Below are 248,910 nucleotides of genomic sequence, written 5' to 3' on the forward strand. Positions count from 1 at the left end.
TGGACTTTTGCATCGCGTTTGTCTATTTGTGGACTTTTGCAGCGCATGTGTTGTCAAACTGATGAAGATGTTTTCTTTATTTGCTGGTGTTTTTTTCTATTTGCATGTGTTTTCTTCATTCGCAGCGCGTTGAGCTCTCTCGGCCACCGTAGTTCTGGATGGTTTACCGTGCAATTGAAAAATTAAACCTTGGGGTGTCAGTCTATCTTTCTTTAATATATAAACGGAACCCGTTAACAGACAATATAGTTTCAGCATTTGTCACCAACCGGAAAACCAGAGAATGTACAGGTAAGCTAACAAATGTATCATCACATCATTAGTCTATAGCGTATTGACGTGGCTCACACACCGAGTACTGTTATCAGGATGCGTTTATTCTTGTTCTCCGGTCCTTAACACAGAACTGAACTTAGCTGTACAACTGCATTATACTGCCATCTAGTGGCCATCATAGCATGGAAACACACATATCAATACATCTTCCTTTGTTTTTCTTTTTTTTTTTTCTTCTTTTTTTTAACAATATTTTATAACTTTATACTCAAACAACATTTGATTCTTTCTAAGAAATACAAAATAACTCTATATTTCACCAGTCAACAATTCTTAGTCATGTCCACTCAAGCTTTAAACACTTAAATTCTGTTTACCCTGTTTTTTTTTATTTTTTTTTTTTTCTGTTATCACCTTTACATCTCTTCTATCAATCTTTTTGGTCTGTTTATTTGTCTCTTTGGACGTTCAGTCAGTGTCTCAACATCCTTTTCTTTATCAGTCTCTAATACCTTACTTTTGTCTGGCGTTTCTGCTTGTTCAATTTGCTTTGAGATTGCCAGGTCATGTGTGTCACTTCCCTTGATTTTCATCTCTCTCTGAGGCACTTTCAGCAGGTGTCTTCTGTTCTGCCTCATTATCTTTCCATGTTCAGTTAACACTTCATATGACCTGGGTGTAGTCTCTTTTACCACTTTAGCCAGCGGTCCCCACTGTCCATCACATCTCACTCGTACTACTTCTTCTTGAGCCAGTGGACTCAGTGGTTTGGCTGCTCTGTTGTAGTATTTCTTCTGTCTCTCATTTGAGGAATTCAATGCACTCCGTACCTTGTGATGCTTTGCTGATGGAAGCCTTGTCCTCAGTTTCTTATTCATGAGCATTTCTGCCGGTGATAGGCCGGCATTCTCCAATGGTGATGTTCTGTAGTTAAGAACAGCCAGGTATGGATCTTCCCCTGTCTCAGTGGCTTTTTTCAGAAGGCGTTTTACGATCTGCACTCCTTTCTCCGCTAAGCCGTTAGGGGTGTAAGAAAATATCGATACTATAAATATTGGCGATACTGTATCGATTCTCAAAAACACTGTATCGATCGATATTTATTTATTTATTTATTTATTTATTTATTTACATCCAATATTCGTGGCTTTGTGTTCGGTTTAAACCGCAGACTGTATAAAACCTAACCTCTAGATGGCAGTGTTATCTCAGAGCATAAACTGACGCTGAACCGGAGAAGCGCAAGGTGAAGGTGCGTGCATCGCTAGTGTTAGCATTAGCAAACCCAGCTCACAAGACGACAGAATTATTCTGTTCCCGCGGTATACAGAGCTGAAGTGTGGACTCATTTTGTTTGCAAAATAGGCCATGTTAAAATCCAAATACTCGGGAAACGCATTGAATCTGAGAGCTCACTTAACATCCCGACGTCATCCGCGTTGCTGAGAAGCGTTTCGATAGAATATGTGATATGTACTGCACGTTTTCCTCTCAGTAACAAAATAAACACACAACAAAATTGACAGTGGTGGCAGCAGAAAGAAAGCATCTGATCATAGCGATGTGGATATGTTTGCACCAGCTCTGCAGTTCAGTACTTTAAATAGCACTTTATACAATAGACTGCTTTAAAGCAAACAGCTTTACAGTATTAAATATAAAACAGTCATTCAGTCATGGAATGGACTATGCACTTTCTGTTGTTAAATAGTTTAGAATTAAAAACTGCTATACTGTGAACCTTTAAAACATATACACAAAAAGAATCCTGCAGTCACTTTACTATTTTCCCTTTACTTAGATTGCACAAAATAGTGATTAGTAATATAAATGCAAATGATACTGTATTGATTAAATAAAATAAAGTTGCTTGTCAGGTTTTATGCATATGGTTGTGTGTTCTTTATGACCGTTTTTTTCTAAAATTAGATCTTTATAAAAAAAGAAAGAAAAGAAATATCGCAATATATTGCCTTTCTTACAATATCGCAATATATCACAATATATCGTACCGTAACCCCTGTATCGTGATACGTATTGTATCAGCCCTGTAAGCCGTTGGATTGCGGGTAAAGAGGACTTGATGTTATGTGCTCAAAGCCGTAATTTCTCGCAAAGTCCATAAAGCTCTGGCTTGTGAATTGTGGTCCAATTTCACTTGTTACAGTCACTGGAATACCATGATGTGCAAATATGGCTTTTGTTTGTGCAATTACTTGCTCTGTTGTTGTGTTTGACAGCAACACGAATTCTGGGTAATTTGCATGATAGTCCATGAGTAACAAGTTGTCTTTGTCTTTAAGCTAAAATAAGTCCATTCCAACCTTTCCCCATGGTTCCATTGGTTTGTCGTGTGGTTTCATTGGCTCTTTTGGTTGCTGATATCTGTGCCGTTGGCATACTTCACAGTTCTGCACTAATGTCACTATGTCTCTGTGCATGCCCTGCCAATACAGTACCTCTCGTGCCCGACTCTTACATTTCTCCATTCCCAAGTGTCCCTCATGCACAAGTTTCAACATCTGTTTTCTCATTGAGATAGGCACAAAGTTTTTTGTTCCTTTTAGCAGAAGCCCATTAAGCACTGACAGTTCAGCTTTAAAGTGTTGGTATGTTGGCATATGAATCAATTCAATCACTCTCTTCAAGTGTTCATCTTTCAGTGTTTCGTTAGCTATTTCAGCCCACTTTGCGGTTGACACTGGCATCTGTGCTTTGATAGAGTCAACGTGAATCTGCACGTCTTCCTCCGTAGTGCTTCTGGTATTCCGCGAGCTAGTCCTGCTCAAGGTGTCTGCTACTACTAAATGTTTGCCTGGTTTAAACTCAAATGCCAGATCATACTTTTGTAGTCGTAGCATCAGTCTTTGTATGCGTGGCGGCACTTCTCCCAGTGGTTTCTTTGATATTGCTATGAGAGGCTTATAATCTGTCTCAAGGATCACTGGTCTTCCGTAAACATACTCATGAAATCTCTCACAGCCAAACACTGCACCTAGAGTCTCTTTGTCTATTTGCGCATAGTTTCTTTCCACAGAAGTCATTGTGCGGGATGCATATGCGACTGGATACCACTCTGCGTCATGCTGCTGAAGTAAAACGGCTCCTAAGCCAGCTTTCGATGCATCCGTAGAGACTTTTAGTGGTTTATCTTGGTCGTAGAATTTCAGAACAGGTTCTCTACTTAAACTGCCCTTCAACCACATCCATTCATTTGTGTGCTCCTGCTTCTACTGCCACTCTGTTTGATTCCAACAGGCTTCTTAATGACCTTGTATTTGCTGACAGATTTGGAACAAACTTCCCCAGGTAGTTTACTAACCCTAAGGCTCTTTGTAGGTCTTTCTTGTCTCTTGGTTCGGGCATTTCTTTGATTGCCTGGATTTTTTTTTTCTGTCTGGCTGTACCCCTTCTTCAGACAGTCTATCCCCCAGGTATGTAATTTCTCTCACACCGAACTGGCACTTGCTTTTATTCAGTTTTAACCCTGTCCTTTGTGCTTGATTTAGGACCCTGCAAAGTCTTGCATCGTGCTCTTCTTTTGTGCGTCCCGAGACTACCACATCGTCTATGAAAACTCCTACTCCTTCTATTCCATCAAAAAGCTACTGCACAGTTTTGTGGAAGACTTCTGGGGCTGAGCTGATGCCAAACGGTAACCTTAGGAAACAATGCCTTCCAAATGGCGTGTTAAAGGTGCATAGCTTTGCGCTTTCCTCATCTAGCACAATTTGATAAAACCCAGACAAGGCATCCAATTTAGAGAAGTAACATGCTCCACTCATTGCACTAGTTATATCTGATCCTGTTGGAAGTTTATAGTGCTCACGTTGAATCGCTTTGTTCAAGTCCTTCACCCATTCCGTGGGTTCTTCTCTTTCTTTTATCAGAGTGTCCAGTTTCTCTCGCAGTCTTTCCTTTAATGCAACTGGCACCTTTCTTGCCGGGTGAATGACGGGTTCTGCATCTTCTTTTAGTTTTATCTTATATTCTCCTGGTAAGCGTCCTATTCCTTTGAACACCTCTTTGTATTCTTTTACCCAGTCACAGTGCATAACTCCTTTTGAAGTTGCATCTTTAGTCTTCTCATGCGTTGTCACTTCTTTATTTATGACATGGACTCTCTTTATTAACCCAAGCTGCATGCACGTTTTCAGTCCAAGTATAGCTTGTTTATTTCCTTCAACAAGCACAAAAAAACATCCTCCTTTTTTCCGTTACAGGACAGACTGGCTCTGCAAACTCCCTTTGTGAGTATGGTCTTGTTGTCATACGTTTTCAGATTTACATTTCTGTGACTTATCTTGGTCTTTTTTCTCAGTTTTTGAAAGTCTTTCATGGGCAGGATGTTTACCTGGGCCCCTGTGCCTAGTTTCAGTGAAACGTCATTACCATTTACATCCATGTGTGCTATCCATTCATCAGCTGAAGCAGTTTGTCCATCTTCAATAGAGTCCACGAAGATTGGTGCTTCTTCATCCTCACTGTCACTCCTCTTTTCTAGAAGCTGCACTTTTTTCTTACAGCATTTAGCGAAATTAGTCTTTCCTCCACAATTCCTGCAGTCTTTCCCAAAATCTGGGCACTTTTTTTGGTGCATGTTTATTGCCACACTTTCCGCAGCCCTTGCTCTCTTGAATTGGCTTTTGTTTTTTCTTCTTTGACATTGCTCTTTCATTAGCACGTCGAACTGCATCCACTTCGGCTGTCTCCTTCTCATCACTGAAAGTCTTTAGCTGAGCCCTTGCACATTCTGATGCTTGGCAAATTTTTATTGTCTTTTCTAATGTGAGGTCAGTCTCTTACAACAATTGCATCCTCACTCTTTTATCTTGTACTCCAATTACTATTTGATCTCGAATCATGGAGTCGCACAGTGTTCCGAAATTGCACGACTGGCTTTTCAATCTTAAATCTGTAACATACTGTTCAATGGATTCTGACTCTCTCTGCAGTCTATTTCTGAAAACATACTTTTCGTAGGTCTCATTTTTCCTCTGTGTGCAGTATTGCTCGAATTTTTTAATCACGGCCTCATACTTATCTTTTTCTTCTTCCGTGAAGACAAACGTATTATACACGTCCAGTGCGCTGCGTCCTGCCACTGTTAGCAGCAATGCATTTTTCCTCCGTTCATTGCCATCCAGCCCAATGGCGAGCGCATAAAGTTCAAAACTTTGTTTGAAAGCTTTCCAGTTCTCATTGACGTTACCAGTCAACTTCAGTTCGTCTGGTGGACGGATGGAATTCATCATCTTTCATAATTTATCCTGGTACCATGTATTGACGAGGCTCACACACGGAGTACTGTTATCAGAATGTGTTTATTCTTGTTCTCCGGTCCTTAACACAGAACTGAACTTAGCTGTACCACTGCATTATACTGCCATCTAGTGGCCATCATAGCATGGAAACACATATCAATACGTCTAGGTTACAATAACATTATGTCCACAGACACATTTATACACATTTATTAGTTGTTACATCGCAAGGTACAAAGGAAGAGGATGAGCTGAACTCACAAAACGTGCATACTAACGAGAACATTATAAACTGTTACCTAAAGTAAGTAAACAACTATAGTTTAGGCATAAGTCTGCTGTGATGCTGAGAATATAGTTACCTTTATTAAATAATCCACTAATGTGCTGAGATACGTGAACTAAAATTCTCTGAGGAAAAAATCAGAATGGACTTCATTCAGACAGAGATGGCAGATCGTGCATCATGTTCATTTTCTTTATTTTGCAAAAAGCACAACATTTTGTTTTTGCTGTGAGTTAACAAAGTGAGATTGCCAACTACTGGTCTGGCATGTATAATACAGAACGTGGCATATGTCAGGTTGTTCAACAAACAAGACTTCTGTATAGGATGCACATGTTTTCTCTCTAATGCGGAAGCATCAATTAGGCTACGCTCACACAGCGAGCCTTTGTGCTGAATTCTGATATATTGCTCAGATCACATTTTTTTTTTATATAGTTGTTATATAGTTTTTTTTTATCACATTGTTGTTTTAAATGTGGCCAATATCAGATTCCAGTGTAAACAGATCATCTGTCGGGACTGACCCGCATGCACAAAAGAATGAAAAAAAGATTACACACAGCACGTTGTCATACGGAATTAAACAAGTATCTGCCTTTTTTTAAACATTTATGATACTAGCCCTCATGTTTTGCTTGTATATAGAGCTGTCACTGGAATACTTACAAGTTCTGACACATCACTGTCCTTCCGTTGACTACCTTTCACAACTGTTTTGATAACTTCGGGTATGTAAATTCGTTGAAGTGACTCCCATGAGCCCAGAATTGTGACATATGTTGTTCTAGAGTGACGTAAATATTGCATAAATGAGTGTTCAGACTATGGTTGCATTGCAAAATCTCTGACCACATATGGACGTGGCCCAAATCAGAATAATAATTAAAAAAAAAAAAAAATTCATATGGATTAGTTTTATAATCTCTTTATGAACTTGTTGAAGCGGAGGGACAGAAAGCTCTCAGATTTCATGAAAAAGAACCTCATTTGTATTCCGAAGATGAATGAAAGTCTTACGGCTTTGGAATGACATGAGTAATTAAAATAACAGTATTTTCATTTTTGGGTGAACTAACCCTTTGAGTGTTCCACAGGTTCATGTGCAATAATTGTTTATGGTTCACTGAACAAGCATGAAAAATATTGTTTAAACACTTTCCATTAAAGGTCTATAAAGGATTTTATTAAATTTTCTTTAAAATACAGAATTCTGAAAAAGGGACTTTTGCTGAGTTTAGCTGCAATGAACGTGGGGTGAATTTTAACGAGTGAAATCAAACATTAGCAATCATTCTGCATTTATGTCATTTGACCAACATTTTTTACTTTCAAATGCTGACAAATATGATTGCTTTCAATATCTTTTAATCATAGTAAAAGTGAAGCATTAAAAAGAACACATTAATTCCCTACCTTTCCAATCCATGTATACTTCAACTAAAATTCTTTAAGCTTTCTTTGCTTTTGCAAAGAACACACCAGTGACATCATCTACCCCCACCTTCATGTCTGGTGGCAGGTGGTAAATACAAAGCTGCAACAGCTCATATCCATGGGCCTTCAGACTAGCACAGACCTGAGACTCATCCAGAGGGACCACAGGGATGTACAGCCCTGGCCCACCCATGTAGAAGCTCTCTCCCAGGGCACCAATAAGTAGGAGGTATCCACCTTTTTTAAGCAGGCTGGAGATGTGGCCTAAGGCATTGGTGAAGGAAAGCAAGTCATGGCTTACACTCTCAAGGCAGAAAGATGACACCAGACAGTCAGCTCCAGAAGGGGGCAAGAACCCTGGTGATAATGGGCAGGACTGGTGTACATCAAGGGGCAGCACATTAGACACAACTGAGCGAAGACGTGTAGCTTTCTCTGCCCAAGCCGATGAACTAGAAAAAAATCAAAAGGTCCAAGACACAATTAGATATTATCTGCTTTTTTGCAGATGCTTTTTCCATTACATCCATTACTGGTAGGGGCATCATGCACTTAGTATTTTTGAAGGGGAACCAGTGAAGGGTGACAGGGGGGTGGGTTGGGTTGGGGTGGGGCGGGGTGGTATGTAGTGGCAGTGATCGCCTCGCATTTTTATATATTATTATTTACATGCTGACGCATCATGCTCACCGCATGACACACCGCAGCCACAATAGCACTGTATGACAAATGTAGGCTATTGGTTTTATTTTATTTTCCTTTTTTTATTCAAAACATTTCCAAACTTGTTAACTATATCATGAAAGATCTGATATTCCCATTCTCAAATAGGCCTACGTGTAATTAAATGTATTTCATCATTTAAACACTAGTTTACTACCACTTCTCCCGAAAGACATGAAAGTATGTGGCCAATGAACTAGGAAAAGAATTGGATAAAATGTAAAATTACATACACAGTTGGCCTCATTTATGAAATGGACGTATGACAGAAAATGGTGTGTACGGCCGTTTCCACGCAAAACTTAACATTTATCAATATGAATGTGAGTGGTGGCTATGATCAAATCTCACGTCAGGTCTCAGCTTGTGTACACAAGTTTTTGAGTTAGTGTGGGCTTGTGTGCAGCATAGTAAATCTGTTGGAGAATTGTAATGAGAGCATTTTGATAATTTAGTTTATTTTCCTGACAAACAACCGAAGCTCATTAGTTGATCATAAACCGTTAAGGTAAACCGTTAAGTTGATCATAAACCGCTAAGATAGAATGTCAAATTAAAATTAAATTAGAATAGATGGGTGTTTGTGACCCATTAAAAAATACCATACAATAGTGTTTTTTTTTTTTTCAGGGGTTTAGCTTTACATGCACAAATAGCAGCATAAACAAAAGAACATGAGGATTCACATCATCACATCACGCACCTGCAGTTATCTTTCATTAAAACCCCCCTCAAAATTCTAACCTTTCATTTAAGTAAAACAATTGAAAATGGGGCGGAAAGCTCATTATGAAATAAATGTTTTTCTCTAGTTCATGTTAGCCACAATTATTGGCACTCAATTACTGCAACGTCCTTTTCCCAAGATAACAGCTCCGAGTCTTCACCTATAATGCCTGATGAGTTTGGAAAACACCGGACAAGACATCAGAGACCATTCCTTCATACAGAATCTCTCCAGATCCTTCAGATTCGCAGCTCCATGTTGGTGCTGCTTCTTTTCAGTTCACCCCACTCATTTTCTATAGGGTTCAGGTCAGGGAACTGGGATGGTCATGACAGAAGCTTCATTTTGTGCTCAATGACACATTTTTGTGTTGATTTTGATGTTTGTTTTGGATCACTGTCCTGATGGAAGATCCAAACATGGCCCATTATAAGATTTTTAGCAGAAGCAGTCAGGTTTTGATTTTTATCTCTTAGTATTTGATAGAATCCATGATGCCATATATCTGAACAAGATGTCCAGGACCTCCAGCAAAACAAATAGGCCCACAACCTTTCACAAGTTCACATGTACATATAATTCAATAGAATAAAAGTTTTATTTTTAGTTGATTAGAAATTCTTGTTTATTGCCCTGATGGTGGAAATGGGGATTTTCAATGCATTAGCTTTTTTCTTATAGCCATTTTCTATTTTGTGAAGCTCAACAATCTTTTGCTGCACATCAGAACTATATTTTTATAACTTTGGTTTTTCTCATTGTGATGAATGATTAAGGGAATTTGGCCTTTGTGTTTACACATATTTGTACTGTTGAACAGGAAGTCATGGCTGGACAATTTCATGCTCCTAGTCACCTTGGTGTGGTAAAAAATTTAAATATGAATGGGAATGTACTTCAGAGATATTTTATTTATAAGAATTTCTAGGGGTGCCAATAATTGTGGCCAACAAGTATTAGAGAAAAACATTTATTTATTTCCCCCCACTTTCAATTGTTTTACTTCGATGAAAGGTTTTGTGAATTTTTTTGAATGAAAGATCAAAGGATAAATATTGCAGATTTATTTTCACAGCCGCCTTTGCTCATATTTACTAAGGGTGCCAATATTTGTGGAGGGCACTGTATATGCGCTCCTCCATCATTATGACTTTGCATTGCGGATCTATTTCAAACAACAACAGCCCTACAGTACTATATGCACTCCTCCATCATTATGACTGCATTATTTCAAAAATTTCAAAAAAGGGCTTTTCAACACAGTCCAAGTTAGCCGCTTCCATAGATATTGTTTATTTATCAAACTTTTCTTTTTGCTAGTTCGTCTCCACTTACTTGACTGTAACTCTGTTCCCTGAAAAAGTGGGAACAAAATGCTGTGTTTCATAATGCTAATGAGAATGTTCTTTGTTCAACTGGTTGTGAAGCATGTGTGGCAAAGAATTTGGCCTAAATAACCTCTGACGGTGATGTCATTGGCTTTTTCAGGGAACAGGGTTACAGTCAAGTAACCCGAGACATGGTCTATCAAAAGCTACCCTCGATGCTGTGTTTCATAACACTAATGGGAACGAGAGGAATCAGAGAGAAGTAGAGGTGACATTGCGCCATTTCCTGTGAGGCAAATAGGTCCACCTCTGCTTTGTAAAATATTTTCCCAAATTTGACTAATTCGGGGTGGAGTTTCCATTCCCTGTGTTTCACACAGCCTGTCTGGACAGCAAATCTGCTCCCACATTCATATGCCCTGGAATGTAAATTTCCCTGAGGGACAGGAACTTGTCCTAAGCCCAAAGCAGAACCTGTGCAAACACAGTCTGCCTTTCTGACTACTATAGTGTCCACCTGCAATAGGACATGGTAGCACCTTAACTGCTGTAATTATTTCAGGGCCAGAAATACAGCCATCAGTTCATGGCAATTGATTGCCAATCGAGATGATTGCCTCTCCAGATCCCTTGGGCTGGATGGCCATCTAAGACTGCACCCTATCCCGTGCGGGAAGCATCTGTCATTAACATCTTGTGACAATATGCACCTAGAGTGGGACCCAGGGTCTGAACCACATAAAAAGGGTACAAAGCCTGTGGCGTGTAACCCTTATCTGCCTCTGGGGATTGGCCCTCAGGTGTGATTCAATCAAAAACTTACTTTAGCTTGATAATAACTTTTTCCTAGATCTGCTGTAAAGCCAAAACAATCTCTGTCCATTAATTTTCCTATTATCACTGTGAAGCTGCTTTGAAACAATCTGTATTGTATTGTAAAAAGCGCTATATAAATGAAGAAGATGAGAGATGAAATCCCCTGGCTCTGGGCCACAACTGAAATGGTCTCATGTACATGAGGCTCAGAGGTATTACTGTGGACACAGCCTCCATGAGACGTAAAACTTTCTGAAAGTAATGTAAAGTAATTTTCTAACGTAGCCTGATGTTTTTAAGGGTGTATAAGATGGACTCTACATGTGCAGGAGACAGCTGTGCCCGCATGGTGACCGAGTCCCATATGACCCCTAAATATGCTGTTCTCTAGGCAGGAGAGAGAACGCTTTTTATGGTGTTGCGTCTCAACCCCAGAGACTTGAGATCAGTGAAGACACTGATAGTGCCGGGGAGGGTAGGAGAAGGAGCTTCTACTCTTTGCTGAAATACTTGGTAATGCGGAGAGACAGGTCTGTTGCCCAGAGTAGTTCTGAAAATGCCTCCTCACTAATATCCCTGCTCATGTTCAAATCCTTTAGCAGGTCAGCCTGGTATACCTGAAGAACCGCCATGGTGTGCAGGGCGGCATCAGTCTGACCTGTTGCCTGGAATGCCTTCCTCACCAGTGCGGATGTTGTTCTGCATGTCTTGGTGAGAGCATTGGCTTCTTGAGCGATGATGCGCCACCAGGGATGATTGCCTGCAAGCCTGCATCGTATATACCCCTGTGCCCTTGCACCCATGATGGTCGAATAAATCGGCGTCACGAGCACAAAGACATGAGAGGAGTATGGCTTACTCCATGAATGAGATAACTCATCATGGAGATCAGCAAAAAAGCGGAGAGATCGGTGTTGGAGTCCTTCCCCTTGGCCACCCAACAGAAATCTGTCATCTAGCTTGGAGAGTCTTGGGTTCTCTTGCTCCTGTGGCCAGTCTAATTGAAGCCTGGCCACCACATGAGTTGCCACCTCAAGTAACAAAGAACATTCTTATTAGCATTAGTCTTATTATAGGGAATAAAATAACTGCCAATGAGCGGACTCCTGGGAGGCAAACAGGTCTACCTGTGGGTCCCCAAATCGGCTCCAAATCAGCTAGACAGCCTGGGGATGGAGGCCCCATTGTCTCAGAAGCGTGAGCTGTCGTGAGAGCGTGTCAGCCAGACGATTGAGATCGCCCGGAATGTTCATGACATGCAGCGATCAGAGCCGCTGGTGACTCCAGAGGAGGAGCCATATGCCCCAGGAGCCTCTGAAATTGCTTCAGTGGAACCGATGTTTTCCGTGTGAATGTGTTCACCGACTGCGCAAGTCCAACTCCACACCAAGAAAAGAGATGCTTTGCATGGGGAGAAATTGCTCTTTTCCCAGTTGACCCGAAGCCCCAACTGGCTGAGGTGCCTGAGCACCAGGTCCTTGTGTTCGCATAACTGATCTCGGGACTGGGCCAGAATGAGTCGTCGAGATAGTTGAGGATGCGAATGCCTACTTCCCTGAGTGGGGCAAGGGCAGCTTCCGCGACTTTGGTAAAGACACAGGGAGACAGGGACAGCCCGAAAGGGAGGACCTTGTACTGGTATGCTTGACCCTTGAACGCAAAGCGAAGAAACGGTCTGTGTCGAGGGAGAATCGAGACATGAAAGTACATGTACTTCAGGTGGATCGCTGAAAATCAATCCTGGAAGCGAACGCATGTGAGGATGCGTTTCGGTGTGAGCATTTTGAATGGGAGCTTGTGAAGGGCATAATTCAAGACATGCAGATCCAAGATTGGCCGTAACCCACCGCCCTTTTTGAGTACTATGAAGTATGTCTATGACTGTAAAATCCTGACTTCATTTCGGCTATTGCATTCTTCGCCAAAAGGACTGCAATCTCCGCAGGACAGGGAGGTGAACAGGATGTCGCTGAACCTGGCGGGATGCCTAGCGAACTAAATCGCATAGCCAAGTCTGATTGTTTGAATGAGCCGACGGGACGGGTTGGGGTGCACCAGCCAGGCCCCCAAGTTCCGTACAAATGGCACCAAACAGACAACAGACGTACCCATGAGGGCTGGGGGTGGGGAGGGCAGTGCGGAGCACTAAGGTCCAACCTGGAAAGCACAGTGTCCCGGAGTAGAGGCGGTGAGTGTGGTGCACTTATCTGTTTCCGTGCGGGACAGGGCAGGGAGGCGTGAGGAGTTCACTGCCCGTGGCCAATGAGGGTTTAGCTGAGAGTGAGGAAGCAGAGTGTTGCTCATTGTCAGCACGGACCCAGTATGGCCCAGAGGTATTGGAATCTACTCTTTTATTGAGAAAGTGGGTACCACTGGCGCAGCCGCCCTCAGCAATGAGCAGGCTGGGGGCCAGCCCGAGGCGGTTTGGTGGCAGTATTACGTCGGGGCAAGATGTGCTTTATGGCCTCCGTCTGCTTTTGGACTGCTGAGAACTGCTGGGCAAAGTCTGCTTGGAAGAGGTGGGCCAGAGCATGGTTCGGTTGGGCTCGAGCGCGATTCGCATGCAGTGTGAGCGCTAACCGTGCTGGAGCACGGAACAGCTACTACTTTGTGTGCGCTACTGTCATAATTATGATGGCAAACATCTTTATTACTACTTTGATAGTACACTTTTCAATTCATGTACTTAATTCGAGTGTATTTGGGTTTATAACGGGTCTGGTTCTCAACTTATTGATGAACAGGAATTGTAGTTTGCAAGTAAAGCTGCAAATCCCTCCATTAATGTCAGCTGCCTTCGTAGTTCGTAATAATCCTCTGATTCGTGCATGTGAAAATCGCGGCATAAATGATAAAACTATTATCTTAGCGAAAGTGCATTTCTTCCTGTTTTCTTTCATACAAAAAGTTGCATTGTATATGACGTAATTGTGCTCCGGCCCGGAACGTTAACTGCAGTGTGTGTGCAGGCCAGTGGGGGAGGGGGTGACAATTGCGCTCGGGCTCGGTTCAAGGCAATCATGCCTAGTGTGAGGACACCCTTAATCACTTGTATTTTATGCATCTTATGCACTTTATTTCTTTATCATTCATGGTGTTTATTTAGTAGTTGTGTTATTTATTCCTGTTTATCTTTTGTTAATAAAATTTATTTTATTACACTTGTGTCTTCCTTGTGTTATAATACAGTAAGAGTCTCTACAAGTTAACAATCTCACCAATGTTTCAGATAAATTAGCTGACCAACTCCATCCAGTTTACATCAGTTCTAAATGATTGAACAGCCCCTTGTTGGGAGTGTTCTCATACTGCCAAGATAAAAGACCCTGACTGGTGACATATAGTGCAACTATATGTGTATATACAGTGGGTACGGAAAGTATTCAGACCCCCTTAAATTTTTCACTCTTTGTTATATTGCAGCCATTTGCTAAAATCATTTAAGTTCATTTTTTTCCTCATTAATGTACACACAGCACCCCATATTGACAGAAAAACACAGAATTGTTGACATTTTTGCAGATTTATTAAAAAAGAAAAACTGAAATATCACATGGTCCTAAGTATTCAGACCCTTTGCTGTGACACTCATATATTTAACTCAGGTGCTGTCCATTTCTTCTGATCATCCTTGAGATGGTTCTACACCTTCATTTGAGTCCAGCTGTGTTTGATTATACTGATTGGACTTGATTAGGAAAGCCACACACCTGTCTATATAAGACCTTACAGCTCACAGTGCATGTCAGAGCAAATGAGAATCATGAGGTCAAAGGAACTGCCTGAAGAGCTCAGAGACAGAATTGTGGCAAGGCACAGATCTGGCCATGGTTACAAAAAAATTTCTGCTGCACTTAAGGTTCCTAAGAGCACAGTGGCCTCCATAATCCTTAAATGGAAGACGTTTGGGACGACCAGAACCCTTCCTAGAGCTGGCCGTCCGGCCAAACTGAGCTATCGGGGGGAGAAGAGCCTTGGTGAGAGAGGTAAAGAAGAACCCAAAGGTCACTGTGGCTGAGCTCCAGAGATGCAGTCGGGAGATGGGAGAAAGTTGTAGAAAGTCAACCATCACTGCAGCCCTCCACCAGTCGGGGCTTTATGGCAGAGTGGCCCGACGGAAGCCTCTCCTCAGTGCAAGACACATGAAAGCCCTCATGGAGGACTCCAAGATGGTGAGAAATAAGATTCCCTGGTCTGATGAGACCAAGATAGAACTTTTTGGCCTTAATTCTAAGCGGTATGTGTGGAGAAAACCAGGCACTGCTCATCACCTGTCCAATACAGTCCCAACAGTGAAGCATGGTGGTGGCAGCATCATGCTGTTGGGGGTGTTTTTCAGCTGCAGGGACAGGACGACTGGTTGCAATCGAGGGAAAGATGAATGCGGCCAAGTACATGGATATCCTTTCGAAAACCTTCTCCAGAGTGCTCAGGACCTCAGACTGGGCCGAAGGTTTACCTTCCAACAAGAAAATGACCCTAAGCACACAGCTAAAATAACGAAGGAGTGGCTTCACAACAACTCTGTGACTGTTCTTGAATGGCCCAGCCAGAGCCCTGACTTAAACCCAATTGAGCATCTCTGGAGAGACCTAAAAATGGCTGTCCACCAACGTTTACCATCCAACCTGACAGAACTGGAGAAGATCTGCAAGGAGGAATGGCAGAGGATCCCCAAATCCAGGTGTGAAAAACTTGTTGCATCTTTCCCAAAAAGACTCATGGCTGTATTAGTTCAAAAGGGTGCTTCTACTAAATACTGAGCAAAGGGTCTGAATACTTAGGACCATGTGATATTTCAGTTTTTCTTTTTTAATAAATCTGCAAAAATGTCAACAATTCTGTGTTTTTCTGTCAATATGGGGTGCTGTGTGTACATTAATGAGGAAAAAAAATGAACTTAAATGATTTTAGCAAATGGCTGCAATATAACAAAGAGTGAAAAATTTAAGGGGGTCTGAATACTTTCCGTACCCACTGTGTGTATATATATATATATATATATGTCTACAAATAGTTCTGCATATGCATTATTTTACAGTAAATAAGCATTCTTTATTTACAACTTTAAATCTCTCTTTTAGACAAGAAAAGAAAATCTCACCTGCGGCCCTCCAGTTCACACACATACTTGAAGTAAGAAGTCCAGTCTATACTACTCTTTCCCTCCTGTAACCAGTTTTGCAGCTCTCTTCGATTCACCTCCAAAAAGTCAGACAGGATGACACGATCAAATCTCTCACAGCCACTCATGACCTGGTAAAGAGTGGGGCCAGATCCCACATCAACTAAAATGTCCCCTCTTATATCATCTGTAAAAGAGAGTGGATATTCAAGGTTAGTTGCAGTGTTCAACTATCCTTTTCTGTTTATTCTTGCATTTTTCTGCAATAATAATAGGCAGAGCATTAAGTGGCTGACTGGTTCAACCTAAGTGAAATTAGGTATGGTCAAGTGTGGTCAAAAACTTGCATTGATGAAGTTGCCATGGTAAAACAGAGCTCCAATGTATAAAATGTGGAGTTTGTCATTGTCATCACCCAAACAGTAACCTTTTTGGTACCTAAAAAGCTGTGACAGTTCCGTCAACTGTCTCGAGCGTCTTTCATGCCCTAGAACCAATGGGCAGTCCTTATTATCCTGTCTTGGACAATTTCAGATACAACCCACAGCAGGCATCGAATTTGAAATGAGCTCATTTAGTGGATAAAAGTGTAAAATTTCTCGGTTTAAACATTTGTTATGTTATCTATGCTCTATTGTGGACAAAATATTGGCTCATGTGATTTGAAAGTCTTTTAGTTTTCATTTTATTCAAATTTAAAAAACGTCCCAACTTTTCTGGAATTCGGGTTGTACATAAATGCTGCTTTATCCATATAAAATTTTCTGTTATCACATATGTTAATTAATGTTTTAGATTTTCAGCCAAAATCTCTGTTCATCCAAGTTAATTTCTCTGAAGATCATTTCTGTGAGGACACACCGATAGAGAAACATGTCTATTGGTTGCAACCTGTAGGTCAGGGATAGGCAACATCAGTCTTGGAGTGCCACTATCCTGCAGAGTTTAGCTCCAACCCTGAAAGAAAGAAAAAAACTCACCTGCCTGTAGCCTTAGTAATCCTGAAGACATTGATTAGTTTGTTCAGGTGTGTTTTACTAGGATTGGAGCTAAACTCTGCAGAACAGTGGCACTCCAGGACCGACATTGCCTATCTCTGCTATATACACACACTATATTGCCAAAAGTATTGGGACACCCCTCCAAATCATTGAATTCAGGTGTTCCAATCACTTCTGTGGCCACAGGTGTATAAAATCAAGCACCTAGGCATGCAGACTGCTTCTACAAACATTTGTGAAAGAATGGGTCGCTCTCAGGAGCTCAGTGAATTCAAGCGTGGTACCGTGATAGGTTGCCACCTGTGCAATAAGTCCATTTGTGAAATTTTCTCAGTACTAAATATTCCATGGTCAACTGTTAGTGGCATCATAACAAAGTGGAAGCAACTAGGAACAACGGCAACTCAGCCACGAAGTGGTAGGCCACGTAAAATCACAGAGCGGGGTCAGCGCATGCTGAGGCGCACTGCGCGTAGAAGTCGCCAACTTTCTGCAGAGTCAATAGCTACAGACCTCCAAACTTTGTGTGGCCTTCAGGTTAGCTCAAGAACAGTGCGTAGAGAGCTTCATTGAATGGGTTTCCATGGCTGAGCAACTGCATCCAAGCCTTACATCACCAAGTGCAATGCAAACCGTCAGATGCAGTGGTGTAAAGCACGCCACCACTGGACTCTAGAGCAGTGGAGACAGTGTTCTCAGGAGTGACGAATCATGCTTCTTTGTCTGGCAATCCGATGGACAAGTCTGGGTTCGGTGGTTGCCAGGAGAACGGTACTTGCCTGATTGCATTGTGCCAAGTGTAAAGTTTGGTGGAGGGGGGATTATGGTGTGGGGTTGTTTTTCAGGGGTTGGGCTTGGCCCCTTAGTCCCAGTGAAAGTAACTCTTAATGCCAAGACATTTTAGACAATTTCAATTTCATTCAACTTTGTGGGAACAGTTTGGGGATGACCCCTTCCTGCTCCAACATGACTGCGCACCAGTGCACATAGCAAGGTCCATAAAAACATGGATGAGCGAGTTTGGTGTGGAGGAACTTGACTGGCCTGCACAGAGTCCTGACCTCAACCTGATAGAACACCTTTGGGATGAATTAGAGTGGAGACTGCAAGCCAGGCCTTCTCGCCAATATCACTGCCTGACCTCACAAATGCGCTTCTAGAAGAATGGTCAAAAATTCCCATAAACACACTCCTAAACCTTGTGGAAAGCCTTCCCAGAAGAGTTGAGGCTGTTACAGCTACAAAGGGTGGGCCAGCTCCATATTAAACCCTACAGATTAAGAATGGAATGTCATTTAAGTTCATGTAAAGGGAGGCGCCCCAAAACTTTTGGCAATATAGTGTGTATATATATATATTAGGGCTGTCATAACGCATGCGATTAATTCAAAATCCTATAAAATAAAAAAGAATTTAACGCAAATAAATTACTGAAGCATGTAAAATTGCATCACACAGTTAGATGATCTTAAAAGTCCATGCTGATTACATCAGAGATGGCAGAGAGAATAGAGACTTCATTCCAGTGTCTGTTTCTCTTTAAAACATGAACTCTGTCAAATTCTTTCATTGTGTCTGAAGAGCGCGAGCCCTCCCGCATCGCGCTTTTCCTGTCTGAACGGAACGTCAAAACATCCCATCGCTGTATGGCCAGATGATATGCAAACTATATTTCTCGGCTGGATAAAGCAAACCAGCATCTAGCTAGTAAAGTTTTGATGGATATGGATTGCAATCAAAGTAAAGACGATTACAGTGACGTACAGGAGTAGCCTACATTAAGCACGTGAGTCCATTATATTGATGCGCAAACAAATCATGTATGAGCGCTCTTGACGCACTGATCGCACATTGTATTTATGCACAGATTTCAGTACATTCATGTTGTTTTCACACACATTTAGGATAATGTTTTGATTTTTCCTGTGTATGTTGCTGTGTACTTTAGTATATATGCAGGTCAAGGCGGTTGGTTTAGGTTTTTCTGGCATCTCTATGTGCTCCTGTTCAGTATCGCAACTTGACTTGTCTAAAATGTAAACAAGCTCTTTGCAGTTGCACATACTACTATATACATATACATATATTATTTTTCAAAAATTACATATTTAGTTAAAGTTAAAATGCTACAATACTTATTTAATTTATAATTAACTTATAATTACTTAATTTATACTTCTTTACTACTTTTTTAAAAAAAGAAAAATTGCATCTACACCTTAAAATATTTTATGCTTACAAAATACTTTGCCAGTGGGGTGAGAATAATAGTTATAAATAATATTACTTTTTAAATGTTTGTGTCACAGAGTCACAACCATCTCAGACCACTAACAACCCATCGTCACCAGATCAGCACGCTCTGTCCACTCGTTCACTCTCCCCGGAATACTGATTCACTGCACCTGCACATCCTCATCAGCACTCACTATAAAGAGACCTTCAACCCACACTCCCTTGTCTGGTCTTGTCTTTGGCAGAGGTGGGTAGAGTATCCAAAAACTGTACTCACGTAAAAGTACAAGTACTTACAGAAATATTTACTCAACGTAAAAGTGATATATACACATACAACAATACAATAGCATGTTATTATTTAGATAGATATTTAAATTATTATCATAATGAAATATCTTTGCAACAAACACAGAAAAGACAAGCATTATTATACAGTTACATGTGCTGGTAGCTTATTTAATGTATAAATTAAGATATATGTCCAAAAAAACAGTAAAGAAATGCTACATACTTTGTAGTGGTGTTATCGTGGCATAATAATCTGTTTGGTTGTAAAAACATAGGCTATTGGCTGTATGAATTGAAATCAAATGAAATCGATACCTGTGGAATTGTTCACAGACAGCATACGCAGTTCAACTAATAAAGATCTTCATCGATGGATTTGCTTTTAATTGACTGTAGGTCCACTGCCACTTCATCCAACGCTTCAAGTGAGAAACTGCTTCAGACGATTCAGTGCATGCAGGGAGCTGAACAAATCTTTCAAACTGATTCGCAAATCAATTTAGACAGTTTTGCCAACTTGTTTGATTAAGTCTTTGAACAGAATCAACTCAAAAGAGTGATTCATTTGTGAATGGGGCATCGTTCATGAAAAACGAGACAGCGCGCTTGGAATAAACTACGCATTTCTTAACATGCTCAGTACTGCATTAAAATAAATTACGTCACCCAGCATAGCGAAGTAAAAGTACAGCTTTTTCATTAGAAATGTACTCAAGTTAAAGTAAAAGTACCCACATTTAATCTACTCTTAAAAGTACAAATTTTCCAAAAAAATACTCAAGTAAATGTAATGAAGTATATGTATTTCGTTACTACCCACCTCTGGTCTTTGGTATACAACACCAAACCCCTCACCTGGACTTACCTGTTCACTTGCCTTCTATTGTGGATATCCATTACCTGTCTTCCGTCATCCGTCATCTGTCATCTGCCTGTCGTCTGCTTCGGTTCTGTTCCTGGACACCACTGCTGCATCTACAAAGAGACATTGCTATTACCATCCAGCTAAGCCATCATTACATCTCTGAACTGTTTATGCTCACCTGTTTGCATTCCCAGTTTCATGCCTCTGTTTTAATAAACTCTGTTTATACAACTTACCTGTCTACCTCCTTCCACTGTGTGACAGAAGACCAGACCATATGCAGAGCTCCACAGAAACTGATGGGGATCGCCCTCCAGATCCTTTCGCTGACCTCGTGCAAGCAGTTTGTCAATCTCTCCTGCCATCTGCAACCGCTGCTTCACCTGCTGCCTCTGCCAGTCCCATGGCTCGACCAGCGACATTCGCTGGTGAGGCGGAGGATTGCAATGGGTTCATTCTACAATTTTCGCTCTACTTTGAGATGCAGTCTCACCAGTTCACTACCGATTGAACCAGAGTGGCGTTTGTGATATCTCTCCTGTCTGGTCGTGCTCTTCAATGGGCACAATCCCTGTGGCAATCAAATGCTCTAGTCACTATGTCACTCTTATCATTTCTCAACCACTTTAAAGAGGTTTTTGGACAAACTACCTTAGAGTTGTCTGTTCATGACCAACTGTTCAACCTACGTCAAGGAAGTTATTCGGTGAGCGCCTATGCTCTGCAATTCCGCACATTAGCGGCTTCTAGTGGCTGGAATGAGACTGCATTACTCACCGCTTTCCACTTTCATGGGCTCAACGCTGATGTACGTCAACTAATGGTGATTTATGACGATGCTATTGGACTAGAGAACTTCATTCAAAAGACCATCAGGATATCTCAACGTCTAACAGCATGTTCTCTTCCTAAGCCCGCTCTGCATCATCCGCCCTCCACACCATCAGTTGCCCTTCCAGCACCTGAACCGTTAACCACCTGACTCATGCGGAATGTCAAAGAAGGATCCTCAACCAGCTATGCCTGTATTCTGGGGGAGAGGATCATATCATCACTGCCTGCCCGGTTCGGCCACCACAGCCAGCGGTGAGTACTATTCAACTTCCCCCTCAGATTGCTCCGTTAACTCAAACTACTCTACATATTCTAACTCAAAGAACCTGTATTTCAGGGACTCAGCTCACGTGCAGGCAGCTCACGTCACATCTCCAACAGGCAGTGCAGAGACACAAGAGGCAGGCTGACACCCGCAGAACACCGACCCCTTGCTACCAACCAGGTCAGAAGGTTTGGCTTTTGACGCAGGACATCCGTCTCTGCCTGCCCTGCCGTAAGCTGAGTTCCCATTATATAGGTCCGTTCACAGTGCAGATGCAGATCAACGAGGTCACCTACAGGCTCAATCTTCCACCACACTACCGTATTTCACCATCATTCCATGTATCACTCCTCAAACCTCACAATGAACCTTTGTTGTCTCCCCCCACAGAATCTGGTGGTGATGTGCTACCTTCTCCAGAACTCACTAAAGAGGAAACCATCTACAGGGTCCAGGCCGTCCTCAACTAGTGGCGGCGGGGCCAAAGACTTGAATACCTCCTTGACTGGGAGGACTACGGCCCTGAGGAACGCTCCTAGGTAGCTCGTGATGACATCCTTGATCCAGATCTTCTCACTCAGTTTCATTCAGAACTAGGGCTGGGCGATATAGCTGAAAACTGTATCACGATATCAGTGTTTCATATCGGTCGATATCGATAATTATTGATATTTTTTCTGACCCATTTAAAATAAGGACCAGGAGAAAAATATATTACATTTAAACATTTTTATTTTAAACTTAACCTTCCTCTGATCATAATCCCCTCAGTTATTAAGACAGAAATGTCAACAACCATGGAAAACTCAAATAATTAAAATGTTGTGCGGTGTTGCAGCTACAGATGTTGTTGGTTGAATACGACTGTGCTCCAAAGGGTGAGCACGGCTAAGGTGGTACATCAAGTTTGTGGTATTACCAGTCTTGCATAATTTGCAGACGACATTGGTCTGACTACGGTCAGACTTATAATATCCAAAAAAACTGCCATACTGGCGAGCTGACTTTTCCTCTTTTATTTACAATTTCCTCGCTCGCTGCGGCACTCATTTTCTGCTTATCAGTTGCCGGTTACTGAAGAGGAATCCAGCAGACCAGCACGAGACAACGATATGGCGCAACCAAACTGATATTGTTACATGATTGGCTGTTAGCGTGTCACTCCCTACGTTGCTAGGTTACCAGAGAGCGAGTGCCTTTGTTAATGCAACCAAACTTGCTTCGCAACCTCTGTTTTCTTCCGACGAAGAATAAAAAAAATATTGAACGTTTTATCGAACACATTTTTTATTGATATCGATCACGTGTCTATCGCGATACATATCGTTATCGTTTTATCGCCCAGCCCTATTCAGAACATCCTGATTAGCGGTCAAGGTAGGCCCCATTGTCGCACCATCTGGCCGACAGGAGGCGCCCGTGGAGGAGGGGGTACTATCACGGAGTTGCAACCATCTCAGACCACTCATCGTCACCAGATCAGCACGCTCCGCCCACTTGTTCACTCTCCCCGGAATACTGATTCACTGCTCCTGCACATCCTCATTAGCGCTCACTATAAAGAGACATTCAACCTGCACTCCCTTGTCTGGTCTCATCTTTGGCACATGACACCAAACCCCTCACCTGACTTACCTGTTCACTTACCTTCTATTGTGGATATCCATTACCTGTCTTCCGTCATCTACCTGTCGTCTGCTTCGGTTCTGTTCCTGGACACCACCACTGCATCTACAAAGAGACATTGCTATTACCATCCAGCTAAGTCATCATTACATCTCTGAACTGTTTAAGCTCACCTATTTACATTCCTGTCCAGTTCCGTGCCTCTGTTTTAATAAACTCTGTTTATACAACTTACCTGTCTGCCTCCTTCCGTTGTGTGACAATTTTGGATTTGTTTAGATATTTGTATAAAATAATGATTTTTTTCTTAACAATTTGATTTCTTCTTTTTTTTTAATACTCTATTTATTGAAAGTTTAAAAAAAATACAATAAATTCAATAATGGTACAAAGTTACAAAAGTTAAGGACAAGTTTTAAACTCTTAACATCCTATTCCCATTCCTACCCATACAGCACAACAAAAGAGAAGACTAAGTTTACGTACAGTCCTTAAGTGATCGGTACAATACAAAACATCAAAAAAAAAGTCAAATAACCCAAACTTATCCAGCTTATCAGCTGCTGTTCCATGCCAAAGGCTGAGAGTGAGAAATATAATAAATCAATTAAGATAAAGGGGGAGAAAAGAAAAGGAAAAAAGGGGGAAAAAAAGGAAAAAAAGACAAGATAGGGTGCTAAAGAGCAAACAATATTAATAAACGCAGTCATAATAATTTAAAAATAATAAAATAAATCTAAAAAAATAGAATTTTTTTACAACACCAGTAATAAAATAAGTGTAAAAAGGGGGTGAGGGGGGTATCACTCTTCAGACAAGTTTAGTTCTTCAAAATATCTTAGAAAGGGGGACCATGTTTTGTAAAACTTACATTTTGAACCTCTAATTGTAAATTTTATTTTCTCAAGTTGGATGTAATTCATCACCTTATTGATCCATTTACTGTATTTTGGGGGGGTCAGCCCTTTTCCACTGTAACAAGATTAAACGCCTAGCCAAAAGTGAAGTAAAGGCAATAACTGTTCCTATATCTTTCCTAAGTTTTATGCCTTCAGGCCTAGTGCCAAAGATAGCAATTAAGGGGTCAGGACTAATATGAATTCTATAGATGTTATTATTCATCTCAAAAATTCCTTTCCGGAATTCCTCCAACCGAGGACAAAACCAAAACATGTGAGCTGTTGTAGCGGGTGAATGTGAACACCTATTACATGCAGAGCTAATGTTAGGATAAATCTTAGCTAACTTTGAGTTAGTAAAATGAAGTCTATGAATTATCTTTAATTGGATAAGACCATGCCTGGCACAAGGAGATGAGGAGTGAACATGGCCTAGAACATCAACCCATTCGCTCTCTGTAAACTCTATGCCCAAATCACTCTGCCAGGCCATTCGAATGCCATCTAAGTTTTGTGGATCTATAGTGGATATAATAGAATATATAGATGAAATAAGCCCCTTACTGTTTGGATTTAGATCAAGTAACGTTTCAATGGGTGAGGAAGGGGGTAGCCCTGGAAAATAATTAAATACTTTTTTAATGAAGCTTCTGATTTGCAAAAATCTGAAAAAATTAGTTCTAGGCAAAGCAAAATGACTTTCAAGTTCCTGAAACGAGCAAAAAATATTATTAAAGAGTAAATCTTTCAAGAGCCTGATCCCGTTCTCTTCCCAAACACAGAATGCAGAATCCACATAGGATGGAGGAAATAAACAGTTGGAAACTATAGGACCCAGAATAGAGGCTGCTTGCAGACCAAAATGCTTCCTAAATTGTGACCAAATTTTTAGAGTATGTGCAACAACTGGATTTTGAGAGGAAATATACATGTTTCCAGTCAGAGGGAGTAAAGTACAGACTACATAATTGTTCCCCTTGCACCCACAGTGGAATATTGTGTGGGTCTAAGTCAGACACCCAGTGTATGATTTTCTGAATATTATTTGCCCAGTAATAAAATAAAAAATTGGGCAGTGCCATCCCCCCAAGAAATTTTGATCTTTGTAAAAAGGATTTTCTTATACAAGGGGTTTTGTTTTCTCATAGGAAGGAAGAAATTAAGCTGTCTAATTTAATGAAAAAGGTCTTTCTTATAAAAATAGGAATATTTGAAAATAAATACAGGAAGCGAGGTAGGACTGACATTTTAACTAGGTTAATACGACCTGCTAATGACAAGGGTAATCTGGACCATTTGGTAAAATCATCTTTGCAACGACATAAAAGCGGGGAAAAATTAGCTTTAAACAAATCAGTAAATGATCATGTGACTTGTACACCTAGGTATTTAAAACCCTCGTGAACTATTCTAAACAGGATAAGGGAAGTATCTATGCAGAGAGATGATTTTACTGGGAATAATTCACAATAATTCATGTTAAGCTTAAGTCAGGTTGATAAATCAGAGTTAGAAACAGATAACAAAACATCATCCTCATATAATGAAATCGTATGCTCAATCCCATTCCGAGTGATACTCTTAAAGCTACCAGACTGTGCTGCTGCCAAAGGTTCAATCGAAATTGCAAATAGCAAAGGGGAGAACGGACATCCCTGTCTGGTACCTCAATGCAAAGGAAAATACTCAGAGTAAATATTATTTGTGCACACAGAGGCTACTGGGGAAGTATATAATAACTTAATCCAAGAAATTAAATCTTCTGAAAAACCAAAATGCTTAAGAGTGTTAAAGAGGTATTTCCACTCTACCCTATCGAATGCCTTTTCAGCATCAAGGGAAATTATAACGTCCTGATCATCTTGTGTGTTAGTGTACATTACATTATAAAGGCGTTGCAAATTACTAAATGGATTGCGTCCACGAATAAATCCTGTTTGATCATTAGAAATTAAAGTTGGAAGAACAGGTTCTATACGCATTGCAAGGACTTTGGCTAATATTTTAAAATCAACATTTAAGAGTGAAATTGGCCTGTAAGACTCAAAAAGAGTAGGGTCCTTTTTATCTTTTGAAAGAAGAGAGATTGAAGCTTGTGTGAGGGTCGGAGGTAGGGTTCCATTAATAAAAGGTTCATTATAGACTGCTACAAGAAGAGGGCCTAATAATGTTGAAAATTTCTTATAAAATTCTACAGGAAAGCCGTCTGTGTCACAGTCTCCGTCTGTCCTGGACTCCATTTCCCATCATCCTCCCTGGCCCTTACCTGCACTCACTCAACCATCAGCTAATCACACACACCTGTTCCCCATCAGCACTCATCACTCCAGACATTTAAGCACACCACTCACCTCCCTCAGTTGTCCGGTCTCGTTTATACGAAGAGGACTGTTCCATGTTGATCTCCAAGCTTTCTAAGCCACCTTCCTGTTCCACTCCAGTGTGTTTCCTCAGTCTTCATGTTTCGTGTCTGTGTGTGAGTCTTACCTACCTCCAACTGTTGTTCACTCCCTTGATATCCATCCATCCATCCATCCAAGATCCACGTTTCTGTAAGACAAAGGACTGTATCACTATTCAGTCTCCTCTCTGCAAAGTCTTCATTACCTGTTCACTCACCTGCATCACTGTGTCACCCTGCTGTTTGTTAAATAAACATCCCTCTACGTTCACCTCTGTGTCTCCGTCTCATCTGTCAGTAACAGAAGACCGGACCTTCACAGCAACAAACAACATGGACTGGGAGAGTTGGGAATTCGCCGGACAAATCGCAGCAGCGGCTCAATCCAGTTCTTTTTTTAATCCAAAACAGTTCATTGGAGGATGAGATCATTAAGGGGTTATACAGGATTGGGGCTAAAAATGTCGACCCCCGGGAACTTCCCGATCTGGATGGGCTGGACTGGAGAGAAGTGATTGCTGTATGTTGGGACAGTTTTATTCCCTCATATGATTTCCAGCCAGCACAAGATCCTCAACCTAAGATGGCCGCCGCCACGCCTGAGCCCTCGTTCCAGATGGCCGCTGCCATGCATGAGCCCTCAGTCAAAATGGACTGCGCCACGCCTGAGCCCTCAGTCAAGATGGACGCCATCACAACTGAGCCTTCAGCCATAATGGTCCCCACGCTTGTGCCCATTGCCCTGTTAGTGGAATATGAGGGGATGTCCTGGGACCCTGAGATGGTTCCAACCCCTGAGTCTGCTCCAGTGTCTTCTCCAGCCCCTGAGTCTGCTCCAGTGTCTTCTCCAGCCCCTGAGTCTGCTCCAGTGTCTTCTCCAGCCCCTGAGTCCGCTCCAGTGTCTTCTCCTGAGTCCGCTCCAGTGTCTTCTCCTGAGTCCGCTCCAGTGTCTTCTCCTGAGTCCGCTCCAGTGTCTTCTCCTGAGTCCGCTCCAGTGTCTTCTCCTGAGTCCGCTCCAGTGTCTTCTCCTGAGTCCTCTCCAGTGTCTTCTCCTGTCCCTGAGTCCGCTCCAGTGTCTTCTCCTGTCCCCGAGTCCGCTCCAGTGTCTTCTCCTGTCCCCGAGTCCGCTCCAGTGTCTTCTCCTGTCCCCGAGTCCGCTCCAGTGTCTTCTCCTGTCCCCGAGTCCGCTCCAGTGTCTTCTCCTGTCCCCGAGTCCGCTCCAGTGTCTTCTCCTGTCCCCGAGTCCGCTCCAGTGTCTTCTCCTGTCCCCGAGTCAGCTCCTGTGTCTTCTCCTGTCCCCGAATCAGCTCCTGTGTCTTCTCCTGTCCCCGAATCAGCTCCTGTGTCTTCTCCTGTCCCCGAATCAGCTCCTGTGTCTTCTCCTGTCCCTGAATCAGTTCCTGTGTCTTCTCCTGTCCCTGAATCAGTTCCTGTGTCTTACTACCGTTACTCCGTTTTACTACTCTGCATTGCTGAAATGGCATTTGTTACTTCTACTTGCACTATGAGTTTGCCAAGATCAGAGTTAAAATTGACATTTATAGTTGGTAGATTCACTTTTGTAAAAAAAGAAATCTATAATTACAGAATCATTAGGATATTCTGAGATTTATAAAGCAGTAAAAAAAATTAACAAAGCTAGTGTTAATATCTTGTAAAGAATACAACAGTGAGCCTGACGGGGACCTAATGTGAGTAATCGTTTTCAAGTTATTTGATTGACAAGCTTAAAAAGACCAACAATTTACTGGCTTTTTCCCCAAATTCATAAAATGTATATCGAGTTTTTAACAACCTTTTCTCTACATATAAGGTAGATAGTAGGTTATATTCAGTTTGAAGTCCCAGTCTCTCTTTATATAGATCAGGTTTAGGAGATGTAGCATACTGCTCATCCAACCTGCTAATTGCAACTGAAAGATCCTTGAGCTTAATGGTTTCTTGTTTTTTAGCATAAGAACAAAAATATATAAAACGTAAATATGCTTTTAATGCTTCCTATAATGTAGATCTTGAAATATAAGGTTGATCATTTATTTCTAAGTAAAACTCTATCTCTTTATTTAGATAAGTGACAAATTCTCCATCTGCCAAGAGCAGAGGGTTCAGCCTCCAGGGTTTAAAGGATGAATGTGGGGCAGGCAAACTAAGTAAAAAAAGAAAAGGGGGCATGATCAGAAATAACAATGCTGTGGTATGTACTTGTTGTAATAAAGGGTATGAGACTCTTATCTACTAAGAAAAAATATATACAACTGTAAGAGTGATGCACAGGTGAGAAAAAGGAGAATGCTTTAGAGGAGGGGAAAAGAAATCTCCAAGGATCTAACAACCCATATTGCTCACAAAAATTCTTAATGTTTAGAGTGGCCTTAGAGGGCTGTATAACTTTGGTTGAGGATCGGTCCAAAAATTTGTTCAAAACACAGTTAAAATCCCCACCTATGATTAATGCATAGTCATCAAAAGGGGGTATAGTCACAAAGATTTTACTGAAAAAATTTGAATCATCAAAATTCGAAGCATATATGTTAACAAGAATCATTTGCCTTCCATAAAGGCAACCTGTAACAATCACGTAATGCCCGGAGGCATCATGGTATGAGTGAACGGAATATCCTTTCTAATAAGAATAGCGGTACCCCTGCCCTTCACATTGAAACTCGAGTGAAACACCTGTCTATCCTAACCCCGTCTGAGTTTAATTACATCTGAATTGAGGATGTGATTTTCTTGCAAGAAAGCAATGCCTTCATTTAACAGACGCAAATGAGAAAAAATCGTATTTCTCTTTATGACATTGTTCATGCCTTTTACATTCCAAGTGGTAAAATTTAAATCAAAATTATTAAGTTTGGGCATTTAATAAGAAAACTATATATTTTTACATGCATACAGAACTAAGTGTACTGAACTGATCATAACAAACAACATAAGTACATTGACTCAGACTGACATAAAACAAAATCTTAAAGAGCCAGCAAGCTGTACAAGTGCCCACGACCACCCTCACCTCCCCCCTCCCCTTCCACAAACCCACTATCAACATAAAAAAAAAAAAAACATCTGCTGGTATACAGAGAACCATAACTCACCAGCTCGTGTCTCTGCTCCGTTGAGACTATATCACGAATGATAAAAAGAACTTAACGCACCGTGTCATTAAAACAATAAGTGCATATGAGTCCAGCTCAATAGAGTAGAACGATAAGAGTCATTGCCAAACTGCCATAGCATTCAAGTAGTTCTCTAATATCGTCTCCCTTGTCCGAGGCGCCCGCGGCTCCCTCCGCACCTCGTGTAGAATCATCGACATCCTCGGCGATATCGACCATTTTTTTAGCATTAGCCCTCGGCATATTGTGTTTGTGAAGTTCTTACTTTATATTCTCGGGGCCTGTTGAAAAATGTCACTAAGTGAGTAGTTAAATTAAAGAAATACCTGGAGCAGAGAACTTCACGACTTCTCACACCGCCATCTTACCGGAAGTCCTCCAGCAATTTGATTTCTTATTGGCAAAGGTGGCATTATTGACAGTCTACATTATCTCATACTTTCCTAGTTTCTTCCACTGTTAAACGTAGCAATATCACGTGTTTTATTATAGCAATATGCATATAGAAAGTATATTCAAATGAAGTTATTAAGAGTAAAATTAAGTGTAAGTGTCATGTCTTGTTTCGGTGTTTTGGTTCATGTTTTATGTTTTATTGTGATGTTAATGCTTTGTTTCATAGCTATGTTTGTTATGTTTTGCCATGTGCTCCTTGTTGTCATGTGATCCCCTGCTCCCCTTGTGAATAGGCTTGTTCGAGATGAACTACACTAGCCTGCCACCGGCTGGCGAGATCTGCCGGTTGCAGGCAGGGGAGGCGCACAGAGACGGATGTCAGGTCGGACACGTGCTTTCTGTAGTGTGCTGAACCAACATCATTCATGGCACACCACGTGATTTTTGCATTGATTGTAATCGAAGAAGTGGATCCGATTGAAATTCCTATGTTCTGAATATCATATATTCAATATCAAGATTGGTTATCACAAAACCAATGTCATCACAAATCTGACCAACGAGAATAAAGTGTGTCATCATCAAGGCTTTCGCAGTTGATTTTGAGCAACTGCAGCGCCTGACATAGGCGGCTCGTTTTGTTCTCGTGGTACTTTGATGGCACATGTGATCATAAGGTGACTGCAGCGCCGATCAAAGTCGGACAAATTTTCTAACCAGAATGCATTGCTTTTGTCAGGCAGCAGCCGATCTGGCGCCTTACTTTGAAAGACTTGCGCACTCAACTGTGCGTGAGACAGAATTAAGTAGGCCTATACCCGGACCTTAAGACAACTTTTATTTTCTCTCACACACAGCACACAGAAACAACTTTCTAATAAAGCGACCAAAACGGCCCGTCAAGTGATAGGCGAAACTGAAAATGCCTTTTTATCTTTTTTATTTTTAAGTTGAAATGAAAGGCAATGTAGATAAACATTCATAAAACTATTCCTCACAACATTTTAAAGCCACGATGTCCAGAACATAACACGAAAATGTAGAAGAAAATATATAAAAACATTTTGGATCAATAAACCTAAAAAAAATAAATGCAAAAAGGCCACACTGCAGACAGGATTTGCATTTCACATGTCAGCAAATCAAATTAAATAGGCTAAATTGCCTTTGCGAGCACGCTCTACTACAGCTCAACATTGATGCACCGAAAAACAATTAAAAAATTAATTTACAGAATTAAATTAGAATATTACTTTCTAATAAATAAAAATAAAAAAATAAGTCAGAATCAAATCACAAGGTGCAGAACAAATGTGTGCAAAATGCCTAAAGTGCAGGGGAACATATATTCAAAACGCAAGCCACAAATAGTTAAATTAGATAACCCTGAATGATCAATAAATAAAATAAAAATAACAAAATTATTAAAATAACGAAAGTATAGCCAGCGTTGTCAACTTTGTCTTTTTTACTGCAGAGACAACAATAAATGCTAAACTGAAGTTGCAGTCTTTTTAGCTAAACATGTTTACAGCATCCAAAAATCAAATTAGAACCAGCTGAAATGTTTTGAAATCACTTGTACCCTACCTGATCGAGAAAAAAATCCAGTCTTTCACTCGATCTGCCTGTGTATGTTTGAGACTTTTCAAATAGTGTGCAAGGAAAACCTACAAACCCGATTCCAAAAAAGTTGGGACACTGTACAAATTGTGAATAAAAAAGGAATGCAATGATGTGAAAGTTTCAAATTTCAATATTTTATTCAGAATACAACATAGATGACATATCAAATGTTTAAACTGAGAAAATGTATCATTTTAAGGGAAAAATAAGTTGATTTTAAATTTCATGGCATCAACACATCTCAAAAAAGTTGGGACAAGGCCATGTTTACCACTGTGTGGCATCCCCTCTTCTTTTTATAACAGTCTGCAAACGTCTGGGGACTGAGGAGACAAGTTGCTCAAGTTTAGGAATAGGAATGTTGTCCCATTCTTGTCTAATACAGGCTTCTAGTTGCTCAACTGTCTTAGGTCTTCTTTGTCACATCTTCCTCTTTATGATGTGCCAAATGTTTTCTATGGGTGAAAGATCTGGACTGCAGGCTGGCCATTTCAGTACCCAGGTCCTTCTATGCAGCCATGATGTTGTAATTAATGCAGTATGTGGTCTGGCATTGTCATGTTGGAAAATGCAAGGTCTTCCCTGAAAGAGACGACGTCTGGATGGGAGCATATGTTGTTCTAGAACTTGGATATACCTTTCAGCATTGATGGTGCCTTTCCAGATGTGTAAGCTGCCCATGCCACACGCACTCATGCAACCCCATACCATCAGTGATGCAGGCTTCTGAACTGAGCGCTGATAACAACTTGGGTTGTCCTTGTCCTCTTTAGTCCGGATGACATGGCGTCCCAGTTTTCCAAAAAGAACTTCAAATTTTGATTCGTCTGACCACAGAACAGTTTTCCACTTTGCCACAGTCCATTTTAAATGAGCCTTGGCCCAGAGAAAACGGCTGCACTTCTGGATCATGTTTAGATATGGCTTCTTTTTTGACCTATAGAGTTTTAGCCGGCAAAGGCGAATGGCACGGTGGATTGTGTTCACCGACAATGTTTTCTGGAAGTATTCCTGAGCCCATGTTGTGATTTCCATTACAGTAGCATTCCTGTATGTGATGCAGTGCCGTCTAAGGGCCCGAAGATCACAGGCATCCAGTATGGTTTTCCGGCCTTGACCCTTACGCACAGAGATTGTTCCAGATTCTCTGAATCTTTGGATGATATTATGCACTGTAGATGATGATAACTTCAAACTCTTTGCAATTTTTCTCTGAGAAACTCCTTTCTGATATTGCTCCACTATTTTTCGTTGTAGCATTGGGGGAATTAGTGATCCTCTGCCCATCTTGACTTCTGAGAGACACTGCCACTCTGAGAGGCTCTTTTTATACCCAATCATGTTGCCAATTGACCTAATAAGTTGCAAATTGGTCCTCCAGCTGTTCCTTATTTGTACATTTAACTTTTCTGGCCTCTTATTGCTACCTGTCCCAACTTTTTTGGAATGTGTAGCTCTCATGAAATCCAAAATGAGCCAATATTTGGCATGACATTTCAAAATGTCTCACTTTCAACATTTGATATGTTATCTATATTCTATTGTGAATAAAATATAAGTTCATGAGATTTGTAAATGATTGCATTCCTTTTTTATTCACAATTTGTACAGTGTTCCAACTTTTTTGGAATCAGGTTTGTACTTTTTAACGTTGACCGGCAGAAGTGCGCCACAATGTTTGTTGTTGAGTGGTAGGACATGAGCTGTTGGCACAACTTGCATCTTACTTTTTTTGGATCATCTTTTACCATTTCAAAGTGCATCCAATTCCACACTTTAAATTTTCTTATCCCAGACATTGTTAAAGATTTAAATCCCTGCTGCCAAGATGCTCCTCTGTCAGTCACAGATCATGGAAAGGTAAACTTAAATCTGTCACAGGGGTGGTTGGATTTATTCACGCACATTAAAAATATTTATTAAAAGCTTCTTTCTTTTCGCATTTTTATTCACAGCATTATCATAATAGGCTGTATATTAACTTATTAGGAGAAAACAGACATTGAACACCCCTATATAGCCAAAATAGTCATGCCTGCCATGCCTGAGCCTGTTCATGCCATGCCTGCCAAGCTGAGGATGTTCACACCAGGCCTGCTAAGCCAGAGACTGTTCACATCATGCCTCCAAACCTGAGCCTGTTCACATGATCCCTGCCAAGCCTGAGTTTGTTCACGTTAGGCCTGCTAAGCCTGAGACTGTTCATGTCAGGCCTGCCATACATGAGCCTGTTCATATCATGCCTGCCAAGCCTGAGTTTGTTCACATCTTGTCTGCTAAGCCAGAGACTGCTCACATCAAGCCTGCCAAGTCTGAGCCTGTTCACCTCATGCATGCCATGTCTGAGTCTCTTGCCAAGATGGCCGCAACACCTGTGTCTTCAGGCAAGATGGCTTCCACGCCTGAGCCCTCAGACAAGATGGCTGCCACACCTGAGCCCTCAGCCAAGATGGCTGCCACGCCTGAGACCTATAGGGGGGCTATAGGTATCAAGCTCCAGCAGCTGTGGAGCTTGGTCCATCACTGTACGACGGCCCAGGTCTGCCAGTGCACCAGGACCCTCTGCTGCATGGCCCAGGTCCACCAGTGCACCAGGACCTTCTGCGTCATGACCTTGGTCCACCCATGCTCCAAGGTCCAAGTCTGTACATGCTCCATGGACCAGGTCTGCCCATGCTCCACAACCCTGGTCCACCCATGCTCTAAGGTCCAAGTTCACCCATGCTCCACGACCAAGGTCCGCCCACACTCCATGACCCAAGTCCGCCCATGCTCCACTGCCCAGGTCCGCCCATGCTCCATGGTCTAGGGCTGCCCTTGCTCCACGGCCCAGGTCCACCCATGCTCCACAGACCTGGTCCGCCTCTGCTCCATGACCCTGGCCCACCATTGCCATGCCGTGGTCCAGGTCCTGTCCCCCTGCACGTGTCTGGCCCTCCATACCTCCCCAAGACCACCTTTGCTCCACCACTCTCTGGGACTATGTCTTGTTTTGGTTTATGTTGGGCGTCGGGAGCCGCCCCTAGAGGAGGGGATTCTGTCATATCTTGTTTTGGTTCATGTTTTATTTATATGTTAATGCTTTGTTTCATAGCTATGTTTATGTTTTGCCACATGCTTCCTGTTGTCATGTGATTCCCCGCTTCTCATGTGATCTTGCCATGTGCTCCCCTTGTGAATAGGCTTGTTCGACTTCATGCAGTGCTGCACAGACCGATTGGGGGCTGACTTGAAGCAGTGCATGCCGGTTAAGGCTGGAATACACTACACAACGTTTGCAACGATTTTTCCCCCGATTTACAGTCTGAACTAATTGACGCTAGTTGCCAAAAGTCAGAGCCAGATTTGAGCTGACAGATTTAATGGAAAATCGCATAGTATATGATGGTCACAGACTTTTAGAACACATATCAGTATATGATATGTGTTGCTAATAAATACAGTACACGGTACAGTCAAACGCTGCCCAGACAATGGAAATCAAGGGTGCGAAGTAACAAAGATCGTGAAAAAAATGGAGACAACTGTACAAGATCGGTAAAAAAAGCATACGGATCACAAGCTTGGCACATGATGAGTAATTATGTTGAGACACTATAATATACTGCTTACTTCCGCTAATTTGATGGAGCCGCGAGCTCTGCCGTTTGTTTAGTTATTGTTTGTGGCAGTTTTGTCACACAGTCGGGTTAATACAGCTCACGTCACTCCCAGGTTGAAAAATACGGAAATTCTCATAAATACAGAAAAATCACTGAAGAATACTAAGTGGAGCTCCACCATGAAAGAAAAATTGCTTCAGTAAGTACTGTACTGTTAGCTTTGTCTTGAGAGAGTTAGCAAACCACATTCTGAGGTAAATCCGGATTCTTTCATTATTAGCTATGTTAACATTCATCATTATCCAGGGCTCGACATGTACACTTTATCGTGGATAAGTAGCCAGATCAAAACGTCAATAGCTGCAAATGACTGATTATATTACATTAAGTGTAGATAATGGATTATGGATAATGGATTATATTAAAGGTAACAACATAGATAAAACTAAACCATTTACCTCTAACTCCTGTTGTAATCTGTTGAGTCCAAACTGACTGTGTCTACCCACCCCTGTCCATCTCCAAACGCACTTGACTCGTATCTTCCACTACTGCGAGTCATCTCATCTCCTGCGTTTGTTTCGCCTGTCATGCGTTTCCTGGCAACGAGGCGCATGTTTCTGTTTGGGACGATTTTAAAGTCTGGTAGTGTGTGATCCTCAGTTGTGTAGTGTATGATGCCCAGCTTTTCTCTGTAGCCATTTACAAAGTCAGCAAGTGTATGATGCCTGCTGTTTAAAAATCTGTTCAGATTTTAAAAGTCGTGTATTGTATTCCAGCCTTTAGAAATGTTGACTTGAGACAGCGTCAACGCCATGTGACTATGATGTATGGCATCAAAGTACAGCGAGAGCGATTCGAGGGCATTCGGATGAGTCAGTCAGCGGCTGCACAGGCTCTGATGACTACATAGCTGTTCCACGATTGGCCGGATTCACCACATGACAACGATCACATGTGTTTCGTGTTTATTCTGAAAACTCCAGTTCCACTAATGCTCACAAATCTGTATTTTTATAACAGTTAAAGCTCTTTTCATGTAGTCGTGATGTTATATTGTGTCATGTTTATCAAAATAAAACTGTTAAAAAACGTAGACCCCACTACATTGGTATTTAAATTATATATTCTTCTGTTGAACTTTATTCTTGAGGCTGTAAGGAGTACAGAGGCTGTAAGGAGTACATAAAATTATTGAATGTAAATGTTTCTGAAACATCTGTGTATTAGTTTCACATCAGCTGTGATATAGTTTGCAAATGCATCGCAAGCGTCGCTACGGGAAGCAGAAAGTGTCTGACTTCACGTCTCCATTTCCAGCTCCTCCCCGACTGCACGCGGCTACTCTCGCCGATCGGTTGCATCCAGCCGCAGCCAATGTCGAACACACCTAATGTGTCATGTTGCCATTGGTTAATTTAGTCATGTGGTTTCTCAGTTCTGTTTTGTGATTGGGTCATTGTCTTAATTGTTCACAGGTTTTTCCTTGTTTGTCATTAGTCTCTTTGTCTAAATAGCCCTCATGTTTCATTGTTCTCTTGTCTAGCTTTTTTCCCTGTAATCCGCTGTTCGATTGTTTAGTTCATGTTATTCATCCGCTGTTCAAGTTTAGTTCATGTTATTTCAAGCCAAGCCAGGTTTCATTTTGTCAAGTCTTTTGTTTATTTTGTATCTGTTCACATTTTCAATAAACTGCATATGGGTTCAAATCAATCAATGGTTATTTTAGGAAAATGTCTTGTGTACATATGCATACAATATAACAATCTGCATATAGGGATTGGAGTACTGTAAACACAATATTCCGCTAACCGGTATTTATAAAGGGAACTTTGAATAACTATGAAACCTGAAAAAGATCATGTTGTTGTTTTTGTGTGTGTGTGTGTGTGTGTGTGTGTGTGTGTGTATGTGTTTTGTGTTGGTGTTGTAATCACAACCTGTTTAACGCAGAAAACATTCAAGTTTTGTATAAATACTTTCAGTCATGTCATGAGTGCCATCTAATTACCTTTTTTTTTTTTTTGGTACAAAAAAAAAAAAAGCTGACTAATCAACATGGGAGCTAACATGTTGGAGATCAAATGACAAGTTGACTCACCAGTTAATTTAAAAAAAAAAAAAGAAGAAAAAAAAAAAGGTGTTTCCCAAGGATCAGTTTTTGGCTGATTTGGCTGAAGTCTAAGGCACACTTCAGATTTCACTTGTTAAAAAGCATTTCTTCAACTGGCTAATTTATATAATAAACTTTTAAAATACATATTGTTTCAGCAACACATGACTTCTTCAGGGTGCAACCAATGCCTCAGAAAAGGGCTCTCACCCAGAACAGCCAAATTTGACACACCAAACTCAAATGAAGTAGCAGACAAAGATAATTAATATCAGAAAAACCACTAGGGCAGTGGTTTTCAATCCTGGTTCTAGGAACTCAATGCTCTGCACATTTTGTACCTTTGGATCATCAGCTTGTTAGCAGATAGCTCCATGAACTGAACTGTGAAGTGAACTGTGTCAGACAAAAGACATACAACATGTGCAGAGCGACGAGTCCCCAGGACCAGGGTTGAAAACCACTGTACTCGGTGGAGTACATCTAAAGCTAGCCTCCAGGGACACTGCTAGATGGTGTCACAATAGGAAAAAGATAAATACTCAGATACTCAAATACTAAATTTGAGGCTATCAGCGATTGCTGTTGTGTGCTACCTGAAAACGTCTTGCCAAAGGATAGTTCACGAGTTCACACTCACACAAATAATCAGATAGTAAATAGTATGCATAATAGTATGCGTATTTGGCGTGCTGTCAGAGAAGAGGGCTCCGAGCTCAGTATTTGGCCCGAACCCAGAGTACTCCCCCCCGTATTCTGGTTAGGAAAGTAACCAGGCAAGTGTGAGGAGACGGGGAGGTGGAGGGATGCTGTAAAACTGCCAAGGAATATGGGTGAGTCGACTGTGTCTATATATATGCTTTCACTTATGCTGATTGGGTAGATATGTTGATTACTGATTGCTAACAGCTGGCTGAAAGGACATGATGATTAGTCAGATTATTTGAATGTTGCTCCTCCCGAATTTTGTAAATAAAACATCATTTCACGAGTTCACACTTACAAATAATCAGATAGTAAATAGTATGCGTAATAGTATGCGTATTTGGCGTGCTGTCCGAGGAGAGGGCTCCGAGCTCGGTATTTGGCCAGAACCCAGATTACTCCCCAAAAATTGCAAACCAATGCAGAACAGCAGCCGGAAACATTACTGATGACCCCCAAAAATTGCATTGCGTAGGCTGATTGTGCTGTTTGGAGGGTTAGTTTGAAGGACCGGGAGAGTTCTCGTCATATTGGATGAAAACATTACTGCTGCGGCAGTGGAGAAATTAGCCAGAAGAACTGAGCTCCTGCGGGAGCCACGGGAACATCACTGCTGCTGCAGTGGAGAAATTAGCCAGAGAAACTGAGCTCCTGCGGGAGCCGTGGGAACATCACTGCTGCTGCAGTGGAGAAATTAGCCAGAGAAACTGAGCTCCTGCGGGAGCCGTGGGAACATCACTGCTGCGGCAGTGGAGAAATTAGCCAGAATAACTGAGCTCCTGCGGGAGCCAAGGTGCATCACTACTGCGGCAATGATAGAAAAATTCCATTGTATTGGAATGATGGTATTAGTTGAGTTGGATATGGTGGCTTGCAGGTATGTGTGAAAGAACGAGCTGGAGCTGAAACTAGCTAATAAGTGTTCGTTGGGCTTCTTTAATGTGGAAGCGATTTGATCGGATGTAGTTCTTAAAAGCTTCTGATGACCAGCGACCAAGCGTTTGAATCTGATGCTGGGAGAGGCCTTTTTGGGTGGCTGTAGTTGCTGCTTCTATGCGGAATGGATTGTAGGGTTCTAGGGGAGGCAGCTTGAAGAATGTAGTTGAGAGAGGTGTCAAGGAAAGTTTTCATTAGGTGGTTTATGGGAATATCAGCTCTGAATAATAAGGTACTGGGGTTGGGAATAGGTCCACCTCTGGTGCCAACAGCTTGAATTTTTAAGAGGATCTGTGTTCTGATGTTGTTGGCAATGGGGTTTGGTTCCAAGGCTGTAGCATTTGGTGGGATGGGCATCAGCGTTGTAGTAGACAGGGTGAACAGCGTTTTGATTGTGGGACAGTGCTAGGAAGAAGAAAGGCCGGGACCGAGGCCGTTAGCGGAGGTAGCCTCACGCCCAGGTCGGCGAATGGATTTAGGGGAGGGATGAGGAGGTTAGAAAAGAGGGAAACTGAGGAGGAAAATGATGCGCCTGGGCCTGCACCGTTAGCGGAGGCAGCCTCTCGCTCGGGTTGGCCCCTGGAGCTTGTATGATATATATATATATTTTTTTTTTTTTTTCTCGTTTCTTATTCATCCAGACCTGGAAATTACTCAAATCAAATTCCATACTGCTCGTTCTAAAACAGATACAGTTCTAAAACAGATACAGATGAAGAGGAACAGATTTATTTATTTATTATTTATATAAGATTTATTTAAATGCATCAGCAAAAGAACGATTGTAAGAATTTGTCTCGAGGGAGCAGTTTGCGTGCACTGCGTCTATGAGGATGCATATTGCTTCCTATGAGGATGCTCCGCTCTTGTCTGTCCATCTTCTTGAGAGAGGAAGGACAGACACCTGTGCCTGGCGGCTCGGGCCCCACTCGTGATCTCCTTCCCGATCTCCATTCTGAGATCGAGAAAGCATGGAAGAACCTGTATTCAGCCCGCATCCATCAATGGGCATGCGAATTATGCCAATGTTGAGGGGTTGCGTGAGCATGGATATGTGGCGATGCCTCCCATGATCTCGTCTGGGGGGAGGGGGCGTCAACTCTTAAAGCTCCGGCTCTGCCTACAGAGACCGCTTAAGACCACCTCGCGTCTGAATGGCAGAGCATACGCGGCAGCAGGTCAGGCTGGTGCTTCACTGCATACCATGGCAGTGCTTCAAGCTTACCAGGCTGATCTGCTGAAAGATTTAGACCAGGGTCAGGGTCTTTCACCTGAGGCGGTAGCTGAGTTGTGCCGCACCACAGATCTGGCTCTCTGTGCCACTAAGCAGACCGCTGCCGCGATCGGTAGATCGATGGCGGCAATGGTGGCAACGGAGAGACACCTGTAGGTGAACTTGGTGGATATCGGGGAGAAAGAGAAGGGTTTTCTCCTTGATGCCCCAGTCTCACCCTCTGAACTTTTTGCCACTTCCATCGAGGCGGTGGTTGGAAAGTCCAAAGGGCGAGGGTGCGCTCAGACAGGTGCTTCTACATCTGTCCTGAGGCTGTGCCAATGATGAGTATGTTCCCTGAGCTGGAACTTTTCTGACTGGGTTCTGTTGTGGCCGAGCAGCCACCCCGGATTTCGAAGAAACAGAAAGTTCATTTTTGGACTCACTGAAGCCATGGTTGAAGGAAACAAAACCAAAGTTTAATAATCGTCTTTTTTAATATGCACCATGCAACAAAACAAGTTCGCCAGCTCAACAAAACACCCAGCCAGGCTCTACTCAGTTTAACACATACATAACCGATTGTCATAATTACAATCTTCCTGAATGACAACCTATGCCACATGGAGTTTATATAAACTCAATAACATACTTTTGTATTTTTCTTAACATTAAATACACCACATTGCTCCCCTGAAAATATAATGTCCAAAAAAAAAAAAAAAATACACTGTTTTTGCTTTTTACAAATCCACAACAGCAAAACAAAAAACAAAGGTCCATACCACAACCCAAATAGTCAGACATCCACTTTTCTCAGGTTGCCGATGTTTTTATTTTTATTTTATAGGTTTAACATTTGCGGAACTCTTTTTACCCGACAGGGTCGAGTATGAACAGACTCTTTTGATACTTCTGGTTCAACCATTGAATTTTCACTTTCTCTCAACACAGGAGTTTCCTCCAACATCATTTGTGAAGTGTCACACAAATTCTCTGCTGAAACTGCTTCCACATCCTGTTCAGTAGTCAATTTTGTTGCTCTTAACTGATCTACATGTTTTTTGTAGGACTTTCCCTCCACACAGACCAGATAAGTAACTGGACCTAACGGTCTTTCAGTTTCTCCTAACTTCCACTTCTCCTCTCCTCCGCTGAACTGTTTTACAAGTACCATTTGCTGTGGATAAAATACTCTCACACAAGCTAACTTTGATTTTTGTACTTGTTTTTCTTGCATTTGAGACGAGAACTGAGGTTGTATCTGAGACAACCTCGTTCTAACTTTTCTTTTCAGAAACAATTCAGACGGAGGTTTCCCCGTCACAGTCAATGGAGCATTTCTGTAACTGAATAAAAACCTGTCAATGCAATGTTGAAGTGTGATGTCCAATTCCTTTTGTTTTTCCAAAGACTGTTTAAAGGTTTGAACCAGTCTCTCCACTAAACCATTTGAGGCCGGATGGTACGCTGCCGATTTGACATGTTTCATTTCCAAAAAGTTTTCAAACTCCCTGGCCACAAATTGAGGTCCATTATCCGAAACAATTACCTTAGGTAATCCATAGTTGGCAAACATACTTCGCATCACCTCAACAGTTGCTTTGGCAGTAGTATTGGTCATCGACTTGATTCTGGCCAGCGTGAATAAGCATCAATTGCCAACAAAAACTGATGCTTCCCCTTTTAACAAAAATCAACATGCACTCTCTCCCATGGATATTCAGGCCATTTCCAGGGATGTACAGGTACAGTGTTAGGCATCTTTTGATGTAATGCACATACTTTGCAATGACTAATCATATTTTCAATATCCTCATCCAATTTAGGCCACCAAAAATGGCTTCTGGCTACTGCCTTACTCTTGACCATCCCTAAATGTGACTCATGTAGTTCTTTTAACAGTTGATGTCTCAGCGAGTCTGGTATGATTACCCGAAACCCCCACAATAGACAGTCAGCCTCTACTGTGATCTCGTCACGTCTATACCAATAAGGTTTAAATTTTTCCTCTGGCATTCTTTTTGGCCAACCATTGAGTGCAAACGACTTCACTTTCATTAGAACCATGTCTTTATTGGTTTCTGTTTTTATGTCTCTTTGATCTATCGGAATTGCCTCAATAAATGAGACCTTGAACTCTGTATTACACATAGGTCCTGTCAACCCCAAAGGTAATCTCGAAAGGCCATCAGCATTTGCGTGTTCCGCAGACGACTTGTAGCTGATATCATATTGGTAAGCCGATAAAAGTAATGCCCACCTCTGCAACCTAGCGGCGGCTAAAGCAGGCACTCCAGTTTTCGGCCCCAAAATCTTAACCAAAGGCTGGTGATCGGTGATAAGCAGAAATTTTCTACCATATAAATAGTCCCTAAATTTCTGCACCCCAAAAATGATACCCAAAGCTTCCTTTTCAATTTGGGAATAGTTTATTTCCGACTTACTAAGGGTGCGTGATGCATATGCAATGGGTTTTTCTATACCATCTGGCATACGATGCGAAATCACTGCCCCTACTCCATATGCAGATGCATCACACGCTAGCAATATGGGAAGTTGGGGATCAAAATGTGTTTACACACTTGATGACGTCAACAGCTTTTTAGCTTCTTGAAACGACTGTTGACAGGCCTTTGACCACTGCCAAGGTTGGTCTTTGTGTAATAGTTCAGTCATGGGTTTAATTACTTTTGACAAGTTCTCCATGAATTTTCCGTAGTATGAAAGCAACGCTAAAAAAGCTCTGAGCTCAGTCACATTTTTAGGTGCCAGGGCTTTTTCAATAGCCTCGACCTTCTCTGGTACCGGATATATTCCTTTCTGATCAATTCGGTGCCCCAAATAGGTTACTTGAGGTTGACAGAAAGCGCATTTGTCTCTATTCACTCTTATACCTCTATCTTGCAACCTTTTTAACACCTGTTCGACATTCTTCCAATGCTCACTTTCATTTTTACCAGTGATCAGAATGTCATCTAAATAACAGACAACATTCGACAGACCCTGTAACGTCTGATCCATAATGCATTGAAAAATCGCTGGTGAACTAGACACACCATAGGGCAAACGATTCATGTGATACAATCCTCTTGGGGTGTTAATCGTCAAGTATGGCTTAGATTGCGGATCTAACTCGACTTGCTGGTACGCCTGAGTTAAGTCTAGTTTTGTAAAGTATTTACCACCTGCCAATGATGCAAACAGGTCCTGAGGTTTTGGCAATGGATATTTGTCAACAGCTAACCACGGGATGATTGTGACCTTGTAATCGCCACAAATACGCACGTCACCATTTGTCTTTGGTATACACACAATGGGTGCTGCCCATTCACTGTACTCAACCGGCGTAATTACACCCTGTTTTTCCAGCGGTTGTAACTGTTTGTCCACTGCATCTCTCATGGCATAAGGAATCGTTCTGCTCTTGCAAAATTTTGGAATGGCATTTTCAACAATTTGCAATTTGGCACGTACCCCTGAAATTACTCCTTGGTTAGCGTTAAACACACATGAGTATTTCTCAGACAGCTCACTAACTGGATTCGCCACATAATTCACTCTCGACCAGTCTAGCGGTAAGCGCTGAATCCAGTTTCTTCTTATGAGGCTTGGCCCCTTACCCTTAGACACCAGTAAGACCAGTTTTTCTGACTGTTCCTTACATGTCACTGTAACCTGAAATTGACCTAACAGTGGAATTTGCTCTGAGGAGTAGGTCCTCAAGGTTACATCACAAGGCTGAAGTTTACATTTTTTGAACCTTTTTCTGAACAAAGTCTTCGAAATGATGGACATGGCTGCTCCTGTATCAACCTCCATCTTTAACTTAACACCATTACATCGGATCATTACCATGTATGGTTTTACATACTCACTGTTCCCTTTTAATGCAAACAGTCCACAGTCCTTGTCCACATCTGACTCCTGCCACTCAGCCTCCACAGCGGGCTGATTCAAATCCTCACTGGAGTCTGAGTCCGGTGGTCGTACTAGCTGATCTGCGCTCCATTCATCCTTTGAAGTATTGGGCGTCCTCTTCTTTCTTGGCCACGTCGCGATCTCTCCCTCGTTGATTCCTTCAGTAGAAATGTATTTGGTCTCGCGTTCCCAAACAAGCTTATTCGCGGCTCGTGATCTGAAGAAACAACCGCTGTTTTTCTCCAGTCTTTTCTGTTGCGTGGAATTTTTACAGGCACGCTCCAAATGTCAGTTTTTTCCACAGACTCGGCATTGAAAGTCTTTATATTTGCAATTAGACGCAGCATGTCCCTTTCCCAGACACCGGTAACAGGGGGTTTGCTCACCCTTTTCGCGACTGCTTTTCCCTGGCATTTTCTCCTCCGCTCCTGGGTGCTCTCTAGCCGGCTTGGCATAACTCACACTGTCGGTTCTGAGCGGCGCGTGCTGAAAGGCTTTTAAACTCGTTACCTTGCATTCAAAATTGTTCACTATGTCCAATGCCTTAGGCCAGGTCAGCGGTTCGCCGTAAGCTGCACTCAAAAGCCGAGCTCGTAAATCCTTGCTGCATATTCCGTAAACGAGCTGGTCCCGCAACTGTTCTTCCAATGAAGCGCCAAACTCGCATGTGGACGCTAATCCCTTTAATGCAGCCACATATTCAGACGGATTCCCCATTCAGCTGCTTCCGTGCACGGAAACTATACCTTTCACTCAAGACATTTTTCTTGGGTACATAGAAGTATCTGAGCGCTTTCAAAATGTCGGCCAATGATGCTTCTGATGGTCTTTTCGGTGCCAATAAATCAGTGAGCAATGAAAAGGTCTTTGCACCGACCACAGACAGAAAAACAGCGCGTCGCTTGTCTTCTTCAATTCCGTTGGCCTCCACAAACTGTGCAAAACGCTCTTCATAATCCGTGAAGCTCTCGCTAGCTTCTACGAAACACAGGCCCGATTCCATGCTAAACACCGCCATCTTCGCTTGCTTCAAGTCCTACTAACTTTGAGCCCCCTTTCCCTTAAAATCCCATCCTCGTCACCAAATTGTTGTGGCCGAGCAGCCACCCGGGATTTCGAAGAAACAGAAAGTTCATTTTTGGACTCACTGAAGCCATGGTTGAAGGAAACAAAACCAAAGTTTAATAATCGTCTTTTTTAATATGCATCATGCAACAAAACAAGTTTGCCAGCTCAACAAAACACCCAGCCAGGAGGGGGCGCTAACGTTCTACTCAGTTTAACACATACATAACCGATTGTCATAATTACAATCTTCCTGAATGACAACCTATGCCACATGGCGTTTATATAAACTCAATAACATACTTTTGTATTTTTCTTAACATTAAATACACCACAGGTTCGAAGAGAAGCGCAGCCTTTAGATTGCATGAGTATGGCAGGCCACTTTTACATTTATAAGTTGGTCCTTTTTTCTCTGTATGTCTCAGGTTGAGTTGTTGTAGGTCACCTCTATTTTATTAGAGCCTTTGCTTTTGCATTGACCTCAAAGCTCCCTGCTTAAGGCTTTTTGGGGGGATATATATATATATATATATATATATTTTTTTTTTTTTTTTAGTGAGGTTTATATTTTTTAGGGGCTTTTTACTAGGGCCCTGGAGCTCCCCTTTAAGTGAAGGTTAGTCATGACACCTTTTATAATTCCTAATCTCTTACAATCTTGATTTGTAGGTTTTATTGGGGTTTTTACAGAACAAAAGTTTTTTGTGTGGCAAGCCATTTTTATGGTTATCACATTTTCTGGAGTCACCTTCCTGGTTGAACTCCAGCAAAGCTCACGATTCAAGTAGTTGGCTGTTCTTAAAGAATTTTGGCCTCCTTGCTAACCTTCCCTTAGGTTGTAGTGAAGTGGTTTCCTCTTGTTTTGAGAATCTAAGGCGATATGCTGAAACCTTCCGCTCCCCTGAGCTCCAGATGTACCATGACTTCAGGTATGGCCGTTCTCTTACATCACCTTGTGATGCGTGTTGGCTTAATTTTTTGCCTCCACCCTGTCTAGGGTTCGGTGTAGTGTGCAGGCATTTTTCTATTTATCGCCGCCCTTTAGGCCACAGGTGTTTTACCTGTTCGAACATAAGAGTCGCTAAGTTGGGTTTATTGTTCTTGTTACCTTTCGAAGTCATGCTAGGTGTGTCGGCCGTACCATTGGGCCGCCCTTATTTCCAGCCTAGGTGTATTTAGGAATACGTCTGTCTGACAGAGGCAGGTTTTGCTGTTGCTTTCCGCCTCCTGGCTTGCAGTGGCTAGAGTAGGCCCTTTTCTGCGAGAAGAGGCCTCACCAGCTCTTATACTGCGGCTGGTGATCCTTGTATGCCTCCTCTATGTTAGAGTTGTCTCCGGCCGGGGACCGCCCTCTGCATTGGGCAATAAATGCGAGTAGCAGGCCCTCCTAACTTCCCTTTTGCAAGGCAAGTTTGTGGCCTCCTCCTTTTCGGCCTAGGTGAACGTTGCTCCTCTTAATATTAGAGTAGATGCGATATGCTGAGCCTCAGTTCCCTTTGGTGTGTGGCATAAATTAGACACTTAGGTGGTTTAGGTTCTGCTTTGAACCTCCCTCTGGATGTCTTGAGTGTTGTTGGCTTCCTCTCTTTTGTGAAAGTTGAATACGATATGATGAAGCCTCCACTCTTTAGAGCTAGTTGTAACCTTCCCTCCAGCCATGTTTTGAGCTCCTTGATGTTTTCAAGTCACTGGTCAGAATTGAAGGCCTCTATACTGTTATTTAGGCCTCTTTTTTCACCTGAGCTCTTTTTTCAGATGCTTTCTTGTCTGTTTTCAGCTGGTTTTGTTCAAGTCTGCACCCTTGAGTCCTACTCGGGTTTTTCGCTTACTCTTAGCTCTTTTGCCCCGATATGCCTCACGCCACTTTGGCTTAGGTTGAGCACATTTGGTACTCCCTTCCTTCGAGTTGGTTGAGTATGCTCCCTTGGAGCCACTGCATTAGCCCTGAGCCTGCGGCCTTGTTCTGCTAGGGTTGCAGGCTCTTTCAGGCCTCCTCATTAGCCTGGCTGCATGGTTTACTCCCCTTGCTTTTAGGGTTTAAAGCTATTTGCTGAGTATTTAGCCCCCGTGTTGGCAATGCCAACTGGTCTGTTCTCTGGTCTGTGTTTGGTTGTAGGCTCCCTTCTGAGCCTCCCAGCCGTCTGCTTAGCTTGATCTTACTCGTCTCGGTTGAGTCTGTTTACTCCCCTCTAGTAGGGTTCTCAAAGCACTCCCGAGCTTTGATCACTGGTAGAAGGCTTCTCAGCCTCCCGGGAAGATCAGTTTTGTAATACTAGGCTGTAGTTTCTACTTTTTGGACCTTGCTCCCTGAGTGCGGTGTAGGGTCATTTAGGAGATTGGTGTTTACTCCCCTTAGACCAGCTTCTGGTGAAGCTAATAGCCCCTTTGGGCCCTATGTAGAATAGCCAGCCTCCAGAATGTTCTTTTTAGCATTCTGTAGATCCAAGGTCGAGCAGTTTACTCCCCTCGATCTGAGGGTTGGGAAGCACTTTGCTGAGTTCTGCTCCCTGGGATGCCCGTCTCTTTCCGGTGAGGAGTGGATTCTGCCTTTCTGCAGTCCCTCTCATTTGGCTGCCCTTCTTGGGTTTTAAAGTAAGGGACTCTGTTCTATGAACAGACAGGTTGCTGGCGGACTAGGCCTCTTTTTGGGCTAGGTCGGCCTCCCTGGTGGCTCCAGGGGTTGACGCTTGTCCCCCTGAAAGCGACTGGCCAGAGCTCCGCTTAAGCTTTTTGGCCTGACTCCCTCTAAGGAACCTCTTCTGTTAGATGCTGGTTCCATGCCTTGAGTGGCCTTGGTGAGTCATGCCCTCTTCTCGAGGGCTCCCCCCTTTGAGGCTTCAGCTCGGCTTTGGCCGTAGGGATTATTGTCACTGACAGCCTGGTGTGACCAGAAGTAGTTGAGTGCTTGGCTTTTTCTAGTTCCCTTTTTTCTCAACCATGTGGCATGCACTCCTCTCGGCATGGCGGTGTGAGTATTTCGTTCCCCAGTTGCATTCTAGGACGCAGTGTGAGTTCCCTTTCGAAAGGGAACGTCTCAGCTTACGACTGTAACCCTGGTTCCCTGAGAACAGGGAACGAGACACTGAGTCTCGTTGCCATGCCTCCATTCTGCCTGCTGTCAGTCCCTTCAGACGAAAAGCGGATGACATGTTCTCCAGGTGCCCCTTTTATACTTCCTGGTTACACCTGTATTACGTCATAGGCTGTCGCCGGCCAATAGGATTGTCTTGACTGGACAGATTGTGTCAGACACTGGTCACACGAGGGCGTTCCCCAGTTGTATTCTAGGACGCAGTGCCTCGTTCCCTGTTCTCAGGGAACCAGGGTTACAGTCGTAACCCGAGACGTTTTTTTTTAAAGAATTTTTGAGATATAGTCATTTAACCCCTATGTACTGTTGCGGGTAATTTGACCCGTTTTGATGTTTGAGTTGTTGAAAATACCAGTTAAACTGTTTTTTTTTTTGTTTTGTTTTTTGTTTTTCTTGCAATTTTGTGACTTTTTCTCATTTAGGGTCATGAACATGCATGCAAAGTTTCAACACGCTGATGTGTTGTGAATTGTATACAATTGTATACAGTCTTACTGTTCATGGGTCAATTTGACCCATATAGGCAGCTATTCAAAAGCAACTACAGACCCAAAATACAAAACACTTCTTCGTTGTGTGTCAGGGCTCTTCAAATCTAGTCCTGAAGTGCCAGTGTCTTCCTGAATTTAAGAAATTTTTATTTTCAAAGTTTGTGACAATAAAAAGTTGTGTTACCTGTTAACTGTCCCACTTTTTGAGCATAGACTTAAAAAGGACTTTTCCAACTTACAGTGGGTACGGAAAGTATTCAGACCCCCTTAAATTTTTCACTCTTTGTTATATTGTAGTCATTTGCTAAAATCATTTAAGTTTATTTTTTTTCCTCATTAATGTACACACAGCTCCTAAGGTTCCTAAGAGCACAGTGGCCTCCATAATCCTTAAATGGAAGACGTTTGGGATGACCAGAACCCTTCCTAGAGCTGGCCGTCCGGCCAAACTGAGCTATCGGGGGAGAAGAGCCTTGGTGAGAGAGGTAAAGAAGAACCCAAAGATCACTGTGGCTGAGCTCCAGAGATGCAGTCGGGAGATGGGAGAAAGTTGTAGAAAGTCAACCATCACTGCAGCCCTCCACCAGTCGGGGCTTTTTGGCAGAGTGTCCCGACGGAAGCCTCTCCTCAGTGCAAGACACATGAAAAAACATGAAAAAAGGACTCCAAGATGGTGAGAAATAAGATTCTCTGGTCTGATGAGACCAAGATAGAACTTTTTGGCCTTAATTCTAAGCGGTATGTGTGGAGAAAACCAGGCACTGCTCATCACCTGTCCAATACAGTCCCAACAGTGAAGCATGGTGGTGGCAGCATCATGCTGTGGGGGTGTTTTTCAGCTGCAGGGACAGGACGACCGGTTGCAATCGAAGGAAAGATGAATGCGGCCAAGTACAGGGATATCCTGGACGAAAACCTTCTCCAGAGTGCTCAGGACCTCAGACTGGGCCGAAGGTTTACCTTCCAACAAGACAATGACCCTAAGCACACAGCTAAAATAACGAAGGAGTGGCTTCACAACAACTCCGCGACTGTTCTTGAATGGCCCAGCCAGAGCCCTGACTTAAACCCAATTGAGCATCTCTGGAGAGACCTAAAAATGGCTGTCCACCAACGTTTACCATCCAACCTTACAGAACTGTAGAGGATCTGCAAGGAGGAATGGCAGAGGATCCCCAAATCCAGGTGTGAAAAACTTGTTGCATCTTTCCCAAAAAGACTCATGGCTGTATTAGATCAAAAGGGTGCTTCTACTAAATACTGAGCAAAGGGTCTGAATACTTAGGACCATGTGATATTTCAGTTTTTCTTTTTTAATAAATCTGCAAAAATGTCAACAATTCTGTGTTTTTCTGTCAATATGGGGTGCTGTGTGTACATTAATGAGGAAAAAAAATGAACCTAAATGATTTTAGCAAATGGCTGCAATATAACAAAGAGTGAAAAATTTAAGGGGGTCTGAATACTTTCCGTACCCACTGTAAATTGTTAAAAATCGTCTCAGGTTACGCATGTAACCATGGTTCCCTGAGAACAGGGAACAAGATGCTGCGTAAAACACGCTAGGGGAACACCTCCGCGTGAACCGGTGTCTGAAACACATATCCAGTCTCGGCAATATCATATTGACCGGCGACGGCCCATGACATCATCACAATGCGACCCGATAGTATATAAGGGGTGCCAAGATAACATGTCATCCACTTATCGTCTGAAGGAACTGTAAACAGGCAGGCCCCGATGCATGGCAAAGAGACGCAGCGTCTCGTTCCTTGTTCTCAGGGAACCATGGTTACATGCGTAACCTGAGACGTTCTCTTTCGAAAGGGAACTCAACGCTGCATAAAACACGCTAGGGGAACGATATACCCAAGCCACCATTCTGAGGGGAGTGCATGCCAACGCAGTGGCAGTGACAACTGTCAGAATCCAGCAAATTCAATTGAAACGCCAGACCCACTCACCCTACGGGTCACCTCTGGGCTGTCAGTGACAGCGCTCCCAGCCATCAAAGCCTCAGCTATAGGCCTAAAAGCGGCACAGCAACAGATTAGAAAGGGCACAAAGCATTCAGCGCGTGCTCTTACCACACACATGGATTTTAAAAAGAGCACAAAGCACTCTGCGCATGCTCTTTCCATATACATGGATTTTAAAAAGAGCACAAAGCACTCTGCGCATGCTCTTACCATACACATGGAATTAGAAAGGGCAAAAGCACCCCTTTCACCATGCACACGTATTTTAGGAAGGGCACGAAGCACTCGGCGTGTGCCCTCTTCTCCACAACATTTTACTTCATACAGAAGGGGTTCCTTTAAGGGAGCGTGCCTAGGGGCCTGACGGACCCCCAGCCAGTCACTTCTCAGGAGAAACAGTCACCCTGAATACCGCCAGGGAGGCTGACCCAGTTACTAGCTGTACTAGTAACTTAATCTGCCTACCACCTGCCTGTTTCTACAGAAACAGAGTCTCTGATGCAGAAGTCACATGAAGAGACATCCAGAAAGAGGGACTGCGAAAGGGCTGTAACCAACTCAGACCGGATCTTAGAGACAGGCATCCTGGAGAGCAGGACTCAGCAAAGCGCTACCGACCCTTGCAATTGAGGGGAGTATATCTGCTCGACCCTAGGATCTACAAAGCACCTATGTTTCAAGGTGCTAAGGAGGCCGTGCACTCTAACAAATGGGGACCCCCATGAGGGGAATGCTCACAGCCTAGGGGCTGATCTAATCGGGAGGCCTCAAGTGAAACCTTCGACCTATGACCAGCTTAGGGAGCTAAGTACTCAAATCGACTCTCAGAATGAGAGGAGTCCCAAGCTCGACCTATGAGGTCGACCAGGCTATAGGCTAGGAAAACGAAGGTGAACAGAATTAGCCAAGTCAGCGACACGTAATAACGTGCGGTCTGAGGAAGGCCAGATTAAAAGGCCAGCCATCACATTTCCAGCAAGCAGAGTACTTTAGTAAAGCACCCTTTTTACAAACATGCGGCAACATACCCTTAGGAGGCCCACTTGGGCCTACTACTCTAGATCAGTGGTTCTCAAACCTGTCCTGGAGTACCACCAGCCCTGCACATTTTGTATGTCTCCCTATATCTGACAGACCAATTTCAAGTCTTGCAGTCTCTACTAATGAGATCATAAGTTGAATCAGGTGTGATAGATGAGGGAGACATACAAAATGTGCAGGGCTGGTGGTACTCCAGGACAGGTTTGAGAACCACTGCTCTAGATGAACACGGCCATCAGCTCGTGACACCCACTAACAATAAGACTTTACTGATCGATACCAAACCGCAGGGGACTCGCATCAGGGCAGCCTACAGCAGCCAGCTACCTGGTATCAAGTCTTGACTGGCAGAGAAAATACCTGCATCGTGGGAATTTCGGTTCCAGGGGACCCTAAGGTCACCCACCTCAAATACACTGGCTGAAAAAGGTCGATGCTAGGTGCCATGCACCCGCTTAACGGGGGCTGGTCCTCAGGGAGGCCTGTAAAGGCCAACAACCTGATAGCTAGTTGTCTGAGGCCTGCAACACTGGGGCTCACCCACATGGAGGCCTGCTAATACGCAGGGAGGCCTGTTAGGGCCAACTACATGATAGCAAGACTAGCTAGCTGTCCAAAGGCCTGCAACCCTGGGGTTCACCCACAGGAAGGCCTGCTAATACACAGGGAGGCCTGTTAGGGCCAACTACATGATAGCAAGACTAGCTAGCTGTCCAAAGGCCTGCAACCCTGGGGTTCACCCACAGGAAGGCCTGCTAATACACAGGGAGGCCTGTTAGGGCCAACTACGTGATAGCAAGACTAGCTAGCTGTCCAAAGGCCTGCAACCCTGGGGTTCACCCACAGGAAGGCCTGCTAATACACAGGGAGGCCTGTTAGGGCCAACTACATGATAGCAAGACTAGCTAGCTGTCCAAAGGCCTGCAACCCTGGGGTTCACCCACAGGAAGGCCTGCTAATACGCAGGGAAGCCCGCTAGGGCCATCCATCTAATAGCAGACTCACTAGCTGACCAAAGCTTCTTTTGTTTTTTGTTTTTTTGCTGGCAGTTACCCACATTGCTGGGGACTCACCATAGAGAGGCTTGCTAAGGCCTGCTATCTGAAAGCAAACCTACGTGCTTCTACCAGAGGACCCATACTGCTGGGAACTAGCCTCCAAGGAGGCCCACTAGGGCCGGATACCTGGCAGTCAGTTCAACACAACTAAACACAGCAACATTGATGGAGCACATCTCCAGGGAGGCCCGTCTAAGGCCAACGACCTGATAGCAAGACATTGCTCTAAATACCCATAGGGGACTCACCTGCAGGGGCCTGCTGAGGCCACAACCAGCGGCAATTCTTGCTGCTAGCACACTACTGGGGACTCACTCGCAAGAGGCCTGTTAAGGCCTGCTTGTCTAACAGCAAGTCTAGCTAGCTGCTAAACACTCCCCAAGAGACTGGGGCTATCTAACAGGAAGACCTACCAGAGCCTGACTACCTGCCAAACACCTCTGCTAGCTGTCGCAAGACCCAAAGTGACAACTCATAAGGAGGTCTACTAGGGCCAACTTTTCGGAGCATGTCTTATTGCTACCACATCCACACTGATGAGGGCTCACCACAGAGAGGCCTGCTAAGGCATACTATCTGATAAAATACCTCAAAGCTACCAGAAACCCATTTCATGGGGGCTGTACACAGGGAGGCTTGCTAAGGCCACTACCTTACAGCACATATGCTGGCTGCTAGGAGCCCAACATGGTGGGGACTCACACTGAAGGGAGGTCTGTAAAGCCTACTGCCCTATAGCAAGTCTAGTAGCAAAGATAGTGAATAAACAGCGCCTAAGTCTGGGACCTATCACATTGCTCACAAGCTGTGTACTCAGTAAAAAGCACCTTTTACCCTCTAAGTGAAGGGAGTACAACATACGCCAGATGCCCTGCAGGAGGCCCATTTGGGCCAACTACTCCAGATGAACACAGGCGTCAGCTCGTGGCAATGCTTGGGCTACAAGGGAACATACTAAATGACCAGCCTCCCGAAATGAAGGTCAAATACTGCTCAACCTGAGCCACAACGGTGAAGGGCAGACAAAAACCAGAGCTATAAGCGAAGGACTCATATAAAACCTTGTATTTAACAAGGGAGTATGGTTCGCATGACCCTGAGAATGCTAGAGGGTGAAGGCATACCATAGCGACTCCAAACGCGACAGAAACAGTATCTGCGCTCAGCCCTAGGGGAATGGGGGCCTGTTTTCTAGAAATGGCCACACAAGATCAACCCAATGCTTGAATGTCAGTTCAGCGGGCTTAGAAGAGTCAGGCTAGGGCCTAACAGTAACTAGCTTCTGAAAGCAGGGCCAAAACAAAGAGCAATTATTTTTATTTGCAAAGAAAAAAGGCCTAAACCGCCTATTCTGCCTCTACACCAGCCTGCATTAAAGAACCCCACTGCTGGAGTCACCGAAAATGCACGTTTTTGACAAAATTGCAAATATGTTTCTTTTGAGTTGGACAAAATGCTTGTAACATGTAAACAAGTAAACCAAACAGGCAGTACAAACGTCTGTTTGAAGTGTCCAACTATGGCAAGCCCAAAGGTTTAGAATTACACTATAGATTAATCGCGTTTACAGCCAAACACGTCAAATAAGGCATTTTAAACAGTATTTGTGCCGCAAAATACGCAGTTGTGATTACAAACGGCGTAAAAAACGTGTGAAAATACGTCAATGACGCCATATTTGACGGCGTTTTAGTGTGCATGAAAAGCGCTGTTTTGATTGCACAGAGCGCGTGTCATTTATGGCGTTTTGCTTATAGTATAATGAGCTACACCCACTGATTTCCACAGCCAGTAAGTCTGAATGGTTTTCACCCAATTGATGGTAAACTGAGTCAGACCAGACCAACTCAGAACGGATCATTTTAGCCAAAAAAGTGCCTATGAATTGATAGGACATATTTATGTACAATAGCCTATAACTTTTTGGATATTTTCATCTCTACTAATATTAAACATATTAATTAAAGATCGCACCTCTTTATCATACTTTAATGTAATTGCTAAGATTTCATGTTCAGCAATTGTCCTACCTACCCCATTTTATGTATTCAACTTATTACACAGATACTTTTCACGTTAGTAAATAACTGAACACTAGCTTTAAGTAATGTTTCCAAAACGAGAAATCGTCTCTAGTATAACAGAAGCGAGATAGTGTTTAAAAGTTGTGCAACATATCATGTGGTAGCCTAGTTGATAGCCTGCTTGTTAAAGTGCCCAACTCCCAAACCGCACCGATCGCTGGTTCGTGTTCCCCTCTTAGCAGGTCTGGTTTGAAAGAGCCATGTTAAAGAAACAAATAATCTTTTTTGCGAACTGATTTTTACAATTTCCACCTTGTTTTGTTTATCTATTAGTAAAATATTGTATCATTTGGTGTTTCATTGACATTGTCAATATTAGAAAATAAAACGTCGTGGTAATTATTATTTTTTATATGATAAACATATTCAAAGGCCTTCGAAAGACAACATACAGCTGATTGAGCTATCTCATAATATTTGAAATGTGCAATCCCAAAATAATAACATTATAAAAAACTAACGTTATATTTCTATTAAGAAAACTTTCTTGGCTAACCAAAAACAAAATTTAAAAAAAAAGAACGTTTTAGGAACCAAAAACCAACATTCCGGGAACCAAAAATTAATGTTCATGGAACGTTCTAGCAACCAAAAATTGATAGCTGGGGAGACGTTGTCATCCATCGCTTGGTCAGTTGCTGAGTGTAGAGGATGACCTCATCCAGGAGTACAAAATAAGTGTCAAAAAAAAGTTCTCAAAACCATTGTGAGTTGATCATGGAGAACATTAGTGCCAATTGGTGCTACGATAGCTAAAATGATAGCGAATATGCTATTTACGATGATTTTGAGAAATGTAGCCCTGGTGTTTTAAAGAAAAATGCATTTTGTACATATTGTTTTGTTAAAACCTGTTAAGTGTCACTGGCCCACTGGTGGGCCCACAGCCATTACATATTTAAAACAGTAATATCCTATACTAAACCTAACCTAATCTTGACAAACTATCATTTGAAAGCTTACAATCTCTAGTTTTCATATTTGATGACTGATTATCAAAATAAATTACAGAGGAGCAGTAATTTATCAATTTGCAACAAGAATATTTTCATACTCATAAGGCATGTTCAGACCTTTATTTTGAAATAGCGATGAACATGAAAAATCATGAAAGATTGGTAGAAACCTGTTTGTTTTCAAACCAAATGTTTTTAATATGAAAAAAATAACAGATTCGCCATTTGTGGCGGCGAGCTATAACCCACATACATGTTGTTTTTATGTGTTTATTAGAGGTTGAATTCATATAAAATTCTGCCACACTTCCCATACTACTTCTATATAGGATGTCTACTTCATAAATTGTATGAAAATTATGGAAATATATGGTTCAGATCACTCAAACCATATATGGAAATGGAGGCGCCCTTATATGGTCAGTAATGGAGCTTGGTTGTCATCTACTGAAAAAGTTTGGTACTGTGCCCAAACAAAATCTTACTGAAAGCGCATTTTTTGAGATATCAACCTAAAATTTGGAACACAACTTGTTCAGATTTTTGGCTTTGATTTTCTAAACATGTTTTGTAAAATATATATTTTATATAAAATATAAAATACTATATTTTTACATTTTCATAAATTTAAACTTCTATAATTTTTTTTCTGTTTCACTTACATAATTTATTTAATGAATTCATTTAAATTATTTAATTTCTTTTTTAAAACAAGACCAGCCTTATGCCTATATTCTAAAGCATTCTTGAATTACAACCATTTAAAGTTTGGATAGTGCATTTTCATGTCTATCCAAAAAAAAAAAAAAAAAAGGCGGGGCGGGGGTTGACAACAAATCAACATTATAGCTAATGCTGGAAAGACTTTCAAGATAAAATACATGTTAAATATTTGTTTTATAGTGTGAGAATGGAGATGTGCAGCAATATCTCCTGCAGCACATAGCCTACTGAACATTTTTGTCTGCGAGGAGGAGGATCAGCGTTGTTTTGGAGGGCCTGCAAGTCGTTTGTGGCTTGCAATCTGGCTAAAACCTGTGCAATTCTTCTTGGACTCACTCACACAATAAAACTTAAAACAATAAAACTGTTTTCAGCTCTCTTTCTCAACTCCTGTGCCACAAATACTGTATACAGTGTAACCAAAATTTATTCAGACACCTTGAACATTTAATTCGTTATAACAGTTTATTCACTATAGTTTAAAAAAATGGTAATAAAATATGACAAGATCTCAGAGTTAAACTGTGTCAGAAAAAAATAATCTTAATTATGTCAGATAACACTTAAGCAAAATATAGTCAGGTCAAAGTGTCTCAATAATTTTGGTCAAATTTGCATAAATTGTACTGGTAGTCCACTGTATGAAGAATTTTTGGGTATAATATGTCACAGTTTACTTTATTTTGCTATCCTCACTTACATAAATGAACTACAGTGACCTGCACCCACTAGTAAAAAAATATAAAAAATTATATGTAGTGTCTGAATAATTTTTGGTTTGACTGTATATGTGCCATACCTGTCTTCACGTCTGCTGTTAAACATTTTTAAAGTTGTGAAATCGTGTAATTATGTGAAATTATGTACAATGAAGTAATACTTTTGGTCCAAATATTTTTGGTCCTTCAGCCCCTGCCCCAGCACAGTGCACAGTAAACACAATACCACTCTCACTTACCTGTCAGTCTCTGATAGGGTTTGAGTCGGACTGTTTTACAACAATATATTTAATAATAATCATCATCATCATCATCATCATTTAAAACATTATTATTGTAATTAGTATAATTTTTATTATTACATGCTATATTAGGCCTACCTACATAAAACAGCATAGTTTTTTTTTTTTTTTTTCAAACGTTGTAGTCTTGTGGTGCACGAGACGAGAATGCTTTACTGGAAAAATGTATTTAGTGCCATACATGGTCCACACGCAAATAATAAGGTAAACTGGCATACACACCAGGGGCCTCATTTATAACCATCAAAACAGGCCCTGAAAGAGGCGTACGTCAGTTCCTACGCATAAGTTGTGATTTATAAAAACAAACTTGACGGGAAAATTTGCGCACCTCCACGAAAACTCTGACCCATGCGTACGAACATTTTGGAGACAGAGCAGTTTGGCGACACCGATGGTGAGCTGAGGGACTGACGGCAGATGAAGGAAAACCACTTTAAAACCCCATTATGAGTCATCATAAATACAGTGCATGTTCACAATAACAGTTTAAATAAATAAAAGAATGATTTAAACTCAAGTGGAAACTCACGTTTTCATTTTGATATACACATTTACATTAATTATTAGACTGCACTTTCACTAATTACGATAAGCACTGGAATTACATTACGCAGTCATTAAGCAGAAGTTAAACAAAACTTATATGAATTTAGATAGTAACTCGGTCACTTTTCCTGCCACGCTGTTTTAATGACAGCGAGGAACGCTGTAGGAGCACAATAATTCCTCTTTAAACTAAACAGATGTTATGACAAAATATTGTAGCGAGAACGATGATCAGTGATGCACACTTAACTTCGATATTATGGAAGACAGTGCTGGATTCGGTGGTCGAATGGTCCGTTGTCCAGTTTGAATAGGTCCAATGATAATAGCTTACTGTACAACCACAGCTGCACGGAGGTGTTCATGTCGTGTGAAGGCATCTTCAAACAATTACCACTGTATTTGAAGGATACAATTTGAGGAAAAAGGTAAAATTTGCACGTTTCCTTTTTAAAATACTTTGTCAGTGAAGCGCCGAGTCAGACAATTGTATTTACACTGCAATAATAAATTCCACTAAAAATATAAACATCCTAAAAGATATGTTCACCTTATCAGTAAAACTGCATAAAATTTATTTGAATTGTTTAAAACAATTACAATTCTAAAAACTCTATTCTAAAACCTTTATCTGAAGTATTTTATACATTTTAGCTTTTATGGATATTTTGATATATTTATTCTAAAACATAAAGAGGATATTGGATGATTTTTATCAATGTAATGTGTATTGCACAAATGGCATTTATAGTCCGTATCTAATATTTTCTAATGTCTTGTACCATTGACGGTGTTAACAACGGTGTCACGTGGATGGGAATATGCATGGAAATGACAGGCAAATGAGGTTATGCATAGTAAAACTAGGCGTCCTAAGCTCCATATATGGTGATTTCAGGGAGGAGACAGGGTGGGGATGCACGTACACACAATCTTCCGCTGACTGGGATTTATAAAGGGATTTTTGCTAGGTTCTGGCGTACGCATGGTTTTATAAATCTGAAAATTTTTGTGCGTACACAGAATCTAGCTTTTGCGCGTACGTACACTTTTAGGATGAAATCTATGGAAAGTTTTATAAATGAGGCACCAGAGCATGTGAGCGGAGTTCTATTTCCTCCAGCAGAACGGAGAGTGCATTCTGAAGATTCCACTCCGCTCGCTCAACCCAGAATGCCCTTTGTGACTTGCTGGATTGAAAATATGTGAAATAAGTTTTTTCTATAGTCTACTAGTTGTTCATTTAAGCCATCAGTCGACTAATCACACATTTATATTAATTTAATTACTTAAATATATTCTGGAAAGAAACTAAACCATAGCGTTTACGATGTAATAGCCTACAGCAGGGGTGTCCAACCCTGCTCCTGGAGAGCTACCATACTGCAGATTTCAGCTCCAACCCCAGTTAAACACACCTGAACCAGCTAATCAAGGTGTTCAGGGTTGCTTGATAATTACAGACAGGTGTGTTGAGCAGGGTTGGACACCCCTGGCCTACAGCCTATTCCACACTTAAGCGCACACATAAAGCTTGCCACAAAGAACCGGCAAAAGTAATAATCATGAATGTGTCAAAAAATAGCAAGGAGACATTTTAATTGTTTATTAATAAACTATAATGATTTCTGTCAGTGTCAGCTGAAAAGATGAAGTTGATGATGCTGATTCGCCATCTCCACAGTAGTGAACGCAGCTAGATAAATTTTCATACGGATACGGATTACATAATCAGAGAGTAACCTCTTTCTTTTCGTTTTGAATTGTTTAATTTAAAAGTAGACATTTCAAGCTTTCTATAGATATTTTTCTCATGTCTGTAAGGCAATTAGCCTGAGTTTCTGTTCATTTATGAGACGCGCTCCAGTTCATGTGCAATGCAAGTGATCGTGCCAGTGCCTCCATGTCATGATTAGGCCTATTTTGTCTGCTATATTTGCTTCTTATTTATATTGGTTGATGAAACATTGATTAAAATTAAGATATAATTTAAACAAAAAGAAAATCACTTTAAAGAAAGTCACTTTCAGAAAATCACTTTCTACAAAACAAAACTTAATGAAGTGGTCAAAATCATGTCTGACCCATTCCATGTCTCCCGACATATTGCAAATCATATTATCCTATCTTACTCATGCTGTTCTCTTTTCATAATCAACATACACTATATTGCCAAAAGTTTTGAGACGTCTGCCTTTACATGCACATGAGCTTTAATGACATCCCATTCTTAATCCGTAGGGTTTCATATGGAATTGGCCCACCCTTTGCAGCTATAACAGCTTCAACTCTTCTGGGAAGGCTTTCCACAAGGTTTAGGAGTGTGTTTATGGGAATTTTTGACCATTCTTCTAGAACAGGGGTGGGCAAACTCGGTCCTGGAGGGCCACTGCCCTGTATAGTTTAGCTCCAACCCTGATAAAACTCACCTGCCTGTAGTTTTCTAGTAATCCTGAAGATATTGATTAGATGGTTCAGGTGTGTTTGATTACGGTTGGAGCTAAACTCTGCAGGGCAGTGGCCCTTCAGGACCGAGTTTGCCCACCCCTGTTCTAGAAGCACATTTGTGAGGTCAGGCACTGATGTTGGATGAGAAGGCCTGGCTCGCAGTCTCCACTCTAATTCATCCCAAAGGTGTTCTAACGGGTTGAGGTCAGTACTCTGTGCAGGCCAGTCAAATTCCTTCACACCAAACTCACTCATCCATGATCTTGCTTTGTACACTGGTGCGCAGTCATGTTGGAACAGGAAGGGGTCATCCCCAAACTGTTCCCACAAAGTTGGGAGCATGAAATTGTCCAAAATGTCTTGGTATGCTGAAGCATAAAGTTCCTTTCACTGGAACTAAGGGGCCAAGCCCAACCCCTGAAAACAACCCCACACCTTAATCCCTCCTCCCCCAAAATTTACACTTGGCACAATGCAGTCAGGCAAGTACCATTCTCCTGGCAACTGCCAAACCCAGACTAGTCCATCGGATTGCCAGATAGAGAAGTGTGATTCGTCACTCCAGAGAACACGTCTCCACTGCTCTAGAGTCCAGTGGCGGCGTCCTTTACACCACTGCATCCGATGCTTTGTATACGCACTGTTCACTGTTCAGCTAATCTGAAGGCCACACAAAGTTTGGAGGTCTGTAGCTATTGACTCTGCAGAAAGTTGACTTCTGCGCACTGTGCGTCTCAGCATGCGGTGACCCCGCTCTGTGATTTTACGTAGCCTACCACTTTGTGGCTGAGTTGCTGTTGTTCCCAATTGCTTCCACTTTGTTATAATACCACTAACCGTTGACCGTGGAATATTTAGTAGTGAGGAAATTTCAGGTATGGACCTATTGCACAGGTGGCAACCTATCACGGTACCACGCATGAATTCACTGAGTTCCTGAGAGTGACCCATTCTTTCACAAATGTTTGTAGAAGCAGTCTGCATGCCTAACATGTCATGTTAGTCAAGCTCGCATCAGCTGACGCTCAGCTGATTCACATTGACCTATAGGAATACGACGCCTATCACAGCATTCGTATATATATGGTCCATTCAGTTTGTCAGCAGCTTTAGCGCATTGCTCAGGAGCTAATTAAACAGCGAATTCGGCGGGCGAGACCACTATGAATTGTGTAATCAGGAATTTAGCGAATTTACACGGATTTTACTCCATGTTCAAGTTCTTGAACAAACACACTAATTTGCCGCATTGATTATAAGCTGCTCGATTTGGAAGTGACCCAAAACATGTTCAGATGAGATCTGCACTCATCACACAAAGGGGAAGGATATCAAGAAGGAGATAAAGAATCCACGTCACAGCTGGCTGTATTTCATCCTTCATAAATCTCAGCGTCTTCGCAAAGCAAAGCTAAGTTTCCTTCTTAAGCTCTTTCAGTGCTTCCCACATTTTGTGCCTGGGAAAACATAGATTGCGATACCTGATGTGATTAAATTTCAAAAGGCTGTTTCATGTATGCGCCGCACATTTCAAAGTTAAATGTGGCACTGTTGCGTCTTCTACCTGCTCACGCAGCGCTCAGACTGCTTCTAAGTGGTTTCGCAATCTATGTATACTAAATGCATACTATAGTGCACGTTCATGCCAAGCGATTGCTTATGCTGATATGACTAATGTTGTTCTTATTGGCAAAAGTTTACTTTATGGTATTGTAATATATTGTAAATGGTTGTAAGAACATATATTATTATCTACCTCATCTAAACTTGAATGAGCAGCCCACAATAGTAAGCATACACATTGCAAAATAAGAGTCTGAGTGTATTTAGGTCTTGTTCATAAATAAGTCACTAAAAATGTATACTCCACCCTGGTTATTATATGGTTGCACAACTGTATTTAATTTGATTCAAATTCAATATTAATTTCATTTCACATAATTTCATTTCTCGTTAATTTGAAGTTAACTATTGTAGCGTCTGACCATTTTTTGTGCTGTGGGTAGGAGGATTTTCCACACAGCTACAAGTATTTCAAATCTGTGGGAAGCACTGTTTTGCTGAATGCTATCAGGTTTTTGACAGCATGATTTTTAAGGCATCAGTTTCTTAAGGTTATCCAGCTTGTTCCATAAGCTTTTGGGTATTGGCCACATGCTGTTGTCTTAAGCTCATTCAGGTAACTGCTTTTAAAGGAGCATGCTGCTCTCCTCAGCTGCTTGTAAGAAGAGCATCCCTCGCTGCTACTGTCCTCCTGTAAGGGGCATACTGCTCTTCTCAGATGTTGTAAGAAGAGCACCCCTTCGCCGCTACTCTCCTTCTGTAAGGGGCATGCTGCTCTTCTCAGATGCTTGTAACAGAAGAGCACCCCTTCGCTGCTACTTCCCTCCTGTAAGGGGTAAGGGGCTGCCTCCAGTTTGCTATTTAGACTCAGAGAGATATGCTGCTCCTTTCCATTATGTCGTATTGTCCTTCCAGTTACTTTTTCATCAGATTTCGCAGTCAGTTTGTGGTTGGGGGGTTGTCAGCATATGGTTTTGTTTTGTTTTGTTTTTGATCTGCTCTCCCTGCTATTGTCCATGCTAGGCTACATGGATGGGCAGAACAGAACCATACCACCAATGCTAACTGCCAGTCATCTTTGACGATAGTGATCCTGACAGAAATCAAGCGTAGCGTTAGTTCTGACAGATCATGTTAGTCAAGCTCGCAACAGCTGACACTGATTCACACTGACCTATAGGAATACGGTGCCTATCACGGCATTCGTATATATATGATCCATTCAGTTTATCAGCAGCTTTAGTGCATTGCTCAGGAGCTAATTACCCTCCTCCGTCCCCAGCTCCTCCTTTGTCCAGTCAGGTCTTGCCCTTCTGATATTTCTCTTGATCAAACTCATTTCTTCAATTATGTTGTTACATTAATTATTGTCATTAAGAAAATGAATGATATTGAAATAGTTTGGTTCTGTTCTGTTTACTCTTATCCATGCTAGGCTGCATGGATGGGCAGGGAGTTTTTTTCCAGAACAGAACCATACCGCCAATCTAAACTGTATGCTAACTGCTAGTCATCTTTGACGATAGTGATCCTGACAGAAGTACAGTACAGAGAAATTGACGTAGGCCTAAATGAAAATGATTGACATTATTTGACCAGCAGCTGATTGGACAGATGTGACCCAAATGTCACATCTATCCAATCACCTGCTTATTTTTTAATGTTTCTTATGGGCCAATGAGGGCCTTTTTTTCGCACTAAAGAAAATTAAATATAATAAAAATAAAAAAAAATAGTCTGCTCAATCCGGGGCCCCTGCATATGTGGGGCCCCTAGGCTGCAGCCTATGCAAGCCTGTGTGTTAATCTGCCTCTGCCTTCCAGGATTAAATAGTGTTCCAATTTTTTTACTTAAATTCATGTTTTATTTATATTACATTATATTCATTAAATAACATTATTACATTTTATCATATCCAATATATTTTTGTTATATGAAGACTAAAATATTTTTGCCCTTTTGATTGTCCCGTTTATAGTAAAATAAACAACTTGAAAAAAGTCCACCACTTGTGAGAGAAGTTCGGTCTGAACAAAGCCGTTAACTGAATTTTGAAGGATAATGCAAAATAATTTCGGTCATTTTAAAAGATAAAACATAAGGTGCCTGGTCTATTGCATATCCTTCCCTGCTTTTGAAATAGGCTATGCATATTAGTTTATATTGATAATTTAAACTCGCAAGTATATCGAAAGAATGCAATGCCTGTTTTTTCGAATAACCGACAAAAGAGAGGTAGACTAAATTAATATTATACATAATTGTCACAGGTGCGTGCAGGCAGGAAGACGAAGACACAGAAGAATAAGACTCCAATATGAAATTTACTAAAGATATTCAATCCAAACAGGTACAGGGATTCATATCACACACATAAATGTAACTGTGACCAGACAAAGACTGACTGTGAAGGGAGAACTTATATAGTGACTCAAACAAGATGATTAATGACGTGCACCTGAACGGAATGAACTAATAATGAGGAGCTGGAGAACTGAACAAAGGAACACGTGACAAATGTAAACAAACTAAAAGTTCATGATGACTAAGACGAGCTGAACATAACTGTGACAATAATACTAGTAGGCCTATGGGTTTCAATATGTCTTGAAGCTCCAAACAGTAATTTTTCTGCTTGTTTACAACTTACTGTGTCTGCTTTTTTTCTTGATTAATCTGCTTGCTTGACTGCCAACACTAACATTAATCATTTGGGATGCTTCCCTCATTTTCTCTGTTAGTCAAAACTATGAAATTAGGCTGTAGGCTATATTTCACATAATTGGATATTTATTTAAAACCCAGCAGATCTTCCATTTGGTGTCACAGACACTGGGTCTCTCAAAGCCTCGAATTAAACATGAATTCAGAACATGAAATTGTCTGAATTTCATGTCGTGGGCTTAGCCTTCATTAATTTATACCATAGCATCGATCAACGTCATTTTGATGGTGTTTATTAACCACGACACACCTACCAGTGCAGGAGGATGCTTGCCTTATTTGTTAGCCCCGCAGTGTCAATTTTAGTTTCCCGACAGACTCCATGCAGTGGAACACTCAAGTTTACTTTAATATTTCACAATAATCGAATCATCGAATCATAACAAAATATAATCGAATCATAACACAATATAGGCTATATCATTGAAAAGGTATAGCCTACAAGTCTCTAGAATACATTTTTGACCAGTGTTACAATATAAATTATGTAGGAACAGAAATTGATTAATTTATGACAAGAGTGTGCATCAAAAAAAAAAAAACTGCTAAATGTTGTATGTATCCTGTCCTCATGTCTTGAATCAGAATTCTAATGTTCATTTTCTAATTAAAGTTTTTTTAAAAATTTCGTAATAATATACTAGTCTCTGTGTTGATGGAGTTATCTGGTAGACTCTGGTCTCTAACCTGTAGGAATCACCACTGAAGCATGGTACAGCAGCTAAAAGTTTTTCAGAAAGGGCATTTTTTTGCACACAACTTGGTTAGACGTTGTTGTTGTTGTTGTTTTGTTTTTCGCTGAAACATGTATTTATTTATATATTTTTTTAATAAAAGAAAAACATAATATTTCTGTACATTTTCATAACAGTACATTTAAACATAAATAACATTTTCATTTTTTTTTTTTTTTTTTTTTTTTTTTTTTTAGTGATTCCACTTCAGCAATAATTTGCCAAATGTCTTCTTTCAAAAGAGACCTTAGATCTGTATTCCAAAGCATTCATGAATTACAACCATTTAGTTCGGATAGTGACATGCAGTTAACAATAAAAAATGAGCCCTTAACCCAGACAAGACGTTCTATTTTCTAATATTGACAATGCCACTGAAACACCAAATGATACAATATTTTACTAATGGATAAAAAAAAAACAAGGTGGAAATTGTAAAAATCAGCTCACAAAAAAAAGATTATTTGTTTCTTTAACATAGCAAATACACTCTTACAAACCAGACCTGCTAAGAGCGGAACAAGCAGGAAGCAGGCTATCAACTACGCTACCACATGATATGTTGCACAACTTTTAAACACTATCTTGCTTCTGTTATACTAGAGACGATTTCTCGTTTTGGAAACACTACTTAATGTGTTAGTGTTCAGTTATTTACTAACGTGAAAAGTATCTGTGTAATAAGTTGAATACATAGAATGGAGTAGGTAGGATAATTGCTGAACATGAAATCTTAGCAATTACATTAAAGTATGATAAAGAGGTGCAATGTTTAATTAATATGTTTAATGTTAGTGGAGATGAAAATATCAAAAAAGTTAGGTTATTTGTACATAAATATATCCTATCAATTCATAGGCACTTCTTTGGCTAAAATGATCCATGCTGAATTGGCCTGGTCTGACTCAGTTTACTATCGATCGGGTGAAAACCGTTCAAACTTACTGGCTGTAGAAATCAGTGGGCGTGGCTCATTATACTATAAGCAAAATGCCGTAAAATGCGCTCTGTGCAACCAAAACGGCGTTTTATGCCATCATATGGCAAGATGAATGGCATAAAAGAGCAATGCTTTTCATGCACACTAAAACGCTGTCAAATACACGTCACTGACAAATTTTTGTAATCAATAATAACTCAACAATTATAATCTTCTGCCAAATTTACCCTCGATAATTCCATGTTGTTTTGGTTGGGTTAAATGATAATACAAGAGTCCTAAACCTATAGTGGACAAAAACATGACAGACTTGAGTCCTAAAAACTGAGCACACGCTTTCGACGTGCAATTTTGAGAACACTAAGGAAAGAGTAAGTTCTTTTCGCCTGTTGGACATTTTAAACACACGTTTGCACTGCCTGTTTGGTTTACCTGTTTACACGTTCATAACAAGCGTTTTGTCAGACTCAAAATGCATGTATTCGACGGCCATTTCTGTTATGATAAACGTACGTCAAAAACATGCATTTTCAGTGACTCCAAAGCGCACGTCGAGGACACGCGTTTTATAGCAAATCACACGTCGAGGATGTGCGTTTTGGTACAAAAAAAACCACGCATTTCTGCCGCACATTTTCCATGATCCCAAAGCGTGCGTTTAGAACGCACATTATTATGGCAAATCACATGTCGAGGATGCGCGTTTTGCTGTCACATCGGTGTTTAGATGAATATGTAAATATAGAAAGCATAAGAAAAGCGTCTGATCATAACAACATTGGTATGTTAGCAGGAGCTCTGCAAATTTGCACTCCAGTCACGTCACGTTCATTTATATAGCACTTTATTCAATAGATTGCTTAAAACCATTTGATACTGCTTTACAGTATCAAACAAACTTGGGGACATATAGGGCACAATTCTGGGCATGATTCATTGACCAAAAATGATTGCATGTCCCCTATCCTCTTGATAGAAGCCAGCACAGTTAAGAGCACTTTATTGTCTTTATTGACAGAATTTTCAGTTCCACAGACTGCAGCAGTTCAAAGGGGGCTCTCTGAAATGCAGTAAGCACCAGAGAAGAACCCAAGAGGGTACAGGGTTAGGGTGAGGAGGATTTAGTCTCCTCACACCCCTCAGGAACCTGATGATCATGTTGTGCTTTCCCAGAGATTTACCATCTACAGGATTGTGATGTGTGGCAATCACAGCAACATATCTTTTTAGGGTGGAGGGAGACAGACTTCGCTCCAACACTTCCTGGAGGAAGGAAAGCACAGGGCGGGGAAAGGTGATTTACTCATCACACTGTGCCCCCAGAACTAGATCGGGGTATAGGTCAGGGGACTCCACCTCATTTGAGGTACTTGACCGAGAGCACATCTAGAGCATGGAATGATGCGCAGGGTTGCCGTGACAACCCACGCTGTCAGCCGACAGCTCTACAGCACACGACACGCCGAGAAGTACGAGCCCTTATGAGAAAGGCGAGACGCGACCAGCGTGCCGACGTGGTCAGGCTCTCATGTGAGAACATGAGCCACCCACGCACGCACTCTCAGCATGCTTATGCCCAAGCATGTGATACAGTTGTAAGGCTTGAGCTTTCTGCTAAGACAGGAAATAAAATAAAATGTTCTTTTTTATTCATTCTGTATTATTCTTAAATTATTATTTCTATTAGATTAAAGTGGAGTCTGGTATTACCACAAATCTGTGTTCAGGATAGATCATACGGAAGGCTCAATAAATGGAGCATGGGGCATATCATTTGAACATCATCTGCGGGTGATCTACTGACGACGCATAATTTAAAAAGAACAGATGCAGTCGGATCGTTTCCATAATGACCAACCCTGGTCACTTGGCTACCAAGAGCCACACGATGCTTTTTTGGCCAGTAAATAATAGTGCAAATACCAGTAAATTCACTACCGCAAACTTCAGTAAATCACCTTGCATGATTCATTTAAATACTCTCTTCCCATAGATTATATATATACAGTCAAACCAAAATTTATTCAGACACCTTTAACATTTCATTCTTTAATACAGTTTATTCACTATAGTTTAAAAAAAATGGTCATACAATATGACAAGATCTCAGAGTTAAACAGAGTTAAACTAATAAATTGTGGTTTGACTGTATATATTAAATATATAGCGGGGCAGCCAGAAATATATATATATATATATATATATATATATATATATATATATATATTTGGCTGTCCCGCTTATTTTTACATTAGGTAAAAACACCTTATGTAAACCTCGCTCCAGATCAAGATGATATCAGTCTGCTTCAGATATGTGTCCGCATCAGGTCAGTAACTAGTTGGCATGTCTGTTCTTCCTATGTGGAGTTGCGTATCAAATTAATGAGAGTATATACGCTTTCATTTAAATGTGATCATGTGAATAGCTTTTATATACTGAAGTACTGTTGTGTTTATTTCATGTTTGTTATCATAGACCCAGAATCTGCCCTACCTAAATTTATGGCCAGGAACTGCTTATGTATATATAAGAAGTAATGTATACAATGATAATAATAGCAACATCAATAATAATAATAATTATTATTATTAAGGGAATACCAATGTTTTTATGTAAAAAAAAAAAAAAAAAATTATGACAATAATTTTGGAGAGTTTATAATGTAATACATTTCTCATAATGTAAAAATTATTATTAGATTATGAGCTCAAGGTTTTATTACGTTTTGAGAATTATTACAATATGAACATTTTATTACATTAATAATGTAGTACTTATTACATTGTGCAGTTATTACATTAATGTGCAGTTATTACGTTATAAGTTGCTACAACGGCTGTTAATGTTTCTTGTCTTGTCACATTGACAATTATGAATTATTTTACATGAATCGCATAAATTATTTCCAAATAGTGAAATTAGACAAGTTTATTTGTTTGCATCCCCGATCATCTCTGTCAGTCGTCTGTAAATGTTTAGTTTAGCTACTTAGATCTTATCTCACATTTTATGACCGTTAACTGAAACATCACACTGGAATTCACATTCAGCAGCTGCGGTGAACATAAAGCCCACCTACTTTGATTTGATTGGTCGTCTTAAACATTTTAGGTGTGTTCGACTTGAAGTGGTGCTGTCCAGACTGATCAGTGTATGACATCAAAGTACCACAAGAGCAATTAGAGTGCAGACGGCTCTGTATGCTTTCGAATCTCTCTCACGAAACTTTGATGTCATACATCAGTCTGCGCAGCGCTGCTTCAGGTCAAACACACTTTTTGACATTGACGAGCGGTGTTAGACCACTGAGGCAGCTCAGATGAGATAGTTATCTTTCTTATATGCACCTCTAAAAATTACAGAGATCCGAGCCTCGGGGACCTTAACGGTGCATACGGCCCTGCTTACACACATTTATGCTCACCTTCAGTAAAGGCTCTGTGCAGACAGCTGAGTTTCCATGGCACAATGCTACTTTTCCGTTCAAAGTCTGCTCGGGGTGGAGTGTAGTTATAGTGCAGATAAGCTACAGGATCAAAGCCTTGGTAACATGCCTTCATAGAAGCCGCCGTCTTTAACTTTTCCAGCATCATCTTCTGTTTTTCTCTGTCTCTCTCCATACCAGTTCCTTTGAATCACTGTCCCCATCCTGTTTTCACTCAGAACCATATTTATACTTGCGTGTGAATGAGGTTAAAGGTTTCTTTGGTACTTTTGTTCACATGCAGATTAAATTAGTTTCTCTGTGTCTGTGCTCAGAGGCAGTCATCTCCTTATTGCACAGTCTTATCTCTACAGATAGTGATAGTGTTCTGCCCACCTGAGAGCACTCAGAAATTATGCCTTTTTGACTTCAGGCACTAATGATATCTGGGTTAGCTGGCTGCACATTTTCCCTTAATGTTATCTCACTCATCTGAACAAAAGGCCTATTTAAGGTCAAACACACACACACAGACACAAGCACAAACTTCTGGGTAACACTTTATAATAACACACGCTATGAATCCTTAGTTAAGCATTAGTAAATAGTTAATTCATGATTTTTAAAGCATTGTGCCTACATTAATAGATATTACTAAGCAGTTTATAAATACAGCTGTAAATGCTTTATTATTTTATCTTTATACTTTATTAATGATCAATTTATCATTTCTAAATTAAGTGTTACATTACTTTCAAACCAGTTGTTTAGGAGTTGTCAGTGGTTCATAAGATCATTTAGAAAGTGTAAGTAAATGATTAATAAACTATTTAAATGTACATTTATACATCTTATTATTTAGATATATAGTAATAATTACTCAGTGTGTTAATAAATGCTTTATTAACACGTATTCCTAATGTATTTTATGATCAATTGAGGTATTTATAAAGCATAGTTGTCAGTTAACTTTTTACAATTTAAAGGCTCAGTTATCTTCTAAACAGAAAAAGGAAACAAACACAACACAGAGTGATACAGAACAGAAATATTTATTTCAAGATGCAAAAAATGAAACTGTACAACTGAACACTTGATATAACATGAAAAATAAACCTCTGCAATATCATATAACTAAAAAAAACGAACTAAACAAGCAACAAAATGAACAAAAAAAAACAAACAAAATGAACAAAAAAGAACAAAATAAGAAAGCAAGTGAATATAAATAAAAAATAAGCAACAAAATGAATATACGTCAACAAAATAAGCAAAAAAAAGGGAAAAAAAAGAAAAAAAAAAGGCACAAATTAGGGCTTTTCACATTTAAAATAGTTAACCCTGGGTCAGTTTAAACCCCAGGTAAATGGAATCCTGGGTTCCCTTTCGAAAGGGAACTCTACACTGCGTTTGAAACGCATATGGGGAACGCCTCCGCGTGAACCGGTGTCTGAAAACAATATTAACTCACAACAATCCTATTGGCCGGCGACAGCCTATGACGTCATCATAGCACGATCTGGAAGTATATAAGGAGCGCCTAGAGAACCAGTCAGTATCTTTTCGTCTTCAGGGACTGTTCTTTTTGAAACGATATCAAACCGATATTAAGGTAAGACAATTTATGTCTGGCAAATGTATTAGGAAGTGTGTGCATCCGTGTCCCATAGTGTTGACATCTGATCACACACATAACTTATAACGTTGTCTTTTATGAGAACAAAAGAGCATGTACAGGCAGTTCTTGTGGGATCTGTCTGTTTGTTATTGTGAGTGTGTTTTACTTAAAAATAACGTAAAATGCTCCACTCTCTTCTGGTCTTTTCCACGAGAGGAGAAGGACCGGCAGCTAATGGTTCGGGTCTTACTCTTGCTGAGGAAGAGTAGAGACTAGATCATGGGGTTCTCAGCTGAAGCTTGTTGAAGAGTTGAAGGGGTGAAATTCCACGCGACCTTCGACGGCTGACGGGAGAGAGCTGTGTGATTGTGATGATGTGTTGTCTATGACATCATTAGATTCAGCAGCAGTTGCTCTTCTTGTTCTAAGCCAAACAAGAGAGCAGGAGATGGCTAAAGATGGTGAGCCTCCTGAATCCTCAAAGCCACCCTGCCCCCGCGTATGTACAGCTATATGAGATTATGGAATGCGCCTCTGGCAGACTGCTGCTGCCATTGGAGCAGGTTAAGAAAGAAACCGGTCACGGATTGTTCATCGAACGGTTCCTTTTTTGCCATAATCCTCCAGCCACCATAAGCTTTCCATTCCTTCTTGATCTTCATACTGAGATCGAGAAGGCATGGAAGGGCCTGTATTCAGCTTGCATTCATCAACATCAGCAGGTTAATTCGCCGGTGTCGATGGAGTGAGTATGGATACGCGTCGATGCCTCCTATTGACGAGATGGGTGCAACTATCTCGTGATATAGATAGGCTCCAATGCTCTATACGCGGCAGCAGGTCAGGCGGGTGTTGCTTTACACACAATGTCTGTTTGTAAACATATCAGTTAGACCTGCTGAAATTGGCTCTCTTTATATTTATAATCAGTTTCCTGTATAGGATGCGGACTAAGGGCCCTGAAATTCCATTAGGTTGGCTGTAACGATATATTATTAGGGTAGTACTTTGTTTGTCCCCTTTTTTGGATGTGTTGGCTTCAGATAATGAAGCCACCGTTCATATGTATTTAGATGTCGTTAGCCACCTTTTGGTTAATTAGCTTTCTCCTCTGGTAAATGCTAGAGATTTGTGATTAGCTTTCACTAACTTTCACTAGCCTTACGGGCCGCCTGACATTGTGTGCTTGGGTTGAGCTTTGCACCTCTGAGCTTTACTGTAGAAATTTAGTATTCTCAAAGTTTGCCTCCTCTCAGTTGAGAGTCGTTGGTAGAGGCTGTTGTTTCTTAGCCCCAGGCAGATCTATGCTTATATGTGGCCGTATAGGCCCACAGCTATAGCTGGCCTAGGCTAGAACTAGGGTTTAGGCGGTCTGCTAGTAGCATTTTACGCCCTTTTTATACTACCCCTGTTATGTGAGTGTAGTTTTCCTAGTTCTGGCCTCCTCTTATCAGAATTGTCAGGCCAAGGCCCGTTGTCCCTTCGGTGTAGGTGCAAAATATATAACAGCTAAGGTAGCAGACTATTGCTAAGTCTCCCTGGTGCCATTGTCTCAGGCGGTTTAGGCCCTTTTTACTATGTGAATAGAAACTTTGTTGCTGTGTCCCCGCTCCCCCAGAACTATCTAGTGGTACTTTGACTTCAGTTTTTCCCCTGAACCCCTTGAACTATGTTCAAGCTTGAGTGATATGGTTGTAGCTTTTTATGAAAGCTCCTGTTCCCTAGGGTTCAGTACAGATTGTATCTGTTTTTGGTGAGAATTTCTGATGTGAAGTACCAACCCTGTATTTTTCAGGGTTGGATTAATAGTACTCCCTTGTTGTTCAAGGTTATTGTACTTTAATATGTTAGTTCTGATTCCTGCCCTACACTTTGTGATCTCAGTAACTCTAATACTGCCACAGGCTAGCACCCATGTGTTCTGGAGTAGTAGGCCTGACTTTGGCCTCCTTTAGAGTATGGTGACGTAGTTTGTACTCCCCTTGCTGTAAGGGTAAAAAGTGTTTTTACTGAGTATATTGCCTGTTGGAATGTATAAGCTTAATAAAGCTAACCTCACTACATAGTTTGGTTTTCATATATGGCTCCCTTAGAGCTTGAACACTGCCACAAGCTGACACTCGTGTTGTCTGAAGTAGAAGGCTCCATTTGGGCCTCCTTCAGAGCACAATAGCTTGTTGTATTACAAGGCTTGTTGGTAGATGTTTCAGTTAGAGCTTGCTCACTTGGAAACTAGCACTGCCACAGGTTGACGCCCGTGTCATCCTGTTTGGACCTCCCTCAGAGCATGATAGCATAAGTTTGTACTCCTCTTGCTTAAAGAGTAAAAAGTGTTTTTACTGAGTACACTGCTTGTTGGTATGTGTGGAGAAGATTAGCTCAGGTTGAGTTAAACTAGTCAACCTCACTGGATAGTTTGGTTCTCCGATTTGGCTCCCTTAGAGCATAGACACTGCCACTAGCTGACACCACGTGTCTTTCTGGAGTCGCAGGCCCTCTTTGGGGCCTCCTTCAGAGCATGATGGCATAAGTTTGTACTCCTCTTGCTTAAAGAGTAAAAAGTGTTTTTACTGAGTACACTGCTTGTTGGAATGTGTGGATAGAATTAGCTCAGGTTGAGTTAAACTAGTTAACCTCACTGGATAGTTGATTTGGCTCCCTTAGAGTTTAGTCTGCCTCTGGCTGACGCCCATGTCATTCTGAGGTCGCAGATCCTGTTTGGACCTCCTTCAGAACATGATGATGTAAGTTTCTACTCCTCTTGCTTAAAGAGCAAAAAGTGTTTTTACTGAGTATATTGCCTATTGGAATGTGTGCTCAGGTTGAGCTAAACTAGTCAACCTCACTGGAGAGTTTGGTTCTCCGATTTGGCTCCCTTAGAGCATAGACACTGCCACTAGCTGACGCCTGTGTCATTCTGAAGTCGCAGGTCCTGTTTGGACCTCCTCTAGAGCACGATGGCATAAGTTGTACTCCTCTTGCTTAAAGAGTAAAAAGTGTTTTTTACTGAGTATTTTACTGAGTCATTCTGAAGTCACAGGTCCTGTTTGGACCTCCTCTAGAGCACGATGGCATAAGTTGTACTCCTCTTGCTTAAAGAGTAAAAAGTGTTTTTTACTGAGTACACTGCTTGTTGGAATGTGTTGAGGTAGACTGTAATATGTGGGCACTCTACAGTCTTGCTGTGGGAGGTGTGAATCTTCATGAATAATGCTGTGATTCACACCTGAGAAGACAAAGACCCGCATAATGACCAGCATAATGACCCGCATAATGAGCCCTTTCAGTCAGGTAGGCTATGTGAGAGGACACTAAAAAAATCAAAGTACAAAGTAGTTTTTTTTGGTAGTTTATTCAGAATATAGTTAACAATACAATTTTGATATAGACTTTTACCTGGAAATAAATCCTGTTCAAAGATATAAGTGAACATCACTTGCCTGGCATTCCAAGGTGTTTGGTGTTTCTGCACTGGAGGAAAAAAAAAAAAAAAAGCCTTTCCTGCTTCCCGTCAGTGATCTCACCATTATATTCATTCAGAATGTCCAGTGTGGGCCAATATCACTATGGTCACTATGATTCTCAAGTCTGTGAGATAAAAGAAAAAACCCTCTGTGAGCATGCTGATAACAGATATTTATAATGTTTTTGAAAGCAATCTCATGATCATCAAGCCTGCACTTATTTGATCAAAAATACAGAAAAAAACAGCAATACTGTGAAATATTATTACAATTTAAAATAATGTTTTTCTATTTTAATATACTTTAAAAAATAATGTATTTCTGTTATGCAAAGTGTCTAAACATTTATATTACCTCTATGGTATTTTATATATTATATATAGAGCCTAAATGTTAATGTGCAGTTTAATACATTCCTAACACATTTTGTTTCAGTATTTATTACGTATTTCAGTTGATTTCACTCATCTCAGTATAGCAATATAGTTTGGGAATATCTATGGCAATTCACGGTAACACTTTAGTATAGGGAACACATATAAACTATTAACTACGACTTTTCCCTCAATAAACTCCTAATTTACTGCTTATTAATAGTTAGTAAGGTAGTTGTTAAGTTTAGGTATTGGGTAGGATTAAGCATGTAGAATAAGGTCATGTAGAATAAGACATTAATATGTGCTTAATAAGTACTAATAAATAGCCAATATTCTATTAATATGCATGCTAATAAGCAACTAGTTAAAAGACCCTAAAATAAAGTGTTACCCAATTTACTAATGTAAGTTATGTGTAGTAAACAAAACCGCACGTCGATCTGCCCCATTAATTTACACTGAGACACGCAAAACTTGCAGGATTCATATTAAAACAAGTTTTTTGCAGTTTAATGTTCACAGACACTATATCGCGATTAGAGTAAAGAATTAAACAAGCAACAAAACAAGTTACAGGTAAACAACTTACCTTTCACAATCATCGGCTCGATAGTGGATCCTCGAAATGAAAGTGAAACCAGCTCTTCCTTGAGGTAAATCGTTTTAGAATTATTCTTCACCGCATCTCAAAACGATGAAAATTACATGAAACTGACTAAACTTGATGCGTTTTTCCGAGCTGATGCGGGCGTTCACTCTGTTGAATGAATTGCCTCAGAATTTGCGTCTGAATAGCGCGCCCGCTTCGTGGGAGTGGCCGCATTAGTAAATAATGAGCTGAGCCGCCAACATCTGACATGTCTCTCTTTTCATATAGATTACATAAACAGAGAATATTGGTTTTCGATTTGATTTACATGATTTAAAACCTGACATTTCAGCGTTTATTTAGACATATGTCTCATTTTTGTGTCAGAAGTATTCACTACGTTACAGTTCATTTTCTGAGGGAGTATCAGATTGGACTTCATTCAGAGAGAGACCGCGGCTCGCGCATAATGTTAGTTTTCTTTATTTTGCAAAAAGCACAACATTTTGTTTTTACTCTGAGTGTACACAAATAAAAGATGACATTTCACTGATTAGAATGGTATATAACTCTTAATCGATATGTCCAAAATTGACAGAGTATTTTTAGTCTCTTTTACACTGATAAGAAAAAAACCGAGGTGGTATTTCTGGCGATACCGCCAACTCCAGGGTGTTAAACTCGGTTAATTCTGAGCGAGTTCCATGTTTGTGGGATCTTGCTTATCAGCAAGCAAGCTTTCTAGGTGTGTGGCCTTCACAGGCCGCCCTTTAAGCTTTTCCCCCCACATCTGGGTGTTCTTTAAGCAGATTGAGCATGTAGTTTCACATGTTGGCCTTTCGCAAGGCTGCTGTGAGGTATTTCTACACAATGTAGAGTTTTCGTCATGTTGCAGGCCCCTTCCGGGGCCTCCATGATTTTGTGCCTACAGTACGGTTTATCTGTTAGGTTGAGCTCTGTACTCCCCTCGTTACTTAGCTCCCTAAGCTGGTCAGTGGTTGAAGGCCTCTCTGAGGCCTCCCTATTGAGGATCAGCCCCCAGGCTAGTAAATGTACTCCCCTTGTTGGGATCCTTTAGAGTGCACAGCCTCCTCAGTGCAAATAATCATGCGCTGAGTAGATCCTAGGATTGAGCAGAGTGTTACTCCCCTCATTGGTAAGGGTAAAAAGCGCTAAGCTAAGTCCTACTCTCCGGGATGCCCGTCTCTACGCTCTGGTCTGAGTTGGTTACTGCCTCTTTGCAGTACTGGACATCTTCTCTGAAGAATGTGATTTGAGACTCTGTGATCAGACAGGTTGTTGGCCAAGACTAGGTTTCTGTAAGAGTAGACCAGGTCGGCCTCCCTGGTGGCAATCAGGGTCGAGTACGTTCCCCTGACAAGTGACTGGCTAGGGTTCCCTCGGGCCTCCTGGCCACATTCCCTTAAAGGTACCCTCTTTTCTTCGAAAAGAAGTTTGGTTCCAGAAGCCTTTGAGCGGCCTTGGTAGGCCTTCTGCGGAAGGCCTCTTTGAGGCTCATAGCTTGGGCTGTTGGCCATAGGGAATGCTGTCACTGACAGCCTATGTATGACCCGTAGAGGGAGTGGTTCTGGCATTTCAGTTGAAGCTGCTAGTTCTGACGTTTGTCTAGCCATTTTTGGCATGCACTCCCCTCAAGCATGGCGGCGTGGGTATATCGTTCCCCATATGCGTTTCAAACGCAATGTAGAGTTCCCTTTCGAAAGGGAACATCTCAGGTTACGTATGTAACTGTGGTTCCCTGAGAACAGGGAACGAGACACTGCGTTTCCTAGCCACGCATCGGGCTGCCTGCTGAACAGTCCCTTCAGACGATAAGGTACTGACTGGTTCTCTAGGCGCTCCTTATATACTTCCGGGTCGCACTATGATGACGTCATAGGCTGTAGCTGGCCAATAGGATTTTCATGAGTTGATATTGTTTTCAGACACCGGTTCACGCGGAGGCGTTCCCCATATGCGTTTCACACGCAGTGTCTCGTTCCCTGTTCTCAGGGAACCATGGTTACATACGTAACCTGAGACGTTTTTTTGCTTCATGTTTCACACTGCTTATACTTTTACCATTCATTCCACTCAATCACTGCAAGGTGCTCAAAAAGCAAACTCTCAGTCCAATTTTATTTGTTGTATTTTGGCACTCCTGTAATCCAATGTCGGCACTGGTAAATTTTTATTTAGCAGTGTTTACATTTAAAGAAATTTATTTTTATATCAGATTGCAAACACTTAGTTTCATTTTACTGCAGTTATGTTTTCTGGAGGTGTACAGGAATTATTTTCTATGACATTGCAGAGGTTTATTTTTCATGTTATATCAAGAGTACAGTTGTACAATTTCCTTTTTTGTGCATCTTGAAATAAATATTCCTATGTTCTGTATCTCTCTTTATTGTGTTTCCTTTTTCTGTTTAGAAGATAACTGAGCCTTTAAATCTTATTTGTAAAAGCTTTACGAGGCATAAATAGTCTTCACTTTAGATGAGCTCACAAAAATAGTTAACTGACAACTACTAAATGTTTTATAACTATACCTGAATTACTCATGAAATGCAGTAGGAATACGTGTTAATAAAGTATTTATTAACACAGTGAGTAACTACTATATGTCTAAATAATAAGATGAATAAATGTACATTTAAATAGTTTATTAATAATTTACTTACACTTTCTAAATGATCTTATGAACAACTCCTAAACTGGTTTGTAAATGTAATCCTTAATTTAGAAATGATAAATTGATCATTAATAAAGTATGAAAATACAATTATTAAACACATTATAGATATGCTTATAAATCAAGGACAAAGCATTTATAGCTGTATTTATAAACTGCTTACTAATGTCTATTAATGCTTTATAAATGATGACTTCATAACTATTTACTAATGCTTAACGGTCCCACTTTATATTAAGTGTCCCTTATACCTGTGAACTTACATGGTAACTAGATGTGTACGTAGCATGTAACAACAGTGTAAGTACACATTGGTACATAGTATCTACAGCTCTAATACTGGTGTAACTACACACATGTAACAACCAACTGAATAGAATGTGTAAGTACAAATGTGTAACAGGACATTGGTAACAACCCTTTTTTCACTTCAGAAAGTACACATGTGTAACAAGAATTATGTAACTACATTTTGTAACAACAATATGTACTAGCACAAGTTTTTACTCTTCCATACGGAGTCTTCAATACTGCAGTTACCAGTTTGGAATAGCCTGAAAATTTATGGAAATCATGATGATTCCTATGTACATACCATGTATTTGTGAACACTGAATTAGAAGGTTTCACCTTGTGATACCAGTGTACTTACATGGTAAATCCTCAGGAACTGTCCACTCAATATAAAGTGTAAAATGGTCACAATTTACTGTGTAATATGTAAAACCTAATTCTCTGTGCAACACTTTAATTACAGTGTACTTTCATGGTAACTCCCCAGGAACTGTCCACTTAATATAAAGTGTAAAATGGTCAACTTACTGTGTAATATGTAAAACCTAATTCTCTGTGCAACACTTTAATTACAGTGTACTTACATGGTAAATCCTCAGGAACTGTCCACTCAATATAAAGTGTAAAATGGTCAACTTACTGTGTAATATGTAAAACCTAATTCTCTGTGCAACACTTTAATTACAGTGTACTTACATGGTAACTCCTCAGGAACTGTCCACTTAATATAAAGTGTAAAATGGACACAATTTACTGTGTAATATGTAAAACCTAATTCTCTGTGCAACACTTTAATAACAGTGTACTTACATGGTAACTCCTCAGGAACTGTCCACTTAATATAAAGTGTAATTGTTAGGGTCATTGTTGTGTGCCATTAGTGTCCTTACATGATAATTTCATAGGAACTTTAACCTTACATTGTGAAATGTTACATGTTAATTAAAGAGAAAAGAATGCAGTACAGATAAACAATGTTTATTAACACATTACACTCAACAGTGTAACAGATTCTAAAGTAAAACTTTAGAAGTATACCTGCAGCTGGGTTACCACTAAAACAGCATAGGGGCCTTTAGACTGCCTAAAATAAAAATAAAAAACAAAAATAGAAAAACTCTGCTATTGTGAATCTAAATATGCTTTTAACATACTGACATTGTTGGAAATTAAATATATTATACATTATCAAATAATAAAAAAAAAAAAGCTTGTATAACTAAATTGTATGTCATCAACCAAAATTGGGAACTCAATGTGAATTACATCCAACGTGAACTGACGTGAATAACAAAATTTACCTTAAACCAACATCTAAACATGAAATAAGCAGCTTGGAGGTTTTGTGTCTCTCTATCTCAACTTGTATGTTATTGGTAATAGTTTACGCTCTTTTTTGGCATTTTCTATGGCAGATCTGATGTCTGCTGTCAGTGACTGCAGGCACCGCTTTGCAAAGTCGAAGAGTTTCTACTCCTTGGCTCTGAACTTCGGGATGTTTCGGTAAAACTCTGGATCAATAAGCTGTATTTCAGCCACAACAGCTGTTAATGCGAGTGTATTTCGGTCAACCCCAACTTTGGTGCATGCCTTACTGATGCTCCTTTCTTTGTTGAAGGCACGAAAAACTTTATTGGACCGCTTCAGTACATCGTCTGGGGTTGTTGCTGTAGAAAGATCAAAGATCTTAGACAAAAAAACAAAATAAAAAACAAACGAACTCCCCCCAAAAAACAAGACTTGTATCAAATAGATCAAATTTTCAAATGCACAGACCACTCAAACATCAAATATTGTTATTGGTGCTTGTAACACTAGAGGCACCAGGAACTACTCTTGAATGGCTAGCAAAAATGTTTGTATTTCTCAGACATTTTCAAAATGTATTAGTGTCCGAAATAAGATATAATGAATATAAAAATAAGAAAGAAACAGTTTTGCTTCCAAAGCCACTGCCTTCTATTTACACTTCAACTCAATAAATGCATCTACACTAGAGGTCAACCGATATGTTATTTTTTTGGGACGATACCAGTAGCACTTTTAGTCAAGCAGACCAATAACCAATATATATTGAATAAGTACACATCAACAGAATTATAAGATACAAAAACAGGATATGTGCTTACCACGTGAGCTGTGTTTGGCAGATTTTGACCTGCTAGCACTCTTTGTCTTCTTTTTATGTCCTCTTTTCCTCTTCCGAGGAATGTCGCTATCAGGTGACTCTGAAGAGGAGGAAGAAATCAGGGACTCCTCATCAGTGTCACTGGTGCTGCATTCAGTGCTCGTGTCCAAGATTTTCTTTACTTGCTTTTTTGCACTTCTGTCTGCAAAAACAATGAGGAAACAATAACAGATTTAGTTACATAAAAAGATACACAGATTTAGGGTGGCCACACACTAGATGATTTTTAAATCTTAACTGATTTTAAAACCATGGGAGACCACAGACATGAATACAGTTTCAACCAATTTTTAGCCTTATAATCCCCTGAATGCGCACACTAGACGATTCGCCCAGACCACGAGGCCACACACTTGTTGACTGTAGGAACGATTTTACAGTGACATGAGATTACAGAGACTCAAACATGAAAGAAAAGAAAAGGAAAACAAATGAAGAACAATCGATGTTGTCAGCTGGCTCTCCTGGCATGCATTTTGTTTCACAGTAAAAAATTTGGTATAAAAAAGAATATGAATAAGAAAAGAAAAGAATATATCTTTATCAGTACTCTGCTTTCGTGACATATTTGTGGCTGCCAAGTTTCAGCTATAGAAGCACGCAACATCCGGTATTATTCTGTTTTACATTAGCAGTATCTAGATTGCTATGTATTCAAGGCAATTAAATAAGTTAATACGTCTTTGCAGCGGTGGAAAACATAAGAAATTAATGATCAAATGGCTACAGAAGAAAGGCTTGCTTTGCAAAGCACCACCTTGTCGCCACTGTGGAAAAAAGATGAGAATTAAAGCCCACAATGGACGTGATGGTTACATGTGGTAAGTAACATTAGGCACCCAATTTAACTCACTGTTTGGATAGGTAACCTTAACGCAATTTTAGGCAGCATGCTTTTTGCACTGTTATCTCAGGACATGTCGAAGAAACACGCATCGCAGGATTACACTCTCTATTCGCAATGGATCACTGTTTTATAACTCTAGGATTCCCCTGGTAAAGTGGATGGAATACATATACAGGTAAATAGTAGCTAGGTACCTAATAACTACATGTATGTAATGATGACATTACATAATATTACCCCTTGATCGTGATCAACTGCTAGATATTTATCACTATTCGAGTATCTTCCGAAAATAGCAGAAAAATAAGTACAAAAACATTACATTTCTCCAGTCTTTGGACAGTATTTTTTGTACTTTTTTCTGTTATTTTCAGAAGCTACTCGAATAGTGATAAAGAAAAATACATCACAGGGTTCAACGCTAAGGATTTTTTCTACTGACCTGGTCGGGCCAGTGGTTTAATTTTTACTAGCCCCGCCAAAATTTTCACTGGCCCCACAACAAAAAATGAATAAAAGTAAAAGACAAGAAAATGGACCTATAAAATAAGCAGTTATTGTTTTCGTTGTCTTTGTTACATTTAACCTCAATAAATAGGGTTATGACACCAAAAGCTACTAGATTAACTTATATTTTAAATATTGTTAGACAAATAAACAGTATAAGTAATAAAATAGTAAGAAATAATCAAATTACAAATAATATCACAAATAAATACAACAGAACAAACATATAAATGAAATAAATGGTGCTTTTCAAGTTTTTCATGTAGTTAAACAAGAGAGTTTCAGGTACAGAAATTGTAATCTAATGTATAACTATATAACTATAGAATAGATTAAACTTTATTAAAATTAATCCGTTAAAAGCAGTTACAGATGCATAAAAATGTTTTTAATGTTGAAAATATAAAACGTTAAATACTGTTATTTGAAATTATAAAAAAAAAAAAAAATGAAGACACAAAATGTGAAATTAAACCCGCCAGTAGGTGGCAGCGAGTCACTGTTAAGAAACGAATCATTGAGATTCAACCGATCCATTCAAACGGCTGATTCATTCAGGAAGTGTTGCTCAGAGACCCAAACATTGCTGTGGACTTCGGAACTATTTTCGTTGGCAAAATAGAGCGAAACAGACGATTTAAGTCACTTGATATTAAGTTCTTGTTCATTAAACTGTACGCTGAATAAAATCAATATCACATTTGTAATCATGCTAATATTTGGAGAAAAACGGCGATCTTTGTTTAATATTGGTTAACTATATTAAATTATATAAATATTAAATATATACAGGGGCATTTTTGTTAATTACAATTATAATAAAGTACTCAAATTGAAAGTTCAATCTGTGTTAGTTCTTCAATTGGTAGATCTTGTCTTTCATAAAGGCTGAGGTCAGGGATTTTGGGCTTAAAAAGGTTGGTGACCACTGGTTTAAAGGATATTTATTTCAGTTTTTTTTTTTTTTTTTTGGTTATTGTTTTTAATTAAGATTTTCCCAGGGTCTACATTTAAGACAGACTGATTTGATAGAAGACTGTGTTGCCAAAACTTCAACAACATTGACCAGAATGAACAAATTGCTCAGAAAGGTAGCTTATTTTTTGTCACAGGCATTCGTATATAATCCAAGCCTTTGCACAAGAGTCTTCAGTAGGTTTTTTACCATGTTGAAATACTAAAGTTGGTTTAGTTGCATTCAATAATACTTCCAGGGTTAATATCACATCAAAATACCACATGCAATCAAAAGACATGATTGAATGACGATGTTCCAGAAGGTAACAATATGTTCTCCTCAGCCTATTTGTTGTTATTCAGTTGTTTAATGTTTAGGTTAATGAAGATACTTGCGTGCTGAGGAATGGCTTGAGTAATCCCTAAATGATCATGGGGAGATCAGAATCCAAATGTATGTTTTCTCTGACACATACCGGGTTTTACTGCTCTTAATATTTTCTTGTGTTTATGCATTTTCAGTTTAATCGTGGCCGCTGTTGTACCACTTGGCAGAGAAGAAAAGGCTGGGTGTTTGGGATGATGGAAGTTAAAGGAGCTCGCCGCCTACCAGTCTTAAAGATGGTAAAGGACTGTTCCAGGACCACACTAATGCCCATTATCACAAGGCACATCAGAAGGGGGTCAACTGTTTACAGTGACAATTGGAGGGCATATCTTAATGCGCTACAACCGCTAGGATACAGACACCTAACTGTAAACCACAGCGAAAATTTTGTTGATCCCCAAACTGGCTGTCACACACAACATATTGAACGGGCCTGGCTAGCCATCAAGGCACAGGTGTCAAGATTCAGGGGTAACAAGACTACAAAACTATTAAGAGAACATTTGAAATTCATCCAGTGGCACTATTGGCTGGGAAGAAGAAATAGGAAAGGTGCCTTGGCACAGCTGATCCATGACATTAGAAGAGCATACAGGTTTAGATTTCAATAAAGGTGTATGATTTTTTGGCTCTAACTGTTCATGTTGTGACATTTCTTCAGATTCTGGAATTTGACTATATCATGCTAACAACTTCTAACTTGTTTTGTTAAGTTCATAGCTTACTCAAACTACTTAGGAGAGTATGCATACACGGTGTTGCAGAATGTATAATAAACTTTGAAATATGAATGTGATAGTTTTTCTTTACTAGATATTGAGATATTATTGCACAGCACAGGTTTACTTTTTATTTCCTTTATTCTACTTTTTAATTTTCCATTTCTAATCTGACACTCTGATTACCAATTTTATCTTTACAGTCACACAGTCATGTGTGTAGTTACACCAGTATTAGAGCTGTAGATACTATGTACCAATGTGTACTTACACTGTGGTTACATGCTACGTACACATCTAGTTACCATGTAAGTTCACAGGTATAAGGGACACAATATAAAGTGGGACCGACCATTTTACACTTTACATTAAGTGGACAGTTCCTGGGGAGTTACCATGTAAGTACACTGTAATTAAAGTGTTGCACAGAGAATTAGGTTTTACATATTACACAGTAAGTTGACCATTTTACACTTTATATTGAGTGGACAGTTCCTGAGGAGTTACCATGTAAGTACACTGTAATTAAAGTGTTGCACAGAGAATTAGGTTTTACATATTACACAGTAAGTTGACCATTTTACACTTTATATTGAGTGGACAGTTCCTGAGGATTTACCATGTAAGTACACTGTAATTAAAGTGTTGCACAGAGAATTAGGTTTTACATATTACACAGTAAGTTGACCATTTTACACTTTATATTGAGTGGACAGTTCCTGAGGATTTACCATGTAAGTACACTGTAATTAAAGTGTTGCACAGAGAATTAGGTTTTACATATTACACAGTAAGTTGACCATTTTACACTTTATATTAAGTGGACAGTTCCTGGGGAGTTACCATGTAAGTACACTGCAATTAAAGTGTTGCACAGAGAATTAGGTTTTACATATTACACAGTAAATTGTGACCATTTTACACTTTATATTGAGTGGACAGTTCCTGAGGATTTACCATGTAAGTACACTGGTATCACAAGGTGAAACCTTCTAATTCAGTGTTCACAAATACATGGTATGTACATAGGAATCATCATGATTTCCATAAATTTTCAGGCTATTCCAAACTGGTAACTGCAGTATTGAAGACTCCGTATGGAAGAGTAAAAACTTGTGCTAGTACATATTGTTGTTACAAAATGTAGTTACATAATTCTTGTTACACATGTGTACTTTCTGAAGTGAAAAAAGGGTTGTTACCAATGTCCTGTTACACATTTGTACTTACACATTCTATTCAGTTGGTTGTTACATGTGTGTAGTTACACCAGTATTAGAGCTGTAGATACTAAATTTTGAAGGAGGAATAGCACCATTCCTGATGACTCTTGGGTGTCTCAGCCATCACTTAGACCACTGCAGTTAACAGCCGAATCTGGGAGTGCACCACCTGCAGCAGTCCACCTGTTACCACAAGCAGTCTCATCACCAGTCTCCAGTCTCCAATGCATCTCAGACTACCCCTATAACTGCACCAGCTTGCATCAACATCGACTGTGGTACTCCAACCTCATTCAGGAGCCACAGTCATGTCCACTGCTGCCCCTTGAGTAAAAGCACGCCGTCTGTGCCACAGCAACCTACCACAGCAACATTGCCGCCACCTACAAGGCCATATGCGGTACTGCAGACAGCACTTCCTCCTGTGACAACACGTGCACGTTTTCTGCAGCCTCCAGTTACCAGCTATCAAGTCAAGTCAAGTCACCTTTATTTATATAGCGCTTTTTACAATGTAGATTGTGTCAAAGCAGCTTTACATTGATAACTGGTACATTGTTAGGCTGCACAGCAGCTCTTAAAGAATAGTGTCAATGCAGGCAGATCAAAACACTGTTGAATATCAAATGTCAAGTCAAGTGTCCCCAACTAAGCAAGCCAGAGGCGACAGCGGCAAGGAACCCAAACTCCATCAGGTGACATTAGGTGGCAGACAAGTGGCAAATTGGTGTTAAAATGGAGAAAAAAACCTTGGGAGAAACCAGGCTTAGTCGGGGTGCCAGTTCTCCTCTGGCCAACAGTGCTTTGTTACAATTCAGGTTGCTATCATAAGTCCAATAGGATTGCAACATTAAAAGTATTTATTTCAGTTCCATCCAATTGAGGATCGTATTGAGGATCACGCTGGTATGGACGGTTGTTGAGGAACTGTGTCATGGCTGTCGTGTCGATGAGGCCCTCACAGTGGATGATCTAGTTGACTTAATCTCTGCTGATACGTCAGGGCTGCGTTGTGGTCGTGTCAAGGTGCAGGTCCTTGGTCTCACCTGGATACGGCCCGGATCCGTTGACTACGGTGAACCTTGGGATAAACAGAAAGACTAATATTAGCGTAGATGCCATTCTTCTTCTGATGTAACGAGTACATCAGGTGTTATAGGAAGTGTTCCCGGTTCCGGCTGACCTAATTTATGCAGCCTAATAATCCTTTAACGGATTTTAAAACATAAATTGGTAATGTGTTATGTGTATGCCAGGTTAAAGAGATGCGTTTTTAGTCTAGATTTAAACTGACAGAGTGTGTCTGCTTCCCGAACAATGCTAGGAAGATTGTTCCAGAGTTTAGGTGCCAAATAGGAGAAGGATCTACCACCTGCAGTTGATTTTGATATTCTAGGTATTACCAGCTGGCCTGAATTCTGAGATCGCAATAGACGTGAAGGACTATAATGAATTAGGAGCTCACTCAGGTACTGGGGAGCTAAACCATTTAGTGCTTTGTAAGTAATTAGCAAGATTTTAAAATCTATACGATGTTTAACAGGAAGCCAATGCAGTGTTGACAGAACTGGGCTAATATGGTCATACTTCCTGGTTCTAGTAAGAACTCTAGCTGCTGCATTTTGTACGAGCTGTAGTTTATTTATCAGGCGAGCAGAACAACCACCCAGTAGAGCATTACAGTAATCTAGCCTTGAGGTCATGAACGCATGAACTAACTGTTCTGCATTTTTCATTGAGAGCATATGTCGTAGTTTAGATATATTTTTAAGATGGAAGAATGCGGTTTTACAGATGCTAGTAACATGGCCTTCAAATGAAAGATTGGTATCAAAGAGCACACCCAGGTTCCTAACTGACGACGAAGACTTAACAGAGCAGCCATCAAGTGTTAGACAATATTCTAGGTTATTACGTGAAGAAGTTTTTGGTCCAAAAATTAGAATCTCTGTTTTTTCTGAATTTAGTAGTAGGAAATTACTGGTCATCCAATTTTTTATATCAGCTATGCATTCTGTTAATTTTGTGAATTGGTAAGTTTCGTCAGGGCGCGAAGAAATATAGAGCTGAGTATCATCAGCGTAACAGTGAAAACTAACGCCATGCTTCCTAATGATATCTCCTAAGGGTAGCATGTACAGAGTGAACAGCAACGGTCCTAGTACTGAGCCTTGTGGTACTCCATATTGAACTTGTGATCGATATGACATGTCTTCGTTTACTACTACAAGCTGATAACGGTCAGATAAGTATGATTTGAACCATGACAATGCAATTCCACTAATACCAACATAATTTTCGAGTCTATTTAAAAGAATATTGTGATCAATAGTGTCAAATGCTGCACTAAGATCCAGTAACACTAATAGAGAGATACAACCACGATCTGATGATAAGAGCAAATCATTAGTAACTCTAATGAGAGCAGTCTCAGTACTATGGTACGGTCTAAATCCTGACTGGAAATCCTCACAGATACCATTTCTTTCTAAAAAGGAACATAGTTGTGATGATACGGCCTTTTCTAGTATTTTTGACAGAAAAGTGAGATTTGAGATCGGCCTGTAATTGACTAATTCTCTAGGATCAAGTTGTGGTTTTTTAATAAGAGGTTTAATAATAGCCAGCTTAAAAGTTTTTGGTACATATCCTAATGATAAAGATGAATTGACGATATTGAGAAGAGGATCTATGACCTCTGGAAGCATCTCTTTCAATAGCTTAGTCGGTATAGGGTTTAACATACATGTTGTTGATTTTGATGATTTAACAAGTTTAGACAATTCTTCCTCTCCTAAAGCAGTAAATGAATTGAATTTTTCCTCAGGGACACTACAATGCACTATCTGACATGATACTGTAGTAGACGGTTGCATGGTTATTATTTTTTCTCTAATATTATCAATCTTGCAAGTAAAGAAGTTCATAAAGTCATTACTGCTGTGCTGTTTGGAAACATCAGAAGTTGAAGCTTTATTTCTTGTTAATTTAGCCACTGTATCAAATAAATACCTAGGGTTGTGTTTATTTTCTTCTAAGAGTTTTGAAAAATAGGCAGATCTAGCAGATTTTACGGCCTTTCTGTACTCAATCATTCTCTCTCTCCACGAAATACGAAATACTTCTAGTTTTGATTTCTTCCAGCTGCGCTCCATTTTTCTGGCTGCTAACTTTAGGGCCCGAGTGTGCTCATTGTACCATGGCATTGGATTAATTTCCTTAATCTTTTTTAAACGCAAAGGAGCAACTGAGTCTAATGTGCTGGAAAAGACAGAGGCAATAGTTTCTGTTGCAACATCGAGGTCTTCTAAGCTGTCTGGTATGCTAAGGCGATGAAAATGATCAGGAAGATTATTTATAAAGCAATCTTTAGTGGTAGAAGTGATGGTTCTACCATATTTATGGCATGGAGGCAGTTTAGCCGCCTTGACTAAATGTAGTATACACGAGACTAGATAACGATCTGAGATGTCGTCACTCTGCTGCAGAATTTCAACAGCATCAATATCGATTCCATGTGACAATATTAGATCTAAAGTATGATTACGACAATGAGTGGGTCCTGACACATGTTGTCTAACACCAATAGAGTTTAGAATATCTGCAAATGCCAATCCTAATGCGTCTTTTTTATTATCTACATGAATATTAAAATCACCAACAACAAGGACTTTATCTGCAGCTAGTACTAACTCTGATAGAAAGTCAGCAAATTCTTTGATAAAGTCTGTATTGTGTCCTGGTGGCCTGTATACAGTAGCCAGCACAAATGTCAACTTACATAATGTTACGTAAAGTACCATAGTTTCGAAGGAATTATATTTGAAAGACTTCTGACTAATACTGTAAATATTACTATAGATTACAGCAACACCTCCCCCTTTGCCTTTCTGACGGGCATTGTGTCGATAATCATAACCTTGAGGACTAGACTCATTTAAAGTAATGTAATCGTCCGGTTTTAGCCAAGTTTCTGTCAAACACAGCACATCTAGATTATTATCTTTGATAATATCATTAACAATAAGTGATTTTGAAGAAAGGGATCTAATATTTAACAACCCGAGTTTTATCATTTGTTTAGCATTATTATCTCTATTTTTTATTCGTTGAACATCAATTAAATTTTTACCATTTAATGGGTTTGGAAGTTTTTTGTTTTTACTAATTCGGGGTACAGACACAGTCTCTATTTGAAAATATCTAGGTGTAAGAGTTTCTATGTGTTGGGAGTTATCTGAATTTTCTGACTTCTGTAACGTGAGGCAGCTAGCAGACGGTCAGTTTAGCCAGTCTGTCTGCTTTCTGACCTGGGCCCCAGTTTGTCATGTTTCAGTTCTAAGACTATGTGCCATATTACTAGAGAGAAGAGCAGCACCATCCCGGGAGGGATGAATACCATCTCTTTTTAACAGGTCAGGTCTGCCCCAAAAACTTTTCCAATTGTTTATGAAACCTATATTATTTTGCGGACACCACTTAGACAGCCAGCCATTGAGTGATGATAATCTGCTAACTATCTCATCACTCCGACGAACAGGAAGGGGGCCAGAGCAAATTACTTCTCCTGACATTGTACTTGCGAGTTCACACACCTCTTTAATGTTAATTTTAGTGATCTCCGACTGGCGAAGTCGAACATCATTAGTGCCGACGTGAATAATAATCTTAGAGTATTTACGATTAGCATTAGCCAGCACTTTTAAATTTGCTTTGATGTCAGGTGCTCTGGCTCCCGGCAAACATGTGACTATGGTGGCTGGTGTCTCTATTTTCACGTTCCGTGTAATAGAATCGCCAATAACTAGGGCACTTTCAACAGGATTCTCAGTGGGTGTATCACTGAGTGGGGAGAACCTGTTTGATGTTCTTATTGGAACGGAAGAGTGGTGTTTTCCGCGGCTAGGCCGCCTCACCGTTACCCAAGTGCCCTGCTGCGCGCGGTCTACAGCTGGAACCGAACAATGTACAGAGTTCACTAAGCTAGTCGCATCCAAAACAGTATCTGAAGCCCTTGCATTCTTACTATCCTCGATTAAAGTTTGGATGCGTGTCTCTAATTCTGAGATTCTCTCTGTCAGCCTGACTATTTCCCTACATTTATGACATGTAAATCCCTCGTCGCTGACAGAGAGAGCTATGGTAAACATGTGGCAAATGGAACAGGTAGCAATGCTGGGAGAGAATGACATGACTCACCGTGTTTGTAGACTGATCCGACTTACCACAGCTGTTTGAAGAATGCGTTGAAAAAGGAGCGCGCGAGAGACTGTTAACAAGTTAACAAGCTAGCGCTGCAAATGCAAATGCGTTGTAACAGCGATTTAGATTCAAAGATTACAAGCTAGCGACGTCAGATTAGTGTGGTAGGCAATATTACATATAAGGTAATAAAAAAATAAGCAACAATGAATAAAAGTAAGAGATTCAAAACAAAGCTATACGGAGTTACAGACGCAAACCAATCTGAGCAGCGAGCAGCGAGGCAGACAGGAGCAATCGAGAGCTACGGTAACAAACCGTCATCAAGTAAACGTACACTGGTATCACAAGGTGAAACCTTCTAATTCAGTGTTCACAAATACATGGTATGTACATAGGAATCATCATGATTTCCATAAATTTTCAGGCTATTCCAAACTGGTAACTGCAGTATTGAAGACTCCGTGTGGAAGAGTAAAAACTTGTGTTAGTACATATTGTTGTTACAAAATGTAGTTACATAATTCTTGTTACACATGTGTACTTTCTGAAGTGAAAAAAGTGTTGTTACCAATGTCTTGTTACACATTTGTACTTACACATTCTATTCAGTTGGTTGTTACATGTGTGTAGTTACACCAGTATTAGAGCTGTAGATACTATGTACCAATGTGTACTTACACTGTTGTTACATGCTACGTACACATCTAGTTACCATGTAAGTTCACAGGTATAAGGGACACTTAATATAAAGTGGGACCTAATATTTTATATAACATGCAGTAACATACCATATTTGGTATAGAGAAAGGGTCTGTTAGTGACTGTGATTTCAACTTCAGTGAAAGTTACATTATTGCACCATTGGATGAAAGGCAAGATATAAGCGAGTCAGTAGCAAAGACTTTTATGTTGTTTTTCCTTTAAACAACACCTTATAAGACACAACTAACAAATGCATTGACTAGTGCTGTCATGGGAAATCCACTTAACTGTTATAAGGACAAAGACAAAGGTTTCCTCAGCAGACATTCAAACTGATTTTGTAATTATGAATATAAGATTGACCTAAAGAATATCAGCTAGATAAAGTAATGCTCGTTTAGTCAAGCTCTCTCTCTCTCTCTCATAATACTCTTCTCTATGTAATACAATAAGCTTCAACTAAGCAACTCAGCGTTCCTTCGTTGCTAGTTCTAAAGTGACATTTTAGAATTAGTAACGGAGGCTCAACTGTTAAACTGTCAACTTGAGATTTGAAACTGTGGCAGAAGGAAGTAGTTCCACACAAAAGAGGTTTTTTAAAGACACTTCTTTGTTGTGTCTTATTTATTCACACACTTGTGCCGTCAAACTGTTGTATAACACAATGCTAACAATATGTGAAGTAATTAAACATAATTTCGGGAGGAGTACGCCCATCTAATCTTCCAATTAATACCAAGGTATAAAAACCAGCATCTTACCTCTTCCCATTGTTAGTTCTTTCGGCATTTGGCCCGCCCAAACCCGCATCATGACTGACTTCCAGGAAATTGAACTGTTTCCCTCTGACGACAAACTTTCAAATCTGCCAGAAACACCTACTCCAAAAGCGCAACTTCACTATCTACTTGTGCGCTCCAAGGAAGTTTCAAAGCAAACAGCGGCACAATCCACCTCAGTTTCAACCCGCAGCCACGGCCACTGCTTCCTTGTCCACCGCTCCTTCCAGCCGGCAGTCTAACGTAATAGTTCTGCGGCCTCTCCGACCTTGACTGTCACCTTTCCTCCTCCCACAGGTGAGACTCTCACAGCTTCCTCTGTCCACACTTCTAATATTTCTCTTCCTCCTGTCTTCCAGTCTCAGTTGAATCCATCTAGCCATGGAATAAATCAAAATGTGAGACTACCTTTGCAAATGGCACCCCTCCCCCCCGTTCCTTTCTCCTCCGCCATCAGAGCAGACTCAAGCATGAGGCTGCCTCCGCCAGTGGTCCTGCCCCCCTAAACTCTCTTCTCTCCTCCCCTCTGTTTCAATAAGTGAACCCTATCGCACCCTTGACTGTGGTCCTATAATGTTCAACCTGAAAAATCCAAATTCCAAATTGAATCGTATACTTACCATGGCTGAATTTTGCATCGCTTTTGGAAGATATACAGAAATTATTTGTTCTGTCCCCCTCAAGGCACAAAGAGCTGAATGACTTTTTATCCATCATAGCCGAACTGTTTCACTCCTTCGGCGGTACCATTTCTTCACTTATTGCAGGCTATTTTCAGCCAAATGCGCAGCTCAAGTCACCCAGTGGAATTAATGTCCTTATTGGGAAGCTCTTGACCTGGAGCTGTATAATAAGTGTCTTCTGGGCTGCCGTAGCGTCTCTTGCATTCTGTGTAATTCCGCCACGCATGAGCCTTCCTCGTGCCCCCTTTTCAATCCCGCGCCTCTAAGCAATCTGGGCACTAATCCAGGCACTTCTCAATTCATCAATTCCACATCTTATGTACCACAGTCCAAGGGTTCCAAAAGCTGCAATTTCAGGTTCACTTCATGCAGACAAGTGTGTAATAACTTCAATCAGTTTGGCTGTACTAGACAACGCTGCAAATATCTACATGTGTGTAATTTCTGTGGCGAAGCTCATGCTCGCTCTGTATGCCCTGTCCAGCCTGGTGTCATTGGTAATATGTTGGTATTAATACGTAACTTTCAAAGACACAAAACATACTTTTTTTTACGTTTGGATAGGTGCTGAAACGTACAATATGGTCGTATTGGCAGCATTTAAATGTAGCATTATTATTATGCTTTTACAGCGAAAAAATGTAAAATGTTTACGAATCTTTCATGCCATAAAGAAATGTTTAATTTCCTTTTTTTTTTTTTTTTTATAGATAAATGTAAGATCCCAAAACCTAAACATACCCATTTTATACAGAATATTAAAAGAATAAAACATAATGGACAGAAATTTTAGTAACAATATGCATTAAAAGACAATATCTCTGTTTGCATTGAACTTTCAGTGCTGTAACTTTGCAGATACTGTTTATGCTCAAGCAGCAACATTACACACTAACTAAAGTTAAAAAAGTGAAATCGCAATGAACCACCCCTTTAAAGTCATCATGAAATCAAAAATGACACTATTTACTTTATTAGTGCACATTACTAGTCTTGCGGGGAACAATTAACCCATGCAAGTCAAGAAGAAGAAAAAAGAAAATGTTTGATGTGGTAATCTTTAATCAAAATCTGAAAATTTGCTTCTGCTCTGGAATGGTGTTCCCTTTCTGATGACGTCAGTTTGACGGCTTAGGTAGTATATCCTCAACCACTCCCCTCCAACTGCCAGTCTGCTACAAGCAAGAGATGGAGAGGAGGTGAAAGTGAAAAGTGAAGGCCAAGTATGGTAATCCATACTCTGAATTTGTCCTCTGCATTTAACCCATCCAATTTAGTGCACACACATTAGGAGTAGTGAGTAGGGAAAACATACACACACACACACACAAACGTTTGTTTTTGTGAATTGTGGGGACATTACGTAGGCGTAATGGCTTTTATACTGTACAAACCATATTCTATCCCCCTACACTACCCCTACACCTAAACCTACCCATCACAGAAAACTGTGCACATTTTTACTTTCTCAAAAAAACTCATTCTGTATGATTTATAAGCCTCTTGAAAAATGGGGACGTGGGGTAATGCCCTCATAAGTCACCCTCTCATTGTAATACCTATGTCATACCCATGTCATTATACAAATTTGTGTCCTGATATGTCACAAAAACACACACACACACTGCAAACTGTGGACATGCACACCCGGAGCACTGGGCAGCCATTTTGCTGTTGCACCCGGAAGGCGATTGGTGGTTAGGTGCTTTGCTCAAGGGCACCTCAGTCATTTCCTGCCGGTATTGAGAATCGAACCAGCAACCTTCGGGTTACCAGTAGGGATGGGCATTTTTCAGAAATATTGTATTTGAATAATGGGCTCATAAAAAACAAATATTTGAAAATCTGTTTATTTAAATGATGTTTTACAAGAAAGACGTTATTTTTTAATCTTTAAGTTTTTGTCACCATTACAAGTTTACGATTAGGCAATATACACAACAAGCTTGTTATAATAATATTAAGGTTTTCTTTTAACAGAATACATAAACAATATGTGTAAACAAAAAATATAAAAAACAAAAGCATTTAACCTCAAGCAGAGTGAACGGAAAAAAACGATAATAAAGCAGACTGCGCCAATTATCGTATAGAACGTACACCCACTCGAGTCAGCATATGGTTATTGTGTTTATATTGTTTCACATGTTCATGTAAAGAAAAACAATAATATCCACATCCTCAGGTGAAAGTTGGCTTCACAGTTTGATAACAATGCCAGCTGCAGTGAAAACGTGCTCCACTTATACAGACGTTGCAGGGACACAAAGATAAAGAGCTAAGTTTCTTACAGCGCTTTGTGTTTTCTATTCTTAAAACTGTCTCCCTCGATGAAACTTAAAGGGATATAAATATACTTCTTCCAGTTGTTTCGCAGAATTTTTTTCGAGTATGGCCTGTACCATTTCATAAAGGGTGGAATTCCTTGTATAAGCACTTCTCCCTGATAAGCGTGCACACACACACACCACCCAGAGAAAGAGCAAGAGCACGCCCATTAACACGCTTTGTTTGGGATACGGAAGCTGAGAGATTTTTTAACAATGGCTGTGTCCCAATTCAGGGGCTGCACTCTTTGAAGGCTGCATACATCATCGAGGCAGTCTCATTTAAGAAAAATTACCATTAGACTGCAAAGTAAGAAAGAAATTACAGTATTTTACACCTCACAATGAATATCAGTCAATTTTATTACGGTTACTTTTCTTAAATATGACATCCTTGATGACGTATGCAGCCTTCAAATGCGACCTCCGGAGGACGCAGCCTCCAAAATGAGACGCAGCTCCTGTCAACAAAGGAGTGTGTTTTTGGTTGTGAGGGAAAGATTACCTTTTTCAGCTTCCCAAAGAACCCAGCGTTAAGGGAACAGTGGATGAAGTTTGTTTTTCTGGGGCAGCAACGGAGTTGAACATATGTTTTTTTGTTCCCGGGCTTTCGGTGATGCTTTGTAAACAAGTCCCAGTTCGGCGCTGGATTTGCAGATTGCGGGTGGTGAGTAAAGCTGCATCAGATGTCCGTGTTTTGTTAGCAATTGGCACGCAAGTGCATAAAATGTAAACAACACAAAGGTTTTTGTTCCCTTTTTATTTATAATGATGTCACAGCTTGCAGACGATCTCTCCGCAAAAGCCGCGCGCGCTCGTGACTCTTTAGCTCTGCCCATGGCACTGACGGCAGGCACGCCTCCAGGAGCTCGGCTTTTTTCAGAAAGACTCAGTACAGCATATCTATCCTTTATAAATATGATAAAACTAAAGACTTTTTGGAGATATAAAGGATGCAATATTACTCTATATGTACTCAAGATTAACATGAGATTGGCAGAAAGGTCGGTGTATCTTAGCAAATAAAGTCACAGAACTGCTGTGCGACTGATTCGCTGTAAGGCAACGGAGTTGTTTCATTCCTGAAAGAATAAGAGTCTTTGAACAACCCATTAATATAGATGATTCAATGACCAATTAATATAGACAGCCACTTGATTTTATTCCTGAATGAATCAGCGTTTTGAACGAATCAACAAATGAATAAATGCCACCTTCCTTAACACAATGACTTACCGCCACTTAGTGGCAATATTACTTTCATAATCCAAGTATCATTTCATTTTGTCATTTCATATTTCTGAATAAAAATGTTGTTTAAAATATTATATTATACAGTTGTAATTGCTGTGTAAATGTATTTACTGTAAGTAGCTACATCTGAAAGCAACTTCATGCAGTTGGTTGATACTGATTTAATTGATACTGATTTAATTAATTGACTGATTTAATTTAAAACAGCCTATAGTGTCATATTATTCTAATTTCTTTGACTAAATTTAAGAATTTAACATTAAAGATAGCATACATATTTAATAAGATTAGGAAAGCAATTCTATATAAAGATAAAAGAAAAATACCCCTGAAAATCATTTGTCCCATTTGGGAAAGTTAATTTCTGACACTGGTAGATGGCATTAGAGAGGCTGTGGGGACAGTCAGGGAAAGTTTAGGTCTCATTTCTTGGTTTCATGTTGAAAGGGTGTTTGTTGTGAATATTTAGGTATATTGACTCAGTTTTTTCAAATTTTTTGTTTAGCTCACGGGCAGCATTTAAAAACAACATGACCACTGGTACTGAGAAATCTACTCACCTTCTGATAAAAGTTGATATATTTCACATATTTACAATATTTGTAGGGAACTTACATGTTTAAAAAGTTGTTGTTGTTGTAAATGTTTGTATCCCCCAGGATCCGTCGCCAGTTTGGGGGTATAAATTCATTGAAAAAAGAATGCTTGTTTAGCAATGCGTGTTACTACATATTAGCCAAAATTTTTAAAACATTTATTCTCTCATAACTTAGAGCAAACATTCTTTGTAAAATTCTGTTGAACAATAAATATAATGCCTATTTATGAATATATTAGCCTACTGTATCATATTTAATATGCAAATTTCTAGGGCCTATAATTTATCAATATGACCAAAACTTTGCTGAAAAAAAAAATCTGTTGTACACAATCTGCTTCATGCCTTCTGCCCTCTAATTGACAGTTCATACTTTTTTTATCAAGTAAAGTCTTTTTTGCTTATAAATTTTTAATAATTTTTATAAAGTAAATGTAAGATAAACATTTACTGGACTGAAGCAACTTAGCTTTACTTGATTATTCATGCATCATTTTTTAATGTTAAAAATAAAAAATCTTTTTATATTTTTTCATGTTAATGTAAATGTCAAATATGACACAACAGGCTTTTGGGGAACATTTATTTGTCCATTTCTCAATCATTGCTATCATTGATTTGACGCGCGTGTGTGTGTATGTATGAAATATGATACTCAAAAAATACATTGTATTAATATATAGTATATGCATGTGTTTTTTGTTGAGCATCATATTTATACATCTGGGTTTTAAAGCTCACATATGCAAATCGATGATAATTGAGAGATGGAAAAATAAATGTTCCCCAAAAGTCTGTTCTTTGACATTTACATTAACATGAAAAATGTAAAAAGTTGTTTTAATTTTTTATATTTAAAAAAAATGGTGTATGAATATGAATAATAGAGTTATTTGTGTCCTAATAAAATGGAAAATAGCAATACATTAATTTCCTGATGTCTCTTTATGGTCTTGCCAACTAAAGGGTTAAATATGAAAACCCTTTATCTCTGGTTTATTGTACAAAGTCTTATTTCAGGGTTCCATTCATATAACTCAAAAAAGTTCACCTTAAAATCATTATGTCAAATTCATATTTCACTAAGGTCAATCTGAAACAACCATTCTGTGGGATAACGACATTATATCAATTTGTGTATAGTGCTGTATGAATAAAAATCATAATATAACTATAATAGATGTGCTGTGAACATAATCTTTGATACGATGTCATTTCTTTTCATATCTGTCATATTATTTCAAGTTCCTCCATTGTCCAATTCTGTATTGCCTAAAAAAAAAAAAAAAAAAAAGAACTGAAAAAACTAGAAAAAGAACTAAAAAAAAAAATGATGAATCAGGGTATCTTCCGTTCATTCATTTTTTGATTTATTATTGAAATCAGAAAAACGAGAAACAAATACAAAAACAAAAAAATTGGCTTGATTTTTCATTTTTTCATTCTGGGGTTGGAAACGAATAATCAGTTTGAATATTCGATCTCTACATGTGGGCTGGAATGAAACGTCTCTTTCCGCTGATTGGTCAACCAGACGTCAAACCATGTCGTCATCAGTTATTCATCGGTTCCGCTCAACAGAATAAAAGTCCCTCACTCTACAGCTATACGGATTCTTAACGCGTTTATTCTACATTTCATCTCTTTTTCATAAATATTAATTTACTTTGCAGCTGCACACAAGTACCCCCTAGCCTACAACTTTGGCACACTGTCTGTTTTATTTAACTGACCAACTATAAAAATCTATCGAAGCTGCTCAACGCACTGGTCAGCGCGGAGCAAATGTACAATACATTAAAGTAAAGTGCAAATCAGTAACCTATCGATTTGAGTGTAAATATGCAGCAGTCATAACTTTTGTTTTAGACAACACCCAGAGTTTTGGACATGGGATGAATTTGAAATATGACATTATTAGTTCCTCAGAGGGGTAATGTTAAATAAATATGTTAAATAAATATAATGTTAAATATAGCCATTATAGTGCTCTCTTAGTTATAAGAAGAAATAACACTAACATTAAAGAGATGAAGAGTATTTTTATAGCCTTTTATTGCCATCTGTCGGTGTCAGAAATTAACTTTAAGGGTTAATTGATTTTCAGGGGATTTTTTTGTTTTTTACCTTTATATAGGATTTTTTCCTAATCTTATTAAATATGTAGGTATGCCATCTTTAATGTTAAGTTCTTAAATTTAGTCAATTAAATTAGAAAAATATGACGCTATAGGTTGTTACCAGTTAAATCAGTATCACCCAAAGGCTTGCAGAGGTGTCAAAGAAGCAGCACCTGAAGTTGCTTTTAGATCTATTTAATGAGATGTTAGATAATGTTGCTCAGAGAAGGCAGAAAATGCGTAGCAGTTACAACTGCATAATTTAATGAGATTAATGTTTTAAACAACATTTTGAATACAGAAATATTAAATGAATGACAAAATGAAACGATATTTGGATTATGAAATTAATGTCGCCAGTAGATGGCAGCAAGTCATTGTGTTAATGAATGAGTCATTTATTCAACCGATTCGTTCAAAACGCTGATTCATTCAGGAATAAATATCAAGTGGATCTCTATAATCTATTGGGCCATTGAATCACTCGGTCAACTGATTTGTTCAAGGAATGAAAGGAATGAAAAACAGGAATGAAGCACTGCTCTGTGCGCTACGAGTCAGTCGAACAACGGTTCTGATCTGCATGGGAAGTTTAGTTGGCAGAGAAAATAAAACAACGTTTTGTGTGACATTCATTAATACTCAATATTAATGAAATAAACCCAGAATATTGCCTAAAACAAAAGTTATAACTATAAGAAAAGGAAAAAATAGCATGTTGCCTATTATATAGGCTACATACTGTATATACGCCAGTGCTAACTTACAATTCCTACACTTCTCTATGAAAAAAAAACAAAAAAACAATATAGAATAGGCCTAATATAGAATAGGCCTAATAGATATGCTGTGACTGTAAAATACACTGAAATAAATATCTTTTCATAGCCTATCTGTTGTAAAATTTCAAATTCATCCCATGCTGTCTAAAACAAAAGACTGCTGCATATTTACACTTAAATCGATGCTATACTTTGCGCTTTACTTCAGTGTATTGTACATTCGCTCCGCGCTGCCCAGTGCGTCGAGCAGCTTCGCTAGATTTTTATAGTTGGTCTTGGTCAGTTAAATAAAACAGACAGTGTGCCAAAGTTGTAGGCTAAGGGGTAGTTGTGTGCAGCTGCAAAGTAAATTAATATTTATGAGATAAACTAATATTGCACGTGTAGATGAATTTATGTCTACTCAGAATTAAGCCCTGACTCTGCACCAGTACGATTTGCGTCAAGCCATTCACTAGTCTGGTTATTTGATGAGAAAGAGATGAAATGTAGAATAAACGCGTTAAAAATCTGTACAGCTGTAGAGCGAGGGACTTTTATTCTGTTGAGCGGAACCGATGAACAACTGATGACAACATGGTTTGATTTCTGGTTGACCAATCAGCAGAAAGAGGCGTTTCATTCTCGCTCACATGTAGAGATCGAATATTCAAACTGCTTATTCGTTTCCAATCTCAGAACGAAAAAAGAAAAATCAAGCCAATTTTTTGTTTTTTCGTTTTCATTTTAAAAAATGAAAAACGAAAAAAGTGTGGTTTTCTCATTTTTCTGATTTCAATAGTAAATCAAAAAACGAATGAACGGAAGATACCCTGATTCTGACGATGACACCATTTAATGTTTGGTTGACCAATCAGCGGAAAGGGGTGTTTCATTCGTTTTTTGATTTAATATTGAAATCGGAAAATGAAAAAAACATTTTCGGCTTGATTTTTCGTTTTTCGTTCAAAATGAATAAACAACTTGAATATTTGATCTGTACATGTAGGCGGGAATGAAACACCCCTTTCCGCTGATTGGTCAACCAAACATTAAACGGTGCCGTCATCAGTTCTTACGCAGTTCAGCGCAGCAGAATAATAGTCCTTCGCTGCGATGGATTCTTAACGCATTTATTGCAACTAACAGTTGCATTTATTATCTTTCTCATCAAACAGCCAGACTAACGAATGGCTTGAGACACAAATCGAGGCAGAGCCTAGACAAGGCTTTCTTCTGTGTGTCCATAAATTCGGCAACTTGCGCGTGTTTATCTCAGAAATATTATCATTATACTAGTTTATCTCAGATATAATATTTTACTAAGCACCTGCACTCACAACTACCAACACCTTTGGCACACTGTCTGTTTTATTAATGCTGACACATATCAAAATCTGTGTGACAACGCTGCGCGACTCACGGGACAGGCAGAGATATAGTGAAGCCCAGACCAGTATCAATTTAAGTCATCATACACAGATGTCATAACTTTTTTAAGGCAATACTCTGAGATTTGGACAATGGAGGAACTTGAAATAATATGACAGATATGAAAAGAAATGACATCGTATCGTAGTTAATATTCACAGCACATCTATTATAGTTCTATTATGACTTTTATTCATACAACACTTAGATGGATATCATAATATCGTTATCCCACAGAATGTTTCAGTGATTGACTTTAGTGAAATATGAATTTGACATAATGATTTAAGGTGAACTTGTTTGAGTTATATGAATGGAACCCTGAAATAAGACTTTGTACAATAAACCAGAGATGAAGGGTTTTCATATTTAATGCCAACTACCAGTGTCAGAAATTAACTTTCATATGGGACAAATGATTTTCAGGGGTATTTTTTTTTTTACCTTTATATAGAACGTCTTTCCTAATCTTATTAAATATGTATGCTATCTATATCTATAATGTTAAATTCTTAAATTTAGTTAAATAAATTAGAATAATATGACACTAGAGGCTGTTATCAATCAGTATCAACCAACTGCATGATACTTTGAGATGTAGCTACTTACAGTAAATACATTTACACAGCAATTACAACTGTATAACATAATGAGATTAATATTTTAAACAACACTTTTATTCAGAAATATGAAATGACAAAATGAAATGATACTTGGATTATGAAAGTAATATCGCCACTAGGTGGCGGTAAGTCATTGTGTTAAGGAAGGAGTCATTTATTCATTTGTCGATTCGTTCAAAACGCTGATTCATTCAGAAATGAAATCAAGTGGCTGTCTATATTAATTGGTCATTTAATCATCTATATTAATGAGTCGTTCAAAGACTCTTATTCATTCAGGAATGAAACAACTCTGTTGCTTTACTGCGAATCAGTCGCTTAACGGTTCTGTGACTTTATTTGCTTTGGAAGTTTAGTTGGCAGATAAAATAACCGTTATGTATGCCATCAGTTAGCCGGCCAATACTTAATATTAATTAAATAATCTCAGCGTATTGCCTCAAACAAAAGTTATGATCTGTGTATGATGACTTAAATTGATACTGGTCTGGGCTTCACTATATCTCTGTGCTGTCCCGTGAGTTGCGCAGCATTGCCACACAGATTTTGATAGGTGGTCAGCAATAATAAAACAGGCAGTGTGCCAAAGGTGTTGGCTATTAGGTAGTTGTGAGTGCAGGTGCTAAGTAAATTGTTATTTCTGAGATAAACTAGAATAATGATAATAATATTTCTGAGCTAAACACGCGTAAGTTGCCGAATTTATGGACACACAGAAGAAAGCCTCTATGCTCTGCCTCGATATGGTAGCCTATGTGTCAAGTCATTCGTTAGTCTGGCTGTTTGATGAAAAAGAGATAGAGATTAAGATTAAATGTAAATTTAAAAGAGATTATATGTAGTTGCAATAAACGTTGCAATCCATCGCAGCGAAGGACTATTATTCTGCTGCACGGAACTGCGGAAGAAATGATGACTGCACCGTTTAATATTTGGTTGACCAATCAGCGGAAAGGGGTGTTTCATTCCCGCCCACATGTACAGATCAAATATTCAAGTTGTTTATTCATTTTCTACCCCTGAACGAAAAACGAAAAATCAAGCCGAAATCTTGTTTTTCGTTTTGTTTGAAAAAAATGAAAAACGAAAAAGGTGCCGTTTTTCATTTTCCGATTTCAATAATAAATAAAAATTAAAAAAAACGAATGACCAAAAGATACACGGACCTTCAATCCCGCCCACATGTTGAGATCAAATATTCAAATTGTTTATTCATTTTCCACCCCTGAACAAAAACCGAAAAATCAAGCCGAATTCTTGTTTTTCGTTTTGTTTAAAAAAAATATGAAAAACGAAAAAGGTGCCGTTTTTTCATTTTCCGATTTCAATATTAAATCAAAAAACGAATGACCAAAAGATAAACAGACCGGGGGGTCAAATAAGTTATCTTATCGGCTCACTCGGGGTACAGCTGCGCTTATGAGTGGCGAATGCAGTGATGGACAGCTTTCCTTATTCGACTCGTGTTTGGATTTCATGTGATTTCTCATTTTAGTGGTGATATTATGATAACTCAGTTTCATTGATTAATTTGATCAAAAGTAATTCCATTTTGTAAGATCATTTTAACTGAGTAATTCCAAACTTTGCGAGGCAGACGACGACAGTCTTTGATCAAATAAAATCAACTTGTTAACGCGCTCCACAGCGCCACCCAGTGCATTTAGTTATAACTGAGTCTTGTGCTTGAGATTTATCATTGATTCACTGCATTTAAGGCCAGCAAAGCAACATAGTAAAAGTCAAATAGTATTTTTATTTTTCGATTAATAATTACAGATTGAATATTCGAGTATTCTTGCCCTAGTTACCAGTCTGACCGATTAGGCCATGACTGCCCTGCGACTTTTAGGTGCGCTAAAATAAAATCCCGCCCTCTATTGAATATTCCATTTCAATTTATACATCACAACACTGAAAAAGTCAGTTGCAACTGGACACGTGGACTTTAACATTGTTGTTTATTGTCTTAATACTGTGAAGCTGCTTTGAGACAATCTGTATTGTATAAAGCACTGGATAAATGAAATATATAGAAAGTTTTGCTTTTTTGCCAAAAGCTGCACAGCCAAAGGTATTAATCGGTAACACTTTACAATAAGGGTACATGAATAATCACGAACTAATACCTGAATTAATACTTAATTCAACATGAACTAATGATTATTAAAGGCATGAACTAATCATGAACCAATTAGGAGCTATCCTTAACTACAACTTCAATCATATGGATTCACCCATGAATAACGGCAGCCTTAACTACATGTTAGTACATGTTTGATAGTTAATGCATTAATTTACTTTTATGGCTAAACCAAATTAAACAACCTCTTTAAGAAGAAAGAAGTACTCTGACTTTGAAATAAATTTAAATAATATTATCATAGTTTGACTGCAGCTTTGTCATAAACATCACTGGATAGCACAGGATTAGTTGATCCTCCTCATCAAAAATACTAAATACACTAATAACTGATCTTAAAAGTTCTTTATCTGTTTTGTGTTATTCTCTTTCCCTTCCCGTCTGGATGGAGATTGAACTGTACTGATAAACAGCAAACATTCTAACCATGATTCCAGTTTGGTCAATTTTTGGGAACTGTTCCACAAATGTTCTTTGTGGGTTTTGAATTTTAAGTCTTTATGATCAGTTATTGGTGTATTTAGTATTTTTTTTTTTATGAGGATCAACTAATCCTGTGCCATACAGTGATGTTTATGACAAAGCTGCAGTCAAAAGTTCAAACTATGATAATATTATTTAAATTTGTTTCAAAGTCAGAGTACTTCTTATTTCTTCTTAAAGAGGCTGTTTATTTGGTTTAGCCATAAATCTTAATGCATTTTCTATCAAACATGTACTAACATGTAGTTAAAGCTGCCGTTATTCATGTATGAATCCATATGACTCCAGTTGTAGTTAGGGTTTATTAGTTCATGCTGTCAATAATCATTAGTTCATGCTGAATTAAGTATTAATTCAGGTATTAGTACATGATTATTCATGTACCCTTATTGTAAAGTGTTACAGATTAATCTATGTAATACCACAACAATGGTTCATGCCTTTGTTGCAAGAAAAAAAAACCCAACAGTTTAGAATTAACAACAGAAGCTTGGGCATTGGTATTTAATGGGGTGGCCAGAGGGATACACTAAAATGAACACTGAAAAAAGGGGTAACCTGAAATATGCTGTATACTGTACATGCTTGCCTGTGAGTTCTGTCCCATTTCAAGTTCAAATCGATCTTCCCACAAACATGCAGTATGATTAAAATGACATGGTAAAACACGCAGTGGCGAGTAATATGGTTTTGACGAATTGTGGGGGCGGGGGGGGGGGGTGGTTCAGTGGGCTGGCCACAGTTTTTTAGGGGTGATCATGGCCCCCCACTTGGAGGCATAACTACTTGGGCAGTTTATAAGGAAGATGCCTAAGAAAGTATTTCTAGACACAAGAGCATTTTAAGAACAAAAACAGACAAGATTTTTCAAAATAAAACATTAGTCTTTCAGTTTGGTAACTGAAATATAAACAGAATAATTTTGGACTATAGACAGACTATTAATTTATTGATGTTTTGCATCATGGACGAAATACCACCTTGGGTTGGCATTATTTTTCAATAATTCAGTGTTGCTTGGGCCAATATTTCTTACATATATTACTCCTAATTTAGTTTGCTTCATCAGCCCATTCACATATACCTTCAATGAAAAAAAAGTTCATTATTGAATTACCTAAAAAAGAAAGTTGAAAAATGTTTATTGTTATTTTATAGTTAAAATGGGTATGTACACATAAATATCATGAGTAGCTGATGTCTGTTCCATAAGCCTTTTGTAGGTGAAGCATTTCTAAATCTATACAGTATTTGTATATTTTATTACCTTGCTGTGATTACAAATACTATTTAAAATAGCTTGTGATGTTTTTCAGTTATAAGTTGCTTTGACATGACCGGTTTCTGTATTTGAACTTAGCCCTATATAAGCAAGATATTAATGAATATGAAACATCTATATGGCTGAGTAAGAATAACCAATATACACCAACTAACTCCCATTATAGTTACACTTGACTCCTGGGGAGTTCCAGACAAGAAAACATTCAAGTATAGGCTGAAAACCATCCCCCCACCCCCTCCTCATCTCGAATACTCCTAGTTATCCTCATGAAAAATACCACAATACCACCAGTAACACAAATTCACATTACTTGTATTTTAATATTTAATTATATTCCATTTTCTGTTTTCTAACAAAATGATTGTGATGGAAGTTGAGTTCACTCAAAAAAGTAATTTCCCATCCAAGTACTATGAAGATTTCAAGTGATTTCCTTGTCATGGATCAGGTGAGAGTCGAGCTTAAATCTAGCGGTTGTAAAACTGCGAGGAGACCCAGGCCAGACCCCACTTCAGGTTAGTGAGCATGAACTTGAGGGCTTTGGTCCATTGTTCCTCTGAGTTAAACTGAGTCTTAATAGAGTAAGAACCTCCACTGCCACCTGTGTCCTCAATCTTTCCTTTGTCCACATCCATTCTAAATACAGAAGACAAACAGAATGCATCAAACACAAACAAAGTGTTTCCTGCTCTTACAATGATAGAGTTTTAAAACTATGTTGGTAAAGTCATAGATATTGGCACATACATGTAACACTGAACATCTCACTCAACACCAAATATTGGCAGATTAATTGGCCTTAGCAAAAAAGTAAAAGCATGTTTAGCACTATCTATGACTTGATTAATAGCCTGATAGTTGGTCATTTTGAGATTATCAGTGTTGCCAACAACTATCCTCGCTTGGCTGATTAGAATTAGCTTTCATTTGCACCAGCTACAGTTATATCTTCCAACAGCCTGGTGATATATAATGGCATGCATTTTTTTTTATATAAATTTATCTTCTGTACATTCTTACCTATAAGGAAGACAGAAGCCTGTGTCACCCTTTTCCACCTCCTCTTTAAACTGCTGGACACAGTCAAGGAAGGCCACCATTGCATGGTCAAATTTATTATCCCAGAAAAAGCGCAGACCACCTGAGCAATACAATGGCAACTCCTACAACAGGAAACAGAAGCAAAAATATGCTGATGATGCGACTTGTACATTTCCTCCAAGACTTTTTTAAAGGACAGTGTCTTCCTGATCATTAAATTAATCCCACTAAGAAATGCAAATAACTAGGGCTGTCAGGTGATTAAAAATTACAATCTAATTAATTACACAATGTGGCGATTAATTAATCTAATCACAAATCTACTGCACTTCAAGTTTGGCTGAGAAACTACCTCCACAATATAAATTCACTGTTGTATTAAATAAGAAAAACATCAAATAACAATTACAAAAAGTAGCTTTAGAAAGAAATTATATATATATATAAGAGTTAATTTGCAAAAACAGATAACTCAGTTTTTATTAATTCTCACAAAACATTTTTTTTTATTGTGCATTCCAAGTAATATCAATCAAACTGCAGTTGGGTTGTTTTGATTAAGTAATAATAACTCCAAAAACTACAGGTAACTTACAAAATTAAAGTTCATTGAAAGTATGTTTATATATATATTGAAAGTTTGTTTCTTAGCAAAAGCAGATAACCCCAACAGACGTTTTTTGGCAAAAGCAGGTAACTCCACATTTCAGTTAAACAAAACCAAGTAATTGCTTTGTAATTGTATTTAAAACACACTCAAACACACACACACACACACACACACACACACACACACACACACACACTAACAGATTGACACACATACACACACAAACAAACGCAAAAGAACAACCAACGGTTCAGCATATAAGACGTGCATGGTATACATGGACTTGCAGGAGTCTAAATTATAAATCTTTTTGAAGTGACTAGAAGCCTTGTAACCTGATCTGAATACTGCGCGCTGATTTGCTAAAACGGACTTATTGGTTTCTGTAATCTGTACACAAACGACAAGGGCGCTTGTCAGTTTCTGCTGTAAAATGTGAACTCACGATGCTGTGACAGTGGACAAAAGCGAATGCTCTGCATACCCAAGCCATTTGTGGACTCGCTAATTAATATTAACACTATAAATTACTATAAATAAATTCTTTTGAGGTGTACCATAAAGCTTACATGATAAAATGTTGGTAATACGTATGCAACTGTCCGTCATATATTTATTTGACAATCCACGGAAATTTTCTTCAAATCTGCCAGTGACGGAGGGTTCGGGTGTGCTGATCTTACGCTGCATTCACATGGGGTGTCGGCGTTAACGCTTTTCATTTACTTTGAATGGGTGACGTCATGCATTGCCGAAATGCATGACGTCTGAATTGTGGGTTCCATCGCGTCGCTTCACTCTTGTTGCTCGTGGCAGAAGTTGAAGATTTCTCAACTTTTCAAGCGCCAACGCAGGCGTCAGCCAATCAAATCACAGACGCTAGCCAACTGCATTCACGAAACACCGGGAAGTAATGTGATTGGCTGTTGTACTATGACGGTCGCGTCAGTGCAAGCTTCAGACACGCCCTCCGTCAAGCGTTGACGCCGACGGCCCGTGTGAATGCAGCATTACAGCAGCTTTGGCGCCCATGCTCTGTTGTTATGTATCGTCATCAGTGTCGCATGTTCTCATTGGTTTGCTGGCCTATGAATGATTTAGAGCGCAGGGTAAGCTGTCCGTGAATCGCTCGCCTAAGAAGAAAAATGTGCTGCTGCTGTCAGATCTCGATCTCCGAAAAGCACATTGTATTGGACACAAAACTAACTAGACTAAATCAAATTAAAAAGTCATAACTGAAACTGTTTTCCTAGTATTTTATTTTCTCCATAAGGCAATTTATATTTACGAAAACTTATAGACTAAAATGTTAAAGACAGATTGTAAGCAGACCTACTGTAACTATCCGAGTTTGGAATCGATGGTCTTCGTTTGTTAATGCCACCGATTTGCATTATTTTAACGTATTTTTTTTTAAAAGAATAGCCTACTCATATTTTTATTTATATTGGGTTTAATTAATTCATATTTGTAATAGGCTAATAATAGGCCTATTTATTATGTCTTATTTTTAATTCTTAATCTAAAAATATACTTCTTCTGGCATATATTTAAACTGACACCTGTCTTAGTGTTTATTTGTTTAGATCTAAGACTTTTACTAAGCCGACGCGCCGTACCGTTAAAGGTGACGTAGGCTATGGCTGTGTCCGAAATCGCCCCTATACCCTTAAATAGGGCACTATATTTGAGGGGACAGCCATTTGTAGTGGTGTCCGAAACCATAGTGGATGATGTTGAGTGCACTCATTCAATCCCATAATGCACCGCAATAATGAGTGTACAACCGATGCACGCTCAACGGCTAGAGAAAACCCATAATGCACTGTGAGAGTCGCTCGTGTGAATTCGCGCGTCTCGCCAGGAGATGGCGCCCGCAGCTGAATCAATCATCCATTCATTTTCCAAACTGTGCTGGTCCAATATAATATCATACAGGTATAATTTCCTTTTTAATTGATTATTAAATCGTTTAATTAAGGTTTGTACATGTTAGTTTTCATGGCAGAGTTTAACATAATTATTCTGGAGCTGCCAGTTTACTACATTTCAAATGATTATTAAACAATATATTGCACTCGTTACTCGTGTGATATTGCTTAACTATATCATATGATATAAATACGAGACACTAACTCATACAGGTGCATTTTTGCCCTGATATCTTGAATTTTAGGGGCATTATAAGTACATTATATACTGCCCCATCACAAATGAGTTGTTGCCCTGCTTCATGTTCGTCAGCAATCACTTTTATGAAATGCAAGATGAACTACGCAGGTCTGGGGCGGGACGGGTGTGTTAATTATTTTAACATTATTTTTTCCCATAACTTATTAAGTTAACGTGTTAAATCGACAGCCCTAAAATAACCTTTTTATGTATTTTATGTCACCTTTTATCATATTTGTTTTACACTGGCTTTTTAGTTTTTACTTTCAAGAAATGCACATTAGTTTTTGCAAATTGGTTGACAATCTACACTCACATAAGATGAAGGCTCCAGTCTTATCACTATTCTAGAATAAAAACTCTTTTTTCTACATAAAGAAGGCCCTCTCTCCTCTTGGTGGCTGCCATATCGAGATGACCAGCTAAAGATTTCCCACTGAGGTGATGTGAAAAGTATGTTTTGGTCGATACTAAATATTAGACTAAAAATATATAACCATCTAGTCTTTCTGTAGTAACGACACAAAACTTTACATTCCACTGCACTGTAAAAAAATAAAGTTGAGCTAACTTAAAAAAAAAAAAAAAAAAAAAAAAAATGAGGCAAATTATCACATTCAACTTTTTAAGTTAACTCAACTAATTTGCTCCAGTTAAAATCAACTTAAATACTTTTGTTCATCTAATGAATACCAGGTAATCTTTTGAACTTAAAACTTCTTGTTAAGAAGTTAATACTTGAGAATCTAAGTAAGGTCAACAAAACATCTTTTGTTAGCAACATGTTTAGAGCATTCTTGTTAAGTTCACTCAAGATAATAAACTCACTCATCCCAAATAATCTTTGTTCAATCTATTTTTACATTTGCTAGAAGAAAATGTTGCTAACAAAAGTTTTTTTTTTTTTTTGTTGACCTTACTTAGATTCTCAAGCATTTGTCCAAAACTTGTCCAAATGTTGTCCCAGCTTTACAAATTGAGTTATTTGAACAAACATTTTTACATTCAACTATGCTACTTTTCATTGCAACTTTTGCAACTTATTTGCCTGGACGAAATGGATAAACTGTGTGCCTCTAGTTTTAAGAGGCAAATGATTTTCATGTCGTGTAGTTAAAGAAGGGTTTGTTAGAACTAAACTGATGGTTTGCTCAAGGCTGTTGATCTGCTAAATTTTCAAACAATGCTATAACTTCTTGCTTTCTTGTATTCTGCTTCAGCTCTCTCTCTGTATGCATGTATGTGTGTGAATGTTAGAGTAGTTTAAGTGTTTAGTCTAGTTAATGAAGTCTTGTTCATGTCACATGTAAAGTTGTCTGTGTTTCATACTCATATACTGGAGTCCCTAATCACGCAGATTCTGACTACAAGCTCTGAGTAGTACTGTACAGTAAGAATGTTATTTCCCATAACCCGGAAATTAACATTTCTTATAATTAATAACTGGACAAACAGATTAATCGATTGTAATATTAATTTTACTACATTAAGTTAATTCTATTAACTGATCCAAATATTTATAATTAATTATAGCTAGTTATAATTAATTAATCATATTTCTCTTGAGCTAATTTGCTACAAAGTCAACAATGCTTTTCTCATGCATTTTTTTGTTTTTCTTATTTGGCAGATGCCATGATGACCATCTTCCTGGCAGCAACAGAGTTTGAGTAAAGGAAGGCAATTCGGAGGCATTTTAAACAAGCACCAAGGAGAGCAAGGGGTGGTTATGGAAATAAAACCAACAATTAATAATGTTGTTTTATAAACCAACAAAAGTGTTAACATTTGTTGTTGTTGTTGTTGTTGTTGTTTTTTACTTTTTATTTTGTAATTTTTTATATTTTTATTATCTTAAGTTGTTACAATTTTCCTTATTTTTAACAAACTTTATATTTAATTGTATTATATTTGTAATATTTTATTTTCATTATTTTTTATATTTTTATCATTTTGTATTATCTTAACTTGTCTAAGCTGTTAAAATGTTCTTATTCTAAATAAAACCTTTACATTTAATATGTTTGGATGGATTGCCATTTATGAGAACTGGTATATTTGAGTGAAAAGAATCATTTAGCTGTTATTTTGTTGTCTATTACATGTATATATCAGTGGCGAGCGATGACTTTTTTAACCGGGTATGCTGGGTGGTGCGTCATGTAAAAAAATGTGGCCGATGCAGTTGTTGAATGGGTTTATAGCTAATACGCTCAGTGTTAGTTTACTCATTTGCTTGCTCATCACAAATAGCAACACAGCGAAAAGTATTTCTAATATGTTGGACTTTTTATTGAGAGTAGCCCATATTTACCTGTTGAGACGTGCCTTCACAAGCACCTGTAAGAGCTTTTGTGATGTTTGAGTCGATGGAGGCGCGACACGAGAAAGGTGCGTTTGCAAAATATGCTGTATTTTTATAATCCACTAGGTGCCGCTAGTGTCATACAAACAACATACTTCACCTTTAAACGTATCAGTTTAGGACACAGAGATGACAAATAAAAAACACCATGGCGTCAATTTAAATGTATGCCAGAAGTACTTTTTAAATTAATAATTAAAAATAAGTATAACATAATTAGTATTAGCAGTCTATTATAAATTAAAAAAATAAAATGTAATTATAATAAATATAAGTAGGCTATAATAAATAAAAATATCAGTATTGTTTAAAAATAAGTTGAAATTATGCAAACTGATGACTTTAACAAACGCAAAGACTATCGATTAACATCCTCTGATAGCCCTAGTTACAGTTGGACTGTCTTAAACAATTTATAAGTTTTCATAAAAAAATCCCTATGGAGAAAATGAAATACTATGAAAATAGTTTTAGTTATGATTTTTTCCCCCATTTGGTTGAGTCTAGTTAGTTTTGTATCAAATACAATGTGATTTTCGGTGATCGAGATTTGGCAGCAGCTCATTTTTCCTCTTGGGCGAGCGATCCGCTCACAGTTTATCCTGCCATGTAATTCGCCATAAGGCGGGTGCACACTGTGCGATTTTGGCCACGATTTGGTCGTCTGAGACAAATTTTGAGAATCCTAAAAGATTCTTATAATCCTAGGCAAAAATCTGTAGTCTTTGATCGCTAGTTTAACATGTTCACCGACAGCCGATTAATGGCCGTTGCGATCAAATTTTACATCCAACGAAATTCTGGCAGTGTCAGAAGATTTGGCGCACAGTCCTGTAGTGTGATTTCTCCAGCGACAAATGTCAAATTGTCTTCATTTTTCAAGATAAGCCCTGATCAAAATTAACGCTAGAGATTTCTTTGTTAGCCACCATTTCAGTCCTACGTGTAATGCAGCTCACTGTCACCGAATGTGTGTGGGTTGATGGTGTAAAACTCTGGACAAGTTTTCAAGCGCACGTCCGTTTTTAACGTGTCTTGACTGTCGTACAGTCTGACATATAGGACAGCTGAGATCCCACAGTGTGACATGAGGATCATGTTCGTACAGTTTGACAAGCAACAATTAGAAAGGACTATTATAAATTGCACAGTGTGCACCCGCCTATAAGCCAGCAAACCAATGAGAACGCGGGACAATGATGACGTTCCATAACAAAAGGGCGAAGGCGCAAAAGCTGCTGTAGATCAGTTTACCCGGAAGTCTACGTAATGGCAGATTTAAAGAAAATTACCGTCGTTTGGCAAATAAATAAATTACGGACAGTTACATACGCATTACGAATCATGTAGGCTTTATGGTGCACATCAAACAAGGGATTTAACAGAAATTTATAATGTTAATATTAATTGCTGTGTCCACGAATGGCTTGGGTATGCAGAGCATTCACAGCTTATATGGACCGCACGCCACTGGTATATACTGTATGTAGTCAATCATTAGCTGTATATTTGATGACTAGTCCAATCTTGGGCTGTGGTTAGACATCTATAAGATTTTGTCGTCACAATTTTTACTGACAGCCCAAATTCAGCCTTGTTTTAGCCTAGACCCATATTCACTGTCTATTTGTCATATATATGTAGTTGTTCAATAGCGGTCTAATTGATGACTATTCTACTCTTGGGCTATGGTTAGACATCTATTAGATTTTCACTGACAGCCCAAATTTTGCCTTGTTTTAGCCTAGACATCAGGGCTGTGTTTTTACGGCTATTAGACAAATTTTAAACACAAAATTGCTTGCTGTGGAGCCACTGACTTGACTTACTTGGTTTGTGTGCACAAGACTTGAGAGTTTATGGTAGGGACTTGAGAATTACTTGCTCCCCTCTTATATTTTTGGTTCACAAACTGAAAGATTATCATTTTCGAATGCGTATGCATGCACATGCTCTCTTGTAAAGTGCTCATGGCATGCAGCTGTGCACTAATCTTGTCAGTATAATAACTAAAATTAAAGCTGCAAGCAGCGATGAAAGAGCCCTCGCACCTGGGCTCACCGTCACCCGTTGGCCTTAGGAAAACAGTGAACAGTGGTTGACACGCATGTAAGCAAGTAAATACAGGAGAATTATGGCAGTCATTTCGACGTGCCACACTTCCTGCTGCCAACAGGTGGCTCTTTGACTGTTACTGAATATTGCCATATAGATGTCTTTAGGTCAGGACTATTATCAAACGTAATCACATACATTAGCACTTAGCCAAGTGTTGCATGATTTAACATGTTTCTAGCATGTTTGGTACTTCGTGGCATATTTAAATGTGTTTCTGGGAGTGAATTACAGTGTAAAGCATGCCATTTCCTGTTGCCAGCAGGTGGCGCTATGACTAACGGAATATTGGCATGTAGATGTCTTCAGGCCAGGACTCTTGTCACACATGTGAAGTTTGGGGCAGATCGGACATTGTATGCCTGAGTTACAACAGCTTCCTCTTTCATGGCGAAACATCAGACTTTGTCAGGCCTCCACGGACGCGCCCTCCAGCAAAAACTCAAGATCTCTGCAATTTATCATCGCTAAGGCCTTAAGATTAGACTGACAACATATGATGTTGATCTGGTTTAATCTCTATGAGGAGTTAATCACAGTGTAAACGGGACATTTCCTGTTTCCCACAGGTGGCGCTATGACTATAACTGATTATTGCCATGTAGATGTCTTCATGCCAGGACTCTAATAAAACATGTGAAGTTTGGGGCAGATAGGACATTGTATGTCTGAGTTACATCAACTTCCTGTTTTATGGCGAGACATCAAATTTTGTCAGGCCGCCACGGACACGCCGTTCAGCGAAAACTCTAGATTTTCGCAATTTAACGTCACAAAGGCCTTTTGATTAGACTGACCAAATATGATGTTGATCTGATTAAAGCTCTAGGAGGAGTTCGTTAAAGTACAATGTCTGGAAATGGCAAAAACTGCAAACATTTTGCAGAGAAAACTCAAAATATCTTACTTCCTGTTGGGTTTACAGATTTTGCACCCTGGGACTTTTTTGTAGGTATTGGGCTGTTACATGTGTTTACCACATTTCATACTTGTACGTGAAACGTAGCACGAAGAGCGCTTATTTTATAGGTGGTGCTATCGAGCCATTTTACCACACCTAATTCTGAAACCCATATCAGACGTAAATTTTCACCACTTCTGACGCGTGTGCAAAGTTTCATGAGTTTTCTCCTCCATGTTTAGGCCCTCAAAAATGTGATTCATTTCGGAGAAGAATAATTATTGACCGAGCAATTACAATAGGGTCCTCACACCATCGGTGCTCGGGCCCTAATAAAAACTATATTATATTATATATATATATATATATATATACCAAGCTCGAAATTTGTGGGATTTGTGAAGTCACAAGGGCAAATAAGATCTAAACAAGATTTAAATAAGAATGTCTCTAGAGCAAGACACGGGTGCCTAGCTCTACAACATCACACCACTGAATCGTTAAATTTGACTCGCTTTGTGTACCTATAAAATCTTTTTTTCCTTCTTCTTCATGTATTAATAAAGTTTATATGTGGCACTTACCTTAGACTTATCTGTGAGAGATTCCAAATATGAATGGTTTCCATAAGGAACTAGTCGATATCTACAAAGAGAACATAAACCATATGAGAACATTTCACAATTTATGTTAATCATGAAGGCTTTACAATGGCTTGGAAATTATGCTACAGTGGATGCATTTCGTTGCCGTAAATGGGTGCCCCGTTCTATTTCTGACGTACTACATGTTTGAGCTAATAAGAGAACGGATCTGGAATGTGTAAAGCTTTTAAGGGTAACACTTTACAATAAGGTTCATTAGTTAAACATTAGTTAATGTATCAACTAACATTAACTAACCATGAGCAATACATTTGTTACTGTATTTACTAATCTTCGTTAACGTTAGTTCATGAAAATACAGTTGTTCATTGTTTGTTCATGTTAGTTCACAGTGCATTAACTAATGTTAACAAGATTTTAATAATGTATTAGTAAATGTTGAAATTAACATTAACAAAGATTAATAAATGCTGTATAAGTGCAGTTCATTATTAGTTCATGTTAACTAATTGTCACAGACACGCCAGGCTCCACCATCCACCAATCACAGCGCACTCCATCTCCTGAGTTCTGATCACCGGCACCTGCACCTCATCACCACCAGTATAAAGAACACTCACACTCACAACCACATTCTCGTCTCGTTTGCATCTAAACTTACCTGTATGCTTACCTCAAGGACTCCTACCAAACTACTTACCTGTCTCCAGCGTCTCCTGTTCTCCTCGTGTGATCTCCAGTCTGTGTGTGAGTGTTCTCATTGTTCAACGTCCATCTTCTCCAACGCCATTCAAGATCTTCACGTCTACAACCACAACAGGACAGTATCACTTATCTTCACTCCAGTTAATCACGTTTACGTTGCCTCATACTCGCCTGCACTGCTGTTTTACTCTGCTGGTATCAATAAACATCCCTGTCTGTGATCTCCTGTCTCCGACCCTTCTGTGTTGTAACAGAAGACCGGACCACAACATCCAGATACCAGCATGAGCCACCCGGATCCCTTCCAAGAGCTCGTTGACGCCCTGCGCCGAGCTCTCATGAATATGCTTTACAATTTAGAATGCTAGCTGCCTCAAGTGGTTGGAATGAACAAGCCCTTATCACCACCTACCGGCAAGGATTGGATCCTCGGGTGCGGTTGCATCTCGCTGCATACGAGGACTCCATCGGCCTAGAGCGCTTCATCCAGCTTTGCCTCTCGTATGCAGTCGTGTATCGAAGAACACCAGGGCCAGCCACTGTTCAACACCCTCCTCCGTCGGCCAGAATCCGTCAGCCCTCCAGAACCAGCCAACGAGCCCATGCAAATGGAAAATTCAAGACTCACTTCTACTGAGCGACAAAGGCAGCTGACCCTGAATCTATGCCTCTATTGTGGTTCTCCTGGGCATGTAATCTCCGCATGCCTAATTCGTCCTCCGCGTCCCATGGTGAGTACCATCATTCCCTCCATGAATAAGATGAAGCCACTCACTGCTGTCGTAAACCTTACTGCTGCTGATTCCATTCCAGTGGTGGCGCTCCTCGATTCAGGATCAGCAGGCAACTTCATCTCCGGCGCCCTCTGTCGACAACTCAAGCTCAAGACCTCGCCATCTCCGACCACCTACCAGATCCACTCAGTAACAGGAGACTCCTCAGTAGAAGGCACGTACGTCGCTGTGTCGGACCTATCCATCTTCAAGTCGGAGTGCTGCACCATGAAAATATACATCTGCTGGTTCTGGAGGAATCCACCTCTGACGTGATTCTAGGGCGCCCCTGGTTGGAGCAGCATAACCCCGTCATTTCCTGGGGTAATGGCGAGATCCTGAAGTGGGGCGAAACATGTTTCTCCAACTGCATCTCCGAGTTTCCAGTTCCTTCGTCTCCTCGTTCTGAAGATCTCTCCATCTGTGCCACTTCCATCGAAAGCCCAGTTAAGAAACGTTCTGTCGATATACCATCATGTTACGCCCCCTTCAGTGACGTCTTCTGCCCGCAAAGAGCCTCCAAGCTGCCTCCACACCGGCCATGGGACTGCGCCATCGATCTGCTTCCGGGTGAGTCAGTGCCCAGGGGAAGAATCTACCCCCTGTCAATCCTGGAGGAGAAGGCCATGGAAGAATACATCAAGGAGGCCCTAGCTCAAGGTTACATCCGCCTGTCTACTTCCCCTGCTGCTTCGAGTTTCTTCTTTGTGGCAAAAAAGGACGGAGGCTTGCGGCCATGTATTGACTACCGTGCCCTCAACAAAATCACAGTCAAGTTCCGATACCCCCTTCCTCTCGTCCCAGCTGCCCTGGAACATCTCCGTGGTGCCACTGTGTTCACCAAGCTGGACCTCCGCAGCGCGTATAACCTCATCCGGATACGTGAGGGGGACAAGTGGAAGACCGCCTTCGTGACACCTACCGGCCACTATGAATATCTTGTTATGCCGTATGGCCTGGTCAACACCCCCTCCGTATTCCAGGACTTCATACACGAGGTGCTCTGGGAGTTTCTCCACAAGTTCATGCTAGTCTACATCGACGACATCTTGATCTACTCCCGGAGCTTGGCCGAACATCGCCACCACGTTGCGGAGGTCCTCCAACGCCTGAGAGAATTTCGTCTCTTCTTGAAAGCTGAAAAATGTTCCTTCCACCAACCCTCAGTGCACTTCTTGGGATACATCATCGACCACAGTGGCATCCGGATGGACGAGGGGAAGGTGGAGGCCATTAAGACCTGGCCCACTCCATCCACCATTAAGAACTCCAGCGCTTCTTTGGTTTTGCTAATTTCTACCGCTGGTTCATCAAGAATTACAGCTCCATCGCCCATCCACTTACCAACCTTCTCCGGAATAAGCCCAAGTCTCTGTCCTGGACACCAGCTGCCACCAACGCCTTCGAAACCCTCAAGGAAGCCTTCTCCACCACTCCCCTCCTCGTCCACCCCAATCCAGACCTGCCCTTCGTAGTGGAGGTGGACGCCTCCACCACTGGAGTGGGAGCGGTTCTATCTCAGCAGCAGGGGACCCCAAGTAGACTCCATCCATGTGCCTTCTCCCGCAAGCTCAACCCGGCGGAGACCAACTACGACATCGGTAACCGCGAGCTCCTGGCCGTGAAGTTGGCCCTTGAAGAGTGGAGGCATTGGCTGGAGGGGGCTAAACATCCCTTCCTTGTTCTTACTGACCACAAGAACTTGGAGTACCTGCGAGCTGCTAAAAGACTGAACCCTCGACAAGCACGCTGGTCATTATTCTTCACCCGTTTTGACTTCTCCATCTCCTATCGCCCCAGCTCCAAAAACGTCAAGGCGGATGCCCCATCTCGTCTCCATGCTCCCGAGGAAAGGTCAGAAGAACCAGAAACCGTTCTCCCTAAAACCATCCTCGTCAGTCCTATCACCTGGTCAGAAGAAACTTTGCCCTCCTCCAATGCCTCTACCAACGCTCCCCCAGGCTTGCGTTACACCACCAGGGCACAACGCACCCCACTCATTCACTCTGCCCACACGTCACTTGGCACTGGCCACCCGGGGGTCAATGAAACCCTCTCTCTGTTAAAGGAGTGCTTCTGGTGGCCGAACATGGCAGCTGACGTCAGAAGGTACGTGCAGGGTTGTAGGGAGCGCGCCATCTCCAAGAGCCCTCGCCATCTTCCATCTGGCAAGCTCCATCCTCTGCCCGTTCCTAATCGACCCTGGTCACACCTAGGAGTTGATTTTATCACCAACCTGCCAGCATCCAATGAATACACCTGCATCCTCGTAATCGTAGATCGATTCTCCAAGTCATGTCGTCTGATTTCCTTGGCAGGCCTACCTATCGCCATGGAGACAGCTGAACTTATGTTTAATCACGTGTTCAGATACTACGGAATTCCCGAAGACATCGTCTCAGACAGAGGACCCCAGTTCATTTCACGGGTATGGAAGGCTTTCTTCTCGCTCCTAGGTGTGACCGTCAGTCTCTCATCCGGCTACCACCCTCAGTCGAACGGGCAGACGGAGAGAAAGATCCAGGAGATCGGTCGCTTCCTCCGTACCTTCTGTCACGGCCACCAGAACTCTTGGAACCAGTATCTGGGTTGGGCCGAGTACGCACAGAATTCCCTGCGTCAACCATCTACTGGACTCACTCCATTCCAGTGCGTACTCGGTTACCAACCCCCACTGTTCCCCTGGACCGGGGAACCATCGGACGTTCCATCAGTCGACTATTGGTTCCGAGAGAGCGAGAGGGTCTGGGACTCTGCACACCACCAACTACAGCGGGCCCTGCGCAGACGCAGGATGACAGCCGACCTTCACCGCTCCAATGCTCCCTCCTACCAACCGGGACAGAAGGTCTGGCTGTCAACACAGGACATCAGATTGCGTCTGCCCTGCAAGAAGCTGAGTCCCAGATTCATTGGCCCGTTCACCATCACCAAGCAGATCAACCCCGTCACGTATCAGCTCCAATTACCTCCACAATACCGGATTCATCCCACATTCCATGTCTCCCTCCTTAAGCCTCACCACCCTTCTCTCTCCACAGGGCCTGGCGTAGCAGCTGCCGAACCCCCCCTTCCACTTATCCTGGACGACAGAGCTGCTTACGAGGTTCACAAGATCCTGGACTCCCGGCGCCGTGGTGGTCATTTGGAATATCTTGTGGACTGGGAAGGCTACGGCCCCGAGGAGCGCTCTTGGGTCCCCAGAAACGACATACTCGACCCCAACCTGCTTCACACCTTCCACTCCAACCATCCCGACAGACCTGCCCCACGTGGAAGAGGACGGCCACCATGACGTCGGGGTCCTCGGCCCTCAGGAGCGGGCCGTGGAGGGGGGGGTACTGTCACAGACACGCCAGGCTCCACCATCCACCAATCACAGCGCACTCCATCTCCTGAGTTCTGATCACCGGCACCTACACCTCATCAGCACCTCATCACCACCAGTATAAAGAACTCTCACAACCACATTGTCCGGTCTCGTTTGCATCTAAACTTACCTGTATGCTTACCTCAAGGACTCCTACCAAACTACTTGCCTGTCTCCAGCGTCTCCTGTTCTTCTCGTGTGATCTCCAGTCTGTGTGTGAGTGTTCTCATTGTTCAACGTCCATCTTCTCCAACGCCATTCAAGATCTTCACGTCTACAACCACAAAAGGACAGTATCACTTATCTTCACTCCAGTTAATCACGTTTACGTTGCCTCATACTCACCTGCACTGCTGTTTTACTCTGCTGGTATCAATAAACATCCCTGTCTGTGATCTCCTGTCTCCAACCCTTCTGTGTTGTAACACTAATGTAGTTAACTAATGTTAACTAATGAACCTTATTGTAAAGTGTTACCCTTTTAAGCTACATTTATCAAACTTGAATGAGACCCTACGAATTCCTGTAGAGGACTTCCAAAACAAGCTAAAATTCTCATAAACGTAAGTTCTAATTTCTAATGATAACTAAGTAGAACCCAATTTTTTTTTTTTAATTGTTTTAAATTCCAAAGAGAAGTCCACACTACAACTATCCTTCACAGAACATAACTGCAGTGCCTGCTTCGAATAAACATCTCCGGTTACTCACATAACCTTGGTTCTCTGAGAAGAGCGAACGAGACATTGTGTCAGTAGCTGACGCTATGGGAAAACCTTTCTCCAAAATACTGAAGCCCTATTGAATCACGCCAATGAAACACAGTGGTCAATGCTGTTAAAAATGTCCTGCCTATAAAAAGGGTGCCAAACGCCACTGACCTCAAAATCTTTCGACCTATAACCAAATATGAACTAGTATGGTTGTGACAGCTGTCAGTGTCAGACATTTGCATAAGAACACTGACAGCCACAACTGTAGCAATAGAGAGCAAGTAGGTTTATCCGACCTCACTGAAAGCAGCAGCATCACCTTTGCTTTCCTGAGAGAGCAGCAAAATAAAGCCATACAAACCATACTGAAAGCAACGGCACAGCCAGTGCATTACCATAGAAAAGATATGAATGACGCAGTGTATAGTGGTTAGTGTAAACAACACTACACTGTTACTGAGAGCAGAGACGTCGTCAGCACTTATATTTAATAATACAAGGTCAAAACACCTTATTAAATGCAGCAGCACAGGTGGTGCAGCATTGAATGAAGGCTATGAACAGTGGCAATGACAGCCAGTATAGTGGTTAGTTTAAGCTGTGCTACACATTCTTGTCAGAGCAGCGGCATGGCCAGTGCTTGAAATATAGCAAGAGAACAGCGGCAGATAGCCGGCGAACATCAATAAGTTATACTAAGCAGTGAACTTGCCTGTAGATGCACAAGTGATGCATTAGGATGATACCAGCATCATTTTAAGATATGCAGAGGCAGCAAACACTGTTCAGCACTGTGCACAATCATCTTAAGCCATAATTTAAGATCTCAGAGTTAAACTGTGTCAGAAAAACAATGTTAATTATGTCAGATAACACTTAAGCAAAACATGGTCAGTTGAAAGTGTCTGAATAATTTTTTATCAATTTTACTGGTAGTCCACTGTATGAGGAATTGTTGGGTATAATATGTCATAGTTTACTTTATTTTGCTATCCTCACTTACATAAATGAACTATAGTGTCCTGCACCCACTAGTAAAAATATACTAAAAATATAAAAAACTTCTGAATAATTTTTGGTTAGACTGTGTATATATATATATATATATATATATATATATATATAGGGCTGTTAATTAAACATGTTAATTAGATGAATTAAAGTAGAAAATAATGTGTTAAATTTTTTTTACGCATTTAATGCACTTGCCCCGCCCCAGACCTATGTAGGTCATCTGACATTTCATACAGTTGATTTATGAAGAATATGATGGAGGGCAACAACTCATTGCGAGATGAAGCCTATACAAATGCAGTCAGAAAGTTCCTATAATTCAAGATGGGGGCAAAAATGCCCGTTTGAGTTTTTGTCTCATATTTAGATCATAGTTAAGCAATATCACACGAGTAATGAGTGCAATATTACACAAGTGCAATATTTCACAAGTGCTGTTAGCGAGTGCAAATGCGACAGCCAACTGATTTTATACAACAGTCAAGTAAATAAGAAGTTAATATTGTGTTATTTTAGACACAGCATTGTCTGTTTTGTTCAGTTTTGCCAATGGAAAGACAAAGCAGAACTGTTCGCCTCTGCACAATAAACAGCAGATTAATTTCTAAATCTGCGTTTTGAATGAACCGATTGAAACCAATGATTCAGCGGATCATTCATAAAAGACTTGTTGGACTTAAAGCGGCGCTACACAGACCGATCGGTGTATGACATAAAAGTACAGCGAGAGCGATTCAGAAGCAGTCAGTCTCGCCTGATTTAATGTCTTACACCCATCGGTCTCTGTAGCGCTGGTTAAAGTCCAGCAATCCTGAAGAGAATCATTTACTTCATTCATGGTCCAAAAGTGTGTAACAAATTTTATGTTGAAACAAATAAATATTCCTTTTTGAAGCTACTTTTTGTAATGTCTATTTGATGCTTTATACAATAATGACTTCAAATGATCTTTTGGGGTTCATTTCTCAGCCAAAATTGATGTGCAATTAAATTGCGATTAATTAGATTAATCGGCACATTATGTAATTAATTAGATAAAAAATTATATATATATATATATATATATATATATATATATATATGTACAGTATATACACACTGTATAAGAAATTACACCAGGTGCTGGCTTCTCAAATGCCGTTGATTAACTGATCATCAGCAAGTGTGACCAGTTTTTGCAGTTTGCTGGTCTGGAGCATTCAGGTGTGTGTTAACACAATGCCAAGGAGGAAAGATATTAGCAATGATCTTAGTGAAGCAATTGTTGCAAGGTCAGACCATGTAATGATCAGAGAAATTGCAAGACCTCAGATGGCATGTTAAATGTTAAAGTTCATGACAGTACAATTAGAAAAGGACTTAACAAGTATGGCTTGTATAGAAGGGTTGGTATGAAAAAGAATCTTCTCTCTAATGTGGCAGCATGCCTTAGGTTTGCAAAGATGCATCTAAACAAACCACAAGACTTCTGGAACAATGTCCTTTAGACAGACGAGACCAAAGTGGAGATGTTTGGACATAATGCACAGCGCCACGTTTGGCTAAAACAAAACATAGCACATCAGCACAAACACCACTGCCAAGCATGGTGGTGGAGGGGTTATGATTTCGGCTTGTTTTGCGGCCACAGGACCTGGGCACATTGCAGTCATCGAGTTGACCATGAACTTTTCTGTATACCAAAGTATTCTGGCATCAAATGTGAGGCATCTGTCTAACAGCTACAGCTTGGCCGAAATTAGGTCATGCAACAGGACAATGATCCCAACCACACAAGCAAATCTACAACAGAATGGTTAAAAAAAACAAAATAATCAAGGTGTTGCAATGGCCCAGTCAAAGTCCAATCTTCAACCTGATTGAAATGGTGTGGCAGGACCTTAAGAACAAATACAAACATAAACATAAACAAATGCCCGCAAACCTCAATGAACTGAAGCAACGTTGTAAAGAAGAGTGGCCCAAAATTCCTCCACAACAGCGTGAGAGACCGATATTGTCATAAAAAGATTACTTCAAGTTATTGTTGCGAAAGGTGGTTTTAAAAGCTATTGTATCATGATGTGTACTTAGTAATATATGTAGGTATTGACTTTTTGTAGCTTGAATAAATATGCTTCATATAGAGAAATAATATAGATCGCCCTTTCTCTTTCCGTTTGCACTGTTATATTTTTCGAATTAATTGAATTGAATTCAATTAATATATGCGCTGTGGGTTTTAGAGTGAAGCGTTTGGTACTTTACTTTCATTTTTAGAACATTTTCTTCATTGTTAATGAAAATAAACGCCTGTCTTATGTGATATGTAATCGGAAAAGGGAGAAGAGCGAGCTCGGCAAAAGGCAGACTCGAACCCAGTCACGTCACAAGCCAGATCTCTGTGCCCAGTACTTTACTGCCTACACCATTGAAGCCATTACACATGCTCCTAGTTTTTAACCTTGTGTGACATTGGTGGGAAGAGCTACTGTAAATTTGCACTTAGTAATAGACACTCTGAATAATCTTGTTTTCTGTTTGCATTAAGATTATTTTTATTATCACACTGGCAGATAATTTTACTTAAGTAAAATGCACTTAATTTAGATCCCCCAGGAAACAAGACCTAATACCTTATATAATTTTCTTATATAGAAAATCCATCTTGATTTAAGAACTTTTAGAAATTTGTACTTGAAATAAGACAAAAAATACATTTAAGAAAAGAATTTTTGCAGCGTGAATGAATGAACGAATGAAGTATTTAAACATCGATTTCGCTTTAAAAAGGGGGAGGAGACCGAAAAAAACCTCTGGGTTTACTGAAGAAAACCTCATCCAGACCAGGTTAGGTTCACAGAGTAAGTTACCATGGTAACTGACTCTGAGTATAAGTTACCTCCCTTTTAGAAACAGGCTTGACTTACTCTGCTTTCTCAGGTTTGATATACCTCGCATTCTGAAACGGAAAACCCAGAGTTTCCCTCATTTCAGGGTTAAAATACTCAGAGTTTTCACTTGACTTCCTTTTTGAAACGGGCCACAGGCCATTGGCACCCTCTGCAGACATTTGTTATAATATGATACATAATGTACACAAGTTAATTATGTTTATTTTATGTATATTACATTATGTATTTTAATGGTTTTAACAACACCTAGCAACACTAGGTCACACTAGCAACATGGTAGGAACATGCCAGTAACAACTATCAAGCAGAAGATTCAGGAAACCACTGAGGTGGCTTTTTCTCAGGGTCTGTTTACACTTAGTCACTTCATGCATTTTTACTGATTATACTACTGAGCTTTCATGAAAAGACCAGGTGTAAATGCCCTCTAATTGTGTCTGAAGAGGTTTAATTGGGTCTGAATTAATTTGTTAAAAGTCTGCTGAGGTCTAATGCAGTTCGATGTGGTCTAATGTGGACTAAATTGGTCTGTCTGATTTTTCTTTTTGGTCTAAGTTTGACTGATCTGATCTGCTGTCTTAACATAAAATCTTCAAGCTTTTAAAACTATTTTAAACTTTCAGACAAGGCATCATTTGTCTACAAGCTTTATCTATCTAAATATTTTTTTCTTATCCAAGCACCTCTGAAAGCATAGTCCCATCTTGTTTGCAAGCGCATGCAGAAGTAGTACAGTTTGACCCCAGGCTGCATTAATCTCATTCCATTCCACTGGTACGCTGGGTAATCTGCCCAGGCGGAAGTTATTTATTGTTCCAAATTGCCCACTGTGCCTGAAAAAGGTGTAGAAAAAAAACAAACAAAATAAAACTTAAAATGTTTATATGCACAATTTTATCCAATTCAGTTTTGAATATAAATGCTTTTATCTGCTTATTTAATGTGCAAATATTTCTGTCTTGATGGTGAGACTTGTTCCTAAAATATTAGTTAAAACAGGTTTTAATAAAGAGATATGAAACCAGATATGAAAGGTGGAATTGAAAACGTTGGTCTTCTTGAGTCTGTCTAGCTGAATCTGACAGTAACGCATCTGATTGTCCACACTCTTAAGATCATCATCCAACTCCAGCTGCTGTCTCTTAAACTCGCAGTACTCCTTCTGATACCTGAGACAGAAACAGACAAACAAAGATGACAAAATGTATTTACCTGGAAACTGACAAATTATCATGTTTTTTTGAGAAAAAGAAAAACAAAAGAAAAAAATATTCCTCATGATATGACCCTTTTAAAAATATATACATTTTTGTAGTGCATTGATCATGTTTTTTTCGAGAAAAAGAAAAACAAAAGAAAAAAAGATTCCTCATGATATGACCCTTTTAAATATATATCATGAGGAATCTTTTTTCTTTTGTTTTTTTTCTCGAAAAAAAAAAAAAAAACATGATCAATGCACTACAAAAATACTGTAACGACTTCAACTATATTGTGTATGACATTTTAGAACTTCACCTAAGGCCATTCAGTTTCTAGCACTGATTTAATTCTGATCTTGACTGTTTGAGCAGTACATTTTAGCATGGACTGCATTATGGACATTTCACAATACATGCTTTGCAAAGAGGATATTAAAAAAGAAGACTCATCTGTGAGTGCAGAAGTTCATTGTTTAGTTTAATCACTCTCAAACACTAAATGTTAGCATTGCCCTGAGGAACAGGGATTCCCCTATTATAATAAAAAAGAATGATATGACTGATAAATATTCTCATTCATATGTACTGAAGTTCTTCAGTGTCCATCAGCTGGCTGTGGTTGCGTCCCTCGGCTAGCTCTTTGGCCACGGCTTCACGCTGACCCTCAATGCTCTCCAGTTCCTGAATCAAAGATTCCTCTTCTTGTTTCAACTGCTGCAGTGCATTCAGTAGACTGGCCTCCTCCTCTTCTGGTAGTTGGGACAGCAACTCTAAACAGCTCCTGACAATTCAAAGCCAAATGAGTGACCCGCTGGAGTCAGTGATGTCAATCATGTATTGACTAAAAATGTTTAATGACAAAAATAATGATACAAACCATCACACAAGACAATTAACACATCCAACTCACAAAATAAGAAAGAAAAACAGTTGTTTTGAGTATGAATGACACTAACTTGTAATTCTGGCACTCGTTCTCTGTGATGTTGAGTTGTGTGTCCAGATGGTCCAGTAGTGTGTCAGTACATTCCTCACACAGTGGGTGATCAATATCTGTCTGACCAGACATGATGTCAAACAGATCGCTTGTCACCTACAAGAAAAACACACATACAGTATGAACGATCTATTCTGATACATCCATCCACCCAACTGCTTGTACAGGGTTCAACCCTACACTGTAAAAAAAAAAAAAAAAAAAAATTTTTACAGAAATTTTACAGAAAATAACTGATTTATATAACTGAATAACTGAATAACTGTCATTTTCTTTTCTTTTAAATTATACTCAAAACTCTGTAAATTTACATATATTGTTTGTAATTTAACAACTTGGCTGTTATTTTAAGTATTATGACATTAATGAAAAATTACAGTAATTCATATATTTTTTTACAGAAAATTTACTGTTATTTTATACAGTATTTTTTCTGTTTTCTTAAATTACAAACAAATGTATGTAAAATTACAAAAATAATCAGTAATCAATCAGTAACAAAACAGTTAAACAATAAAACGGTCAAATGAATGGCAGCCAAAGTAGAATTAAAGTAAAATATCCTAATTTAAATAAACCGAAAAACACAGTTATTTTACAGGTAATTCCTGAATTATTACAATCAAATATCTTCACTTTAAAAAATATCATAAAAAAAACGGTCAATGACTGGCAGCAGTGGCTGCCAAACAAAAACCATTAAATTAAATTAAAGAAAAATATCCTAATTTAAATAAAGTGCAAAAAACTTTAACAGAAATTTTCTTTAAATGCTAAAAAAATACTGTTATTTTACAGGTATTTCCTGATTTGATTCAAATGACTGGCAGAAACAGAACATTAAACACTAACAGATCTCTCTAGATCTCAGCATCTTCACAAACAACTAGCATTGTTGAGATTCATATGCTGATTCTTGATGTCTGTGTGAGTCTGCATGACCTTGACAAAACATTTTTTGCATAATGATTTAATAAAATTGTTTATAGTATCACAGCACTGCAGTAGTATTGGGCATATGTGAAATTAACAACTAATATTAAACAATTTATTCAGAGACCAGACTCTGGTATCAGTGAATCAGACCACTTTATGATAACTATATCATCAATTAAAAAGTGACCAACATCATCTGATCAGAGTTTTTCTTGCTTTTTTTTTTTTTTTTTTTTTGCTATAACAAACGTGTATCAGAAACACAGTTAAATCAGCCAGAGAAATATTAATGTTAAAGAGCCAAGGGTCAAGAGCCTAACTAAAGCAAGCACTGACCACCAGAATGCTGACTTCAAACGTTATTATTTTATTCAATAAAACATCAACATCTAAACCTCTGTTAATTCTCAATAAGAACTTTAGTATGAAATAAATAAAGGTTGTATTGTAATAAGTGAAGATGCTGAGATCTTGAGAGATCTGTTAGTGTTTAATGTTCTGTTGGGATTTAAAGGGTTTCTGTATCGTGTGTTTTGTGGGTCACCATTGTGCTGAAGAGTAGAGCCTGTGCTTCAGTCCAGGATGAGCCACAAAATATTGGTGTTATGCTGCATGTTGCTTTATTTCAGAGGCAGTAACATAAAGTTACATTAATTCATGCATGTGTGCTATGTCTGGTTAAATGCAAGAGATTCACATTTTACAGTGACTGTGTTTTGTTAGTAACAATTCAGAATATACTTGTAAAACAACAGTGTTTTTTTCTGTAAAAGTGTGTTGCACTTTATTTAAATATAGATATTTTACATTTATATTACAGGCTTTTGACCGTTTTTGTTTTATTTTGTTCTTTTTAAGATTATGTTTTGCAGTGAAGGTGTTTTATTATAATAATACAGGGAATACCTGTAAAATAAAGGTGTTTTTTCTGTAAAAAAAAAAAAAAAAAAAGTTTAATGAAAATTTCTGTTAAAGATTTTTGCACTTTATTTAAATTCGAATATTTTACTTTAATTTTAAGGTTTTTGTTTGGCAGCCGTAGCTGACAGTCATTGACTGTTGTAGAGTTCCATAAGCAGCTTTAAAAACCCCTTTATGCTAAAAAGGATCTACAAATTTTACTCCAGCACTTTTCACAAGATAAGTCTCTGGTGTCCCCAGAATGTGTCTGTGAAGTTTCAGCTAAAAATACCCCATAGATAATTTATTATAGCTTGTCAAATTTGCCCCTATTTGGGTGTGAGCAAAAACATGCCGTTTTTGTGTGTCCCTTTAAATGCAAATGATAATAGTTCATTTAATGCGGGTTCTATGGCGTTATATTATAATGAAAAATGCACATTAACATGCATGATTGAAAGTTCTTCAGTTGTCATGTCGAAAGATACCATACAGCTATTACACTAGCTATGTTTCTATCACCCTGTTTTTATGTGCATTTTGAAGTACTGCATCAGAAACAAGTGATGTAAATGCCAAATTTCGAAAAAATAAATAAATAAATAAATAAATAAAATAAATCCCTCAAAAAAGTTTTTACGCTCGCTTGAGGTGGTTTTTGACTTGTGAAAAAGAGTTAATGGAAATAATGGGAGATGGAAATGCATTTGCTGAATAAATTCTGATGTAGCGAACATTAAACCCACATAACTAATTATCTGTTTCCACTGATAGTGTTTTATTTAGTGTTGGTTACTAGGTTACCACCTTCATCCGCTCAAACAACTTGATGGAAACACAGGAAAAGACCGTCTTCTCCTGCCTCAGACCTTAGCATGTGTGCTTGACTTTATGGCTGCGTTTACACTGGCACAAAAATCAGATTTTTTGCTCACATCTGACACAGATCGGAATTTGTTGCACACGTGTAAACACAAAAATCCGCACAAGATCCGATTTTTTCGCATCCGATCTGAGCCACTTCCAAATGTAGTTTTAAAATCAGATACATATCCGATCTCTGGACAAGCGACCTACGTCTACGTTGGAATTCCAAGCCACCATGAGGCGAGGGCGAAACGTTTGCTTACTAAAAGGTAGCTTTAATGTTGTATTATGAAGCAGACGTGCCTGTATGCACTCACACTAGAAATTCATAGCTTTATTATTGAGGTAGAAACTTTATATGTCTATTTTAGAAACGCACACACACACATATTCAGCAGCAGAATTTCAACCTAATTTAATTTAAAAGAGACCTAGAGAGAGGCTACTCTCTCTCTCGTGTGCGCTCTCTCCTTCGCTCGCTCTCTCGTTATCATTCATTCAAATAAATGTAATCTTAACGACTGTAGATAAAATAACAAACGCAAATTACCTTTATTTTCCAGTCGATATTCGTTCAGTCAGAATTCGCGCTGCAAAACATCCATGACACTAACAGGTGTTAACTTATCCATTCTGGCAGGTAATCATGACCACCCGACGTGAAATATATAATTTTATTAAATAATTTTAATAGCACGGCCATTCAAAACGCGAGGGTCTACCATGTGCATGCAAAGCTATCAATGATAATCATTTTGGGCAGGAATTAATGTAAACACAGATATCGGATGGCAGTCGCGTCTAAAGTGAATGTAAACACACTGGCCAAAAAAAAATCGGATATGGTCAAAAGATCGGATCTGTGCATTGAGACTTGCAGTCTATATCTCCTTGTTGGTTGTGTGTTTCTTATGTTCCTTCATATTCCTAAAAGAGTTTTAAGTTAGAACTGTTTAAGTTACTTTGTTTTAGTTTTTTTTTTTTTTTAATGTTCATGTTTTCTCCTGTGTTTGGCTAGAGAGGGAGTAAGTTAAGAATTTTTTTTGTTCATTTTGAATTTTATTTTGAAAGGTTAGAAAGAGCTCCCTTCAACATCAGAAATGTATGTTTATTATTTTGGCCTTATACCCTCCTGAAGCCTTTTGATGCTTTCCTTTTTGTACACTGGACCTACCAAATAAAATGTAACTTTTGAGAGTTTCATAAATCTGTGTGATCTTTGTGGAGTGCTGGGGCAGGAGAGCTCTTGGTTGTCTGTTAATATTAATTGTCATTAACATTCTTTGTTACTGCTTCCCTGACCCCTAGACTGGGGAGGCATGTGACAAGATTGATCAATAATGCTGATAAAAGTTTGTCATAGTCTAATTTACTTGCTATGGATTGTATTGAACCTACAACCCCATTTCAAAGAAAAGTTGGGACATTTTGTAAAATGCAATAAAAGATTCTGTGATTTGTTAATTTTAACAGACAGAAGTACAAAAAAAAAAAAAAAAAAAAAAAATTAATTGTACTTTGTAAATATAAACAAATTTTGGTTTTGATGGAAGCAACACACTCCAGAAAATTTGGGACAGGGACAAAACAAAAGTGAAAAGGTTTTAGAATATCTAAGTTAAACTGTTTTGAATAGGTGAGAGTGTACTGTTAGCTCGGATTTTATATTTAATTAAACATTACAATATACTTAAAATATTTACATTTGATTGCATTACTTATAAAATATAAGTATATTCTACTAATTTGTGGATATAATTTGAATGTGTTAATAAATTTAAGTGAAATGCACTCAAATTACTAAGTTTTTCTTCTGACCATGCCTCCCACACACTGGTTTGCTGCAGCGAGTCAGGTAATGACGCTATTTTGTCATGGTGTGTGTGAATTTAAGGAGCTGTTGATGAGAAGTTGGAACATTTGTTGTGGCAAGTTCGACATACATTTTTCCAGACATTTACCTTTTTATCGTTTCTTTGTTTCCCCCAAGAGACTGTTTGTGAGCAGTGAAAATTATTGTTTGTTTAAACGACGGAACACTTTTCTCCGGTTAGCTAGTTTTCTCTCTCGCATGCGGCGGACATCACCGTGTATGAACCCTGATCGGCGAGTTCGACGCACATTATGTCGTCTTTTCCCTTCTATTGTTTCTTTTTCACTTGAGGAGCTGTTGTTGGGCGTGTAAACTTTGTTTGAACCTCTGGCCATCGCCGAACACCGCGGCCGCGCTTCCAGTGGAGGAGAGAGGATGATGCGCGAATATGGTGAGTGCAATAATTTAATGACCTGAAGGACCCCCAGATTTGGTACATTTGGCACATTTGGTATGTAGCCCTTATCTGACACACCTACTTCAGAGGCGTTTCTCAAAACCAAGTTTGCAAAGTTCGGACTTGCGTCCTTGGTAGTTCAGACTTGACTAGTTCGACTCAGGAGAACGGACTCCCTTGGACGGGAGAACACAAGTCCGGTGATTCTACAAATGGCACAGCAGCGTACTTGATAACGTCACTCAGCTCGCTCTGGCTTCTCCGGTCATCTCTGTATCAGGGGCGGAGCTACGGGTGGGCCTGGGCCCACCCAGATTGACAGCTTGCCCACCCAGTCAGATCCAGGGAAATATATATATATTTTTTTAATAAAACAATTTTTTTCTAACGTTTAACAATTCTTCAATAACTTTTTTTAAATTTGATTTGGTTTTTTTCATGCATTAAAACTCTTAATAGGAATATGCTAATTCGTCTCTTCTTCAGTTACGTCACACGCCAGTAGTAGCTATTATGTTCTTCGCTCAAATATCCGGATTTCAACCAGCAGCACCCTATTTATGTTTAAAAAATGGCTAACCCGCTATCTATGATGCATTTACTAAAGAAAAACGTCTTGATAAAGATGACAGGACGCCATTGCAACTTTTATCGTTTGAAGGAGAACTAACAGATAGGCTAAATGAGTTTATGACGATATCAACATCTTCAATTCAAAACCCAGCCGACTCTGACTTGTTTAAAACAGACATGAGCCATACAAGGTAAGCTATAGGTGTTTAGTCTGGCCCGCCATGGCATGATAATGCAATATTTTTTGCATGTAATTTGTGAGCAAGGAGTTTTCTTAAATGTACACATATAAGTCAGTGCCACATCGCAAGCGGCCCCTGGCGACGAAGTGACTATATTAATATAAATATTAATATTACAATATAATTAGTGCCGAGACTCTTTACAGCAGTGAATGAATACATAAATTCGCCGAGCTTTTTGTGTACTGTGATGGTCTTGTGGTAGAATTTTTGGCAAGCGTTTCTGAGGTTCTGGGTTCTAATCCGCCCTCATATCTTTTTTTTTCTTTTTCTCATTAAAACCAAAGGTGTTCATCAGTGATTGTACATCAAGAGTGCTTTTACCAGAACGAAACGCTCGATTGTCTGTGTGAAGACTGCGCATGTGCACGAGCGCCAAGATAACTGATAACAGCTGCAACGAGCATTGGCCATGATTTCAAAAACAACACATTCCGGCGGATAGATCGCCTCTTATTTAACACAGACCTACGAATTTCTTATCATGGAGATGTTTCTTTCTTTTAGGTACAATTATTCGCTGTGTTTGAGTTCATTTTTGAGAATTTTCAGAAAGATTCTTACAGAAAAACAGCTGAAAGCGCACCCTGTTTTTTATTTATTTTATTTTACAAAAGTACAAGGTTTTGTTGTTATTGTGAGCGTACACGAATAAAGGTAGACCATTTGTAGTCTTGCACCAATCTGTAGGCTATCGCCAAAAATGAGGGAAGGCCTATTTTAAGTTGTTTCTGTCATGAGGAAAAAATCCATCAGAACGCGCCGGCGCATTCGTCGCCCAGAGGGATAAAAATAGCCAATTTAGTTTTATATTTATATTTAAATATTAGGCTATAGAGCCTAATATTATTTTTTAAATTTTACCTATGTTGATTATGAAAAGTGAATAGCATGACGGATGCGCATGCAATGTCGGGAGACATGCAGCGGGTCAGACATGAGTTTGACCACTTCATTAAGTTTTTTTTATATAGTAAGCCTTTCTTTAAAGTGAATTTCGTTTTGTAGAAATTGTATCTTAATTTCAATCAATGTTTCATCAACCAGTTGCCTATATTTAATAAATAGGAAGAAAACCAAGAACGTCAGGTGTGGAATGGATTGAAGTGCGTAACAAACGAACCCATGTTTCCGCGGCCTTTGAATAAGGCTGAAGCAATATTCTGTTTTTACTGAATTTCTTAAATACATGTCTTTATTAGGCTACTTAATTAATTGATAAGATATTGTTGGTCTAACAATATATTTTAGTTGGTCTAAATTAAGTAAGTTAGACACAAATTAGCGTAAGGTTCCCTTCTAGACAAGCGCGTATGTGCTTGTATGTGCTTCATAACTGTGCAGCCCAGCGGGCCCGTCATTACTATGTTACGCCACTGATATAAGCCACTTGTATGGCAGGTTGTCGATACAGGACTCTGGGGCGCTCAAATTCGTTATTTTAAATGTAGCCTATAGGCACGCGGCAGCCGCGCTCATAATGGAAGCGACGCGCATGCAGTGCGTTTTCCAGGCGCATCGAGATGAAAAATTCTTAACTTTTCAGAATGCCGCAAACGCACCGCAGGTCATGTGACAAGAACGCCACTGAGGGACGGTCCATCATTTTTTTTCCCCCTCCCAAATTAAGCCAGCTGAAAAACATGGGATGATGCGAATTATTCTGGCCCACCCACACTTTTAGAGGCCCACCCACCATCCACTTTCTGCCTCCGCCACTGCTCTGTATGCATTTTAGGCAACAATAAAACGAAATGTGTTATAACACAGCACTCTGCCTCTTTTCGTTTTATTTAAAAAAAACAAAAACAAATAAACAAACAAAAACATATTAATAGCCTCAGGCAACGAGTGATTGATTATCTGCAATGTCTGCATATATTTATAACAAAACGAAATATTGAACAACCCGGCCTCTTTTCGTTTACATTTCAAAAATATTAAACATAATAATATTTGTGCATACTCTGATTATCTTAACTGTAATAAAATGAAATATAACATAAAACACAACCCTGTCTCTTTTTGTTAATTGTCGGTTTTAATGATCATAGCCATTATAAAAAGGTATAAGAATATACGATAAGAAATAAAGCAAACAATTCAGTCAAGCGTAAAAAATCGGCGCTTTAGTAGGATACAAAAGTTAAATAGCCATATATAAAGTTATGAAACGTCACGTTGCCCTCAGCCAAAACGGAGCCAGCGGCAAACGTCAGAAGGATTAGCCAAGGTAAGGCTGTTCTTGGCTGGTTACATGAGCGCTGAGCACCCGGTGATCGCCTGGATCTCACAACTCCGACAACGTCAGATCAAATTGACAGAAAGGCGCTATCTTTATCAATAAACCACAAATTTGAGCTTTAAACCAGTACATTTTTGTCTGAAAAACTCTTAAAACTACATATCATAACATAATAACAGTAATATGTTTAAATTACGCGGGTTTTCTCCTTTACTATTGACGCTTGCTGGTTAGTGCGAGATGCATTCTGGGATACCTGGCTGTCTCAAGTCTGCACAAGTCACCTCTCGATGCATCCTCGATAAAAGGGGCGGATCAAGAACACATCCGGGGATTTGAACTGTACTTGGCTAGATGTGAACTTTGAACTGGAACAGTACTTGGACAGCGACTGATGACGTTTCACAAGTCCACAAGAACACAAGTACAGACAAGTACGCATATTGAGAAACGGCTCAGGTCTTGCAGTCTCTACTAATGAGCTGATGAGTTGAATCAGATGTGTTAGATGAGAGAGACATCCAAAATGTGAAGTGCTGGGGGTCCTCCAGGACAGGTTTGGGAACCACTGTCATAGAGATTACATTTTAGAAATTTGATAATCAAAAGGAGACAGCAAACAATGCCAACATGCCACATGGTCAGCTTCCATTCAACTTCTCTTCTACACCCAAGGTATTCAACCCTGTTTTTTATTTTTATTTTATTTCCAACCTGCTTCATCTCAACTGGCCTGTGGTTTTTCAAGCAATCCTGAAGACCTTGATTAGCTGGTTCAGGAGTGTTTGATGTTGAGGGTTGTAGCTTATCTCTGCAGGACAGTGGGTCTCCAGGAGCAGAGTTGAGACCTAGTTTCTACACCTTTTATAGGTACCAGCATATCAACCCATATCGCCATCTTCTGGACAGTAATCAATAATACAAGGACACAACATATTCCCCATAACTTAAAGGTGCAATATGTAAGAATTTTGCAGTAAAATATCCAAAAAACCACTAGGCCAGTGTTATATATTTTGTTCACTTGAGTACTTACAATATCCCAAATGTTTACAACTATTTGTAAATCTTGAGAAAATTGCAGTTTTAAAGGGGTGGTTCAATGCGATTTCACTTTTTTTTTTAACTTTAGTTAGTGTGTAATGTTGCTGCTTGAGCATAAACAGTGTCTGCAAAGTTACAGCGCTGAAAGTTTAATGCAAACGGAGATTGTCTTTTAAAGTTATGTCAGTTTAATGCCTACAAAAACCACCAGTTTGGACTACAACAAGCTTCTTTCCGGGTTGGTGACATCATAAACCCTGCAAAACACGCCCCCGGGAACACGCAACAAAGTGGGTGAGGCCATGTCACGCAGCATAATGGAAGCGGAAGAGTTGTGTACACCGGACGCGAGCGATGCGACGTGTCAAAAGATAATAGAACCCGTTATAATCTGTGATATTTTCTACACTGGATGCGGCGCTGAAGATAGCTTCCAGAATCTACACGAGTTCAATACTGGATTTGCACAAAGGCTTTTACTGAAAGATGGAGCAGTTCCCACTTTAAAAGCAGAAGCTGCTGTTTATTGGCTTCAAACTGTAAGTACAATTTATTGTTTGTACATGCTTTTAAACATATAGTTCTGTTGCTATTTTTGGTTGCATCAAGGACGTAAACAAAGACCAACGCGTTTTTGCTTCGCTAGCCAGTTCAAACTAAATTCAAATCCATACTTCTCCAACAAACGCCAACAAACTTCTATGTTCATAGACAAACAGTTGTTCATACTATAAATTAAACGCTACATTTACAAAAATGCTACTACTCAGTCATGTATTCAGCTAGTAAAGCTTTAATCAGGATAAAACTGTATATTGAAAGCTAACAAACAGCAGTGACAGCATATCTAAACACTTTGACACAAATACGAAATGAAATACCATTCATAAACGTCCTTTGCAGAGGTTCCACCTGACCCTTTTCATCTGGGTCTGATTTGGGCTCAATTTGATACAGCAATATAGACGCCATTATTTACATTTCCACCTAAGCGCGTAACAACGAATGGTAAGGGGCGTGGCGTTTCTGGACGGTTCAGCGAATCATGATACACTGGGCCAGCTAACCAATCTAAGCCCATTGCGTATTTTGGAGGGAGTGGTGTCATAGAAACAGGAAGTCAAACGAGCCGTTCATATGACAGTGGAAACAGAGGTGTAGAATAAAGGTAAAATATATGAAAAATACAGCGTTTTCAAAAAAACAAAGCATTAAGACATGTTAAACTGTGCCCCAAAAACACAATCAAGCCTAGAAAAAAAACACTGAACCACCCCTTTAACCAAGGCTCCGGGACGTTTGAGGAGTCGCCTGTCAATTGTGTCATATCTGCATTACCCTCGGTTTCCGGTTTTATTTTGTAGAAACCATGGAAACACCAAAGACGCTTTAATATATTACAATTTTAATAGACAAGGGACAAACTGTTTTGATATATTTATAGACAGAAAACTATTTATTGTTATATAGCTCAACACGTTTAGTCTTATTGTTTAAATCTAATTTTCTTGATTTTTTGCGAGTACCATGCTTTACCATGTCTTAGAGAAAAACACTATTTTGTGAAGTAGCTTTATTTTTAGTAACAGTAATAGCCTACAGCATTTTCTCCATCATACAATACGTTTTAAAATTAATTCCATGTCATTTATCAACACAAGCCATCCAGCATTTATAATATTGTGGGATTACAAATTTAAGAATCTGTTTAAGATCTGCTGATCCTACATCCTGACATAACCTCACATGAAATATTAAGGTGAAGTATATTGTATTTAACATTTTGAGGTAAAGATAATGACAATTTAAGGAGATCAAGGCAAGCAGCCCAGGTGTCTGTAACATTAACCTTTTGTCTTCATGCACTTCCTAACCATTTGGCAGGACAAAGCTCAAGCTACAGCGGTGCCTTTGTCTCTATGATAATGTAAAGGTATGGGCTATACTGTCAGACTGAGTGGATTAGCACCTATGCATTTGAATGACACCGTTATGCTGATTAGATCATGGCTGGGAAATGTAGGGAATGGGCTGATTCCTGCACTGCATTTGCATGCTTTGTTTAGATTGTCTCCACCTCTACTCTATGTATCCCTCCCCCTTGAATGTATATGAACTACCAAGTACACTGCCTTAGTTGGACTTGGATGACTACAGCGACGCACGGCGCGTTCCTCAATAAAGAGTAACTTCTGCTTGAAAGATATCCCAACGTCTCCTGGTCTCTGCTTCGACGAGGAAAAAGTTTCCTACAGTTTTGGTGCCGTGACCCGGATAGAGCTTCTCACCTCAATCCTAATTGAAACTTCAAGCACAACAAAGATCTGATCCAAAAGAAGATCCAAGCTGAATTTTCCTGTACACCCAAGGGTTGGTGAGTGATACTCTATCCAAAAGAACCATTAAGACCAGTACAAAGTTGTTATACTCTGCGCCGTCAGAGAAGAGTTAACAGACAGCTGTAGGGTTTGGTTAACTAAGTTACCCTCTAAAAATGTTCTTTTAGAGATGAAGTTTATCCTCTGTTTAATCAGGGAAGATTAGCATTATGTGCTAATATTGGTATCCTTTGCTCAGGCAGGGAAGATTGGCATCACGTGCTAATATTGGTTTATCCTCTGTAAAGTTAGGGAAGTTTTATCCTCTGCTTTATAAAGGAAGGTTGTTTATCCTCTGTTTAATCAGGGAAGGTGGTGTGTTAACAGAATAGTCATTCTCTACTTTGCTAGAGAAGAAGGTTCATCCTCTGTTAATTCAGGGAAGGTTACAACTGTTACAGTGTGTAAGCAAGTTGGTTCTACTCTGCTCACCAGAGAAGGTTGAATATATTACGATGTGTATTAACTAGGTTAACCTCTGCTCTGTCAGGGAAGTGTTGAAGTGTATTGTTGTGCCAGAAAGACATTACAAAATGTTGAGAAAGAACGCTAGACTAATTCCAACAACTGAGAAAGGTGGACTAGCTACCCCTTTATGGACAGATAGTGAGTTCAAATAATTGTTAGGAAAGCACATGGACTCAATAGTGACTGAGTCAGTCAGATTGGATTTGACAAAGAAATTTGGGATTCATCCAGAAAAAGTTTGGTCTATTGAAGAATGCAAAAAGGTACTTGGTGCTTGTATTCGGAAGAAAAATATGAAGGGCATTATCTGCTGCCACAGAGAATTTACTCTATCCATTGCACAAGAACAAATCCAACGTATTGCTAAGTTAGAAAAGCAGAACAAACAGTTGCACACTCGAGTGTCTCGTCTCACACAGAAGTTGGGCCTTAACAAAGCCTCAACCAAATGTGACTCAAAAGACCAACAGTCAGATGAAAGCTATCCTGACTTAGAGTCTTTCTGTAGACTAGAGGGCAATAGCAATACTGGATTCATGGATAAAGATGTAAATGCAGTTGAAGTGTGTGGAGCGAGACAAAAGGCTCAGAGTAGGGTAAAAGGTGTTGACACAGTTACATCTGTAACCCCCATACTCCAGTTACAAGCAGTCCGTACTGCTCTAGGTCCTGAAGACATAGAAAGACTTGCTGAGAGTTTGCCATCAGTGCACAGAAATTTTTCTGAGTTTAGGACAGAGTTGTCCAGGAAAATGAAGCTCTATGATATGTCCCTAGCTGAAGTCACCCAGCTAATGTCACAAATCCTGAAAGAGTCATAATTCAGTGATTTTGAAAGTGCTGTAAATAATTCTGAGTTTCAGCATTCCAGCAAAGGTGAACTGAGAGAAGGAGTTCTGAGAGTGTTACAGAACCTTGTTGGACCAAAGGTGGACTGGTCAAAGATCACTAGTTGTGTACAGAAGAAGGATGAAACTGTAAGTGAGTACACTGAAAGATTTTGTCAGTCAGCTGCAGCATACAGTGGAATAGCTGACACTCCAGAGAAGGTGTTAGAGGATAATGGACCACTGGTCCGCATGTGGTTTGATGGGCTCTCATCAGAATACAAAAATGCATTGCCTTTCTTAGAGCTCACATGGTCTAATGGAACTCTGCAAAACAACTTAGATCGGTTAGCTATTTGGGAAAGAGACTCGGATGTCAAAACAAGAGTAAAGATTGCAGCAGCATCCTTTAAGGTCAACACAGAGAATCGACATAAACGTAAATGTCCTAAGAGAGAAGGCAGTTGTCATTACTGTGGTAAATCTGGACATTGGATGGACATGCTAACCATTTGGGCTGTGAGTGCTTAATTTCCCCCAGTAATCTACAAGAAAGCTGAAAGACTCATTCTGAACAAAAGAAAGTTGACTGTCACTTCCACCATTTGGGGTACACTGGTTAAGTACACTCACAGCCTTAAATGTTATGCTACAGCACACTCCATTCACTTATCCATCCTCTGTGGGTTATGATGTCTGCTATGACTGATGTTTCAATGGAAGATGGAGATGTAGCACAGTAAAGTTTACAAATTAACTACAGGGAGAGAATAGGACACACAGACCAGTGAGGAGCCCAGGGAAGAACCGAAGTGCAACAGGCCTCGGGGGCCAACCCTGTGGTGAAGACTTCCTCATAGGTTTCCCCCTCTCAGTAGTTTATCCCCACCTTACTGGTCTACAGGGGTCAAATTGATTAAGACTAGGTTAAAAAAAAAAAAAAAGGAACAAAACCACTGTACGATCACTAGAAGTTTATGATGATCAGAGTTAGACAGAAAAACTATACGATTATCAGAGGTCTAACGTACTAAAGTCTATGCATGAATACTGCTGGTCTGCTGTTTCTTTGTTTTCTTGTGTTGCAGGTATGTGTATATGCCATGACGGCTCATAAGCAGCACCTGGTGTAAAGCATCACCTCAGATATCCATGAACAACCTTCATGAAGACAGAGTCATCTGAGAAACTCGGAGTTGCACAACGACAAACAATATCTGAGCAACTTGGAACAGACATGGAAATGCATTGGAAATTGACTCTACAGGGAACAGACTCCACAGCTATTCAGGCGCCATGGACTTTTAGGACTTCCACGCTTATGCTACATGGTTTTCTGTGTCATCATGTAGTTTATACAACATATTACCACCCTGTGTTGTGTATGTGTGTCAACAGTATACTCAAGTTAAAGAACAACACTTATGTAAATGTTGGACACGACATAGAATAAGATGTATGTGCCTGTATCTGTTACAAGTTACATGACTGGAAGATGGGACTTATGTTAACAAACATAGGTTAAAGAAGGGATTTAAGAAGGTTTAAATTTGTATTATGTAGGAAAAAGTTTCCTACAATATGATATTCTAAAGTCGATTTAGCTTACTGCAGTGTGTAACAATGTCTCAGAGCAAACGCACAGAGTAATGTTATAACATCATTTTCAACATACTCAAATGTATCTAATATGATAAACAGAGCTGTGTTACCTCATACTCATGACCGGAAAAGCGAAAGCGGCGCCGGCGACTGCGGCATAATAAAAGTTCCGCTGCTCACGAGACGTGTGTTGCGCAGTCGCTCCAGCGGCCTCGTTCAGCTCCCACAACACTCGGTCCTGCTCTGCTTCATACTACAGTAACGTTAATAATCACATCCATGAACATGATTTCTGCCTGAGTCCTATCCCGATTGGAGTATGAGGTCTCTGCGGAACAAAAGTGGGCGTTTCTGTATTTGTGGGTGTTTTCAAACTGGTGGGTGTTTATATATCATGCAATGAAAATGATTCCCTTCACCCGACCCCACCCCTAAACCCTATCCACACTCTGACATGGGCAAATCAGGTAACACTCTCAAAAACGCCCCTCTGTTTATGGCCTCGCCCATCAATCATTAATGTCCTACAGAGACCTGTACTTGCCGCACTCAAACTTGGCGTCATCAAGCTACGCCTCTGTTTTGAATAAGCCTCTAGCGACCTCTAGCAGACAGAAAATTTTACATATTGCACCTTTAATCCAATCCCTCATTTTAATATGATTGTCATACTCGAAACTTTGCAGTGTGTACTTAGCAGCATGAAAAATAAGACTTCAAATTATGAATGTATTATATCAGAAAGCAACCAAAGAGCGCTGCCTTTATAATCAATGAAGCTGATATCACTCCAGTAAACCCATAAACCACATATACAAGTGTGTGTGTGTGTGTGTGTGTCTGTTTTACAGCCTTAATCAGTTCTTTAACCCTTTTCTTAGAGAGACCTGTCACTGTCCTTTAGAGTTTAGCGCCAACCCTAATCAAACACACCTGAAGCAGCTAATCAAGCCAGTTCATTTGTTGGCCACTGACAACATAGTATTCTATAATTAGTTTGATAATTAGGTTAATTAAAATATATATAAAAAAAAAACAAGATGAATACTAATGTACTTATAAAAATTTTGAACTGCAAATGATAACTTCACACATTTGAAATTGAACTATGAGACTATCACTATTCGGACAGGACTAGTATTCTAAACGACATTTGAGTTACAATTCTTATCACCTAACATCTGTGATTTCATGTACTGATTCAGACAGGACTAACATCTGTCTGTTTTTTACAGAGGAGGGAGTGTGTGTTTTCTAGACATGGGAGTTACACAAGTTCGTGCTGTGTTTGCGAGCATCACATATGATACATGTGTCTTTAAATTAATTATTTATTGATATAATTCAAATTTATTAAAAAAAGGAAATTCACATTTTATAACATTTAGCAAATTTCAATTAAGCACCCTTTGCGCTATGTTTAATGTACAGGTATGAAATTCGGTAGACACGTAACAGCCCAATACCAACAAAAAAGTCCCTGGGTGCAAAATCTGAAAACCCAATGAAATTGTTGAATAAAGTCTTTTTTTTTTTTTTTTTGGCACACAAAAAGTTTCATAAAATTAAGGTTGAACCACTGTAGTCACATGGACTGTTTTAAATATGTCTTTACTATTCTGGGCATTGAAAGTGTAAATTAACTTGCTCTCAAAGTGAGTTGAGAGCCATCAGATTTTATCAAATATATCTTAATTTGTGTTCCGAAGATGAACAAAGGTCTTACATGTGTGAAACAACATGACGTTGAGTAATTAATTACATAATTTTCATTTTTGGGTGAACTAACCCTTTAATTATTGATTGAACCCTTTAATTATATTGAATGAACAGCCGCTTAAGAATAGTGATATGTTCTACTAAAGACTATATTATAACACAAGACGTGTCACTCGTATTGTTTTGAATGGGAGAAAGTGTAACGCGCAATATGGCGGAATAAGTCCCGCCTTCAAAATAAGAGCCAATTGCCAACTGGTAAAGTCATCGCGTCACTGCAGCGGCCGTTAGAAGCACCAGTTTCTATAGAAACAGTCAGACTCGCGCCTCCGAAACGAGGCACAAGAGACGCGCATTTAGGTCTGCGCATGCGCATTAGCTTGATCCAGCCTAAAAAATACAGTTTTTTTTTTTTTTGTCATGATACGAGCGTTTGGAAAAAAAATAATGAGACAGTTGTTGTCAGATTTCATTGGTGATTTCAAATATGAAATTTAATCAAAAGCTTGGCAAACAGCTTTGGAGAATTTGATGTTTCCCCATTCAAAGAGATAGGAGTTGCACTTGCATGCCCGAGAGGCGTTTCAAACATGGCCGCCGAGTGAAATGACTTGTCTTAAAGGGACTTTGGTTCTACGCTCATAGAGCGTCACATGAGAACGGTTAATCAGGCGCGCCGGCGCCATCATGAGGTCGGATCATTTTTTTCTCCTAATGCGGTTTTCATTGCTGTATTGTCAACATGTCTAATTGTAACGCTTGCTAACATTTTTATTCAAAAATCGCGATTTCTCGATTTAAAAAAATATTAAAATTGAGGCAAAACATTAAATTCGAATTAATCGAAAAAAATCTGAAAATCACCCAGCCCTACTGCGACCCCAAGAAACAACATTGGGTTGTACCTCAAAGATGTCAAATTTGCCTTGTCATACCTCCCTGGGGCCACTATGGCAGATAAATCTTTATTCTGAGGTAGACGACAACAAGAGCTTCCATAGATTCATGGAAAGGCAGAGTCCAGCTACTGTATCTCTAACAATTACAATGAATTGTGTAAAGCCCTTGTAGCAGTATACTTGTAGAGTATACTTTGTATGAAAACACAACGGCCTCTTGTCTTTCAGCTTTTTAAATAAGCAAGGCCGAGTCTCCTAGATGAGCATTTAATTAAGATATATTTTGCTGGTAAGGATGACCCTAGGGCAGAGGAGGATGTCATGTTTAAGAGTATGTTTGTGAGTAACCTTTACCCCACAGTTAGATAACCACTCATACTCCTAGTAGACACTGACCGCATGTCTACAAGAGAATTGAGGCAGCTTGCAACAAGCCTGGGACAGTGGAAAAAGGTAGGCACCGACAGGAAAGACAGACAGCCATGTGAATCTAAACAGGACAGTAAGACTTCCCCTTAGATGGAAGAAGTTAAAGAACTTCACCAAAGCAGGTCTGCCTGTGCCAGTAATTACAGGTACTCTCCCATCAAAATCATTTGCTCTCCAGCACCCTAAATTCAATTCGACCATCAGTTTTCACACTTTTATGTGAAAAAAAGCTTCAAAAATTAAATATTTATTGTGCACTTTAGTTAGATTAAGTGTGCTGAAATCATTGATCTTGCGCTGCACTGACTGACAGCTGCTGTAATTACAAAGGGAAAGCGCGGTGCTCGCTTTCTGTTATGAATCACAAGAAAAGTTATTGTTTTTCTTAAGATTTTTTGAGTATTTCATACTTCACATTGACAAAATGTATTTTTAAACCGTTATTTTATAATGTTTAAAATTTATTCAAAAACGAAGTGAAAAACGTTTAGAGGAAATGGCTGATATATGCGCAAATAAATGCTACTTTGCCGCCACCTGCTGGTTAAAGAGGTAATTATTGTCTTTTTTATTTTTAAATAAGTGTTTTCTATCACATGTTGAATTTCCTACATTTTGAAACGTTCGGTTTTACAATGGGGACAGTCTCAGAAGGATGAACAAGTAATGTTTGTGGTCATCACATTAAAAATAACATTTGAAGTGCTGGGGGAAAAAATGTGTGTGCGTGTCTAATTACAGACACAGCGTTTTTAAACGGTCCCAACAGCTTCGTCTTTATCGCAATCAATAAAACTGGTTTATTGGAAAATTAGGTAAATGTGATAAGTGCATTAAAATTTGAATACAACATTAAAAAGTCAACCATTGATGGTTTTGTGTCGATGTACAGCGACTACAGAATGAACGACAACCAAGAAGTAACCGTGCATATAGCCCATTGCCCATGATTGTTTAAAAGGTCGAAGCACCATATGAAACTCCTGAACATCTTGCATATTGCAGATCACAGTCAGTTTTGACAAATTTGTTGTCAGTTACCGCCTTTTCAATCTTCCTTATAGGGCAGCCTTCTAAAGAGATGGATAGTTTGATTGGATCTGTGGTACAGTCCTCTAGATGAGGCAGCTGCAGAGTTGAGGCAGAACACAAAAAATTCACAACCCCCACTGCTGATCAACATACAGCCCTTTTGAACTACACCATCCTCAAGTGTAGAGAGGTAATGGATGTCATAAATATCCACATTAATTGCCCTGTATAAGAATGCAGTTTTTACTCCTGATAATGTGGCAGTGTATGAAACTTAGTCATACTTACCAAGTGAACAAGTTGTGGATTCCTATAAGGAAAGGAAAGGAAAAACAAGGAAAGGAACTATGCAACCACTAACACTCTTTACTGGATCTGGACTTAGCTTTTAGGCTATCTTTAGTAAATTTCATTTTCTCCCCTACTCCAGATATTTTCTGACTTGCTTAGGAAATATTCTAATAGCCATTCCATGTAGCCCTGCATAGAATATGTCGAGACATATTTAATTACAATTACAATGGTCAAAAGGAGGAGGTGAGGTGTGTGTGTGCACACGTTTTTCCTGCTATAGTGCATTGCCTACAGTAGATCAGCGGTTCTTAAAGTGGGGTCTGCGGACCCCTGGTGGTCCGTGACCCATAGCCAGGGGGTCCGCGAAAATAATTTGTTACAGCCTACCATTTTTTTTCCAGACTATAAGTCGCGTTTTCTTTATCATCTGAAACATGCATGCTATTCCAGAGTGGCTTGTATAATGCATTTAATGTCAAATAATCAAAAAAAGGAGGCACTTAAGAGTTTCTATAGATAGATACATTTCTCATGTCTGAGCGTCAAGTATTCGCTGTGTTTTGTTTATTTTTGTTCATGTGCGCCAGAAGACAGAGATGGCAGAAAGCGCATCCTGTTGTTTATTTTTCAAAGGCATGATATTTTGTAGTCATTTTTAATGTACACATATAAAAAAAAATAGACACTTTACCATTTTGAATGGTATTTTGAATTACCTGTATGACCATAAATAACATAGTATCAAATTTTTTCCTCAGCTGTGGAAACAAATTAAGTGATCGCCCTGGCGCCTCGCATGTGCTCACAATGTGTCAGTTCTTGCACTGCTAATTTGACATTGCAGCCTGTTCATCATCAAAATAAAATAATAATAAATAATAAAAATAATAAATAAATAATAAAAAGTTCTGCTTAACTTAATTTGTCTGTTGTACACTATGAAGGCAGTGCCGGTCAGTCATTACAGGGTTTGTTCACCCCAAAATGAAAATTCTGTCATTAATTACTCACCCTCATGTCGTTCCAAACCCGCAAGACCTTCGTTTATCTTTGGAACACAAATGGAGATCTTTTTGATGACAGAATGCTGTCAGATTTCCTTCTATAGACTGCCTTTGTAACTACCACTTTGATGCTTCAAAAACTAAAAAGAATGGGAAAAGAATCAAGAACAACCTCATCTTCTACACCACTCTGATTACTGCATGGAAATCAGCCATCTGTGAGGAATACAAGCACATTTTTAAAGAAGGAATCGGTCTAGGTGGAAGATTAACTATATGCAAAGATGAAATGCTGGACACAGACAACCTTCTCACCATAACTTACTTCACTAAAGGCACCTTCTTTCTTTAAGGCAATGAAGCAAGCCCAAACTCATTCGAGGAGATTTTCCCCCTGCTGAAGGCCAGAGTCGAGGAGGAGAGAGACAAGCCTCATGCAAACTGCACAGACTCTGAGGAGGAAGACCCAGTCAATCTTTCACCTTCACCATCTGACCGTCGACTGAGAGACAGTTTAGCTTTGCTGGAATTGGACTTCACTGAATTCAGAGAACACACTCAAGTCAAACTCTCAGACACACAACACAAACATTTACATCCAAGAGCTCAAAGATCAACTCAGGCAGCTGAAGAAAGACACCAACTCCTCCATCACTGAACTCACAAGAGCTCTCAGAGAACTGCAAGAAGAAAATCAAACTCTCTGCACACAGATATGCAAACTAGAAGAGGACAAAGAAAGAAAAGAAGGGAACTTCTCCAGACAGCTGCAAGAAATGAGAGAGCAGTTACAGAAAAACACAAAAAAACAACACACTTTAGTACAGCTGCTGCTACAGACTACACAAACACAGACAGCGAGCCTGCCACAAACACACAGACACTCGCAAACATCACCTGCCCACCCTCCAGAACCTGATCCAGATGTTCTTCTCCTCATGGACTCTAATGGAAAGTTCTTGGACCCAAAGAAACTCTTCCCACATCAAAAAATCACTGCAAAACGATGTAGCACAACAGGCCATGCCCAGCAAATCATCAGAGACTTCACAGGACACCCCTCATGTGTTATAATCCACACCGGGACTAATGACCTCCACTCACTGCGCAACAATACTGCTGATGCTGTCAGGAAAATGGCAGAAATCGCCAGCAAAAAGTTCCCAGAGTCCCGAATCATCATCTCCACACTTCTCCCACGACGTGACACACCACCACACATCATCTACAGCATCAATGCTGAAATTTCCCGTAGATGTTCTGCACTCCCAAACGTGCACCTGGTCCACCACCACATCAGCCTCCCACACCTGTATGATGGACTCCATCTACACAAAGACGCAGTGCGTGTTTTTGCAAGGACCCTAAAAGATGCAGCCCAACGTCACCAAGACACTTATTACCAACCCCAGAACACTACCTGCCCATCCACCCCTACATGCCCAGACACACCCCTCCGACTCCGGTGAGGACAGACGTCGGCTGGACAAGCATCCCACGTCATCCACCTCACTCGCAGCCACCTATGGCTCACTACACACCTGTAAATCTGCGGTCACCAACTTCACGTCCACCTGCTGGCCATTGTAGGATTACAAATTTAAGAATCTGTTTAAGATCTGCTGATCCTATGTCCTGACATAACATCATATGAAATACTAAGGTGAAGTACATTGTATTTAACATTTTGAGGTAAAAAGGATGACTTTCTAAGAAAATCAAGTCAGGCGGCCCAGGTGTCTTTATGCACTTCCTGACCATTTGGCATGACAAGCTCAAGACACAGCTCTGCCTTTGTCTCTATGATAATGTGAAGGTATGGGCGATACTGTCAGACTGATTGGATTAGCACCTATGCATTTGAATGGCTGGGGAAATGCCGGGAACGGGCTGATTACTGCACTGCATTTGCATGCTTTGTTTAGATTGTCTCCACCTCTACTGTATGTATGCCTCCCCCTTGAATGTATATAAACTACAATGTACACTGCCTTAGTTAGACTTGATGACTGCAGCTACCGACAGCACGTGTTCTCAATAAAGAATCTGCTGAAGATACATCCAAGTCTCCTGGTCTTCGCTTTTTAGATTTCCAACACCATCAAGCCCCCATCAGGAAGAAGAAACCAAAACCCGCCCCACACCCACACCAAGAGAAATCCCTGCAACTGAGAGCACAGAGCTACGCTGAAGCTGTAGCCCGGCCTCCTGCTTCACCCACCACCGCCACACCTGCCAGATCAGAGAGATGCTACACACACTGTGCAACCAGCTCCTGAGAAGATAAGAACATCATTCACAAACACAGTGCTCTATTGACAGAAAAAAAAAAAAAAAAAAAATTGCACTAATGTAAATTGTTTGCCATTTTCACATGTACACCATACCTTCGCATGTTATTTTCTCTCTGTCTTACCAAATAGGTTTATCTTTAATAATACAAATGCGTTCATTTCATATAAGTTGTTGGAATATTCAGGGTCTTCATTCGTCAATATTTGGTTCTAAAAAATAACAAAGATGCAGATATTATCATTCTCACTGAAACCTGGTGTAGAAATGATGTGCTTACCTACTGTCCCTCAGACTACTATGAAGTAATTGTGCCCTCAGTTAAATTAAGTACAGTCCATCGTGGACGAAACTCAATAGGAATTCTGGTGTGGTACAAGGAGGATCTGGCCAAACACATTTCTGTTAATACAGTTGGAAAATTTCATTGCTGGTTAAAACTAAACAAACAAATTGGCATTTCAACTATCTATACATATCTCTGTGCAATCTACATTCCTCCAGCAGAATCCCCTTACTATGATGAGGAATATCTGAACAACCTCCACACAGAAATCAGCCATTTCCAGGCCCAGGGAAATGTGCTGCTGTGTGGAGACTTCAATGCAAGAACAGGATCTGAACCTGATAACATAGATCCAAAGGGCAATGAATATGTCTTTGGCCAAAACCCCCTGAGTCTCACAAAAAAATCTCCCACCATGAAACAACATTGACCAAACTGTAAATAAAAACTGTAGAGAGTTAGTGCAGCTCTGCCGAGCCTCAGGCCTGTATATTCTTAATGGCAGGATCAGAGGGGACTCTTTAGGGAGGTTCACGTGTCGTTCAAGTCTTGGAGCTAGTGTAGTTGACTATGCCATCACTGACATGGACCCATCCTCCTTCAGTTCATTTACTGTCAAACAGCAAACTCCACTCTCTGACCATAAACAAACTAACATTTACATCAAAACACATCACACACCAGAACAAAACAGGCTGAAAACATGCAAAATGTATCAGGTCCAGCAGAGATACAGATGGGCTCCAGACAGCCCAGACAAATTTATCCAAGCCCTCAATTCGGAAGAACTGAAAAATTTAATAAATACATTTATTAATAAGAAATTTGAAACAACTAAGGATGGTGTTAATTTGGCTACAAATCAATTACATATTCAAAAAAGCAGCACATAGAAGTGAATTGAAAAAGAAAGGCAAAAAATATACTAAAAATACACCAAAAGATGAAAAATGGTTTGACTCAGACTGCAAAACATTAAGGAAACAACTTCGAAAATTATCAAATCTGAAACATAAAGAACCAAACAACAAAGATATCAGAACTGAATACTGTTCAAAACTAAAGCAATACAAAGACAAAATTAGAGTCAAAAAAGCAACACCATCTGACCAAAAGTTTACAGGAAACAGAACATACAATAAATCAGAATCAGTTCTGGGATATGTGGAATAATCTGAGCACAACAAAACCACAAGACCTACCAATACAAGATGGAGAAATCTGGACAAAACATTTCAAAAACATATATAAAGAAATCCCAACTAAAACAACTCAATGACACTTATAATCTGATCAACCAAAATCTACAAACTTATGAAGACACAATTAAAAAAAAAAATCGAAATCTACTAGACTTCCCAATTACACATGAAGAACTGACAAACAAACTCAAAAGCCTTCTAGGTGAAATGCGGCACCTGAGCTGCAGATGGCCGTGCTCAAATTATTCAACGTTGTATTTAGTTCAGGCTGTTTTCCTGACATCTGGAGCCAAGGACTTATTACCCCAATTCATAAGAGTGGGAATAAATTGGACCCTAATAATTTCAGAGGCATTTGTGTGAGCAGTAATCTGGGGAAGTTATTTAGCAGTATTTTAAACAATAGAATTGTAAACTTCCTTACCGAACACAATGTCCTGAGTCCGAGTCAGATTGACTTCCTTCCAAATCACAGAACAACCGACCACATTTACACCCTACACACCCTAATCAATAAACACGTAAAACAGACCAAAAACGGAAAATATTTGCATGCTTTGTCGATTTCAAAAAAGCATTTGATTCTATTTGGCACGACGGATTATATTACAAACTTTTACAAAGAGATGTAGGGGGTAAAGTTTATGACATTATAAAACCAATGTATTCGAACAACAAATGTGCAATACGAATTGGCAACAAACATACAGAATTCTTCACCCAGAAGAGAGGAGTATGACAGGGTTGTAGTGTTGAGTCCAACACTGTTCAACATTTACATTAATGAACTAGCGGTGCAGTTGGAACAGTCTACAGCTCCCGGACTCACTCTACAAGACAAGAACATCAAGCTCTTGCTGTATGCAGACGACCTGGTGCTGCTGTCATCTACTGCACAGGGACTACAGCAGCACCTGGACCTGCTGGAGAACTACTGCCAGAACTGGGCCCTGGCAGTAAACCTCAAGAAGACCAACGTTATGATCTTCCAGAAAAAGCCCAGATGTCAGGAACACAGACACCAGTTCAGTCTAGGCAGCACTGCTCTAGAACACACGATGCAGTACACTTACCTCGGCCTGATCATCACTGCATCGGGGAGTTTCAGTATGGCAGTGAATGCTCTCAAAGATAAAGCTCGAAGAGCTCTATACACCATCAAGAAAAGATTCCAAAACATTGAATTACCAATTCCGATCTGGTGTAAAATCTTGTTGAATCCTGTGATTCAGCCCATTGCGCTGTATGGAAGTGAGGTTTGGGGTCCACTCAGTGATCAGAGCTACACTAGATGGGACAAACATCCAACAGAAGCCCTACACACAGAATTCTGCAAAATGAATCTAAAATTGCAAAGAAGGACACCCAATAATTCATAGGGAGAATTAGGCCGATTCCCATTGATTATTTGCAAAAAAGATCCCTCAAATTCTGGATGCATCTAAAATCAAGTCCCACAGAATCGCTACATTTTAAAGCATTACAAACCCAAGAACTGAACCCCGAAAAAAGTCCCCTCAGTCAGCTGGTTCTGAGAATTACTAACCTGACTAACTCTACTAACACTAACCAGTCTCAGACCAGCACTGTTTCTCATCCAAATATCAAAATAAACCAAATTTTTAAACAATCTAAAAATACATATCTGGAAATTACAATTCTATCGAACTCTAAAATCAAATTATGAATTAGAAGAATATCTCCAAAGTGTCAAAGACACAAAGCAGAGACGGAACCTGACCAAGTACAGGTTCAGTGAGCACAGTCTAGCCATCGAGACTGGCAGACACAGAAAGAGCTGGTTACCCAGAGAGCAAAGGGTATGTGTTCACTGTAGGACAGGAAAGATCGAGACAGAGATGCACTTCCTCCTTCACTGCCACAAATACACACCTGTAAGAGATCTCTACTTCACCAAATTCAGTAACTTAATAAAGAACTTTACAGCCTTGACTGAAGTAGAACAAATAAAGATAACATTAGGAGAGGGACAGACAGCAGCACTGGCTGCGAGATACGTGTGGATGTGCCACAGCCTGAGAGACAGCAGGTGAATGTGTGTAATGTGTGTGTCTGACCTCAGTGTGTTTCCCTACCATCCACCACAGTGACCCTCAGTATATGTGTGTGTATATATATATTAAAACACTGCGGTATCAAATGTACAGACATGTTCTAATTTGTTACACTGTTAATTTAAGTTTAAGTTATGTTATAATATTTAATAGTTATAATATTTATAATAATATTTTCTTCTATTATACAGATGTTTTTATTATTGTTTTAAGTATATATGCTTTGGCAATATTGTATTATTTATAGTCATGCCAATAAAGCAATTCTGAATTGAATTGAATTGAATTAGATATTGCTCATCGTGACCTTCTCATCTGAGCTGCTTCAGCGGACTAACACTGCTCGTCAATGTCAAAATGTTTGAGATGAAATCAAATCAAATTAGGCGGGCTTAATGTTCACGGAAGTGGTGAGTGCGAATTCCAGCGCAACGCTTTAGTTAATGGTCAAAGTGCGAGATAAGATGTAAATAGCTTAACTAAACAGCTGTTTTACGATAGAAGTTTTAAACGACCGACAGAAACAGTTTGCAAAGACTGTATCAATCAAAGCTCAGCTCTGGGAAGGGAAATATAGCTACAAGGTAATGAAACTGAGAGAAGAAGAAAGAGAGAAGGTGATGGAGATGAGAGAGGAAGAGCAGGTATCGCATACTGTTCCAAGGATCAGCATTATTACAATGGATTCCTAGTTAACACAGATATACTATATGTTCTTTGCTTATTTCAGTGGAAATTATAAGCTCAATTTTTACAACACAAGCACCTATTAAATAGATTGCCATTATTATTGTATACAGTGTTATGCGAAAGTTTGGGAACCCATTGCAGAATCTGTGAAAATGTGAAAAATTTTAACAAAATAAGAGAGATCAAAACTGAATAATCTGCAGAACCTAGAGGATTTTTCTGAAGAACAGAGCTCAGTTTAACTGCTCAGAACAAACAAGGGACTCATGAACAACCATCACAAAACAAACAGTCGTAGATCATCCAGGTAACCACACACAGTATTAAGAATCAAGGGTTCCCAAACTTTTGAACGGGGCTATTTTAATAAATTCAGCTATTTTTTTTGTCTTGTGGACTATATGTAAATATCTTTTATGTAAAATATCTTACTCAGGACAGTACTAAATAAAAAATATCATGCATTTTGTATGATCTCTCTTATTTTGTTAAAATTTTTCACATTTTCACAGATTCTGCAAGGGGTTCCCAAACTTTCGCATAACACTGTAAATACAGGTTATATATTTGTATACCTCGAATGTGTTCGAATATTGAACCATTAAAGGATTAGTTTATTTTCAAATGAAAATTACCCCAAGCTTTACTCACCCTCAAGCCATCCTAGGTGTATATGACTTTTTTTCTTTCTAATAAACACAATCAGAGGTACTTTAATAAATATCCTGACACATCCGATCTTCATAATGGCAGTGAGTGGGGCCAACAAGTATGAGCTGAAAAAAGTTCTTCCATCCACATCCATCCATCATAAACGTGTACTCCACACGGCTCCGGGGGGTTAAAAAAGTCCAAAAAATATCCATATTTAACAAGTTATGAAGTAAAATATCTAGCTTCCGCCAGATCGCCTTCCGTATTCAAGTTACGAAGAAAGTGTAAACTGGCGTCACGTCAGTTAAGCTTTTTCCGTAAATGGAATAGGGAAGGCGTAGGACGTAGATAAGCTTTTTGAACTGCAAGAGTTTTACACTGTTTATGATGGATGGATGTGGATGGAAGCACTTTCTTCAGCTCATACTCGTTAGTCTTTAAAAATTAAAGTATAAAAAAAGTTATAGAATTTTAAATTTACTGAAAAGAAAATGTACTATATATATATATATAAAAATATAAAATATTTTACAAAATAGTTTTTAATCCAAATTTGCTATAAAATTAAAGCAATATGTCTGAATAAATTGTGTTCCAAATTTGAAGTTGATATCAAAAAAATTTAGGTTCCTATGCAATTTTGTTTAGGCGTTATACCAAAAAAAAAAAAAAAGCCACTGGGTGACACTCAAAATCCATAATTTTTTTTTTTTTTTTTTAATGCATCTTTGTCACAAATGTATAAATTTCTCTCTCAATATCTCTCTCAACTTCTATCACAAAATAACCACCAAATATGGAATCTTGAGACTCAGACCTTTCCAACGATATGTATTTTGACAAGATTATAAAAAGTTTTGATTCTAAAGACTAATACATTTTGTAATATGACCCCACTAAGGTGGAGGACACTGCTAAAAGATTTTGAAGTACCATTTCCATGGTAAAGCAATGTCTGATTTCAAAATGGTTTTCACAGGATGAATTTTGAGGTTTTAAGCTTTTTTTTTGAGGTTTTTAATTATATATAATTTATGATTAATAATAAAACATGCAAATGCAACAAAAAAAGACTTGCGACAAAGGTCAGAACTCCTGTTATGATGTATTTTTTTGAGGTGCACTCATCATAAATTAATCTATTACTGTTCCTACATAATTTTTAACAAAAACAGCGGTAAAACATCTATTTAGCAGTCTTAGACCTTTACAGCGATATATATATAGTAGTCAACATTTGAAATTGATCAAAACATTTCATTAAACTTGTCTGACAAAGTTGTCACTAGGTGGCAACAAATTACTGTTAAAAATGTATCTATCACTGAATCATTCTTTCAGAAACAATTGAAGTCTTTATGAATTCAGCTTACAAAAATATTCTGTTTCACCTGTCTGGATCTTACATGTGTGTTCAGGCATCTTATTTGTGTTGAATTTGTGGTACCACTTTACAATTATGTCTCATTTGAACATGAACTAACATTTGTTACTGTATTTGTTAATCTTTTTTAACCTTAGTTAATAAAAACACAGCTGTTCATAGTTTGTTCATTTTACCTCATAGTGCATTAACTTATGTTAACAAATACAACTCTTGATTTTAATAATGTATTAGTAAATGTTGAAATTAACATTAATAAAAATTAATAAATGCTGTAGAAATGCAGTTCATTATAAGTTCATGTTAATGTAGTTAACTAATGAACCTTATTGTAAAGTGTTAGTGAATTTGTTGAGATGTTAAACTCATTTTACAAGTATAAACAAGTATACAAAAACAGTTATGATTAGAGGACAAAGAAAAGAGGACATGATATGATATGGTTAATTTGTACATCATTGTAATGTTCAATCATTGTTTAACACTTATGGCACTTTTTTTCCCAAGTCTTCATTTGATTTTGATATTGTTACATCCCTAATAGTTTGTCATTATTAGATTAAGATTTAATTGTAATATAGTGAAGTAAATTTAGGAGTCCCGCTGACGGGACTGTTCCTGTACTCCTTCAAGTAATTCGATATCAAGATTATGGGTTACAAGCATAATCTAGCCATTTCATTTTGGATATGTCATTTCAGCTTGTGGAGGTGTTGGTTAAGGGTTTAGACAATAAGAGGTTAAATAATAAAAATTTTAATGGAATAAGATCAATCATACAGTCAAATAAATATAACTGAATTATGCGTGTCATCCTTAAACTGCTTTTTGTTCCAAATATTTGATTCAAAACATTAACTGCAATCTATTTTTTATAGAGTGAAATCAACTCAAACTAATAAATCACCTGCTTTATTGTACCATTTTTGTGTCTGCCAAGAACATAAATGTAAATATGAAATTGTGTAGCATAGTGTCCATACTTTCAACCTGCGACTCAAGTTCTCCATAGTTCCTCCATCTGAAGCTTCTCCAATAAGAGTGAAACTATTTGTGCTCTCAGTTGACATCATCCTACAAAACAAAAACAGCTCATTAATAAACACCATACATACATTTGTATTATTTACCTTCAACTCAGTATGTGTTGATGTTACAGTTATATGCATATAACACAGAATAAACTGAATATATATTTTTCAAAAAATTCTTAGTAAAGAGTAGGAGACTTTTATAAAGAAGCTAACAGCAACTTTTAGTAAAGTCTAGACAGATTCTTAAGTGCTGACTTAAGTGTTGTGAACTACGGACTACAATGATGTCAACTCAAAATGGCCACCCTCAACCTCTGAATCAGCCAATAGCGAGCCTGCAAAGGTGAAGTCACAGCAGCACACCACCAATAATTTAATGTTATTATAAAAAAAATTTTTTTAAAAAGACACTGAAACCTTCTAATATTTAAATTTATTTTTAAAAATAGCTTTGCCTTATGCAAAATTATCACAAATCAGTATTGATGGTGTGGAATCTTTTTATATTGATGTATGTCTCCTCATTTACAATTGGAGCAATGATGTGTCATGAGTTCCATCAATGGCTCCAACAACTCCAGTGAAGCCCACTATCAACTTAAAAGTGGCTTGCTTTTGCCACATGGTTTGATGGTTAGAGAAGTCAATGAACTGCCATAGAGTAGTGGCCAAATGTGATGTCCAGCCATATGAAAATTTACATCTTCAAACCTTAATTCAAATATTTTTAAAAATGTGTTTAAAGATGTAAGCATATCGCATAGCTGAGCTTGGAGTTGTTTCATGTGTGATATTGAAATTTCAAATTATTTCAAATTATTTTTGGCCAGGCTGTCATGCAAAGAAATTATGAACATGCAAAAACAAGAGGACCAATGAAATATTAAAAACTGATTATGTTGTAGTCAATGTGTGCTTTTTTGTTTTTCTAAAACCTGTAGCTGTAGTTTTTTTTTTTTTTTTGCCAAAAATTTTGTCAGATAAATACTTTTGCTTAGTTTAGTTTTGTAGGGTCATTTATAAAAAACAAAACAACATTTTGATTATGCGGTTCAGGCTCACCGGTGATCCACAGGGATCTCTTTATCCATACAAAACACTCAAGTATGTCATATATCTCCAGATTTTGTTCTGACAGCTGGGGGACTAAATGGCTCAAAAACTGCCTTCTCTTTCTGCGTGGAACAACACTCGACCCTATGAAGATCTAATGTTTGCTATTGTCAACCGAAGCATCAATCCTCATCAGAGATAAATAAACATGGGAATATGATATGGACTCAGTGTATGCTTAAGTAACTTTATTTGGTAACATTATTATTGCTAATTGTATTATTTAGTAGCCAATGTAATTTAAATGTATAATTTTCTGTGTTTGTATTTCCCCTGTGCGTTTCTATTAATTTATTTAGTTCAAGTGAGACGAGTAAAAGCATGTTGCATACATCATTATCTGTCTCGTCTAAGCAGCAAAAAACGTATTTTACTACGAGAAAAAAACAAAAAACTTCCCTATATTAAACTGTTTGTGCTACAGTTAAAAATGTAAATTAACCACAATCTTTTCACAGCCCTTGTTTTTATCTAAAAAGATAACTGATGCAAAGAAATCGTAAAATATGTAATGATTGATGGAGCAATTGATGTAGGTAAGTGAAAATATATGCGCAGAATTGAGAAAATTGTATTTATGGAAATAAATTTATCACAGGGCAAACGTGTGAATGTTCACAAGGCATTTTATGCAGACAACTCTAATCACAGGCATTATTGTCATTGTATATGCGTATGCACTATGAGTTCATTAATCTAACCCATGCATGCATTTAAATGCCATTGGTTCATGTGATTGTACTGTATATCTTAGTTGTATTTTTAAGTGATATAACAGATTCTATAAACAACTATAAGAGATCATTTTCGGCTTTATTTTCTCCGGCACTCTGCACCGGCATAACGCGAAACCGGAAGTGTATATGCGTACACTCACTGATCGAAAATTCAACATGGCGGCCACGTGAAACTAGTCCATAGCTTTTTTTTTTTTTTTTTTTTTTTTTTTTTTTTACAAACAAACAGCAAAGAGCTTAGAACCCAAGAGGTGACACTTTGATACTTTTTGGGTAACAGCCACTAGATGTCGCTCCGGTAGCGCGGCCGCCATTATGGGGTGACAATACTAACTGGACCATAGAATCCTTCACATCTTACGCACCCAAAATCGGCGAATTTCACTGCCAAATCAGAAGCGCAGTAGAACATTTTTTAAATTAAGTCACCAGTAAATTGTATGGCTCCCACAGTAAATGTTATATTGTCTTATATATGTTTTATTTTACCAGTTGTGGAAAACAACTATTCAACCATCAGGTAACATAGTTAGCCTACTTTATTGAGTATTTCCATTTTATGCAACTTTATACATTTATTAATAGTAAATTAATAATTAATAAATTTAAGATCATCGTGTTTGCAGCGAACAATATATTTCAGACCTAGTGGATTAATAGTAATAGTATCTAGGTCTGAATTGAAATAAGCTATATAATGATCTTATAATACATGATGCATTGCTGTGTCCGTTATCGCATAATTCACACTTTTAGACACTTTTACTTCAATGGACATTAGACAACACTGCAAAATCAAGCTGTTATATTCATATATTTATTGTCCAAAATTCCCAATTTTTCTGATGCATGTCCTTAATTTAATTTCATATGTTGGTAATAATTCATTGTTTATAAGCCTTTTAAAGAATTTTAACCCAAACTGAATGGGTTTCTAGAGAGCAAAGGTTTTGTGAAAAAAGTGGAAGACTTAAACACAAAGTGTGTATAATAAACTGTAAAAAAGATTTGATGATCACTAGTGATAGTATTTTATTCTGTGCTGTCATCATTCAGGTTGGATTTCAGTTTTAATGTACGTTTTTTTAAACAAAGCAGCTGATATTGCCATAGAAACTAGTGGGCTGCCGACTCGCTTTCACCCCAAAATGGCGGAAACGCAGGGCTGCTGCTGGGCGCCGGTGTTGCAATGGAATGTTCTATTGAGTGTCGCTTCTTGTTAGTGTATATTCTTTGTTTACAGTCTATGGTCCATAGTGACAGAGCCTTGGGTGCTGAACCTTTCTTTCGTAAATGCAAAAAATATTTTGATTTATAGATTTGAATCTATGATAAGATGCCGAAAATAAATCTTTAAAACATAAATAATGTCTGATTACCTGTGGCAGTTGTTTTGAGCAAAAAAAAAAAAAAAAAAAAGGCTAATAAGCGTATTTGATGTGCTGTCCAAGGGGATTGAGGGCCGGCCGAGAGTGAGGAATGGGGTGGCGGAGGGATGCAGAAAACTTTCGAGGTAACTATAGGCAAAGAATGTACACTGACAAGAAGCGAAACTCAATAGAACGTTCCATTGCAACACCAGCAGCCCTACGCTTCCGCCATTTTGGGGTGAAAACGACTCGCAGTCCACTAGTTTCTATGGCAATATAAGCTGCTTTGTTAAAAAAAAAAAAAAAACACATTAAAGCTGAAATCCAACCTGAATGATGACAACGCAGAATAAAATGCTATCCCTGATGATCATTGGGAATGTAGGACAATAAATATATAACAGAATATAACAGCTTTACAGTAAACTGTTTTTGCAGTGTTGTCCTATATTAATGTCCGTTAAAGCAAGACTAGGTAAACAAACAAAAAAACACAGCCACTGTGTCCAAAAGTGGGAATTATGGGATAACAGACACAGCAATGCATCATGTTCTATAAGATCATGTTTGTAGCTTAATCCAGGGGGTTAAAACGTATATATTTCAGACCTAGTGGAGTAATTTACTCCACTTTAATCCCCTGGATCACGCTACAAACATTATGATCTTAACTTTATTAATTATTAATTTACTATTAATAGTAAATATGTAAAGTTGAATAAAATGGAAATACTCAATAAAGTAGGCTAACTACATTACCTCAGATGTGTAATGGTTGGATTCCACAACTGATAATAATAATACATATATAGGCTAAGACAATACAACATTTACTGTAGGTGTCATAAAATTTACTGAATTTGAGAAATTTTCTATTGCGTTCCAGATTTGGCTGTGAGATTCGCACATTTTGGGTGCATAAGATGTGATGGATTCTATTGTCCAGTTGGCATTTTCATCAGAGTTTTGCCTCTTGGGTTCTATGCTCTTTGCTATAGGTGCATCTCAATAAATTAAAATATCATGAAAACGTTTTTTTTTTTTTTTTTTTTTTTCCTGTAATTTAATTCAAAAAGTAAAATGTAAATATATTCTAGATTTATTAAACATAAAGTAAAATATTTCCAGACTTTTTTGTTTTCATTTTGATGATTACAGCTTGCTGCTCATCAAAATAAAAAAAATCAGTATATCAAATTATTAGAATATTTAATTTCAAGTTCTATTAAATTACCATTCTCAGGGTATAAATACTGGGTTTAGGTCAGTAATCCCAACAGCAGTCATGGGGAAGTCTGCTGACTTGACAGTTGTCCAGAAGACGATCATCAAGACCCTCTACAATGAGGGTAATCCACAGAGGGTCATTGCTGAAAGAGCTGGCTGTTCGCAGAGTGCTGTGCCAAAGCATATTCATGGAAAGTTGACTGGAAGGAAAAAGTGTTGTAGGAAGGTGTACAAGTGAAAGAAATGACTGCAGGCTTGAGAAGATTGTCAGGCAAAGCCGATTTAAGAACTTAGGAGAGCTTCAAAAGGAGTGGACTGAAGCTGGAGTCAGTGCATCAAGAGCCACCACACACAGACGTCTTCAGGAAATGGGCTACAACTGTCACATTCCACGTACCAAACCACTTCTGAACCAAAGACAACGTCAAAATAGTCTTACCTGGGCTAAGGAGAAAAAGAACTGAACTCTTGCTCAGTGGTCCAAAGACCTCTTTTCAGATGAAAGTAAATTTTGCATTTCATTTGGAAATCAAGGTCCCAGAGTCTGGAGGAAGAGTGGAGAGGCACAGAAACCATGTTGCTTGAAGTCCAGTGTGAAGTTTCCACAGTCAGTGATGATTTGGGCTGCCACGTCATCTGCTGGTGTTGGTCCACTGTGTTTTCTGAAGTCCACAGTCAACGCAGCCATCTACCAGGAAATTTTAGAGCACTTCATGCTTCCTTCTGCTGACAAGCTTTATGGAGATGCTGATTTTATTTTCCAGCAGGATTTGGCACCTGCCCACACTGCCAAAGGTACCAAAAGCTGGTTCAATGACCATGGTGTTACTGTGCTTGACTGGCCATCAAAACTGAGTACTCAAGAAGACGCTTTAGAGTTCCCCAGTGCAGGCTTAATCGCTTTAAGAATTCCTTTGTTCCCCCATCCATCAAAGCTTTAAATGACAAGTCAGCGAGAGGTTTGCCCTTATAATGCTGTTTTTTCTTTTTGTTTTGTTTTTTTTTCTTGTGAATTTTATTATTATGACGATATAGGTGTACTGTAAGATGGGTAGTGTGCAGCTGGTTGTCTGATGGCAGTTTGTGTGTTTAATTGTAGGTATTGTGTGTGTGTGTGTGTGTGTGTGTGTGTATGTATTGTACGTACAGGTGCTGGTCATATAATTAGAATATCATCAAAAAGTTGATTTATTTCACTAATTCCATTCAAAAAGTGAAACTTGTATATTATATTCATTCATTACACACAGACTGATATATTTCAAATGTTTATTTCTTTTAATTTTGATGATTATAACTGACAACTAAGAAAAATCCCAAATTCAGTATCTCAGAAAATTAGAATATTGTGAAAAGGTTCAATATTGAAGACACCTGGTGCCACACTCTATTCAGCTAATTAACTCAAAACACCTGCAAAGGCCTTTAAATGGTCTCTCAGTCTCGTTCTGTAGGCTACACAATCATGGGGAAGACTGCTGACTTGACAGTTGTCCAAAAGATGACCATTGACACCTTGCACAAGGAGGGCAAGACACAAAAGGTCATTGCAAAAGAGGCTGGCTGTTCACAGAGCTCTGTGTCCAAGCATATTAATAGAGAGGCGAAGGGAAGGAAAAGATGTGATAGAAAAAAAGTGTACAAGCAATAGGGATAACCGCACCCTGGAGAGGATAGTGAAACAAAACCCATTCAAAAATGTGGGAGAGATTTACAAAGAGTGGACTGCAGCTGGAGTTAGTGCTTCAAGAACCACTACGCACAAACGTATGCAAGACATGGGTTTTAGCTGTTGCATTCCTTGTGTCAAGCCACTCTTGAACAACAGACAGCGTCAGAAGCTTCTCGCCTGGGCTAAAGACAAAAAGGACTGGACTGCTGCTAAGTTATGTTCTCTGATGAAAGTAAATTTTGCATTTCCTTTGGAAATCAGGGTCCCAGAGTCTGGAGGAAGAGAGTAGAGGCACACAATTGCTTGAGGTCCAGTGTAAAGTTTCCACAGTCAGTGATGGTTTAGGGTGCCATGTCATCTGCTGGTGTTGGTCCACTGTGTTTTCTGAGGTCCAAGGTCAACGCAGCCGTATACCAGGAAGTTTTAGAGCACTTCATGCTTCCTGCTGCTGACCAATTTTATGGAGTTGCAGATTTCATTTTCCAACAGGACTTGGCACCTGCACACAGTGCCAAAGCTACCAGTACCTGGTTTAAGGACCATAGAAAATCTATGGGGTATTGTGAAGAAGAAGATGCGATATGCCAGACCCAACAATGCAGAAGAGCTGAAGGCCACTATCAGAGCAACATGGGCTCTTATAACACCTGAGCAGTGCCACAGACTGATTGACTCCATGACACGCCGCATTGCTGCAGTAATTCAGGCAAAAGGAGCCCCAACTAAGTATTGAGTGCTGTACATGCTCATACTTTTCATGTTCATACTTTTCAGTTGGCCAAGATTTCTAAAAATCCTTTCTTTGTATTGGTCTTAAGTAATATTCTAATTTTCTGAGATACTGAATTTGGGATTTTCCTTAGTTGTCAGTTATAATCATCAAAATTAAAAGAAATAAACATTTGAAATATATCAGTCTGTGTGTAATGAATGAATATAATATACAAGTTTCACTTTTTGAATGGAATTAGTGAAATAAATCAACTTTTTGATGATATTCTAATTATATGACCAGCACCTGTATGTATTATGTTATTTATTTAAGCAGCAGTCACTGGATTGTATGTGTCCAAGACAAATTTCCTTCGGGATAATAAAGTTTTATCTTATCTTATCTCATCTTAACTCGCCTGACCTGAACCCCATAGAGAATCTATGGGGTATTGTCAAGAGGAAGATGAGAGACACCAGACCCAACAAGATGACCTGAAGGCCGCTATCAAAGCAACCTGGGCTTCCATTACACCTGAGCAGTGCCACAGGCTGATTGCCTCCATGCCACGCCACATTGATGCAGTAATTCATGCAAAAGGAGGCCCAACCAAGTATTGAGTGCATAGAGATGAACATACGTTTCAGAAGCCTGACATTTCTGTTTTTCTGTTTTCATTTTTCTGTTTTTTTTTTTTTTATTGATCTTATGAAGTATTCTAAATCTTATGAAGTAATCTAGTCTGTGTGCACTGAATTTATTTAATACATGAGTTCCACAATTTGAGTTGAATTACTGAAATAAATGAACTTTTCCACGACATTCTAATTTATTGAGATGCACCTGTAGGTGAGTCGGCTCTTTTCTGTGTATATACCTCCTCTCAAGCTGATTAGATAGACCGTTTGAATGTGTTCCTCCCAAACTTTGTTTATAAAACATCATTTGTCGCTTGAATTCTGCATTCTCTCGAGACACAGACATGTAAGAGGCTGACAATTAGCTGAACATGTAGCTACTAGTTTAATTAGTGACACTTAGCTTACATTTTAAAACCTTTATTTGAATATGAAAACATTTTTATTTTAAAATCTTTATTTGAATATGCAACATTTTTATTTTAAAACCTTTATTTGAATATGGCAACATGTTACCTCATTCTTCAATATTTCTATGATTAAATCGCTGACAGAGACTCCTCCCCCCTCAGCCAATCACTATGGGCATAGTAAGTGTGTTGACATCATCCATAGCCACCCTTACTCTTATCTTAAGACTTCTTTCTGTTCCTTAGTAAAGAGTTTGTCTCATCAGAGAAAACTCTTAACTAACATTTACTGCCATTTAGGAGAACTCTTAGATAAAATGTTTTGTGAATACAGCCCCAGAACTAGAGCTACAACTGTGGATTAACTAAGGAAAAATATTAATTTAAGTATTTTACAGAACTGGAACATTATACTACTAAAGAAAATAACATGCAGGATTTATGGATGTTTCAGTTCAGAACTAAAAACAAACTACATAAAAATAACTAACAGCGAAGTCCATGAGACAGAGAATGATTTTTTTTTTTTTTTATCTGTGTAATGAGCAACTTGTAAGTCTGCTGTGTTTGCTGTGTTTGACCCCCTCCCCCTCCCCCTTCCCACCTTTCCACAGTCTTAAAGCTGTGATACACCAAGACTATATTTGCATCCACACCAACGAATGAAAACGGTCTGTTTATTCAAAGCTTGTGTGGTGCGGTTACAAAGTGTGTACATGTCATTGAACAAGTTTTTGCTGTTCTTGTTGCATTTACACGGCTTTAACCAGCATGCTGTTTCGAGTGAATATATCTAGTGTAATCAATCGAATCTAACAGTGAATTTAACTGACAGAGTCAACATAGTGGAATAAAACAACACCTGGAGCCTCATTTATAAAATGTGTGTCCGCAGAGAACTGTTCCTAGCATGTGAATATGCTAAAATCCATGGCAACGTTCATATTTATAAAAACGGTCTTTGACGTGGACATTGACTGGTGATCTGTTATATGTTAATGACATTAATTAGACAGCGATTAGATTTATACATTATTAGACAGCAATTAGATTTATACATTTCACTTAAGGAAGAGAGAAGTATATTTGAGAAATGATTGTAATATCAAAAGTAGAAAGGTTTCTATGCAACATTTTATAAATGAGACCCCTAGTCTTTTCACTGCAACTTTAAAGGAAGCAAGACAATGTTGTCAAAACTAGCGCTGGATACCTGAGGTAATTTTAAGTTACACTGTTTGCTAGCCTGGCATAATGATCTCAACTGTTTTCCATATATCCATTTTCTTTAAAGTATCCTTGAAAAGGGGGTTTTACTTGTCAAACAGCAGGTGAATTTTTCTGGACCTCAGCGATAAACTTCTGTGCACTGTCATCTGCCATGCGCAAGCCCTTAAATTCAAATGGATTCTGATTGGCTGACAGTTTTTTATCATTCAACAGCTGGAAAAAATAATTCTGAAAGTTATCCCAACGATATTGTTCCTCTATATTGTTATTGTTATAGCTGTGGTGTGGACTCTTCTATTCTTTTATATTTAGAAAGATTTTTAGAACTATATCTTTATAGTTATCTTCATAGTTATCATTCTTGGTGTGAAGGGGCCTTTACTCTTCATGCCACCAATCCTGTTATCAGTGGGATTTTTTTTGTAATTTTGTCTGGCTCAATCAGAAAATGGTGGGAAGAGTTAGTATAAATAGTCTCTGCCAACAAGGCAGTAGTTAGTGTAAATATACACATTCTGAAAGAAAAGAAAAAAAAAAAAAAAAAAAAACAAAAACAAAAATAAATAAGAAATGGGTGCAAAACATAACCCTGTATAAGTTTTTGTTTTTTTATATGCTATTTATAACATACGGTATAGTTATGCAATATCACACAAGCAAAAATGCTGTTTTTTCTTAATATAAACACATTTGCAAGTGAATATTTGAAGAAATTAATATTAACTGACTTACATTTTAGACACAGTACCATGTGTTTTTGTTATATTTCAGCAAGAAAATAGTTCCAAAGCCCCAGCAGAACCATTGCACATCTCAGAGCAACACTTATTGGAGTTTCTGAATGAAAGCGCATTTTGAACAAATCTGTTGAGCAAATGACTCAAACACCAATTCAAGATCCAAGTCCGTCACTTGATTCGTTTCTGAATGAATCCACCACATTGAATGAATTGGTTGAATGAATAGCTGCATTTCCACTGTCAGGCCAGTGCAGTAGATTCTTGGTATTTTTATTTTATTTACCCTTTAAATTACTAGAATTAATATAAAATAAGCATATTTTTCACATTCTTTCACTTAAAAAAAAAAAAAAAAAAAAAACTTTTTCATTGCATGCAAAGAACAGTTTCTCTAATATCTAGAGAACAGTTAACATCATAATAAATCATATATTGAGTGTCTCTGCTGACATCTTGCGGAACAAAATGACATGAAATTGCATTTCATGACTACTGCCACTTGGCCTTAAAGCTGTATATGGAGCAAATGAACTAGAACATTGGAACAAAACTCCATGTTGAAGTCAGTTTGTTTTAATGGTTAAACTATAAAATGTTGTTATAATTTAACCATCCATTTTTAAAGGGTCGGTAGGGAATTTGCTTATCCTTTACTGCATGTCAAGTGTCAACACATTGATTTTATTGTGGTTATGTCCATGAATACATAAACACAACGTAAACAAACAGTGCTTACAGTTTCATGCTTATTGCAACATGATCCACCAGTCTTGTATGTTCTGTATCAACAAGGGATGACTGAGGAAACCCGGACGCTCATACGTTTTCGAGCTGAAAATGAGCAACGTTTTCTGAAGTCCAAATACAGCTGATGACAGCATCTTGGAAGTTTGTGATAAACATCGGCACATCTCCTTTGAAGTAGGTGACAAATCGACAAAATATGATGATGTGTAACGGTGTAGTAGTGGTGTTTCTTAGGGGAGTATTTTCACCCCTACTCCTTGCCACTCTGTTTCAAGGGGCAAGGGAAAGAGGTAGGCGTAGAGGTAGGCGAAGGTGTATAAAATAGAATTGGGATTAAATGTGATTAAAATATGACTAAAATGTCATATTCATTAATAAAAAGTAAACTAGACCAAAATATTTACAATTTTCTTTAACCAAGATTAAAATGCCCAAACTTTCAGTCAACTAAATCTTGACCAAAAAAATGTTATTTGTTGTTTGTCACATGCAGTAGACTATAATGGCCACCACCACAAGTATAAGTCATACATGTGGGAAACAATATTGTTTGGATCAAGATAGTAATCTTTTAACAATTAATCATGCAGCTTTATCCAGAACACGTGAAAGAGTAAAAACAGGTGTCATCAGGGTATTCATACCTCGAGGGTGGGATGTATCGCCGAGCCACACCATCCTGTTTGCTCTCCAAAAACGTTTCCTAAAACAACACACTCATTTTTACAGAATTCAAGATCACAAATTTTTTGTAGTATTAATTAGAAAACTAGAACAAATAAAGATTGTAAACAAACTTTGATGTTAGTTTGAGAAAGTTTAAAATAGTTTAAAAAAGATTTTTGCTAAGTTGTTCTGGGTGGTTGCTAGGTGGTTGCTATGGTAACCATTGGATTAAATTTTTCCTCCAATGAAATTCTGCTAGTGTCAGAAGTTTTGATACACAGTCCTGCAGTGTGGCTTCTCTTACTCAATTATCAACAACCAATAAAAGCACAGAACCTGATGACACAACTAGTGCAAAGACAACAAACCACCACAGGGTAAATGTTGAAGAAAGCCAAGTGGACTGTACAGCAGGAAGAGAAACTTGTAGAGTCATGGAGAGAAAAAAAAAATGCTTATATGATTTTATATGAAGCATAAGACTCAATTACTCAAGGTAAGCAAGTACCTTATTACTCCATGCCCTCCTACCCGGCCTAAATATTCTCCCTTTGTGGAGCGTGTAGTTCCATGTTAGCCGTTCTTTCAGTTTCCTCCTTACCAACAGCCCCCTCCATCATCATGTTACAAACAGTTGTTTAGTGGACCTTATATTTAAATGTATCAATAACAATAAGTAAATACAAATTATTAAAGAAATAGCTCACCCAAATGAAAATCCCTTCATTTATTCACCCTTATTTCCTTCCATGCTCATATGACTTCATTTCATTTGTGGAACATAAAACAAGATATTTTGAAGATTGATTTTTTTTTTTTTTTTTTTTTTTTTTGCCATAGAGTGCAAGTCAATGAACAAATCTGGCTGCATCTTGGGCACTAGAGACTTTCATTAGATAGATAAAACGAGCCTTCAAAATATCTTTGGTATTTAATGGAAGAAAGTCAGGAGGTTTGAAAGGACATGGGTGAATGATGACAGAATTTGTCGTTTTGAATGAACTACTGTTTTGTGTTACATTTTGAAGCAATGTTTGCACTGTGATGGCTCAAAGGTTTAAATAATTAGGGCCCAATCCCTGAAAGGGCGAAGGCCCTATTGTTTACCTTAGGATTATTCTTCTTATTCATTTTAGTCAAGGTTTCGGGGCCTTTTGGGGTCCTTAACATGCTCAAATACGCTTGAAAATTTGAACTGTTTAAAATCCGCCGCTATTAGCTGGTACATGGGCATGACATGGTGGCTTTACGGCGCCCCCTAGAACGGAATCTGAAATCTTGGATACATACTAGCACATATTTGTATGAAACTCAGTACACATATAGACAGCTCGGGAGTTTGATATACTCCTCCTAGGGGATACAACTAATCTCCAGCAAATGTGGTCAGCATGAAGTCAAGACATTGAGGATGCTAAATTGCAAGCGGATTTTTGATATCTCGGATGGTTTGGCCGTGGCATTGAAACAAATTTATGGTGAGAAAAGTAAAAAAGAAAGTGTGTTATAACTTCTGCAAACATTCACATATTTGGATGAAACTTCAGCTGTATATGTTCATTGTAGGAGGCCAGTCACATGGATGTGACTATTGTGAGTCATAGCCATAGCGCCACCAACTGGCAGCAGTAAGTGTGTCACTTTCAAAATGCTTTAAAATCACCCTCTTATTTTTACCCGATTTGCTTCAATCTTCATCAGTATAATGTCAAAACAGGGCAGGTGTAGACCTATGAAAGGATTTGTGATACCTTAAACTGTTGCCATGGCAACACGTCAAACTTTAATAATATTCTTGGGTGTTTTTGAGGCTCTTAGCATGCTTCAGATTGCATGAAACTCGACACACACGTCACAGTGGTTGGCAAGCAGACATGGGCAAAACCTTAAAAACGAACGGGGAGGAGGGGCTCTATAGCATCAACTTTTGAAAAAAATGAGGGGGGTTAGTTTTACCTACAGCCACTAAACTCAGAACATATTGTTCTCATCAAGCTGGACAACTTTATAATTTACAGTCATTACCTCTGACCAACAGGAAGTTAGCTATTTTGGTTTGAATGTAGATTTTTTGAAAAAAAAAAAAAAATCAGGCTCTGAATTTTAAATGACTACTGCTAGGCGGTTTATACGGTAGCTTCAAGGCAACTGTGCACGGTGGGCAATAGGCATTTAAAACGTTTAAACATAAAAGGACTATGTCAAAATCATTTGAATACACATTTACTGCACACATTTATCACAAACCACAACAGCCACATCCATGAGATAATTTAAATTTAGATGAATTTCATATCATAGAATGTCATAGGGCACTTTTAAATGAGTGCAGAATACCGTCCTAATCTGCCATGTCTGTGTTTTTCTCAGACAACCTCTATAAAAATTCCAGAGCAAATTACTAACTGTTATTTGCGCAAACTCAACAGTGCTCTGAGAAATCTAATCCAGTCTAATGCGAATGTCTATGATTGCTGATTGCTGTTGTATTACCCTAACACTTCTCCATGTGTGTCGTTTGTGCACCAATCTTATGCACCAAAATCACGCTTTCATTTGTAATTTCAATATGGGTGGTAGATTCAGACGAAATATTGATCTAAAATATATTGCATTTATTTTAAATACATCCAGGTTCAATTACCAAACATACAATCTTAATTTAATTTAAATCAAACAATGATTTTACAAGATATAAGACACTTTCTGTTTCCCTTTTTTGTCCTTACTTTAATCCCTCACCATGGCAACACCGTTCAAGATACATCAGTTTGCAATTTGAAAAAAGAAAAAAATTCTATTATATCAGTAAGTTGACTCAGAAGATTCAACATTTTAAATAAAAAATAAATTAGTCTTTGATAATGTCTAAATATATGCACCCAAATAGAATACCTATTAAATATAATTATACCTAAAACAGTGTTTTCAACAGTTTGTCAAAACTCTTTTCTCAACCCTGTTTAAAAATAGGTATATGCTGCCCTCTAGTGTTTATTCTATATATGACATTACTTTAACCAAAGAGCAGTTATGTGCCTAATTTTAACTTACACATACAAACCTGATTCCAAAAAAGTTTGGACACTGTACAAATTGTGAATAAAAAAGGAATGCAATAATTTACAAATCTCATAAACTTATATTTTATTCACAATAGAATATAGATAACATATCAAATGTTGAAAGTGAGACATTTTGAAATGTCATGCCAAATATTGGCTCATTTTGGATTTCATGAGAGCTACACATTCCAAAAAAGTTGGGACAGGTAGCAATAAGAGGCCGGAAAAGTTAAATGTACATATAAGGAAGAGCTGGAGGACCAATTTGCAACTTATTAGGTCAATTGGCAACATGATTGGGTATAAAAAGAGCCTCTCAGAGTGGCAGTGTCTCTCAGAAGTCAAGATGGGCAGAGGATCACCAATTCCCCCAATGCTGCAGCGAAAAATAGTGGAGCAATATCAGAAAGGAGTTTCTCAGAGAAAAATTGCAAAGAGTTTGAAGTTATCATCATCTACAGTGCATAATATCATCCAAAGATTCAGAGAATCTGGAACAATCTCTGTGCGTAAGGGTCAAGGCCAGAAAACCATACTGGATGCCTGTGATCTTCGGGCCCTTAGACGGCACTGCATCACATACAGGAATGCTACTGTAATGGAAATCACAACATGGGCTCAGGAATACTTTCAGAAAACACTGTCGGTGAACACAATCCACCGTGCCATCCGCCGTTGCCGGCTAAAACTCTATAGGTCAAAAAAGAAGCCATATCTAAACATGATCCAAAAGCGCAGGCATTTTCTCTGGGCCAAGGCTCATTTAAAATGGACTGCGGCAAAGTGGAAAACAGTTCTGTGGTCAGACGAATCAAAATTTGAAGTTCTTTTTGGAAAACATGACAATGCCAGACCACATACTGCATCAATTACAACATCATGGCTGCGTAGAAGGAGGATCCGGGTACTGAAATGACCAGCCTGCAGTCCAGATCTTTCACCCATAGAAAACATTTGGCACATCATAAAAAGGGGGATGTGACAAAGAAGATCTAAGACAGTTGAGCAACTAGAAGCCTGTATTAGACAAGAATGGGACAACATTCCTATTCCTAAACTTGAGCAACTTGTCTCCTCAGTCCCCAGACGTTTAAAGACTGTTATAAAAAGAAGAGGGGATGCCACACAGTGCCTTGTGGCCTTGTCCCAACTTTTTTGAGATGTGTTGATGCCATGAAATTTAAAATCAACTTATTTTTCCCTTAAAATGATACATTTTCTCAGTTTAAACATTTGATATGTCATCTATGTTGTATTCTGAATAAAATATTGAAATTTGAAACTTCCACATCATTGCATTCCTTTTTTATTCACAATTTGTACAGTGTCCCAACTTTTTTGGAATCGGGTTTATACTTCTTGAAATTAAAAAATAAATTAAAATTTGTTTATTTATAATATTTGTGTTATTATATATTGAAATAAAGAGTGTATAATTTATTGGTTAGTAGATATGAGACCCTTCCAGTTTCCCTTTTTTGTCCTTACTTTAAACCCTCGCCATGGCAACACCATTTGAGATATCCTTTAATCGTTCAGAATTTATCATCTCCAGTGTCTTGTTATCATGTTCAGAAAGTTTGGTGGTGATTGCATGAATCCCCAAAGAGGAGTACGCCTAAACATGAGTGAAACTTTGGACAATTGGTGACGCTAGAGGGATTGAGTTAGTGACTCCAAAATCATTGTGTTTAATGTTGGGACTGACCTCTATCTGTGTGCCAAATTTCACAACTTTTTACCATACGGTTCTATGGGCTGCCATAGACTCCTTGAGTGGAAGAAGAACGCCAACAATAACAAAAGGTGCCTATGCACCTTCGATGCTTGGCCCCTAATAATAATATTTAAATAGTATAGCAATACGTTGCCTTCTCAAGCCAACATAATAGCTAGAGGCTAAAGTTTGTGAACAAACTTTGATGTTGGCTTGAGAAGCCTGACGGTAATTTGATCATCTGTTCATTTACTTATCCAATCAATTTTTAAAGGGGATCTATTATGCAAAATTCACTTTTATAAGGTGTTTGAACACAGACGTGTTGTCCACAGTGTGCGTATACAACCAGCCAATAATGGTATAAATTAACCCACTCCTTTATTTGTAATACCCATAAATCATAAACAGTCTCTCCAAAAGTGCAGTTCCAGATTTCCACCAACTCTTACATAAGAGTAGAGGGAAGCCCCACCCATGACTGGTGATGATCTGCCCTGTCAGCATAGATACCATAGTGTCACAGCAGTCCGCCATTTCTGTGTACTCGCTGTAGCAGCTGGAGATATACAATGTCTGTGCCAAAAAAACATTACAAATGTACTGTTATTGGATGTACCAACGAACATAAGAGCCTCCATAGACTCTCTGCATCTGAGCCACTGAGGACACTATGGTTAAACTACAATTATGAAGGAAATGTGCCGAAGAAAGTCGGTAAAGTGTTATATACATTTGCGCAAATCATTTTATGCTTGACTGCTTCACAAAGGAGGATCAGTTCAATGCTGGATTTGCACAAAAGATTAGCATGACAGTACATGCTAGTCGATGATGTGAATCAACAACTACATAAATTTATCCACTAACCATTCAGAAACGTCCAGATGCATTCCAAAAGTTCTAACTTCTTCCTGAGACTCTCCATCAGTGTCCGACTCTGGTTTGAACAATGTAAGGCTGAACACAGCTACTAATAATCATCATTTTGGCTGTGTGAGATTCTCCAGCTTTGTTGTTGGTGAGTATCCAAAGCACGAGCTGTTAAAGCTCCGCCCTCTTCTGGAAAAGGGGCCTGGAGCAGCAGCTCATTTGCATTTAAAGGGACACACAAATAGAGGCAAATTTGACAAGCTATAATAAATTATCTGTGGGGTATTTTGAGATGAAACTTCAAAGACACATTCTGGGGAAACCACAGACATATATTACATCTTGTGAGAAGGGCCATAATAGGTCCCCTTTAAAGTCTTTGTTCAATGACAAATATAGTAATAATCTCAGATTCAGGATGTTTTTACTACCTAATATGAGCAGTCATCATTGTTTGTTACCAAAGCAACCGCTGCATTCCACACCACTTTTTGTGTGTTTGGAAAAGTGCCTGTACACTTGAGAGCCAGCAAGATCACAAAGAAAGCTTGCTGGTGTGATGTATTCACCTCAGGGAAGCTACTGCCCTCGCTGCTATCCAACTGTTTATTGGCTGTAACTGTCACTAATGGAGCTGAAAAAAAAAAAAAAAAAAAAAGACGACAAGTCAAACTCAATCTACTTCTTAATGAAATAACTTCAGTTCTCTCTTACTGTGTAAAGAGACCAGTTTAAAGTGGTGTAGTGCTGTATGGTCATACCCGTGAGCTCATGGATAGTCATTCTGTCCAAGACGTTGAAGGATGTGTCGAGCTTCAGTGGCTGACTGCAGCGCTGACAAACAAAACTCACCTGCATGGTGTTGCTAGAAAACTTCAAACCCTCCATCCTGCTGTAGGAAACATAACACACAAACCCGTTACAGGAGCTTTTTGGACATTCATCTAGGTAGTGTCCTATATATACAGTTTTGCTCTTAAGTTTACATACCCCCTGAAGAAAATTCAAAATGTTAAAGGAACACTCCACTTTTTTGAAAATAAGCTCATTTTCCAACTCCCCTAGAGTTAAACAGTTGAGTTTTACCGTTTTCAAATCCATTCAGCCAATCTCCGGGTCTGGCGGTACCACTTTTAGCATAGCTTAACATAGTTCATTGAATCTGATTAGACCGTTAGCATCTCGCTTAAAAATGACCAAAAAGTTTCGATATTTTTCCTATTTAAAACTTGACTCTTCTGTAGTTACATCGTGTACTAAGACCGACGGAAAATGAAAAGTTGCGATTTTCTAGGCCGATATGGCTAGGAACTATACTCTCATTCCGGCATAATAATCAAGGAACTTTGCTGCCATACCATGGGTGCAGCAGGCGCAATGATATTACGCAGCACCTGTGACCCCCTGCTTGCACAGGGAGTGTGCCTTGCAACCATGGAGACATTTGTGAGAGACGCTGCGCAATATCATTGCGCCTGCTGCACCCATGGTACGGCAGCAAAGTTCCTTGATTTGCACACATAAAATAAGCTTGACAATTTATTAGGGATCTGCTGATAGATGCTTTCAAACGCCTGCTTTCAAACGCCTGCTTTCCAGACCACCTCCACTTCAGGAGGTGGTCTGGGACTGGGATGCATTCCAGTCAAAATTGTCTCTGCATCAGTCTAAATGCATCTGGTTGTAGAAACCACGTATGCAAATTTTACTCCTCCTAAAAATACTAAAAAGGAAACGTGTGAGAGCATGTTATACATAACATGTTACAGTCAGGTATGACAGCGCTACTGCACCACACATTGCCGCAGATGAGCAGCTGAGTATCTCTTCAGCAAGCCGACCAGTGCTGTTTCCGCTCTCTCCTATTGCGGTCTTTGATTTTAAAATTAGTTGATGGTCAATAAAATGCATTTTATTTTTTTATTATTAAGCACTTTCGTGATGTGAACTCCATTAAATCTGCATATAGCCCTGGAACTGAAGATCAGATTTATATCCATTTTGCAGAAAACCTGCACTTAACCTTTTCACTGGCATTTTGTTTCCATAGTTAGACAAATATCGTGATGTATCATTATAGGATTTTGTAGCAATATATCGTTTATCGCAGAATCGCTGAATCGTGATTGTGACGAACAGGGCGGGCGAGAGCCGTGAGGGAACGGCGCGAGTGTTAACGAGCGTCAGCTGCGCGTTGCACTGGTCTCGAATCTCTTACGGAGGAGCTCTGGAAGCATAAAAGGGGAGCGACGACAGTGAAGGACGAGAGAGGACCAGGCCTGGATTTTATGTTATGTTTTATTATGTTTGTGTGGCCGGCAGACGTCCGTGAGGTTCTGCCGGCATTTACTTTCGTTTTGTATTTGTTTATTTTATATATTAAATCTGTTTGAACGTTCGCCGGTTCCCGCCTCCTTCTTCCCTTATATGAACTGTACTACAGTGATATTATCGTTATCCTGAGCCATGTATCGTGATCGCATCGTATCGTGAGGTACCTCGCGATTCCCACCGCTACTAGATGTACTACTAATTTTAACCCAATTGTTACAAAAACGAGTTTTTGTAAAAAAAAAAGGATTAACTGCTGGCTGCAGAGAGACCTTTCTTTGAAAGGCAGAGGTGTGCTTGTTAAAGCAGAGGATCTGTCTCAACTAACGTATGCCACTCAATCACTATACATGGATAAGCCTACATGTAAAGAAATCAGTGGAATCTTAATTAAATTCTTATGGCAAAACATATACCATTATTTGAAAAAGTCAGTGATAATACATTCTCACAAAAAGGGTGGCTTAAACTTAATTGATTTTAGCTCACTATATAACAATTAAAATAAACTGGCTTAATCGAATCCTTAAAAATCTGACCTCTAATTAGATTATTTTCCATCAGCTTGTCTTCTCACAACTTGGTGGCGCAAAGTTTGTTCTAATGTGTAATTATGATATTCAAAATCTCCTTCAAGCTATCTAACTTTCACCAACAAGTTCTTTTTTCGTCATCGATATTATATATGGAACAACAGGAATATTTTATTTAATAATAAATCTTTGTTCTATAATTACTGGTTCAGTAATGGGATATTTCATGTTAGACAGCTCTTTAATAATGAAGGTCTGCTTTTTAGGTATACAGAACTTCTTTCAGAATATAATATACTAGTAATTGTAGTGTACACAAAAAATCCAGAAAAAAGACATTATATAAAGGTTATAAATTGATTTGCATTTCAGTGAGTGAAATAAGTATTTGATCCCCAAGCAAAACATGACTTTGCGCTTGCCACAAGGATTTCTCCACAAAGTACTGAGGTAAGATGTTTCTTGTAATTGGTCACCAGGTTTGCACACATCTCAGGAGGGATTTTGGTCCACTCCTCTTTACAGATCCTCTCTAAATCCTTAAGGTTTCTTGGCTGTCGCTTGCCAACTCGAAGTTTCAGCTCCCTCCACAGATTTTCTATAGGATTAAGATCTAAAGACTGGCTAGGCCACTCCATAACCTTAATGTGCTTCTTCTTGAGCCACTCCTTTGTTGCCTTGGTGGAATGTTTTGGGTCACTGTCATGCTGGAGGACCCATCCACGACCTATCTTCAGTGTTCTGGCTGAAGGAAGGAGGTTCTCTTCCAAGATTTTACTTTACATAGCCCTGTTCATCGGCCCCTCAATGTGGTGAAGTCGTCCTGTACCCTTAGCAGAGAAACAGCCTCAAAGCATAATGTTTCCACCTCCATGCTTGACTGCAGGGATGATGTTCTTGGGGTCATAGTCAGCATTTCTCTCCCTCCAAACACGGCGAGTTGAGTTGATGCCAAAGAGCTCAATTTTGGTCTGACCACAGCACTCTCTTCCAAGCCTTCTCTGAATCATGTAGATGTTCATTGGCAAACTTCAGACAGGCCTGTACATGCGCCTTTTTAAGCAGGGGGACCTTGCGGGCACTGCAGGATTTCAATCCATTGCAGCGTAGTGTGTTACCAATGGGTTTTTTGTGTTAGAATAATCAATAAAGTCTCATTTATATTTTTAAAGAGAAGTGTCTTGTGTTATGTGCTTACAAATTTAATGTCTTAAACTGCCAATCTATGTTACCTTGCTAATAAATATGTTTTCACTATAGTTTGGATATTCATATCCACTAGAGAGCTGATAGTTACAGCCTGATAAAATAATTGACTCTTTCAAAATTCCTTATAATTAATTAATAATTCCATTGAGCTAAATTGACCTGTGTCCCTTACACTGGAGTCAAGCTGGAATTTGACTGGGTGTATCTCGGGAGCCAAGCCGAGTTGGGACTCCATACTCTGGGCTTACGAGGTCTCCTAGTGGGCCCCCCACACCAGGAGTATGGAGCCTTAAGTCGGCTTGGTTGCCCAGTTATGCTTGGTCAAAATTCAACAGGAAGTGACCCTATCTCGGGAAGAAAGCAGAGTTGGAGCTCCATACTCCCGGCATAGGTGGCCCACTGGGTGACCCCTCCATGCCCAGAGTCTGGAGCTCCTAACTTGGATTGGATCCAGAGTTATGCCTGGTCAAAGGACAGGACGTGGCAATAAGTTCTGCTGGATTTTTTCCTCATGACAGCAGAAACAACCTAAAATACTCCATCATTAAAAGGGTCTACTTTTATTTGTGCACACTCACAATAACAAAACCTTGTGGTTTTATAAAATAAAATAAATGGTGCGCTTTCAGCTGCCTCTGTGAGAAATTTTCTGACACACCTCTGAATAATGAACTGAAACTCATCTAATACTTATTACACAGACATAAGAGATATGTATTCAGAAAGCTTTAAGTGTCTACTGTTAAATGAAGTAATTTATATTGAAAACAAAAATTCTCTGTTTATGTAATCCGTATGAAACCAACGAGAGGTAGAGTCTTCTCTGCCTGGCTTCATTATCTGTAATGTGACGATGCCCAAGTGCAGCGCAGCCTTTGACACGCAAATCGTCCATTTGTGAGGCATGCTAACCTGTGAACGTGCCATCACCTCAAAACAAAGCATCAGCTTCATCATGATTCCTCTGCTTTTCATCGAGTTTGGAAGACACGCTGTGAATTTACCTTAAATTTATCTCAGAAGAACGCGATTAATATCCAGTGGAGATAAGTCATTTATTCCCACTTACATTCGTAAACATGTTATTGTTACATAAACTGTAACTTGTTAAAATGTTTAGACAGTGTTTACTGTGAAATACCATGTTCATGAATATCTGTTCAAACGTATGTTTATATTGTGCTTAGTAAACAATAATGTTTCATAGAGTAAATGGTCTCTGTAAGCGCTGTGAGTTTGAGTCACTTACGATGTGCATTTGAAAAGCAAAACACGCTCACTTCATAACGTCGTAAGTGTTTGAAATACTTTTCATTTGGGATCTGAAGTGGCTTCTTATAGTTATAGGCAGTCTGTTTTCTGTAAAGTAAAATTATTATTAGGGCCCAAGCCACTAAGGCGCAGGGGCCTATTGTTCTCCTAAGGATTATTATTAGGGCCCGAGCACCGATGGTGTGAGGACCCTATTGGAATTGCATCGTTTATTAGGGCCCGAGCACCAAAGTGCGAGGACCCTATTGGATTTCCTCCGTTTATTAGGGCCCAAGCCACTAAGGCACAGGGGCCTATTGTTCTCCTAAGGATTCTTATTATATTTTTTTCTTTTTTTTTTTTCTTCAACCTTCCAGGGCTTTTTGGGGGCCTTAACGTGCTCAAAAACTCTTGAAAATTGGCACACACATTGGAATCTGCGGCCATTAGGACGCCGCAGAGGCTGGGACCCGGGCGTGGCACAGGGACTCGACAGCGCCCCCTTGAATGGGATCCGAAAACTTGGCCATATATCAAACACGCTTGCATGTATTATTATGAAACTCAGTACACATAAAGACCTCATCGGGCCTAACAACTTTCGTGCTCTAAGTTATACGTCAGCTCAACAGGAAGTCAGCTATTATGGGTTGCTTGAAAAACGCATGCTCTGGAATTTGATATACTCTCCTAGGCGATTAATCCGATCACCACCAAACTCGGTCAGCATGAAGTCAAGACATTGATGATGAAAAATTGCAGCGGATTTTTTATATCTCAAACGGTTTGGCCGTGGCGAGGCAACAAATTTATGACGAGAAAAGGTAAACAGGAAATGTGTTATAATATCTGCATACATTGATTGATTTTGATCAAACGTCAGCTGTGTGTTCGTTGTACAAGGCTGATCACATGGATGTGACTATTGTGAGTCAAAGTTATAGCGCCACCAACTGGCAGCAGGAAGTGTGTCACTTTCAACTTGCTTTGAGATCGCCCTCTTATTTTTACCCAATTTGCTTCAAACTTTATCAGAATAATGTCAAAACATGGCAGATGTAGACCTTTGAAAAGAATTGTGAGATCTCAAACACCGTTACCATGGCAACGCATCAAACTTTAATATTCGTTTTGGAAGCTTTTGAGACTCTTAACATGCTTCAAATTGCATGAAACTCAATACACACATCAGAGATGTCAACCAGTAGACATGGGCAAAACCGTAGACATGGGCAAAACCGTAGAAACGGGCGGGAGCTGGGCCTCTATAGCACCACCTTTTGACAAAAGTGGGGGGGTTAGTTTAACCTACAGTCACCAAACTTGGTACACATATTGGTCTCATTAAGCCGGACAACTTTCTAATTTATAGTCATTAGTTCCGACCAACAGGAAGTCAGATATTTTGGTTTGAATGTGGATTTTTTGAATAAACAGGCTCTGAATTTTAAACTACTACTTCTAGGGGGTTTATTCGATTCAGACCAAACATTTTTTACCATGGTGCTAAGACATTGAAGATGTTAAATTGAGAACGGATAATGGATATCTCGAACAGTGTTGCCATGGTGATAGATTGAAGTAATGTCAAAAAAGGGAAATGGAATAACTCTTATTTTCTATAAAAAAAACACTATACACAATTAATTTATATATAGAATAATACAAATGTTTGAAATAAACACATTTTATTCTTTTTTTTTTCAATTCAAAAAGCATGTGTGAGTTAAAAATAGGCAGATTAATTATATCTGATTGAAAAATGGATAAATGTCATACATAGAGTAACAACTACAGGGCAGCATATACCTATTTTTAAACAGGGTTGGATAAATCAAGCAATAGAGCAATAGTTTAGATACATGGAACAATGATTTCTTTTTTATTTTATACTGTATGTGGAGGTATTTAAACATTTATCAAAGACTACTTTGTCACAATTTAGATGTTTTTTTTTTTTGTTTAAAATGATCTTCTCAGTCTGTCTCTGTCTCTCTCTCTGTCCTCCCCCTCCCCCTTGCTCCCTCAGTCTCACTCATTATCTCCGTGTGTGTGTGTGTGTGTGTGTGTCTGTCAGTTTTACACCCTTGATCAGTTCTTTAACCCTTTTCTTGCAGACTCGCTGTCCTTCAGAGTTTAGTGACAACCCTAATCAAACACACCTGAAGCAGCTAATCAAGCTAGTTTATTTGTAGGCCACTGACAATATAGTATTATATTATTAGTTTGATAATTACACACTGCAAATGATAACTTCACACTCATTTAAAATTGAACTATGACACTATATCACTATTTGGACAGGACTACTTTTCTAAATGACACGAGTTACAATTCTTATTACCTGACAACTGTGATTTCATGTATTGATTCAGACAAGACTAGAATTTTTTTTTACAAAGGAGAGTGTGTGTTTTGTAGACATGAGCATTAAAGAAGTTCATGTGCTGTGTTTGCGAGCACCACGTACGACGCATATGTTTTTAAATTAATTATTTATTGATATAATTCTAAATTTATTCAAAACCCATATTTACATAAATTTCACATGATTTTATAAAAGTGGCTGTTTATAAAAAACTTGTACAAGTGAGCAGAAAAATCTAGACACTTCTTACTCTTACTCTTAATCTTACTCTTACCTGAGACAGATATTAAAATCATCTTTGCAAGTTCCGTGATTTGGCTCTATTTATTAATTTTATAATATTTTTATTTTTACATCAAATACCACACATACTGAAATTAAATGAAAGCATGATTTTGGTGCATAAGATTGGTGCACAAACAACAGCTCAAGGAGGTCAAAAAACACATGGAGAAGTGTTAGGGTAATATAACATCAGCAATCACAGAAATTCACATTACACTGGATTAGATTTCTCAGAGTACTGTTGAGTTTGCGCAAATAACAGTAGGTAGTTTGCTCTGGAATTTTTATAGTGGTTGTCTGAGAAAAACACAAACATGACAGATTAGGATGGTGGTTTGTATTTCATAGAGGCACCAGCTGCTGCAGTAAATGTGGTCTGAGTTTGACATAGACCTTTTATGTTTAACTGTTTTAAATGCCTATTGCCCACCGTGCACAGTTGCCCTGAAGCCACCGGGCTTGGGCCCGTCCTCGCTGCTTGCAGCTATATTTATTATTATTATTATTAGGGCCTGAGCACCAAAGTGCGAGGACCCTATTGGATTTCCTCCATTTATTATTAGGGCCCGAGCACCAAACTGCGAGGACCCTATTGGATTTCCTCCGTTTATTATTATTATTAGGGCCCGAGCACCGATGGTATGAGGACCCTATTGGAATTGCTCTGTTTATTATTATTCCGCTTCTTCTTCTTCTCCCAAATGAATCGCATTTTTGAGGGCCTAAACGTGCTCGAAAACTCATGAAACTTTGCACACGCATCAGAAGTGTTTTTTTACGCCTGTTACGGGCCTCAGAATTAGGCGTGGCAAAATGGCTCGATAGCGCCACCTACAAAATTTCAACGAAGTGCCCCTCGCACCACGTTTCACGTACAGGTATGAAATTCGGTAGACACATGTAACAGCCCAGTACCTACAAAAAAGTCTCCTGGTGCAAAATCTGAAAACCAACAGGAAGTGAGATATTTTGGATTTTGTCTGCAAAATTTTTGCACTTTTTGCCATTTCCAGACGTTGTACTTTAACAAACTCCTCCTAGAGCTTTAATCAGATCAACGTCATATTTGGTCAGTCTAATCTGAAGGCCTTTGCGACATTAAATTGCGAAGATCTAGAGTTTTCGCTGAAGGGTGTGTCTGTGGCGGCCTGACAAATTTTGATGTTTCGCCATGAAACAGGAAGTTGATGTAATTCGGGTATACAATGTCCGATCTGCCCAAAACTTCACATGATTTATTAGAGTCCTGGTCTGAAGACATCTACATGCAAATATTCAGTTACAATCATAGCGCCACCTGCGGGCAACAGGAAATGACATGTATTACACTGTGATTAACTCCTCATAGAGATTTAACCAGATCAACATCATATGTTATCAGTCTAATCTTAAGACCTTAGCGATGATAAATATCAAAGATCTTGAATTTTCGCCGAAGGGCGTGTCCGTGGCAGCCTGACAAAGTCTGATGTTTCGCCATGAAAGAGGAAGCTGTTGTAACTCAGGCATACTATGTCTGATGTGCCCCAAACTTCACATGTGTGATAAGAGTACTGACCTAAAGACATCTATATGACAATATTCAGTTAGTCATAGCGCCACCTGCTGGCAACAGGAAATGGCATGCTTTACACTGTAATTCACTCCCTGAAACACATTTTAATATGCCAAGAAGTTCCAAACATACTAGAAACACGTTAAGTCATGCAACACTTGGCTGAGTGCTAATGTTTGCGATTAACGACACGAAACAGGAAGTTGTTGTAACTCAGGCATACAATGTCCGATCTGCTCCAAACTTCACACGTTTGATAATATTTCTGACCTGAACACATCTATATCACAATATTCGGTTACCACCTGTCAAAGCGCCACCTGTTGGCAGCAGGAAGTCTGGCACTTTGAAATGACTTTGCCATAATTCTGCTGTATTTACTCGCTTACATGTATTTCACCCACTGTTCACTGTTTTCCTAAGGCCAACGGGTGGCGGTGAGCCCGGTGCGAGGGCCCTTTCATCGCTGCTTGCAGCTTTAATTATTTTTTTTTTTCTGTCATCCGGGGCCTTTTGGGGGCCTTAACATGCTCAAAAACTCTCGACAGCGCCCCCTTGAACAAAGTCTGAAAATTTGGTCCATATATCAAACACGCTTGCACGTATTAGTATGAAACTCGGTACACATATAGACCTCATCGGGCCTTAAGTTATACGCCACCCCAACAGGAAGTCGGCTATTACGGGTTGTTTGAAAAACGCATGCTCTGGAATTTGATATTCTCCTCCTAGGCGATTAATCCGATCACCACCAAACTCGGTCAGCTTGAAGTCAAGACACTGTTGATGCTAAATTGCCAGCAGATTTTTGATATCTCAAACGGTTTGGCCGTGGCGAGGCAACGAATTTATGGCGAGAAAAAGGGAAACAGGAAATGTGTTATAATGTCTACATACATTGATAGATTTTTATGAAACTTCACCTGTGTGTTCATTATAGGAGTCTGATCACATGGATGTGACTATTATGAGTCAAAGTTATAGCGCCACCAACTGGCAGCAAGTGTGTCACTTTCAAAATGCATTGAGTTCACTGTTATTTTTACCTGATTTGCTTCAAGCTTCATCAGTGTAATGTCAATACACAGCAGATGTAGACCTGTGACAGGATTTTTGATATTTTAAATATTGTTTTGTCAGGGGTGTCAGTGACACTTTTAATGGTTTAGAAAAATATATAATAAAATGGTTTAGAAAAATATATAATAAAAACCTTAAGACAAATACTGGACTTAGATTAACACTGGACTTAGACTTAGAAAATTTTGAGCTGCAAAAGAAAACTTTGCACTCATTTCAAAGCGACCTATGACATTCTATGACATGAAATTCATCTAATTTTAAATTATTTCATGGATGTGGCTGTTGTGGTTTGTGATCATAGGAGCATCAGTTGCTGCAGTAAATGTGGTGTGAATTTGACATAGTCCTTTTATGTTTAACTATTTTAAATGCCCATTGCCCGCTGTGCACAGTTGCCCTGAAGCCACCGTGGCAGCGGTGCCACCGGGCTTTGGCCCGTTATCGCTGCTTGCAGCTATATTTATTATTATTATTAGGGCCCAAGCCACTAATGGCGCAGGGCCCTCTTAATCCCCTAAGGATTATTATTATTAGGGCCAAAGCCCAAAGGGCTGAAGGCCCTATTGTTTTCTTTAGGATTATTATTCTTATTATTATTAGGGCCAAAGCTAAAGGTGCGGAGGCACCTATTGAAATCGTTAGATTTCTTATTATTATTATTAGCGGCCAAGCACCGAAGGTGCGTAGGCACCTATTGTATCTGTTAGTTTTCTTATTATTATTAGGGGCCAAGCACTGGAGGTGCGTAGGCACCTATTGTATCCGTTGGCGTTCTTTTTAGGGGCCAAGCACCGAAGGTGCGTAGGCACCTATTGTATCTGTTGGCGTTCTTTTTTTTTTATTATTCTTCTTGTTCTTCCGCTCTGGAAGTCTATGGCAGCCCATAGAACCGCTTGCGAGAAAGTTATGAAATTTGGCACAAAGTTAGAGGACAGGTTTATCTTTGTACTTAGCAAATTTGCAGTCTCTAACTCAATCCCTCTAGCGCCACCAGCTGTCTAAAGTTGCACTCATGTTTATGTTAATAACTTTTGAACCATAAGTGTTAGAAACAAAATTTTTTCCTCTGATTCCGTGCCTCAAGATGAATCAAATACACCCTAAGACGTCATTTTCCGTCATGAAAATTTTTCCGCCATTTTGAATTTTCTGAAAAACCTACTTTTTCGTACTCCTCCTAGGCCGTTACTCCGATTTTCATGAAAATTGAACCAGATCATCTTCAGACCATGCCGACAAAAAGTTATTAAAAGCTTTTTGATTAACCCAACCGTTCTTGAAAAACACGAAAATAAATTTAACGTAGAGCACCCCAAATTGGACTCAAGGTTATATCTCCGCAATGCTTTATCATATTCAGACCAAACTTGGTACATGTCATCACAAGCATGACCTGAGGCAACATGCAGCGTTTCAGAGCAGCGTCACCTACTGGTTCGGAGATACGAAAAATGGCTTTTTTTGCTTATAACTTCTGATGGGTTTGTCCAAAAATCATAAATGTGGTCACGTCAGATTCGGGGTATCATGCTGAGTCTTGTGATATCCTATATATTATTACCATATCAGCCATTTTGGCTGTCGGCCATTTTGAATTTTGTGCTAAAATGCTGTATTTTATGAACGCATTAGCATATTGTCACCAAACTCGGTATGGGTCATCAGCATGATGCCCTGAGGGAGCCTGAAAAGTTTCGCACCAGCGCCACCTAGGGGTAAAATCAAATATTCAAATGTTTATCACTTTGGGTGTGGTCAACTTATTTTCAAAAGAGTCATGTCCTTACACTCCTGAATCCCTGCTGAGTCCAACGATACCAAACATGCTAGGTTTCGACTTATGGTTTGTCCGCCATGTTGAATTTTGCGAAAAACCTGCTTTTTCGAACTCGTCCAAGACGCTTCATTTGATTTTCATGAAAATCAAATCAGATCATCTTCTAAGTCCATTCTGGCAAAAAGTTATCAAAAGCTTTTTGGTAAATCAAACCTGGAGATACAAGAAATGGATATTTCTGTTTATAGCTTCAGATAGGTTTGTCCAAAAATCATAAAGGTGGTCTTTTTAGATTCGGGGCATCATGCCAAGTCGAATGATATCCAATTTTCCCATGTCGGCCATTTTGAATTTTGTGTTAAAATGCTGTATTTTATTGAACGCATTAGCGTACCGTTATGAAACTCAGTATGGGTCATCAGCACAAAGTCCTGAAGGAGCCTGAGAAGTTTCGCACCAGCGCCACCTAGTGGAGAATTATTTATTTTTTTCATATGCTTATAACTTTTTATCTGGTTGACTTTTTTCATGGGAGTCATATCCTTAGCGAGTGTCATTGTCACCTCACTCTGACCATACCACATTAATTTGGTAACAGCGCCACCTATTAGTCGAAAGTGATAAACCAGTATATCTTTATTATTGACTGTATATATCATTTTTCAGCTCTTTGGCCCTAAAATAATCTTAATAGGTCTTTAATTGCTCACTGTTGCAGATGGTCTGATGCTCCCAGCCATGTTGGGTGGCTTGTTGTGCCTTTTTTGCTTGGCCCCGTAATTGCTGCTTGCAGCTATATTTATTATTATTATTTTTCTATGTTTTTGGCACTTTTGGGGCCCTTAACACGTTCAAAAACTCTTGAAACTTTGCACACACATCGGAATCCGCGGCCATCAGGGCCGAGCAGAAGCTGGTACCCGGGCGTGGCAGGGGGGCTCGACAGCGCCCCCTTGAACGGGGTCTGAAAACTTGCACGCATTAGTATGAAACTCGGTACACATATAGACCTCATTGGGCCTAACAACTTTCGTGCTCTAAGTTATACGCCAGCTCAACAGGAAGTCAGCTATTATGGGTTGTTTGAAAAATGCATGCTCTGGAATTTGATATACTCCTCCTAGGTGATTAATCCGATCACCACCAAACTTGGTCAGCATGAAGTCAAGACATTGATGATGAAAAATTGCCAGCAGATTTTTGATATCTCGAACAGTTTGGCCGTGGCGAGGCAACGAATTTATGGCAAGAAAAGGGAATCAGGAAGTGTGTTATAACATCCGCATACATTGATTGATTTTTATGAAACTTCACCAGTGTGTTGGTTGTAGGAGTCTGATCACATGGATGTGACTATTGTGAGTCAAAGTTATAGCGCCACCAACTGGCAGCAGGAAGTGTGTCACTTTCAAAATGCTTTGAGATCACTCTGTTATTTTTACCTGATGTGCTTCAAACTTCATCAGTGTAATGTCAATACACAGCAGATGTAGACCTGTGACAGGATTTTTGATATTTTAAACAATGTTGTCATGGCAACGCATCAAATTTTAATATTTGTTTTGGAGGCTTTTGAGACTCTTAACATGCTTCAAATTGCATGAAACTCAATACACACATCAGAGATGTCAACCAGTAGACATGGGCAAAACCGTAGAAACCGGCGGGGAGCAGGCCTCTATAGCGCCACCTTTTGACAAAAGTGGGGGGTTAGTTTAACCAACAGTATTGAGAACAATATTAACCAACTCATTAATATTGTTCTCATCAAGCCAGACAACTTTCTAATTTACAGTCATTAGCTCCGACCAACAGGAAGTCAGATATTTTGGTTTGAATGTGGATTTTTTGAATAAACAAGCTCTGAAACTTTAACTACTCCTCTTAGGGGATTCATGCAATCGCCACCAAACTTTCTGAACATGATGACAAGATACTGAAGATGCTAAATTGCGAACGATTATACAATATCTTGAATGGTGTTGCCATGACCAGGGTTTAAAATATGGACAAAAAAGGGAAACAGACAGTGGCTCATATCTTATAAAATCAATTGTTTGATTTAAATTAAATTAAGATTGTATGTTTGGTAATTAAACCTGGATTAATTTAAAATGAATGTACTATTTTTCAGATCAATATATTTGTTTTCTTTAAAATATTTCTTCTGAATCTCACACTCTCTCTCTCTCTCTCTCTCTGTGTGTTTTACAATGTTGATTAGAGGTCTTTAATCCTTTTACTGATTACCCATTTTACTGGGTGTTTATAGTGGTTGTCTGAGAAAAAAACACAGACATAGCAGATTAGGATGGTATTCTGCACTCATTTGAAATTGACCTATGACATTCTATGACAAGAAATTCATCTACATTTAAATGATCTCATGGATGTGGCAGTTGTGGTTTGTGATCATAGGGGCACCAGCTGCTGCAGTAAATGTGGTGTGAATTTGACATAGTCCTTTTATGTTTAACCGTTTTAAATGCCTATTGCCCACTGTGCACAGTTGCCCTGAAGCCAACTCATGGGGCTTGAGCCCGTCATCGCTGCTTGCAGCTATATTTGTTTAAATTGTTTTTGAATCATCTGACTCAACTAACTGGTCAGTCTCCAACTGACTCCATCTTTTTTAATCTCACTCTGCCTCTGTGGTGTGTGTGTGTGTGTGTGTCTCTCTCTCTCTGTTTGGGTGTGTGTGTCTCTCTGTCTCTCTCTCTCTCTCTCTCTCTCTCTCTCTGTGTGTGTGTGTATGTGTGTTTGTGTTTTACAGTCTTGCAGATTTAACCCTTTCATTGATGTGTCCTTTTGTCTGCATTATAGGATAGGAAATCTCTTAGCCCTTCTCTTCTATAAACTTGTATAACAAAATAAAGGCATATAACCAGTTCTTTTGTAGTTCACTGACTATATAGTTTTATATAATTAGTTTAATAATTTAATTAATGAAAGACCTTAAGATGAATTCATCTGAACATATAACATTTTAACTGCTAATGATAACTTAGCTATAAATGCTTTTAGTTAGTATTACATTTGAATGTATATAATAAGAGATTGTCAAAGACTAATTTCTGTTAGAGTATAGATTTTATTCTTATTGTTTAAAACGTTATTGAATAATCTGACTGAACTAACTGGTCAGTCTCCAACTAGTTCTTAAATCTCACTCTATTAATTATTTATTGATATAATTCAAATTTATTTAAAAAACCATCTTTAAGTAAATTTCACATGATAATAAAAGTGGCTGTTTAAAATAAACTTGCATAAGTGAGCAGAAAAATCTAGACATGTACCTTACTATTACCTGAGAAAAAATCGTCTTAGCAGGTTCTATGATTTGGCTCTTTATTAATTTTATCATTTTATTTTTTTATACCACACATATTGAAATTAAATGAAAGCATGCTTTTGGTGCATAAGATTGGTGCACGAACGATAGCTCAGGGAGGTCAAACACATGAAGAGAAGTGTTAGGATAATACAATATCAGCAATCACAGACATTCGCATTAAGACTGCTAAATTTGCGCAAATAACAGTATATAATTTGCTCTGGAATTTTTATAGAGGTTGTCTGAGAAAAACACGGACATGGAAGATTAGGATGATATTCTGCACTCATTTGAAACTGACCTATGATATTCTATGACATGAAATTCATCTAAATTTAAACGATCTCATGGATATGGCTGTTGTAGTTTGTGATCATATGGGCACCAACTGCTGCAGTAAATGTGGTGCATTCAAATGACTTTGACATATTCATTTTATGTTTACCCATTTTAAACGCCTAATGCCCGCGGTGCACAGCTGCCCTGAAGCCACCAGGTTGGTGGTGCCACCGGGCTTGGGCCCGTCATCGCTGCTTGCAGCTATATATATATATATATATATATATATATATTTTTTTTTTTTTTTTTTTTTTTGACTATTCGGGCACTTTTGGGGCCCTTACCATTTTTGATAACCTTTTTCTTGTGCGCGACTTATTACATCTTACTGAGATATATGGACTTAATGTAGGCCTTTTGTCACTTGACCAGGAAAAGGCATTCAACAGAGTCGACCATGGTTATCTTTTTAATGCCTTATCAGCTTTTGGATTTGGAGAGCAGTTCATCTCATGGATTAAGATACTTTATACAGATGTTTACAGCATGCTGAAGATAAATGGAATTTTAACAAGACCCTTTCCTGTGCGTAGAGGTGTAAGACAAGGATGCAGTCTCTCAGGACTATTATATGTAATATCTATAGAACCTTTATTAATTGTTCTAAGGGAAAAGTTGCAAGGTATCTCAGTCCTCAATCCCAATATATCGGAAATTACTACAGTTAGGCTTATTGCCTGTGCTGACGATGTTACGGTCATAATAAGATCAAGAAGATATCTTTCAACTGAGCAAGCATCTGGACTATTTTCAAAAAGCATCTTCAGCACGGGTAAATTGGAATAAAACAGAAGCGTTACTTTGTAGTCAGTGGCAGGAAGAAGCTCAACCTCAACTCCCACAACAATGCCACTGGAATACAGAGGGATTTAAAAGTATATTTAGTATATTTAAGGAGGAAAGAGAGAATCATTTTGGTCTCGAAGAACCACTTTTTTATAATTTGTGATTATGTCATCAATCTTATTTGCCAAATATTGAAATCAACACTTTTATTTCATCTGGTGTTTCAAAAGTGGGAGATTTAATTGACACAGAGCAAAATAAATGGTTTTCTGTACAAGAAATTACTAAACAAATGGGGAGAAGGTCAGAAAGGTTTGTGAAGAACGTTTTAAGAAAGTTAAAATCATTTCCTACATCATTGAATACGTTTCTTAAAGATAATTTTGTTAGTGGTTCAAATCAATGTTTTTTTTTTTCCTGAAGTATTTGTTACACCACAGAATTGGCAGAAAAATGGGGCTGTAAGAACTTTTTTCTTTACATGTTCTTCAACATGTTTTTAGAAAGTAATAAGCGACTTTTGTATATAGCATGTGTGAAGTCGAGATTTTGTGAACATTTTAAGGATAAGATAGACAACTCCTCCATTTTGTGTCTATCTGTCCCTGATATTCAATCACCTTCATGGCATTTGTTTTATAAAAGTCCACTGCCAAAACGATCAGGAGATTTACAATGGGTATCATGCATTGTGCATTAGCAACGAAAACTTTCCTGTTTAAGTGTAACCTTAACATATCTTCAGTTTGCAAATTTTGTAATGTACCAGATACTGTTTTTCATACCTTTTATGACTTTATAAGTCTTTTAAATAAGTACACTTATTTTGATGTATTGACTAATATACTAAAGCACATGAAAAATAATTTATTTTAATTTCAACTTAAATGTGTTGTCCAAAATGACATTTGTTAATGTATTTTAAATGTGCTTAGTCTTTAATATATACTGTGTGCATTAATACACCTGAAATGTATTTTTCTTTTGAATTTCAATACACTTGCTTATACAGAATAATCCAGTACAACTTATTGTTGAAATTTTTATCACCAGCTCCTGCTCTAAATAATACATAATACTTAATAATATTTGACATAAAATGTCATTTATGGAGTGCTGTATTACTAATGCAATAGTGCTGTACTTTACATATGTTTATAATACTTTTAATATCATTATGTTGTTCTAAGTCGATTAAACATTTAATTGCATTAATTGCAAGCAAAAGTTTAACAAATCTAAACAAAATTTATTTGAATTCATATTCAGTTAAAATACATTTAATTTTAATCAGACTAAACTGTAAAAAATTATTGACTTTTAGTTAGGTGAATGAGTCAAGTTCTGTAAACTTAGTCGAACTACAACAATGAATTAGAAAAACTTCAAATTGAACAGAAATTTAATCATGCACGTATTATAGCCAATAAACTTTTTGTTTAATGCGCATGCGCCAAAATACTACGTCATGACAGCGCACTACTTCACCAGAGTTTGAAAAATGCACTTTCAGCACTCTTTCTGTAATCGCGATGCATGAGGCAACTTTGCTGATCAAAGAAGAAGAAAACAAAGGAGCGCACGTTTGGATGACTACAGATGAGACGTTATGTACTACAAATAAAGAGGCAAGTAAGTATTTTAATATATATTTTCTTTATTTTTATTTTTTCACCGTAACATAGCAGTTCTTATTGCCATTAAGTGTAACTTATTTAGTTTAATCGCAATATGGAGGTGAATTATTCATGTTTCCTGTAATTTATTTATGATTGCATTATAATAATTTCTTATATATGAATGTGATCGCGTGTGCGCGTGTTCAAAGAATTTGGCTGCTGAAAATATAATATTTTAATTGAACTCTGTGGGATTACAAATTTAAGAATCTGTTTAAGATCTGCTGATCCTACATCCTGACATAACATCACATGAAATACTATGGTGAAGTACATTGTATTTAGCATTTTAAGGTAAAAAGGATGACTTTCTAAGAAAATAAAATCAGGCAGCCCAGGTGTTTTTATGCACTTCCTGACCATTTGGCATGACAAGCTCAAGACACAGCTCTGCCTTTGTCTCTATGATAATGTGAAGGTACACTGCATTTGCATGCTTTTAGATTGTCTCCACCTCTACTGTATGTATCCCTCCCCCTTAAATGTATATAAACTACAATGTACACTGCCTTAGTTAGACTTGATGACTACAGCTACCAACAGCACGTGTTCTCAATAAAGAATCTGCTGAAGAAACATCCAAGTCTCCTGGTCTTCGCTTCGGAGATTTCCAACAACTCTGACTTTTTAAATCATTTTAAATTACTTAAAGTTAAATTTGCAGAACTAAATTCAAAGATCTGATCTTGTAACATTCAAAGACATTTATATACATTTAATCCATCTAATCGCTATTATAACCACCAGTAATGTTCAATATATCACCCCCTCTAGAAATACTTCTTATAATCTATTTTTCTTTAATCTATTTTTTTGCATTTGAAAAGTGAGGTGTTCAATTACTGTTTGTGTTTGTAATATGTAATATTTTTGTGCTTCTCTGTAATTATATATTCATTTTGTAGGATCAGTACAGATTTGTTATTGGAGATACAGTGCAAGCTGTGTGGAATCAAAGACCTGTATTGATGAGGTGATGTTACAAGTTTTGCCATTAATTCTGCCATTAATTCAGCCAGCACACCCTGATCACACACTACAAGCTAAAACACTGCCATCAACTATTCTTATAGCTTTTAAATGCTTTGAATCTTTTCCATTTGCAAGTAATAAATTCTCACCTGTGCACTTACAAATCCCCATCTAATCATTATATATTTATATATAATGATATTATATCATTATTTTCAAAGCAAAAACTCATTCTGTGTGAACGACCCCTCAATTTGCTTGGGTCTTGGATTATTTATCTATATTTGTGTAATTGATAAAGTTATGTTTAATTCCCTGTAAAGTAGGAATAAAAACATTTATAAAATGTTCTCTATGTTTAAAGGCCAGTGTCAGTGAAGATGGTGTGGTCACTGGAATCCTGGTTTTTGTGGGAAATGTGAAGGAGCCTCTCCCAGGATTCTACTACAGTGTTGTCCTGATGACTGAGGTAATTCATCTTAGGTGATGCAGTTGCGGTCAAAAGTTTACTTACACCTTGCAGAATGAACTGCTTCATCAGGGAAGTACTAAATAAAAAGACAAGATGCAAATTTTTATGATCCCTCTTATTGTTAAAATTATTGACATTTTGCAGATACTGCAAGGTGTTAGGGTGATTTGTCTACAGTGGTTCAGGCTGCAGGATGGCCGAATGACTAAAGAAACGTTATCAGACAAGAAATTTATAGTTTTCTACCATCTTGCTATTACCACTCACTGCCACTTATACCAACGATGGAAATAAGTGCAGTTACAATAGCAAAATATGTGGGAGAGCATTACAATAGTGAAACAATATTATATTGCAATACATCGCACATCAAAGTTAATACCGAATCAAAACTAGTTAGCATAATTTATAATTGAAATAGTTTATTCATATTTGGTTTAGGGCTGAACGATATTGGAAAAAAAATTTCACGATTTTCACGATTCGATTTCTATTCACAAGCTTCATCGGTTCGTCCGATATTGACAAAATCTTTATCCCCGGATTCGGCATGAACCAAGGAATCCATCGACACCAATATTTTGTATTTTCTGACAAAATGTTCAAAAGTTATTGGCCAAAATAGCCATTTTTCAGATTGCATGACCTGCAGGTGGTGCTGTTCCCAAATTTAGGATGGACCCTCAGATCATGGTCCTGATCAAACGTACCAATTTTTGTTTTGATTGCTCAAAGTTCGGCCGAGATACAGCCTCTGAACCAATGTTCGGTAGACCTCGTTAAGTTCGTGACATGACTTTTTTTTACCAGTAGATAAAAAAATTCTGTTCAGTCATGTCGGTGCGGCTTGGTCCAAAGATCATGTGATCAAAGTTTGGACAAAATTTGAAGGAGGAGTAGCAAAAAAATGGAATATTGTACTTCTCAAAATGGCTGCTACTGTAATGGGTGGAGTCTTAATTTAAGATGTTGAATGGAATCAACATGAAGAGAGGAATCAGTTGCACTAAATTATAACCTTTAGAAAAGTGAATTTTTGAACTGGTGGTGGTGCTATAGAGTTGGTTCTAGAGACTCCAAATTTGGTCCAATGACTATTCATGACCATCTCTACAATTGTGCCAAATTTGATCATTTTCTCATGTTCCGTTGATAGGGCTGCCATTGACTCCCATTCGGGAAGAATAATAAATATAGCTGCAAGCAGCAATTCGGGGCCAGGCCCCAGAAGGGGCAGTAGCGCAATACGGAGCAGGAAGAGCAAAAACAGCAGAAAAGGAACGTACATGCAAAACAGCTGGTTCAGAAGCACAGGTGGGAATTAACTCAAAATTAATAGAAGCTCAGATGAGAATGAACACAGAATGAACTAAAAACGCTTGTATTTAATCCAAGAATAAAGATTAGTACAATGCTTATTTAGATAATAAAAGAATCAAAATGACTCATTACACACAATTGTACAAAGATGTCCCACACGGGATTCGAACCCACAATTTCTGGGTCATGTGTCTGTCACTCTTCCAGTTGCACTATTGGGGAGACATGTGTTTACATGCTTGCTGTAGTTCACTAGTTCATGTGAAAATTAACTCAAAACGAAGAATTTTTATAAAAATGCACCGCATGTTATATTTAATAACTTTAGTTTACATCATTCAACAGCTCATCATGCTGTAGCGCAATGCGGAGAAGGAAGAGCAAAAACAGCAGAAATTAAACAAACATGAAAAACAGCTGGTTCAGAAGTACGGGTGAGAATGAACACAAAATGAACAAAAGGTCAGATGAGAAAGAACACAGAATGAACAAAAAAACTCTTGTGTCTAATTCAAGAGGAATAAAGATTAGTACAATTCTTATTTAGATAATAAAGGAATCTAAATGACTCATTACACACAATTGTATAAAGTCACCCCACACGGGATTCAAACCCACAACCTCTGAATCCGGTGTCCATTTCTCATCTCATTGCACTACTGGGCAGGTGAACATTCACACAACTGCCGAAGTTCAGTAGTTCATGTGAAAATGAACTCAAAATGAAGAATTACTATAAAAGGAGAGGCAAGATGGCGGAGGTAGCGAGAGGTCGAGCAGGTGCTGGCTTGCTGCCATCCAGCTATCAGTTTTTTAAAAAACGTTCTGTTCAAAAGCCATGTTATACTAGTCATTTTTTACTAAGTAAGATTATTTTATGGACGGTTTTATGTTGCCGCACTTGTGGCCAATTCGGTACGACCGTGTATAGCAAATAATCAAGCTCAGTACACGGAGAATGTGATCACCTGTTCAAATCATTTAGTGCTTCCTTCTTATCGTGGATATAATGGTACATCTTTGCCTGTTGGACAATTTGCATCTTATCGCAGCGTTCTTAATCATGGGAAGGTGACTATTCCAACTGTTTCATCGAAAAATATGATAAAATGCAAATCATCAAAACCGATAAGGAAATTTTCTGGATACCTGCTTGTCACGCTGTTGCTTGCGGGGGGTGTGCATCTGAATCCCGGGCCATGTGCGGACGAGGTGGGCCCGGAATCCCGGGCCATGCATCTGAATACCGGGCCATGTGCGGACGAGGTGGGCCCAGATCAGCACCACCTAACGGCATTTGCGGGGAGTGTGTGTCAGCGTTTGTCTTCAGAGGATACTGCTTTGGGATGTGGTCATTCTATTGACGGTGACTCGCTTACTGTGGATGCTGGCCAACTGGGTGAGTCTTTCGTTGATTCAACGCCAGTGACTACATTTCAGACAGACGATGTTCCATCGGCTACATCGAATCATGTGCAGAGGGCTACTTTAACGTCACTGAATAAATCAACACACAAGATAAATCCGGCAATTGTAAAGCATCGGTGTTTTAAACTTTTTAGAACAGTAAATCATGCTTGCATTCTTTGGGATCACCTATCGAAACCAAGTGGAATACTAGGGGGACATTTAAACATTCGAAGTCTCATTCCTAAAAATGATCAAATACACCATCTTTTATATGAGTCAAATTTAGATTTTTTATGTTTATCAGAAACATGGTTGTATGAAAATTCCCCTGTTGATATGTTAAATGTGTGTGGTTATAAAATGTATAGACGAGATAGAATTGATGGTAGGGGTGGAGGTGTGCTATTTTATGTCAAGGACAGTATAAGATGTGACCAAATTCAGTGGTCAAGTATAAATGAGGTAGAATGTATTTGTCAAACTAATATTGTCTGAGCAAATGTCATTTACTGTAATTGGAATTTATAGACCACTATCTGCTAAGGCTGTATTTTATGAAAAATTGGATGCTCTTATCAAAGGATGTGATACAAATAAGGAGATTATTTTATTAGGAGATTTTAACATAAACTGGAATGATGAAGTACAAAGGAAGAAGTTAAAAATTACAACTGGGCATTATGATTTTAGACAGATTATTGAAGGGCCAACTAGGTTAACTAGGTCCCCAGAAACGTGTATTGATCTGGCTTTTACTAATAGACCAGAAAGGATAAAGAAGCGTTATAATCTGGTAACTGGACTATCCGATCATAATATGATCCTGATAGTAAGAAAGCTCACTAAAAGCAGATTTAATCTAACATCTGATAAGAGGGTAGAAAAATATAAAATACCTAAAAGTCAGTTGGATAATAAAAAACAAAAAAAAACAACAGTAAACGAAATAGACTGGGATGATTATTTGACATATGAGGGTGTAGACCAAAACTGTATTTTTTTTGACTGAAATTCAAAAAAAAAAAAAAAAAAAACAGTTAAGGAAAGTGAAACCTAAACCAGGACAAAGAGAATATTTACCTTGGCTAAATGAAACAATTCAATTACTTATGAAACAAAGGGATCATGCTCTTAAGTTAGCACTCAAGTCTAAAACAGAACATGATAGGCATCTATTTGTTATATGAAGAAATAAGGTTGTAAAGGAACTTAGGCAAAAGCTACTTTCTTTATTAAGGCTATTAGTGAAGCTAAAGGAAATACTAAAGAAATATGGCAGAATTTAAAGAAATTAACTGGAACATAAAAGATACATAAATCAATAGAATTAAATATAGATGGAAACATGATTAATGACTCAAGAAAGGTGGCAGAAGTATTTAATGATTATTTCAAGGATTCTACAAAAACTTTGATTAAGAATGACTTTGGTTCAGGTGATTTAGTTTTATCCATGAATTGTAATGCTCCAATTCTGAATTTTAAAGAATTGACAAAGACCAAAGTACACACGATTATTTCTTCTCTTAATAGTTCAAGGGCAAAGGATGTGTATGGAATGGATACAATATTTTTAAAAACTTATAAAGAGGCATTTATTCTTCCAATTTTAAAATTATTAATTGGTCTATAAAGGAAGGAGTGTTTCCGAATACTTGGAAAACTGCAGTAATTACACCAGTGTTTAAATCTGGTGATATGTTAGTTAGTAATTATAGACCAATTAGTATTCTCCCAGTAGTCTCAAAAATTGCAGAAAAATGGATTTCTGAGCAGATAATATCACATTTGAATAATACTCCATTCTCATTGCATCCGATGCAGTTTGGTTTTCGAAAGTATCATTCAACAGAAACTGCGAATTGTCTTCTTTTAGAAAATATTAAATCAAAATTGGATAAAGGTGGTGTGGTGGGAGCTGTTTTTCTGGATTTAAGTAAAGCATTTGACACAGTAGATCATGAGGTTTTAATTAATAAGTTATTAAATTATAATTTTTCAATAAAAGTAATTAAATGGATAAGATCATGTTTAACTGATAGACAACAGTGTGTTCGAGTAGGCAATAAAATTTCACAATTGCTTACAAATTCAGTTGGTGTACCTCAAGGTTCCATATTAGGTCCTTTGTTATTCAGTTTGTATATTAATGACTTGCCTGATGTTTGTGCACCTACTGTAAACTACCAGATGTATGCTGATGATACAGTCATATACTTGGATGCTAAAAGTAAGAAGCAAGCTGCAGAAGAATTATCAGCAGAAATGGATAAAATTACTAAATGGTTAAACAATTCTTGTTTACATCTCAATGTTAGTAAAACTGTATGTATGTTTTTTTTTCTAAGTTTGCAAATAGAGATCCGGACCCTGATGTTACAGTAGCAGGTAGAAGGTTATCAGTGGTTCATTAGTATAAATATTTAGGTATAATACTTGATTCACAACTTACATTTAAAAAAACAAGTTAAAAAAAATAGAATGGAAATAGAATTAAATTTAATTTGGTAAATTTTAGACATATTAGGAATAATTTAACCACTGAGGCTTCAAAGTTATATATTAATGCTATGATTTTATCACACATGAATTACTGTTTGACCAGTTGGACACAGACAAGTGGGAGTACTCTACAATCATTAGAAAGACTCTATAAGCAGGCTTTGAAAATATTGGATAAAAGGTCTAATTCATATCACCATTGTAAAATTTTAACTAAATATGTTTTTTTAAGTTGGGAAAATATGATTAAATTTGCAGATATCCTACTTGTGTATAATTTTTAATTGTGTATAAATTTTGCATGGTATGGCCCCACCTCCACTTAATGAATTTATTAAACAAAATTTTAATTCATCTACTAGAACCACTACTAGAGGGGACTGTACAATACCATGTAGAAGAAGTGCTTTTGGGCAGTCAGTATTTTCCTATAGAGCAGTACATGGAATACTATACCCATAGAACTAAGAAATATTACATCTCTTGCTTCTTTTTCGAAAATGATAAAAGGGTGGTTATTGGATAATCAAATATGTATTCATAATTTGAAATAGTGGTTTCTTGTTTGCTTCTGGTTTTGTATGTAAATTTTTTGTGTGTGTGTGTTTACCATCAACCTGCCAGGGACTGCAGATGAAAATTAGCCAGAATGGCTAAATCTGGCACGTTTACATAGGAGACTTGTTTCTTGTGTTAATTAATGTGCATTGTCCTCAGTAAATTTAAAAAAAAAAAAAAAAAAAAAAAAAGATGTACTAGATTTCATTCTTCGACGACAAAGAGTTCAAAAGTTATAACCTTTAGAAAAGTGAATTTTTGAACTGATGGTGGCGCTATAGAGTTGGTCCTAGATGCTCCAAATTTGCTCAAATTACTCTTAATTATCATCACTTCAAGTGTGCCAAATTTGATCATTTTCCTACTTATGGTTCATTGACTACCATTTGGGAAGTAGAAGAACAATGAATTTGAACATAAATTCACTGCATGTTGTATTTTATAGCTTCAGATTTGATATTATTTTAGGCACAACACCTGGAACAGATGCAACTTCTGCATTTTTTCCTGCCACAGTACCTCATGCAGTCTGGGCATGTGTCACACTGAGTTTCGAACCCACGATGCGAAGCATTCGGGATCCGTGATGTGTCACACATTGAGCTAATCAGTCATGCATGTTCAATAGTGTGCTGAGCAGAGGTTTCAGTGTGAGAAAGAGTTCACAAAAAAAAGTTCCTTAACATGTTAACCAGATTAGTGTGCAAAGTTTCTTAATGGCAGTTAAACTTTGGCTAACCTGATAGCTGAAGAGCCACATTAGAAAGAATGGAAATTGGTTAGCATGCTAAACGATTACTGTGCTAAGCTAACTAGCATAAGACAACAAACACAAGCAAGGTCACATTCAGAGACGAATCTCTCTGGAACGGTAGCGAATATTAAAAATCGGTTCAGTCATTTCTGTGAGGCTCGATCCAAAGATCCTCTGAGCTGATTTTGGACAAAATTTGTAGGAGGAGTAGCGGAAAAAACGTTTTTCATTTACTTCAATATGGCGGACAGGTACATTTAAGGAAAATGACATACCGTTGGAATCGGCATAAGCCAGGGAATAAAATGACAAAGCATACAAATTTTGGACAATGTTTTCAAAAGTTGGAAGCGTTTTTGCAAATATCGTTATATCTGTGAAACACTAGGTGGCGCTGTGTTCAAACTTCTCAGGTACCTTCACGACATTCTGATGAAGATACGAAGCAATTTTGTGAAGATATATCAAATTGTTTAAAAGATATTGCAATTTATGACAAAATTCAAAATGGCGGATACGTGGTTAATCCGATATTGACAAAAAACGATACCCTTGGATTCGGCATAGACACCAAGATCTTGATGTTCTGACAAATTGTTCAAAAGTTATTGGCCAAAAATAGCCAATTTTCAGATCTCATGACCTGTAGGTGGCACTGTTCCCAAATTTGGTATGGACCCTCAGATCATGGTCCTGATCAAGCGTACCAATTTTTGTTTCGATTGCTCAAAGTTTGGCCGAGATACAGCCTCTGAACCAATTTTGAGTCGACCTCGTTAACTTCGTGACATAACTTTTTTTTTTTTCCCAGTAGATAAAAAAAAAAATCTGTCCAATCATTTCTGTGCGGCTCGGTCCAAAGATCATCTGATCAAAGTTTGGACAAAATTGGACAAAATTTGAAGGAGGAATAGCACCATTCCTGATGACTCTTGGGTGTCTCAGCCATCACTTAGACCACTGCAGTTAACAGCCGAATCTGGGAGTGCACCACCTGCAGCAGTCCACCTGTTACCACAAGCAGTCTCATCACCAGTCTCCAGTCTCCAATGCATCTCAGACTACCCCTATAACTGCACCAGCTTGCATCAACATCGACTGTGGTACTCCAACCTCATTCAGGAGCCACAGTCATGTCCACTGCTGCCCCTTGAGTAAAAGCACGCCGTCTGTGCCACAGCAACCTACCACAGCAACATTGCCGCCACCTACAAGGCCATATGCGGTACTGCAGACAGCACTTCCTCCTGTGACAACACGTGCACGTTTTCTGCAGCCTCCAGTTACCAGCTATCAAGTCAAGTCAAGTCACCTTTATTTATATAGCGCTTTTTACAATGTAGATTGTGTCAAAGCAGCTTTACATTGATAACTGGTACATTATTTGGCTGCACAGCAGCTCTTAAAAGAATAGTGTCAATGCAGGCAGATCAAAGCACTGTTGAATATCAAATGTCAAGTCAAATGTCAAGTGTCCCCAACTAAGCAAGCCAAAGGCGACAGCGGCAAGGAACCCAAACTCCATCAGGTGGCAGACAAGTGGCAAATAGGTGTTTAAATGGAGAAAAAAACCTTGGGAGAAACCAGGCTTAGTCGGGGGGCCAGTTCTCCTCTGGCCAACAGTGCTTTGTTACGATTCAGGTAGCTATCATAAGTCCGACAGGATCGCAACATTCAAAGTATTTATTCCAGTTCCATCCAATTGAGGATCGTATTCATCACGGCGGTATGGACGGTTGTTGAGGAACTGTTGTGGCTGTCGTGTCGATGAGGCCCTCACAGTGGATGATCTAGTTGACTCAATCTCTGCTGATACTTCAGGGCTGCGTTGTGGTCGTGTCAAGGTGCAGGTCCTTGGTCTCACCTGGATACGGCCCGGATCCGGTTGACTACGGTGAACCTCGGGATAACCAGAAAGACTAATATTAGCGTAGATGCCATTCTTCTTCTGATGTAACGAGTACATCAGGTGTTATAGGAAGTGTTCCCGGTTCCGGCTGACCTAATTTATGCAGCCTAATAATCCTTTAACAGATTTGAAAATATAAATTGGTAATGTGTTATGTGTATGCCAGGTTGAAGAAATACGTTTTTAGTCTAGATTTAAACTGACAGAGTGTGTCTGCTTCCCGAACAATGCTAGGAAGATTGTTCCAGAGTTTAGGTGCCAAATAGGAGAAGGATCTACCGCCTGCGGTTGATTTTGATATTCTAGGTATTATCAGCTGGCCTGAATTCTGAGATCGCAATAGACGTGAAGGACTATAATGAATTAGGAGCTCGCTCAGGTACTAGGGAGCTAAACCATTTAGTGCTTTATAAGTAATTAGCAAGATTTTAAAATCTATACGATGTTTAACAGGAAGCCAATGCAGTGTTGACAGAACTGGGCTAATATGGTCATACTTCCTAGTTCTAGTAAGAACTCTAGCTGCTGCATTTTGTACGAGCTGTAGTTTATTTATCAGGCGAGCAGAACAACCACCCAGTAGAGCGTTACAGTAATCCAGCCTTGATGTCATGAACGCATAAACTAACTGTTCTGCATTTTTCATTGAGAGCATATGTCGTAGTTTAGATATATTTTTAAGATGGAAGAATGCGGTTTTACAGATGCTAGTAACATGGCCTTCAAATGAAAGATTGGTATCAAAGAGCACACCCAGGTTCCTAAGTGACGACGAAGACTTAACAGAGCAGCCATCAAGTGTTAGACAGTATTCTAGGTTATAACGTGAAGAAGTTTTTGGTCCAAAAATTAGAATCTCTGTTTTTTCTGAATTTAGTAGTAGGAAATTACTGGTCATCCAATTTTTTATATCAGCTATGCATTCTGTTAATTTTGTGAATTGGTAAGTTTCGTCAGGGCGCGAAGAAATATAGAGCTGAGTATCATCAGCGTAACAGTGAAAACTAACGCCATGCTTCCTAATGATATCTCCCAAGGGTAGCATGTACAGAGTGAACAGCAACGGTCCTAGTACTGAGCCTTGCGGTACTCCATATTGAACTTGTGATCAATATGACATCTCTTCGTTTACTACTACAAACTGATAACGGTCAGATAAGTATGATTTGAACCATGACAATGCAATTCCACTAATGCCAACATAATTTTCGAGTCTATTTAAAAGAATATTGTGATCAATAGTGTCAAATGCAGCACTAAGATCCAGTAACACTAATAGAGAGATACAACCACGATCTGATGATAAGAGCAAATCATTAGTAACTCTAATGAGAGCAGTCTCAGTACTATGGTACGGTCTAAATCCTGACTGGAAATCCTCACAGATACTATTTCTTTCTAAAAAGGAACATAGTTGTGATGATACTACCTTTTCTAGTATTTTTGACAGAAAAGTGAGATTTGAGATCGGCCTGTAATTGACTAATTCTCTAGGATCAAGTTGTGGTTTTTTAATAAGAGGTTTAATAATAGCCAGCTTAAAAGTTTTTGGTACGTGTCCTAGTGATAAAGATGAATTGACGATATTAAGAAGAGGATCTATAACCTCTGGAAGCATTTCTTTCAATAGCTTAGTCGGTATAGGGTCTACCATACATGTTGTTGATTTTGATGATTTAACAAGTTTACACAATTCTTCCTCTCCTAAAGCAGTAAATGAATTGAATTTTTCCTCAGGGACACTACAATGCACTATCTGACGCGATCAGGTTTCAGCCGTGCCACCTACTGTCCCTAGCCACTCTCAACCGCCTTCATTCTTGCCCTTTCCGCATGATGGTCATCCAGCATACCCTGGTACAGAGCTACTGTTTGCATCAGCCTATGGCATCCCACAACCCAATTTGCCGGTGTTCGAAAGTGGTAATGAGAGTGACTTTGCCTTGGTAAAGTTGGCACTGGACAATCTGTTGAGCAATCACAGCCATCTCAGTGAACAGTACAAATATCATGTTTTGCTAAGCCATTTAAAACTCCTTAGTGCTCAGCAGCTGGCTAAAGCCTATATGTACCATCCGTGTCCTTATTCAGCTGCACTGCAGGCTTTTCAAGACAAGTATGGCCAGCCAAGACAGCTTGTTCAGCCAGAGTTAGGTGCCATGAGCACTCCACCACTCAAAATGGGTGATGCTAATGCTTTTGACTCCTTTGCATTATCCGTTCAATCATTGGCGAGCATGCTGAGGAAGCTTGAGGGCCAGAATGGTTATGAGCTCATGTGTGGCTCTCATGTGGATCGTCTGCTAAGTAAGCTACCATCTGCTTATCTTGATGGCTTTGTTGAATACTGCTTAAGCAGGGGTATTCTACAGATGGGTACTGATAAGACCTATACACTTCCTGATCTGGCCGCCTAGTTAGAGATTAAGTCTCAAGCGAAACGAATCTCCAGTGGTCGTCACACTATGGAAACCCATGCAGTCCTTGATGACGGGTCAGAAAGAACACTAGTGCTTCAGCCAGTAGTGCAGCAGCTCAAGTTAGCCGGTGCTCCTGAGTTGCTTCCCCTACAGACAATTCAACATTGTCACACTGAACTTGACGATTGCTCATCGATATCTTTTGAGGTGTCCTCAGTATCCAAACCCATGACGAAGTTCACTATACGCAACACATTCACTGCAACCGGTCTGTGTCTAACAGAGCACAACTACCCAGTGACTGCACTCCAGAATGCCTATTGACATCTGAAGGATCTGCCGCTGCCTCCTGTGGACAGGGTAAAGCCATTGCTCAGATAATCCCCACCTCCTGACACCAATCCAGCCCATATGCAAAGGCCCAATTGGGGGACCTATTGCTGCCTGCACACAACTCGGATGGTCTCTACAGGGCTCTATGAGTCCAATGCAACCTTCTCGAGGTAATCAGCAGTGTCTTCACATCATGTCAGTTTTGACTTACACGATTTAAAACCTGACATTTCAACGTTTTTTTAGACATAAGTCTAATTTTTTTGTGATTAGTATTCACTAAGTTACAGTTCATTTTCTGAGAACTATCAGATTGGACTTCGCTCAGAGGGAGACGAGAGATCACGCATCATGTTAGTTTTCTTTATTTTACAAAAAGCACAACATTTTGTTTTTACTCTGAGTGTACACAAATAAAAGAAGATATTCCACAGATTAAAATGGTGTATAACTCTTAATTGTATGTGCAACATTGACGGAGTATTTTGAGTCTCTTTCACACTGGTAGGGAAAAAAACGAGGTGGTATCGCCGGCGATACCTCAGACTTGAGGGAGTTAAAGGGACAGATCAGCGACTCCTTCATCCCGGCTCAGAAAGGGTCCTAGCTGAACTGCATCGCCAGTATTGGGTACTCCGAGGCAACGGTGGCGGGCCAAGCCTCAAACCCCGCTGATCTACCACCCTGCAGGCTGAATCTGTATAAGCCGCCTTTCCATTCTACTGGTGTAGACTGCTTCAGCCCATTCACATTTAAAGTTGGTCGCCGCCAAGAGAAAAGATGGGAGATTATCTACAAATGTATGACGACGTGGTGTGTCCATCTAGATCTGTTAGAGCATTTGGACACTGACGCATTCCTGCTCTCTCTGTGTCGATTCATAGCGTAACGGGGCAAGCCTATGGAACTGCTATGTGATAATGGCACTAATTTCATTGGAGGTGATCGAGAACTACGAGAGACCTTCAATGCCGTGTCACCAAGGCTTCAGGAGCTGTTGGCTGGGCAGAAGATCCGGTTCCGCCATAATCCACCAAGTGCTCCTCATTTCGGGGGAACCTGGGAGCGTGAGGTAAAATCAGTCGACAGCGCTACGTGTAATCCTGCGAGAGCAGTCGATCCCAGAACCAGTACTTCAAACTCTTCTGGTGGAAGTTGAGAGCATCTTAAATGCCAAACCACTTGGCTATGTATCTTCGGATGTCACAGACCTGGATCCAGTGACTCCAAACTTACTTCTTATGGGTTGCCGTGATGCCTCTCTACCGCAGGTCCTGTATGACTCTAACAACTTGCTATAGTCAGGTGCTGGCTGACTGTTTCTGGACTGCCTTCATTTGCCATTACCTCCCAGGCTTGCATGGTTGTCACAAGTGGAGGATGGATGTCAAAGAACTGACAGCAGGTCAAGTAGTACTTATTGTCGATCCCCAACTTCCCCGGGCACTCTGGCCTGTCGGCACAATGACGGAGACCCTGGCTGGGGCTGATGGTAGAATTCGGATCACAAGAGTCAGGGTTAAGGAAAAAACCTATACCCGTCCAGTTGTCCAGCTGATCCCACTTCCTCACCTTGAGGACGATGACACAGACACTTCAGACAGACTTTCTTAGAGTATTCAATTATCTTACGAGATAACTGTCAGAAAGCCTGTCCTAGGAACTAATGTTTAGTTGTTGTTTTCTTGTACGTTTCGTTATTAGCGACGCACACCGGTACAAGATGACTGTTAGTCCATGTTCATGCTGCTATTATGCTTTGTGTAATGCGTTCATGCAATAACTGTAAGTACTATTATACCTTTATATCTTATTAGTATATGTTGTGCATGTGATTGGTGATTGCTGATGTTTATATTGTTCGAGTTTACAATTTATTTCGGCCGTAATTTGCCGATCTGAATCTGCTGAGTCATCACCATCCGCTCTAGTGTTACGAGCTGATACAGCGAGTGTTTGTTTATACAATTGCTTACAGCAGCATAATATTCAGTGTAGTACTGTATTTTTGTTAACTTTATTGTGATTATTAAGATATTTGTTGAATATATTTTCTGTACTAATGTTACCGATTTCTCTGAGTAATTAGTGCAATAATTACTCAAAGTTAGATGAATATTATTGTAAATTAATTTTTTTCTTTATTTTCCTTTGTAGACCATATAATATCACAGCTGCATATCTCAGATGCATATTCAAGATTGTAAATAAACGCCTCATTATCAAGAATCTCTTCTCCACTCCCGATTCCCTGACCGGAATCTGATCCATATTTGGCCACCTCAATCAGCTAAAAAAAAAACTTAATTGTAGTGGGGCTTGCTTGGCCCCTAATAATAATAATAATGTAATTACGCAGGAAATATTAAGCATGAACATATATCTGGGATTATTATCAGAAATTGATTTGAATATACATTAAAGGGTTAGATCACCCAAAAATGAAAATTCTGTGATTAATCAGTCACCCTCATGTCGTTCTACACCCGTAAGACCATCGTTCAACTTCCTAACACAAATTAAGATATTTTTGATGAAATCCGAGAGGTATATGACTAGGCATGTGATGGTATCAGATTTCCATGCTGCGATTAATTGATTAAGGTTTTATCATGGTATTCAATTATATGAGAAATAAAGGTTGAAAATTTAACCAACTTCAGTGTTGTCCTTTTAATAATAACTTTATTTTAAATAATAAAGAGTACCTCAAACATTTAAATACAAATAAATATAAAGAAAACAACACACAGTAATGATAAAGTGAGCAATTGTATCAAACAGAATAAAGTGCAAACTGCAAAAGAACAACTTTTGTTAACTGCTTTTAAATACATTTAAAAGTAAAAGAACTATAAAGTGTCAACAATAAACATTTTCAACCGATTCCTGGTATCTTCTGGGTATTCCTTCTGAGATGTCATGTTTTAGTCCTTCTAAGCAGAGGTGGGTAGTAACGAAGTACATTTACTTCGTTACATTTACTTGAGTATTTTTTTGGAAAAATTGTACTTTTTAGAGTAGATTTAAATGTGGGTACTTTTACTTTAACTTGAGTACATTTCTAGTGAAAACACTGGGTGACGTTCCTCTCGTTACTTTATTTTAATGCAATACTGTACATGTTAAGAAATGCGTAGTTTATTCCAAGCATGCTCTCTTTTTTTCAAGAACGATGCCCCATTCACAAATGAATCAATCTGTTGAGTCGATTCTGTTCAAAGACTTGATCAAACAATTTGGCAAAACTGTCTAAATTGGTTCGCGAATCAGATGATTTGTTCAGTTCCCTGCACCACTGAATCGTCTGAAGCGGTTTCTCACTCGGAGCATTGGATGAAGTGGCAGTGGACCTACAGTCAATTAAAAGCAAATCTGCAAATGTATCCTCTTGTTTGCCAGCGATGAAGATCTTTATTAGATGAACTGCGTATGCTGTCTGTGAACAATTCCAGAGGTAACGATTTCATTCGATTTAAATTCATAATAGCCTACATTTTACAACCAAACAGATTATTACACCACGATAACAAAGTATGTAGCATTTCTTTACCATTTTTTGGACATATATCTTAAATTTATATATTAAATAAAATACCATTGTTCAGAGAGTATAAAAATAAACACTTGCCGCCCTGCTGTAATTTTGTTGGTAGCCTATTGCGCAGTGGCGGCGCCGGCGACCTGTTCGTCTTGAAAATTAACGCCTTTGCGTAGACACAATTAATCAGTTTACACGCGCCTGCAGAAATATACATTTGTTTACATTTTGGAGAACAGACGGAAGAATATATTTTGTACAATTGTACACAAATTTTTTCGAGCAGCAAATCAGCATATTAGAATAATTTCTGAAGGATCATGTGACACTGAAGACTAAAGTAATGATGCTGAAAACTGCTTTGCCAACACAAGAATAAATTACATTTTAAAATATTTTAAAATAGAAAAACAGTTATTTTAAATTGTAATAATATTTCACAATATTATTGTTTTGCAGCCTTGGTGAGCAGACGAAACTTCTTTTAAAAACATTAAAAATCTTACCGATCCCAAACTTTAGAGCGGTAGTGTACACATATACACACACACACATATATATATATATATATATATATATATATATATATATATATATATATATATATATATATATATATGTGTGTGTGTGTGTGTGTGTGTGTGTATATATGTATGTTACAAAGTAACTAGCTACTTGAGTAGTTTTTCATTGGATACTTTTTTACTCTTACTCAAGTAACTATTAAGATTATTATTTTCACTTTTACTTCGAGTAAATATTTCTATAAGAACTTGTACTTTTACTTGAGTACAGTTTTTGAATACTCTACCCACCTCTGCTTCTGAGCTGTCATGTTTTAGTCCTTCAGATTAAAGTGCAAAAAAAAAATGTGAGCATGTTCACTTTTTCTGGCTTGAGCTTTGCATGGTGAGGTGAGAGGATGTGTCCACTGGCACTAAATACCCTCTCTCAAGGAACATTTGTTGCGGGTATGCAGAGAAACTCCTGAGCAACGGTAGCTAGATGAGGTAGCTCTTCAGCATGCAGACTCCACCACTGCAATGGATCTGCTTCTGATTTTATTACTGGCACAGAAAGATACCGTTTTACCTCTGCTTCAATCTTTGACTTTAGGCTCAGGGTGCTGCTGCCTTCACCCTCCTCTGCCCTCTCTTGCCTTGTGGAGGTGATTTTGTTGAGGAGGGTGGCCAAGCTTTGGTGCTGTTTTTCAGAGGTGGCGATGGGGGAGGTTGTGCTGGTTCGCTCTGTCTGGGCAGCTCCCTCACACAGTGTTTTCATCTCTATCAGTTTTGAGGCTTCCTCAGTGCAGAAGTTGACTGTGGCTTCTAGGTCATCAGAAAAGCTTCCCTTAAACCGCGGATCAACAAAGCTTATCAAGTCCATCACCTTCTTTGCATCATCAGTGTACCTGGACTCGAGATCTGTCTTCATTAACCTCTTCAGGTCTTTGGTAAGGGCACTGTCTTCATTTTTCACATCAAGAATGTCTGAGATGATGTGACTTAACACCGGCTTCAGGGCTGACAGGCTTACTCTGCTCTCTGAAGCCAAAGCATCAGTGAAAGCACTGAGTAGATCAAGTATTTTTAAGACTTACTTAATAACTGCAATATCTGCATCCTTTGGCACCAAATGCCATGCCCCTCTCTCAGTTGCCAGTACAGCACAGACTGCCTGCTGTTGTTCAATAAACCTCTGCAGCATTTTCTGAGTTGATCCCCATTGAGTGACTACATCATGGATAAGCGACCTCTGAGGGATGTTTAAGGCCTCTTGTTTATTTCTGAGCTCTCTTCTTCTCTTCCAGCTTCTTGAAAATACCTGCACCAAATGTCGACAAGCTCGGATTGCTGTGTCCACCCTCTGATTTTTCAGAGCTTTAGAAATGGCTAGATTCAAGTTGTGGCCAAAACATCCAAACCACTGGCAGGGGAAGGTGGTGTCACTCTCAAAGGCCTTTTTCATGTTTGTAGCATTATCGGTTGTAACACTGACAAGACGCTCTTTGTTGATGCCCCACTCTTGCAACATGTTATCAAAAAATTCTCTGATATTGTCAGCAGTGTGGTCTTCTGGAAAGAACTGTGTTTCCAGGCAATTTGTTTGAAGTTTCCAGTCTAAGAGGTAGTGGATGGTGAAGCTGATGTATGGATGTCCGCTTCCTCCACTGCTGGTCCACAGGTCAGTGGTTGCCGCATACCATTTTCCCTGGGCTATATGCTTGCCAACTTCCTCTTTTAGACTGTTATACATTCTGGGTAATTCTGTTTTTGAGAAAAACTTCTCTGAGGGACTTTTGTAAAGTGGAACTGTGGTCTTCATCAGTTTCTGAAATCCTGGTTTTCCTACAGTGTGAATTGGTATCATGTCCTTAGCAATATAATATGCTATGGCATGATTGATCTCTTTGGCCCGGTGAGATGAAGGTCCATATGAAGCCTGATGCTGGAATGCCTCTTTGACTGTTGGCTGAAGAATGGCTTCAGCTGAAGATGAACCAGCACTGCTAGATGCATGGGTACTCTGTAAATAGAGAGACAGGAAAAAATAAAGAAAATAGAGAAGAAAAACATTACTCTATAAAACTGAAATTTTAACGTCTTGACATTTAAATGTACGGAAGCCCTAAACGGCCATGGATTATTATTTTTTTCTATCTTGTTTTGTCGTGATCACGACTTATTTTCTCGTGATCTTGAGATAACAAAAGTTGTTTTGTTGTGATCACGACTTAATCTCTGCTCTAAATTACACAAATGTGCCAACAGGTGTAAGTATATTACCAAATTTAACTGATGATGTGCGTTAAATATCCGCTTTACTGTATTAGTTCATATTGGCCCAGATTGTACGAGTTTCGGACAGAGAGAGTCTTCGTGATCGCTTTATTTTGTGCAGTATTGTGTGCGTTAAGTAATTAACTTAACTGTTAAATGCTTGAATATGATTATTTTGCTTAAAAGTGTATCTGTTATCGTTCTGACTAGTGCATGACTCACCACAGTTTCACGACCGCAATAGTTCGGTGTGATACTAAACGTATTGCTTATTAAAACTCATTTTGATGTCACTGTATAGTATTCTGTTTGCACCTTATTGTGTATCTTTAAGACGCCATTTTAATCATCGCAGTTTCAGTGTTCGTTTACCTCACTCACTCAATGTATATTGATAAGAAATATGATTTATAGCCTATGTCATTTAATTCAGTGATAGTGTGTACCTATTGTACTTTCTACATTTCTTTGTTGGAAACAACACACATACATAAACACTCTTCTCAAACAGCATCCCAAGATTGATTTAGCCTATATCAACTGGATTAAAGTTTTGTTTTTTGGAAATCTGGAGTAGGCCTATTGCACCTCTTTTTAATGGAAGCTGGAAGAAGACAGTTTAATGATATCACAGCCTATCCTACATGATGAATAAAAATAACAAACACATTATGTAATTTAATTTTATTTCAAACGAATGAGGAAAATAAATATTTAATCTAATTTTTAGAATTATAGAATAATCTGGCATCTTTCTGAAGGCACTCTGGCTGCGCTTGAGATGTTGAATGCTCTGTTGATCATTAAACATGTTAATTACACAAATAAAATGTTTAGTGTACATTTATTGAACAGTGATTGATTAGCCTATATGTATTTATTTATTGTAAACTTTATTATTAAGTGAAGTAAACATTTTGCTGAAATATCCACAAGATATAAGTGCGCATGATTTATCCGTCGATCAGATGCGCGTGAAAGTTGTGTTCATTACTATAGCAACAGTAGAATCCGGGTACAGTGTGTTTCAGAATCAATCACTGTAAAAAGAACTTTTATGTCGTGATGATGAGAAAACAACTTTTGTTATCTCGAGATGACGAGAAAACAACTTTTGTTATCTCGAGATCACGAGAAAATAAGTCGTGATCACGACAAAACAAGATAGAAAAAAAAAATAATCCATGGCCGTTTAGGGCTTCCGTACAAATGGGCATTATTGACACATAATAACTTGTCTGTACAACACTAGTACTAAAATTCATATTATTATTATTATTATTATTATTATTGTCTGAATAACAAGCCAAGCCAGTGTTAACTATTATAGCTAGCTAAACATTTATCAAGGGCAAGTTCACTTGCACTTTGTGACAGTGTACGACTTTATTGCATTCCATCAACGTATAATTAAAATAATTATTCTGGCACACTGTCATTTTTGATTACTCAGCTTACTTTTAGCTGTTTATTGTACTTAAGTTGGTAAAATACATGACACAAACTTTAGCATAGCTAGCCTAGTGGAGCTCTAGCCAACTTTTAAACTACATTGAAACAAGCTAACATTACATGCAAATGAAAATAGTAACTCTGGCATCTTGTCATTCAACTAATTGTTTTTATGTAGTATTCAACACGGAAATGAAACAAAGTTTTATAAACTTACCTTTATCTCTCTGAATTGGACTGGATGGTTGTCACGGAGATGAGCGAACATGTTAGACGAGTACCCGTGTTTCACTGCCACTTTCCATCCACATGTCTTACACAAAGGGAAACTGTCTTCAACCAGCAATCCCTCTGCATTTTTTTGGAACCCAAAATATTTCCAAAACTCTGACTTCACCCTTTTAGAAGGGGGATAAATCGTTGGCACCATGCTTCCTCTCCACGCGGGTACTGTTTACATCGGAGTGCGCACGCGTCTTTTGCTCAGCAGCACACACACACACATACTGCATCTCCACGTGGGGAATGGGATTATTTAGATCAGAGTGTGCATGCCTACGCAGCATACACGCAGTGTACTTTTATCCAGTTGATGAAAAAGAAACTAATGCGCGTTCTAAAAATCAAAATTTTTATCTATATTTTTTTCACTGTATTTTAAAGTGCCCACGATAACAATATCGTGCATATTCATTACCGCGATTTATCGTATTACCGGAAACCGGCACATGTCTATATATGACTCATCCATAGACAGCAATAAAATCAACAATTTCAAGGTCCAGAAATGTACTAAAGACATCGTTAAAACAGTCGACGTGACTGCAGTGGTTCAACCTTAATTTTATGAAGCAACGAGAATACTTTTTGTGCACATAAACAAAACAAAAATAATGACTTTATTCAACAATATCTTGTCTTCTGTGTCATTCTCATACGTTGTTTACGTCCAGCGCTTCCAGGTTCTACCTCAGAATGCCAACTGGATGATGACAGAGAAAAGAAGAGTTTGTTGAATAAAGTCGTTATTTTTGTTTTGTTTTTGCACACAAAAAGTATTCTTGTCTCTTCATAAAATTAAGGTTGAACCACTGCAGTCATGTCGACTGTTTTAACAATGTCTTTAGTACCTTTCTGGATCTTGAAAGTGTTGATTATATTGCTGTCTATGGACGAGTCATTTACCTCTCGGATTTCATCAAAAAAAAATCTTAATTTGTGTTCCGAAGATGAACGAAGGTCTTACGTTCTCATTGAACGACATGAGGGTGATTAATGACAGAAATTTCATTTTTGGTTGAACTAACCCTTTAAATAATACAATACAACAATCCCCCATTACTAAATTGCACTATATTATATTAAAAAGGTTTACCATGCATCATCTTGCTCGGAGCAACAGTAAATGCTTGGAAATAAAGCTTCATTTCTTTAAATCCATACGCCATCAGCATCTTTTTTCTAAATAAGTTGTGAAGCATGTATATTTTTCCTGATGTTTTTTGCTGACCAACATTCCCTTCAGGCTCTTGAAGATATTGGAAACCCTTAAAAAGCCACAGGTCAGCTCAAATTCTATTGCTTTTTACAAGCATAACAGTGCATATGAATTAATTGCCATTTGTATGTTTGAGCGAATTATTAATTTAACCAGTGTTTAATTGTTATTTTTACTGTTTCGAAATAAATGCTGTTAACGAAAACACTGTTGAATCATTTGCAGTTATTGTACAAATAAAAATATAAAATTATATAAACACAGTGAATAACTGTACATGACGATAATATTTTGTCATTAAAATCAGATGATTTCCTATTACTGCAATAGAATGTGAGGGAATGTGAGGGAATACTAGGGATACGGTGGCTTCATTTTTTATTACGTCATGAGCAATCCAGTAATTAGGATTTACCTTTCTGTATAACACTACATGCCCAGGTAATCAAAAAATAAGAAAAACATCTCTGTTTTTCTAAATTTGAAAATATTGCATATTTCTCTTAAAACATCTCTCTCTCTCTCACTCACTCACAGTAATATATATATATATATATATATATATTATATTCAGGGTTCAGGGAATATCCATGCTAGTACACAATACTTTCTGGGCTATTTTCTACATTTTTCATTCCAAACACTATAATTATCTCATACCTTTTCAATACAAAAACTTCACTTACATATTTTTAAAACTCCCAATAATTTTCGCAGAACAGTTGTCGACTTGCAATCTTAAGTGATAATTTCTTAACAATTAATTTGGAATTGTATTGGCTTCTCCTAATATTACATTTATTGGGGTGTTTCCATAACTCTTATACAGATTTTAAAGCTCTTTGTTGTATTGTCTAATTTCTCAATTGACTTGATTGACTTGAAAGCAGCTCCATACTATACAATCATAATCTATATAGCATCAAAGTTCGATAGCTAATAAATCTGTTTTTTTTTCGCCCATATGCAAAACCAGTTACATATCTCATTGTATTAAATGCCTAGGTAAAACCATTATTTGATAATGACATTAATAAAGTACCTTTCTTTAGCCGTCTCCTTACGTCTTCTTAAAAAGTGTTTCCTGTTTACTGCTAGCAGAGAAAGTGACGTATATTGCGTGGTGACGGTTTTCTTCTTCTAAAAACGTTTTATAGAGGTTGGCAAGCCACCTTCCGGTGCACTACCGCCTCTGAGTGGACTGGAGTGTGAATCACTAATGGGCAGATTAAAAAAAATACTAAATTCTTCCATGCAATCACGTTATTTTAAAGATATTTTAATATTGCACTATATTATTTTTATTCTGCATGCTCTTTCAGAAGGCTTTGCATATTAAATGATTCTTCACCCATATTCTTATACTTCCTTAAGTTCTAATCTTTCTTTCTTTTTTCTTTTTACATTTTATTAGTACATGATCTATTGTTTCTGACTGGTCATAATAATTATTCTGTCCTGTTTCATGTTTTCCTATTTTAAACAATGAGTGATTTATCCTGTAGGATCATAAAATTGTTTATTGATTCGTAACAGTTTTTATTAGTTGTCCCTGAATAAATGATTGCAGGCATTCACTTTGTGTAATGTTAAAGCACAGCAAACCTTAAACTAGTCATATGTTGAAATTCGTTGTGCTTTTCGTTTGTACCTTGCAATGCTGTAAAACTGTCTTTTATTAGTTGTTACCATTTGTTGAATATGTTGTATAAATGTATCTGTAGACATAATATTTCTGTAACCTATACTGGTGTGATGACCCATATGATGAGTTAACTTAACCTGTTCTGAGCCAGATTATTCAACATTCTCCATGTTCTTTGGTTGTGAACTGTCTGCTGTCCGATTGTAAAAGTCACACAGTGCTGAAATTTCATTGTTTTTTTTTGTTTTTTTCATGTTTCCAATAAATTTTTTTTTAAAATATTTAACATTTTTACAAACAAATATAAAATATCACAAAGTTTAAGGTCCCACTTGCACAGTGAAAACAAAAAACTACACTGATTTCCAATAGAAGAGCAAATATAGAATATTCTTAAATACATGAATGAACTTCCATTTAATTTATTTATTGCTATGTTCTTCTGTTGCCTTACCTTGTGAAGCTTTAAAACTGTGTCATCCCTCTGGTAATGACTGAAATAATGTCCACAACCATATCAATGGCCTAATAAACATTTTGCAATATACTGATGTTACTCTCTGTCATCTGTTCTTTCTTTGACCATGTGTTGCACTGTGTACCTGGATGATACACAGTGATGATCACTGATACAAATGCATGATCTTTTTTGATGCACAACAAACACTCATTCAACATTATTTATAAGTCAAAAGCTTTAATAAACGTGTTCTTAACTGGGCTTAAATTAGAGGCACTTTTGACTTGAAATCTTGAAAAATGAAACTTTAATCAAAATTCTACAGTCAATAGCAACCTTTAGATAAGAGTTAGCACCTTTATGAAATTTATGTATTAATTTGTGAGAAAAACCCGATTTGTTTCTCAGCTTAGAGAACCACGACCATCCACGGCGCCATCTTGGAGCTGCCCCTCCCTTTTAAAGGGTGGGGATTATTATCAGTTTGTTTTATGATGCGTTCAGTCGGCTGTGGGCAACTCGATTGGAAAAAAAAAATAGCTAGCACTATTCACTATGGAAACCCAAGCAACAATAATGATGAGAATATTGTTGCTAATTTATTATTCACGCCGTTTTCGAGATTAACTTTTAAAGAAAAGCTGGAGTTAATCGGCAGAGGAAGACCGGCACCAGAGCTTAATTTTTTGCAGAAAGCCAAAGCTTTTGAAAGCAATTATACCCCTGAATGATGAGAGCTTCAATCAAGAAGCTAAAGCTTTATGGCTCGAATTGTTTGCTGTTTGGGTAAGTTATTTAAAATCTAATAGGTTAAGTGATTTTATTCTGGCAGCTGCTGACACTGTTATATGTTAAGCTTTAGTTGAGAAACAGTTATTTTGCAGATTTACTGGTCAGTCTGTAAATTTACTAACTTAGTGACCATGCACATTTAGTGTAATTCTGCATATATTTTTCTTTTTTCCCCAAATCATAAGTTTAATACGGTCGGTTACATACATTTAATCAGCTGTTGTGCCAGTCTAATGATATTCTTATTATCAACATATGCGACATACGTTGATAATACAATACAACAAACACTATATTGCCAAAAGTTTTGGGACGCCTGCCTTTACGTGCACATGAACTTTAATGACATCCCATTCTTAATCTGTAGGGTTTAATATGGAGTTGGCCCACCCTTTGCAGCTATAACAGCTTCAACTCTTCTGGGAAGGCTTTCCAAAAGGTTTAGAAGTGTGTTTATGGGAATTTCTGACCATTCTTCTTGAAGGTCATTTGTGAGATCAGTCACTGATGTTGGACGAGAAGGCCTGGCTCACAGTCTCCGCTCTAATTCATCCCAAAGGTGTTCTATCGGGTTGAGCTCAGGACTCTGAGCAGGCCAGTCAAGTTCCTCCACACCAAACTCGCTCATCCATATGGACCTTGCTTTGTGCACTGGTGCGCAGTCATGTTGGAACAGGAAGGGGCCATCCCCAAACTGTTCCCACAAAGTTGGGAGCATGAAATTGTCCAAAATGTCTTGGTATGCTGAAGCATTAAGAGTTCCTTTCACTGGAACTAAGGGGCCAAGCCCAACCCCTGAAAAACAACACCACACCATAATCCCCCCTCCACCAAACTTTACACTTGGCACAATGCAGTCAGGCAAGTACCGTTCTCTTGGCAACCACCAAACTCAGACTCGTCCATCGGATTGCCAGACAGAGGGGCGTAATTCGTCACTCCAGAGAACACGTCTCCATTGCTCTAGGGTCCAGTGCTTTACACCATCACGCTTGGCATTGCACTTGGTGATGTAAGGCTTGGATGCAGCTGCTCGGCCATGGAAACCCATTCCATGCAGCTCTCTATGCACTGTTCTTGAGCTAATCTGAAGGCCACATGAAGTTTGGAGGTCTGCAGAAAGTTGGCGACTTCTGCGCACTGTGCGCCTCAACATGCGCTGACCCCGCTCTGTGATTTTACGTGGCCTACCACTTCGTGGCTGAGTTGCTGTTGCTCCCAATTGCTTCCAATTTGTTAAGATACCACTAACAGTTGACCGTGGAATATTTAGTAGTGAGGAAATTTCACGAATGGACTTATTGCACAGATGGCAACCTATCACGGTACCACGCTTGAATTCACTGAGCTCCTGAGAGCAACCAATTCTTTCACAAATGTTTGTAGAAGCAGTCTGCATGCCTAGGTGCTTGATTTTATACACCTGTGGCCATGGAAGTGATTGGAACACCTGAATTTAGGCCCTGTCCACACGGAGACGAGTTTAGCTGTATACGCAAAAATTGTGTATCGTATAGGTGTTTTGTCCAGACGGATCCGGCGTTTTCAGAAGGTGAAACCGCTATTTTCTGAAACCGGGTCCCAGAGTGGATAAATCTGAAAACAATGCCCTTGCGTTTTCGTGTGCACAGCCAATCCATATATTTTGTAAAACAATGATGTCATCACCCCACATGTCGACCCTAGTCAGACACTGCTAACAGCACAAAACAGCAAAAACAATAGCAGACTACATGCTTCTGTTCATGCTGCAGAAGCTACCGAGACTAAAGCTGTATTTATTAAAATAAAGCTTTATTTCTAAGCTTTACTAAAGTTTGTATACAGCATGCAAGGTTTATGCGCATGCTCCAAGTCTTATTCTTTGTTTTTAGTGTATCTCTATTGCAGAATTACAGCGCCACATACATGATCTGGCATGTATACTACATCGTTTTGAGTCGTTTCAGTGGTTTCGTGTGCACTTAATAATAATGATGGTGAAATGGATGTTCCTTCATGGGAGAATTAAAAAGAGCATTGAAGAAAGCTAAAAGGTCTGTGGTCCGTGTACTTTTGCATCCATTCCTTTTTCCTTTTTTAACCACATAAAGAAAAAAACAAAAAACAAAAAAAAAAACAGAATGGTTGTTGTATTTTTAAATGCTATGTTTAATACCAAAATTTAAATTAAAACCGAATACACAAATTTCATGTACACAAAAAAAAAGACTTCTTTTCAGATACTTTCTGATACTTTCTTTTTTTCATCTTTATAAACCAAAATTAAAAATGGACAGATTAAAGTTGAAAAATGTCAATTTACAAGTTTTCTATTGTAAAATTACTGTTTCTCCCACACTTTCAAGAGCCATGTCTCCGAAACCATGATAACTGTACATGACTTGATTTTAAAACTGAAACGGGCATTGCAGAATACCTGTCCCAACATAGTGAAGGGTGAGATTATTCCCCTCTTGTTTCCGTTACAAAGTCAACCCATTCTCACTCATGAGGGATCCGATACCACCGCATGTCCAAGAGAATGCTATACTGGTGACAAACCTGCCCAGCGAAGTGGGACATTCTAAGCAATTGCAAAGCCATTGCTTAATGGCTTTGCAATTGCTTAATTGTGGCTTAATGTACTAAGACAGTGAGTTTGGAGGAGCAAATTCAGTACACACCTTATAAATAAAGCATATGTACAGACAAGCAGATGAGCCCACACTATGAACGCAATTAATTACATGTTAAGCATTTTCCTAGAAAATAAAATACTGTTATAAAGAAAATGCTATAAAATCTCGCCATGTTGATAGCCAAGGTCCAAATCGGCTGTAAGCCAAGCCGTTAACCTCAGCTAAAAGTACTTCATGCAGCAGAGACCTATGAGCTTAGCAGCATAGCGGTTAAAAGCGCAAGTTGCAGAATACTGCAAACACATCAGAGTAAAGGACAGTGGTCTCATCTGCATCCTGGGTTAACCATACACTCATTGTCAGCATTTATGTCGCACTTGTCTCCAGACTGCATTAACAGCAGCCATTCAGCACCCCAGGCACATGGATAGGCGACGGCACTACCACCAAGCAACATTCATCCCGGGACATGAGATATCCACAGCGTGAGGCTGAGCACCGCACCGCCACAGTGACCTGGTGACCAAATAATGCATGCGTCAGTAAGCAGACACTATCGCATAATATTGTAACCATCACCCAGTCACCCAGTCAGTCATTTACATGATTTAGTCGAACACTGCCAACACGGTGGCTGCAACAGCTTAAGACAAATTCTGAACATTGATTCAATAGCTTGATTCCTGCACGGAAAATACATGCGTTGCAAGGAACATCCAGATTATAAACACGTATAGGCCATAGCAACATGCAAGGTGCCTCATAGTCCACCTGGCATAGGTTTTCCGCAAAGGTTACTATCGGTGTGGGAGAAACCACAAATGAAGACAGATTCTTTGTCTGCTTTTTTACACCATGGATGTGTACAACAGCAATGACTAAACAGATTGCGAATGGCTAAACAACCTAGTTGAACACCACTTAGCAGGGGCATCAACAAATGTCGTAATAGTCATATGACCTATTTGACAACACCTACAATGTCAGTTCACATTGTAGATATAATCCTCTTGCAAAGGCCACATCGCGATGCGAGTGAGGAGACATTGAAATCACAGAACTGACAAGAGTGCCCAGCAAGAGATGATAATGTAGAAGTGCCACTTGAAATTCTCATTGACAGTGCATAACGCCTGACAACTATGAATATAAAGGCGTCATGCCGTTATAGCGGCATACCTAAAACAGGGAGGGCATACAGTCTCCGTCCAAGTACTGTTGCAAAAGACAAGGCCAGTGACAGGGGCTGTCTGACCATAGAGAGATATATTTTAGGCACACTGATATAATCCAGCCCCCTGGCCAACACTGTGCGAGGGTCTGCACAGCGGACGTGAGAACAGACAAAAGAGAGCTGACAGTCTTGCTATCATCGTCATGTTAGTGAGAGCATAGCAAAACACTGAGTGCTTCCTGAGAACACTTAAGGCAGAAATTTCTCAGCTCAAAATAAGCGGAGGTATAAGTTACAAACTGTGAGCGCCCCTGTGAAATGCGAGCTTGCATAACAACAAGGCCCAGTTCTACTCTCTGGGTCCTTAGGATGAGAAGCAGAAGATGAGATTAATAAACTCTCTGAATGGACTATGATCAATTGATGATTCAGATTCATCCAGCACGCGCACTCCACTCATGTACAGGGAAGATAGCCACGCTCAACATACATGAATGTACACATAGTTTGTTCATTTGAAGGGCCTGCAGAGTGTGGAATAATAAGCAAAAAGCATATTGGTGCATACACATTAAACCAGCTCTTACGATAGCTACAGCTGTAGCGCCTTATAAATAATAGAACACAGAATGCTGTGTCGTGAATGCATCTTTTTAGTTTGCATATGCAGTAGTTAATAGTGCGAGCAGTGGCACTGCACATTGGTCTATAGGACCTAGTTGAGACATGCGCCAGAGAGGGGCGTGGCCACGAAGCCTTTCAGACACCCAAAGGCTGCTCAGCCATCTTCCCCTGCACAAACAGAACGTGCGAAAAGGGAATTTCCAGGTTATAAAACCTGCCTTACAGCTGTCATGCTGCACAATGGAACAGTCATTGCTCAAAGGCAACTCGTTCTGATTACAAAAGGCAGTGTTTCGGCCACGATAGTTCTCTGAATACAAGATCAGTCGCACCGGTATGCATTGTCCGATAGCAGAATCTTTTGGTTTAGTCCAACAGTTCAAAGTCCTCAAAGGTGAGTAATCCAAGCAAAAATATACTCCACAGCGAGACGACAACAGCAGTTGCCAATGAGGAACAGCCAAGACGCTATATCCTCCACAAACAATTCACTCCTGAGCGTCAAACACACGCTCCTTTTACAGGTGTAACCGCGTTTACTTCCAGGCTGCCTGCGTAGACTGACATAATGAGTGACATAACATCTCGCAATAACAGATTTAGGGCTCAAACACAGTAATACATAGGGGAAAAAAATAAAATCATACAGGGTTAATAAAGTGTTCTAACTTTTACAGAACAACCATAAATGTATATAAACCCCATTATGTGGCCATGCTACATAGACCCCCTTCCTCCATCATACTTCCTTCCTTTTACTTCCTCCATCATACTCTCGTATCTTTCCAACAGTTTGTATGAGGGTTGATCAGGTACAGGTGTCCAGTGTACCTGTAATGAAGGGCTGACAACGTGAGAATCCATTTGCAGTTTCTTTATTGTGACAACAAAGCACAAGGCAGACAAGGGCAAGACAGTAGCAGAAACAGGGACAGGCTTGGGTCGAGGCAGGCGGCAGACAAACAGAAACTTACAACAGGCAGAGTTCAGGGCAGGCAGCAGACAAACGTAATCCAGGAAACAGGCAAGGTTCAAGGCAGGCGGCAGAGGTTCACAAATGATAAACAGTCAATCGATAGCAAGGTAACAGTCCACAAGAAAACGCTCAGTAGTGATCACCGGGGCAAATCAAGACTTCGCAGTGTATGGATGCGTGTGTGCGTCTTAAATAGTGTGAGTGTGATGCAATGCAGGTGTGTGCAATCAGTCCCAGGAATGAGGGCCTATGGGTAACGTAGTCCACAAGGAAGTGACTCAGAATTCAGGTGATGGCTCCCTCCGGCGGCCGGGAGGAGGAGCCGCGGGAGCCGTATTCGTGACAGTACCAACCTTTCCAATGGCCCCTGAAGCTTCTTGCCCAGCATTAACTCCGCTGGAGTTTTCCCAGTGATCTCTTGGAAGGCTGAGTTAATTGCGAACATGAACTCAGGTAACCATTGGTCCCAGGTTTGATGATTTTGACCAACATATGATGATATCATAGTTTTGAGTGTCCGGTTTATTCTTTCTGTCAGATTGGTTTGTGGGTGGTAGCTGGTGGTAAGTTTTTGTACAATTCCCCAAGTTTTGCAAAGTTCACCCAAGATGTTAGATGTAAATTACGCACCTCTATCAGAAACCATATATTTAGGCACGCCCCAACGGGTGAAGATCTCTTCCTTGAGAACTCTTACCACCTTCTGAGTTTTACTATCTCTCAGGGGAAACACTTCCACCCACTTGGTGAAGTAGTCAACTATGACCAGCAAGTATGAATTTCTCTTTTTGCTCACTGGAAGTGGTCCAATGAAGTCTATTCCTAATGTATGTCCTGCTTCCGTCACTTGTGTATTCTGCAGAAAACCACTTGATTTGGTGTTATCATGCTTATATTTCTGGCAGATTTCACATTCCTTCACATAGTTCCAGACATCTTTCCACACCGAAGGCCACCATGCCACTTCCAATAGTCTCAACAACGTTTTGAGTCGTCCAAGATGACCTCCCAACGGATTATCATGAAAATAGTGAAGAAACCCAGGAATCAAGGATTGAGGGACGACAACTTGATACTTTTCTCCAATCTTCCCTGGAACTCTTCGATATACAACTCCTTGATATTCTTCAAAGTAGATCTTTTGGCCCTGTACACTTCTAGACTTTTGATCAGTTTTCAGGTGATTGATAGTAGAATCATTTTTCTGAGCTTGGGAGATTTCGAGGAGGGAGTGAGGTGTGTTGGAGGAGCATTTTGAAGACATTATGGCCGTACAGTGAGCCTGTTCACTTTCTGTAGATTCATGAGCTCGAGATAAAGCATCAGGTCCCAGGTTTAGACAGCCTTTCCTGTGATGGACCTGGAACTGAAACTGCTGCAACCGTAGTGACCAACGAGTAAGTCTAGAAGATGTTTTAGGGCAATTGAAAACCCATGTTAAACATCAAAAGGCCTGCCTTCAAGGTAATGTCTCCACTTTTCAATGGCCCAGACAACTGCCAGACACTCCTTCTCTGAAGTTGAATAATTCAACTCTACTCCTCGAAGAGTTCTTGATGCATATGCCACTACCCTCTCCCCTTCCGGGGTTTGTTGACTCAGGATAGCTCCTTCCTGTTTGATTGAGTCAAAACTGGCCTGACATTCAGAAGTCCACTCCCATTTCACTCCTTTCCTTTTTAGATGATTTAAGGGTGCAGTGCTATCAGCAAAATGATGTATACATTTGTGGTACCAACCCGCTAGCCCCAAGAAGCATTGAAGGGACTAAGTCTTGAGGGGGTGGATACTGGGTGATAGCCTATGTTTTTTTTCAGGATCTACCTCCACTCCTCTTGCTGACACGATGTGCCTAAGGAATTTTAACTGCTGCTTGAAAAAGTGACACTTCTTCATGTTGAGAGTGAGGTTCGCCTGTGTAAGTCATTGGAGGATGGTATTCAAATGCTTGATGTGGTCTTGAAGTGTATGTGAATATATAATGATGTTGTCTATATACACAAAGCAAAAGTCACCTCTCAATTCCACTAAGACTTTCTCCATCAGCCTTTGGAAAGTAGCCGCGGCGTTTTGAAGGCCATACGGCATAGAGCAGAATTGGTAGAGCCCTTTAGTGGTGATAAATGCAGTCTTCTCTTTGCTTCCCCTTTCCATCTCCACTTGCCAGTATCCTGACTGCAAATCTAAGGTGGTAAACCAGGCTGCACCATTCATAGACTCCAAGATGTCGTGAATGAGGGGCATGGGATATGCATCAGGTACCGTTCTGCTGTTAAGTCGTCGGTAGTCCACACAAAACCTATAGCTACCATCCGGTTTTGGGACTAACACTACGGGGGAGGACCACAGAGAGAAGGAAGGTTCAATAATGCGATCTTTAAGCATTTGGTCAATCTGTTCTTCAATGATCTTTTTTTCATTGGAGAGACTCGATATGCCCGGGATCTTTTTGGCATAACTTCGGATAAGAGGATCTTATATTGTTCTACAGATGTTTTTCCTAGAACATTAGAGGTGGCATGAGGCCAGGTGGACATCAGCTTCCACAGTTCTTCATGATTGTCTGTATCCCAGGAAGGAACAACATCTAGGCTTAAGGTAGTGTTGGAGGGTTGCCAGGCTGGAGGTAAGGCGGAGTACAATGTTACAGCAGCAGAGGGATTAGTGTTGGCATCCTTCAGAGTTACTGACGGTGCTAAGATGGTTGAAGAAGATAAGAAAAGGTAATAAGTTAACCCTTTTTCAGACTCCAGGCCATATCTTCCTTTTCCCATATCAAGGATGGCTCCAGCCACTCTCAGGAAGTCCAAGCCAACAATTAGAGGGAATGCCAAGTGAGTATCCTTCATAATATACGTACCCACTGTACACCTCTTATCATGCCATTGATAGTTGACTGGGCTTTGTCTGACAGCCTGGTGCACATTCCCATCAGCCATCAGGAAATGTTGAGGAGTACTCGATACCACAGAAGATTTATCTTCACCCAGCTGCCTCCACAAACTTTGCTGCATCAAAGTGTAAGTACTTCATGTATCTATTACTGCTTTTACTTCTGTCCCTCTTATGTTCATAGGTACCAGGAGGAGAGATGAAAGTGGATGTGACTGTGCAATAGACAATCCTGCCATTACCTTAGAGGTATTTCGTTCATTGGGTTTTTTCCCCTCCTTTGTCCTTGAAGTTCTGACCCCCAACCTTCTGCCAATAGTCCTTTGTATTCAAACAGTCCTTCTCCACCATTGAACCAATCTTCACCAGATATTCCACTGTCCTCACAGTTCCCCTCAAACAGCCAGCCACCCTGGGATTAATGTTATTAAGTATACGGCTCACTGTCTCGTGCTCAGGCATATCCGGCTTCCATTTAAGGCAGAGGGTTCGGTAATCGTAGGCAAAATCTCTTATGCGTTGATTTGGTTGTTGCACCAAAGACTTCAGCTTATCTTCTACTTCTGAAAGATAATCATCTGGCAGAAACGCATCCATGAAAGCCTTTTTAAATGTTTGCCAATCCGTTACCTTACTTCTTTCCACTTTCCACCAGCTGTGTGCAGGTCCCTTCAGAACAGAGCTCAAAGTTCCATAGAGCTCCACATTAGGAAGTGGTCGGATATCCAGATAGTTTGATGAAATTGAGCACATCAGATGTTCCGCAAGCATCACCAAAGGTGGGAAACTCCAGCCTTATGGGGGGTTGAGTGCTGAAAGAAGACATCCTTGTAACAGCTGGCAGATCAAGCCCACTAGTCTGTGGAGCAGACACTGAAGAAACATCATGAGTTAACTCCCTCGGGTCGGCGGTCACGTCGGCGATACCACCTTGGTTTTTTTCTTACCAGTGTGAAAGAGACTCAAAATACTCTGTCAATGTTGCACATATAATTAAGAGTTATACACCATTAAAATTTGTGGAATATCTTCTTTTATTTGTGTACACTCAGAGTAAAAACAAAATGTGCTTTTTGCAAAATAAAGAAAACTAACATGATGCGTGATCTCTCGTCTCCCTCTGAACGAAGTTTAATCTGATAGTTCTCAGAAAATGAACTGTGTGAATACTAATGACACAAAAATGAGACTTATGTCTAAAAAAATGTTGAAATGTCAGGTTTTAAATCGTGTAAATCAAATCGAAAACAAATATTCTGTTTATGTAATCTGTATGAAAAGAGACACATGTCAGACGATCAAATATTGAATAAATATTACTCCTCTGTATAGAAAATTGACATAAACATGAGAATCTATCAATATTTCTCCAAATGTGCATGCTTTTAAGCTAAAAGACTATGAAATGCCATAGAGGTAACATGAATGTTCAGACGCTTTGCATCACAGAAATACATTATATTTTAAAGTATATAATAGAATACCATTATTTTAAGTTGTAATAATATTTTACAGTATTGCTGTTTTTTCTGTATGTTTGATATACACCATGATGAGCTTGAGACATGATCACAGAGGGTTTTTTCACAGCCTACCTGACTGAAAGAGCTCATTAATATGCAGCTCATTAGAGGTTCTTTATGCAATTCTTTTGTCTTCTCAGGTGTAAATCACCCATTATTCATGATGATTCACGCCTCCACGCATACTGTGTTTCTTGACAAAAAGTGTCTTACAAAAACTAAATCAATATATTGTTATAAATGAACGAGTAGGCAGGATAATTTTTACATCATTTTGAAGCAAAAACTCTAGTCTACAACCTCCAATACCCAGAAGTCTTGTGAACACAGATTTAATATACATTTTTTGGCTTTATTTCAGTGACTTAAGTTTTTTGTTTTTTCAATAACCACGCATAAACGTTATTCCTTCAAAAACACAAACATGTACATATATGTTCCTCACATATTATGGTAGCCTAGTTTGTGCTGAATACAGTGTAATGACACTTTTTCCATTAATATGTTTATGAACAACTGAAAAAAGCACAAATGTCAGGGCATGTCAAAACTTCTCCAGGGCCCCGAAAATCCTCAGACCCCAGAGGGTTAAATTGGCAGATTTATTTATTGCACTTCTTGCTCTTGGGGTTGGTACTGGAGTAATGGAAGTAGGCAATGAAGAGATTACATCAGTATGTGAGTATAATTGCCTTCTAGAGAGAGCAGGGGTACTAGTAAGACGTAGCACTTTTAGTCATTTTTCCCAATGAGCATCTCTCCGCAATAAACAGTCTGTCATGTCTCTTTCTAGCTTTGCCAAGCAGTTGCGAAAATAATTATCCAAGTCTGCTAGGCTAGCGTCCACAGCCTGTCTATAATTATTTTCCCTACTTAGTGCTTTCTGCAACTTGTTTAACATCATGTTCCATTGTCTGTACTTTGGTATTAAGAGCCAATAAATCCACTTTTAGTTGAGCTATTTCTGCTTGCATTGTTTGATTTACATTATCATTCACAAGACAACTTCCATTAGCTTCACAATCATCTGTACCCTCATCCTCATGATCAGAAATATAAAGAACTTAACAGAGAAGTTATTTCAGCAGCAGGATTACGTCTTCTTACAAAAGAATCTGCAGTAAAATCTGTATTACACACCTCATCTGTTTCAATCCTGGTTGCAGTTACATTTTCGGGAGTATTATTCTTTGTATTTACAAGTATAGCTTGATCATTCTGGTCTACTTCTTCCATATCTCACAATATAACGTTATACAAACCACCTTATAAACAAACAGAACGTCCCCGTATGGGCCACCAATATGTAACAATCCACTAAATATTATAGTGGTGGTACATTACATAAAAAAGAACATCTGTTCTGTTCAATCGATGCTTATGAATAAGCCACAACAAACAATAAAACATTGATAAACCCCGGTGTATTTACAAGGCCATTTTCAACAACCCACCCCACATCAATAACAAACATCTATATAAGTACAGGCAATACAACAAGATAGATGATCACACTTGTGAGTTTGTGTGTGTGTGTGTGTAAACAGTCCATCGCGTCGCATGAATACAAGATCAGTCTCACTGGTATGCATTGTCCGATAGCAGAATCTTTTCGTTTAGTCCAACGGTTCAAAGTCCTCAAAGGTGAGTAATTCAAGCAAAAATAGCCCAAAAAAATACTCCCCAGTGAGACAGCAACAGCAGTTGCCAATGAGGAACAGCCAGGACGTTATATCTTTCACAAACAATTTACTCCTGAGTGTCAAACACGCGCTCCTTTTACAGGTGTAACCGCGCTTATGTGACAGTCTTGCCTGGGTGGTCTTTCTGCTAAGCTGCACAATGGAGAACACGTAGAAATAAGGGAAACTGCACGGAGATTTAAAATCACTTCCACAGCATGTCTCATTATCTCTGCTGTTTATTTAAAACAGTTCTTTCTTTTTTAGTCTTTTCAAATCAATTAAATCTTTATGCGTTGTGATCGTATAGTGTTAATAATTTTTCAATTTGACAACTTCAGTAGATATTTCAATGAATTGATCACAAATAAATGAAAAACTGAACATTTCAATTCAATTAAGTTCAATTCGAAGGGTAAACATCCCCACCTAGCGGCGAACATGTACAATTCCATTTGAACAATTAATTAATACATTAAACATGAAAACAACACATCTTACAACATACCTGCACAATGGAGAACACGTAGAAATAAGGGAAACTGCACGGAGAATTAAAATCACTTCTACATAAAACAAAGACAATGCACAAATTAATTACGACTAGGCCTCGTAATACAAACTAAAAATAACTCAACATAAAACACCACATTCGACGCCAAACACATGTAAAAAGTTCTACAAGAAGTTGTAGAAGGATAAATCATTGTAGGATAAATCAGCAATAAAGCAGTTAGTTATGTGTTTTTAATCATTTTAACTTCTTTTAATAATTCTCCGGCTGCTGAAAATGTGCGACTTACCCACAGCATGTCTCATTATCTCTGCTGTGGGCGGTCCCTACGTGCTATATGCCATCACGCAGCAGACAGATGGCGCTGTCCCCATTTATGCATCAATTTAACACTTTTACACACGTTACATGCACCCCCCTTAAATTATGCTAAACTGGGGAAGCGCCTATACAATAGAAAACTTAACACAAGAACTAGAAAAAGGGAGAGAAAAAAAAAAAAAAAAACGAAAGATGACAGTGTGAATGTCCTTGACACATTTCAGCATAAATGTCAATTACAAAATTCCTCCATAGGAAGTATGCAAGAATGGACCGGTACCAAAATCCAGACTTAACACAGACTTAAAGAGATGCCCTAAACACCTCTCTTTACATACACAATTCAAGGATGAAAATGACTTCTTAAAAGACAATCTCATCTCAAAATGTCAAAAGCCAACTTATAAGTTAACCATGAAAAAGGCTTTTCACCACATCAAGAAGAGAAATCACTGAAAGTGATGAATCATGCACAATCTGACTATTCATCTCACAGATCAATCTTTGTGGAGGTTTAATGGTCCTACCAGCCCTAGTACTAATCGTGTCTGTATGAATGAGTTTTGGTTGATTGCAAATTACAGGGTCAACTGTATCCGGAACAGGGTTATTGACTACATGTGAAAGTGGAAAAACTGGCAGGGTCAAGGAGTGCTGAGAGGAACTCTGATCTAACTCATCGTCAGGAGGTAGTCCTTCATCCAACAAATGCGGGACGTCACTTCCTTGTTCAGTGCATACAGGGCTACTATGGGTATCAGAGTCAGCTTTTGAATTGGAATTGTGCACATCCAAAGAACACTGAATTTCAGACAAATCAACTGAATCATTGACACTATCAGTGCAGCTGTGCTGATCAGACTGCAAAACCCAGTGAGCTGTTCTCTTATCACTCTCGGGATGATCAGGCAAGTCCATAGTCGAATCACTTGAATGGGACTTGGATGGTAAATCGACTCACATCTTTGTACAGAAAGTTAACAGGGAGTAAGAGATTCCTGTGCACAGTCTTTTCTCTGCCTGTTTCAGTGTCTCTTATCCGATAGACATTAATGGGTGATCTCACTGACATCACTTCGTAAAGGCTGGACTCCCACTTGTCTGCAATTTTCCGTTTGCCACGCTCACCACGGTTTGCCAGAAGGACTCTGTCACCAACGGTCAAAGGTGATCCTTTCACTTTACGATTGTAGATCCTTGCATGCCGAGCTTGCTCAGTAGAACTGTGCTTCTGTGCAATTTTCGCAGCTTCGCCGAGATCACATTTGAGCCTGGATACAAAATCTGAATACTTCACAACAGCATCATCCTTGAGAACATGTTGAAACATCACATCGATTGGAAGATGAGGAACTCTTCCGAACATAAGATAGAAAGGCGCAAAGCCTGTGGTCTCGTGAACGGTGCAGTTATAACAGAATGTCAGCATCTGCAAAGACTGTGGCCACTTGGCTTTGGACTGAGGAGGTAAGGCTCTTATCATGTTCCCTAAGGTTCTGTTAAAGCGTTCTGTGATCCCGTTTCCCATCGGGTGATAAGGAGTGGTGTGCGATTTCTTGACACCTGACATATTCAACAACTCCATTAATTTGCTCTCAAAACTTGGACCTTGATCCGAATGCACTTGCCGAGGGAATCCGTAAACACAGAAGAGACCATTCCATAGATGAGCAACCTGTTTTGCAGACTGGTTCTTGCAGGGAAAAGCGTAGGCTAATTTAGTGAAATGGTCTGTAGCTACCAAAACATCCACACTCTTGTCACCCCGCTCTGCTGTCCAGAAATCGATACAGATGAGTTCCATCGGCTCAGAGGTACGTATGTTCTCAAGAGAAGCACAATCTTTCGGTTCAGGAGTCTTTCCTACAATACATCGCATGCAGTTCCTTACATAATTTGCTATGTCAATGTCCATGCCTATCCAAAAGAACCGTTGTCTGGCCAATGAAAGAGTCCTGGAGCGCCCTTGATGACCAGCTGCATCATGCAGACCATGAAGCACTTGTTGTTTCAGAGCATCTGGGACAATGAATTCATGCAACTTTTTGTTCATTTGATTGTCTCTTTAGACTTTGAAAAGCATGCCGTCTCTGATGGTAAGTTTATGCCAATGCTTCAGAAGCTTTAAGACAGTACGAGGCTCACTAGCACGTTCACGCTTGTCAGGACGTCGATGTCTCTGAACATAAAAGAGTGCTCTACTCACAGCGGTGTCCTGTTCTTGTGCAGCTGAAAGTGTGCTCACATTGAGTGCGGCAGTCTGGTCCACATCAAGGAAGTGTGGAATGGAGTCCACACCCATGAATTGTCCTACACCACCAGAACAATGCGCGTCCAATACAGCAGCAACATCCTGTGAACTCAAAGCACCTGCTGTTGTCTGACATTGACTGCCAACTCCAGTCGATCCAGGAGAATCGTCAGCAGGACTCAATACTTGACAGTTCGTGGTAAGTCAAAAAGAATCCTGGACAACTTGATCTACAACTCCATCAACCTGACTGAGCAAAGACTGGTAAGGTTCAGTTACGATCCGATGGCTTACACTGGACTGGATAAAAGATTCCCTGCTCAACGCGTCTGCGACTATGTTCTTAGAACCAGGAACATATTTCAGATCGAAGCTGAAGGAAGCTAGCTTAGCAACCCAGCGTTGCTCGCAAGCATCGAGTCTTGGCTTGGTGAGTATGTAGGTAAGGGGATTATTATCCGTCCAAGCTATAAAATGACACCCCTTCAACCAATAATGGAACTTGTCACATATCGCCCACTTAAGTGCGAGGAATTCTAGCCTGTGAGCTGGGTAATTCATCTGAGAACGTGATAACGTCTTGCTAGCAAATGCAACTGGCCTGGCCAAAGTGCCACCCTCTGGGATCTGGGAAAGAACAGCACCCAATCCATCAAATGAGGCATCTACAGCTAGTATGAAGTCACGTTCGAAGTTTGGGTGAGCCAGTGTCACACTTGAAAGAAGATCCTCTTTCAAAGTTTCAAATGCTTCCTGACATTTGTCCGTCCAGTCTGTTGGTGAGAGTTTTATGCACACAGCTTTCGAGTTAAGCTTCCTCCTCCTGCCTCTAGAGCGTTTTGTGTCTGTTTTGGAGATAAGCTCGAACAAAGGCTTGGCTTTGGCAGAACATCTCTCTATAAAATGTTGATAGTATAGTACCATACCTAAGAATGATCTGATTTTTCTATGGCATGGAGTGATTCCATCAGAGTCCATCAAGTCAACTGCTTTAACATCTGTAATGGCCTTTATTTTCCCAGGGTCTGTTTTAACACCATCTTCGCAAATTACATGGCCAAGAAACTTGACTGACTTTCTCAAGAAATGGCATTTTTTTAGGGGGAAACCTTGAGATTGTGGGCCTTGAGTCTTGAGAACACCATCTCCAGCCTTTCAAGTGCAACCTGTTCGTTGGGAGCAAAGACCATGAGATCATCAAGGTAGCACAATAAACTGGTGAAATTCTTTTCACCAAAGATTGACATCATCATACGCATGAATGTAGCTGGGCTATTGCAGAGGCCCTGCGGCATCCCGTTATATTCATGTAATCCAAAAGGAGATGAGAAAGCAGTGTATTTCCTATCATCTTTGTGCAAAGGAACATTATAGAAACCTGAAGTAAGGTCCATAGTCAAGAAGAAAGCATTCCCCCCAAAAGCAGCTAAGGCGTCTGACTGGTATGGTAGAGGATGGGCGTCTTTTACTGTTCTGGCGTTCAACCATCGAAAGTCTGTACAGATCCTCAGATCACCATTCTTTTTCCACACCAGGACAAGAGGAGAAGCATACTCACTATTAGATTTTCTGATAATACCCTTCTCTTCCATTTCATCCAACGCTAATCTCAGTTTCTCATAATGGCCTGGAGGTACACGACGGTAGGGGAGACGAAAGGGTTTGTCATCCACTAAGCGGATCCGATGTACAAAATCTTTGGCTTCACCACAATCCATCTTGTTCCTTGAAAATATGGACTCATATTTCTTGATGAGATGGAGTAATTTCATTTTCCAAGAGGAAGACACTTCACACGCCGTCAGATCTAGGTCTCTCAATCCCAAGTCATTCAAGGTTCGCACCATCTCATCCTCAGATTCCTGGGGACCATACTCATGTTGAAAGTGTTGAACTTGAGACTTAATGTACTCACTTTCTGGGAGATCTTCTACAGCAACACATGGAGAAACGTCTGCGATCTTTGCATTTCTTCTCAATGTCAACACACTGTTAGTGGGATTTATAACTTTCACAGGTATCCAACCATCGCCCCATAAAGGTGTAATGACTCGGCCTACCATGATCTGCTTAGGGCCGCATTTGGATTGGGTAGGTTCCACAAGCACTGTACTACCCACAGACATTGCAGTGTCGACAGGAAGCTTGCCCCATACAAGATGTTCACTCTGCGGTTGAAGCATCACACTGTGCTTGAGCTTAACAGTACCTCTCAGGTACATGATCGCCTCTCCATCTCTGTGTGTTGGATAGTAAGGAAATGAACTCCAAACTCTCACTTTCTCCATTACCACTTGGTAGTGAGACCAATTTCCAATGGTCATCTGTATTCTTTAGGAGAGTCAGCAGGCTTTTGATGGCATTACTGCCCAAGATCATCTCATCTGCCTGGCCTGGAACGATCAGCACTGGTATTATCATTTTACATCCATAAACACAGACAGACAGATCATACATTGCTGTTGGTGTGACTCGATGACCACCGCATCCAATAATCACAACATCATCGGCAGGACACTTTGGCAACTTAGAAAGGCTCTCCAACAATCTTGCTTCAGCTGCCTCACTGAGAGTGCAGGCCATTGAACCGCTGTCAAGTAATGCAGTGAAAGATGGGCCTTTTTCTACAGATACAGTAGTGTAAAATAATGAATTAGCTCTGGGGACTCTTTGTATTCCTTGAAAGACAGCAGTTTTATCAGGTGAGACACTGGGTTTGTACTGCTCATATACGGACTCATAATCTTGTGTGTCAAAGATGGGAGGGTTATCGATCTGGTCTGTACTGACCTCCCTTACGCACAGACCTATTAGTTTTCCTGTGTGGGCTGAGGCGGTCGTTGTTTACTCCTAGGGCAGAAACGTCTGGAGTGACCTGGAGACTGACACTGAAAACACAGTCTGTGCTCACGACAATGTGTTAAGGCAGAGTGAGCAGCAACATTGCAGATAGCACACGGCAAAGCATCCAAACCTTCAATCCTAGGGAGTTTGTTAAAAGGCTGGTATCTAGGATGAGACTTAGGTCGGTTACTCTTTACTCGGGCAGTGTCTGTTAAACATGTGCACTATTTCCACACTGGGCTTGTCAAGTGTTTTACCTTGCTCTCGCAGGCATTCTGAAGCAACATCTGCACTATTACCACACTGGGCTTGTCAAGTGTTTTACCTTGCTCTCGCAGGCATTCTGAAGCAACATCTGCTGCCTTGTTGAGTCTCAGCCAGTAGTCGTATGGATTCTCATCCTCCTCCGGCAAGGTGGTGTAAAAATCAGCAAGAGGAACAGGTGAGTAGTGATTACAGCTGAAATGTTTACGCAGCAGGCTGTAGACAGAATTTGGACAGACAGTAGTGGAGGAGTCACAGTTCCTGATCCAGAATTTGACTACATCTTTTGCTTTACCACGCAGGTGTACAAGGATTTCTTCCACATGTTCATCGGCACTCATGTTGCTCTTTTTGACAAATGTCCTCATCAGATCTTCCCATTCTTCAATTTCAATTGTGTCAGAACCATCCCCTCTGAATGAAGGTGGATCCTTGACTTTTCTGTGCTGAATTACTTGGTTTTGTGACAAATTTGCCATGCTTGAAGAGCTAGTAGCCTTATTATCATCAGGGTGTTGTCTATTTGGGGTGTCAGTGTCCAAGCTATAAGGACTAAGATGAGATATAATGTTGTCTGCTAACTGCTGACCAATCTGATGGACAATTGAACTCATTTGCCCTAACATATCATGTACACCATGTTCAACATTAGGTGTTGAAGTGATCACTTCGCTAGGCTTATGACTGACATTTGACTGCATGTCTGCTGCATCACACTCTGCGCACGCAGTGCACACCCTTCTGGTAATGCCAGGTCTACTATCACTATTGCCAGTATTGGGACTGTCCATTGAAAAGGGAATTGGTACACCTAAAACCCCTCTGCCTCTGCCCACTGGACTAGGAGTGAATTGGTCAGGCAAATATCTATTGCTGTTACTCATTACGGGCATTAAAATGTGCTACAAGTGTACATACACAAATAAACTCAATATTAATGATCAGAGTGAAAAGTCCAATAAACTGAAAAAGGATAAAGCAAGGAGTCCCTTATAGAAAGGCTGTGAACCGATGATGAGCTGTTCAACCAAAGATGGATCCTTCCAGAATGCAGCAACACAGCGATCTTTAACAACTTGCTTGTAGACGTGACCCAAAGCAACACAGCGGCATCAAAACTTCACGGCACCAATGTGACGGTCTTGCCTGGGTGGTCTTTCTGCTAAGCTGCACAATGGAGAACACGTAGAAATAAGGGAAACTGCACGGAGATTTAAAATCACTTCCACAGCATGTCTCATTATCTCTGCTGTTTATTTAAAACAGTTCTTTCTTTTTTAGTCTTTTCAAATCAATTAAATCTTTATGCGTTGTGATCGTATAGTGTTAACAATTTTTCAATTTGACAACTTCAATAGATATTTCAATGAATTGATCACAAATAAATGAAAAACTGAACATTTCAATTCAATTAAGTTCAATTCGAAGGGTAAACATCCCCACCTAGCGGAGAACATATACAATTCCATTTGAACAATTAATTAATACATTAAACATGAAAACAACACATCTTACAACATACCTGCACAATGGAGAACACGTAGAAATAAGGGAAACTGCACGGAGAATTAAAATCACTTCTATATAAAACAAAGACAATGCACAAATTAATTACGACTAGGCCTCGTAATACAAACTAAAAATAACTCAACATAAAACACCACATTCGACGCCAAACACATATCAACAGTTCTACACGAAGTTCATTGCAGGATAAATCAGCAATAAAGCGGTTAGTTATGTGTTTTTAATCATTTTAACTTATAATTCTCCGGCTGCTGAAAATGTGCGACTTACCCACAGCATGTCTCATTATCTCTGCTGTGGGCGGTCCCTATTTCACGTGCTAAATGCCATCACGCAGCAGACAGATGGCGCTGTCCCCATTTATGCATCAATTTAACACTTTTACACACCGTTACACTTACTTCCGGGCTGCCTGCATAGACTGACGTAATGAGTGACATAACATCTCGCGATAACAGATTTAGGGCTCAAACACAGTAATACATAGGGGAAAAAATAAAATCATACAGGGTTAATAAAGTGTTCTAACTTTTACAGAACAACCATACATGTATATAAACCCCATTATGTGGCCATGCTACAAACACATGAAACTAAAATCTAACACAAACACGCACACACACACATTCACACGAGTTGCAGAAAGAAAAAAAGTGTGGAAAAAAGGAGTTTTAAGAGAGTGAATTGATGAAATCCCAAGTTTCTAGCAATGCATGCACTTTGTAAAACCTGACCTGAACGAACCATCAATCATTAACTTAAACCTTCTATCGTTTCTTAGGCAGGATTATTAAAATTGATATCAATGCACCAGTTCAGCTAAGATCTGGAGGCTACTTGCGTTTGTGTTGGTGTCTTTGATTGTGGTTTCCCTTCGTAGTCGTCTTTGGCTTGAAAAGGGGGTTTCCCGGGTTCATTGATTGGCTGGGGGTCTTGTCATGCCTGGAGTGATGTCTTTCTTGGGAAGCCAATCACGTTGTTATGTTGGCGGATGGATAGAGTCTCCCTCGTGGCTGAAGTTTGAAGTTTTGAGGCAGGCAAAGACTGTAGAGTCGTTGATTAAACTTTGCGGCAAAACTTAACTTAAAACACGAAACTCTCAATGCAAAAGAAAGGAAACTAAGTAAAAGAAAGGAAAGTAAGTGAGACAAGAGTAAAGTTGTCACGGTTGGTAATCCGCTGTCTCATTCTGGTCTTGTGTGTTTGTGTGTGTGTGTGTGTGTGTGTTCGTCACGCTGATTGTTTCATGTGGGCGTCACCGCTGATTACCAGTGATCAGCGGCAGCTGAATGTCATCTACCAGCCTATTTATTGCCCTGTCTTTCGTCCCATGTTTGTCAGATCGTTGCTGGATATCGCCCGTGCTGCTTCCTGTTATCCTGTGTGTTCCTCTGTCTGAGTCATCGTGTCGTGCTGTTCCGGTTCCAGTCCCGTTTGGATTACTCACCTGGTGTTTTCCCTTCACTCTGGATACTCTACACACGGTCTTCACTCTTCTGTTCAGGATTGCCCATCGAAGTCCCTGTGTCACCACTCTCCTGCTGGCTGCAACGTGTTGGACTCTGTGGTTTTCTCAATAAAGAGATTTTACTTGCAACTTGCATCCGCGTATTATTCCCGTGACAGAACGATCTGACCAACGTTATGGATGCAGCAAGTTCAGCTTCACTGACTGAGTTCATCAACCACAGTATCGCTCGTATGGACCAGCAGCAGGAGAGTATCACCACCACAGGGCGCGCTGTGCAAGCGCTCGTGACGCAGGTGTCCGAGCTCTCCCAACAATTACAACTTCTGAGAAATCCCGCTGCGCCGCCCACACCGCCAATTCCCCCCACACCACTGGAGCCGGGTGTCCAACCTGAGCCACGCCTACCTGTTCCTCAGAGCTATGCTGGTGAGCCCAATTTTTGCAGAGCCTTTCTTACACGGTGTTCTATGCATTTTTCCCTACAGCCCCGGACCTTTGAGAGAGAAGAGTCCAAGGTGGCGTTTGTACTCACCCTCCTCACGGGTCAGGCGGCACTATGTGGAACGGCGGTGTGGGAGAACAAGGATCCATGCTGCACCTCGTTCCAGGCACTCGCCGCCGAGATGAAGAGGGTCTTCGACCGTGCTGTGGCAGGCAAGGACGCTGCCAGACTCCTCGCGGAACTAAGACAAGGTGATCGTACAGTAGCCGACTACTCTATCGAGTTCAGAGCGTTGGCGGCAGAGTGCAGATGGAACGAGGAGGCTCAGTGGGACATGTTCCTGCATGGGCTGGCCGACCGTGTCCAAAGGGAGATTTACATCTTGGACCTTCCCCAGAGTCTCAACGGACTTATCGACCTGGCATTGCGAGTGGATGCTCGTCTTAACCGCCTGGAGCGGTACACTCAGTCTAACCAAAGACTGAGAGGCGCGGAAGGTCGATCAACCAATGAGGGAGACACGGTCGGTCCCATCGCTGATCCCGAGCCCATGCAGGTAGGGAGAGCTCGGCTTTCCCGGGAGGAGAGAGAGAGGCGGAGGTCCCGAGGACTATGTCTGTACTGCGGAGGAGCGGGCCATTTTTTACATGCGTGTCCAGTAAAAGAACAAGCCCGATAGTAATGAAGAGGCTACTATCGGGTGGGATCTCTGCTGAGAAGTCCTCACCATCCACTCTCCTTCCGGTAAGACTGAGATGGGCCAACCACACACATACCTGCCAAGCCTTACTGGACTCCGGAGCCGAAGGTAATTTCATGGACATTCATTTCGCTCAGAAATTTCATCTCCCCATCACACCTCTCACCAGACAGATCTCCGTTAATGCTCTTAATGGACAGGAACTCCCCAGCATCTCCCTTACTACCTGTCCCATAACTCTTACTACGTCAGGCAACCACACTGAAACCATCACGTTTCTCCTCATGGACTCCCCTCTGGCACCCATAGTTCTTGGTCATCCCTGGCTTAGTCAACACAACCCCAGGGTGGATTGGCGCCAACACTCTATCTCTGAATGGAGCACACAGTGTTACGAGTCTTGTCTTGTGTCTGCTTGTCCGCCTGTGTCTGTTTTTGTGTTTCAGGAGAAGGCAGCGGATTTATCAAACGTGCCCGTGGAGTACCTGGATCTGAAGGAAGTGTTCAGTAAGTCCCGTGCGGCTTCTCTCCCTCCGCATCGTCCCTATGACTGTGCTATAGATTTACTGCCAGGTAAATCTCCACCTAAAGGCAAACTTTACTCTCTTTCTGTTCCCGAGAGGGAGGCCATGGAGAAATATATTTCTGATTCTCTAGCAGCGGGGTTCATCCGACCTTCCTCTTCTCCAGCGGGGGCGGGGTTCTTTTTTGTGGGGAAGAAGGATGGTTCCTTGCGACCTTGTATTGATTACCGAGGACTGAACAACATCACGGTAAAGAATACTTATCCTTTGCCATTGATGTCTTCAGCCTTCGAGAGGTTGCAGGGAGCATCCGTTTTCACAAAATTGGATTTACGTAACGCTTATCATTTGGTTCGCATTCGGAAGGGGGATGAGTGGAAAACCGCCTTTAACACCCCTAGGGGGCACTTCGAATACTTGGTCATGCCCTTCGGGTTGTCCAACTCCCCGGCGGTTTTTCAGGCACTCGTCAATGACGTGTTGAGAGATATGGTTGACCAGTTCATATATGTCTACCTGGATGACATATTGATTTTTTTCTTCTTCTCTCCAGGAACACGTTCAGCACGTCAGGCGAGTGCTTCAGAGGCTGCTAGAGAATGGGCTTTTTGTCAAGGCGGAGAAATGCGATTTTCATGCACAGTCTGTTTCTTTTCTAGGATACATCGTCTCGTCTGAGGGAGTACGTATGGACCCTGACAAGGTTAAGGCTGTGGTAGATTGGCCAAGTCCAGATTCCTGTAAGGCCCTACAGAGGTTTCTGGGGTTTGCCAATTTTTACCAGCGTTTCATTCGTAATTTCAGCCAACTAGCCGCGCCTCTGACCGCCTTGACCTCCCCCAGAACTACGTTCAGGTGGTCCGATACAGCTGAGGCTGTATTCGCCAAACTTAAGAGCCGCTTCGTTTCGGCCCCCATTCTCATAGCCCCTGATCCTTCACGTCAGTTCGTGGTGGAGGTCGATGCGTCAGAGGTGGGGGTAGGTGCAGTTCTGTCTCAACGTTCTTCCACAGACGACAAGATGCATCCCTGCGCGTTTTTGTCCCATCGTTTATCACCCGCTGAACGTAATTATGACATTGGTAACAGAGAGTTGTTGGCGGTCAAATTAGTGTTGGAAGAATGGCGTCATTGGTTAGAAGGTTCGGGGGTACCTTTTATCGTTTGGACTGATCATAAGAACCTGGAATATATCAGGTCTGCTAAAAGACTTAACTCCAGGCAGGCTCGGTGGGCACTTTTTTTCGGACGATTTGATCTTTCTCTCTCGTACCGCCCGGGTTCCAAGAATATCAAACCCGATTCTTTGTCACGTATTTTTGATCCTTCCGAACGCCCGTCTACTCCCGAGTGTATTTTACCTGAGACATTAGTGGTCTCCACTCTTACATGGGAGGTCGAATCGAGGGTCAGTACGGCCTTAGAAGGGGTAACGCCTCCGCTCGGTTGCCCACCGAATCGTTTATTTGTGCCGGAGGGGTTACGGTCCGACGTTATCAAGTGGGGACATTGTTCCAACGTTGCTTGTCATCCAGGAGTAAATCGCACCAGTTTTTTGGTCAAGCAACGATTCTGGTGGCCATTGATGGCTCACGACATTCGCAATTTTGTTTTGGCTTGTTCGGTTTGTGCCACTGGTAAGACTTCCAATCGACCCCCAGATGGGTTACTCCAACCGCTGTCTGTCCCTTCGAGACCCTGGTCCCACATTGCGCTAGATTTCATTACCGCCCTCCCACCCTCCCAGGGAAAGACAGTCGTTTTGACCGTAGTGGACCGGTTCTCGAAGGCGGCTCATTTTATTCCCTTGCCTAAATTACCATCTGCCAAGGAGACAGCGGTAACTGTTGTAGATCACGTCTTTCGGTTACATGGCCTCCCGATGGACGTGGTTTCCGACAGGGGTCCCCAATTTGTGTCCAAATTTTGGCAGGAGTTTTGTAAGTTACTGGGTGCGACTGTCAGTCTGTCTTCGGGGTTCCATCCTCAAAGCAATGGCCAAACCGAGAGAGCCAACCAGGATTTGGAGAGAGTGTTGCGATGTTTGGTATCCAAGAATCCTTCCTCCTGGAGTCAGCAACTCTCTATGGTTGAGTACGCTCATAACTCGTTACCAGTGTCGTCCACGGGCCTCTCTCCGTTTGAATGTAGCTTAGGTTACCAGCCACCTATCTTTCCCAGTCTGGAATCCGAAGTCGCGGTCCCCTCCGCTCACGCCTTTGTCCAGAGTTGCCGCCACACCTGGAGTAGAGCCCGTGAGACTCTCCTTCAGGTGGGGGCGCGCACCAAGGCTAAGACCGATCGCCACCGGTCGAAGCCTCCCGTATACGTCGTGGGTCAAAAGGTGTGGCTTTCTACCAAGAACATTCCGCTCCGCTCCGTATCTAACAAGTTAGCTCCCAAATTTATTGGCCCGTTCCCTGTCACCAAGATCATTAGTCCGGTGGCTGTCCGACTCAAACTTCCTCCGGCGTACAGGAGAATACATCCCGCCTTCCATGTATCAAAGATTAAACCCGTGTTTCATTCACACATTAATCCGCCGGCCCCGGTTCCCCCACCGCCGCGACTCGTAGACGGGGAACCTACATATTCGGTAAACCGTATTCTGGACTCGAGACGGAGGGGACGCGGATTCCAGTACTTGGTGGACTGGGAAGGTTACGGTCCGGAGGAGAGAAGTTGGGTTCCTGCTAGGGACATCCTGGATCACTCCCTTATCGATGATTACAATCGACAGGTAGGTTCGTCTGGGAACGCCAGGAGGCGTTCCTAGGAGGGAGGGTACTGTCACGGTTGGTAATCCGCTGTCTCATTCTGGTCTTGTGTGTTTGTGTGTGTGTGTGTGTGTGTGTTCGTCACGCTGATTGTTTCATGTGGGCGTCACCGCTGATTACCAGTGATCAGCGGCAGCTGAATGTCATCTACCAGCCTATTTATTGCCCTGTCTTTCGTCCCATGTTTGTCAGATCGTTGCTGGATATCGCCCGTGCTGCTTCCTGTTATCCTGTGTGTTCCTCTGTCTGAGTCATCGTGTCGTGCTGTTCCGGTTCCAGTCCTGTTTGGATTACTCACCTGGTGTTTTCCCTTCACTCTGGATACTCTACACACGGTCTTCACTCTTCTGTTCAGGATTGCCCATCGAAGTCCCTGTGTCACCACTCTCCTGCTGGCTGCAACGTGTTGGACTCTGTGGTTTTCTCAATAAAGAGATTTTACTTGCAACTTGCATCCGCGTATTATTCCCGTGACAAAAGTTAGATGGCTTGAATAAGGCTGTTAACCCATTTTCATCTGATCTTGATCTTCTTCTAATCTATTTGTCATCGTCTGCTCATCATCATCTCGTCTTAAGGCCTGTACACATCGGGACGATTATCGCCGACGTTTAACGCCTCGTGACTTAACAAAGGGCGCCAATGTGAGTGTGCACACCGACGCGAAAAACGCCAGGCGTAAAAGCGTCATTTTTTAAAAAACGCCTCGGGTTCGTTTTTTTGGTTTGATGCGGGAGGCCATAACAGGTACAGACTGCAGCTTTATGCTGCTCTGAGGCAGGGCAAGTAATGCAGTATTGTCCTGAAGGGTTGAATCTTAGATGCTGTTGATGACAAGAAAATGTGTGAGAAAATAGTTTCTGCCTGGTTGTTGTTTTTGTAGGATTAAGCCACGTAAAGTGTTAATGTCCTAGCAACATGGCCGCAATGCATTGCTTTCAATGAGAATTGAGAAACTTTTCATGCCAAACCTCCACTGAGGCAAAAGTCATGGGAATTTTGTCTTCATGAAAATTACGTATTGGGGTATAATTTTGTCATCATGACATATGCTAGGTCATTTTCAATTTGAAAAGAAGGACATCTAGCGTAGCCTATAAAGCAACTCCTAATCCTAAACAATTTCTTGATATAAAACAATATAAAACACCTAACAGCCAGACAAAAAAGTCACAGTAATTTGTCGTTTTGGCATTTATTCATATAAAACAGAGTGAAAAGCAAAAGGACGGGATCGAGACCACAAGCGGAAACTCAATAATGTGTTGGAGCGCTAAACAAGAGGCTAAGGTTTAGAAACTGTACGCATTTTGCCCTGAAAGTATGCTGGTACGATTTGTCACTCTAAACTACGCAAAAACCTGGTGAATCCTTTGTGCACGCGCAGTACTTAAATCAAGCAACAGCAAAAGAAAAAGAGTTCGACCAATCATAGTGCTGGGTTCATTCCCCAAATAGCAAGCGGGGATGATTGACAAATGCGTATGACCTATCATTAAAAAGAGACTGCATATCGACAGCAACACAAAATCCCGCCCGCTCGATCTCCCTTCCATTCCCGCCGTCTGACTGATTTCTCAAGCAAGAATCTCGCTTAAAAATGACCAAAGAGTTTCGATATTTTTCCTATTTAAAACTTGACTCTTCTGTAGTTACATTGTGTACTAAGAATGACGGAAAATGAAAAGTTGCGATTTTCTAGGCCGATATGGCTAGGAACTATACTCTCATTCCGGCGTAATAATCAAGGAACTTTGCTGCCATACCATGGGTTCAGCAGGCGCAATGATATTACGCAGCGCCTGTGACCCCCTGCTTGCACAGGGAGCGTGCCTTGCAACCATGGAGACATTTGTGAGAGACCCTGTGCAATATCATTGCGCCTGCTGCACCCATGGTATGGCAGCAAAGTTCCTTGATTATTACGCCGCAATGAGAGTTATTTCATTTTCCGTCGGTCTTAGTACACGATGTAACTACAGAAGAGTCAAGTTTTAAATGGGAAAAATATGGAAACTCTTTGGTCATTTTTTAACGAGATGCTATGGTCTAATCAGATTCAATGAACTATGCTAAGGTATGCTAAAAGTGGTACCGCCAGACCCGGAGATCGGCTGAATGGGTTCGAAAACGGTAAAACTCAACTGTTTAACTCTAGTGGAGTTGGAAAATGAGCCTATTTATAAAAAAAAGTGGAGTGTTCCTTTAAGGTAAACGGGTATAAAATGCTCAATTAATGCTGAACAGTAAATCTAAATAAAATTGAAATCGTTATATGGCTTAGTGATTATGAAAGTGCTGTGGTTTGTGGATGACTGACAAGCACGGGTCTGGAGAAACAGGCGTTTATTTATTCATTCTCAGTGTTGAGAAACGTAGCCTACATGTGTTGCGTCATTGTGTCAATAAAAACTAAAGTACCAATTATGTTACATATTTATCTTGTATGAAAACTAGCGCGTTAGTTACTTATGGATTTAAAAGTACAGCTGTCTCAGTGCTGCGCGAGCTCTCGTGCAAACACAAATGCGTGCGAGCACACACAGAGAGGGAAGATCATTGTAAAATGAAAATTGACAAGCTTGGTCAGAAAGCATTTTGTATTATCCATCCTTGTTTATTGTTTGTATTATCCATCTCCCTTTAACACAACCCCTCGGGTCCGTGTATTTTTTGGTTATTCGTTTTTTGATTTAATATTGAAATCGGAAAATGAAAAAAAACGCACCTTTTTCGTTTTTCATTTTTTTCAAACAAAACGAAAAAACAAGAATACGGCTTGATTTTTCGTTTTTCGTTCAGGGGTAGAAAATGAATAAACAACTTGAATATTTGATCTCTACATGTGGGCGGTAATGAAACACCCCTTTCCGCTGATTGGTCAATATTAAACGGTGCCATCATCAGTTCTTCTGCAGTTCAGTGCAGCAGAATAATAGTCCTTCGCTGCGATGGATTTTTAACGTGTTTATTGCAGCTACATCTCTTTCTCGTCAAACAGCCAGACTAATGAATGGCTTGACACATACCATACCGAGGCAGAGACTAGACAAGGCTTTCTTCTGTGTGTCCATAAATTTGGCAACTTACGCGTGTTTACCTCAGAAATATTATCATTATACTAGTTTATCTCAGAAATAACAATTTACTTCGCACCTGCACTCACAACTACCTAATAGCCAACACTTTTGGCACACTGCCTGTTTTATTATTGCTGACCACCTATCAAAATCTGTGTGGCAACGCTGCGCGACTCACAGGACAGCACAGAGATGGTAGTGAAGCCTAAACCAGTATCAGTTTACATCATCCTACACAGATGTCATAACTTTTGTTATCCAATACGCTGAGATTTGGACAATGGAGGAACTTGAAATAATATGACAGATATGAAAAGAAATGACATCATATCGTGTTTTATGTTCACAGCACAACTATTATAGTTATATTATGATTTTTATTCATACAGCACTTTACACAGATGGATATCATAATGTCGTTATCCCACAGAATGGTAGTTTCAGTGATTGACTTTAGTGAAATATGAATATGACATAATGATTTTAAGGTGAACTTGTTTGTTATATGAATAAAACCCTGAAATAAGACTTTGTACAATAAACCAGAGATGAAGTGTTTTCATATTTAATGCTATCTACCAGTGTCAGAAATTAACTTTCCCATATGGGACAATAATTTTCAGGGGTATTTTTCTTTTACCTTTATATAGAATTTCTTTCCTAATCTTATTAAATATGTATGCTATCTTTAATGTTAAATTCTTAAATTTAGTTGAAGAAATTAGAATAATATGACACTATAGGCTGTTAGCAATTAAATCAGTATCAACCAACTGCATGAAGTTGCTTTCAGATGTAGCTACTTACAGTAAATACATTTATACAGCAGTTACAACTGTATAATATAATGAGATTAATATTTTAAACAACTTTTTTGTTCAGAAATATGAAATGACAAAATGAAATGATACTTGGATTATGAAAGTAATATCGCCACTAGGTGGCAGTAAGTCATTGTGTTAAGGAAGGAGTCATTTATTCATTCGTCGATTCGTTCAAAACGCTGATTCATTCAGGAATAAAATCAAGTGGCTGTCTATATTAATTGGTCATTTAATCATCTTCTATATTAATGGGTTGTTCAAAGACTCTTATTCTTTCAGGAAGGAAACAACTCTGTTGCCTTACTGTGAATCAGTCGCACAACGGTTCTGTGACTTTATTTGCTTTGCCGGCCAATACTTAATATTAATTAAATAATCTCAGCGTATTGCCTAAAACAAAAGTTATGACATCTGTGTATGATGACTTATCCTGACACCATGAATTTCACACACATGGTGTTACAATGAAGAAGGATCGGAGACTGAAGAGTACATTTAATGGTTGTTTATTTGACACACAGCAGAGATAACAGAAGTGCAGGTGAGTATGCAGATGATCTTTGAGTGAATGGAGAATGATACTGTCCTTTGTGTTTGTAGTGGTGAAGATCCTGGGCGATGGTGGAGAGATGTGGCAACGGAGACGATAGACAACTCACACACAGACTGGAAATACAGGAGGAGACTTGGAGACGCTGGAGACAGGTAAGTAGATCGACTGGAGTCCTTGAGGTAAGCATGAAGGTAAGTCTTGATGCGAACGAGACCAGACAGTGACTGAAGGTGTGTGAGTGTCTTTTATGTGGTGACTGATGAGCGTGCTGATTGAGTGCAGGTGCGTGTGATCAGTATTCGGGTGAGGGAGTGCGCTGTGATTGGACATTGCTGGAGCCTGGCGTGTCTGTGACACATGGAAATTAAGTAAATCTACTTAACTAAGCTGAGTAAAATTAACAAAGTGAACAAGTACATATAACTTGGCCTGTTAAATTATATTGGGTAATTTTTACTTAAAAATCAGATGTAATTAATATAATTAAGTAAAACCATTTGGTCTTTTAAATGCATTTTACTTGTTTTATGCAGTGCTGGTAAATATTTTAAATTAAATGTTACTCTTGTAATGTGACAAAATAATACTGAGACAATGTGCAGTTAACAGACAACCTATATAGGCGTATTGGTTGGAGAACATGTTGGCAGTTAAGAGTCATTTATTAAGAAGGAATAACAATCCAAGAAATAACAAGCATTTACAGAAATCTATAATGCTTAGGATCACTTTAAAGGTTTAAGCAGCTTGAGCAACATCCACGTTCAATGACACATTAAACATATTAGAACTCTAAAATTAGCAGTTCTATGCATCGATCAGACAGCTTCTTAATCTCAGTATTAAAACATTTTGAAACACTTTCTAATTTAAGAAAAAGGCAACCCAACTTATTGGTTTTGACAAAATCTTGTTCTTCCTCAACAACAGGTTCACATAAATTACTTTCATCAACAATCAATTCAGTATCTTCAGGTGTTCATACCAAAATACTCAAATCAATATAAAAATCAACTGTACCCCTGTGTGGATTTAAAGGGTTAGTTCACCCAAAAATGAAAATTCTTTCATTAATTACTCACCCACATGTCGTTCCACACCCGTAAGACCTTCGTTCATCTTCAGAACTGAGTATACTTTTTGTGCGCAAAAACAAAACAAAACAAAAATAACGACTTTATTGAACAATATCTTCTGTTCTGTGTCACTCTGCTACGCTCTTTATGTCCAGTGCTTCCAGGTTCTACGTCAGAACGCAGAAGATGTTGTTGAATAAAGTCATTATTTTTGTTTTGTTTTTTCGCACAAAAAGTATTCTTGTCGCTTCATAACATTAAGGTTGAACCACTGCAGTCACGTCGACTGTTTTAACAATGTCTTTAATAGCTTTCTGGACCTTGAAAGTGGTGGTTAAGTTGCTGTCTATTGAGAAGTCACACAGCTATCGGATTTCATCAAAAATATCTTTATTTGTGTTCCAAAGATGAACGAAGATCTTACAGGTGTGGAACGACATGAGGGTGAGTAATTAATGACAGAATTTTCATTTTTGGGTGAACTAACCCCCCTTTAAGGGCAACAATTCATTGTGTTCGGTCTCTCTCTTCTGTCCCTCTCAACCGGTTTACAGCAAAGAAGGCACAAAGGATTCTGAAATTAAGAAAACAGACAAAACAAACAAACAAACAAACAAACAAAACAATCAATAAACAGCAAATATTCTTAAATTAAAAGTTAGTATTTGCATCCACATTATTCATTTCTACGGTGACCGGGAGGGGACATGTTCGGTTCACTTAGTTTTGTCATGGCCACGACATATAAATTCGTGGGAACGTGATAATATGTCGTGGCCACGAGATATTAATTTGTGGGAATGTGATAATAAGTTGTGGCTACGAGATCATTTTGTCGAGGTAACGACATCCTTATGTCGTGGCCACGTGATGTAAAGTCGTGGCCTCGAGATCATATGTTGAGGGAACAACATATTTTTCTTGTGGCCACGACATTATTTTGAGGGAACAACATTATTTCTCATGGCCATGAGA

At 39.3% G+C, this 248,910-nt stretch overlaps 3 protein-coding genes, 1 long non-coding RNA gene and 1 pseudogene across 4 annotated transcripts; 1 reads left to right on the plus strand and 4 right to left on the minus strand.

Annotated features, from left to right (window-relative positions):
- Positions 1-5,678: 5,678 nt before the first annotated feature.
- LOC127523965 (phenylethanolamine N-methyltransferase) lies at positions 5,679-70,138 on the minus strand. The gene is made up of 3 exons (XM_051915216.1): positions 69,925-70,138; positions 15,962-16,169; positions 5,679-7,715 (listed from the first exon to the last, which is right to left on the minus strand). The coding sequence occupies exons 1-3, from the start codon at positions 70,118-70,120 to the stop codon at positions 7,277-7,279; spliced, it is 843 nt and encodes a 280-aa protein (XP_051771176.1). The 5' UTR covers positions 70,121-70,138; the 3' UTR covers positions 5,679-7,276.
- A 9,036-nt stretch (positions 70,139-79,174) lies between these two features.
- On the minus strand, positions 79,175-93,233 carry LOC127523969 (coiled-coil domain-containing protein 106-like; annotated as a pseudogene).
- An 8,546-nt stretch (positions 93,234-101,779) lies between these two features.
- LOC127523974 (uncharacterized) lies at positions 101,780-106,445 on the plus strand. Its single transcript, XR_007932983.1, has 2 exons — positions 101,780-104,852; positions 105,628-106,445. It is a non-coding gene; the product is annotated as an uncharacterized LOC127523974 (long non-coding RNA).
- A 39-nt stretch (positions 106,446-106,484) lies between these two features.
- On the minus strand, positions 106,485-215,508 carry becn1 (beclin 1, autophagy related). The gene is made up of 12 exons (XM_051915186.1): positions 215,421-215,508; positions 174,686-174,816; positions 174,494-174,558; positions 168,248-168,306; positions 156,957-157,047; positions 127,621-127,757; positions 127,251-127,445; positions 126,485-126,631; positions 126,146-126,295; positions 115,973-116,033; positions 107,205-107,347; positions 106,485-106,820 (listed from the first exon to the last, which is right to left on the minus strand). The coding sequence occupies exons 2-12, from the start codon at positions 174,810-174,812 to the stop codon at positions 106,652-106,654; spliced, it is 1,344 nt and encodes a 447-aa protein (XP_051771146.1). The 5' UTR covers positions 174,813-174,816; positions 215,421-215,508; the 3' UTR covers positions 106,485-106,651.
- Positions 201,744-213,908, minus strand: LOC127523955 (E3 SUMO-protein ligase ZBED1-like). The gene is made up of 2 exons (XM_051915189.1): positions 213,098-213,908; positions 201,744-211,174 (listed from the first exon to the last, which is right to left on the minus strand). Exons 1-2 carry the CDS (start codon positions 213,308-213,310, stop codon positions 210,245-210,247), a joined length of 1,143 nt encoding a protein of 380 aa, XP_051771149.1. The 5' UTR covers positions 213,311-213,908; the 3' UTR covers positions 201,744-210,244.
- Positions 215,509-248,910: the final 33,402 nt, after the last annotated feature.

This window comes from Ctenopharyngodon idella, chromosome 12 (assembly GCF_019924925.1).
Source record: "Ctenopharyngodon idella isolate HZGC_01 chromosome 12, HZGC01, whole genome shotgun sequence".
Lineage (NCBI taxonomy): Eukaryota > Metazoa > Chordata > Actinopteri > Cypriniformes > Xenocyprididae > Ctenopharyngodon > Ctenopharyngodon idella.

Bases quoted from the DNA above. Each gene is read 5' to 3' on its own strand.
- LOC127523955 (XM_051915189.1), bottom strand. From the start codon at position 213,310: ATGGTGCCAACGATTTATCCCCCTTCTAAAAGGGTGAAGTCAGAGTTT. The intron at 211,175-213,097 runs GTAAGTTTATAA...CTCTATTTACAG, and splicing joins TCCAATTCAGAGAGATAAAG to AGTACCCATGCATCTAGCAG.
- becn1 (XM_051915186.1), bottom strand. From the start codon at position 174,812: ATGGAGGGTTTGAAGTTTTCTAGCAACACCATGCAGGTGAGTTTTGTT. The intron at 168,307-174,493 runs GTGAATACATCA...GTGTTGTTTTAG, and splicing joins AGGGCAGTAGCTTCCCTGAG to GAAACGTTTTTGGAGAGCAA. The intron at 127,446-127,620 runs GTTAGTGTCATT...TTGAATTGTCAG, and splicing joins AACGAGTGCCAGAATTACAA to GAGCTGTTTAGAGTTGCTGT.
- LOC127523965 (XM_051915216.1), bottom strand. From the start codon at position 70,120: ATGGAGAGAGACAGAGAAAAACAGAAGATGATGCTGGAAAAGTTAAAG. The intron at 16,170-69,924 runs GTGAGCATAAAT...TCTCTTTTACAG, and splicing joins GCACAGAGCCTTTACTGAAG to ATGATATAAGAGGGGACATT. The intron at 7,716-15,961 runs GTGAGATTTTCT...ATTTTTTTCTAG, and splicing joins TGTGAACTGGAGGGCCGCAG to TTCATCGGCTTGGGCAGAGA.